Source organism: Gorilla gorilla, chromosome 2 (genome assembly GCF_029281585.2).
Source record: "Gorilla gorilla gorilla isolate KB3781 chromosome 2, NHGRI_mGorGor1-v2.1_pri, whole genome shotgun sequence".
Classification (NCBI taxonomy): Eukaryota; Metazoa; Chordata; class Mammalia; order Primates; family Hominidae; genus Gorilla; species Gorilla gorilla.
In genome coordinates, this window is record NC_086017.1 from 52,332,453 (window position 1) to 52,576,245 (window position 243,793).

General features: G+C 45.6%; 5 protein-coding genes and 2 long non-coding RNA genes across 41 annotated transcripts; 4 read left to right on the plus strand and 3 right to left on the minus strand.

Moving 5' to 3' along the window:
* The first annotated feature begins 75,467 nt into the window (after positions 1-75,467).
* VIPR1 (vasoactive intestinal peptide receptor 1) lies at positions 75,468-110,581 on the plus strand. 6 transcript variants are annotated; one of them, XM_004033924.4, is made up of 13 exons: positions 75,468-75,686; positions 86,627-86,732; positions 92,129-92,236; positions 98,851-98,957; positions 100,358-100,461; positions 100,956-101,088; positions 103,740-103,893; positions 104,432-104,492; positions 104,764-104,830; positions 105,203-105,294; positions 107,948-108,077; positions 108,316-108,357; positions 109,062-110,581. In XM_004033924.4, exons 1-13 carry the CDS (start codon positions 75,609-75,611, stop codon positions 109,251-109,253), a joined length of 1,374 nt encoding a protein of 457 aa, XP_004033972.1. In that variant the 5' UTR covers positions 75,468-75,608; the 3' UTR covers positions 109,254-110,581. The 6 variants fall into 6 exon arrangements, with proteins under 6 accessions (XP_004033972.1, XP_018879082.1, XP_018879084.1 ...); XM_019023537.4 differs by having other exon boundaries at positions 100,361-100,461; XM_019023539.3 differs by lacking the exon at positions 100,956-101,088 and having other exon boundaries at positions 103,740-103,873.
* An 8,789-nt stretch (positions 110,582-119,370) lies between these two features.
* On the minus strand, positions 119,371-174,054 carry SEC22C (SEC22 homolog C, vesicle trafficking protein). 20 transcript variants are annotated; one of them, XM_063703725.1, is made up of 8 exons: positions 141,944-142,026; positions 136,821-137,036; positions 136,579-136,742; positions 134,167-134,346; positions 133,461-133,559; positions 130,650-130,768; positions 129,002-129,067; positions 119,371-126,492 (listed from the first exon to the last, which is right to left on the minus strand). In XM_063703725.1, the coding sequence occupies exons 3-8, from the start codon at positions 136,712-136,714 to the stop codon at positions 126,292-126,294; spliced, it is 801 nt and encodes a 266-aa protein (XP_063559795.1). In that variant the 5' UTR covers positions 136,715-136,742; positions 136,821-137,036; positions 141,944-142,026; the 3' UTR covers positions 119,371-126,291. The 20 variants fall into 20 exon arrangements, with proteins under 20 accessions (XP_063559795.1, XP_063559796.1, XP_055237352.1 ...); XM_055381377.1 differs by lacking the exon at positions 136,821-137,036 and adding an exon at positions 173,809-173,894 and having other exon boundaries at positions 120,993-126,492; positions 141,944-142,152; XM_055381382.2 differs by lacking the exon at positions 136,821-137,036 and adding an exon at positions 173,202-173,315 and having other exon boundaries at positions 120,993-121,689; positions 141,944-142,152.
* SS18L2 (SS18 like 2) lies at positions 154,957-168,102 on the plus strand. 2 transcript variants are annotated; one of them, XM_063703727.1, is made up of 4 exons: positions 154,957-155,077; positions 163,913-164,070; positions 164,625-164,701; positions 167,529-168,102. In XM_063703727.1, exons 2-4 carry the CDS (start codon positions 164,002-164,004, stop codon positions 167,614-167,616), a joined length of 234 nt encoding a protein of 77 aa, XP_063559797.1. In that variant the 5' UTR covers positions 154,957-155,077; positions 163,913-164,001; the 3' UTR covers positions 167,617-168,102. The 2 variants fall into 2 exon arrangements, with proteins under 2 accessions (XP_063559797.1, XP_018879091.1); XM_019023546.3 differs by lacking the exon at positions 154,957-155,077 and adding an exon at positions 155,193-155,354.
* Positions 173,415-221,534, plus strand: NKTR (natural killer cell triggering receptor). 7 transcript variants are annotated; one of them, XM_019023535.4, is made up of 18 exons: positions 173,415-173,554; positions 173,796-173,876; positions 190,351-190,425; positions 191,800-191,907; positions 192,444-192,488; positions 194,209-194,296; positions 203,334-203,363; positions 203,959-204,104; positions 205,375-205,597; positions 206,354-206,509; positions 207,387-207,474; positions 207,998-208,143; positions 209,649-211,693; positions 211,775-212,537; positions 215,292-215,387; positions 216,132-216,188; positions 216,692-216,796; positions 218,686-221,534. In XM_019023535.4, the coding sequence occupies exons 2-18, from the start codon at positions 173,819-173,821 to the stop codon at positions 218,771-218,773; spliced, it is 4,317 nt and encodes a 1,438-aa protein (XP_018879080.3). In that variant the 5' UTR covers positions 173,415-173,554; positions 173,796-173,818; the 3' UTR covers positions 218,774-221,534. The 7 variants fall into 7 exon arrangements, with proteins under 7 accessions (XP_018879080.3, XP_055237337.1, XP_018879076.3 ...); XM_055381362.2 differs by having other exon boundaries at positions 216,695-216,796; XM_019023531.4 differs by having other exon boundaries at positions 209,649-212,537.
* On the minus strand, positions 194,195-227,187 carry LOC134758048 (uncharacterized). The gene is made up of 2 exons (XR_010132799.1): positions 226,766-227,187; positions 194,195-196,592 (listed from the first exon to the last, which is right to left on the minus strand). It is a non-coding gene; the product is annotated as an uncharacterized lncRNA (long non-coding RNA).
* ZBTB47 (zinc finger and BTB domain containing 47) lies at positions 226,034-240,349 on the plus strand. 4 transcript variants are annotated; one of them, XM_055381370.2, is made up of 6 exons: positions 226,034-226,134; positions 231,053-232,609; positions 234,266-234,413; positions 235,793-235,908; positions 236,504-236,720; positions 237,016-240,349. In XM_055381370.2, exons 2-6 carry the CDS (start codon positions 231,134-231,136, stop codon positions 237,375-237,377), a joined length of 2,319 nt encoding a protein of 772 aa, XP_055237345.1. In that variant the 5' UTR covers positions 226,034-226,134; positions 231,053-231,133; the 3' UTR covers positions 237,378-240,349. The 4 variants fall into 4 exon arrangements, with proteins under 4 accessions (XP_055237345.1, XP_063559792.1, XP_055237344.1 ...); XM_063703722.1 differs by lacking the exon at positions 226,034-226,134 and adding an exon at positions 226,533-226,655; XM_055381369.1 differs by lacking the exon at positions 226,034-226,134 and adding an exon at positions 227,169-227,467.
* Positions 240,350-240,445: 96 nt separating this feature from the next.
* On the minus strand, positions 240,446-243,538 carry LOC129532333 (uncharacterized). Its single transcript, XR_008678027.2, has 3 exons — positions 243,180-243,538; positions 241,806-242,471; positions 240,446-240,741 (listed from the first exon to the last, which is right to left on the minus strand). It is a non-coding gene; the product is annotated as an uncharacterized lncRNA (long non-coding RNA).
* Between the last annotated feature and the right edge of the window lie 255 nt (positions 243,539-243,793).

Here is a 243,793-nt window from a genome sequence, read left to right on the forward strand (position 1 = left end):
TAATTTTTTCTCCAAATTGTGTATATGTTTGAAATATTACCTAATTAAAAGTTGAAAAAACTCCCAAGCACTGGTGAGTAATGTAGGTTCTATTGAAGATTTGGGAACAGGATAGGGAGCTGGATTTTGGAAAGTGGAATGTATTCAAATGCTCCCACTGGACATCCAACCCCTCCCCACACACCTACCTCCTGACCTCCCCCTGCAGTCCAGTGTACTCCACTCAGCAAAACCGAGTCTTCCATGGAGCCCATGGAGCTTCCATGGGCAGCTTCTCAGGCCTGCCCTCTGGGGCCTCCATTCATCCTGCCACAGTGTCAAAGGGCTGACCACAGTGGATATTCAATAAGCATCCACTCTTCTTCCAGATAGCAAAACCCATTTAGGTGTCATAATCCAATCATGAGCACATGGGTTCGGGCTGAATAGACCCTAAAAGAAATAAAGGTGAAATTACCAGAAGTATGAAACAACCCAGTTCTTTGTGGGTGTAGTCCCATGGCTGCAGAATCATTTAGGAGCTTTTTACAAATAAATATTCCAGTGCATGGGTGCAACCGCGTGTGCATGCGCGTGCGCACGCACATACACACACACACAGAGTCACCCTAATGACTCAGTATTGCTGAGGTAGGGCAGGGTTACCTATATTGTCTCAAAGTCCCTCCAGATTCAGCCAGCCTAGTCTGAGCCCAGAGCTTAGAAACTGTTGGCAGGGCCCATAAAATGTAGCAATACATATGGGGAGAAAGAGAAGAAGAGAAATGATCAATTATCTATTGCTCAGAGTCTACAAGGCACAGATCCAAATCAGGCCCCAGAAAATGAATTCACTGAATGATCAATTCCCCCTAAACTGTGGAGCAAACTATATACATGGGGTCTAGGATACACAGTGGCAACTTTTCGTTGTAGTGCCCTTCTGCCCGCTGGCCTGTGGGGAGTAGGGGCAATAGAGGGAATGTCCTTTCCCTGCCATCTGCCCATCAGTCCTGCCCATAGTACCCCCTGGATGGAACCCTGCTGCATTCCCTTCTATCACTCCTCCCTACAGAAAGGCTTGGTCTTCCTGACCCTGTTCTCCAGCTCCCACTGAGCTCCAAACCACCAAGATCAACTGGAGAATGGAGAGTGCTGTAGCCACACAGCTTCTTCCTGTCTTCAGATTGAGGAAGGTGAGGAGCAGGGGAAGGGTTCACTTCTCTACTCCTCCTCTCTTCTTGTGAAAACATTAGCAATCACCTCCCCCTCTGCTGGGATCCACTGCTCCCGCATCACCCTGGAAGTATTGCAATTAATTGTGAGCTTTTAGGGGCCCAGACTGTGGCTCAGCCTTCTTTGTGGCCCCCAGCAGGCACACAAGGATTGCATGTTGAATACGTGAGTGGATACTTGCTGAACACATGGGATGGAATTTAAGGTCTTATTCACAGCCCTCACTGAGCAGCCCTGCACTATACACTCTGTGGCACTCAGCTGGTGCCAGCCCTGGCTTCCCCTGATCCTAGCTTGGGGAAGGGAAAGGACTTCTAGCTTGGGCAGCAAAAAGCCTTGCTGTTTTGCTAACAGAGAGGTCCTGGGGATATAAGACATATTCACAAACTTTTCTTCAAAAAATATGTGGCAGCCTCAAAAAGAACACTAGAGCACAGTGACGTTGAGCATGTCTTCTACTGAGGGCAAGTGTTATTGCCTGGGATTTAATGGCTCTTACAGATAAATAACAAGAATGTAGGAAAAGTGAAAATGACTGCCATGTGGAGAAAGAAACAGGCACCAAGCCCCAAGGGAAAGAATGAAGGCGAGGAAAGCTTGTTTAAAAAGACAGACATCAAACCTAGTGGGGGAGGTGGGGGAGGGCAGACAGAAATCACAGTAACTCTGGGTTTTCTCAGAAAACTGATGTAGCAATTAAAACAAGTAGGAATGGGTTGAAATAACAGCCTTGACAGCTAGAACTAAAGTAGAAATCAGGTGGAGGATGGGGGAGAGGAAAAAGGAAAAGGATCCATCTGAGACACAAAAGATAAAATAAAATGTGTTTGACCCCAAAGAAGAGCACGACAGATATTTTCCAATCAGTTGAGAAGATTCTGAATTTGACAAGATGAGGGACAAAGAGGGGGTGGTTTTTCAGGCTTTCCCCAGCCATCTCAAAGGGCTGGTGGGTGATCACCCAGGAGGATTCTGATCAGAGCCCGCTGTCCTTCGAGCAAGCAGGAGAGGTCTTCTGAGCGGATTCCCCGCTGTTCTCCTGGGTGTTCACAGCAAAATTTCCACCAGAGGCTACCCCTTCACAGAACATTCCTCCACTTCACGACCCACTGCTGGGAAACCACCTGTGTCTAAGTCAGCTCTTCTCTTTTGAAATCTAAAATCTTGCCATTCTTTGCCAATCCTCTGTTCACTCTCCTCCATATTGGATCATAGGATGACAGAATGTAAGGCTTTGTTGGGGGAGGGAGCCTTAAAAATTCATCTTCAGTTAGACACACAAATCCCCTAGGGACTCTTGATAAGATGCAGATTCTAAGTCACAGGTCTGAAGTGGGACCTGAATGTCTGCATTTTCTCTCAAGCTCCCAAGTGATGCCCGTGCTGCTGTTCCCCAAACCGTGCTTAGAGAGCAAGACCCCAGACCTACCTGTCCAATAGTCGACCAGCCAAATTAAGTGAAATTGAAGATTCAGCACCTCAACCATACCAGCTACACTTCAAGTGCCCAATAGCCACCACATTGGACAAAACAGAACATTTTCATCACCACAGAAAGCTCTACCAAGCAGCATGGACAGACCAATGGCCACTACAGTGGTCAAATGCTGGTATCCCCTCTCCCACGTTTATATGTTGAATCCTGACTCCCAATGTAATGGCATTAAAAGGCGGGGCCTTTGGGAGGTGATTAAGTCATGAGGGTGGAGCCTCCATGAATGGAATTAGTGCCTTTGTGAAAAGAACCCTCAAGCACTCCCTTGCCCTCTTTTTACCATGTGAGGACACAATGAGAAGTTGCTGGTCTGCAACCGGGAAGAGAGTCATCACCAGAACCAACCACGCTGGTCCCCTGATCTCAGATTTACAACTCCCAGAACTGCGAGGAATGCATTTCTGTTGTTTATTAGCCACCCAGTCTACAGCACTTTGTTATAGCAGCCCAAACAAACGAAGACAGCCCCTCAGGAAGACATCCTTCCTCTGTATTGTTGGATAGGGATCCCCAAAGTTTCTGCCTGAGGGACCTGGGAGTTTTCACTTGCACAATATATTACCACCTGGTTCAGCTTTCTGACCAGCTCATTTTCTGTCTTTGCTGCTCACAACCAGTCAGCCCCATTTTGAAGATGAAAAGGGGTCCAAGACATAACACATTATTTAATTTTAAGTAGCCACTAGCATAAAATAAACATGTCTCACAGACAGCCTGGCAAAGGGGCTCATGTATGGTCTAAGGCAGTTGTATTCCCAGCCTCTTCATCCCTCTCCTATTTGATTCATGGCTCTAGGAAAACCAAGAAATAAGGAGCTCTTGTCTTGTGCACCTCTGTATCCTTTCACTGGAGAAAATATAAAAAACAATCCCTTACTTGCACATGACGTTTGGCAGTTTATAGGCAAATAGAGATTAGCCTGCAGGGTGTTTGTTAGGGGGTGCTCTTGGGATCAAGTCCTGTGGAGGGCAGGAGATGGGAGGAGGATTGAACAGAGGGAGAAGCTGGGCTGAAATGCATTCTCAATGGAGACCTCAGCCAACCCCACACGTAACTCTGGAACTGGGACGGACTGTGGGGAAGGAAGGAAGATGAGGGGCCTTCCCTCTTTCTAAAGGGTGCAGAGAAGATCACCAGTCTTGTTATATCAGAATAACAGCTCGTATGGTTCTTTTCTGAAACTCATGGAATTCACATGTTGGAGGCATGAATCACAGTTCACAAATGTAGGTGGCAAGAAATGAAACTTTTTTCATCATTTTATGGTTCATCATAATTTTTATGATAAGTCCAGTGGTAGATACTGGAATGTGCTTCCAGATCTCCCTTTAAGAATAAAAAATTTTTTTCCTGGCTGCTGGGAGTGCTACTGGCAGTCAGCCCTCAGCTGTCAGCCCCTTTGGGGATTGGCTTAGCGAAAGGGAGCCTCCTCACTTAAGGTCAGGTTCCCTTTCCCTGCGGCTGCAACCAAGGCCTGATCAATGAAGGGGTGTTCTCTTCCTCCAATTCAGGACAACTCTGAAGGGCCGTCCCAGCTCCAGAGCTACCTGAAGGGTTGGCTGAGTTCTCCATTGAGAATGTATTGCAGTCCAGCTTCTTCCTCTGCTCAGTCTTGCTTCTGTTTCCTCCCCTCCACAAGAATTTATCCCAAGAGCACACCCCAGCAAACATCCTGCAGGCTAATCTCTATCTCAGAATCTGCTGCCCAAGGAACCCAACCTGCAAAAAGTTCCATTCTGCTCTCTTGGGCTCTGTCTAATTTCCCAGGCCCTTCATAAACCCAAGGTATCAAGGTGAGGTGTGATGGTGGGAGGTGAGGGGAGTAATGATGTAGTTTCTCACTATCATCCATCTACAAGGGCATGACTGACATGCCCAACATCCCATCTGACATTCTCTGCCAGCCTTTTGAGACCAACTCTTTATGTGTGTCTTCCATGCTCCTGAACATATGGGAGTAATTCCTCCATTCCCACACCATGCTGGGACTCAGGGAACTCTGTTAGACAAAGCCCCATTTTTCTGTGCACGTCACACAGCCATCTCTTCTCAGAGTCTATTCTCCCAGGCACAACCCCAGAAGTGGTACCCATCTGCTCTTATACCTTACAAGCCAATTTAGGGAGTCTGTTCTTCCTCCTCACCAGGGCTTGGTCTAGGGAAGGGAGCAGGGAAGAGAGGTTCTACCCTTTGTGGTAGATTATCATGGCTACAAATTCTTTTTATAAATACATTTTATTGTGCATACTAAAGGTATACAACATGATGTTATTAGATACATAGGTAGTATAATGGTTACTATATTGGAACAAATTAACACGTTCATCATCTCACATAGTTACCCATTTTCCCCTGTGGCAAGAGCAGCTATTATCTACATTTTTTTTTTACATTCCTCCTCTCAAGAGGTAAGATTTATGTCTCCTCCCCTTTAATGTGGGTGGGCTTTATGACGGCTTTGAACAGTAGAATACAGCAAAAGGAACACTGTGACTGTGACCTTGTATCTATTGCCTGACCCAGGCCTTAAGAATCTAGCAGTTTCCTGACTCTTGAAACAATCTCTGTGGAAGCACTGAGTCACCATATAAGAAGCCCAACCACTCTGAGTTCCCCTTTCCTGGAGAAGCCATGTGTAGGGACACCAGTCATGAGTCCCCAGCTGAGCCTTCCAGCCACACTGCTATGTGAGAGAAGCCACCTTGGATGAGCCATCCTCTCCAGCTGAATACTGCTGAGTATCCCCAGTTAATGCCACATGGAACAGAAGAATCACCCAGCTGAGCCCTGCCTGAATTCCTAGCCCACAAAATTGTGAAACATAATAAAATGGTGGTTGTTTTCAGCGCTGCCACCCTTTCTCACGGACATCACTGGCTCCTTTCTTCCTTTCCATCTCTATTCATACCCCATTCAGTGAATCTTCAGGTTGAGGGGCAAGGCTGGACAGAGCAGGAAAATGGAATCTTTACTTTTATTCATCCTGTAGTCTTTCAAATTACTCAGCCCTGAGTTCTTCCCACTCCCTGCCAAAGGTTTGGCTTTTGGAACTCAAAAGCCAGGAGTCTGTCTTACCTACTTTTTGTTGTGTCTTCCCTTCCTGAGGCAAGGAATGATGTAGGGTCTTGCTGGCCCACCTGGGTGTGGGAATCAGAGATCATGAAAGGAAATACAGAGGAAACATGAGATAACATTTAACTATCATACTGCCACCCACAGAATTTTGCTAACTTTAGAGATCAGATCCAAGCCACTTATATTAGAGACAAACCAGGACATGGGAAAATTAGGTTATCAGCACAACATTCAGGGCTGGGAGGCAGGGCTTAAACTTTAGACTTAGGGATTCTGACTTTTAGCCCTCTGTTCATTTGGTAAGTCTTCCAGAAATGCAAGCGTCCAGGCATACTTACTTGATGCTGAATTATTTTTCTTAAAAATAGAATTTACTCTCATACACTGCCAGTGGAAGTATAAACTGGTACAATGACTTTAGTCTGCCACTCCACAAGCAGGCAGATATCTAAGAGAAATGAGTGCATGTCCAAAAAATGTATAAAAATGTTCATAACAAACTTATTCACAATAGCCAAAAACTGTAAACAACCCAAATGTCCATCAACAGGAGAATGGATAAACAGACTGTGGCATATTTATACTGTGGAATACAATACAGCAATAAAAAAGGCCAAACTACTGAGTATGCAAAAAGATAGATGAGTCTCACAAGCATTTTGCTAGGCAAAAGAAAAAACACACAAAAGAACACATGTTGAATAATTCCACTTAGAGGGAGTTCAAGAACAGGCAAAAGTAATCTATGGGGATAGAAGTCAGAATGGTGGTTACCCCTGGACTAGGAGGATTGCCTGGAAAGGGGCATGAAGGAACATTCTCACATGATAGAAATGTTCTGTGTCTTGGTGTATGCATATGTGAGAATTCATCAAGCTTAAGATTTGTAAATTTTACTGTATGTGACTTATACCTCAATTTTAAAAACACAAACTAGTGTGTTCATATATGTATATACACACATACACACACACACACACACACACACACACACACACACACCATATATACACGTATATATACATATTAAAGTTTCCAAGATGAACCCAAGAAATTATTCTTTTGCCTACTTTTCTTTTACTCTCTAATAAAATTTGTTTGTTTTAAGAAATGGGGTCTTGCTATGCTGCTCAGGCTGGACTCAAACTCCCGGGGTCCTGAGTAGCTGGGACCACAGGTGCACCCAGCACGACAAAGTTTTCTTTTTTGTTTTCCTCAAAATCAATCTCCTTTCCTTCTCTCTAAATTTTAATTTTATTAATATCATTCTATAATTTGCAAAAATGAATTTTAAGCTGTTTGTATTTTCTAAATGGCAGACACACCAGGGATTGTATATTTCTACTCTCAAAACAGCAGGGAATGAGCCTGTTCTGCCTAGACACACTGTACAACCCTCCTCTCTCTCAGATCTTGCTGCCTTCTCAGGATCCAACAGTAGTGGGAAAGATTCTCTTTGCTCTCAGACCTCCATGCTGATTCAGACCTTCATGCAGTCATACACCCTGTTCCATCTTCCTGAAAGAACCTGTCTTCCTCCTTCATTTGTCTAACTTCTATACATCCTCCAAAATCCAGCTGTCTTTCTTTATCTGCTTTTCATGGCCTCTGTGATGGCATCCTCCCATTGAACTCTAACTGTTTTCACCTCTGTGAATTTCTCCAACTCATGTGAATTTCTCCAGACATGTCTGCATGGATTTCACATCCTCTTCCTAACACACCACCCAGCAAAGAGTGGGGGCTCATTTCATTAGGAGAGGACCCCAAAATGAATGGATAAATCCTTAGATTCAGTTGCAACACTGCTGTTTTACAGGACTTTCATAAATAAAAAAAAAATCCAACATTGCAAAAATTAATCTGGAGATTGAGGAAATGAAAGGTTCATAAAAATAAAACTGCTGTGATTGCAACTCTGTAAATGGGAAGCCTCTCCTTTCTATGAAAACTAATTGCCCCCAGTGGGCTGATGGCAAATAATGAGTAATGAAGGATGCTAGAATTATTTATAAAGATTTGGCTCCTGTGGCTTTGATAAATTTATCATGAAATGCCCTTCAGAACCTCAGCCCCAGCAGGAGCTCATTGCTTCTGTGATCACAACTTGAGACACGTTCAAGGTTCTGCCTGGAGCTGGTTTTCGGAAACATCAAAGCTTGCATGTGTTTTACTGTTTTGGATAAGAAAAGTCATAAAATCTTCGAAAAAGTGGAGGACTGATTATTTGGAAGAATATCTTATCAGGGACTGCAAATCTTTGAAGCTTTTATGCTAAATCCCCACTTAGTTTTCCTCCCTTCAACTGCTCCGTATGCTGGAAAGGCACACGAAGACCTGCTTTTGTGAAATTAAGCCCAGGCTTCCAATCTAGGCTGAAATCAGATGGGTATTAGTGATTCTTGGGGATACACAGATAAAATCCCAGGTTAAATAAATTCAGTTCACCCAGGATTCATGATCCCAGAGACCTCTCCAAACTACCTGCCCTCCACCACGCCACTGCCTCCAGCCCCTGGGGCTTTCCTTAAATGTATAAAGTATTTTTAGTAAATAACTTGAGGGAGAAGGAAGTCAGTGGGGGCAATCACCATCTGAGAAGCTAGGACCCCCTCCAGGTAGCTCTGGATGGGCAAAGGTGTTAACCTGGAAATTAACATCTTCCCACAAATTCATGGAAAATGTTATCTTGCTAGCTTGTGAATCTATTCTACTCTGAAAAGTGGACCTCAGCTCTGTGAATCATGAAGCTCCTAATATCCAGGCAGTAGGAAAAGAGGAAACCCTGAGCAGTTGCATGATTGTGATGCCTGTTTAGTAGGTTGTTAAAACAGACCTCCTCAGGCCTCGGTTTCAGAGGATGCTTCACCATGATAACTCTTAGGCAGCCAAGTGGGTTTGGCTCACAGCTTCTCCATACACAGACCTACTAAGGAAGTAGCAACCCTCAGCTGGATCCAGATGTAGAACTAGATTGCAGTGGGGAATGAGGTAGGACTTGAGAGAAAATCCTTTGGAGGAAACTGTGCTGAAGCCTCAAGAGCTTGGATGGGGTGTACCTCCACTGCTTCCGGCCTGGAAAGAGTGGGCCTCAATGGGAACATGCAGAGAGCTTCTTCAGGCACCATGGCCTAGAGTTTCACTCTTACCCGGGATATTAGGGGCATGTTTGTGTCTCTTGCGGACCAGATGTGGGCCACATTGAGTTCTGCTCACGGAGACAGCTAGGAGAGTAAGGGTCATAAAAAGTGGGCCAATAGAGCCATGCCAGGATTGTGGGGCACACTGACAGTACCATACTACTGCAGGTACTACACACTACTATGCAGGTCTGCACCTACTATCCTGCCTTCATCCACCTAACCCTGGTGGGGGTCTCCAGCAACAGCTTGCAAGTGGGGGAGAGGTGGGTATGGAAGAAGCAGAAGTCACCCCTCCTTCCTTGAGGAAGATGGCTGCCAACTATAGGCCTTAGCGTGGAGAGCAGTCTTACCTTCGAGTGATAGAGTAATCATGTCTTTTTAGTCTGTATTTTTGGTGCTTTGACTTCTTGGGGTCTTGCTGACCTTGAAGAGACTGTCCCTCTCAAGGATAGCCAATTCCCAGAGATAGTTTAAAAAAAAGGCCAAGTTGGGTGGCTCACACCTGACACCTGTAATCCCAGCACTTTAGGAAGCCGAGATGGGTGGATCACTTGAGGCCTGGCCAACATGGCAAAACCCCATTTCTACTAAAAATACAAAAATTAACCAGGTGTGGCGTTGCACACCTGTAATCCCAGCTACTCGGGAAGCTGAGGCACAAGAATAGCTTGAGCTTGGGAGGCAGAGGTTGCAGTGAGCCGAGATCGTGCCACTCACTCCAGACTCCAGCCTGGGCGACAGAGCAAGAGAAAGACTCCATCTCAAAAAAAAAAAAAAAAAAAAAAAAAAAAAGATTCCACTCACCTTTGAGTGTGCCTTTCACATGCAAACCAATCCATCCATGGCCCATTTCCCTAGCCACCTCCTTTATTAGGCTTTTACACTGTGGGCCACTGATGACCTAAGGGCCAGGTACCAGGCAACTAGAGATAACCCCTATCCCCCAGAACCCCCTGAAATTACTCAATTCAGCCAACACACTCTAAACCTACTTACCTGGCTTCATCCATTCCTTCCAGCATCTACTACAATAAAGCCTCTTGCCCACATTCCCCTCTGCTTGCTCTGCCTCCTGACTCACCTTGGTGCTTCCCTGTGTGGCCCTGAGTGACAGTGGGAATGCTCCCTCCTCTTGGGAACTGTGAGTAACAAACTATCACTTCAGTGACAGTCATGTGATCTGTTGGCTTCACCATACCTAAATAATAATAAACCTACCCTTTAAAACAAGACCGAAGTGTTGATTAATACACTCAGTTGGATGCATTCTCATTACTAATCCAAAATGACCATATGACATAAGACTGCATGGGAAACAAATTATTCATGTTTCTGTTCAGGGGCTGGGGAAATTTTCTCACCTGAGAAAAACTTAAAGGGACCATCTGGGACCAAAAACATTCTGTACAATGGAATGTTATTCAGCAATACAAAGGAACAAAGCACTGATACATGCTACACAGATGAACCTTGAAAACATGCTAAGAGAAAGAAGCTAGTCATGAAAGTCTGTATGTATGTTTCCATTTATATAAAATGCCCAGAATAGGCCAGGAGAGGTGGCTCACTGTCACCGTCACTTGCTTAAATACTGTGTTTCAAACCTCTGCCCACTCTATTCCCAGTGCTTTGGGAGGCCAAAGCGGGCAGATCACTTAAGCCCAGGAGTTCAAGACCAGCCTGGGCAACATGGAAAAACCTCATCACTACGAAAAAATGCAAAAATCAGCCAGGTGTGGTGGAAGACACTGTAGTCCCAGCTACTCAGGGGGCTGAGGTGAAAGGATCGCTTGAGCTGAGGAAGCAGAGGTTGCAGTAAGCAGAGAAGGTGCCACTGTACTCCAGCCTGGATGACATAGCAAAACCCTGTCTCAAAAAAAAAAAAAAAAAAAAAAAAAAAAAAGGCCGGGTGCAGCGGCTCATGCCTGTAATCCCAGCACTTTGGGAGGCTGAGGCAGGTGGATCACTTCAGGTCAGGAGTTCAAGACCAGGCTGGCCAACATGTGAAACCCCATCTCTAGAAAAAATACAAAAATTAGCTGGGTGTGGTGGGAGCCTGTAATCCCAGCTACTTGGGAGGCTGAGGCAGGGGAATCACTTGAACCCAGGAGGTGGAGCTTGCAGTGAGCCAAGATCGCGCCACTATACTCCAGCCTGGGCAACAAGGGCAAAACTCTGTCTCAAAAAAAAAAAAAGTCCAGAGTAGGCAAATCTATAGAGACAGAAAGTAGATTAGTTTAGTGAGCACCTAGGGATTGGGGAACTTGCTGGGGTGATGAGGAGTGACTGATAATGGTAAGGAGGTCTGTGGAGGATGAAGAAAATGTTCTAAAATTAATTGTCATGATGGTTGCACAACTCTATGACTATCCTAAAAACCACTGAATTGTATGGTATATAAATTACATACTAATTTAATTGAGAGAGAGAAGCAAGGTACTTCCCAGTCTTTGAGCCATGCAAGCCTGTGTTGAATACCAGCTTCGCCACTTACTGGCCCTGAGGTTTGGGGCATAGAACCTCTCTAAGGCTCTGTGTCCTTATCTATAAACTAGGGATCTACATACCTACTGTGCAGGGTTGTTGAATAAGATCATGTGTACAAACTGCTTAATAAGTTTATTAGAGCCTAGGAAAGACACTCGGCCTTAGATGCTAATAGTAATGCTAATAATAGTGGATGTGTCTTACACACCCCAGAAGGCTTTCCATTCGCCCATTCATTCAATAAATACAAGGCCCACCCTGTGTCTGACACTGCTCAAAGTGCTGGGGATACATCAGTGAACAAGTCAAAGTCTTGCTGGTATGAAACTGACACTCTAGCAGGGGGAGGAATAATTAACAAACAGGCAGATATGGCAAATACCAGATGGGGACAGAGAGCCACCTCCAGGCCTGCTCCTCAAAGCAGCTCACTTTCGTATTGTGCATATTTGGCTTTTAAATAAGGTTTTGTTTGAATCTACAATCCTCAAGGCTTAAACAATGCGTTTCAAAACCTCTGCCCACCCTATTCCCAAGAAATTGCAAGCTCCACATTGGGACATACATGGTATCTCAGGCGTAACTGTTCTTTTCTAGTTGATCCTAATGATGTAACTTCAAACAGGACCCCTCCCAAATCCTACGAAATTGAATTTTCTGTCACCTTCAGTGAAAATTATGCTTCCTAGCAAATGCAATTCCAACTAGTCATCAAGATTCGTGCCGCTAATGGGGCCTCATGTCTTTCTGATTCAGTTTGAATCTTTTGAAAATGCCTTGATTAAATTTGGATCTTCCAAAAATGTCAGTGACTTTGATTCAGAAAGTGTGAGTTCTCAGCAAGTTTGCCAAGTGTAGGACGCTTCTCTTCATCACACATTCACTTTCTTCAGTGACTAAGGCCTATGTCTTACACAAATGGGTACATTTTTAGCCTGATGGCTGAGGAGGAACACTCGCCAGAATTAGCTGCCTGTGTCGCTCTGTCTCTCAGGTTCACTGTGCCGTGTAGGTAACGTCATGCCCAGGTCTCCTCAGTCTCCTGAACACGTCTGCAGAGACATGTTCTAAGCTTACTGGGCAGATGCTCCATTAGGAAGAGATGCAGGGACATTGCAGCAACATCTGCCAGAAGTTGTGCTTGGCTGCAAGAAAGCACTTCTCAATTTCCAACAGTCCCTGCAGCCTCCTCTCCCTTCTCATCTCAGTCCTGATCACACGGCAGATGGATGGGCTGGGATTCTCTGCTGTGATGCATTTGGCATTGGCTGACAGAGCAGACACAATGGCAGTGCCCTCTGGGGAGCAACATAAAGAGCTGATTGTTGTATTTTCTGACAGATAATAGGGGAGAAAGATGTGAATAAACCAGGTGCACTTGTCCTTTAACAGACTGATAATGGTGACAGAAAACACCCTAGTGGCCATGGAAACAGAGTTGGGACAGGAATAAGAATGGAACTGTGGGGAGATTTCAACGAGTCCCTCTGTGTGTTGCTGGAAGATACTTGGAAATGTTTGCTGCATTTCCTCATGCATCCCAGTTCTTCCTCAGCCCCAACAGCAAAGACTTCCAGCAGGGAAGGGCTGATACAGCAGGGATGGGAGAAGAAGGGAGTCAAAATCTTGGCTTGGCTTTTGAATTTGGAAAGTCAACTTTGAGTTGTAAGAACCCAAAGGAAATTTATAGGTAACCTAGAAACTTCCAAGGCCTGAGATACAGATCAGGGCTAGTTTTGCCTGCTTCAGAAGAGAGGAAGTTTCTCAGGGCAGAGGTGGGGAGAGAATGATAAGGGGCAGCAAGAGAGAAAGAAAATAGGAGCTTCCCTGAAAATGGCCCTGCTCCCCAACCCACCCACCTGTCACCTATAGGGGATGAAGAATACAGCAGAGACCTCAGATGGGTGCAGAGTGGGGTGGGGGATCCTAGGGACCATGCCTAGAGCTGCCAGATAAAATGCAATGTTTGGGGCTGGGCACGGTGGCTCACGCATGTATTCCCAGCAGTTTGGGAGGCTGAGGCAGATGGATCACTTGAGGTCAGGAGCTTGAGACCAGCCTGGCCAACATGGTGAAACCCCCCCTCTACTGAAAATACAAAAATTAGCTGGCCATTGTGGTGCATGCTTGTAATCCCAGCTACTTGGGAAGCTGAGGCAGGAGGATCGCTTGAACCTGGGAGGTGGAGGTTTCAGTTTGCCAAGATTTTGCCACTGCACTCCAGCCTGGGTGGCAGAGGAAAACTCCGTCTCAAAAAAAAAAAAAAAAAAAAAAAAAAAAAAAAAAAAAGCAATATTTGGGACATACTTACAATAAAAAACTACTTATCATTTACCTGAAATTCAAATTTAACCGGGTGATATGTATTTTTATTTGCTAAATCTGGCATCCCGATTTGCACCTCCTTTCTAGGGGAAACCTAAAGAGCCTCCTCACCCCAGCAGGTGAGGAAGACAAAGACAAAGAAGGGATGCTGGGGAGAGAAACCATGGGGTGCCTGGCGGAGCCTGCAACAGGAGAAGGAAAAGCTCTGCCTCCGAGGAAGCATGAGACTCCACTTCTGGGTGAGGGCTTAGAAGTCGAAATGAGGAGGACTCAGTTGCCACCTGCAGGGAGCATTCCATGGGCGTCAGAGGGGTGACAGTCTCATCAGACAACACCAGTAGGGATTGATAGGGTCATGCAGACAAGATTGCACATGCATGCACACACACCATGTGCCTCCACACAAAAACAATAAAAGTCCATACTTACTGAGCACTTGCTATCCCAGGAACTGTTCACAGAACTTGATGCTTACTATTTTCTAAGTGCATTATATTCTCTTCTGTCAGCTCTTCTAATCCTTGCAACAGTCCTATGAGGTAGGCATTTTTATCTCCATTTTCCTCATGAGGGAGCAGAAGCAAAGAAGTCATGTGAGTATCCCAGACTCACCTAGTTGGCAGGTGGCAAAACTGGAGTGTTAGCCCAGCAGTTTGGTTCCTGAATCTGTACCCTTAAACTTCCGTACTCTGCAATCTGTATCGCTTGGGGTTGAGTGTGACCGCAAGTAACCAAAAACCCCAATTCGCAGTGGCCAAAACACAGAATTTTATTTTATTTTGTTAAACAACAACAACAAAATTCCAGAGGCAGGCAGGTCAGGACTGTTGTAACAGTTCCATAAAGCTCCTTCTGGAATTCCCTCTGCGTTCACTACAGGTGACTTTCAAACTTGTGGTCCAAGAGGGCTCCTGGAGCCTCAGCCATTATATATGTGTTCCAAGCAGCAAGAGGGAGGAAGGAGGAAAAAGAGCGGTTCTTTCCCTCTTCTGGAAAGTCACATATGCTATCTCTTAGTGACACAGTCTCATCTTGCTGCAAGAGAAGCTGGAGTAAGTAATCACTTGGCTGATTGGCAGTGTGCCCAGCTACAATCAGGAATAAAAGAAGAAAATGACTGTTGAGAATTGATAGCATTCCCTGTTACACAGCCTCTGGAATTTTAAAGTCCCTGGAATTATAGGTCTGTAGTAGATTTTACCGCTGCCCAAATCTCTCCCCCAGCTCACCATGGATGGAGCCAACAAAGTAGGGTGTGCGGCTTCTCAAGGTATCTGCAAAGGGCTGAGGAGGCTGGAGGCTGAGATACAGAGAAGTTCCCAGGAATCTGCCCCCAATTCCTCTACCTCCCATTTTGAAGCAAATCACTGTTCTGATTTCTATCACAATAGGTTAGTTTGCATTTTCTAGAGCTTCATATAAATGGGATCATAGAGCATAACCTCTTTTGTGTCTGGGTTCTCTCATTCAGCATTATGTCAGTGAGATTCATTCCTGTGGGGTGCATCAGTCATTCATTTCTTCTTATTGTTGTGAGGTGTATTCCATTACAGGAATACATCATAATTTGTCCATTCATCTGTTAAGGGACACCTACGTGTTTCCAGTCTTGAACTATTATGAATAAAAGTCTCACGAATATTTTTGCACAATACTTGATGCGGATATTGCTTTTCACTGCTGTTGATTAAATGCCTAGGAGGATAATTATAGGACAGATCGACGTAAGTTATAAGGCAAGTAAACACTTAACTTTTTACGTAACTGTCAAGTAATTTTCTGAAGTGGTTGTAGCATTTCACACTCCTCCAGGCGGTCTATGAGTGTTCCAGTTGCTCCACATGGTGAGTTCTCAGAGGAGTCCCAAGGGCTGGCACCATATCCTTACCTGGGCCTTGAGGGCCTGGTCCTGGCTAGGTCAGCACATGGAGCTCCAGCCTGGGAGGCTGTGGCAGCGTCTCCTGCAGGGCAACCACAGCAATGCATGGGCTGAGGGATTCCAGAGCAGGAGCCCGCTGCAGCAGCCTTGTGATGTGAGGGCAGCGCAAGGCAAAGACATTGCCAGTACCATGGAGATGGTGAGCCCACCACAGCGAGTGCTCAGCAGTCTCCTGCCATCACTGGCGTCAGCAGTAGTCTGCCAGGAATGCAGGAACACATCAAGATGTGTGAAGGGGGATTAGGCAATGCATTTTGGACACTCAGGATGGGCACCAAAGGGAAGTAATGGCCCCAGAAGAGTGCCAGCAATGCCTCCCTCACAAATCCCCACATATTCTAAGCAGCCAGGCTGCAGGGCTGCTTCTCATTTGGAGTGGAAGTAATTTGCAAGAGTGGTGGGAGCTGTTTCTCCCAGTTGCAGAAAATATTAACGTCTTGTGGAAGACTCTTTCAGCAGAATCTTAGGTCCATGGGTCACAAAGTCTGGAAAGTTGACAAGGCTTTGGGGTGGTGTGATGAAGAAGCATCTCTCTTTGTATTTTTTCTGATTTTGCTGTCTTCCTTCTTCATCAGAAAACACGTACTCTGCCATGGGCTGTAGCTAGTGACAGCAACATGGGAGCCGACCAAAACACCCACTGGTGTTAGATGTGGTATAGCCAAGCAGTTATACAAGAGAGCTCTGAAGCAGACTTACTGGGTTCAAATCCCAGCTCTGCCTTACATTATCTGCATGATGTTGGACAAGTTGCTAAGCCTCTATGTGCCTCAGTTTCCCCACCTAGAAAATGAGGATAACAGGGTATGTTTCGCGGGCTTTTCTGAGGAATAAATGAATTAATAGATGTAAAGATCTTACAGCAAGCCTAAACCTAAACATAACAAGCCTCAGTAAATTATGATTCTGGAAGATTGAAGCTTAGCTTGAAAGCTGCTACAATGACACAATTAGTTCTGACAACTACACAAATTTATCAGTATAGAGGAAGAATCTGAGGCACAAATCCAGCCGCTTACCCAAGGCCTACAACCACTAAGTGACAAAGCAGTAATTCCCATTTTATTGGGTAGCTCCAAAGCTTGGGCTCCATTCCTCGTGCCCCTCTCCTTTTATTACACGGATTTCCTAAAGCCTTAGGAACGTGGCACCACTGCCACCTACTGGTGATGCTGCCACATGGCCCATGGCTGGGGCTCTCACTGAAGCCAATGGGACAGAGATGGAAAGGGTGTGCTCAGAACAGAGGACTGCCACAGCGCAGACTGATCAGTGGAATGCGACAGGGTCCCAAAGGCTCTCTGGAAATCTTGTACCCAGAGGGCTTGGATTGTAATCTGAATCTGATCGCGGGATCAATCTCTCCTTCAAAGAAAGGCACTTTGAGATCAATGTTGGCCAAGGTTTGTATGTGTTGCTAACATATTGTAAATAAAAAAATATCTGATATAGTTTGGCTCTGTATCCTCACCCAAATCTCATCTCTAACTGTAATCCCCACATGTCAAGGGAGGGACCTAGTGGGAAGCGATTGGATCATGGGAACAGATTTTCCCCGTGCTGTTCTCATGATAGTGAGTGAGTTCTCATGAGATCTAATGGTTTTAAATTGTGGTACTTCCCCCTTCTCTCTCTCTCTCCTGCCACCTTGTGAAGAAGGTGCTTGCTTCTCCTTCTTCTACCATGATTGTATCTTGAGGCCTCCTCAGCCATGAGGAACTGTAAGTCAATTAAACCTCTTTTATTTATGAATTACCCAGTCTCCAGTAGTCCTTTATAGCAGCGTGAAAACAAATACAGAAAATTGGTACCAGAAGTAGGGTTGGAGCCCCCACACAAAGCCCTCACTGGGGCACTGCCCAGTGGAACTGTGAGAAGAGGGCCACCGTCCTCCAGACCCCAGAATGGTAGATCCACCAACAGCTTGGACCATGCCCTTGGAAAAGCCACAGGCACTCAAAACCAGCCCTCGAAAGCAGCCACAGGGGCTGTACCCTGCAGAGCCACAGGGGCAAAGCTGTCCAAAACCTTGGGAACCCACCCCTTGCATCAGCGTGTCCTGGATGTGGAACATGGAGTCAAAGGAGATTATTTTGGAGTGTTAAGATTTAATGAGGCCAGTGCAGTGGCTCACGCCTGTAATCCCAGCACTTTGGGAGGCTGAGGTGGGCAGATCACTTAAGGCCAGGAGTTCAAAACCAGCCTGGCCAACATGGAGACACCGTTTCTACTAAAAATACAAAAATTAGCCAGCGTGGTGGTGCCCACCTGTAATCCCAACTACGCGAGTGGGTGGCTGAGGCATGAGAATCTGGGAGGCAGAGGTTGCAATGAGCCGAGATCATGTTACTGCATTCCAGCTTGGGTGACAGTGTGAGACTGTCTCTCTCTCTCTCTCTCTGTCTCTCTCTCTCTCTCTCTCTCTCACACACACACACACACACACACACACACACACACACACACACACACACACAGAGATTTAATGAGTGCCCTACCAGGTTTTAGACTTGCATGGGGTCTGTGGCCCCTAAGTTTTGGCCAATTTATTCCATTTGCAACAGGAACATTTACCCAATGCCTGTACCTCCATTGTATCTTGGAAGTAACTAACTTGGTTTTTATTTTATAGGCTCATAAGCAGAAGGGACTTGCTTTGTCTCAGGTGAGACTTTGGACTTGAACGTTTGAGTTAGTGCTGGAATGAGTTAAGACTTTGGGTGACTATTGGGAAGGCATGATTGGTTTTGAAATGTGAGAGGGATGTAAGACTGGGGAGGGACCATGGGCAGAATGATATGGTTTGACTCTGTATTCCCACCCAAATCTCATCTCAAATTGTAAGCCTCATGTGTCAGGGAAGGGACCAGGTGATTGGATCATGGGGACAGATTTTCTCCATGCTGTTCTTGTGATAGTGAGTGAGTTCTCACAAGATCTGATTGTTTAAAAGTGTGCTGCCTCCCCCTTCTCCCTCTCTCCTGCCATCTTGTGAAGAAGGTGCCTGCTTCTCCTTTGCCTTCTGCCATGATTGCAAGTTTCCTGAGGCCTCCCCAGCCATGTGGAACTGTGAGTCAATTAAACCTCTTTCATTTATAAATGACCCAGTCTCAGGCAGTTTTTAATAGCAGTGTGAAAATGGACTCATATCGTATCTGAGACAGGTCTCAATCAATTTAGAGGTTTACTTTGCCAAGGTTAAGGACCATGGCCCATGACACAACCTCAGGAGGTCCTGAGAACCTGTGCCCAAGGTGGTTGGGTTACACTTTGGTTTTATTACATTTTAGGGAGACAGAAGTTACAGGCAAGGCATAAATCAGAACATGGAAAGTATACATTTGTTCAGCCCAGAAAGCCAGACATCTTGAAGCAGGGGGCTTCCAGGTCATAGGTGGATTTGAAGATTTCTTGAGGTTAGATAAGGGAGGTTGTGAAAACCAAGGTTCTTATCATGTAGATGATGCTACCAGGTAGCAGGCTTCAGAGAGAATAGATAGCAAATGTCTCTTATCAGACCTTAAAAGGTGTCAGACTCTGGAAAAGACCTGGTAAGGGAAAGAGATTCTCTACAGAATGCAAATTTCCCCCACAAGAGACTGTTCAGCAGGGCCATTTTAAAACATATCAAAGAAATATATTTTGGGGTAAAATACTTCGCCTACTCTCTGTCGTGTGTTACTATACTAGAGTCACATTGGAATGTGGTATCTTACTGCTACAAAGAGTCTGTTTTGCCATTATTAAGATCTCTGCTTTAATGTTAATTCTGGTCAGTTGTGCCTAAATTCCAAAGGGAGGAGGATATAATGAGGCATGTTCGACCCTACATTCCCATCAAGACCTGAATCAGGGTTTCAGGTTTCTTTGAGATCCCCTTGGCCAAGAAGGGGTCCATTCAGTCCATTGTGGGGCTTAGAATTTTAATTTTGGTTTACAACATCAACGTGTTAGCTATTTACCAGATTACCCAGCTCTTGTGCAAGAGAAAGGTCAAGGAATTGGAACATGGGACAGGTGAGTTTTGATGAGGATGACACAGTTCAGCAGGGCTCAAAGTACAGGGCCTCACCCAGAAGGTCAGCTTTGGATGGGGGCCCTGAGGCGAAAGCCCCTTTTATAATTTTGCCTTTCTCCACCAACTTCCCCACTTGGGTGGAAGAATGGATAAAAACTCTTAATGAGACAGACAAAGCCCTCTGTGCTTTGGGTCTTGCTGATGTGTCCAGCCTCATTCCTCCCAGCCCCACCTCACACTCTAGGACAGTTCGACACTTTGGGTGGATAGTTGTGACCTGGACTACTTTTCACAAACTCATTTTCTGGGAAATGCCCTTCACCCCCACTACTAAGGCCCCTATAGTACCTACTCCAAAGAACCTTACACATTGTATCCCATGTGAATGGCATCCTATGTGAGTGGCATCCCTGGGTCACAATCCCTTAGACTACAACAGGAATGGTGCCTCTGGGCCTTGTGCAACTTGGCAAGATGTCTACTACTACCACTACCATTCACATGAGTGGACATGTGGACCTGGCCTCCAGACCATACATAGATGACAGGTTCAGTGTGAGCTTCAAAATCAAGTGGGCTGATCAGAGTGCTCTCACCCTCGAAATATGAAACTGATGTAAGAGATTCCAAGCTCAGATTGCCTGGAATCTCAAATAAAGGAGGTATCGGTGGCAGCCCCAAACTGTATGTTGTGAGTGCCCTGGCCAGTACCACCTTTTCAGGGTGGTACACCCATCCCCCAGGTGCTTATTGGCTGCTAACATGTCAAAGCTGCCACTGCTCTGGAAAATCTCCTACTGCACAGAGCCCACCCCACCCCAAGTCAATAGCCTCAGAGGTACACAAGGGCAGTCCTCAAGGCAGGACAACTCTGCAGCAAATTTACATCCCAAAGGCCCCTCCACCTGGGTCAGGCCACCGTCCTTGCTCAACTCTGCTCCTTCCCTATCCTCCTTCTTCCCTCCATTACAGGCTTCTCCTAAACACACTACCCCAACAGATGACCCAAATCCCTGTGTTAGGCTCTACCTCTAGGGAATTCACCCAAGGCAGACATATTCTATCACATAAACTAGAAACAAAGGAAGCCAGCCTGTGGGGAGAGAGTGACAAAGTCTCTCTTCTTTTTTATTTTTATTTACTTTTTTTTTTTTTTTTTTGACAATTTCTTGCTCTGTCCCCAGGCTGGGCTGCACTGGTGTGATCACAGCTCACTGCAACCTCAACCTCCTGGGCTTAAGCAATACTCCTGCTTCAGCCTCCTTAGTAGCTGGGATCACAGATGCACACCACCAGGCCTGGCTACTTTTTTTATTTTTTATTTTGTAGAGACGAGGACTCACTATGTTGCTCAGGCTGGTCTCAAACTCCTGAACTCAAGGAGGTCCTCCCACCTCGGCCTCCCAAAGTGCTGGGATTATAGGCGTGAGCCACCACGCCTGGCTGGGAGTCTCTTCCTGACCAATCTTTAGACAGGCTCCTCTGAGCCCTCTTTTCAACAAGACCTCAACTTTGGCCTATGAAAAACTGCACACTCTCAGCACAAATACTTTCATCCACCTCCAAGCTATAAGATGTGCAAAAACACTAATATTGTTTCTAATAGCTCAAGACCACATCCATAGGATGACCCTAGACCTCTTAGTGTACTCACCTCAGAAACCTCAATGCTGCCAGAAGAATTTACTGTTTGCTCCAGACAAAACCTAGTAACAGACAGGCCCCTGAACCTCTCCCCACCTCCTCTGAGCAGTTACTTTAGAAAGCTGCTTACAGTTATGAATCCTTTCTCTTCCCCTTTAAAATGTAGCTCTTCCACCACCCCGAACTGTCTTCCCAAAGACATGAGAGCCATCTCTTCGAAATGCAAATCTCAGCGCTCTCCCTCTCCCAACTCAGGGGGCACCTGGCTCTAACTTGTACTGCTGTGGCCTGTAGGAGGTACACATGAGATTAACAAACCCAGTCTCTGCTCCAGCCCCTGCTTGTTTCCTCTCTACTCCCTCATTCTCCCTTTAAAATGCCCAGGCATCTCTGCACAAGTCAAAGCTGAGTTCACTTCACTTGGACCCTCTTCCCTATTGCAGTGAATAAGGTCTATTCTTACCACTCTAGCTAATGTAGTGCTTTGACAAGAGAAAGAAATGGCTATGCAATGAGGAGAAAAGGTGGGAAATGGGACAACATTTCCCTGCTTCTAGGTCATTCCAAGGCACTCCTTCATCCCTGCCTTTAAGCCCCATGAGGCACTTTGTGACCACATAATAAGTCCCCCATTTCTTGCTTAAGCAAACTCATGTCAGTTTCTATTACTTGTAACTAATTCAGACTTTATTAATACCTTCCCTCCTCCTGGTGTGCCCCTCTGCTCCCTGCTGTCTGCCTGGTTTATACTTAAGGTCTTTCAACACAGCTCCAGCATCAACTCCTCCTTGAAGCCTGCCCTGAAAACCTGCTGTGCAGCTCCTGGCATGTGCCTCCATCACACCAGAGCCCCACTAGCACTGTTGTGCACTTTTTGGTTTACAATTACAGAAGTTCTTTGAGATAATACAGAAAACCCACTCGGCCAATAGAACTGAAAAATGTGTACTTTGATGAAAAACTATGCATTGCTTAGAACGCTCTGGTCTGGGTTATCTAATTCTGATTCTATGGAAGATAATTTGCAACTCTGTATCTTATACATAACTGATAGCAATGCAAAATCGTTCTTGCTCAGAGACATGTAAATAAATTCTGTGCAGAGGAGAGATGACCCTCCCCTCTATGGAAAAGCCAGTTTTGCATCCCTTTGAACATTCATTTCAATATTTCTAAAATGTATCTATAAATGTATCTGTTCTCCTTTTAACTGGTTGCCATTTTTATAGTTTTCTCATTAATTAGCTAAGTAAAATCTTTAAGATGTGTTCATTTTTATATCTGTATAAGAGTTTTTTTTTTTTAAACCAGTCTTTGAAAATTATCCTTTCACAGAATATTGGGGCCTCTGGTTTCAATTGTCATAATAAAAGCTACCGTGAACTGGATGCTAAGTGATGGGTTTTACTTTCCTCGTCTCATTTATAGTAGAGATGTCATCAGTTTTGTTCACTAGTATATTCTTCAGCCCCTCAAACTGTCCCTGGCATAGAGCAAGCGCTCAAAATCTTACTGGTAACTAAATGAGGAAATCCTCTCAACCATGTCAGGCAAAGCTGCTATTGTCATCCCCATTTTAAAGATGAGGAAGCTGAGACACATAGCTGGCAGATGGCAGTGAGAATTTGAACTCTTGGGGTCTTCAGACAGAACTGAGACAAAAAAATAATCTCATTTAATTTCCTCTTACAGAAGTATGCAAATTGTCCCAAGAAGAATGCCCAACAGACTCCTCATTTCTCTCTGGCCCAAAATTATGTCACATGTCTTTCTGTGAACCAGTCACCAGCAGGGGAATGAGACAAAGTTTAGACCATTAGGGTCATGCATGGAGTTGGTGCTGGGTCAAACCCTTGAGAGGGGTCTGAACAAACAGGTGGGTTCACAGCCAGCAGTGTCTACATTAGGCAGTTTGCAGAATGAGAATCTGCCCAGGCCCCACTGGGTTCACCAGCTTAGAATTCATTTTATTTTTGCCTTGTTAAATTATCTTTTGTCATAACTTTTTACATGTCAATTACATCAATAAGATGTATCCATTTTAGGTTCATATAATTCAAAAAGTTTTGACCCATATACACATCTATGTAACCATCACGCCAATTGCAATATGGAGCATTCACATCCCTCCAGGAAGTGCCCTGGGCAACTTCCTTGCTAATCTCCACACCCACCACCGAGCAGTTGCCAACTAGGGTTGCCTGTTCACTTCACGTAAATGAAACCACAGTGTGTGCATTTTTTAAATGCCTGGATTCTTTCACTTAAATAATGCTTTTGAAATTTGTCCATGTTTTCATATGTATCAGTAGTTTTTTCTTTTTTTTAATCACTGAGTAGGATCTCATTGTATGAACATATACCACAAATTGTTTATCCATTTTCCTGTTATGAATATTTGTTATTTCCAGTTTGGGGTTCACAAATAAAGATGCTAAGAACATTCACATACAAGTCTTCTTAGAATCAGTTTTTAAATTGGTTTCATGGCTCAGGGATCCCAGATGATGGGTAAAATTAGTAATCTGGGCCCAATACACATAAGCAGCCCTGTCCCAGTGACTCGTGGAAGACTGTTTCCACCCAGGGACCATTTCTGGACAGGATCCTAGGCTGGCAGGCTGAAATACCATTCTATTTAGGGCATCTCAGGCAAGATAGCAACATCCCAGCTGTAAGTCTGACTCCCTGACATACTGTCGTAGGACTCTTTCCTTAGTTCAGCTAAAGACAGGGGTCCTTATCACACAGCCATGAAAAATTAGGCTTGCTCACAGTTTGAGGGGTGAGGAGGGCAGGGTTTTAATGGATTCTGAAAGGAAAAGAAAGGGAAACAGGGACTTTCCACAAAGCCAGAGTTCTGCTAGTGTGCTTCCTGCCTGGCAGATTGAATCCCAGGTTCCATCCAGGAAGAGGGGGGACCAGGCTCCTCCCCACTGCAAATAGCAAGAGCTTCTGTGGCTCCACCCCAGTGCACACTCCTCCCAGTGAACAGGCTGGTTGGAGTTTTTCTGGGAACCCCTTGCACTTGGCTGTCTCAATACCCAGGGAGAGCCCTGGGACCCTTCCCTGGAAAGAGATTATGCACCCTACCTCCTGAGGTAGGTATTCAGTGCACATCCACCCACCTCCTGGGGGTCACACACCTTCAACTCAGTTCACCACTGTGGCTGTGGATGCTAGGACCCAGTATTTTTTTCTTTTCTTGTTTTCCTTTACATTCAGCTAGAAAACCTTCACCTGTTTAGTCATTCATTCACTAAATATTTATTAACCACTTGCCAGGCATTGGGAATGTAAAAAAGATAAAACATAAACAAAAACCAAATCCTATGTTGAAGGTAGACTGAAGGGCTACTCTCTGGAATGCAACAAGGTAGATGATGTCTAGAGAAGACTGCATGACTGCATTTCTTTTTTTTTTTTTTTTTTTTTGAGGCAAAGCAATCTCAGCTCACTGCAATCTCCGCCTCCCAGGTTTAAGTGATTCTCCTGCCTCAGCCTCCCAAGTAGCTGGGATTGCAGATGTGTGCCACTATGTCTGGCTAATTTTTGTATTTTTAGTAGACACGGGGTTTCACCATGTTGGTGAGGCTGGTCTCAAACTCCTGACCTCAAGTGATCTGCCTACCTTGGCCTCCCAAAGTGCTGGGATTACAGGTGTGAGCCACCACACCCACTCAGAGAAGACTGCATTTCTCAGCCTCCTTGTAATTGTTTTGGGGTCATATGACGAGTTCTGACTGATTAAATATGGGTAGTGTGAAATATGAACAGAAGTGACGTGTAACGTTTCTGGGCTGAGACAATTAAAGTTTCATGCACAACTTTCCAGTCTCTCTTTTCTTGGCCATTGACCACCAGGCCCAGATATAGTAACTAAAAAATGGCGGTGCCTCAGTTAGCCTCAGTTCCTGAGTGACTGTGTAGCAGTTACTGCCAATATTGCACCTGTCACTGCATATTGGCAGATGGGATGCCAGTTGGCATAGACTTTTGTTGGGTTAAATCACTGATATTTGAGGGATTTTTGTTACCACAGCATAACCCCCAGCCGGTCTTAATGTAGAAAATTAGTACCAGAAAAGGATACTGTTGCAATGTGCATGGTGCACCTGCCTCTATCATGGTGGCCAGTGTCTTCCTGCTAGTGTCTTCACCTGAGTTAAGCCAAGCCCTCCTTCCATGTCCCTCATTATGACTTCTCAGTCTTTCATTTGGTCAACCTGAGTCCCCTAAAAAAACAACAAAGCCACAAAAATGCTTTCTTTTCTTTTCTTTTCTTTTCTTTTTTTTTTTAAACTACTCTGTCACCCAGCACCTAGGCTGGAGTCCAATGGCACAATCTTTGTTCACTGCAGCCTCAACCTTCCAGGTTCAAGCAACTCTTCCACCTCAGTCTCCCAGATAGCTGGGACTACAGGCACACACCACCATGCTTGGCTAATTTTTTTTTTTTTTTTTTTTTTTTTTGTAGAAACGGGGTTTCACCATGTTTCCCAGGGTGGTCTCAAACTCTTGGACTCAAGCGATCTGCCTGCCTCAGCCTCCCAAAGTGCTAGAATTACAGGTGAGAGCCACCTCATCCAGCCAAAGGTTTCCTTTTGACATGGTACCACCAGCTGGATGTCAGTTTGAGATAACGCTATATAAAAACATTTAGGCCATTACATTCAAGGTTAATATTAATATATGAGCTTTTGTTCCTGTCATAGTGTTGTTAGCCAGTTGCTTTGTAGTCTTGATTGTGTAGTTGCTTTATAGGATTCATGGGATATGTGCTTATGTGTGCTTTTGCGGTAGTGAGTATCATATCATTCTTTTGTTTCCTGGTTTAGAACTCCCTTAAGCATCTCTTGTAGGGCTGGTCTGGTGATGATTAATTCACTCAGCAATTGCTTGTCTGGGAAATACTTTATTTCTTTTTTGTTTATGAAGCTAGTTTGGTCGGATATAAAATTCTTGGCTGGCACTCACACTTTACTTTGGACACAGATATTGGACCTGGACCTTGGACCTTGGACCTTGAGTTATCCAATTCCTTTGACATAATCTTAGAGCTGAAACTTGGATCTACAACTAAACCTTGGATGTGAATTTGGATCTTAGTTCTGCTCCTTGAACCTCATCCTTGGGCCTGGATTGGGCCAGAACCTTAAACATGACCTTAGACCTGGACAGTGGTCATGGACTTGACCCATGGGCTGATAATATTAAGCATCTGTATTAGTCTATTCTCACACTGTATAAAGATACTACCCAAGACTGGGTAATTTATAAAGGAAAGAAATTTAGTTGACTCACAGTTCTGCATGGCTAGGGAGGCCTCAGGAAACTTACAATCATGGTGGAAGGCAAAGGAGAAGCAAGCACCTTCTTCACAAGGTAGCAGGCAAGAGAGAGCATGTGGAAGGGGAAGAGCCCCTTATAAAACCATCAGATCTCACGAGAATTCACTCATTATCACAACAACAACATAGAGAAAACTGTCCAATTCCTTTGACATAATCTTAGAGCTGGAACTTGGATCTACAACTAAACCTTGGATGTGAATTTGGATCTTAGTTCTGCTCCTTGAACCTCATCCTTGGGCCTGGATTGGGCCAGAACCTTAAACATGACCTTAGACCTGGACAGTGGTCATGGACTTGACCCATGGGCTGATAATATTAAGCATCTGTATTAGTCTATTCTCACACTGTATAAAGATACTACCCAAGACTGGGTAATTTATAAAGGAAAGAAATTTAGTTGACTCACAGTTCTGCATGGCTAGGGAGGCCTCAGGAAACTTACAATCATGGTGGAAGGCAAAGGAGAAGCAAGCACCTTCTTCACAAGGTAGCAGGCAAGAGAGAGCATGTGGAAGGGGAAGAGCCCCTTATAAAACCATCAGATCTCACGAGAATTCACTCATTATCACAACAACAACATAGAGAAAACTGTCCCCATGATCCAGTCACCTCTCTCCCTCAACATATGGTCCCACCCTCAACATGTGGGGATTAAAATTTGAGATGAGATTCGGGCAGGGACACAGAGCCAAACCATATCATTCCAACACTGCCCTTGCCCCAAATCTCATATCTTTTCACATTTCAAACCCAATCATGCCTTCCCAACAGTCCCCCAAAGTCTTAACTCATTTCAGCATGAACTCAAAAGTCCACAGTCCAAAGTCTCATCTGAGGCGAGGCTACAAGCCTGTAAAATCAAAAACAATTTTGTTCCTTCCAAGATACAATGGGGGTACAGGCACTGGGTAGGTACACCAATTCCAAATGGAAGAAATTGGCCAAAGCAAAGGGGCTACAGGCCCCATGCAAGCCCCAAATCCAGCGGGGCAGTCCTTAAATCATAAAGCACCAAAAGGATCTCCTTTGTCTTCATGTCTCACACCCAGGGCACACTGATGCAAGGGGTGGGCTCCCATGGCTTTGGGCAGCTCCTTCGCAGGCTGGCATTGAGTGCCTGTGGCTCTTCTGGGCACACATTGCAAGCTGTCAGTGGATTTACGATTCTGGGGGCTGGAGGACAGTGGCCCTCTTCCCACAGCTCCACTAGGCAGTGCCCCAGTGGGGACTCTGTGTGGGGACTCCAACCCCACATTTCCCTTCCACACTACCCTGGCAGAGGTCCTCCATGACACCTTGATTTCAGATTTCTACCCTCCAGAACTATAAAAGAATAAATTTAAGCTACTCAGTTTGTGGTACTTTGTTACAACAGCACTAGGAAACTAATATAGTTTATTTTCTGAATTAATTGAAGTGATCATATGTTTGCTTTTGGCTAGTCTGTTAATAAGCTGAATTACATTGATCAGTAGAATTTGCAGCAATGTCACTTCTTTTATTCTTGATGTTGGTAATTTGTTATCTGCTATCTTTTTTTTTTAATCTGGTTAGAGAAGTATTAATTTTATTGATCTTCTCAAAGAACCAGTTTTTGGTTTTGTTGATTTTCATTGCCGATTTCCTGACTTATATTTCATTTGTTTCTTCTCTGGTATTTATTATTTTCTTTTTTTCTGCTTAAAGTTTAATTTTTTTCTTCTTCTTTTAGGTTATTAATGTGACATCTCAAGTCATTAACTGGAGACTTTCAAATTAATGAATTTAGGTGTTTTAGTGATATAAATTTCTCCCTAAATACTGCGTTAGCTCTATCTGACACACTTTGATATATTGTGCTTTCATTTTCATTTAGTTCTAACTATATTATAATTTTCTTTATGATTTCTTCTTTTCCCATGTTCTATTTAGGTTCCAAATATTTGGTATTTTTAAGACACCTTTTTGTTATTTATTTTAAATTTAATTCCAATGTGGTGAAAGAATATACTTTGTATGATTTAAATTATTCTTAATTTGTCTGGACTTGTTTTATAGCAGAGTGTGGTAGATCTTGGTAAATATTCCATGTGCACTAGTAAGAAATATGTATTTCTACTGTTTGGGGGTGGAATGCCCTATTAATATGAATTACATCAAGTTGTTTGACAATGTTTTTCAAGTCTTCTATATCCCTGTTAATTTCTTTTATTGAGAGAAGGATGCTGTGATAGAATAGTAGCCTCCAAACATGCCCATTCCCTGCTTCCCAGAACTTTTGAATGTATTACTTTACATGGCAAAAGTGACTTTGCAGATGTCATTAAGGTTACAGACCTTGAGATAGGGAGATTATCCTGGATTTTCCAGGTGGGCCCAGTATAATCACATGAGCTCTGAGAAGAGCCCTTCTCAGATGTGGTCAGAGGAAAAGGTCAGAGAAATGCAACATTACTGGCTTTGAAGATGGAGGAGGGGGAGCATGAGCCAAGGAATACTAATGGCCTCTATAAACTGGGAAAGACAAGGAAATAAATTCTCCCCCAGAGTCTCCAGAAGGTAATGACGTCCAGAAAACTTTCATTTTAACCCAGAGAGACCTGTATCATACTTCTGACTTAAAGTACGTTATAAGATCAGTAAATATACGTTTTTTCAAGCCACTAAGTTTGTGGCGATTTGTTTCTGCAGCAATAGAAAACTAATACAGTTACAATCTCTATCGTTGTGGATTTGTCTATTTCTCTTTGCAGTTCTCTCAGTTTTTGCTTCATGCATTTTGAAGCTCTATTATTAGGAGTATAAATTCTTAGGATCATTTGACATCTTTGTCATAAAAAAAGATCTTCCTTATTCCTGCTATTAGTCTTTGCTCTGAACTCAAATTCATCTGATATTACTTCAATTATTTAGCATGGTGTATCTTTTTCCATCTTTTAACTTTAAACCTATTTTTGTCTTTACATTTAAAGAAGTCTTTTGTAGGCAGATTTTTTTTGAATTAATCCAGTTTGGCAATCTCTGCCTTCTAGTTGAGCTGCTTAGATAATTTACATTTAATGTGATTATATAGTTGGGCTTCTATTTGTTTCATCTGTGCCTTGTTACTCTTTTCTTCTTTTTCTACATTTTTAGATTAAGTGTTTTTATGGTTCAATAGTTATCTCCTTGGTTAGCTCATTGTTGTGTTATTTTATGTATGCTTTGTGGTTTATAGTATATTTAATTTATCACAGAATAATTTCTGGTGATATTATACCACTTTGCATGCAGTATAGAACCTTACAATAGAATGCCAGTCTGAGGAACTTGGAAAACCACTCCCACAGAGAAACATCCATTAGATTGGTCAAGATTAGCAAATATAATCATTCAAAGTCTCTGAAGAGTGGCCAAAGGGCTTACAACAAATTGAGAAGCATTTATTTAACAAAATCAGTGGAAACATGGTAAATAATGTAATATAGTAAATAAGGTTTATGCTGCACAATGGGGGAAGAGGCTATTCCTAGAACCCAGGTAATTCCTACGGACCCTTCAGGGCTGCCACGTACAGTGTAAAAGTTCAGAGAAGACTACAGTAACTCTATACAAGCAAGGCAATAAGGGTTCAACTCCCTCAGGATGAAGGCTGGACTACCCAACGAGTCAAAATCCATATAAAAGGCTGGTTAAGGCCATAAGAACATGGAATGGGTGCTAGAAGAAGAAATCCATAAGTGAAAACTATGGCCATTACAGAAACAGACACTGAACCTACCACACTTTCTTCCTAAGGGGCCATGTATTAATATATAATGATACAATTTAATTTATTTTCCTCATCCCCTCTTCCTTTACATCACTGTTGTATGGAGTCTGATGGTTGTAGATAATCCTACAATTCAGACCTTAGGTTGTGGAATATTGAAACAAAATAATGACAGAACTACAAGAACAAACATCCATCATGCAGAGATCCAGGATTTTGAAGGGATACAGTTACTGATAAAACACTAGGTTAAGCCTTCTTTGGAGGGGCATACAGTTGACCCTTGAACAATATGGAGGTTAGAGACGTTAACCACTTGCATAGTTGAAACTCCGTATATAACTTCTGACTTCCCCAAAACTTAACTACTAATAGCCTACTATAGACTGGAAGACTTACCAATAACATAAACAGTTGATTAACACATATTCTGTATATGTATTATATACTGTATTTTTATAATACAGTAAGCTACAGAAAAATGTTATTAAGAAAATCAGGAAGAGAAAATATACTTGATATTCATTAAGTGGAAGTGGATCATCAGGAAGATCTTCATCCTTGTCATCTTCAGGTTGAGTAGGCTAAGGAGGAGGAAGAGAAGGGGTTGGTCTTGCTGTCTCAAGGATAGCAGGGGAGGAAGAGGTGGAAGGGGAGACAGTGGAGACAAGCACACTTGGTGTAACTTTGTGGAAATACATCATAATTTCTGTCTGACATTTTTGCTTTTTCATTTCTCTAAAGATGTTTCTATATGGTATCAATTCTTCTTCCATCATTTGCTTTGGTTTCAGTGCCCCATCATAGAAGGGTCTATGTCATCAAATAAGTCAAATGCCGTCTTGTTTAATCAAAATCCTTCTGCCAGATCATCTATTGTCAATTTGTTTTCTGGTACTGCTTCTTCTATGTCTTCTTCCTCATCATCTGACACTGGTTCAGAAGCATTCATCTTCATTAGTCGTCTTCTGTTAATTCCTCTAGTGTAGTGTCTGTCAGCTCTTGAATTTCTCCAACATCCATATCTCTAAACTCTTCATCCTCTACCTTCTTGCCATATCCACAATCTCTTTTATGATTTCCTTGATTGGCTCTGTCATAAATTCTGTGAAATCTTGCACATCTGGACACAGATTTCTCTAGCAGGAATTTATTGTTTTGGGCTTGATAGATTTCACAGCTTTTACTATGACAACAATGACATTTTCAATGGTGTAATTAATCCGTCCAGATTTTCTTGAGGTTCTCTTCCATAGCATTGACAATCCTTCCCATAGAATACTATATGTAATGCAACTTAGTTGTCCTTATGCTTGTCTCATCTAGAAGCTGAATTAGAGACATTGTGTTTGGGGGCAAGTAGACCACTTGGACATCTTCAGTCTTGAACTCATGGGTTCACCCAGAGGTGGCCAAGGAGCATTGTCTGATAGTGAAATAACTTTAAAATGCAGTCTCTTAATGGCAAGGAACTTCCTGACTTTCAGGGACAAAGCATCAATGGAATCAATCCAGAAAAAGTGTTCTCATTGTCCAGGCCTTCTTGTTGTACAACCAAAAGACTGGCAGTTGGAGTTTATCTCTTCCCTTCAAGGCTCTAGGGTTAGCAGCTTTATAGATAAGAGCACTCCTAATCATAAACCTGATTGCATTTGCACAAAACAGTAGCATTAGCCTATCCCTTCCTGCCCTAAATCCTGGTGCCCACTTCTCTTTCTTACTAATAAATGCCCTTTGTGGCATTTTTTTTTTTTTTTACAGAATAGAGTACTTTCATCTGCATAAAAACCTATTCAGGCAGATATCCTTTCTCCTCAGTGCTTTTCGTGATGGTGCCTGGGAAGTTCTCTGCTGCCTCTAAGTTGGCAAAAGCTGCTATTCCTGTTATTTTGACATTTTAAAGGCCAAATCACTTTCTAAAATTATCAAATCATCCTTTGTTGCCATTAAATTCTCAGGCTTTAGATCCTTCCTTTTGCTTTAAGTTGTCATATAATGACTTCGTTTTTTCTTGAATCATATTAGAGTTTATAGGATATGCCTTTTTATAGCAATCCTGCACCCACATAAGAGCTGCATTTTCAACATGAGATAACAACCTGTTTCACAGTAAGTCCAAGGTTTTCACACCTGTTGGCACAGCTGGCACGATGACTTCACTATTTTTACAATAGTCCTTACACTGGATTCATTCATTTTTAAATGGTGGGCAGCCAGAGCTGCAGACCTCAATCCATGGTGCATATTTTTCGACTTTTTCAATTCAACTTTTTCTTGTAATGTCATGCCTTTTCTCTGCTTTTTAGGAGCACTTCCAGCATCATTAGTGGTACTTTGTATGTGTCCCATGGTGTTATTCAAAGTTTATAATGTTGCACTAACCATGATGAAAAATACAGGAGAACTGCAGGAGATCACTTTTTACTGCAAAATGCAATTTGCTGGAGGGTTGAATTCTTCATGTGAAGATGCTTAGCATCACACAGTGTTTTAAGCAGATCCTTACAACACTTGAGGTCACTGCAACAGCAACAGGAGGTGGTTATGAAATTACTACAGTAATACAGTATGTATCATGGTTAATTTTATGCAGTTATGATTTAATATTGCATCTTTACTTTTGAATTTATCCTGACTGTGAATAGCAACATGTGCAGTCTGTGTGTGTAAGTTTTAATAAATTTTAACTTTTTATAATAGATTTGTGTATATTTTATTGTAGTAAATGATAAAATAGATGACTATCTACATACTAGTCTTGAAACTTCAAATAAAACTTTGAAACTAGAATTAGGATATGGTCCTGGACTTTAAATCTTGGATATGGACCTCAGACATAAACCTTGAACCTGGACCCCAAGGATAAACTATGGATCTTTTACCTAGAAATTGGACTATGGCATCAGATCTGGACCTTGGACATAAACCTGAACTGACCTTGAATGAAGGCCTTGGAAGTGAACATAAAATCTCCAACCACCATGACACTTGACTTGGATGTTGGACCTTAAGCTATGCTTAGATTTATCCAGGACCTCAAACCTGACTTTAGACCTGCACCTGGGTATTAGACCTGAAACAATTGACTTGGAATTTGAACCTGTACTATAGATCTTGACCTGAACCTCAGACATAGACTTGTCCTTGATATCTGGACTTTTTATACTTTCACCTTAGACTGGGATTTGGCCAGATCATTGGACGTGACCATGGACCTGGACTTTAAAAACTGGACCTTAAACCTGGATCTCAGGCCTGAATATGAATCTTGGATCTGGATCTTGGACCTTGCTTTGAAATGCACATAGGACCCAACCTAAGGCATGAAACTTTGCTCTTAACTTAGACCATGAAACTGAATTTTGGACCTGGACCTAGACTTTGGCATTGGACTTGGACATTGCACCTAGAACTTACACCTGGACCTCAAACCTGGGTAAGAATTTTGGACCTGGATCTTGGACCTTTCTTTGAACTCATATTAGACCTGATCTTGGGCCTGGAACCCGAACTTTGGATGTGGATCTAGACCATTGGATCCAGGGTACTGAATCTAGGTTTTGGACTTTAGAAATGGATTTTGGACCTTGAACCTAGACCTCAAAACATGGACCTCCCTATTGCTTTGTAGAAGAAATTATAATGAACATAAGCATTTCTAAGCAAAAAGTCTAAAATTAAAAAAAAAAGTCATTCCTCTCAATTACACTGTTGAATTCTAGCAGCATTTGTGAAAATCAGCTAAGACTCACATAGAGTTTACAAAAGTTCCTATTGCAAGTTAGAGTGAGTTAAAGTGAATCTAAACAATATTTGTGTGAAAAGGTCTATTATCACATATTATTATTATCAAAAGTACTTTCTTATTCAAGTTAGAGCCAATTAAGATGAATCAGATAAGTGTGAAAACAAGCAGTTTCCCCAAATATATAAACAAGCCCAGTCTTGTACATTCTTCTCAAAAGTATGTTCTTGCTGAAAATTAAATAAAATCAGGTGTATTTGCTCAATAAGAAAGAAAACAAGTTCAGAATCAGAATCAAAGTTAAAACTTTAGTTCCAACATCAAAATCATGGTCCAAAGTCAAAATAAAAGGTCTAGATCCATGTCCAATTTCTCGTGTATAAGGTCTGGTCTAACGTCCAATGCAAAGCCAAATCCAAAGTTCAAAGTCCTGGCTCACAGTCTAGATCCAGGTTAAAGTTCTAGGTGTGAGGCCCAAGTCCAAGGTCCACATCAAAGTTCTCATAGCCATATCCAGAGCCATGTCAGGTTCTGGTCAAGGTCCTATTCTAAGGTCCAGAGCTGAGTTTGGGTCCAAGTTTCCAGGTTGACTTTGAAGTCCTAATCCCAAGTCCAGTTCCAAGTTGGAGGTCCACATTCAAATGCAAGCTCAATGCAGGTCAAGGTTCATGTCCTGGTATAAGGCCCAGATACATGTACAGGCCCATCATCCATGTGCAAGTCCAATTTCCATGTTTAAGCTCAGGTCCAATGTCTAGATCAAAACAAGGTCAAAGATCCAGGCCAAAGGTCTATATTCAGGTCGAATTTCCAGGTATAAGTTCAGGACAAAGAAGCAAATAAATGTCAAAGTCTGAGGTCAAGGTCCAAACTTTAGATCCAAGGTCTAAGTTCAAAGCCAGGGTTCAAGGTTCAGGTCTGAGGTTCTGGTCAAGGCCCAAGACTGATTTCCAAGATCCAAGTCCAGTTCCACATCTGAGGTCCAGATCCAAATGCAGGTTTACTGTAGAAGGGCAAGGACAAGGTCTAAACCTCAGGTCCTGGTCTAGGTTTAACTTAATATGTAAATGTTAGATCTAGACTCAGGTCCAAGATCCAGGTCTACTGGCAAATCCAAGGATATGAAAAAATCCATGACTAAATTCCAGATTCAAAGTTCATATCCTAAGTCAGTTCCAGGTCCAGGTCAGAATTCCAGATCTGAGGTCCAAATCCAAGTTTAGAAGTCCAGATCTAAGATCAAAAATACAGCTCTAGGTTCCCAGTCTTAATCTAAGACCCAGGTCCAGTTCAAATCCACATTATAAATCCAAGTTCGTTCAACATCTGACACCAGATCAAAGTCAGGGTCTAAGTCCAGGTCCAAGGCTCAGGCCCACAGTCTTGGTTGAGGATCAAGTTTTAGCACCAAGTTTTAAGCAAGATCATGTTCAGGTCCTCCAGGTCTGAGCTCAAAGATCCCAAGGTCAAATGTCAATGCCCAAGATTCAAGTCCCAAATCCAGGTTCATAACCAAGAATGAGATCTAAAATCAAGTCCCAGCTCATGGAAAAATTCAAATCTAAGTTGAGATCTTATGTTCAGTCCAAGATCTAAATCCATGTACATAGTCTAGGCCAAGGCCTAAGGTTTGTGACCAGTTCAAAGTCTGAAGTCCAGACACAAGATTCAGATCCAACAATCAGGTCCTGATTCAAGATGCTGGCATAAGACCAATGTCGAGGTCTGAGACATATTTCCAGCACAAAGTTCAGGTCCATATTTCCAGTACAAAGTTCAGGTCCAGGACTTGGTTACTGATCCAAAGTCAGGGTCCATTGCAGAGGTACAAAGTCCAGGTCCAATATCCATATCGATAGTCATGCCCGGGTTTAGGTCTGATGTTTAGGTCTGAGGTTCAACTTAGAGTTTAGAGATTGAAGTCCAAGGACAAGTCAAGAGCTCATGTCCAGTTTCAAGGCACAGAACCAAATTCAGGTCATGATCAGATCAGAGGTATAGGTCCAAGATCCAGCTTCAAAATTAAAGATACTGATCTAATTTCTAAGTCCAAAGAAAATATTTGAATCTAGATCCAAGATTCATAAGGACTAGGACAATGCCCAAGGTCTAGGTCCAGTTCCAAGGTCCAGGTTCAAGATCCTGATACCAAAAACTGGTTAGATTCATCTTAATTTGGACAAATACTGTTTGGATTTGTTTTAATCTACTTTAATTTACAATAGTAACTTTTAAGAACACTGTGACTTGGATCTAGTTTTCACAAATACTGCATGGATTCATCTTTTGTCTAACTCAAAATAAGAAGTTCCTTTTTAGAGTTAAGTGTGATACTTAGCTCATTTTTGCATATTCTACTAAGATTCGTGTCACCAGAGATGAATCTGCTGAGAGGAATGCGCGCTTTTCAGATTTTGCTCAGGTAATGTTTAAGTGCCTCACAGATTATTTTACCAAGCAATAAGTTACTTTGGAGAAGAGTGTTTGAGACTTGTTTACACTAATAATGCTTCATTTTAAAACAACTATACAGTTTTCCAGTTCCACCCAAATGAATTGTCCCATTCTCCCTGGTCCTCTCTCTTACAACTAAAAATCTCTGGACACAAAACAACATAAGCATAAGAAGACTTTGGGCTGGGCATGGTAGCACATGCCTGTAATCTTAGAACTTTAGAAGGCTGAGGAAAGAGGATTGCTTAAGGCCAAGAGTTTGAGAGACCAGCCTGGCCAATATAGCAAAACCCCATCTCTATTTAAAAAAAAAAAAAAAGTTGGTTCTTCGAAAGATAAACAAAATTAATAAACTGCCAGCCAGACTAATGAAGAAAAAGAAAAGAAGAGAAAAAATCCAAATAAATAAGATCAGAACTGAAAAAGGAAATATTACAACCAATACCACAGAAATACAAAAGATCACAGACTATTATGAACAACTATATGCTCACTAACTAGAAAATCTATAGGATACGGATAAATTCCTGGAAACATACAATCTTCCTGATTGAACTAGGAGAAATAGAAACCTTGAACAGACCGATAACAAGATTGAATCGGTAATTTTAAAAATCTTCCAATAAAGAAAAGCCCAGGACCAGATGGATTAACAGCCAAATTCTACCAAACGTACAAAGAACTAATATCAATCCTCTAGAAACTATTCCCAAAAACGGAGAAGGAGGGAGTTCTTCCTAACTCATTGTATGAGGCCAGCATCATCGTGATACCAAATCCAGACAAGGACACAACAAAAACAACAAAAAAGAAAACTACACAGATCAATATCCCTAATGAGCATAGATGTAAAAGTCCTCAAGAAAATACTAGCCAACTGAATCCAATAGCACATCAAAAAGATAATACACAGCCAGGTGTGGTGATGCACTCCTTTAGTCTTAGCTACTTGGGAGCCTGAGGCAGAAGGATTGCTTGAGCTCAGGAGTTTGATACCAGCCTAGGAAACATAGTGAGACCGCTATCTCAACAAAAAATTTAAAAATGAGCTGAGCATGGTGGCATGTGCTTGTAGTCCCAGTTACTTCAGAGGCTGAGACAGGATTGCTTGAGCTCAGGAGGTTAAGGCTGCAGTGAGCCGTGATCATGCCACTATGCTCCAGTCTCAGGGACAGAGCGAGATCTTGTCTCAAAAAAAAAAAAAAATGTTTTTGGCCAGGAGCAGTGGCTCATGCCTGTAATCCCAGCACGTTGGGAGGCCAGAGCAAGTGGATTGCTTGAGGCCAGGAGTTCGATGCCAGTATGGCCAACATGGTGAAACCCTGTCTCTACTAAAAAATACAAAAATTAGCTGGATGTGGTGGTGCATGCCTGTAATCCTAGCTTCTTGGGAGGCTGAAGCATGAGAATTGCTTGAACCTAGCAGGCGGAGGTCACAGTGAGTTGAGATCACGCCACTGTACTCCAGCCTGGGCAACAGAGCAAAACTGTCTCAAAAAAAAGAAAATTTAAAGGTGCACAAATCTCTCATACACTGTTGGTAGGAATGTAAATTAGCACAACCACTATGGAGAACAGTTTGGAGGTTCCACAAAAAACTGCAAATAAAAATACCATATGATCCAGTAATCTCACTGCTGCGTATATACCCAATAGAAAGGAAATCAGTATATCAGAGAGATATCTGCATTCCCATGTTTGTTGCAGCTCTGTTCACAATAGCCAAGATTCAGAAGCAACCAAAATGTCCATCAACAGATGAATGGATAAAGAAAATGTGGTACTTATATACAATGGAGAACTATTCAGCCATAAAAAAGAATGAGATCCTGTCATTTGCAACAACATGGATAGAACTGAGGGTCATTATGCTAAGTGAAATAAGCCAAGCCAAGAAAGACAAACTTTGCATGTTCTCACTTATTTGTGGGATCTAAAAATAAAACAATTGAACTAATTGAGATAGAGAGCAGAAGGATGGTTACCAGAGGTTGGGAAGAATAGTGGAGGGTAGGGAGGAGATGTGGGGAATGGTTAATGGGTACAAAAATAGTAGTTAGAAAGAATGAATAAGGCCTAGTGTTTGATAGTGTAACAGGGTAACTATAGTCAATAATAACTGTACATTTTAAAATAACTAAAAGAGTATAATTGGATTGTTTATAACACAAAGGATAAATGCTTAAGGGAATGGGTATCCCATTTTATATGATATGATTATTGTGCATTGTATGCCTGTATCAAAACATCTCATGTATCCCATAAATATATACACCTACTGTGTACCCCCCCAAAAGTGTGCAAAGGATATGAATAGTATATATATATATATATTTTTTGAGATAGTCTCGCTCTGTCGCCCAGGCTGAAGTGCAGTGGTGCGATCTCAGCTCACTGCAAGCTCTGCCTCCCAGGTTCATGCTGTTCTCCTGCTTCAGCCTCCCGAGTAGCTGGGACTACAGGCGTCCGCCACCATGCCCAGCTAATTTTTTGTATTTTTAGTAGAGATGGGGTTTCACCATGTTAGTCAGGATGGTCTCGATCTCCTGACCCCATGATTTGCCTGCCTCAGCCACCCAAAGTGCTGGGATTACAGGCATGAGCCACTGTGCCCAGCCCCATGAATAGTCATTTTTTAAAAGAAGAATACAAATGGCCAGCAGGTATGTGAAAAAATACTCAACATCACTAAACATCAGAGAAATACAAATTAAAACCACAATGGGCTATCACCTTACCTCAGTCAGAATCACTATTATTAAAAAGTCAAAAAGTAACAGATGTTGTCAAGGATGCAGAGAAAAGGGAACTCTTATATGCTGTTGGTGGGAATGAAAATTAGTACAATCTCTGTGGAAAACAGTGCAGAGATTGCTTAAAGAACTAAAAATAGAACTACCATCTGATCCAGCAATCCCACTACTGGGTATCTACCCAAAGGAAAAGAAATCAACCCATCAGGCCTGCACAGTGACTCATGCCTATAATGTTAGCACTTTGGGAGGCCGAAGTGGGAGGATTGCTTGAGCCCAGGAGTTTGAGACCAACATAGTTAGACCTTGTCTCTACTAAAAATAAAGATTAAAAAATTTGCCAGGCATGGTGGTGTGCACCTGTAGTCCCAGCTACTTGGAAGGCTGAGGCAGGAGGATCTCTTGAGCCTGGGAGGTCGAGGCTGCAGTGAGCTATGATCAAGCCACTATACTCCAGCCTGGGCAACAGAGCAAGATCCTGTCTCAAAAAGAAAAAAATACAAATCAATACACCAAAAAGATACCTGCACTCATATATTTATTGCAGCACTATTCACAATAGCAAAGTATGGAATCAACCTAAATATCCATCAACAGATAATTGGGTAAAGAAAATGTGGTGTATATATACAACAGAATACCATTCACCATTAAAAAAAGAATAAAACCATGTCTTTTGCAGTAACATGGATGGAACTGGCGGTCATTATCTTAAGTGAAACAAGTCAGACATAGAAAAACAAATATTGAAGATTTTAACTCAGCAGTGGGAGCTAAATATGTGTATATATGGATGTAGAGAGGAGAATGATAGATAATGGAGACTCAGAAGGGTGAAGGAGTAGGAGAGTGATAGATGATGAGAAATTACTTAATGGGTGCAATGTATGTTATTTGAGTTATGGCTACCCTAATGGCTACCCTAAAAGCCCTGACTTGACCACTATGCAATCTATGCTTGTAACAAAATTGCACTTATATCCCATAAATTTATACAAATAAACAAAAAGAAAAGAGAAATACAGAATGAGAATGATACGGTTTGGCTCTGTGTCCCTACCCAAATCTCATCTCAAATTTTGTAATTCCCAATATTGGGAGAGGGGTCTGGTGGGAGGTGACTGGATCATGGGGGTGGATTTCCCCCTTACTGTTCTCGTGATAGTGATTGAGTTCTCCTGAGATCTGGTTGTTTAAGAGTGTGTAGCACTTCCCCTTCACTCTCTCTCTCCTGCTCCACTGTGGTAAGATGTGCTTGCTTCCCCTTCACCTTCTGCCATGATTGTAAGTTTCCTGAAGCATCCCAGCCATTCTTCCTGTACAGCCTGTGGAACTGTGAGTCAATTAAACCTCTTTTCTTCATAAATTACCCAATCTCAGGTAGTTCTTTATAGTAGTGTGAGAATGAACTAATACAGATAAGTAGATTAAACAAACAGAAAATGGCAAATCATCAATGAATATAAATATACCAATAAAACAACAGATATTGGCACAGTAGATTTTAAAGATGATACAATATACTGCCTACAAGAAATTCATTTCAAATATAAAGACACAGGTACGTTGAAAGTATAAAGGTGGAAAAAATACACCGTGCAAACTTTGAGCCCAATAAAAGGTATATTAATGTCAGATAAGGTAGACTTCAAAGCAAAGAAAATTACTAGATGCAAAGAAGGCCATTACATAATGATAAAAGAATCAATCCACCAGAAAGATATGGCAATGTTCAATGTGTAAATACCAAATAACAGAGCCTCAAAATACACGAGTGATCTGAAAGGAGAAATTGAAAACCCACAATTAGAGTTGAGAACCTTAGCACCCCACTCTCAGCATTTGTTAGAACTACTAGGAAAAAAAATTAGCAAGAATATAAAAGAACTGAACCACACAACCAACCAACAGAATCAGACTGACATATATAGAACACTCCACCTAACAAGAGCAGAATATACATTATTTGTAAGTATTCATGGTACATGCACCAAGACAGACCATATCCAGGGGTGTCTAATTTTTTGGCTTCCCTGGGCCACATTGGAAGAAGAATAATTGTCTTGGGCCACACACAAAATACACTAACACTAATGATAGCTGATGAGGTAAAAAAAAAAAAATCACAAGAAAATCTCATAATGTTTTAAGAAAGTTTATGAATCTGTATTAGGCCACATTCAAAGCCATCCTGGGCTGCATGTAAAAAAAGTACAAAAATTAACCAGGTGTGGTGGCACATGCCTGTAGTCCCAGCTAATGAGGAGGCTGAGGTGGGAGGATCACTTGAGCCCGGGAGGTGCAAGTTGCAGTGAGCCAAGATTGTACCACTGTACTCCAGCCTGGGTGATAGAGTGAGATCCTGTCTTAAAAAAAAAAAATACATATATATATACACACACACACACACATACATACATACATATGTTTACACATACATACATACATATGTTTACACACACAGAGATACACATATATGCACACACATATATATGTATAGAACTAAATTAAAATGAAAATATAACATATCAAAATATCTGGGGTGCAGCTAAATGGTTGAGAGGGAAGTATAATACTAAAGGCTCACATTAGAAAAGAGAAAAAGTCTCGAATCAATAATGTAAGCACCCATCTGAAGAAACTTTAGAAAAAGAAAAGAAAAATAAACCCAAAGCAGGCAGAAGGTAGGAAATAATAAAGATAAGATTATAAATCAGTGAAATTAAAAATTAAAAAATAATAGAGAAAAATCAATGAAACATAGCCTGCTTGTTTGAAAAATTTAAAAAAGATGATAAGCCCCTAACAAGACTCACAAAGATAAAAAGAGAAAACACGAATCACCAGTGTCATAAATGAAATACTACAATTTTATGCTGATAAATTTGACTCCCTTGCTCTTCCCCCCATCTTGGCTCCTGTGGAGGCCTGCTGGTAACAGGACTTATAAAAGGAAATACGTCTGGAAGACTGTGGTCCAAGGCCATTTTTGCTGGCTATAAACGGGGTTTCCAGAACCAAAGGAAGCACACAGCTCTTCTTAAAATTGAAGGTGTTTATGCCTGAGATGAAACAGAATTCTATTTGGGCAAAAAGGCCCATGGAAACAGTGGCATGGTTCATGCCAAATTCCAAAGTGATCTTCCTGCTAAGACTATTGGACATGGAATCTGAGTGATGCTGTACCCCTCAAGGATTTAAACTAATGAAAAGTCAATAAATAAATGTGGATTTAAAAAAAAATTTACTCCCTTGAAGAAATGGACCAATTCCTCCAAAATCACAAACTACTAAAATTTAACCAAGATGTAATGGGTAATCTGAATAGTCCTATAACCACTGAAGAAATTGAATTCGTAATTTTAAAACTCCTAAAAAAGAAATATCCAGGCTCAGGTAGTTTCAATGGAGAATTCTACCAATTTTTTTTTTTTTAACTTAACACCAACTTTACACAACATCCTCCAGAATAATAGAAGGGTAAGGAATACTTTCCAACTCACTTTATGAGACTGGTATTACCCTGATATAAAAACCAGACAGCAGGCCGGGCACAGTGGCTCACGCCTATAATCCCAGCACTTTGGGAGCCTGAGGCAGGCAAATCACATAAGACCAAGAATTCGAGACCAGCCTGTCCAACACGGCAAAACCCTGTCTCTACTAAAAATACAAGAATTAGCCAGGCATAATGGTGCATATCTGTAATCCCAGCTACTGGCACATCTGTAATCCCAGCTGAGGCAGGAGAATTGCTTGAACCCAGGAGGCAGAGGTTGCAGTGAGTTGAGATCGTTTCACTGCACTCCAGCCTGGGAGACAGAGCAAGACTCTGTCTCAAAAATAAAAAAAAATAAAAAACCAGACTGCGATATTGCAAGAAAAGAAAACTACAAACCAATATCTCCCATGAACTTAGACACCAAAATCCTCAACAAAAATTAGTAAACTCAGTCTAGAAATGTATAAAAATAATTATGCAACAAGACCAAGTATGATTTATTCTAAGTATACAAGACTGATTCAATATTTAAAGAACAATCAGTGTAATTCACCACATAAACACCACGTAATATATATATATAGAGAGAGAGTACTAGAATTTCTAACCACTGCAATAAAAGAAGAAAAATAAATAAAATGTTGCCCAGGCTGGTCTCAAGCGATCTGCCTGCCTCAGTCTCCCAAAGTGCTAGGATTACAGTGGACTGCACCATTGCACTCCAGCCTGGGTGACAGAGTGAGACTCTGTCTCAAAAAAAAAAAAAAAAAAATATATATATATACACATATATATACACACATATATATACACATATATATACACACATATATACACACATATATACACACATATATATGCATATATATATACACACATATATATGCATATATATACACATATATATCATATATACACATATATACACATATATACACATATATACATATATACACATATATACATATATACACATATATACATATATACACATATATATACATATATACACATATATACACATATATACATATAGACACATATATACACATATACACATATATATACATATATACACATATATACATATATACACATATATACACATATATATACACACATATATATACATATATATACACATATATATACATATATATAGAGTACTAGAATTTCTAACCCCTGCAATAAAAGAAGAAAAATAAATAGATTGAGAAGGAAAAAACAAAACTGTTCCTATCAGAAATGATACAACTGTCTACGTAGAAAATCACAAGCAATCTTTTTAAAAAATCCTCCAAATAAGAAGTGAGTCTAGCAAAGTAGCAGAACACAAGATCAACGAACAAAAATCAACCACATTTTTTTTTTTTTTTTGAGACAGAGTCTCACACTGTCACCCAGGCTGGAGTGCAGTGGCGTGATCTCGGCTCACTGCAACCTCCACCTCCCGGGTTCAAGCGATTCTCCTGCCTCAGCCTCCTGAGTAGCTGGGACTGCAATTGTGCACCACCATGCCCAGCTAATTTTTGTATTTTTAATAGAGACAGGGTTTCACAATGCTGGCCAGGATGGTCTCGATCTCTTGACTTCATGATCCACGCTCCTCGGCCTCCCTAAGTGCTGGGATTACAGTTGTGTAATGACATTACAGCTGGAAATGACAGTTGTGTCATTTCCGATAGGAACAGCCTGGGCAACGGAGTAAGACCCTTCCTTGAAAAAACGAAAAACAAACCAAAAACCCCCCGCAAATAACAAAGGGAAGAAAAGATACTTTTAAAGTGAAAAAATCTGGGAGATACTACCTTAGCCAAGTGATCAAAGTTAATATTACCAGTAATGGGACAGTCCTGGCTCACTGCAGCCTTCATGTCCTGAGAGCAAGCATCAATCCTCCCACCTTAGCCCCCCCACGTAGCTGGAACTACAGGAATGCACCACCACACCCAACTAATTTTTGTATTTTTTGTAGAGGTGGGGTTTCACCATGTTGCCCAGGCTGGTCTCAAGCTATCTGCCTGCCTCAGCCTCCCAAAAGTGCTGGGATTACAGGCATGAGACAGGATGCCCGGCCTGCTTATGCTATTTTTAATGTCCGAATAATCCACATTATGGTTTTTGTTTTAGTGTACATGGACATATGTTACTGTTATGAATTAGGAAGAATTTTATATTTGAAACAATTTTTTTTATAGGATCTTGCTCTGCTGCCTAGGCTAGAGTGCAGTGGTGCAATCATAGCTCACTGCAGCCTCAGGGATCCTCCTACCTCAGCCTCCTACGTATCTACAACTATAGGTGTGTGCCACTGTGCCTGGCTAATTTTTAAAAAAATTTTTTTTGCAGAGACAGGATCTTGCCATATTGCCCAGGCTAGTCTTGAACTCCTGGCGTCAAGCAATTTCCTGAACTAAGCCTCCAAAACTGCTGGAATTACAGGTGTGAGCTGCTGTGCCCAGCTCGAATTCTTAACTGAAAATGTTGCATAAGCCCACCAAAAAATAAAATAGTTTGTTAATGAATATGTAAATATTTGTGTAATATACATAATTTAAAGCATGTCCCAGTACTCTCTTAAAGTGTCTACCTTTGGACACTTGAGGCTATGTGCCTGAGAATTCATTGCAAAATTGCCCTTGAGGTTGTTGAAGTCAGACATTCAGGCAGAGATGATAGTGATGGCTCCAGGGCAGCCTTCAGCCCTGCTTTCAGTCACCCTCCACCCACCACCCCTTCCCCCACATGCTCAACTCAGAGCCCTGGGTCCCAAAACAGATACACTCCATTAACAAGCAAGGGTATGCCCTCCTACTCCAAATGGCCAACAGGCAAAAGACCAGAACCAACAAATATCTGGAGGGATTTGGGTTCTTCTGAGCAGACTCATCACCCACCTCCCTTCTCTTTTCCCCCTGCCCTCCCTCTCTCCTCCTTCCCTTAAACACCTTCATTCCACGGGTGAGAACACTGAGGTCCAGAAGGGGCAGAGGCTGAATTAATGGCACGGTCAAGATCACCACAGAGCCAGGACTCAACCTATCCTTCTGGTTTCAGGAGAGCCCTGCAATGGTGTAGGAGGCAGGAATCTTGGCTTAGGATTCACCTGCCCTGGCTTTCAACAGGCTGCTCACTCCAGCCTGGAGCAAGCCACTGTGCCCATCAGGACCCAGCCCATGTAGCTCCTGACTGGGCTTCCAGGAAGGGCTGCGTGGCACAGCCCGTGGTTCCCTGCCCCCTGCAACCTGCAGCACACCACCCTGTGCCCAGGGGTGAAGTGCTCTCAAACAACTGCTCTGGTCACCAATCCCCACCCCAACCCTCAAAGCAAAGTCTCCACCCTCCCTGTTCCTGGACGATTCATTTCATCCTGTTTCCTCCTCCAGGAGCCTGGTTAGAGGCGTCTGAAAGGCAGCTCATCCCTCCTTGGCAAACTCCCTCTCCCACTCTGGAAGACAAAGAGGCTATTGACTCCTCCCTGGCAGTAAGGAGCACCCAGCCCTTGGGAACTAGGCTCCTGGGAAGGTGGGTTTGCCTCTCCTCCCTTCCCAACGGGTCTTTGGCAGAAAGAAGCAACTCTTCCTGTGACATACCTAAATCACTCCTGCTGCTTCCAGCCAGTTCCCTCCAGCTCCACGGAAAAGCCATTATGCAACTCCAGGCTTTGCGTGCATGTGAAGTGGCTGGTGCTGGTCAGGACATCTGTTCTTCAAGATGGAATGTGTGCCCATTGTCCAGTGCAGATAACCCAGACCCCAGCCTGTAACCCTGAGAGGAAGACGGAAGCTGGCTCCTCTCCAACACGTCACCGCACTGCATGCCTCACCAGAGCACAGATGGTGGCATTCCAAGTGCTGAGGAGCCCCTGACACTTACACAGAGTTTAGCTATCTTCCAGGGAAGCAGGATTTTGTGGGGCTCTAAATTCATCTATGACTTAAGCAACAGTTCTCTGTTAACCAGACCTTGGGTTACCCAGAGCATGCTCTCCCCTGGCTTCAGCAGCCAGCAGGCAGAGCCTTCTTTGGGAGCCAGGGACGTGGGGGTGCTCCTGGGTTCCCAGACCTCCAGAGAGATCATAAGAAAGTGGGAAAAGAACCTCAAGCTCCAGCCCAGCCCCACACTGTGTGGTGTGTAGCTTGGAGCTCTTTGGATTTCAGCTTCCTCAGAGATGGGCAGACAATCTCTCAGACTGTCCAGCTTAGGGACTGTCTCTTGTTTCTAACAGATATGTCATCTATTGGCTCCCCAAAACATACCCTGCTCTGTCCTCTGCCTCCATAGAATACGGGCTAGGAGGTTAAACCATCCTCCAAACCACCAGGGTCTGAAACTTCCAGCCCTTCCCTCAAAGCAAAGATATATTGCAGTTCCAGAGGGGGACTATGCTTCTCAGTCCTGGGGCCACAAAATCCCCCAGCCAAATCTCACCTCCCACATATGGTACAAAAAGGCAAAGTACACATATAGGGCCTAAAGACCGTGACATCAGAGCACAGGAGGGAGGCAGGACAGGAGCTGTGGGAACAGTCCATCCTTATTCACTACGTGAGCTTTCCCAGGTCCCTTAGCCTCTCCCAGCCTCAATTTCTTCAACAATATAATGGGCACACATATACACCCCAACAGAGCCCAGGGTGTGGCCCAGACTCTCCTTAATACTTACTCAGTTCTGCTCCCTGCCCAGCAGGTCACTGCTCTGCCCACCCTGTGCTTCTTCTCATGCCACAGGGAAAACTGGACCAGCCACCCCCTTCTCATAGGGAAATCCTGCAATCCCATCATTTGGAGTGATGATCAAGCCCAGACATAGCCTTCATTTATGAAGGCCTGGTCCAGCAGGAATTGTGTACTCCTTTCTCTGAGCCAAAAGAGGAGTAGGATTGAGTAGCACCTGAATAAATAGAAATTTCTGCCTTTACCCCAGATAAGCAGAGTGGCTTTGCTGAGTATAAGAAACAAACTCTGGGTCCCCTTCATGCTGTTTTCTCCATCCCCCAGTGTAGTTACCTTATTTCATGAGGAGAACCCAGGGTCTTGATAGCTTTGGGCTCACTGTGGCTCCTGGAAAGGGCTGTGCTTGTTTCTGAAAACCAACTGATTGGTTCTCATTATCAATCTAACAAAATCCCAGTCCCTTTCTAGCATGTCCCTGGAGCTCTGTCCTCATGCCTGACCTGAGATCACACCCTGACCCTGACCCACACTCAGCCCTGACCTTGTAGAGGCTGGGACTTCAAAAGGAGTCTGAACCCAGCGAGACAGAAGTATCTACACAATACTGAAACGCTGTTACTAGAGCTTCTCTCTCCCTTACTGGCTTTGACGAAGCAAGCAACCATGTTGGGGAACCTCACATGTCAAGGAGCTCAGGCAGCCTCGAGAACCACGGGCAGCCTCCAGCTAACAGCCTTCAAGGACCTCCAGCAGCCAGCAAGAAAGTGAGGTCTTTGGTCCTATAGCCGCAAGAAACAATTCTGTCAACAACTACATGAGCTTGGAAGCAGACCCTTCCCCAGCTGAGCCTCAGGTAAAACCACAGCCTTGACTGATACCTGCATTGCAGCCTTGTGAGACTCTGAATTACAGGACCCAGCTGAACTTAGCTGGGTTCTGAATTACAGAACCCAGCTAAGACTCCTGATCACGGAAACTGTGAGATAATAAGTATTCGTTGTTTTAAGCTGCTAAGTTTGGGGTCATTTGCTATACAATAGATAGCTAATATAGAGCTGTACTGGGAAGTCTTGACAGAACTTCAGGTCATTGAGATAGCTAAGGGTGGTCAAAATATTAGGCAGCCGTTGAGGCAGGGTAGTGTGAAATAGATAACAGCTACATTTTACTGAGCACTTACTATGTGCCATGCACTGTGCTAAATGCTTTCCGTGTGCTAACTCATTTAATCCTCACCAGGATTTAGGGACTAAATCCACATTTTACTGACAAGGAAATTGAGGTGCAGAGAAGTTAAATACCTTGCCCAAGGTCACACAGCTGATAAATGGTAGAGCCAGAAGTCACACCAGAAGTACTTTGCCATAACCCTTCAAGAGTAGGGGAGCTGGGATGTCAGTCTGAGAAATTTTGTTCTTCAGCCAATGGGAGCCCTTGAAAGTGGGGAATAGGAGAGTGGCACAGCCAATATGTGTTTTGGAAAGCCTTTTTCGGCAGGCCAGCAAGGAAGGTAGGGAGCCAGGCTGTGGGGAGACTTGGAGGCTGTGGGAGTTTGCAGAGGATGGAGAAGTCAGGAGGGAGACCCAAAGTGAGTCATGTGGGGATGGGCTGGAGGGAGTAGAGGACCACGGGGCAGAGCTGAGATGCTGACCAAAAGCCACCTAGGTCAGTAAGCATCTTTGGGGTCAGGGCTGGATTAAAGTGACCTAGTGGCCTCTGAGCCTTGCCACTTCCCCACTTCTGCTCAGCAGCCCTATAGCCTGTTCCTCCTCCTCCCAGGGTGTGGTGTGGCTGAGGGAAGCTCTGCCCCACAGTCAGGCCCTAACCAATTGACTGGTGTCCTCGAATGCTCTTCCCTCCTTCTTCAAAGGCTCCTGGAAAGTGCACTCGAGGGTGAATGTTATTGCCTGGCACTCAGAGGCCAGGTAGGCATAGCTGAAGCCACCATGGAAGTCAGAGCCTGGCTCTCCCAGGGCAGAACACCCACCACGTCTTGAGGCTCAGGTTTGCCCAGGATTCTACTGAGCCCCTCTCTGCAGCTTCCGCACCCCCCATCAGAAATGAAACAAAACCAGTCATTGACCGGAATGAGCCAGGCTTAGGGCAAATGCTGCAATTAGTTTTTTAATCTGGTGATTTACAAACCTCTAAGACATCCGGAGCTCTGAGACTCAAAGCGGCTGATCTCATGCCAGCTAATGAGGGTAGTGGCTTCTAACTGGAGCGCCTGGCAGCTGGCACTGCTGGGTTGAACTGCCCTAAAGCCAAGACTGCACTGGTAGCTGGACCGGCTCTCCTGGTGGCCTCCACAGGAGGAAGTGCCTGAGGGCTCAGTAGGGTGGAGCTAGGCCCAGCCTGCCTGCCTTTTGAAGGCTCCACTCCTAGTCCTGCCCAGGCCTCCCTCCTTGCAGTCCTGTCCTCCCTGGACTCTCAAGCAGCAGCTCCTTTGCTTTTCCTGTGCCTCCTGCCAGGATGCCCTCACTCTCCTCCACCACCCTGCAAATCCCACCACACTTTCACAAGCCAGCATCTCCCTGACACTTTCCAGAATCCCAGCAGAGATGTTGCCTTCCTCCTCTAAGGGTCCCCAGCTGTCTTGCTCCCCTCTGGTGGCCCTGACAACATTTTGCCTCACATAAAAGTGCTATCTCAATGCAGTCTTATTTCTTTCTTGTCTGAGTCATGTAGGGCTGAGGCTCAGTCCAGTTCGTCTTTGCACTGTTCCCCACCGAGCCTACAGAGCTCCATCCAGGAGACCCCCTAAAACAGGCATGAGAGCACTACTGGTGGGGAAAGCAGCCGTGAAAGAAGCCAGTGCATAGGAGGGTATTTTTAACAAGTTAGCAGAGGTTTTCTCTCCTTCCCCTCAAACAACCTGTGGACCTGGATACATCACCCAGGGAAGAGAGGGTGGAGTGGATGGTGCCCTGCCCATATCCCCTCCACATTCACCTCCCCTAGCAAAAGACACCTGTAACTTTTTACTGCAGGCACCTGCAATTCCCTATCTGAGGGCTTTTTTGGCCACAGGACATGAAAGGACCCACAACCTATGGGAGTTGATGGAGAGATGCCCCAGCTTCCTTGACCTACAGATGGGGATAGCACGACTCTGAGGTGTGTTCTATGCAGCCTCCCAGAGCTGGAGTTCCAGGCACCCATGGGGGTGACCTGGTCCTTAGCCACCCTGCATTGGCTGCCTTCCCTCTTCTGTCCCACTTCCTCATTTCCCTTGAGTGCTTCCTAGGATCACCTCCCAAATAAATTGCTTGTGCTCAAATTCTGCTCTTGGGGTCTATTGCTAAAGGAATCCAAAAGGAGGCAAGGAACACCTATGAGTCCCCCTGGATCATAGATGATCCCAGAGGTCTCTGAGGAAAGTCTCAAAACTGATCAGGACATGTTGACAGCAGAAAAAGTTCATGAAACTCAAGAGCAAAGCTCCCTGGGCCCACTCCCCAGACAGAGCCTCAGCAGGGGCAGTAAGAACACAAAGAGGAAATGGGCATGTGGGGTAGCCCAGAAGAGACTTTCTCTGTCTCCTGGAGAGCTGTCTCCCCAGGCATAGCCAGAAGCCTCAGTTTTCTGATCCCACAGGCACAGCAGGAAAATAGCAAAGAAACTCCAGGACTGAACCATTATGGAAACCCCTTAATAGCTGGACTTACATCAGCCCCCAGAGCTTTGACTCAACCCCCGAGAAAGGCAATAAGTCTAGAAAATCATTGGGATTTAATTTTCTGTCATCGTAGTAGAGTGGGAGTCCAGAATCAGAAATAATTTGGGTTACGGAACATGAAACAGTTTCTTACACACCTGAGTTTAAGGATGCAGCAGTAGCTGCTGAACTAGCATTCCTTCCTCTTTCCCTCTTCGTGGTTCATACCTGGTTGTCTAGGACCACTTAGGATGCTGCAGAGTAAGCACTGGAGACAAAGCACTAGTTCCAGGACCTCCTTCCTGGAAGCCCCTGCCCCTAATGCACGGGAAGAGCTCTAGAGTTCAGTGAGGTAACTTCCACATTTCTCACTCTCTTTGGGATCTCGTGGGGCTCATAGTTTCCCCAGCACCAGGCCCAAGCTATCCAGGGCCAGGCTCTGCCAGGAAGCAGTCAGGGGCTAGCCCTCTCCATCCATCTGACTCTTTTGAGGGCAGAGTTGGGAGAGTGTTCCCCAGTCCCTCCTCGGGAGATGGCCAATACCTTCCAGTCCCAACCCTCCTTTCCACTTCTACCCCAGCCTCACCTGGAAGCCATGGTGGACATGACTTGAGGCTGGAGTTACCCTCCTGTTCCCAAGGTCTGGATGCAGAACATCTGCATAGGCCACATATGCTGGCAGGGCCCCTGCCCTTGTTGGCTAAATCAAAACCAGCCAGGCAGGGAGAGTGTCCAGCTGGGGCCATGAGGCCTGAGAAGGCAACAGATCTCAGTTAAGGCTTCCCATAGAACAGATAATCTTAGCCCTGGGTCGAGTGACATCCAAGAAATGCATGAATAGAAATTTATGGAATCCAAATACTTGGGTGGTAAAAAATGGCTACTTTATTCCATTTTAACTGAAGGTTAGCATTCTCTTCCATGATGAAAGTAGACAACATAGCACAGTGGTATCAGCAGGAGCTGTGACTTTATCACCAACAGAAATCCCAGCTACTTTAATCTCAAGTTACCATTAGTGGAGATGTCTCAAAATGTCATTTATTCTCATCACTACTTTAAAATCACTGGGGTTACTCAGCCTGCCACGAGATCTTGTTATTTGATACATTAATAAAGAAACACATGTATTACTGCCAAAATGTGTTTTTAATATTTTGATAACTGTATTTCAATTGATTTCCTATGTAATTATATGTTTTGTTTCTTGTGCATTTTAAAACATTATCTGGAGAAGACGGTAGATAGGAGACAGGGCTAACGTGCAGCTCCCACATGGACAGACAGAACACCATGATCTTTTGCTCCAAGAACTACTGCAGGAATGTGCAAGAAAACCAAAATAATTCACAGATTCTTTGAAAGAAGTGGCATGCTGCTGCAAATTCTGTGAAACAGGCAAAAAACTGAGGCCCCAAAGTATGTTGGGGGGGATATCTGCCTCTGAACATACATCCCCACTGGAGAATCTGAAAATCCAGATCATGAGAGGAAGATTTAGCCTTGCCTAGAGCTGAAACAGAATTAGGAAGTTGCGTGAAATATAAAAAGTAGAGGTAGCAGTGGGATGGGCCTTCTAGGCACTCCCAGTCTCCAGCTTGAGCCCAGGGAAGCCATCTCTGACTATTTCTCACAGGGGCCCTTGGCGAAGGTAGCCAGCAGAACTGGGGAGGGATTGCAGGGTGAAGAAAACTCCCAATTGAAATTAGTAGTGGTTTCAACTGGGCACAAATTTTCTTAAGCAGAGTCCAGGGGACAAGCAGGAGCTGCTGCAGATTTGAGTGTAGGAGCATGGGAGCTGGCTATGGAGTGGGCAGATGAGGAGGGGTGAGGTCTGAAAGCCTGCTTTCTCAGCAGGGTGGCTCACAGCCTGGGGCAAGTTCTGAGTGGGAGTATTGCAAGAGTGAGAAAGGCCTCACCAGCTGCATGGGAGCTGGGTGAAGCCTCTTGCTACCAGCTATCTCCCACTTCCCTGGCAAACTATATGACACGGCAGAGGTAGCCAAGATCCCCTCTGGAACATAGCCCCATAGGCCTGAGAAACACCCCTTATCCCCCACAGTAGCCACAGCAAGTGCTGCCCAAGAAGAGTCTGAGCCCAGACGTGCCTGATCCTGCCCCCACCTGATGGTATTTCTCTACCCACCCTGGTAGCCAAACACAAAAGACAGAAACTCTTGGGAGCTTTACGGGCCCACCAATCACCTGAGAAATTGAAATACTTACCTTGGCCAATTTAGGGCAAGCTTAGATCCCCCTACTACTACCACAGCTGGTGCTCTCTTGAAAGTGCCACCTCCTGGCTGGAGGTCAACCAATTCAGGCCATTACAGCAACCCATGACAGAACAACCCTGATCCCAGGAAGGAGAAAAAACACCTAATTCCACTGCCTGCAACATCCTGGCTAACCAGAAATCCTGAGTGTGTCCATGTGACAACTTCACTGCTAGCATAATCAGCATTCAAGAAAGGCAGCACACTAAACATGTCTATAACAAAAGACTCTCACAGAGTCTACTTCATTTCCCTGCCACCTCTACCAGAGCAGGTGCTGGTATCCATGGTTAGGAGACCTGAAGACAGATTACATCACAGGACTCTTTGCAGACATACTGCAGCACAAGCCTGGAGCCTGGTAGCCCACAGGGTGGCTAGACCCAGAAGAGCAGTAAAAATCTCTTCAGTCTGGCTCCCAGGAAGCCTCATCTCTAGGGAAGAGGGAGAGCACCACATCAAGAGATCACCCCATGAGACAAGAGAATCTGAACAGCAGGCCTTGAGTTTCAGACCTCTCCACTGAAATAGTCCACCCAAATGAGAAGGACCCAGAAAAGTCATTCTGGTAATATGACAAAACAGGGTTCTATAACACTCCCAAAAGATCACATGTGCTCCCCAGCAATGGACCCAAACCAAGAAGAAAGCTCTGAATTGCCAGATAAAGAATTCAGAAGGTTGTTTATTAAGCTACTCAAGGAGATAACAGAGAAAGGTGAAAACCAATTTAAAGAAATTTTTAAAAAATACAGGATATGGATTCAAAAATCCCCAGAGTAATAGATACCATAAAAAAAATAATCACAACTTCTGGAAATGAAAGACACACTTAGAAAAATACAAAATACCGTGGCAAGTTTCAACAATAAATTAGAACAAGTAGAAGAAAGAACTTCAGAGCTTGAAGACAAGGCTTTCAAATTAACCCAATCCAACACAGACAAAGAAAAAAGAATTTTTAAAAATACAAGACCCTCAAAGAACACCTGGGAAATTCATTGCAAAAAAAGATCATCACCTAGGCACATAGTCATCACATTATCTAAAGTCAAGATGAAGGAAAGAATCTTAAGAGCTGTGAGACAAAAGCATCAGAAAACCTGTAAAGTAAAACCTATCAAGGTTAACAGTGGGTTTCTCAGCAGAAACTTTACAAGCCAGAAGGGATTGGGGACTCATTTTTGGCCTCCTGAAAAACAAAAATAATTGTCAGCCAAGAATTTTGTATCCAGCAAAACTAAGTCTTTTTCAGACAAACAAACACTGAGAGAATTCACCACTAATAAGCCAGCCCTGCAAGAAATGCTAAAAGGAGTTCTAAATCTTGAAACAAAACCTTGAAATGCACCAAAATAGAATCCCCTTAAAGCATAAATCTCACAGGTCCTATAAAACAATAACACACCAAAAAACAAGGTATTAAGGCAACAACAAACATGATGAATAGAACAGTACCTCACATCTCAATACTAACGTTGAATGTAAATGGCCTAAATACTCCTTTTAGAAGATACAGAATGGCAGAATGAATAAAAATCCACCAACCAAGTATCTGCTGTCTTCAAGAGACTCATCTAACACATAAGGACTCAGGTAAACTTAAGGTAAGGGGGTGAAAAAAGATATTCCATGCAAATGGAAACAAAAATGAGCAGGAGTAGCTATTCTTATATCAGACAAAACAGACTTTAAAACATCAACAGTAAAACAAAAAGACAAAGACGGACATTATATAATAATAAAAGGATTAGTCCAACAGGAAAATATCACAATCCTAAATATTTATGCACCTAACACTGGAGTTTCCAAATTTATAAAATGATTACTACTAGACCTAAGAAATGAGATAGACAGCAACGCAATAATAGTGGGAGATTTCAATACTCCACTGACAGCAATATACAGGTCATAAAGACAGAAAGATAACAAAGAAACAACGGAATTAAACTATACCCTAGAACAAATGGACTTAATGAATATTTACAGAACATTCTACCCAACAACTGCAGAATATACATTCTTTTCTTCAACACATGGTACATTATCCAAGATAGACCATATGTTAGGTCACAAAACTAGTCTCAGTAAATTTAAGAAAATCAAAATTATATCAAGTATCCTTTCAGATCACAGTGGAATAAAACTATAAATTAACTCCAAAGGGAATACTCAAAACTATACAAATACATGGAAATTAAATGATCTGCTCTTGAATGATCATTAGGTTAACAATGAAATCACAATGAAAATTTAAAAATTCTTTGTGCTGAACAATAATAGTGATACAACTTATGAAAACCTCTGAGGCTGGGTGGAGTGGCTCACACCTGTGATTCCAACACTTTGGGAGGCCAAGGCAGGCAAATCACTTGAGGTCAGGAGTTCAAGACCAGCCTGGCCAACATGATGAAACCCCGTCTCTACTAAAAATACAAAAATTAACAAGGCATAGTGATGTGCACCTGTAATCCAGCTACTCAGGGGGCTGAGGCAGGAGAATCACTTGAACCTGGGAGACAGAGGTTGCAGTGAGCCAAGATTGTGCCACTGCATTCCAGCCTGTGCAGCAGAGCAAAACTCCATCTCAAAAAAAAAAAAAACAAAACTCTGGGATACAGCAAAAGCGATGCTGAGAGGAACGTTTATAGCATTAAACGCCTACATCAAAAAGACTGAAAGAGTGCAAATAGACAATCTAAGGTCGCAACTCAAGGAACTAGAGAAACAAGAACAAACCAAACCAACTCAGCCGAAGAAAAGAAATAACAAAGATCAGAGAAGAACTAAACAAAATTGAAACAAACAAAAAAACCCAAAAGATAAATGAAACAAAAAGCTGGTTCTTTGAAAAGATAAACAAAATTGATGGACCGTTAGTGAGATTAGCCAAGAAAAGAAGAGAGAAGATCCAAATAAGCTCAATTAGATATGAAATAGGAGATATTTCAATGGATACCACAGAAATATGAAAGATCATTCAAGCCTACAATGAACACCTTTATGCACACAAACTAGAAAATCTAGAGGAGATGGATAAATTCCTGGAAACATACAACCCTCCTAGATTAAATCAGGAAGAAATAGAAACTCTGAATAGACCAATAACAAGTAGCGAGATTGAAACAGTAATTTTAAAAATTGCTACCAAAATAAAATCCAGGACCACATGGACTCACAGCTGAATTCTATCAGACATTCAAAGAAGAATTGATACCAATGTTACTGAAACTACTCCAAAAGACAGAGAAAGAGGGAATCCTCCCTAAATCAGTCTGTGAAGCCAGTATCACCTAATACTAAAACCAGGAAAAGACATAGCAAAAAAAGAAAACTACAGACAAATATCCCTGATTAACTTAGATGCAAAAATTCTTAGCAAAATACAAGCTAACTGAATCCAACAGCATCGCAAAAAGATAACCCACCATGATTGAGTGGGTTTCACACCACGGACACAGAGATGATTTAACATATGCAAGCCAATAAATGTGATACACCACATAAACAGAATTTAAAACAAAATCATATGATTATCTCAATAGATGCAGAAAAAGCATTTGACAAAATTCAGCATCGCTTTATGATTAAAACCCTCAGCAAAATTGGCATAGAAGGGCCAAACTTCAAGGTAATAAAAGCCATCTCTGACAAACCCACAGTCAACATTATACTGAACAGAGAAAAGTTGAAAGCGTTCCCTCTGAGAATTGGAACAAGACAAGAATGCCCTCTTTCACCACTTCTATTTAACATAGTATCAGAAGTCATAGCCAGAGCAATCAGACAAGAGAAAGAAATAAAAGGCATTCAAAACAATAAAGAGGAAGTTAAACTGTCACTATTCACCAATGATATGATCATATACCTAGAAAACCCTAAAAACCAATTCAAAAAGCTCCTAGATCTGATAAATGAATTTAGTAAAGTTTTGGGATACAAAATTGATACGCACAAATCAATAGCACTGCTCTATACCAACAACAACCAAGTTGAGAAGCAAATCAAGAATTCAATCCCTTTTATGACAGCTGCAAAAATAAAAATAAAAATAAAATACTTAAGAATATACCTAACCAAAGAGGTGAAAGATCTCTACAAGGAAAACCACAAAATACTGCTGAAAGAAATCACCAATGACACCAACTAATTGGAAATATAACTAATGCTCATGGATGGGTAGAATCAATATTGTGAAAATGACCACACTGCCAAAAGCAATTTACAGATTCAGTGCAATTCCCATCAAAGTACCATCATTATTCTTCATAGAACTAGAAAAAAGCAATCCTAAAGTCCATATGGAACCAAGAAAAACCCCACAAAGCCAAAGCAAAACTAAGCAAAAAGACCAAATTTGGAGGCATCATATTACCCAACTTCAAACTAAACTACAAGGCTATAGTTATCGAAATGGCATAAAATACTGGTATAAATATAGGCATGTAGACCAATGGAACAGAATAGAGAACCCAGAAATAAAGCCAAATACTGACAGCCAACTGATCTTCAACAAAGCAATGAAACATAAAGTGGAGAAAGGACACCCTATTCAACAAATGGTGCTGAGATAACTGACAAGCCACATGTAGAAGAATGAAACTGGATCCTCATCTCTCACATTATATGCAAATCAACTCAAAATGGATCAAAGTCTTAAATCTTAGACCTGAAACCTATAAATTCTAGAAGATGACATTGGAAAAACTCTTTTAAACGTTGGCTTAGGCAAAGAGTTCATGACCAAGAACCTAAAAGCAAATGCAACAAAAACAAAAACAAATAGATGGAACCTAATTAAACCGAAAAGCTTCTGCACAACAAAAGAAATAATCAGCTGTGTAAACAGACAACCCACAGAGTGGGAGAAAATATTCACAAACTATGCATCCAACAAGGGACTAATATCCAGAATCTACAAAGAACCCAAACAAATCAGCAAGAAATAAACAAATAATCCCAACAAAAAATGGGCAAAGGACATGTATAGACAACTCTCAAAAGAAGATACACGAATGGCCAACAAACATATGGAAAAATGCTCAACATCACTAATTATCAGGGAAATGCAAATCAAAATCACAATATGGCACCACCTTACTCCTTCAAGAATAACTGTAATTAAAAAATTAAAAAAAAAATAGATGTTGGAGTGGATGTGGTGAAAAGGGAACACTTTTACCCTGTTGGAGGGAATGTAAACTACTACAACCACTATGGAAAACAGTAAGAAGATTCCTTAAAGAATTAAAAGTAGAACTACCATTTGATCCAGCAGTTCCACTACTGGGTATCTACCCAAAGGAAAAAAAAAGTCATTACATGAAAAAGACACCTGTTCAGGTGACAGATGCACCAAAATCTCAGAAATTACCACTAAAAAACTTATCCATGTAACAAAAAACCACCTATTCCCCAAAACTATTGAAAAAAATAAATAACTAAAACATTGTCCTAATGAGGGTCCTATAGGCTTCAAAAGAAGGTCCATGGCAGTAAAAAGGTTCAAACCCCTGCTGTGGACAGACCCCCCATGAAAGAGGGAAGTGGTGGCCTCCAGTTGGGAGGGGTCCTCATTCAATCCTTGCAGAGATGGGCCAGGAAATCTTAGAAACCAATGTTCTAGGGCAGGGGCTGGCAGCCAGACTGCCCAGAAAAGGACTTTACTCCATCTTATCTTCTTTCTACTTATTGTTTTAACTTGTACTTATGGATTCTGAACTTTTCCACTGTGCCCAGCAAGGAGCTTAGCAGGTGAGGGTTCCTGGCAGGGTGGAATAGAAACAAGAGCCTGGCAGGCACTAGACTTAGCCCCTTGAATTGGGATTTTGGGTGGTGGCCAAAGACTGACAGGGCAGCCCTCAATTTCCCAGTAGGGGGTCTGGGAGTGATAGAGTCCACATTCCAGGACTTTCCTGGAGATGGACCATGTTGGGCTGTCACTGAAGGCTGGTATGGCAGAGCCGAGAAGTGAACTCCCAGGCACGAACTGAAGTGAGTTCACAGCACCTGCCCTGGGGAGTCAGTGGCTGACAGGAGGTCTTTAAGCTGCACAACCTGGACCCCTGTCCTCAGAAATTTTGAGTAGGGAGCAGGGCAGGCAAAACTGGCAAACTATATGAGAGATGCTAGGATGGTTCCCCAGTCTGACCTCTGCTTCTTCCAGAGTGTAGCAGATATTTGGGGCCCCTCTTCTGATAACAGCTGCAGCTGCAGGGGCCAGCTCTATACCAGCCCTCAACATCCCACCTCAACAGTCATAGGTCTCTCCTTTTGCCTGTCTCAGGGCTCTTTTTAAAAGTCACAGAGTCAGCTGGGGGATGAGTGGGAGATGCAGCCAGGAAGTGCAGGGGAGTTAATTCCCCAGAGTGGGACCCACAGATAAATGGCCCAGCTTCCCACTCACTCTGGGAGGCTTCTGAGGTTCTCACTGAGTTGGGCCCCCATCTTCTAAAGCAGAGAGCTTGATGGCACACTCCCTGCTCCCTTCCTGCAGCCTGCTAGGGTCACCTCCCAAATAAACTACCTGGACCCAAGTACTTTGCTCCAGGTTCTGCTTCTAGGGAGACCCAAACTGAGACACAGTAGTAGAGTTTTTAAGCTGGACACATGACTGCCTCTTATAAAGGCTATACTGCTCAGCTGTGTATTTTAGCCATGGGTGGCCATGTGATTAAGTTTTGGCCAATGGGATGTGAGAAGAGGTGACTGTGCAACTTCCAAATCACTCAGTTGCTAGGAAGGGGCATGCCGTCTTCTTCCCCTTTGCCTCTCCTCACTGCCTGGAAAGCAGAAGCAGCAGTGGCTATGTGGACAAAGGTCTTTACCTCCTGATATTCACTCCCTTGTGTAGCCTCCTCCCACATTCAACCAAGAATGGCCTCTATGATCAATAGAATACGGCAGAAGTGACAGTGTATGACTCTCACAGATAGTCATAAAAGGCACTCTATCTTCCATTTCAGTCCCTGGGGTCTGTCACTCTGGAGAACCAGCCACCATGACATAAGGACACTCAAGTAGCCCTGTGGAAAGGTCTACATGGAGGAGGAACCAAGGCCTCCTTCCAATAGCCACGTGAGAGAAAATGGTTGGGAATAGATAGTACCCCAAATAAACCTTTAGATGACTACAGCCCTAGCTGACATCTGACTGCAAACTCATGACAGGTCTCAAGCCAAACCTGTCCAACCAAGTTTCTTACAAATTCCTGATCGACAGAAACCATAAGACATAATAAATAATTTATTAAAGCCACTAAGTTTTAGGTCAATTTCTTATATAATACTAAATAACTGCTATGGATTGAATTGTGGCTCTCCTGTCAAAAATTTACATGTTGAAGTCCTAACCCCTAGTACCTCAAAATGTAGCATTATTTGAAGTAAATGTCGTTACAAAGGTAATCCAGTTAAAATAAACTTATTAGAGTGGGCCCCAGACCAATATGACTGATGTCCTTATAAAAAGGGGAAATTTGGAGACACATGCCACACAGGGAGAATGCCAACGTGAAAATGAAAGCAGAGATTGGGATGATGCTTCTTCGAGCCAAGGAGTGCCAAAGATTGCCAGCAACTACCAGAAGCTGGATGAGAGGCATGGGATTCTCCTAGTCCTTAGAAACCAACCCTACTAACACCCTATCCTTGGACTTTCTGGCCTCCAGAACTACAAGAAAATACTTTTCTGTTGTTTAATCCCCCAAACTTATGGTACTTGGCTACGGCAGCCAGAGCAAACCAGTACAATAACTGATACAGACAACATCCAAGGGATAGCGGAGTAGAAAGACCGAAGAACTCTGGGACTTTCATGTCACAGCAAGAGCCTCCACACCAACTCTGGCTTCTCTATGAAAAAGAAATAAATCCCTGTCTTATTTAAGCCGCTGTTCTTCCCATCTCTAGCCCACGTAGCTGAAGCTATATCCTCACAAATTCAGCATCTAAAACTTCCTCTCGACATGTGCTGTCCTGACTGATTTCACATGGAAATGAATCCCCAGAATAAAGAAATAAATTGAGATCAACACTGTCATCAAGATTGTAAAGACTGTCTTCCTTTCGCACACAGACACTGAGTGTTTCTTCCAGATGGAAAGCAGGTGGGGTTGGGTGGAAGGGGATGCAGGAAGCCCTTACTGTGAAGGAGCAGCACATCCTGGCAGGACTGAGGGGGAGGTCTGGAGGAACCACACTGGCTCTACTCACTCTATGGAGACAGAGCAGAACATCTCTCTAAGGAAAAAGAAAGGGCACCAGGTCCAGGAGAGACTGCCCAGGAGCGGAGGCCAACACGAAGATTCAAAAGAAGTGCTTCTTTCTGTCCTGGGCTAAAACGAACCACACGTACATTCCCATTCCTTCCCAAGGTGGCCTCTTCCATTCTGCTGTCCCTGAACAACTTGAGGACTGGGGAGTTGGAGTTGGAACTTGCAGTATTAAAACTCTTTCTGTTTCACTTAACATGAAGCCAACGTATACTGGCCCAAGCAAAGAAGAGATTTATATATCAGAAACAGAAAAGTTCACAGGGCTTCCGGTGCAACTGGATTCAGGAACTCAAACAATGTCATCAGAAATCTGTCTATCTCTATCGCTTGGATCTGATTTCCTTGTGTTTGCTCAAATCTCAAGCAGGTAAATATGCCACAGCAGCAGCAAGCTTGCATTTTCCCAGCTTACTAGCGGAAAAGCAGCTTCTTTCCCACAGTTCCAGCAAAAGCCCCAGAGCTGATGCTCATTGGCCAAGATTGGGGCATGTGACCATTGGCAAGACTCCCATTGGCCAGGCCTGGGGCAAGTGCTCACTACTGGAGCCAGAGCGGAGTATAAGCCCTACCCAATCACTGAACTACATGGGTCAAGAGTAAAGGATCTGTGGCTTCCCCCCAATCAGAAGGGCACTGGATGATGGATGAACTCTGTGTGGTGCGTCTTCACACTGACACCAGGAGGATAAGGAAGTGAGTGACTCCCTCAGCTTAGTGGCCGGCATGTGCCAGGCTAGAGCAGCCTGGCTATGGCAGAACATCCAGCCCCACCGTGTGGACGGTAGGATAAGACCCAGCCCTAGTGTGGCCTCAGACTAAGGGCTCCTCAGCCCCAGGCTTCCCCATGCATTGGCACTCCTCCAGACCAGGAGTAAGACATTTCTTTGTTACGCACAGTTCTGTACTTTCTTACTCCGCAGTATGGCCCTCCGCTGGTGGCCAGTTACCCTCAAATGTGGTCTTAGCTCCAGCAAGTCTTCTGCTTTCTACCTTCTCTCCACTCTCCCACCATAGGTTACACACACACACTCATTCTTCCACCACCAGTCCAAGACCTCTCCTCCGACCCTCCATTTCTTCAGAGCACAGTTCCCCCGAAGCCCTTCCTCTGATCTGCACCACCCAGAGAGGCTAAGCTCTGCCTGCAGTCTCCACTCACACCCTACCTCATTCCTACAAGAGACTCTGGTCTCCCTACTTAGCCTGGGAGCTCCCAAGGCAGGAGTTCAGCTTCCTCCTTGCTCCTTCCCCACCCCAATTCCTCCCCATGCAAGACAGAGGACAGACAGGCCTACCCCCAAAGAAGGGGTTAAATAATCTGAAAGTCAGGGTCGCCACAAAGCAAAAGAAGCCAGCGGTCAATTCAGGGTGGCTTCCCAGAGTGGCAGCAGGCGTCAAGGTTCACATGAGCTGCAGCAGAGCTGCTAATGCTGTCAGGGTCCCTATCCTTATTCCTCTGGGCCTTATCCCATCTCAGGCAAGAATAGGCCTAGGGGCAAGCACAGCTGGCAAGTGACTCAGGCCTGGGCAGGATCCAGAATAAAGAGGAAGCGAGAGAGGCGTGCATAGCTGAGGCTATTTTTACCCAGACCTGTGCAAACAGAGGCATGAGCTGGTCTGGCCAGTTCCTCCCCTTCCTTGGCACCTGGCCTGGAAGTCCCTTACCAAGTAGGCAATACCCACTGGGTTGGGAGCCAAAGGGGAGGAATGGGTGGGTAGAGAAAGGGCAGATGTAAGAACTGCCTCCAGGTACCCTAGAGACACAACACCTTGGAAGGTGATAAGTGTTATGAAGAAGAGTAGAGAGTAAAGAGGTTTAGGAGTTGGGGGAAAGGGAGCAGTTTGCAGTATTAAGGAGGGGGACTGGCATTGAGAAGAGAGGTGGGGAGCCATGGGAATACCGGGGAAGAGCATTCCAAGTAGAGGGAGCCGCCGGTACAGACTGAAAAGCAACAGGGGTCTAGAAATAAATTTTTAAAATAGCAGGGAGGCTGGTATGCCTTCAGGGAGAGCAGAAGACCAGAAGAGAGGTGAAGGGTTGTGATGGAGGCATCACTCAGGGCCTGGTAAGTGCTCGGAACTAAGGAGCCACAGGATCTCGCTGATGTTTTAAAATGTGTTCCACAATAGTCAGTCTGAGAGAAATGTATTAAATAACACCACAGGGGCACAAGCAGCAAACTTTCACAGGAGCATGCCCATGCGCAGAACCCACAACCCAGTTTCTTCAAAAGAGAGCCTGCAAGGAAAAGAGAAGCACAGGCAGAGAGATTGAGGGGAGTCTCTGTATGAAATTTGAATGTGTGAATCTCTGTATTTAAGCAAACAACTGGTAAAAATAAATAAATTATCAATCAAAGCACTTACAAGGCAAGGAATGAAAATTAAATAATGATTGGATATTGAATGCTATTAAGGAATTTTGGTATTTCTTAGTGTGAAAATTGTGTTGTGTGTAATGGTATTGTGGTTATTTTTTAGAGTCCTTATCCTTTAGACGTACACACTCAAATATTTACAGATAAAATGGTAGATCTGTAATTGGATTCAAAATGATCATGGTTGAGGTAGAGGGACAGAGGAAATAAATTAAGTGATGGGTGCATGGAAGATCATTATAATACTTTATTCACTTCACGTATTTTGAAGCTTTCTCTCTTTATTTTTTGTTTGTTTATTTGTTTTTTGTTTGTTTGACATGGAGTCTCACTGTGTCACCCAGGCTGGAGTGTAGTGGCGTGATCTCAGCTCACTGAAACCTCCACCTCCTGGGTTCAAGTGATTCTCCTGCCTCAGCCTCCCAAGTAGCTGGGGCTACAGGCGTGCACCACTACACCTGGCTAATTTTAGTATTTTTAGTAGAGCTGGGGTTTCGCCATGTTGGCCAGGCTGGTCTTGAACTCCTGACCTCAAGTGATCCACTGACATTGACTTCCCAAAGTGCTAGGATTATAGGTGTGAGCCACCGCACCTGGCCTGAAGCTCTTCTTAACAAACAATAATACTACTCAATCCGGATACTGAGATTGGAGAATGGGGTTCCAGAGATTCTGAGGAAGCAGTTGTGGTGAACAGGTGAACAGGTGAGCAGGTGAGGGATAAGTTAAAGATGACCTGAGACTGCAAGCAAAGGGTGAGAGAAAGAAGTCAGGGATGCACTTGCAAGAAAAGACTTCCCCTTCCTCCCCTGGCTCCAGCATTTGGCTTCCTCTTCCCTCCCAACTCCCTCCTCCCCTCTCATTTTTTTCTTCTCTCCCAACTTTCCATCCTCTGCCCACCCTCCTCATCCTTCCTTCCTTCCTCATCCCTCCTCTCCTATCTCTCCTTCCTCTTTTCTCTTCCTCCTGCCTCTCTATCTTCAGCAAACATCTTCCTGGCCTCCTTCCCAGCCCTGCGCAGGTGGTCCTACCCAGCTGGTTTTTCTCTGCAGCTAGGTTGCCAGGCAGCTCCAGTTTGATTCCCCTGGTCACCACCACCCCCAGCTTCCCGGGCCTGCTCTCCTTGCTGAGTGCTGCCTTCACCAAGTTTCCTCAAAAGGAGAAAAGAGAGTGCTGCTGGGGCCTCTCCTCCCTCCACAGAGCAAGCACTACCACAGCCTGAGGTTGTCCTGGCCCAGCTTGGAAGGGAATGGAGGTGAGGACCTGGGGAAAGCGTTAGGGACCCAACCTGGCATTGACAGCCTGAGATGGTCTTTGCTGTTCTTCTCCCGGAAATGATTCCTCTCACTGCAGAGGAGGGTGGAGGCTGGAAGAAAAGCAGAAGTGACCCTAAGACACTTCCTGTCCAGGCATTTGTTTTCAAGTGCCAAGCCTGGGGACCCAGGAGGAGAAGGGGAGGACTTCCCTGGGATTCCTCCAAACTGTCTCCCTTGAGCAGCACTAGACTCACTACCTGCTCCCCACCTGTTCTTTGCCTGCTCCCACCTCAGGAAGGGGACTGCAGGGTACACAGGAGGCTGGGCCCTGGACACCAGGCCCCAGCCCCACCAAATCCTCAGTCCCCAAAGCCCCAGGCCCTGAACTTGCCAGGACCATGCAGGCTGGGCTACTGTGGGTCTTGGCAGAACCAGCAACCAATGGAGGGCGAGAAGGAAGGAGATCTCTAACATTTTCCCAGAACAAACCACGCAGGAACCCAAGAAAGGCTGAAGTTCTATTTTTTGCCAATCCGGTGTAATGAGAGTATAAAGCCAAAATTAACTTGAATTCTAGAAAATAAAGACAAGCCATATTTCCTCAACCTGAGTCAATGGACTGAGATTCCATCCAAATAAAGGAAAGGCTAGGAGGGAGACGGGTGGCTTCTGGCTCCAGTGAGACCTGAGGCTATCTGCTGCAGACCCCAGATTGCAGGCCACGGTCCCTGTCCAGTGGCAGGGCACCAGCCTACCTTGCCACTGTGGGCAGCCATCAGGGAGAGGGCAGCCACTCTCGAGAGGGCCTTGGGACCCTAAAATAGCCTTGTCTCCCCAGGGAGAGTAGACACACACTCCCACGGCCGAGCATGGGGCTGGCACTCTGGTAATCATCAAAGTAATAAAGGTGATAAGAAGAAGCATTTAGTGAGCATGGCTGCTTGCCTGTGGGCACAGTCGGGCCTAGGGTCCCTAGAGGCCTTTATGCTGGATACCTGTGGCTGCAATGGGGGACAGAGGAGGGATTAGAGCTGGGCTTCCCCAACCTAACTCAGATCTCTTGCTCTCTCTGCCTGGTCTTCAAGCCACAAGCTTGGCCCCAGTCCTAGAACCCATCCTTCAGTCAGTGGAATGACACAGTGGCTGTTGCAAAGGCCCCAGGTCAGAACTCAGGTCTGGCTGATGGGTCAAAAGAAAGTTAAATAGATACTCCCACCCCTGCTCTGCAAGGATCAGGATATGGCTGTACCTGGGTTTCTCTGGGCGTTTCTTCAGGGTCCTGAGGTCCTTGTCAGAGTGGCACAGACCTGGGCTGTGCTCTACCTTCTCAGACAATGGGAGCCCAGACTCTGGGCCCATCCCTTTCTGGAAACATCTGGTTTATCAAGGGCAGCCACTCTGTGACCAGCCAGGGTCCTCTCCTCCAGTCTCAACTCCCACCTGGCAGGTGAGGCTGCCACTGCCCACACCCGTCCTGGGCCCAGGTCCCCTCACCTCACCAGGCAGCGGCCAGCAGCATCCTGCCTAAGGCACAGCAGCTGACAACAGACCTGCCTCAAACCTTCCCCAGTGGGGCAGCTGTGGTTTGTCTCCCTTGTCTTAGCTCAGGAACTGGACAACTTTGTACTTTATTGACCCTGCTGTTTAATTTTTGCTTCTATGTTTATGTATGAACATGAATTAAACATTAGACGTTAAATATGTATTAAATTAATTCATAGATTTATATATTTATTGATATCCATGAAATTATAAAATGGAAATACAGTTTTTTTAAAATTTACCATATATTTGCTTTGTTTTAATATCAGCATTACGATACCTCGTAGAATATGTTGGAAAACATTTCATCTTCTTCACTGCTTTCAAACAGTTTGATTACATAGGAGTTATCTGTGCCTTAAAAGTTTATGTAACTCTCTTATAAAACTATCTGAGCTTGGTATTTTTTAGGGGTAAATTTAATAGTTTATATTTCTCTAGAAAAGCACCCATTTCACCTAGATGTTCAAATATATTGGCATTAAGATAGTATTCCCTCATAGCTTTCAAATATACTCTATTCTTGGAACTATGTCCTTTCTCTTGTATATTTCCACTTTCACTTGTGATCAGCCTTGCTAAACCTTTGTCTATTTACTGGTCTGCTCAAGAGGAAAGTTTACTTTATTAGTCACTTCGATATTTTATTTTGATTTCATTGTTTTCTGTTTTTATAGTTACTAATTCCTTCTTTCTTTGGATTTAATTTATTATTTTTTTCTAGTATATTTAGCTGTTAACTTATTTCACTAATTTTGTCTTTCTTGTTTATTATCAGTGTAATTAAGGCTACAAATTTTCCTCCAGTTACTAGAATGTTCATATCTCTTATTTTAATATTCATTGTTATTCACTTCTAAATAATGTATAATTCCAATTTTTACTTCCTTACCATAATAATTACTTAAAAGGGTGATTTCTGGTGTTTTAAAATTTATTAATTGTCTATGCGTGAAATATTTCCAAACATACAGGAGAAAAGAATAAGAAAATCAAACCCAAATATCCATCACCCAGTTTTATTAGACCTTAATATAATGTCATATTTGCTGTAGTTTTTTAACATATTTTTTATTTTTTTTGAGACAGAGTCTCACTCTGTCACCCAGGCTGGAGTGCAGTGGCGTGATCTCGGCTCACTGCAACCTCTGCCTCCCGGGTTCAAGCGATTCTCCTGCCTCAGCCTCCCAAGTAGCTGGGACTATAGGCGCCCACCACCACACCCGGCTAAATTTTTTTATTTTTAGTAGAGACGGGGTTTCAACATGTTAGCCAGGATGGTTTCGATCTCCTGACCTTGTGATCTGCCCTCCTTGGCCTCCCAAAGTGCTGGGATTACAGGCATGAGCCACTGTGCCTGGCCTGCTGTAGACATTTTTTAAAGAAATAAAATATTCAGTGCAGTTGAGAATCCCCTGTGTATCCCTCCTATGGTTGGCAGAATTCTAAGATGGCACCCAAGATTCCTGCCTCCTGGTGTGCACACCCTGTATAATCCCCTCCCTGTGAGTGTGGGTGGCCCTGACTTAATCAGGTGAGCCCTTTAAAAGGAGGTTCTAGAGTTCAGAGACATAAGTCAGACAGCTTCAAAGCTGCAGCAGATACTCTCTTGCTGGCCCGTCAAAAAAAGCAAACCTCTACGTTGTGAACTGCCTACAGAGAGAGTCACATGGCTAGAACCTGAGGTCAACCTCTAGCAGCTGAGAATGACACCCAAGTCAATGGCCAGCAAAAAAGTAGGGAATCTTATAGCTGCAAAAAAATTGAACAACCTGAAAGAACTTGGAATAACAATGAAAACTGAACAACCTGAATGAACTTGGAAGAAGACCCTGAGCTTCATATGAAAACACAGTCCTGGCTGACACTTTGATTTCAAGCAGAAGACCCAGCTAACCTTTATATGGACTTCTGACTGTAGAAAATGTGAGATAATAATGAGTGCTGTTTCAAGCAGCCACATTTGTGGTAGGAGTTCGAGACCAGCCTGGCCAACATGGCGAAATCCCGTCTCTACTAAAAATACAAAAATTAGCCAGGCGTGGTGGCGTGTGCCTGTAACCCCAGCTACTCGGGAGGCTGAGGCAGGAGAATGGCTTGAACCCGGGAGGCGGAGGTTGCAGTGAGCCAAGATTGTGCCACTGTACTCCAGCCTGGGGCAAGAGTCCGTCTCAAAAAAAAAAAAGCTAATACATTTCCCTTATTCCATTCCCCTCCTTCTCTTTGCAGAGGTAACTAATAACATGCCTTTGTGTTTATCATTCCTGGACATGATTTACACTTTTACTGCATAATTAGTATCCATAAAAGTTACATAGTATTGTTTGCAGATAGTATTGTTCACTCTATAAAAGTAACATTGTACCATACATATCATTCTGCAACTTGCTTTGGTTGCTGGACACCATATTTTTAGTTACATATACACATAGAGGGAGATGTGGCTCTCCTTATTCTGAGAACTGAAAAGAATTTCTGAGAGAAGGGTGTTAAACTCTTCCACTAGGACTGTAGATTTGACAGTCCCTCCCTTTTTTACATAACTTGAGGCTATAGCATTAGAGGCATAGACGCTTGGCATTTTTACATCTTCTTGAAAGACTGAGTGGTCTAACAATATGAATTATCCTCTTTGTGCCTTTTGTTTTCTATCTTAAATTCTCACTCATTCCCATTGACTATGATGATTCATTTTTGTAATTATTTCTAATACATGATTTGATGCTTCTATTTATCATATATTTTATTTTTAATCCTCTCATACGAGCAATCTTTATTTTTAATCTTCCCAAACAAACAATCTTTATTTTTAATCCTCCCAAACAAACAATCTTTTATTGGATACATGGAGTTTTCTTAGTTTCATTTATCTTTTTTCTGGTTATTTGGGAGTTACATACTTTCTTTTTTTCCCCAGTGGATACCCTCACATTTTTAACACACACACTAATCTCTGGTGGCATCAATTATGTTAAACTCCACGTTGTGTTTTGTCCTGCCTACATTATCTCCCTTTTCAAGAATCTCTGCCGAAGGTCAGCTACACACAGGAACGCAGGACTGGGAAGGGGGAGGTTAGCGTGAGAACTTCGAGATCCCCTGTGGAGTTAGTCTGAGTTCTCCCTGGGCTAAGTGGCCTCACCCCCCTCAGGAATTCACTGCCTCAGAAATGAGCTCTGAGAGATGATGCAGTGCTGTCTGTGGTTATGGGCACCCTCTGAAACTCAGCCTCTCTCTGCCCTACCTACCTTGAACCTTGTCCCTAACTCTACTTCCTCCCTGCACACGCTGGCCAAGCCCTGCTCTCAGACCCCTGGCTGGAAGTAGATGTGTCTGTATGAACTCATGCCCACACACAAGGGCACACACTCACATGCTCTTACACGCGGACATACATGCACACACACACACGCACGCACACATGCACACTGCAGCAAGCATTTGACCAGAAGCTGTGGCTGCTTTTGAAAACAGGGTGGAGCAGTCCTCCCCTTTAGAGTCTCCCATACTCCCAACACCATGACCCCTGATATGGTTTGGCTGTGTCGCCACCCAAATGTCATCTTGAATTGTAACTCTCATAATTCCCATGTGTTGTGGGAGGGACCTGGTGGGAGATAATTGAATCATGGCAGTTTCCCCGATACTGTTCTTATGGTAGTGAATAACTCTCATAAGATCTGATGGTTTTATAAATGGGAGTTCCTCTGCACAACCCCTTTTTGCCTGCCTTCTGCCTTTCGCCTTCTGCCATGATTGTGAGGCCTCTCCAGCCACATGGAACTATGAGTCCACTAAACCTCTTTTTCTTTATAAACTTCCCAGTCTCAGGTATCTCTTTATCATCAGTGTGCAAACAGAATAATACAACCCCCTTGCTAAGCTGTCTGGTGACAGACTGCTAACCCCCTGGACAAAACTGAGTCCTGGGGTTTTGAGGGAAGGAGTTCTCAGGTTTTTCCTCTCTGCCCAGACCAGGAGCTCCAAGGGTAGGACCTAGGTCTCCTCTTCCTCTATCCCCTGGAGCAGGAGCTCTCTCACACACTTCATTCTCCATGCCTCAGTTTCCCCTCTGTGGCAGCTGCAAAGGGGCATCACTTGGATCCCCCTCTAGAAAGATCTTGCCACTCAACTGTGAGGAGGGCAATGAGTTGGAGCCTCTAGCCACATTGCCTTCAGGCTCTGGTCAATAGGTCTATGACTGGGCCTGTCAATGCTCTTCCCAGACAGCCCCAGACATTGACAAAGCACAGTAGGGTTACTAAGGCTTCTATTCTAGCCTTTGCCCTGGAACTCACTATCAAATTGGCAAAGACTTTTTCAGATCTGCGATGCAGTCTGAGTTTCTCTCTGCCCAATCCTACTTTCTCCTCTTTTGTCTCTCACAGGTCCCCCTGCCATACAATAAACGTTCACACTCCTAACTCCACCTTAGCATTTGCTCACTAGAGGACCTGAACTGACACACCTATAGTTAGCACCACCCTTCCCCCCAGCAGAGCTCTAAGCCCCAGCCTCCAGGACCAGGAATAGCCATTTCAGAAATTGTCCTTGAGCTTCATTTCCAAATCTGTTATGTCAGGATGATTCTTTCTCCATCGCCTGCTCTCCCGTGAACTTGGTTTTCTTCCTAGATGCAGGTGTAGCACCAACAGAAGATCCCCCACAATCCCACACCCAAGCAGTGCTAGGCTTCCCTGCAGAGGACAGCCCATGTCTAAGTCACAGTCACGTCCCCAGCCCCCAGATGAGTGCGGGCGTTGAGACGTGAAGGGTGAATGAATGATATTCACTGCATGCTGTTATGGAAGGGATGAAGGGAATATTTCTTCTTTAAATGCCTGCCCAGGCCTCTCCTGCCCTCCACCAAATTACAGCCTGGAGTTAAGGTGCATCTTCTCACAGGAAGAACTGGCCCCAAAAGAAGGTGCACCCTGGGGAGGTGGTGATCACTCCATGTTCCCAGAGCTACCAGCCCCACTCTATGGATAAAGACCAAAAGTGTTGGTCCCTTCAACTCAGAAGCCCAGAGAAAGCAAATGTTGCCTGCATCCAGACAGCAACGTGGGTGGCTCTGGCAGGGGAATCCTAGAGCAGTGACTCCCCCAGCCAGGTGGTTTCCTCACCATCTCCTAGCCTGGCCTCCACCGTACAGGTCAAGGCCACTCTGTGGCCCCCCAGCCCGCTTCCCACTCCACCACAGAACCTCACCACCATGGAGCCCCTGAGCTGGAAGCCTTGAAGGCAGTGAGTGCACGATTCTGAGAGGAGGCGAGGGCGGCACACAGAGCATGGATGAGACAGGCAGGAAGCCAGGCAGGCTCAGAATGAGTAACTGCAGATTCTCTTTGTGCCATGCCTGTTGTCACGGGGGATGGCAAGTGACTCCACTTCTCTCTCTTTCCCGCCACCTCCCGTGTCCTTGGCACCCATGTGATTCTGACATCCAGAAGGGATATGAGATGGTGCTAGAGACTAGGGACAGGTTTTAGGGATCCCAGAGGGGAGACTTCAGAACAGACCCCCCCCCCCCAGGGAGGAATCCATGCAAGAAGGACATGGGGGAACAGAGAGTAGGAGGTGACTATGGCTCTCCTCCTCAAGCCTGGACTGGGAAGGCAAGGCAGACTCCAGAGGGGCTTAGGCTTTGGACAGGGTGGGGAGATTGGGAACACAGGCTTCCCACTCCCTCAGGTAGTCCATCGGCCCCCACTCTGCTTCTGACATCCCTCTTCCTCCAGGAAGCCTTCCCAGATCAACTGGGTGCACAAAAGGATGGCTTCCTCAGCAGATTCTACAGGACTCCCCAAGAGTGGGCCCACGGTTGACCCCCTTCCCCCCAGTGCTTCTGAACATAGGACAGGACATTCGGGAGCAATTAGTTGAAACACGGTCACATTTAATGTCGGTTGAATTTTTTAGGCTTTTGTTTGGTTTTGCTATTTTCTTTCTGCTCTTTTCATTTCTGAATATGTTTTGTGCCCTTTGATAGGTAAGGAAGGGTGGATCCCCCAGGAGAACAATTCTGAAAGAACAAAGAAGTGATGTTTATTCCGAAGAATCTGCAAGGAAACAATTATTTCTGATTCACCTACTCCCTTCCGGGGAGCAAGGCCTGCAAAGGCATCAGATGCCTTCCCAGCCACTCACTGCCTCCAGCCTGGCCATCCAGCCCTCCAACAGAGGAGAGGAGGGGTAGTGTGGGCCCCCCTCCAGAGCCAGGGGAAGGCAACCCATCCCCAATGGTAGCCAGTCCTTCTCCCTCCCTCCCCACCCTGCCCACCAGCCATTCACTGGTGGGTCACATGGCAAAGTGAGGTCTGCCTCTCCAATCCTCACACCCATCATACACCCTCAAGTATCCAAGAACCTTGTCCTCCAGGAGAGCAGGAGAACTTCAACAACCCTGGGGGCATGACACATTAATGATAGGATTTCAGCATCCTGCAGCTGGCTAGGTGCTGTCTGTGTATGTATGTGTTGAGGAGTGAGGGCTGAGGATTCATGACACCCCAAACCCACAGATTTGCTCTTCACATCTAGGGCTCCTAGGACACCATGCCAGCAGAAGTAACTTCCCAGGAAAAAGACACAATTCCACTGTCCTGCCAGGGAACTGAGACCCGAGACGGGGTACACAGGGTCATAAGGAGAGACAAAGACCCCTGATTTCTGAGCTAACAGCAGCCGTCAGGGGTGTGGATAGCTGAGGAGATGGCTGAGGATCATTCAAACACTCCCGCCATTGGGAGATCTAGTACAAACCCAAGAAAGGCTAGGACAGAGGCATCTCCACAGCTCCCAAATCTAAGGAAAGGCCTGTGTCCAGGCTCACTGATTATATCGGGAAGGAGGTAGAAATTGCAGGGAATACAGTAGCTCCCCAAGTTCCCCTCATGGCAAGGGGATGCTGCCCATCCACCTCTGTGCCCCCAGTGCACAGCACAGGGCCTGGCACACAGAAAGAGATTAATAAATGTGCATGGAAGAAAGGAGGGAGGGGCTCCATGGTGGTGAGATTCCCTTTAATGAAGGGAAGGAGGAGAGGGGGGAAAGGGAAAAAGAGCAAGTGCAGGGGATGGAATGCTGGAAGGGAGGAAGAAAGAAGAGGAAGAAGAGAGAGTGGAAAGAAAGTGTAAGTACGCCCTGAAGAAAGGGCCAGGGCACTCATCCCTTCCCGGCTTTCCCCCACTCCCCTCAAGCCCACCCCATGGCAGCATCCCGACGTTCCCTCGCTGTAGGGAGGGAAGCCCTGGTGGGTCCTCAGGGAGCTCCTGCGCCCCTGCTGTTCAGCCAAAGCCTAGCGCGGGACCTCCTTCAGGTAGCCGCACATTCTGCTCAGGGCTCTGGGACCCGCTGCCCTCTCCGCCTCTCCTTCTGTCACACGGCTCCGCCAGCCACTCTATCCTGCCGCTGCGACCACATCTCCAGCCTCGATTGTGCAGGCTCGAGCCCGTAGAAAGAGGGCCAGCAGCCACCTGCGCTTGGTCCACAAGAAGACGCGCTCCCAGGGCGCAGAGCTGGTGACCACGCTCCCCATGCCAGGGACCAATAAACGAGAAAAGGGGCTGACCCGGTGTCACCCAGCGGCCGAGCCGCCGCCCCTTGGAAGCTCAGCACCAAAGGCAGGCGGCCAGGGTCCTGGCCCCTATCTGGACCCCAGTATCCCCAGCTGTAAAATAGGGAATGCAGGAGGAGGACGAGGTCTGTGGTTCGTTTTAGGTCAGCTGCGGAGTCGGCCCGCAGGCTGGGAGCAGACCTCGCTCCCCACGCGAGGGCGCTGGCACTTCAGCCCAGCCTCCCTGGGGAGGTGCCCTGGACGAGACCCGCGAGGGTGCGGACACCTCATCCTCCCTGGAGCAGGTCCCCCGAGGCTTGAAGGGCCAGGGCACCCAACAGGTGCTGAGCGCGCCCCACCAGGTCACCCGGGAGCAGGGAACACCAAGGAACCCAGAGTCGGGCCTCTTTCGAGCCCTCGCTTCCTCTCGCCCGGCTTCTTCGGCGCGAAGGATGAATTGGGGTTGTTGAAAATGGATCAAACAACCCGATCTCTGGCAGCGCCTGGCCACTTGCTGGGCCCCAGCTCTCAGCCTGGGAAGATAAGTGGCACTTCCTGTCTCATAATCGGATTTGCGCGCACGAACCCTCCGAGGCGCACAGGTGGGAAATGGGGAGGCTGGCGGGGAGGCCTCCTGGAAGAGGTGGCTCCGAGGGTAGACATGAGGAGCGCCCCGGGATGGGGCTGAGGGGGGGTACGGAGATGGGAGCTTGCAAAGGTCGTGAGCTAAGCATGGAAGGATGGGATGTGTTCGGGTCTCGAGATTCCCGGGTGATGAGCCCGGAGGGGCGAAGGCCTATGAATGTCTCACGACGGAAGACCAAGGTGTGGGATTGGCAAAGAGAGCGCAGAGCTTCCTCACTGGCAGGGGCTCCCCAGCCCCGCCCCATACCTGCGCGGCGGCCCCGCCTCCACCCATCCATTGGCTAGATCCGCCGCCCGTCAGACGAGCCCCCGGGGCCCGCCCCCAGCCCTGAGCTGCGCCTCTTAGCTCTGGGGCCACAGCGCCAGCGCCACTCGGCCAGGCTCCCGGCCATCGCCCGCCTGGTGCGCCGCCCGCCAGCTCTTTGCCCGCGCGGGGCCGCCCGCCGCGGGCTCAGGGCAGACCATGCGCCCGCCAAGTCCGCTGCCCGCCCGCTGGCTATGCGTGCTGGCAGGCGCCCTCGCCTGCGCCCTTGGGCCAGCGGTGAGTGTTCGCCCGGCCGCCCAGAGTCCTGGCAGCCTGGGGGTTGCGGAGGGCGGGGGAGGTGGGGGACGGCGGGAGCCGGGCAGTCTGTGCGCGTGTCTGTGTAAGAGGAATAGGGGACATCAAGCATCTCGTCTCGCCTCCTCCCACCGCTCCAGACCGAACCTAGACTCGAGGGCTGGGATATTGGTCGTGCCCAGTCCCTCCCAGCGCAGCCCGGAGCAGGCACAGCATCAGTGGAGGGGCAGCGGGGAAGAGTGGGCCCCAGACTTGCCTTCCTTGTCGTGGTTGCGGATGCGCAGCGGGGTGGGGCGACCAGTGGGTGCAGGGTCAGGTACTGCGGCCGATTGAGATGGAAGGTTTGGTACACCATAGGTGAGAGGGAGGATGTGAGGGCTGTTCTTGTGTGCTGTGACCGTCTGGAGGTGCCTGTGGGCTGTCAGCAGCAGAACCAGTGCTGGGGGCCCCAGGACTTGAGAAGGGGTTCTTGGGATCAGGTGAGTGACAGGCACATCCTCCGTGTGCCCTCCCACTGAGCAAAGCAAAAAGGTACCAGACCCCAAGGTGGAAGCTGGTGGGCAGTGAGGGGCTAAGGGTGGTGGTTAACAGGAGGGGCCAGGCCTGTACATGGAGAGAGCTGAGCAGGGAGCCAATGCCAACAAGCAGTGGCCTCCCTCTTCCTCCCACTTCTGCTTCCTCTCAACGTGGGTATGTGTATGCCCTTGATACATGTGTACTCGTGTGCCCCATGTGTGGGTGTGATGTGTGTGTCTGTGGATGGCTTACCTGGGCTGGGAGGCAGATGCTGATTGAGGCAGGAGATGCATGGATCATCTCACTCTAGAACAGGGGAGACCTCAGCACTCATTGATTCTACTGAAGCCCATTTTACAGATGGGCAAAGCGAGGTCCAGAGACACAAGAGCCACATCTGTCTCCCACCAGTTAGACCTACACAGAGGTTGATTTTCTCCCTACCCCAGACTTTGAGTAATCTAGAGTTGCTGCTTAGGCAGGGCCTTAAATGCCCACTCCAAGTTGGCTGGGGGAGGGTTAGGAATCTTGATTATCTAGTTCATTCTCTCCCATGATCACTTCCCTTACCATCACCTCCACCAGAGCAGGTATCTCTGTGTTTCCATCTAGCGGATGTCTTGAGCACCCTGGGAATGGGAAGCTCATTGCCTGTCCTAGGAGCGGACCTCTGACAATTGGCAGGAGCCTCACCTCCACCCAAGACAGCCATGAGACCCACCTCCTGAGCACTCAAAGTCTTACCAAGCTCTGTCCCAGAGGCCACAGCTCTGGCACAACTTGCATGAAGCCTTCAGGCCTCTCCAACCACCATCTGGCCCTCCCAACCCCGGGTTCAAGCCACTCAAACTCTTCTTGGATGAACCAGGGATCTTGGGACCACTGTTGACACCCCATTCCTCCATCCGGAGGAGCTTCTGAGCCCAGGGGCAGAGTGGATTCAGAGAGGTCTCCTTTCACACCAGGCCACTTCTACTTCACACTTTCTGAGACAGCCCAAATCTGTCTCCTCCCTCCAATGCCTACCCTCCCCCTGTCTTTCCACATCTTATTCGTTTAGTGCCCAACTCTATCTCCTCCTCCAGACAGCCTTCCCTGATTGCTCCAGCCAACTCAACCCTTCCCCCTCTAACCCCACCCTTCAGCCCTACCCACCTCCCAGGCTGGGCTATTCTGGCCATCCTATGAGGTCAGGGGCTGGAGTCTCTTATATCCCCATGTTTCTTACAGCCCAGTGCAGGGGCTGGGTCCACAGAGAGAGGAGAAGGGACTCAACCAGGACTGGGTGAGGGCAGGCTGGAGTGAGGGGTCCCTATTTCCCTCCCTGATTCTCCTTCCTCCCCACCAGCTACCAATCGCTCCCTCATGGAATGGGGCAAACCTGCTCTAGCCGGACTCGGTGTGACGGCGGGGGTGGGTGGGGGGGGGGGGGTGCCAGGAGTTATCAGAGTCATAAAATGGCAGCTGCAAAGTTCAGGTTGAAGGCCCAAGGCCTTATCACTCCTGTTTATGGTGCCCTGACTTCAGCCTGGGAAGGAGAAATCTCTGAACAGGGAGGCAAAAAAAAAAAAAAAAAAAAAAAGGAAAGAAAACCTCCAGTGTCTCAGAGGAGGAAGTCTGCCCCAAGGCCACCTGTCAAGCCTTCCACTGCCCCTGCCCCCCGGACAGCAGGCACAGGGACTCCTCATCCAGAAGCAGAGCTGCTCAGGGCAATGCCCAGTACGAGGCTGGGGGAGGAGGGTCACAGGCCTCCTCGTGGGAAATTCTCTATCTGGTGTGGGAGATCAGACCGAGTGACTTAGGAGAAAGAGCCCAGGTGAATGTGGGGTACAGCCTCCTAGAACTGGGGCAGGGGTTGCTGAGAGGAACAGTCAGGGGAGGCTCCCTGGAAGAAGCAGGACTGTGCCCTAAAGAGTTTGACCAGATGGGCCAATCTTTCACCCTAAACCATAAAACAGCCTCTGTTGACAGGACCAATGGGCCTGCCCCCAGAAGGAGGAGTCCCAGGGACTGGGAGAGGCTCGGCTTCTCCCCCACTCTGAGGTTGATCAGTGGTCACAAGCTCCTGAAGGCCTTGCCTTGCCACCGGCATCCTGCTGCCCCTGCCACCTGCCTCTAGCCTCTCCAGAGGCGGACCACAGCTGCCCAGGCCCTCTTGGCCCCCAGCAGGCCACCCTGTGAGATTTGGGAAACATGGCTGCATCTGCGTCAGGCCTCCTCCTCAAGTGAGGTTACCACCTCAGTTAGGCCTGGCCAGGGCTCCCAGGGTACCATGCTGGAAAAGCGAGCCCCTTTGGAAGTTTCTACCCTCCTGTCCTGGTGCACTAAGACTATGCCTTCTCTGAGGTTTGTGGGACATCCTTGGGGAGCCCAGGCTGGGCACAGGAGACCTGGTCCTCACTCCACTCCATGGCAATGGCTTGACCTTGGGAACATCTTTAACTTTTGTGGAAGGGCCTCGGGTTCCTCACCACAAAAGGGAAGGTGAGAGGCCTCCGCCCAGTGTGCAGGAGAAGCGGGAGGAGAGGGTTAGGCTGGAGCCAACTCTGCCTCCTGAGTGGGACATAATCTACCCCTGGAGCACCAGGGTCTCTGTGAAATGGGGTTTGTCTTTCAAGCAGAACTTCTGTGAGCTTTGAAGGAGGTAAAGGCTGTGAAGGTGGCTATGTGAACTGTGTGACTGTCATCCCTTCTCCTACGTCCCCAGCTTGGGAGCCATGTGGAAACTCATACAGCTATTTCTGGCCCCCATCTGCCCACAGGTTCCCAGGGCAGCAGGAGTCCTGGGGAATGGGGGACGTTTCCTCATTAGGTGGCCAAAACATTTTGGGGGTAAGGCTCCAGGCCTAGGTAGGCAATGGGGCCTCTCAGAGCAGATGGGCCTTCACAATGTGGGCAGCCTCAGTGGAAATCCAACATGGGCCATGAGACCAGGGTAGGGGCTCTAACCTGCCACGTGCCATAACTCTGCCATTGCTGGGCCCTTCACTGTGGCCCCTTTGGCCATGGAGCAGGGAATAGGGCCTGGGGACTATGCAAAGCCTAGTCCCTTTCTTAAATCCTTCTGTTCAACCCCCAGATTCTGCCTTCCCCTATCTGACTTCTTAACACAAAGTGATTTTTATTGTACCCATTGAAAATGTCAGTATGTACTCTCTCACATAACTTAGAAGTATTTCCTTTTTTTCTTTTTTTTCTTTTTGAGATGGAGTCTTGCTCTGTTACCCAGGCTGGAGTGTGGTGGTATGATCTTGGCTCACTGCAACCTCCAGCTTCCGGGTTTAAGCGATTCTTCTGGCTCAGCCTCCCTAGGAGCTGAGATTACAGGCTCCCGCCACCATGCCTGGCTAAATTTTGTATTTTTAGTAGAGACAGGGTTTTGCCATGTTGGCCAGGCTTCTCTTGAACTCCTGGCTTCAGGTGATCCACCTGCCTCAGCCTCCCAAAGTGCTTGGAATTACAAGCGTGAGTCACCACGCCTGGCCCCTTAGAAGTATTTCTGAAGAAGAAAAAACAGTTTAATCTCTCCCCCACGTGTATAGTGTTTTAAATTTTTACTTTTTTTGTGAAAAATTTTAAACAAGCAGAGACAATATTATAATGAACGTGCAAATACCCAATTCTGAGGTTTGACAATTGTTAACATCTAACAATTAATATATGCTTCATTTGCTTTTGGGCTGAAGTATTTTAAAGTAAATTATAAACCTCCTGACCTTTTACCCCAAATCATTTCAGAATGCATCTCTAAAACCAAAGGACACTCTTCTATATAACTATGATACTGTCATTACACACCTAACAAAATTGACAGGAATTGCTTAATATCTAATATTCAAATATCCCCAGCCGGAATGTAATGAAGTGCCACAGGATGAGTGGTGATATTATCCAGGGCTTGGTCTTCTCGCAGGAGTTTCATGTCTGTGTCTGACGGGACTGTCCAGCGAGCTGGCAGGGAGAAAGCAGGGTGCCTTGGCAGTGAGCCTCAGGCTAGCCTCCACTGGGCAGGACCCAGTCTTTTCGTGCAGCCCTTCTCATGCGGCCCATTATCTCTCAGGAAGTGCCTCCTACTACCTAACTTCAAAACAAGTTCTTCCTGCACAGCAGGTCACCAGAGGAGGGGGAAGAGGCCACCAACCAATCTCCATGTACTAAGGACTCATAGCCTTGTGGCTGCCTGTGCCGGAGTCCAGCCCTCTGCAGGTGGCTCCAACACCGACGTCACCCACAGGCACTGTGTTTATAAGCTGAGTCCTGCAAACTCCAGTTCCCTAGGTGTGGCCAGGATTGTGAACAACCAGCAGAGGATTTAAACTAAATGCTTAGCCTGTGTTCCTCTGCAAATAAAGGCTTCATGCCCCCAAAAGAAACCTTCCAAGAAGAACCCTTAGATGGGAACAAGCTAAGTGTCTGTGCTTGGGTTCTGCTAATTATGAGAGCCCTTGTCCTGATATCACTCTGAGATGTGGAAAGTTCTTCTTACCCAAAGCACAATCCTGTATCCCTATGTCTCCCCCTCTTCCTCCCCATCCCCATCAACACTCACACAGCAGTTCTCATTCTCCTGTTCTACCAGAGCTCAGCCTTCCCCAAGAGGAAGTGAGGCTGGCAAAAAAAAAAAAAGAATTTGCAGCGGGGAGGCTTTGGGCTGTTGGCTAAGGGATGTAAAAATACAATGAAGAGGAGAGAAATCAGTACGGGGTGAAGGTAACTGGCAGACTTGAGACCTCTGGTGGGTACGGCTGGCACTTGTCAGTGGGTAGGACCTTCAGCCTACCTGGGGTTATGCAAGGCACTACGGCTGTGGCTAGGCTTGGGTGTGGAAAGCAGGGGCAGCCTGGCATGAGGACTGGACTAGAGCTTTGGCAGTCGCTGCTAACCCCCCTGGTGCCTGGCTGGTGTCTTTTACATGTGACCCTCAACCCCAATTCTAGAAGTAGGTGGTATTGTTATTGTCCCCATTTTATAGATGAAGTTGAGTAAATTGCTCAAGTCATCCAGCCAGGAAGCAGCAGACAGTCTCATTCTGGAACCTGTGGTCTGAACTAGGCTCTGCCACCTCGTGAAGAGGGGCTACTACTTCCAGGGTGGGCGACGGCGTGTCACATGCTGTGCTGGGACTTTAGATATTTTTTAAATTAGTAAAATACAGAAATCTGAATTGACAGCTCAGTGAATTGTCACATATGTGTACACCTGTGTCACCACTGCCCAGGTCAAACTATTACACATTCCCATCACCCTAGCAGGCTGCTCTGCAATGAGGGGAAGTCTTATTTTGATTTCCTTTAGTGCTCTCTGCAAAGCTGGGAGCATGTTTCTCCTTTCTTTTGTGACTCCTGGATGCCATGATCCAACTTATGTCCTTTACCCACTCCTTTTCTGCCCTTCCTCCTCCCACTTCTTCTCTCCTCTCTCCCCTCTTGCCTCCCAACTACAAGGGCTGCACGTCCTCGCCCACTCACGTGCAAAAGCCAGCAAGGACGGGAAGCTGGGCTGCTGTCCTGTGTGCCTGTGATCACACTGCTTTCTCTCTGTCTCCTCCATTCCCCCTGTGTCTCTTTTTTACCCCATGATTTCAGCAGGGAGCTGGCAGAGTAGAGTAAATAAGTCGTGAGATATGAGATGGTTTCTGTAAAGGGCTAGGGTCATGTGGGAGAGGGTAAATGAAACCACTCCTGAGCCCCCTGTCCTCTACTCCCCATTCCCCTGCCTCCATTAACAGTTGCAGGCTGGAAAAAAATAAAATAGCCCTCTTGACAAACCCCAGCAGCACAAATCATCCATGGAGGCTCTGCATGCTTGGCAATTTGCGGACAGTTCTTTCTCCTGCCTCACCTTATCCAGCCTGCTGCATTTTGTGCTCCTCTCAGAGACCAGCTGCTCCTTGGAGGGACTCATGCTTCCTGCTGTGCTACTTGGCTCCTCCTGCCCTAGTTCTCTGGCCCCAGATGATGAGGCTGGGGCTTCTGATTCGAGGCAGTAGCTGTGGTCTAAGGCTTCCCTTGAGGGGATTGAACATGGCCTTCGAACCTGAGCATGGCCCACCCTGTCTTTCAGAGCCCCTTGCATCTAACAGCTACAACTCCCAGCATCTTCACCCATACCCCCATCACCACACCTAGCCTTTGCTCCAGATCTCAGAGAAGCCCACATGGAGAGGAAAAAGCAGGGCTTTCTCTCTAGCCCCTCACCAATTCCTATGCTTGACTGAGCTCCAAAAAGTAAGCTTAAAGGCAGCCTGACCCTGCCGCTGAGCTGAGGCTAGAGAGTTTTGGGCCAGGCTGGGCTCCCAGCACCTTCTTTGGGACAGGAGTTCCTAAGCCCAGAAGGGACCCAGGGTGAAGAAGACTGAAGAAGTCCACAGCATCTTCTCCATCCTGGTCTTCTTCTGTCCTCTGCCATGGGGCTAGCGGGATGTGGGAGGTGAATGACAGGGAGTTGGCAGGAGAATCCTGAGTCTAGTTGGAGACAGGGACTAACCAAGTCTTGTTCATTCCACCTGCCCCCTCCTCTCTGTGCCCTCTCTTTATACCCACTGTCCTGCCCAGGCTTCATCAGTTCCTGCCTGGACTGGTGCAGTAGCTTTCAGCCCCACCACCTGCAACCTGAGGGATCTTTGTAAAATGTGTATCCCCCATCCTCAGTCTCCTGCTTCAAGTCTCTGTTGGCCCCCATGGCCTAGGAGTGAAAGCTCACACTTGAAAACTGGCATTCCAGGCCCTTCCCAATCCTACCCCAGTCTACATCTCTCAACTTGTCTCCTGATGCCCCCAGAACTCCTTGCTGCAGCTACACCAGGCTTCTCACAGCCTTGCATGTATTAGGCATTTTCATGCCTCCATGCTTGTGCACACGCTGCTCTACTTTCTGGGGTGCTCTTACTCCTCTTCTAATTGTCTAACTTGCACATCCTCCATGACCTACCTCTACAGAATGACTACAGCATACCCATTCTGTAGGAAGCCCAGACTCCAGCTATATCCCACCCTGGAACACTTCCCTGACATCAGTAGACTTGGCTATATTCAGCCAGGGAATTTTTCAACTCTCTCTGTGTTCCTGAAGTCCAGAGGGATAATGAGGATGTTTAGAATACGGAAATAAATAAGTGGGAGAGGAAGTCCAAAGTCTGCCTGAATTCCTTAATGATAAGGACTAGAGGGAGCTGCCCTGGCCCGGTCCCTCAAAGGGCAATGGTTGACCAGAGGGTCCAAGGCGAGGCTGTGTTGAAGGATTGATGCAGTCCAGACCAGCGGTCAGAGACTTAGGTCCCATCTGGGAATGCGCATTTGCTGGGTGACCTCAGGTCCCTCTTTGGGTCTCCATTTCCTCTACCCCTCCCCAGATAGGGCTCAACACTAAACTAAATTGTGACAAAGAGAGAGCTCATCTTCCAGACCACACCCACTGTTTCATAAACACCACAGGCTTCGGTACCCACACCTCCTTTCTCTCCAAACTGCCTCTAAGGAAGGGCTGTGTGTCTGTGCTGCTGAGGGAGCAGAGTTGGCTGGAGAAGTTGACCTAACACTCTTCTACCCTCAGAGAGTCGCAAGCAGAAGCTGCCAGAAATCCTAGGCGCCCATGGTGATTGGGAAACAAATATTTCTTGGCAAACTACATGGCCACGGTCCTGGCTTAAGAAGGCCCAGAAAGTGAGGGCGTCCATTATCTTATCCTCAGAGGGCAAGGCTGGACACTTTTGTTTACAGCGGCCAACAGAAAACTCAACTGATCCAAGCCATAAAGGAAAGGCATCAGCTCATGTTGCTAGCAGTAGAGCTGGTTTCAGGCATGGCTGCATTCACAGACCCAGACAATATTAAGAGAACCTGATTTTTCTCCATCTCTCTATTCTGCCTTCAGCTGTATAGTTTTTATCCGTGTGTTCCACTTGTCAACAAGAAGACAGCAGAAGCTTGAGCCCTTGCTTCCTTTAAGGTTTCCAGTCCAGTGGGAAAAACCAAATTCACTTGCTTAATCACTTAATCCAAAGTCCCAGGAGTGAGCCTCCTGGCTCTGAGTAGCCTGACTCAGGCCATGTGTCAGGCACTGTGGCCAGGAATGCTCTGATGGACTTAAGCCTTGGTCACATGTCAATCCCCTGGAAGAGGGTTCATCAGAACTCCATGAACTAGAGGTAGGGAAGGAGGTTGTTTCCCAGACACAGATGAGGACATGGCACCAGAAGAGGGTAAAGGATGGTGGAAGGCAGAAACAATAGATATCTGCTACCATCCATCCTGTTTTGACGTTACAGTGTCATGAGAGGTGAGAATGGACAGGAGAATCAGGAGACGCTGGGAAGGGGCCAGAAAGCAGAAAGAACCCTGTTGCTGGTGGGAAATGGGGTTGGGTTGGTACCTTGGTGAGAAATGTGCTCCAAGACAGGCAAGACAGACCAATGATGGGACACAAGGCAGGGTAGCCAGCACCCAGTTTCCTCTTCCAGAAGCCACCTCTGAGATCTTGCTGGCCACTATTCCCCCTATACTTGAGGATGAACCAGCCACAAATCCCTTGAGACAGAGTGTCTTGAGCATTTCAGCCTGAGGAACCCTTATGGGAAGGAGAGAAAGCACATGACCCCAAAGAGGAACCACAGACAGTTTCCTTGAAGTCTCCTATCTTTTAACAGTTATACGAATAACTGTATCATGCTCCATCACACAACTGTGTTACTTTCAATAAGTTTTAAATGACTTACCAGCTAATGTCTTTACCCCCATTGGCTGGTAAAGGTGCAAGATGGAGCTCGTGCTCACTGTGTGGCTTCCAGGGCAACAGCACTTAGGCAGGTGAGGTCTGGATGCTGGGGAAATCTAAAGGAGTCCTGGAGAGGGAGGCCTTCCCTGGACCTGGATGAGGTCAACCATGGTGCTAGCTGCTTCTGGGAGTGTTGGCCTGCAGGTGACCTGTGAGACAGAGGCTCCACCAGAGAGCCCTCAACAGGAATGAAAGAGCTGTTTGGGGTGGAAAGGACTTGGCTGTGCAGCCTCTTAGGCACTGAGTTGTTCAGCTTCAGCTTGGACCCCTCTCCCTCCGCAGCGATGGATTGCTGGCTGCCAGCTGGGATACACATCCCAGTAAATGGAGCTGATTTACTTAAAACAAAGGTCAAAGTACTAAGCACTTTGGTGCCTGCAGGCCAGGAGGGAACCCCTTAAAGGAAGGTCCCCCACCTATGTTCTTCCCACGGACCCACTTCAAGAATCTCTAAGTTGGCAGGGGAGGTGGTTGAGGCCCATGTAGCCTACAGAGAAACTGAGGCCCAGGGAGGTAAGGACCCTGTCCCAGGGTGGGAGGGACAAGTTGGAGAAGACACTGAGAATGTCTGATTCTGGAGTGGTCTTGCTGGACTCTCTTCTATGGCCCTGGTGGAAACTGACATTCTTCTCCCAGGCAGAGATGAGGAAACTGGTGTGGGGTTGCCGGGGCCAGCAACCACTTTTCTAAAGCCAAAGATGCAGAAGGTGCTGCCAGTGCAACGCTTCCTCCATGGAGGCCTTCACCCACCCAAACCCATCTAAGAGCTCCCAAGACCTGTTTTTTCTGGCTGTTCCTAGACAGCCATCACCCCCACTCACATGTCTTCCACAAGGTCAGTGTCCCCAGTCACACTGGTCTGGCCCATCCCTGATCCCTGGCCAGGGTACAGGGAGGGGAAGAGGAGAATCTTGGACTTTTCCATCCCTTCTCTTCACCTTCCAGAAGCAGGGGAGGCCTGGTGGGATCCTAGAGGGGCTCTCTTACTTCCTTAAACCTCCCCACCCTCAGTAGATCTGGTATAGCTTGAATTATTTAGAAACTAAAAAGGAGGCAGGTGAGGTCTGGGCAAGGAAGGCCAGAGTCCCCTCCCTAGCCTGGTGACCCAGGGGACTGAGCACAGAATCCTGGAATGACAGAAGCTGGAAAATACAGCGAGACTCCTGGATTCTTCCCAGGGCTGGCCCTGGGAACCAGAGGCCAGGATCCAACTCCACATAACAGAGTAGTAGCATGAGCTGGCCCCACTCATCAGGGAGATCAAGACAGGGACAGACTCTCAAACCAAGCTGGAGAGTGGCAGAGTCCAGAGGGCCAGCTCAGGCCTCTAAGGGGAGGCCCTCTTGCCGCCATCTGGAGTTGTGCCACCCGCAAAGAGACAAAGCAGTTACAGCTGCAGCACTATTGGGGGAGCCATCAAGAAGCTGTGGCAGGGTCCTCGGGGCCGACCCAGGTTTGGGGGCAATGGACAACAGGTTGGGGTCAGGTTCAGGTTTCAGTCTTGGGTTGGTATTGGGGTTCCATGTGGAACTTGGATCTCTTCCAGGGAGAGGGCAGGTGCAGTCCAGAGACTGGGCCTGGTGCTCCTGAGTCTATGGACGAGGCTGATGGGCCCTCCCTGTCTTTGTCCTCAGGGCGGCCAGGCGGCCAGGCTGCAGGAGGAGTGTGACTATGTGCAGATGATCGAGGTGCAGCACAAGCAGTGCCTGGAGGAGGCCCAGCTGGAGAATGAGACAATAGGTGAGGCCCCCATGGGCAGAGAGGGACTGCATGCCCCCAGGGAGCCCACGATTCCTCATGTCTCAAGCTGAGATCCAAGTCACGTTCGTTCCACATTTATTGGATGATGGTGAGGAGCGGCTGGGGAGCCAGATGGAAGAAGAAAGGGGCTAACAGGCTTCCACATTCCCACCCCAGGTCTGGGGAGCTCCCAGCCGCAGCTGAGGAGGACATACTAAATTGGGGTTCTGAAAAGTACATGGAGCCAACTCTGCCTCTAGGGGTCCCTATCCCTCTTCTCCAGGAAAAGTGAAGATCTCCATGGCGGCCAGCCCATCCAGGACACAAGGCCCAGGGTGCTATGTGGTGGGGGACCTGTCACCAATGAGGGCAGGCAGGTTCCAGGACCCCCTGGAGCTGGCATGGGGAGAATTAGCCCCATAGCAGCACACTCCAGGATTAGAACATTGTACTGTTAGCATCTCCAGAGGAAGAAGAGGCACATTCAGTCACAATATGTGACCCCCACAGGGACCACATGGAAGCTCAAAGCCATCTTAGTGGTCCAGAGCAAGAAGGGGCACAAGTTTTGTCTGGAAAGATGTGGAATACTCACCACAGCCAATATTCAGCCTGGAAACTGAGGCCCACTCCTCCCTCTCAACCCCAGGCTCTGCCTCTGCTACATCCAGAGGACCGATAGTGACACCACACACACACACACACACACACACACACACACACACACACACACACACACGCCCAGCCCCTAAGCATACACATACAGGCAAACACACTGGCCTCTCCACCCCAACCCACCCTTAGTGGCCAGATGAACCATCAGCTCATTATTCGGCTGATGAGACAAGTCAAGGTCAGCCCCAGGGGCTGAGCACATGAGGGCCCCAGCCACTCCTCCTCAGGGGGCTGGGAGAGCTCCACCTGGCAGTGTGAAGGGTAGTGCCCAGCTACCAAGACTGGACAGCAGGGCTATCAGGACAGATGACAGCACCCTCTTTTGACTCAGCAGCCCCAGGTAAGAATGGATGGAATTCTTTGGTACCACTTGAACCAGACTTGGAGGGGTGAGCAGGTTTGGAGAAACAGAGAGTCTGGAAAGGTGGGAGGCACTGAGGCAGACTTCCCATGGGGAGTGGGGCATGGTTGGCAGGTTCAAGTCTTACTGCCAGGGACACCAGCCTGGCACGTCTGGGCTGGATGCATGAGATGGCTGGGCCCGTTCTGGGCCTCCATCCCAGGCCATCTCCCCGAGGCTGAGCTTACAGTTATGTAACAGCCTTGCTCAGGAGCAGGGAGCATCTTTACGTCTTCCTGGCTCCCTAGTTCCCCTTCCACCTCTCTAAAGCTGACAGTTATGTAACCCCTTCTGGGTCCCTCTTCTTGGCCCTGGTGCCCAGGCTGTCTGCCTCCTGTTCTGTAAGTGAGTATGTGTAGCCTCACAGATGGGCTTTGCCTACCCTTGTCTCAAAGCAGGACAACCCCTTGACTCTAGGGCCCAGAGACTGAGGCATGGGTCAAGGGGTGGCTGGGCCTGCCCACTACCTACAGGCCCCACCCCACTCCACCAGTGCAGGGAGCCAGGACCAGGTGCAGACAGGCTTTGGCAGGCCCCAGGGGTGGGATCATAGGCAGCCCCAAGAGGCCCAGACTCTAGACTCCACTGCGCACCTCCCACGCCTGGGGACAGGCCACCCTCGTGATTCCAATGAGGTCACTGCTGGCACAGCGTTCCCGTCGGGTGCCAACACCCTGTCACCAGCAGCCAGGCTGGGATGCAGAGAAGGGCCGGCATAGGTTGTGGCCATGGGTCTGCCCGTGACCTTCTGTAGGGCTCTGTGCGTGTTCATGCACACCTAGGTATGCGCTCCTGGCTCATGTCTGTCTGGAGCTGCGTCTGTGCCTCTGGGGTCTATAGCTCTGTGTCTGACTCTGAGTATCTTTGTGAGTCAGAAGTGTGTGTCTATTTAAGCTTGGGCACATGCCATCTCGACATGCCTAGATGTGTCTGCCCAGTGTGCTGTCTCTCTGTGTGTTGGCTTGTATGTCTATCAGTGTGAATGTCAGTGATACATCCAGACATGTCTGTCTCTCTGAATGTATGTCTCTGTGAGTTGTGTGTCTCTCTGTGCCCATTTGCTTGTGTTTGTGGTCTGTGTTCAGGTAAATGTACATGTGTGCATGTTTGCATGTGTGCCTGGTGTTCTGTGTACTGGCGTGTACATGTCAGTGTGTGTATCTCTGTGTGCACACAAGTCTACAAAATGACACAGCAGAGGCCCCACCTCATCTTGCCTCACCATCCCTTACCCCAAGCTCTGGGTTGGGCTTTCCTGCTGAGGGCACAGCCCCACCTGTGGGCACACACAGCCAGCCTGGACCCTGTATTTCTGTAGGCCTGGTGACATGTGTGATGGGACCTATGGGGCCTCATTAGGGCAGGCACACAGGAAATACTCCCGTTGCCTAGCCCAGGACAACAGGCCATTCCAGGTACCAAGTATATTCATGGCTGTCACCCCGTCCCCTGCTTCCCCGACCATGTCCCTCATATTGGCCTCTCATCCTGCTCCCCTGCCCTGCTGGCTGCCCTACACCCCAGCACCAGTTCACAGCCCAGCCTTGGTTGTGCTGAGATTCCTTGAGGCCAAGTGTGGCCTCCCAAGGGCAGGGCCTGGTTTCCTCTCTTCTGTCCCACTGCAGTGAAGCAGAGCTCAGGGCCAGAGACCCAGCCCCGGATTCACTCCCCGGCCTGTGCTGGCAGCCGGAGGTTTAGAGAGCCCAAAGTCTGGCAGGGACTCAGACACAATAGCCGGCCTACAAAACAGGGCGTGCCCAGCGCTGTCAGAGAGGGGTAAACAAAGTCCAGCAGCAGCAAAATTCCCAGAGAAATGACAGGCCTTCCAACCAAGAGGAGTGGGAATAGACTGTACCGCTTACCAGCAACATGACCTTGAGCTGGTTTTCTAATCAGTCTGTGCCTCCATTTCCTCATCTGTGAAATGGAAGCATTAAATAAGTTATTCATCCAAAGAGGTTAGAACAGTGCCTGGCACATGCAAAGGTTATACGAATGTTTGCTGATATTCTTAACAGGGTCTTGAACCCCCAGCAGGGTTTGACTGACCTGAAGTGCCCCTACTCAGCTTTCAGAGAAGCTGGCCCAGAATGGAAGAGGGACTGGCAGCCAACATGAGGCCACAAGAGCCCTCAAGACAGGTTGGGGGAAAAGTGATCAGGGTCCATGACCAAGGAAGGCTGCAATCTCTGGCCAAGCCCTAGGGATCCAGGTGTCCTCCTCAGCCTTCAGCTATAGATGTGGCCTGACTGCTGCAGCCCCAGAAGGTGCCCCTTGCTGCTGCCAGCCCACTCCAATGCACACAGTCCCGAGGCTCTTCCCCAAGTAAGCACATCCCTCCACCTCCTCTTCCCAGACCCCCTTCTTGGGAACTTGTGAACCTTCGGACCTGAGCTGGGCTGGGCTGGGCTTGGCCCAGCTGGCGTTGACTTTGGCTCAAGGGTTGGGTTTTCTGAGCAAATCTATGGGACTGGCAGGATTGCAAAGAGACAATTAAGCCTCCTGCATGGGATGGGTCCAGAGCAGTCCTAGTCTCTCACGGGCATGAAGTTTCTGAACAGACTAAATGATGGCATTTGCATGTGCCTATTCAAGCAGACCCCTAGAGACCACACTGTGCATCTTTCACTGGCCAGGCTCTGCAAGGCTGTGGCGGAGAATGCAGCCACAATGCAGGGTTTTCGCTGCACTTGTTCCCTAACTATTCCCCTGCATCACAATTCACAATCTGACCACGTTGGGGGTATCTGTGTTGTTCAAGAACTAGGTGCGGGCTGGGCACGGTGGCTCATGCCTGTAATCCCAGCACTTTGGGAGGCTGAGAGGCAGGTGAATCACCTGGGGTCAGGAGTTCAAGACCAGCCTGGCCAACATGGTGGAACCCCGTCTCTACTAAAAATACAAAAATTAGCCGGGTGTGGTGGTGGGCTCCTGTAATCCCAGCTACTCAGAAGGCTGAGGCAGGAGAATCACTTTAACCTGGGAGGTGGATGTTGCAGTGAGCCGAGATCATGCCATTGTACTCCAGCCTGGGCGACAGAGCAAGACTATCATGGGGTGATGAGTATATTGGGATGCATCTAGTTCTTTTTTTTTTGAGACAGAGTCTCAAAACATTTTCTAATGCCTCCTTCACTATCATAATATGAAATTCAGGACACATACCCATCCACTTTATAAAAAATAATGTTCTAGCTATACTGTAAAATAAATATTAAAAGGAAAGTAATTTACAATAAAGTACCATGTACATATTCAAGCATAACCACACTAGATGTAGTCTGAAGGTTGTACCAACAAATATAAATCCTGGGAATGTGAGGCCTACAAATGCAGACTGATGGACACAGGTAGTTGTATCAGTGACTCAAGTATCACAGGCAGCACTGCTATGGGTATCATGATTTTCCAAAACATTGAACAACTCTTAGTGAAGTTCAGAACAAAACAAAATACAATCTTCCCTCCCTTTTCTCAGTGGCTGCATTCCTGGAAAACTCCGTGTATGTTAAACTTGTGCAATAAATAGCTTGTGTTGGCCGGGCGTGGTGGCTCATACCTGTAATCCCAGCACTTTGGGAGGCCAAGGTGGGAGGATCACTTGAGGTCAGGAGTTCGAGATCAGCCTGGCCAACATGGTGAAACCCTGTCTCTACTAAAAATACAAAAATTAGCCGGGCGTGGTGGCATGGGCCTATAGTCCCAGCTACTCGGGAGGCTGAGGCAGGAGAATTGCTTGAATCCAGGAGGCAGAGGTTGCCAAGGTTGCACCACTGCACTCTAGCCTGGGTGACAGAGTGAGACTCCATCTTAAAAAATAAGTAAGTAAATAAATAATAAAGTAAATGGCGTGTGTTTATACGTAAAATGGTGTAAGAGTCTAGGCTCTGGTCATTAAGAAAGGTTTTCACCTATACATATGCCCAGTGGCTCATCTGGAAGCCATGCAGAATGTGAGACAATTCATCATTGTGCAGAAGTTGCCTGTCTGGCATCCCTGGTGACTGCCCATCAAATGCCAGTGAGGCCCCCCCTATTGCTGCAACAATCAAAACCACCACTGGCATTGGAAACATCCCCAGGGGGCGCTCCATCCCTCACTAAGGACCAAGGAACTGTAGTCAGGCCTCCTTCCTGCCTCCCTGTCAGGACAGGCCCCATGCAACCTCCGTGGGGCTGTGCCTCCCCTCTCAGACTGGAGGCTCCTTGAGGTGGGAGCCTGGCAGAGGGAGGAAGAGAGTGGGTGCCTATGGCCTCAGGCCCCAGGGCTGGAGGCACCTGCACTGTGCTGACCCATGTGTCCTCTGCCTTACCCCCATAGGCTGCAGCAAGATGTGGGACAACCTCACCTGCTGGCCAGCCACCCCTCGGGGCCAGGTAGTTGTCTTGGCCTGTCCCCTCATCTTCAAGCTCTTCTCCCCCATTCAAGGTAAGACCCCTGGGTTGAAGAGGTGATGTGAGTGGGGCCGGCTGGAGTGGGGACTCACCTCTCAAGGAAGTGGAAAGGCAAAGGAAAGTGGTCAAAGAGGTTGGAGCAATCCGAGGGACTCCCTGGCAGAGGAGGCAATGGTGCTGGGTCTTTAAAGAACTCACAGGATTTGATTAGCTCTTCACATAAAGATAAGCATGTGGGAAAGGCTCACTAAATATTTGCTCAACAATTGATAACTGATTGACTGACAGGTGCTTGATTAAATTATGGCTCCCATAGTCCTGTTGTCTTGGGCTGGTCTTGATTCAGTCTTTCGATGCCTGGAGCCTATGACCTCTTGGGCTCCATGAAGCCACCACATGACTTTGCTTACACACCTTGTCATGTTCCACTTAAATGAATGTCCACAGAATGAGGCAGAAAAGAAAAGGGGGAGCCCCTTTAGGAGGTGGCTTTCTAGCTAGTGAGTCATTAAAGAGATTCACAATATAGATTCAGTCATTCTTTTGTGCAGTGAATGAAGCACTCACCAGTGTGCCAGGCACTGAGCTGGACAAACACAGTGGAGAGAGGATAAAACAGCCCCTGGGGCTGCTCTCCCAGAGCTAGCATTCTCATTGGAGAGACATTTAGTAAGGAAATAAACAGATGTATCATCAATAATAAAAAGTGCTGGACGAGGGAATAAGGAGAGTGGGGACTAACTTAAGGCAGAGGTTCACAAACAGCCCCTCTCTGAGGAGGTGACACTTCATCTGCAATCTGAAGACCTGGAGGTGAGAAAGAACCACCAGGCAAAGATCCCAGATTGGGGACAACTGAGAGAGAGAATCAACAGCCCGTGGAACAAGCATCCAAGGAAGTTCCGTGAAGGCTAGTGTGGCTGGAGCAGGGAAAGCACCAGGGATGAAGGGAGGGGAGGGACAGGTGTGCCGAGGCCAGACCATGCAGGGCCTTGAGGACAGAGGCGAAGACTTGAGTTTTTTCCTAAGTCCAGTTAGAAGTGGGGGGTTTTAAGCAGGGGACTGACAAAGTCCAATTTAGGTTTCTAACGTCTAACTGGTTTCTGTGAGAAGGAAGAATTCTAGGAGTGTAAACAGGAAAACCCAATCACAAGGCAGGCAGGAACTGATGGCTTGAATTCAGGTAGTGAGCTCAGTGCGGGAGAGAAGTGGGAGAGTTGTTTGTGGAGGGAATGGGAGTGAGTGAGGCGAGGGAGGAATCAAGCAGGCCCCACCCTAGGCTTAGGTTTAATGAGCCTTAGGGAAGAGAGTGGGACTGGGTGGGGAGCATGGAGGGAGGGGCAGGCCTAGAGTGGGGAGGACTCATGAGGAGCAGAACTTATATAATTATTCAGAGAGCGAACAGAACTCAGGCATCTCTCACTCCAGATGGCCTTTTCCTCCCTGGACCCCAGTTTCCCCGTTTGTAAAGTGGGGATAGGTGGTAGACCCCAGGGTCTCTTTGGAGTAAGCCAGTTTGCCCCCCAGTGCCTGCTGTTGTGACCTCAATAGTGAAAGACAGAACTTGAAGCCTTCCTGAGGAGTCTGGGAGGGTCACAGCCATGCCATATTCCAGGCCAGTGCCCACTTGGCCTGGTCGCCTCCTCCAGGGACACCCAGTGCCTGGGCAGATAAGAGATGAGTTCCTCTGGCAGGTTTCACAGTGCACGCCATCACCAAGCCTGGAAACTAGCCTTCTCTCTGATCCCTGGAAGCACCTGCTAATTGCCTTTCTCCCTGAGACTCTGCTAACTGCATTCCTCCCCATGGCTCTTCCTTCTGTCCCTGCTGGAATGTGTCAAGGCAACTCCTGCCCTTGAGAACCTGGACTCCAGCCCACCATCTAGCTAACCCTGAGGCTGCTGCCATCAATGGGGCCCATACGGTGCCTTTGGACTGACAAGAAAAAGGCAGTCCTTCCTCGGGCAGAGATGACCTCTCACTAGAGCCCACCTAGTGACAAGCAGAATATGCCTACCGGCCAGGTGCCCTTCTAGAGTGAACAACTTGCACAGCCATACTCTGTGGGCCTGGTCTCTGAAAATGGTGGAGAGAAATAAGAGACTGCGATTAGGGACTGAAAACAGAAAAAAGACAGTGTTCTCCTGAGCAAGTAGATGAAGAAGGTGTGGGCAACCGACCTGAAATTCCAAAGAGGGAAGTTTGCAAGTGTGGGGCAGGAATGATGGCATCACCAACTCACACAACAGGCCTGGGAAGAATTATACCCACGGGAAGGGACCTGGTTATACAGGGAAAGCTAAATAAACCTTATAGAAGATAAAAATTGTGGAGAGTTAGAAAAAAGTCATCTACCTAGACTGGATAAAATACCTGAAGGAGGGAGTTTGGCCAGGCAAGGAATTGCTCATTAAGGCATCAAAATATTCATGGTAGCTCACTTCTTTATTTTTATTTTATTAATGTTTTGAGATGGAGTCTTGCTCTGTCACCCAGGCTGCAGTGCAGTGGCACCATCTTGGCTCACTGCAACCTCCGTCTCCTGGGTTCAAGCAATTCTCCTGCCTCAGCCTCCCAAGAAGCTAAGACTGCAGGCACCAGCCACCACACCTGGCTAATTTTTGTATTTTTAGTAGAGACAGGGTTTCACTGTATTGGCCAGGCTGGTCTTGAACTCCTGACCTCATGATCCTCCCACCTCAGCCTCCCAAAGTGCTGGGATTACAGGTGCATACTTCTTTAATCTGTAGTCTGCATATCTTTCATCTGTGTTTCTACCTTCAAATATATATATATATATATATATATATATATATATTTGTGTATATATATATATTTGTATATATATATATATATTTGTATATATATATATATATATATATATATTTTTTTTTTTTAGACAGCGTCTCGCTCTGTCCCCCAGGCTGGAGTGCAGTGGCACTATCTCTGCTCACTGCAACCTCCGCCTCCCGGGTCCACACCATTCTCCTGCCTCAGCTTCCCCAGTAGCTGGGACTGCAGGCGCCCGCCACCACACCCGGCTAATTTTTTGTATTCTTAGTAGAGATGGGGTTTTACCGTGTTAGCCAGGATGGTCTCGATCTCCTGACCTTGTGATCCACCTGCCTTGGCCTCCCAAAGTGCTGGGATTATAGGCGTGAACCACCACGCCTGGCCTCTACTTTCAAATATTTAAAAAGATTTGTTTTAAAATAAATATGGGAGAGCCATTCTGGCTGAGAAAATTCGACATACAGTCTATGTTAACCATGTCTGTGGGGTCTATGGGATACCTCCCCTCCCCTACCACCTGCATCATGATGCTACAAATAAGAAAACCTTGCTGCCAGCCTAGGAAGCTCAAACTTGCTGGCTGGGATGGGACACCACGGCAGGGAATCAGCAGGAGAGTTCCGTGGTCAGGTCTGGGTGTTAGCATGATCCTTCCAGCTGTCTCAGGGTGGGGAGCTGACAGGAAAGCAGGGGGCTCCTACCTAATCCAGGGAGATGAGGTGGTGGTGGTGCTGGGGAAGAAGCTGGGACAGGACTGGTGACTGATGGGGGAGAGGAGGGAGAGGATTATTCCTCAATTCCTGGCTCCAGGCACTGAGTGGAGGATCCTAGCTAGGCACAAGCGGGGGCCATGACTGCTTTTTGAGACATAGTGAGTGGGAGGAGACTGGAAGAAAGGTGGCCCTTGCCACCCTTCTGGTCGTCATGGCTATCCTGAGCTTGTTCAGGTGAAGCCCAGCCCAAGTGACAGGCCTCAAAGCAGACCTGGCAAGTGTCCCTCCCATGGTGGAGCCCAGCCTGGCCCAGGCATGCCCTGACCCCTTCACTGTTGCATGCCCTGACCGCCCCTCCAGTGGAGTGTCCTTCCCAGCCAGGGTTAAAGTCCCTTGCTACCTCCCTCCTGCCCTTCATGTCCCCCTCTACAGATATTGGGCCTGCCGGTTTCCAGGCCCAGACTGGAGGGAGACTCTTGGCTGCTTCTTGGGATCCCATGGTGACTGCCATTTTGATATCCTTGAGAGCAGCTTGCTATGAGGCCTTGACCACAATCCCAGGGCTCTTCAAAGAGACCACCTGGCCCCAGAGATGACCCATTGTCCCCTCCCCTCCTTTCCTTCACCATCTATGGCAGCCAGGGCTCCAGAAAACAGAGTATCCCTTTGGCCACTGCTGGGAGCCCAGAAAGATCTGGAGTCAGGCAGACCTTGGTCTGCATCCCACCTGCTGCTCCCTTGCTGTGTGACCACGGGCAAATGACTTAACCTCTCTTAGCCTTGGGATCCCCATTTTTTGATGGGATAACAAAAACTACCAATTCCTAGCCCTAACACATTAATGTTTACCCTAACACCTCCACCACTAAACACACACACACACACACGCGCGCGCGCGGCATGTGAAGCTGCTGTGTACATGCCAGAGTCACCCAGGTTTGCTGGCATAATTCATGATACCAGATGCTTGCCATGTCATTGGGCCTGGCCTCCTCAAGCCCCGGTCCCTCTGGTGAGTAGGGAGCCCAAAGCTCCAGTGTCCCAGCTTCAAGGCTGGGTGATTTTGGCCTTAATCCTCTTTTTTTTTTCCCTGAGTCGGAGTTTTACTCTGTCACCCAGGTTGGAGTGCAGTGGTGAGATCTCGGCTCACTGCAACCTCCACCTCCTGGGTTCAAGCGATTCTCCTGCCTCAGCCTCCTGAGTAGCTGGGACTACAGGTGTGTGCCACCACTCCCAGATAATTTTTGTATTTTTAGTAAAGACAGGGTTTCACTATGTTGGCCAGGCTGATCTTGAACTCTGACCTCGTGATCTGCCTGCCTTGGCCTACCAAACTGCTGGGATTACAGGCATGAGCCACCACACCCAGCCCTTAACCCTGTTTTCTACCTGCCTGAGCCTTGTAGGGGGAAGTCCTCAAAAGAATCAGATTGTGGGTGGGATCCAGAGCCTCAGAGCCTGCAGTTAGCTCCCTGGAACTGGGGCTGAGGAAGAGCCTACCCTTTGATGAGGGGCTGGGCTGAAGGCTCTGAGCCAGGCCCACCTCTGGCTGCAACGATGGGAAGCTGAGAGGGGCGCAGAAGGACAGCTGAAGGCTTTTCTGCTGTCCTAGGAGCCTCTTGCAACAGTGAGGTTGGGAGCCCAGGGCAGAAAAAGGGATGCCAAGGCAGGAAACTGGCCCAGTCCAATGCCCCCTCCTCAACCAAATCCTTCCTGCCCTCCCTGGGCCATGCGGTGGAAATAGACCCAGCCCACGGCTGCTCTTTCCTGGCTGTCCCATCCCCACCCCTAGCTGTCCCTCAGTTCTTCATCCATGAAGTAGGGTGACAAGACCTCTTTCCAAGGGTTGCCAGGAGGATTTACAGAAATGGTGAATATGGAATCACCTGGTATATTCCGGGCATACAGCAAAGTTTGGAAATAAACACACGTGCCCAGTGACACTTCCTGAGCTCATAGGACAGCTTGACCCTCCTGCAGCTCTTTATCTGGTCACCAGAATAAGTCCTCAGGTCACCTCCATGCAGGTGAGAACCAAGCTTACCTGGGAAGACTCTGGAGACCAGATCAGCTGTATCCTGTCCTCTCTATGTGGCCTTGGGCAAGTAACCAACCTCTTGGGGCCTCCACTTCTCAACTGTAAAATGGAGTTAACTTCCTCACTGGATGATTGAGGAAATTAAACAGGATGTGCCTAAAGTGCTTGACCAGTGCTGACATTTGAAAAGTACTCAAAACCTGTCATTGTGATGAGGCTGACAACAGTGATGCTGCTGATGCTGCTCATGGTGACTATGGCGGTGGTGGTGGTGGTGATGAACGGGTACTGAGATGGGGAAGCGAGATTCTTCTCTGGCTCATCTAATTTCTATTCAACCCATCCTCTCCCTCTCTGGGGAGAGGACACCTCCCCAGTGCTGGAGAGTGGGGAGCCTCAGTGGTACCCCTCACCTCACATACCCCCTAAGCGGTCCTGTCTCTTTGCTGCAACTTCGAGCCTGAGGACAGTGGACAGTGCAGCTTGCCTGGAGCCTCAGCCTCTGCTTGTTTCAGCCCCAAGCCCCTGCCATGCTGTGCTGCCTGATTCCCCCTCACATGCCTTTGCCTGCACAGGTTCCCCAATCCCACCCCTCTTCACCCCCACACTCTTGCTCCCCCTCCAGCAGCACATCTAAGCTCTTCCAGGTGTGAGAAGAAACCCAGCCCCACAGGCCCAGGCAGGCTGACTGAGGAGGACCGGGCAGGCCTGGGCCCCTTCCCCTAGCCGTGGCCTTGTGACAAGGGTCAGCATTCTGCTCACGGCAAGGGTCAGGAATCATTCTGTGACAAGGATCCAGGCAGGGTCTGTGACAAGGATAAGAGTGTTATGTTGTACTTGGGGTCAGGTTCAGACCATAACAAAAGGGCTGAGCCTAAGAATGTCTGCTCTGATTCTGTCATCGGTGCGGGAGCCCTGAAGAGGCTTCTCCCTGCCCCAGGTGCCCCCACGGTGCCCTGGGTAACTGGGTCAGGGCAGCTGGAACCTGACAGCACCAGGGTTGGTGGGAGTAGGGCTGAATTCTCTGCCCTGTTGCAAGCAGAGACAGCCAGGTCCCCATGCTCCCGGCCTCAGCCTTTGTCCTTGCCCCTGCCCTCCACCCAGGCCGCAATGTAAGCCGCAGCTGCACCGATGAAGGCTGGACGCACCTGGAGCCTGGCCCGTACCCCATTGCCTGTGGTTTGGATGACAAGGCAGCGAGTTTGGATGAGGTGGGTCTCAGGGCACCCCCATGCCACCTGCAGAGTGCCGGGGCCCACCTAGGAGACTTTGATCTCTCCCACCGAGGGGTGTGGTTGCTGTCTGTGTGGGAACAGGACTCCTGGAGTCTGCCCTCCTCTAGCCTCCTCCAGGCCTGCCTTTCTGGGGTCCCAACCCTTGGCTCCCCCTGACAGGGTATGGAAGGAGGCTTTCCCACAGGAGGGGCCCCCAGAGCAGCAAAAGCTGAAGCAGCTCCCCCAGGCTGGGCCACCCCACTGCCTCATGGGAGCCTCACTTCGGCCCGGGAGTTGGCAGGGCAGGCAGACACCAGCACCCCATCCCATCCAGAGGGGAAACCGAGGTGCTGCAGGTCCTGGAAGGAACCAGCCTTGGCTACCAAATAGCCAGTCAGGAACAGGGACAGAGCCTGTCATTCTCAGTTCCAGGACAGATATCTTCCCCGGAGCAGTTAAAACATGGTCTCTGTAAAGACTGGGGAGCCTGGTAAGGACATTGATGGGGAGGCTGGAGTCCTCAGCTAGGAGCCCCTCACTGCTTTGGGGTGCAAATGCATGTGTGTGTGTCTGTCTGCGATGGCATCTGCCCCACCCTCAGGTGCCCTTCTCAGACCGGGCTTTCACTCCACCCACCCCCGAGGACAGCAATTTCTTCAGAGGCCTTTGAAGCCCACTGGAGCTATAGGCCCTCATTCCCCCTTAACCACTTGCCTCTCCTCAGGCAAGCGTGGGAGGCAGACAGGAAGGAGTGGCTTGCCTAGTGGCTGTCGTGCTGCACTGCACCTGTGTCCATGGGGAGGGCATCAGGAGAGGGGACCAAGCAAGACACCCTCCGGGCCTAGCTTTGCCCTCCTCCACCAGAAAGGCCAGACTGCCCTCATCCCACCGACCCCAACTCCCAAGGGCCCAAAATGGGACGTACTAGTGCCAGTGTCTTCTTCGACATCCTGCAACCTCTGCATACCTCTCCTCCCTATACAGAGACAGGGCCTCGAGGGGTGTCTGAAGGGCAAGCAGACCCCACCCCTAGGGTGCCCAGCTCAGAGCTGGCACAGAAGGGAAGCCGGGCACATGGCTGGAGACATGAAATTAACAAAAGGGACGTGCAAGGTCTTCATTCTCTCCCTCACCAACTTGTCCCTCGTAAAGAAGCAAAGAGAGGAAGTACATTCAACCCCCACCCCACCCTAAGACACAGTCCTGCCCTGTCTGTGGAAACCAGGGCGTTAGGGGTCAGGGGCTCAGCTGCTCTTGGGAGCCCCAGACCTCAGCCTCCTCATTTGCTGAGGCAGGGGTGGGCAGGCAGAGTGTGTAGGGCACCCCACCCCTGCCAATACCCCCTAGATGAGCCTCCCACCCCACCACCCAAGAGCCTCTCCCTGTCCCTCCAACAGCAGCAGACCATGTTCTACGGTTCTGTGAAGACCGGCTACACCATCGGCTACGGCCTGTCCCTCGCCACCCTTCTGGTCGCCACAGCTATCCTGAGCCTGTTCAGGTGAGGCCCAGCCCAAGCAACAGGCCTCAAAGCAAACCTGGCAAGTGTCCCTCCCACAGTGGAGCCCAGCGTGGCCCAGGCGTGCCCCGACCCCTCCACTGTTGCCCCCCAGCAGCACACACTCCCCCGCTCCTGCCAGGCCAGCTTCCCCTGGAGAAGGCAGGTGGCCGAGCTGTTCCATGTGTTGCAGCCTAGTCTCCCCTAGGATGGCCCTGCACCTGGGGACAGGGCACCAGAGGGTGGGGCCTGCACACAGGAATGAGGCTTCTGGGGCCACACACAAGGTCGAGGCACTTGGGAGCCCAGCTGCACAGGTGGATGGGGTACCTGGGGGTGGGGCTCGTATTTCAGGATGGGATCCCCTTTGAGGCGGGGCCTGCCCTCTGGAGGACACATGCTCCCCTGCCCCACCCTTGCTCAGCACATAGGACAGCATTGGCTGGGGTGGGGATCCAAGGCCCCTTTGGCCTCCCAGATCTGCCCACCCCACACAGGAAGCTCCACTGCACGCGGAACTACATCCACATGCACCTCTTCATATCCTTCATCCTGAGGGCTGCCGCTGTCTTCATCAAAGACTTGGCCCTCTTCGACAGCGGGGAGTCGGACCAGTGCTCCGAGGGCTCGGTGAGGATCCTGGCCCTGGCCCACCTCCCTCAGTCTCGCCGTTATCTTTAGCCACTGTAACCTCCTCTTCTCCCCCTGCTTCTCCCTCTCCCTCCTCCCTCTTCCCTCCCACCCCACCCCTCAATCCAAGGATAGCCTAACCCCCACCCAACCCCACCTGGCAGTACTCAAATCACACTCCCCTCCGGCAACAGGAGACGTTACTCACCCATCTGGGCGCTCACAGACCTGCCGCCGCCAGTAAGAAATGCAGATGGGAAATGGGACACTTCATGGCCACAGCCCAGAGCACCTGTCCCACCTGTTGCTAACTTCCTATGTGGCCTTGGGGAACTTACAGCCTCAGTTTCCCCATCTGTGCAAGGAATTCCAAGATTCCTTCCAACTCTGCCATCTGCCACCTGCATAGCCAGGGCTCTGCTCACCATGCCACTTTTCCTACTCCCCCCGTCCCCCTGCCATCTGGAGTGGGTCCATACATATGCAGTCCTCCTCTTTTGTTCTGATCCTGACAGCAGGCTGGTTCTGGGCCTTCCTAGGGAAGAGAGGTAAAGGGATCATTTAAGGAATTCACTGCCAGTCACTAAGGGGGCCATCTCCAAGGGATTCTGAGGGACCCTCTCTGAGTGCCCCAAGCTTTGACAGAGAGCTTGAGATCAGCCCCAGCCCCCACTCATTCCTTGTGGTCAGTAACTCATTGCTTCATGCATGACCCCAGAGGCAGTGCATTATATCAGGGGTCAGCAGTACCTTCTCCCCAAAGAGTGAAAAGATCATACTGGAATCTCAGGCATTTCAACAAGGGGGAGAGAAAACCTAGGGGACCCACTTTGGCCATTCCCAGAGCTTCTCAGAGGTTGTGTCCCAGGAGCTGTGAGGCCAAGTCAGACATGAGCATTGTGAGCCACAGGACCTGTGGAGGAACCTGCTGCCTCCTGTGCATATGTTAAGGATAATTATGGAGACTGGCTTCCCAATTCATTACTGCGAAGCTTTTCTAAGACTAGGAGGAAGCACAGATAACTGTCCTGGTAAAGAGCTGAGTTATGGCCAGACGCGGATTATGGCTCACGCCTGTAATCCCAGCACTTCTGGAGGCTGAGTTGGGCGGATCATGAGGTCAGGAGTTCAAGACCAGCCTGACCAACATGGTGAAACCCGGTCTCTACTAAAAATACAAAAATAAAAAAAATTAGCCGAGCGTGGTGGTGAGCACCTGTAATCCCAGCTACTCAGAAGGCTGAGGCAGAATAATCATTTGAACCAAGGAGGCAGAGGTTGCAATGAGCCGAGATCATGCCATTGCACTCCAGCCTAGGTGACAGAGCAAGACTCCATCTCAAAAAAAAAAAGAGTTGAGTTATTCTCCAAAAGCAAATGGGAGGAAGATGGGGAGGCAAGAACTCCTGTAACTGGAGGGACTGAAGCGAGACCTGAGGAAGGACTTTCTAACCAAAGGGAGTGGTGGGGGCAGGGAGAGGCTTCTCTCTGAGGATGTCGCAAACCAAGGGTACAGGAAGGAAGGGTGGGAACCAATGTTTTGGGTACAGGGGGAAGTGGAAGCCAGACAGTTTCCTGGTGGAGGGTGGCTTTAAGCCCTGGCTGACAGACATCTAGGCTTGATCTGAAAGGGGGACTTTCTGGGAGGGGACAGAAGACCCAGAATACCTTCCAGTCATGCCAAGTGGGCCACCCAGAGCCCCGTGATTGCTCTACTCATGGGTCTCCCTAACTCCTTCATGGTCCTCATCTGCCTAAGAAACCCATTCTTCCACTCGGTCCTCTGAACCCCAGGAGGAATGGCCACCCCTCCCCTCTTCTCTTCTTCTTCATTTCTACTTCCCCCTCTTCTACCCTCTTTTCAGTCCCAGTCTCCCTCCACACTTCCATCTGGGCCCCACTCCACAGTCCACAGCCCTCCACTCCCTCACATTGAGCAGACTCTTGCAAACTCAAGCAAGGATTCTCCCTCATACCTTCCAGCTACCTTCAATACAAATTGGCATTAGATGAATGAATGGGTGGGGTGGGAGTGTGGATGGGCAGGTTGGTGGATGGCTAAGTAGGCAGCAGGATAAATGGGTTAAGTAAGGAAGATTGGACAGATGATAGGCAGAGGGGCAGGTAGGTAGATAGGTGGGTGGATGCACGAGTGGACTGATGGGTGGGTGCAGAGATGAATGGATGGGTAGATGACTGAGTGGGTTGGTAGAAGAATGGAGAGATAGATGTGTGGGTGGATGGATTGATAGATGGGAAGATGATAGAAGATGGATGGACACATGGATAAAAAATGGATAAATGGGTGAGTTGATAGTGAATGTCTAGTGGGTGAGTGGGTAAATAAATGGATACATGGATAGGTGGGTGGATGATTGAATGGGCAGATGGGTAGATATATAGATGGGAAGGTGAATAGATGAACTGATGGATGGATAATTAAAATCACCAGTTTATCCCAAAGTATCAGAGGATCTAAAATTAGGGAAAATGGGAAAACCAATGAGTACATTTTTAAGGGGATAATGCAAAACAACAAAGAGATTAAGTTGGCTGCACTGCAACTGTGTTTGTCCCCCCAGACATGGGTGTGGGCAGTCAAGGAACCTTGACAGCCCCAGTGAACCCCGTCTTTTCTCCTCCCCCTGCAGGTGGGCTGTAAGGCAGCCATGGTCTTTTTCCAATATTGTGTCATGGCCAACTTCTTCTGGCTGCTGGTGGAGGGCCTCTACCTGTACACCCTGCTTGCCGTCTCCTTCTTCTCTGAGCGGAAGTACTTCTGGGGGTACATACTCATCGGCTGGGGTATGGTACCAGGGAGGGCTTCCAGGCTGGGGACAGAGGGGGCAAGGCCTGGAGAACTCCCTAGGGGGAGGGTGCCAACCCAGCTTGCAGTCCTACGTCTTGCTTAGCTGCAGGTCCTGCCTGCAAGGATATCAGCCAAGGGTCAAGAAAGTCCTCAAAATGTCTGAGCCCAGGACAAGTCCCTCAGGTTGCAGCTGCACCTAGGGCTGACCTGTGGGACAGATTTTGTGAACACCTTTCCATTTCCCTTTAGCTCCCGAAATACACAGGGCCACTGCTAATCTATAAAGGGCCTCTGTCACAATTAGAAAGAGAATGTCCGTCTAGGTAGACACAACCCTTCAGGCATACAGCTTCACCCCCTCAATGGAGCATCCCTCCGTGGTGAACAACCTATGCAACCAAAGACAGCAGACTGACAACCCACCCTTTTCTCTCTCCCTCCCTCTCCCTGCTTTTCTCCAAAATCTCTCCCTCATGCCCTCTACCCCTGCTTCCTGTGCCCTCTCTGCTCTTCCACTCTCCCTGGGCCTGACAGGGGTACCCAGCACATTCACCATAGTGTGGACCATCGCCAGGATCCATTTTGAGGATTATGGGTGAGCTGCTGCCCCACACACTCCCCCAGCTGCCATCACTTGGGCAGGCCCCCTGGGTGGGATGATAATGCCATCTGGCCTTGGTGAGTGGACAAAAACCACAGCTCTCGGGCCAGAGGGGAGGCTGGAGGAGGACCTGGGGAGCAACAGACTCTGGGCCCGGGGTTGCTAAAGTGCTCAGGAGCAGAGCTGGGGACAACTGGGGGAGGTGCTGCTGAGTCTCTCTCTGGCTGAGGACAAACCCTCTCATTCCTCCCCACGGTCTGCTCAGGTGCTGGGACACCATCAACTCCTCACTGTGGTGGATCATAAAGGGCCCCATCCTCACCTCCATCTTGGTAAGATACCCTCCCACCACCTAGAGATGGGGAAACAGGCCCAAAGGGCAGGCAACTTAGCCCAAGGTCACATGGGAAATTAGTATCTAGGTCAGAACTGAAACGTAGCTTCCTAATGCCCAATGCAGGATCATCCCCACCCCTGTCCCACCAGTTCTTCCTTGAGTGTAAGCGGATTGGGAGCACAGTCCTTAGGGATTTGAAGGAGGTAGAGTTCCCGGATGACCTCCCCAAAGGGGAAACGCCAGAGGAGAGGTAAGATAGAGAGAGGGGCAGCAGGACCCTGGGAAAGAAGACAGGCCAGCAGTCGAGGGGCCTGAACACCTCAGCCTTCTCGCTCTGACTGCCCGAACTCGGGTCCCTACCCACTAGGTAAACTTCATCCTGTTTATTTGCATCATCCGAATCCTGCTTCAGAAACTGCGGCCCCCAGATATCAGGAAGAGTGACAGCAGTCCATACTCGTGAGTGTGGGCCTAGTGCCTCAGCCCCCAGTACCTCCATCCCCAGTCCTCAAATCATCCCACATCTCCTTGAAGTCCTCCCACCCCAAACATCCAGAGTCACCAAAGAGCCACATTGTTCTTTCCCACCTCCACCATGGCCTGGCTCAGCCCACCACCGTCCCCTGCTCCAGCCCCACCCTCACCAGGCTGCACTCAGAGCCCCATGCATGCTTCTCCTGCCCACACTCACCTAGCATCCTTCCCAGGTATGCATCTGCTGCCAAGCCAGGGAGCTCAAGAGGACACCGATGACCTGTATCTTGTTCATACCATGTGCCCAGTCCCTGGCATGTGCCTCACATGGAAAAAGGGTGCAATAAACACATAGTAGATGAATGCCCTGGGGGAGACTCCAGTCCACCAATGAGACAGCCATGTTCGGGACTCAGTATTCCTCAGTAATAATGATGACACCTGCAGTTTACATGCCAGGCACACGCTAAGGGATTTCCATGCATCATGTCATTTCATCCACACAGTCCCCTGCAAAATTATCTTTACTTTACAGGGAGGAAACTGACATACACTCCCTTCTCCTTGAGGGTTTTGGAGCAGGTCACCATGGGCAGGGAGAAGGGGGCACAATGTCCATGGACCAGGGCTTGGAAAGGTGTCAGGACTGTTCCCCCTGCTTGGGAGGACTGGAGGAAGAAGCAGGTTTTTTGCAGGAGCAACAAGGCTTGAAGACAGAGCTAAAGAAACATGAAAAATATGAAAAGGGAGGCTGTGGGAAGGCAAGTAGGGTCTGCATGCTCACAGATGGGAGTAGGAGATTGCGTATCAGTGCTATTGACACAAGACAAACCTGGGACGTCCCACAAGGCCTTCCAGTCCTGGGATTCTTCTTGGCCTGGCTTCTCTTTGGAGAGTCTGTGCTGTGGTTCTAAGATTCCTGGCTAGAATGTCACACACTGCTGGATTTAGGATTCTATTCTGGAATCCTGCGATTCTCCCTGATGAGACTAAGACTCACATTCCTGGTGTGACTGCATTCTCTCCCGCCAGGTGTGTAGGTGGAGCTTCCCTTCCTGTCTGAGAAGGAAAGGCTGGGGGGGGGGGGGGGCGGGGGGGGGGGCGTCTGCAGTCTGCTGAGGGGCAGCACATCGGGCCTGTGCAACCTTATCCTCTCCTTTGCCGATGGGACCTTATTTCCCCCAACTTACAATGGTTCAAAAGGACCTGAATCTGAGGCAAACAGAGCTGGCCATGGTCAGGGCCAGGTCTGTGTGGTGAGACAGAAAGGAAACAGTTGTCAGCAGGCAAAAGGGGTGGGGGCAGTTGGAGATGAAGCTCCTCAAGGAGAGGCTGTCAGCTCCCACTCTCCACCTTCCCATAAGCCTTTGATTTAAAGAAAGCCTCCATCTGTTAGCCTCCGGTGCGTGGGATAGTTTTGCAGCCGAAGAGGGGTGGGCATTGCTCAGGATCTTGGCATGGCTGAGAACCAGGTCCAGGAAGGAGTGGGAGGGGCAAGGCCAGCTCCTCTGCCCCCAGTTTGCTGTGGGACCTCAGGCCTTGGGCTAGGCTTCCTTGGACTGACTGCTAAGGCAGGAGAGACAGAGTCAGAGACCCTCCCTATCCACCCCCCACCTCTCCTAGCCAGGGAGCAATGGGTTCACACTGCCTGGATCAGCTATGAGGTCAGGTGGCTGGGAGGCCTGAACCAGGAAGAACTCTGGGCCATGGGAGGCGGGTGAGCATTTAGAATGAATGCTGACCCTAGTGAGCACACAAAGCTGTGAAGAAGGAGCTGGTCCTTCAGAGCAGGCTGGGAGTATATGCACTGGTGTGGGGAGGTAGGAGGAGGGGGATGCAACCCCAGAGAAGGTGGCAACTTCTGGAGAAGCAGACACAGCAGAAAAAACACAGATAGAGGGCGATACTGATTAATTTTGGGTTGTCCCTGGTGATCAGGTATGAACTTGGGTCCCCATCACCCTCCCAAGTGGCCCTGAGCGTATGTGGTCAGCACCCAGTTAGAAAGACTTGTTTCCTAGTACATCTTCTCTCATGGTCTCTCATGGATGCACTATACTTCATAGTACCCAAAACACTTCCAAATTCATAGTGGGCCTCTGTTTCTATAATTTGACTATGTCGAGCATACACTTACTGCATTATACAAATTGGAAAAACTGAGACCAGGAGAGGAGGAACCAGAATCTCTTGTTGCCTAAGAGATTTTCTACTGCTCTTGATGGCTGAGAGCATCGTCTACTGCAATGATGAGGTAAGCCTCTCCTAGACCAGGGGGCCCAGGCAACAGAACTCCCAATAGTGGATTTCAGCTAACATGTCCCTGTTAGCATCATTCTCACTGGCCTCTCCTTTACCTCTTACCCTCTCTCCTCCAGAAGGGTGAGAATAGAGGGGGTTTCTTTCTCTCTCATGCTTCCCTCCAGGCCAGGAGGGCTGGGGGCAGAAGGGCAGAGGCACTGCAGCTGTGGAACAGGAGCAGACAAGGGCATAATATTCAGAGGAACCTACAGTCCATCCTCACACTTCCTGGTCATTGTCCCCATCTTCTGTGCCTCCAGCTGCCCCCATGCCACACCCTATCATATCCACATGTGTGGACACACATACCCATGGCCTGTCCCTCCCCTGTCTCCAGGAGGCTAGCCAGGTCCACACTCCTGCTGATCCCCCTGTTTGGAGTACACTACATCATGTTCGCCTTCTTTCCGGACAATTTTAAGCCTGAAGTGAAGATGGTCTTTGAGCTTGTCGTGGGGTCTTTCCAGGTATGGGCTGTTGACTTAAGGCTGCATTCTTCCCTGGCTTTTAAGGGAATTCAACCTGGAGTCTTGGCCCTTGCCACTGGATTCCAATCTTTTTACTGTAATGAGTATTAGATAAGCACCTACTTTGTGCTTAGCTCTTTCCTTAACCAGGGGAACACAGGGGCTGGAGCCAGGGGTGGGGCAGGGCTGGGGGCTTCTGGTCTGTCTACCTCACCTCTCCTGTCATCTTCCTTCTCAGGGTTTTGTGGTGGCTATCCTCTACTGCTTCCTCAATGGTGAGGTAAGCCCCTCCCAGTCCTTGGGACTCAGGCAATGGAACTCCCAGGACCAGGGTCCGGAAACATTGGTGGGATATGTGCAGAGCAAGGACGGGTTAAACCTTGCTGCTCCAAGTATGGTCCTCAAACTAGTAGCACTGGTGTCACCTAGGCCCTTGTTAAAAATGCGCATCTCTGGGACCACCCCAGACCTGCTGGCTTAGAATCTGCATTTTAATAATTATTTTAAAAAACAAACAAACAGCTTTTTACTAAACCCCAGGGGGATTCCTGTGCACAACAGAGTTTGAGAAACACCCAGTTAAGTGGCTGTGTGCAGTGAGTGGGGAGGGGTGAGGGCTTCCAGTGAAGGTTGAGTTGCTGTGGAGCTCTGGTTACATTGCACAAAAAACCCACTCAAGTGAGCTGGAGACCCAGGATGGGTAGAATTGGAGTACAGTCACCCCTAGCAGCATCCCTCCCTCTCCCTGGACTGTATTCTAGGATCCTCTCTGCCTCTTACCTCCTGCCATTCCAAGGCCTCCTTCTGAACCTGGCCTCAACCCAGTCCCAAGTTTGCACCGCCCGAGGCAGCATAGGGGTCCCTCCATTTTGATTTCCTGAAGAGAATAAGACTGGCTAGTTCAGAACCCTAAGTCCAGGGCAGCCCAATCAGCAGTGGAAGAGGCTCCACAGCAGCGGGCCTGACCACCTTCCCCTCTCCTAGGTGCAGGCGGAGCTGAGGCGGAAGTGGCGGCGCTGGCACCTGCAGGGCGTCCTGGGCTGGAACCCCAAATACCGGCACCCGTCGGGAGGCAGCAACGGCGCCACGTGCAGCACGCAGGTTTCCATGCTGACCCGCGTCAGCCCCGGTGCCCGCCGCTCCTCCAGCTTCCAAGCCGAAGTCTCCCTGGTCTGACCACCAGGATCCCAGGGGCCCAAGGCGGCCCCTCCCGCCCCTTCCCACTCACCCCGGCAGACGCCGGGGACAGAGGCCTGCCCGGGCGCGGCCAGCCCCGGCCCTGGGCTCGGAGGCTGCCCCCCGGCCCCCTGGTCTCTGGTCCGGACACTCCTAGAGAACGCAGCCCTAGAGCCTGCCTGGAGCGTTTCTAGCAAGTAAGAGAGATGGGAGCTCCTCGCCTGGAGGATTGCAGGTGGAACTCAGTCATTAGACTCCTCCTCCAAAGGCCCCCTACGCCAATCAAGGGCAAAAAGTCTACATACTTTCATCCTGACTCTGCCCCCTGCTGGCTCTTCTGCCCAATTGGAGGAAAGCAACCGGTGGATCCTCAAACAACACTGGTGTGATCTGAGGGCAGAAAGGTTCTGCCCGGGAAGGTCACCAGCACCAACACCACGGTAGTGCCTGAAATTTCACCATTGCTGTCAAGTTCCTTTGGGTTAAGCATTACCACTCAGGCATTTCACTGAAGATGCAGCTCACTATCCCATTCTCTCTTACGCTTAGCTATCAAGCTCCTCAAAGTGGGCTATTCTGGAGTTTTTGTTTGGAGAGCACAGCTATCTTAGTGGTTCCCCACCGAAGTGGAGTGGCCCCAGGGTCAGTCTGGTGGGAGGACGGTGCAACCCAAGGACTGAGGGACTCCGAAGCCTCTGGGAAATGAGAAGGCAGCCACCAGCGAATGCTAGGTCTCAGACTAAGCCTACCTGTTCTCCAAGTCTCAGTGGCTTCATCTGTCAAGTGGGATCTGTCACACCAGCCATACTTATCCCTCTGTGCTGTGGAAGCAACAGGAATCAAGAGCTACCCTCCGTGCTGTGGAAGCAACAGGAATCAAGAGCTGCCCTCCTTGTCCACCTACCTATGTGCCAACTGTTGTAACTAGGCTCAGAGATGTGCACCCATGGGCTCTGACAGAAAGCAGATACCTCACCCTGCTACACATACAGGATTTGAACTCAGATCTGTCTGATAGGAATGTGAAAGCACAGACTCTTACTGCTAACTTTTGTGTATTGTAACCAGCCAGATCCTCTTGGTTATTTGTTTACCACTTGTATTATTAATGCCATTATCCCTGAATCCCCCTTGCCACCCCACCCTCCCTGGAGTGTGGCTGAGGAGGCCTCCATCTCATGTATCATCTGGATAGGAGCCTGCTGGTCACAGCCTCCTCTGTCTGCCCTTCACCCCAGTGGCCACTCAGCTTCCTACCCACACCTCTGCCAGAAGATCCCCTCAGGACTGCAACAGGCTTGTGCAACAATAAATGTTGGCTTGGATTGGCTTGGTTCCCCTGGTGGTTGATGTTCTCATATGGCCTAAAATGGGACCAGCTTCCAACTTGGAGCCATCTTCCTCCACCCAAAGGATGGGTGATCTAATACATTACTGAAACCAGATGCCTCCACTCTTTTGGCTTTTGACAGAAATCCATATTTTCATATGAGGCGTTCACAGTTCTGAGGGCCTTCAGCTCCCATCTTTTTGAGTGGTATCCTCTCTCCTCTGAGTGTGATGAAGACCAGGTCCCCATTGTGTCCCCCCACTCCTTAAATCCAGCCAAGAAAAGACCATTCTAATCTCAGATCAATACAAAACAGCTGGAAGAGCTGCCCAGGGTCCCAGAAATGGTTGAGTGTGAGTGTTTCACAGGCCACAGACATTGCTGCAAACAAGGGTCTAGGATGACCATGTTGCAATTACCCAGGCTCAGCTAAGAGGAGGTAGGTAGTGGACAAAACAAATGTCACCAACACAAGTTGAGTGAGCAGAGACAATATGGCACTAATAAAAAGGTTTAGACACAGAGGCAGTATGGCAAATAACATCAGTCAGCAAGAGATGTCTCCAAAGCCGTTGCCCATGCTGACCTCCTTGGGTCCCACCTCCTGCAAACTTGCTAGAGGAGCAGGAGAGGGATGTCAAGCTGGTAAAATGTGGTCAGAATTGGCTGGCAAAGGCTCAGATCTGCCTGCCCAGCTACTTCAATGCCTTGTCTGACCCAGTACCATTCCAGGACCCATCATCAATGACAGTTCCAACCCAGTATCCTCAGAGGCCAGAGTCAGGGGTGTTCAGGCCAGAATAGAAGTGACTGTGAGCCATGGGCAGAGGCACCCCCAGGGAAATGCCCTTTGATCAGTTGCCCAGCATATCCAGGAGTGGCACGGTCTCTCCATCTAGATTCACACTCCATGCCCTGCCCTGTGCATGGTCAGCCATAGGATCGAGAAGGAGGCGCTGTTCCTAACCTTGACCTCAGGTACCCCCAGGCCTGCTAGAGAGAACATTGTCAGTAGCCCCCACCCCTGCCCAGACCAACAGTGGTGACCACCAGTGAGGTACTGGTGGTGGAGAGCTGAGCTGGGGCATCTAGAACTTCTTTCATTCTTCCCTGAGCGTCTTTTTTTTTTTTTTTTTTGAGATGGAGTCTCGCTCTGTCGCCCAGGCTGGAGTGCAAGTGGTGTGATCTTGGCTTACTGCGACCTCCACCTCTCAGGTTCAAGCAATTCTCCTGCCTCAGCCTCCTGAGTAGCTGGGACTACAGGCATGCACCACCACGCCTGGCTCATTTTTGTATTTTTAGTAGAGATGAGGTTTTGCCATGTTGGCCAGGCTGGTCTTGAACTCCGGACCTCAGGTGATCCGCCCACCTCGGCCTCTCAAAGTGCTGGAATTACAGGTGTAAGCCACGGCACCCAGTCTACTGACCCTGAGCATCTTGCATTCCCGCCACTCCAAGGCATAGGAGTTGAGAGACAGGGGACAGACAGTCTGTCCATGTTCCCCTCATCCAATTGGGGCATGCCACTCTCTCTCTCTCTCTCTCTCTCTCTCTCTCTCTCTCTCTCTCTCTCCCTCCCTCTCTCTCTCTGGTTTCCCTCCTCCCACTCCCTACTTGGTGCCACTCTGAACTGCTTCCAGAGACCCTGTCCACCCCATACTTCTCAGTAAGGTCCAGAAGACCCAGCCCTTGTCATTTAATCCCAATTCTGCCTCAGACTTTCTCAGAGATCATGGGCAGGTCTCCTCCTGATTATGAATCTCTCCATCCACCTGCACAATAGGGAGTGTTCTAGATGACTTTGCTTAGCCCCTGGCTAAGGCACAGATGATTAATGACGAGGGGCTGCCCAGAGCCTTCTGCCACCCACTCTGCCCCCCTGGGCTCAGGGGAAGGACAGCAGCTGGTGGGAGGAGCCCCAAGAAGTTGGGGGCTAAGGCATACACAGAGGATGGAGGCTGTGCAGAGAACAAGGTCAGAGATCTGGCAGGACTCCTTGAGAGATTAACTCAGGCCAGTAGAAGAAAGGAGAAGGGAGAGGGGGACAGAAATGCAGAGGAAAGGGCAGCACCTTGCCTTCCAGGTTAGGACCCTATAGACTGCCTGGGCTGTGTGAAGGCTGGGAGGGGCCCCCACACCACACTATCTGCCCCACCCACCACAGTCCCTGATATCCCCCCGTATTCGTGTGTCATGGCTTTGGGGTAAGGCAGACAGCCTGGGTATGGGACCAGTTGTCAGCCAAGAGGGTGGAGAGTGAATGAAGCAGAGATCCAAGATGTGGACAACAAAAGGGAGGACATAGGTGGGGCCCTGCTCAGAGAGGTTACTGGGAAGGGCAAAGCTTAGTGATGGGCACTTAAGGATGGCGAGAAGCTGAAACAGTCTCCCAGGCCGGAAACAGCCGTGGAATAATGGGGTTGGCCACAAGCAGGACTTTTCATGGTCCCCTCCTTCTCCCCCTGCCCCGCCCACTCCCAGGTCCCTTGCCAGGTACCTGTCCGGCCAGGCCAACTCATCTCTATCGCCCCGTGGTGGATGCTTCAAGGACTTCACTAAGATTGACCTTAGTGCCCAAACACCTGGGTGGAGGCCCATTCCTAGGAGGCCAAGTGATCCAGAGGGCGGGCCTCTCTCCTGAGCGCCATGCAGAGTGAGATACAAGAGGGAGGAGGCGGTGAGGCAGTGAGGCCGCAGGACTGGTTATCAGGCTTTAGTCTGAAATTAAGGCGACCCGGGGCCTGGCCCTTAGACCCAGGCCACTGACCTCTGCTGCACACAAACCCTGCCTCAGACCCAGATGTAACCCCCGATAGAGCCCAGCCTCTGACTGGCCACAGGCTGGACCCTAGCCACTGACTGAGCCCTAAGCCCAGTCCCTGAGGGCAAAGCCCAGTTGACTCATGTGGGTACCTCCTGGGAAGACAAGGACAAGGAGCACCCCACCATCCCTGTGCAGAGAGCCACCATCTCCTCCATGGCAGAGGTCACCATCTGGGTGATTCCTGCCACTCCAGGGCATGGGCTGCCCAAGGAGGGTGGCCAGTTTGCCAGCAGTATGGATAGGGGATGGTGTCTCAGGTGAGGGAACATCGAGGTGGTCTCTGAGAGCTAGGTAGGGGTCTCTGGTTCCCAAGAGAACATGATGGGTGCCAGGGATACCTGAATCCTAGAGGGCGGGCATCAGGGGTCCTTTGCAGCAGGAGCACAGTGGAGGCTTCCTAAGTGAGGCCGAGGGGATGATGGTGGGTTTGGGGCGGGCCACTCTGGCTACTGAGAAGGGCCCAAGGGGCAGGCTGGGAAAAGCTGCCAGTCCCCCTTCCAGGTGGGGAGGAGGAGGGCTGGGGAAATGATGACCTGGTTTAGGACATGCTGAATGTAATGTCTGCAGGACATCTGGGGAGAAGCTCTAAGGCAATTGGAATCAGGACCCAAAGTGACAGAGCTCAGGTGGCAGGTGGGGACAGAGGGCAGCCCCCTTGGGGAGGGGTGTGTGGGGAGTGTATATCCCCAGGCAACCCCATCTGCTGTGCTGGCAGGAGTGGGGTGAAGAGTCAGAATCAGCCCCTCCATTCTCACTACTCACCCAGGGCCTATTTTAATGAACAATGACCCAGCCTCTCCCAATGTGGGAACAGGAACTGCTCTTATCTCTCCCAGGGGAGGGGGCCGGAGCCACAGCTGGCAGTCATTAAACACCCCAATCAGGCCAGGGATGGCCAAGATATTAATAGGCAGGAGCCAATGACCCTGGAGACACAGCCTCCTAGGAAGAGGGACAGTAACCCCAGTAGGCTATGGGGATAAGGAAGACAGGTCAGAAGGCCACCCTGGCAATGCCCCAGCCTCTACACAGGACAGACGGGGTAACCAAAGGCCAGAGAAGGGAAAGGACATGCTTGAGATCACCAGGAAAGTCACTGATAGAGCCTGGCCTTGAACCCAGTTCTCCAAACTTCAGAGCCCTGCCTCTTCCATTACACAGATCATCATAGGTGAGACCATTAGGGATGCCCTCTGTGGAAACACATGAAGAGCAGGCCTAATCAGTGACACTGATTCTTTGTTTAAAATCTTGATATTTTGCTGATTATATATGTTTTGCATTAATTTTGATATTTAAAAAATATTAGATTAAAATATTATCTTGATCACTGAGGTTTTTTTGCCACCCCTTTCAATTTTGCACCTGAAGCAAGTATCTTGCTTGCCTCACTCTAATCCCAGCCCAGCTCCCGGGTTCCCAGCATCCCCGTGTCCCAGGATATTAGCATGGAAGAAACTCTGGAGAGCTCCAGACTGGTCTTTATGTGTCTCAGAAGGAAAGGATCCTGTCAGGGTGATGTCTACTAGAAGGAGGCAGCTCCAGGGCAAATTCAGTGGCTCAGCAATGTCACCGCAGATGTCGGTATTTTCTGTCTGTCCACTCTGCCATCTCAGTATGTGGACTTTCATCCTCAGACTTACCCCCTCATGACTGCACAATGACTGTTGCTGCCCAAGCATCACGTTCCCACAGAACCCCATCCACTGGCAGGGAGGAGAATTTCCTCTATATGTCTCCTTTTATCAGGGACAGTCATCTATCCCAGGACCCACCTTTCGCACACTCTCTTCAGGCCAGGATTAGGTCACATACCCAAACCACAGCTGCAAAGATTGGTGAGGGTTCTATAAGGGAAGTTGATCTACTGAGAAAGAAATGGGGATGGCTGCTGAGTAGGTAACCAACAGAGTCTGACTCTCAGTCTCTTTTTGGACATTTCTTGGGATAAATGTGTGATCTTTCATATTCCTCCACCTGAGCCTAGTGGTGCAGTATATGGGGGAGGGGAGAGATCCAAATCAGTCATGCTTCAGTGTAAGAGACAGAAAATGTTCCGGGTGTTTTGTACAGAAAGAGATTGAGTGTAGGGAATTAAATATAGGAAGGCTTGGAGGGCTGGAAGTTTGGGTGCACCTCTATCCATGGTCACACCATTGCAGCTGCCACCTTGCCGAACATTACTGCCAGTATCTCGGTTGCACATCCATTAAAGCTAGTGACAAGAAAGCAGAAGGAACATAGTGTCCTGCTGCTGCAGAAAACTCAGGTCTGCCATATCCCACCCAACAGCCACCACGCTGCAGGAAACACAGCCTTTACTTTTCTCTGCTTCCCAACTGTCTTGGTGGTGCTTCCCTCTGGCAGAGCCTAAGTTGCATCAAATTCCTAGCAGTGAGAGAATTCCGGAAAGGAAGTCTTGAGCCTTCCAACCCCAACAAAGCAGGGGAACATGGAAGGGGCTAGAGAAGAGGCTGAATGCCAATAGATAATTTCTAGCACAGCGGCTTAGGTGGCATTGTAGCCCAAGTCCCAGAAAACAGAGCCTGAGACAAGGGCCTGTGACCAGGAAACAGAAGAGTGAAACGGGGAAGTGAGGAAAGCCAATATAAAGGTGAGTCATCAGCCCGGGCAACATGGTGAGACCCCATCTCTGCAAAAAAATTAAAAAATAAAAAATTAGCCGGGTGTGGTGGTGCACGCCTGTAGTCCTAGCTACTTGGGAGGCTGAAGTGAGAGGAACACTTGAGCCCAGGAAGTTGAGGCTGTAGGGAGCCATGATTATGCCACCGCACTCCAGTCTGGTGACAGACCAAGACCCTGTCTCACGATAAAGGTGAGTTATTGCACTGGCCACTACTGGGGCAACAGGACTCAATTCACTGGGACCCTCTGCAGGGCTGGCAGAACACGCCCAAAATTGTCCTCCTGAGGGACAGAGAAGGAAAGCATTAACCACTGGCTCCCAGCCTCTGTTGCTCAAGGTTTGCCCACGTTAGCCCCCTCACTCTTCCAGGCTTGACAGGCATGAACAAGAAGCAGGTTCCTGCAGGCATCCCATCACATAGTCAGAGGAACTCCGGGGCAGAAAGGGCCAGCTATGTGGTAGAGATAGGGTGAGGAGCTGTCAGGATCCCCCACCAGGAAGCTGGCTAAGGTTGGCCGATAGGGAATGAGGCAGAGGACCCAACACAGGTGGCCTCCTGGGGCTGAGAAGAGGAGCCCCACACAAAGGTCCTTGTGCACTAAGGTCTACATGGACACTCACTGGCCCTGCTGCCAAGGTCTTTGGCTGGGGTACTCATAGCTGTTCTCTTGGCTGCAGCCCCAGGGTCTACCCAGCTGACTTGGCCCCACTGAGGCTCACTCTGGCCCCTCACACCGCTCCAGGCTCAGCCATGCCATCACCCAGCCTTGGGTGTGAGCTTCCCCCCGCCATGGCCTCTGTGGCACTCACTTCACCATTCACCATGGCAACACCATGACAGACCCACCAGTTCCAACTCCGCCACCTTTCTCATGCCCTAGGGAGCATGCAGGAACTTCTGAGTCCCTTCCAGGCCTCTGGGAGCTGAGGGTAGCTTGGTGGTGTTCACTCAGATCTACTTGGCGTTAAATTTATAGATCCACCATTTTATCTAGAAGGGCCACTTAAGGGGCACAGGTTGCTTGGAGGACTGACTTCCTAACACAGAGTGGGGGACACACACCCTCTGTTTTCAGGTTTCAATGTGTCCCTTCAATATTTCCTAGGTAATGAGACCAGGTGGGCTTTCCTCCCTTCCTTCCATCCTCACTTTCTCTTTGCAGAGATGACATACCCCTCCTCCACCTTTCCCCAGGTCATAATGGTGGAGGGCTTCAGAGGGATATAATCTCAGGGGCCAGGTAATGAGAATGGTATCTGTTTAATGTTTTCAAAGTATTACCATCATATTTTCATTCAGCAAATAATTACTGTATGCACAGTTCTAGACACTGAGGATGCAGTGGTGAACATGGCAGAGCCCTTGCCCTCATGGAACTGACCCTCTAATGGTGGAGACAGATAGTAAATGAGAAAAGTTACAGAAAAAGAAGGCAGGATGAGGGTTAGAGTGAGGGGGGTGCTCTGTCAGTTGGGGTGGCCAGAGGGAATGACAGTGGGGCAAGAGCAGGTCATTCCCCCTCCCTGATGATCAGAGGAATTTAAACCATATGCATCAGAGCTGGGGCTCAGAGATCTTGCAGTCCAGGTCAAAACATCCAGTTCCCTGCCTCTGCAGAAGCAGCCTGGACAGTAGCTGAGGAGAACCAGGTGGCCTGGGGCCTCAGCAGGGTCTGAACTCCCCTAGGCAGGGGCTCAGGGGCTGACCAAGCAGTAAGGAGAGGATGCCTGGCTGGATATGGTGAGGCTTGTTTCTTGGGTCCCTCATTGCAGCAGTGACCCAGGCCCACAGACTCCATCTGGATGTGGAGTGTCCCCCCCGCCCGCCTCCAGCTCAATGTCCTCGGTGCCAAGTGACACAGAACAAGCAGCTCTTGAAAAGACTAATATTTACTCTTCAAACGAGCTGGCACAGGCTGTTTCCTGCAACTGGCGTCTGACTCGCCCTGTGGGATGGACACAACAGGAGGCACTCCGGGAGATAGGCAAATGTCCCCTTGGACGCCAGCATTCTGTATGAGACGATGTCTGTGAGATGGGGACAGCATGTTCCAAGGTTCCATTAGACACATCTCATTTCTGCCCGCACACCTCACAGTGGAGAGCTCACTGCCTCTCCAGCCCCTGCTGGACAGCTCTGTGAGAAAGTTCATTCTAATGCTGGCCCTGTGTTCCTTGCCCCGGCCCTTGCTCTGATCCCTGGGGCCTCAGGAAAAGCGCCTGGAATAACCCCCAGGGCTGGGGGAATAAAGGTCCTGGTCACCTTTATTCCTCCCACCCCCACCCACCTCTGGCTTCACCTCCCCAGGCCCACACTCTGGGCTCTGTGGCCAGAACAAGCTATTTCTGGGTTAGGAGGAAGAAATTGCCTTGAGGGCACCTCTGTCCCCCTGCAGCTGTGTTCCTTGTCCTCATGAGAGCCCTTCAGCTGAGTGCCTCATATGGGAAAGTCTTGACCAGGAAACTGCTGGTCAGACGGCTCGAATATGGGAAGGAGAGTCCCTAGTGGCTTGGGGGTCAGAGCCAGCTCCCCCTGCCCACTTTCCCCTCTGGAGTCTCTCCTCTCTGCTCTTCCCCACCCAAGCCCCCCATGGCTTCCAGAGCCTTCCCTGACCAATATAACCCCAGGCTTGTTTCCCCGCCCCTACCCCCACCACTGCAGCCCTGTGCAGGCTTAAACACCCTGGCAGCATATGGGGCTTTAGAGCCCCCAAAGGCCAGCCTTCTTAACCTTGTCATGTCAACTGCAGGGCTGGGCAAGGCCAGGACAAGATCTCCCAGGGGAAATGCAGGCCCACCCCATTCTCCCAGAGCTCTCAGAACTGACTGCTGACACAAGCAACCCTCTTTTTAAAACAATTCCTTATTATCCCTATACCTAACTCCCAAGCTCCTGGTCCCTTGTAAGCAGCCATTCAAGTGTATTTAACATGTATCTTTTTGCATATATCCTCCCAAAATATTTTATGGTCTTGTATGCATATATTTCTTATCATATAACAGTTGTTTTTCACTCAGCTCTAAGTTTTGAGGATTCATCCATGTGATGTTACATCTAAATCTGGTACATCTGCCTGCATCGTGATGCTCCATGGTGAGCCTGCACACTTTCTTTCCATGATGGATACACAGATTGCTTTCCACCAACACCAGTAAGTCTTCAATGAACATGTCCCCTTGAGGATCTGTATAAGAATTTTCCTGGGACAAATAACCAGAAGTCAAATTTCCACTTCACAAGGTGTGCACTCTTAACTTGGGTAAGTAGGCTGTATTAGTTTGTTTAGGCTGCCCTAACAAAGTAGCACAGTCTGGGTGGTTTAAGCAGACATTTATTTTCTCATGGGTTGGGACTTCTACATGTGAATTTTGGGGGAACAGAATTCAGCTCTTAACAGTGGCATGGCTCTGCAGATGGGCGGTGCCTCTCTACTCACTGCCACCTCGCACAAAGTCCTACATCTCCACACTCCCTCTTGCACTTAGTGCCATCCAGCTTTGCAAGATTTGCCAAACTCATAGGTGTGAGGTGATGTCTTATTGTTGTTTGAATGTGTATTAATGATTTAAAATCTCTTCATATGCTTATTAGCTTTTTAGGTTTTCTCTTCTGTTAATTGTCTGCACATTTTCTAGTGGGGTTGCTCTTTCTTGCTGATTTACAGGAATTTCTTCTGTTATTAATCCCTTAGTGGTTTCTGGCATCATAAATATCTCCTCCCATTCTTTTAACTTTGCCCATGAAATCCTTATTTGTATATAGTCAAATTCATCAATCATTTTGCCTTAAGGCAGTCCTTTTCCGCCACAAGCCACAAAGATAATCTTCAAGTTCTGCAACATATTCCACAGATTTTGCCGTCCACATTTGACTTAAGAAGTCCTTTTCCACCACAAGCCACAAAGATAATCTTCAAGTTCTTCAATGTATTCCATAGAATTTGCTGACCACATTTGATCCCAGCAATGTCTTGGTGCTGACTCAGCAGAGCCAGGTGGGCTCCTTAGAGCCTCTCCTCCACTAGCACTGCCCAAAGATGCTTGGCAGCTGTCAGGTAGCACTTCTGCTACCTGGCCCCCTTCAAGGGGTAGGCCCCAAGAAAAAAGAAGGCAACTCACCAGCCAGAACTTCTCATCCAGCCCTCCTGGCATAGAAGGAACATCTTTTATTCTTTGTGGGTATTGCCAAGTGGAGGACAGCCACTTGTTTCCTCCTCAGGGGAAACAGAGCTCCAAACTTTACTGTCACTGGCTCCCTAGAACAAGCCTCAGCTTCTCAACCTGAGCAAAAAAGTGGTTGAAGCAGATGGCGTCTGAAAACTATCAACTACCAAATCCCAGCACCCAATAACTCAGATGTTTATTTTGGAAGTCACTGCCTTCCTCCAAAAGATTCTGATTCAGGACAGATGGTGCAGAGACTCTTGGAGAGTGAATTCCCCAATGTGTTTAGAGGATGGTCAGGAGAGGACAGTGCATTTGCTTTCTTTCTGGGAATTTTATTAGCTGCTATAGGAACAGCCTTTGCTAAAGGCCACCTTCCCTTGGCTGGAAACCTGAGGAGGTGGCCAGCAGCTGCGCCCCCTGGTGGCCATTCTGTGGTCAGGCTGGTCCTGGGAGATGAAACTTCACCTTCACAGTAGACAAGAGCCCAAAACACAGAGCACGGAAAGTGCCTGCTGCACATAGCAGGGCAGGGGCAGAGCCTGCAAAGTGGGGAGGCCTCCCAGCCCCCAGGGCATTGTTGTGACTGCTATTTTGGTTGGGGGTTAGTACTAAAGACTATTTGAGCCCTTGCGCCTGTCTAGGCCTCACTGGACAAGATGACCTGACTTTCACTTCTCTCAACAACCCCCTCCCATTATGTCAGGCCCACATCACACCGTCTAGCAAAGGATCCATAACTCAGAATTTTTCACATAAGTGCAAAGACACATGTTAATAAACACTTTAGATTTACTCTGCCATTTCTGAAGCCACCTCATTTAATTTATGTATACATAGGATATAAATGGCTATACATTTTTACATACTTTTATACAAGTTTAGGTTGTACTACTGTGAGTTTGTTAAAATGTACCCATTATTTACTCAAAATATTTATTGTTACAAGAAAACCGTAAGAAGCTTGTGTAACATGAACAGCAAGTACTTAAAATGAATATGTAAAGTAAATGGTTTTGCCCTGACTAAATCAGCCTCAGTATTTTATGCTTTTAGTAGAAAAGCCCATTAAACAAAATAGAATCCTGGGGGATCAAATCATATGAATGGTTCATGAAATAACACTTCTGAAGCAACCCCAGAATCATATAAATGTAAGGGTTAAAGAAGGTCATATGTACTAAGCATGGGTCAGAGGAATAGAAAGGATTTGTTAATTTTACCCTAAATAAAAGGTGCTTGTGGGCAACAGCTCTGCCATCAATACACATGGGCAGATGTTTCCGAATCCAGCCATTCCCAGATTTCACTGACAAACCCTTTCCCACAGGTTCCCTGCTGATGAGATTTCCCCAGCAGCAGAAGTTTGACATCACTGCTCCCGGATGGGAGAATCAGAGCTCTCCTCATTTGGGTCAGGGGTGGCTGGCTCACGAGTTTGGTCCAACCAGCAGAACCAGCTCCTTGGATCCTGGAATAAACCAAACATCAATGGTACCATGCGCTCTGTGCCCAGGGAGTGAAAGGCAGGTCCAGGGTGGGAAGAAGAGGGGCTGCTACCTTTTGGAGTGAAAAAAATGAGGTTGTTTACACTGTAGTATAACAAAATGCCTTTTTGTAAAGGCCAGAAGAAATGGCTGTGCTGTGCTGCCTGAAGCAGAAAAACCTTCATGTACTAGGTGAATGTAAAGCCTTTCTCCTCCCACACACAATGGATTCACCCAGTATTACCCTCCACTACCACTTTTGACCCTCATAACAGCACCCTGGGGAGGGGGGGAGATTGATGTTATCACCATTTACCAGATGAGGAAACTGAGGCCTGATGGGCAGTGATTTGTGCACTGCAACATAGGACTCAGTGAAGAGCCTAGCCAGCTGACGGTCAGCTGACTGTTGCACTCTTTCCCTCACCTTATCTCTCAAGGGCACAGCTACACTCTTTCTCCACCATTATTAACACTCACAGGGCACAGGTAGAGCGTCCCCAGACCTGTGCAATATTCTACACGAAAACATTTGGAATGTGAGCAATGTCTGAACAGGGGCTTGCCAGGCACATCTGATTACCATAAATGCTCCCACCCCTGCCTGTCCTCACTTGTGCTGCACTGTGCAAGCAAGCAGCAGGTTCTCAGAAGGCCACTGTCCTGCATGTTACAATGAGTGGCCAACTCCTTCACAGAACAGCAAATAGCAGCCCTGGCTACAAGGTGCAGTGTGCAACCCCCATATGCCAAGGGGCAGCTGCTATCTTCCAGCAGAGAGAGAACCCCCAGCTCTGCTCCCTAACTATGCCCTGCTTCCTGTGCCTCACACAGCCAGCCTTGCTGCTGGCCTGCTGGCTGTTGTCTTTGACTCTGAGCTGTGCTGACCACCAAGAGTGTTACTCCTCTCCAAGACTTGACTCCCAGGCATGGGTGGGAGAGTTGAACCTCAATGCAATCTGCTCCCACTCTGAAGCTCGTCTACCCACCCCATTTGTTACAATTAAAGATGGTTTTCTCATCCCTCCAGAGAATCCAGTTTCAGCCTCTGTCTCCAGAGCTGGAGTGTATAGGGCAGAGGTAGAAAGAGGCAGGAGAGTTGGAGAACAAGAGCACCTAGAAAAGAACAGAGGAGCTCAAGCTCATTTAATCAAAATGCTTAAATGTTTTAATTCCAGCATTCTCCAGAGTTCACAGAAAAGAGGGATGCAAGCCCAAAAAGCAAAAGCAGGAGCTTATGGTCACATGCCTCCAGCTGCAGGCAGTGGGGCCTCTGGTACTGAGAGGGAATGCCACCCGAATATGCCCCAGCTGTCTCCACCCAGGAAAAGGAAAGCCAGGTATAGTCCTCATCACAGTAAGACTAGCCTAACAGGGGAAAACAGATTTACATGTTTCATTCATTAGCATATTAGGGAAGGGGAAACCTTTTGGGCTCTGGCCCCGTGGTTGGGAAACCCTTCCTAAGAGCACGGAGCCACACTCTGGCCTTGATACAGTAGATGGGACTTAACACACTTTGATGCTCAAGGCCTTGCAGCATCTGATACCAGAAGGCACCTCTAAAGTTTTGTTTTCAACATTATTTCATCTATTCCCAGATCTAGTCCAGTGAGGTCAGCTGCAGAGGTAGCATTTAACTATTGGGAAAACAAAAGTGCTACAACAACAGTGAGTCCATGGTGGAGTGAGGATAACTCCTGGGATTTGGAACCAGTTTGCTGGTATCAAGGATCACACAAGAGGCTATAAACCTCCAACCCTGAACCAAGTCAAACCTAAGCCTGGGGATTTCCCTCGGATGAAATCACCAGAATGTCTTTCCTATTTTCAGTCTCTTCCTTCAGTGAGCTGAGGATTCTTTTAGCTAGCTGGATTTCAGTCAAACAATGTTTTTGTGGTCATTACTTGTACTGTTTTTCTAGTGCATCTTTTCCCTTTTGTTTGCAAAAGTCAATCTCACCCCATGTAGATGTTAACTGATATCCACACATTCGACCTGGTGTGGATAACATCTCTGGTAGTGCCTCGGTGGTCAGGAAGCATTACCAGGAAGGACTCATCTTCAAGGACCGTTTCTTTACTGCCTGCTGAATATGGATCATAGGCTCAGATGCCCAAAGCACCTAGGGTACAGGTCTACACAGCAACCCAATGCCACACAGGAAAAGAAAACAGTCCATTTTTAAGCCGTTCTTACCGACTTTTTTTTTTTTTTTTTTTTTTGAGACGGAGTCTTGCTTTGTCACCAGGCTGGAGTGCAGTGGCTCGATCTCGGCTCACTGCAACCTCCACCTCCCGGGTTCAAGAGATTCTCCTGCCTCAGCCTCCTGAGTAGCTGGGGCTACAGGCACAAGCCACCGTGCCCAGCTAATTTTTGTATTTTTAGTAGAGATGGGGTTTCACCATGTTAGCCAGGATGGTCTCGATCTCTTGACCTCGTGATCCGCCCACCTCAGCTTCCCGAAGTGTTACTGACTTTTAAAGCTTTTTTGTTCTTCTCATTTAAAACATTTTACCTCCCCTCCTTAACTTCCCATTCTATTTCACCATCTCTTCAAAATTGTCTCCCAGAAAAACTGAAAATTCACCTGCTGGGTATGCAGAAAATTATGCAGATGTGAAATCAGTGTAGAGACAACTTTGGAGTTTATGTCTGAGTATGTTGCCAATATAATTTTCATATTCAGACTTTTTAGAGACAGGGTTTCACTCTGTCATGCAGGCTGGGGTGCAGTGGTGTGATTATAGCTCATGGAAGCCTCAAACTCCTGGACTCAAGGGATCCTCCTGCCTCAGACTCCCAAAGTGCTGGGATTACAGGCATGTGCCATCACATCCGGCTAATTTTTTGTTTGTAGAGATGAATCTTACTATGTTGTCCAGGCTGGTCTCAAACTACTGGCCTCAACCGATTCTCCTGCTTTGGCCTTCCAAAGTGCTGGGAATACAGGCATGAGCCATCATGCCTGGCCCATATCCAAATATTTTATGTTTGGTCAAAAATAGAAAATTCTATTATAAAAAATAAAGTTACTATGGCAACATTTTCCCAACATAGTTCCCAGTATATAAACTTATTTTTCTTAAAATGATAACAAGGTAGCTCAATAACAATACAATACCAGTGATAACCAAATATAACTGAATTTTTCTAAAACTACATTCTTACATTCCCTATCTACTCAACTCTTGTAATGGTTTTCCACTTTTAAAAACTATCAAAATAGGATTTTTAAAAATTTATCAAGACTACATAATGCAGTTGAACACGCAAAGTGTTCCATGCAACTGTGATTGAACTATTCAGATTCCAGACTTCTACCAAGAACAATCCAAAGAGCAAACTCCCAAAATGACCTCCTGCGTGGTATAAAACAAGCCAGGCTGAAATTTCAGGAAACTTAAGGGATCTTATCCAGAACCATATTTTGGAAAACTGTGATCAATCAATTTTTTGACAGTGAAAGAGAGTAACTTTCCAGAGTATGTGTTAATTATGTCTCTATCAAGCTTTAAAAAGTTAACAGCTACTTAACTCTTGTTCATAAAAAATGAGGCCCTCAAGCTAATTAAGATGACTGGGAAAGGTGCAGAGGAGTAATTAATTTTGGAGGCGCTCTGGGAACAGGTACACAGGGTACAGTAGTTATCATCATTAAAATAACAGGCACTCAGCTCTACTGAAAAGGCTGATGACAGCAGCCCCTCCCAAGCGGATCTGTAAAGTGCCACTGAATCCATGTTCATTCACCTACTCCAGGTTGTGGTCAATTGTAAGTAAACCTGAAATTCTCATTTCTGCTCATGCTGACAAACTTATCATCTAGTAGTACTGGTTATTCAATTAATTTTTAAAATATTCAGATATACCCTGCAAATAAATATAAAACATCTCTGTACCCAAACAGTCCCACCAGCATAAAAGGTTACATATAAATTAAATAAACTCAGATTTCTTAACCATTTTCTCAGCTTAAGTTTGCCCTCACCCTAAATGAAGTCCAATTTATATCCAAAATATAATTAAATATTCCAAAGGTATATCGAACCTAAGATATCGAAAAAATGTAAACAAAATTTATCTAGCTTACATTTATGAACCATATTTTTAGGTTTTTAATTCATCCTGTACTGACCCTCTGGAAAAAAAAAACTAATCAAGTTATATTTAGACTGAAAGCTGATTTGGATTTTAAAGTGGTTCCTTGGAGACAACTCCCAATTACTAAAACCAGTGTTATTGAATCAAGTGGTTTACTGTATCATTCAACTTAAAAGACCAAAATATTTCCTTTCTCTCTTCCAATAAAGCTCTTTCTGGATGAGCCCCCAGATCCAGCTGTCCTAAGTAAACGTGCTGAACTGGATGGAGATCCTGCAGTAATGCTTGGCACAGAACCAAGGCTGGGTATCAAGCAACCTCATGACTTCCACTGCAACTGTTTAACATCCCCAATTCCTGGTTTTTCAGTCCAGTTGGCTGAAAAGGATGGAAACTGGAGTGTAAAGTAGAGAAGCAGAAAGAGAAACATAGATTGATCCTCAAAAGAAAATCAAAGAATCCATTCATCACAGTGTCATCCTCATACTCCACAGTCAGACTGCTTCTCCTGAAGCTGCCTTGTTAGTATCTGATATGAAGACAGAAAAGCCACTCCTATGTGGAAAAGGATTTGCCAGAGGTTCCTCAGCCCGTGCAGGTACATGTTGCCCAGGCAAATAAAGAGCAGCATAAGCACCACCTTCATAGTCCTGGCTGGACTGTAGAACAGGTACAAATAACACTGAAATGAGACCAGAAGAGGAATTCCAATCAGAGATAAAATGGCCACTAGATCATATGCAAAATTCACCTCCCACAGCTTCCATGAAGAGTGTCATTTCCCTCACATTAGCTGATTAAACTGAATTCATTACAGTAAAGCGTGGACCCACTGGTTAGGCTGCTGCTAATTATTGGATGAAAGTGAGGATTTGGAAGATTAAAGGAAAGTGAAATAGATGTCACAGGAAGAATCAGTGCATGGCACATCTGAAAGAAGTTAAAGAAATAGACAGAAATGACCAGGCTGTTGGCAGTAGAGAAAGAAGAGCTGCACGTAAGCTGCAGACAGCCAGGCTGCAGACAAGGGACCCTAACGTGACTGACTGGCCCCCCAGTGAAGTTTTCCTTCAGGGAGCCAGGACAGGCAAGCAAGCTGGTGAGAGAAAGCCATGCTTTTACTATTTTGGTTTCTCCTGAGCCACGACTACATTGAGCACCACTCTTCCCTTGGGCACCCTCCTTATCATGTCTTTCAAAGCATCTCTGAGTCAGGGAAAGGTCTCACAGCAGGGAGAGTGACTGGTATTTTGTGTATGACTATCACACATAAAAGGGGCCATTCTTGTTCTGCAAAAGGTGGAAACGGCATTTTGGTTCAATGCTTTGTTTTTTTTTTTTTTTTAAAAAGGACATCGCTGAACATGGATCAATCTGACAAAGGTTCAATCTACAGAGGGAGGGAGTGAGCTATCCAACTAGGAACACAGTTGAAGGAATGAGGTGGAACTGTACAATCCCTGCAGTCCTAAAACATAGCTCTAGGAAACTGCCACTGGCTATGTCCAAGGTCTTGGAGACTTGTTTTCTAAAAAATGAGTGCATTTTCATGGGTTGAAAATTTCTTTTTGCATAATCAGGTAATGCTTTTTCATTTTTTTTAGGCAATGTCTTTCTCTGTTGCCCAGGCTGGAACGCAGTGGCGTGATCTCAGCTCACCGCAACCTCCACCTCCAGGGTTCAAGCAATTCTCATGCCTAAGCCTCCCAAGTAGCTGGGACTACAGGTATGCACCACCACACTCAGCTGATTTTTGTGTTTTTATTATAATAGAGATGGGGTTGCACCATGTTCCCTAGGCTGGTCTTGAACTCCTGGCCTCAAGTGATCCACACATCTTGGCCTCCCAAAGTGCTAGGATTACAGGCATGAGTCACCACACCTGGCCTGAGTAATTCTTAAGAATAAACCATTCTAGGATGTATGTGGAAGAGAAGGAAAGTGTCCTAAGAACAGAAATTTTAATTTTAAAAAAAGGGAGAAAAAATATATATTCAGAGACAGTGCTAAAACCCTAGTCCATACGGAGGACAAGGAAGGAGAATTAGAGCCAGGCTTTCACTAGAATTAACTCTGCCTATGAGGGACTCAAAAGCGCCTCTTTATGCCACCCCTTAGTACACAGCTTATTTGAAAATAACTAATCAAAACTCTCTAGTTAATGTTCTAATGTTTGCTTCAGTTCCTAAAGAACAGGTTTGAGTCAGAAGGTATTACTATTTAAAACAACAACAACAACAACAACAACAACAACAACAACAACAAACAGCAGTTCTTTGACCTAGTCTTATATATGTATATATTTTTTAAAAAATTTTTTGCGGAGGGCAGGCACGGTGGCTCATGCCTGTATTCCCAGCACTTTGGGCGGCCGAGGCGGGTGGATCACAAGGTCAGGAGATCGAGACCATCCTGGCTAACATGGTGAAACCCCGTCTCTACTAAAAGTACAAAAAAAATTAGCCAGGTGTGGTGGTGGGCACCTACAGTCCCAGCTACTCAGGAGGCTGAGGCAGGAGAATGGCGTGAACCCGGGAGGCAGAGCTTGCAGTGAGCCAAGATTGTGCCACTGCACTCCAGCCTGGGCAACAGTGCAAGACTCCGTCTCAAAAAAAAAAAAAAAGAAAAAAAAGTTCAGAGATGGGGTCTTGCTATGTTGCCCTGGTTGGTCTCAAACTCCAGGCCTAAAGTGATCCTCCCACCTTGGCCTTGAAAAGTACTGGGATTACAGGTGTGAGCCACAATGCCTGCCTAGACCTATATTTTAAAAACTACATACACAGATGCTACTTTTATAGAAGGACATTTCTGTGCTTGGACTGTCCTAATAATAAGCACAAGGCAATATCTTGCCACTCACTAGTCAGGCCTAATCCAATCCCCATGAAATCTCATCCCTCCCTTCTGGGAAGTCAAATCCAAACTGCTGGTTTCTGTTCTGCTGCTGTCAATAGCCCCTTGGCCTTGAACAAGGGGCTTTCCCTTTCTGAGCACAAAGTTCTTCCTCTGTAAAATGAGAGGACTGGCCAGGATGGGCCTAAGGTCCTCCACTAAGGGCTTGGTATTGTCCATGATTTGAACCATGACCTTGGTGGAACAAAAATCACATCTAGAAACTTGCTGATAGATGAACAGAAGAACAAAGTAAGGTCATGGATTTAATCCACTGACCAAAATATCGTTTCACCCACCTGGAAAATGCAGGCTACGAAAGGAACAAGAAAAGCCAGAATGTTTCCAATTTCCTCATGGGCAACCTAAAACAAATACAAGGAACACAAGGAAAGGGATATTTAGATGAAAGGAAACACTGTGACATAAAGCACTTTACTCTGCCTTCTGTCTGGTATGGTTGACAGTACAAAATCCCTGGCTGGGTGAGACACAAGTTCCTGTTTATGCACCAGATCAGGGTTAGCATACAATCGTTTTCAACAGCTTGGTCACAGCATGTGCCTCCTGTCACCATGTGATTGTGCTAAGTCTGCAACCTGGAATGATCCGCCAATCCCTCCACCTCTCAGAAACCTAAGCATCTGCTAAGACCTAGCTTTCTCTAATTCCTCCCATCTCCAGGCACTGCTGCCTCCTTAGGATTGCCACCACACACTGTTTTGGGCCATGAGAGCCCCCAAGGCACGGACTATGTCTTAACCATCTTGCTGGCCAGGTACTAATTCTAATGTATACAAACAAACAGACAGTTGGTAAGTATCTGGCTAAGAGCAATCATAAACAATAAGAGTAGAAACCACAACACACATTGATCAAAGACAGGATGTGGTAACAGGCAGTTACCACTCATAACACAGGCCTGCTGCCATTCTCCAAACAGGTCAGTCTACATCAGTCTCCTGAGGTTCAACAACAGTCATGCTTCAGACTTTATCCATTATATGCATGGGTGTGAGTATGGTGGCACTATCTTTAAAAGTAATATCTATTTGTTGATGCTAATAATGGTTCTATACCTCCTCTTTTTTGTTTTTGTTTTCTTTTTTTGAGATGGAGTTTTGCTTTTGTCGCCCAGGCTAGAGTGCAGTGGCGCAATTTTGGCTCACTGCAACCCCTGCCTCCCAGTTTCAAGCGACTCTCCCACCTCAGCTTCCTGAGTAGCTGGGATTACAGGCATGCGCCACCACGCCCAGCTAATTTTGTATTTTTAGTAGAGATGGGGTTTCACCATGTTGATCAGGCTGGTCTCAAACTCCTGACCTCATGTGATCCACCCACCTCAACCTCCCAGAAGTGCTGGGATTACAGGCGTGAGTCACCACACCCGGCCGATACCTTCTTGAAATACTTCTTAAAATACTTCAAAATTTTAAAACTGTTTTTAAAAAGCACTGAAATAGTAAGTTCCTTTGAAATGAGCAGACCAGTGAAGGAACTTCCTAGTGACATATAATTCTTCGACAAAGACACAAGGAAGGTGGCATCTGCATTATACAAATCAGATTATGGGACAACCTTTTCTCAGGAGAAAAAGAGCCTGAACCTTAAAATCAGAGAATGAAACTTTTGTCCTGGGTAAATAATCCAGTCCCTGGAGTGACTCCTGCGGTCCCAAGAGCCACAGGGTGGTCTAATGTCCTTGTAGCAAATTCTCCATTTCTTACCAATATCTTGGCAGGTCCCTCCTGCCTCTTAGGACAATAGACATAAAAGAGCAACCTTCATATTCATTCACTTACTACAAAGAATAAAATTTATAATAAAATTCATATTAGTTTTGAAAAATTAGAAAACCTCAGTTTTATAGATAAAATGCATCCCTATCACTTTCTTCTATCATATGTCCTTCAATTTAAACTGTTTAAAAAAAAAAAAAAAGGTTACCTCTAAAGAATGTTCTGCAAGGTGAACTCCTCGAATGAGATTCAGGGCAGCACACATGATGTTGAGAATGAGGGAGAGGATACCCAGGGCTGTCACTGGTTCCATTCGGAAATTAGGAGCTTCACAATGGAAAAAAACAAGTGTCTAGTGTAAGTAATTTCTATATGAAAGAAAAATAAATGAAGACATTAACTAGACCTACACTAATGATAGGTTCACTATGTTAAACATAGAATTACAAACATATTAATTGTAAAAGCAGCAGAAGTTAGAGGTAAAAAAGGCAAGAAATGATGGACAGAGTGGATGTGGGTATTTGAGTAAAGTTTCTTCCAGAAAAAGGCTCTTTTCCAGGCAAGCACAGATTTTTCAAGTGCTTAATTTCTTTTCTATCTAAAGCAGTGGTTCTCAACCAGGGGCAATCTGCCCCCCAGTGGATATTTGGCAATGTCTGGAGTCATTTCTGGTTGTCACAACTAGAGACAGGCTGCTACTGGCATCTAGTGGATAGAGGCCAGGAATGCTTCTAAACATCCTACAATGAATGCACAGGACAGCCTCCAAAATAAAGAATTATCTGATGCAAAAATGTCAATAGGGATCAGGCTGAAAAATCCTAAAACAATTTTTGGCACACACCTGTAATGCCAGCACTCTGGGAGGCTGAGGCAGGCAGCAGATCACGTCAGCCCAGGAGTTCAAAACCAGCCTGGGCAACATAGTGAGACCCTGTCTCTACAAAAAAAAAAAATACAAAAAATTATCCAGGCATGGTGACACATACCTGTAGTCCCAGCTACCTGGGAGGCTGAGGTGGGAGGATCACCTGAGCCTGGGAGGTTGAGGCTGCAGTGAGCCATGATTGCGCTCCTGCACTCAAGCCTAGGCAACATAGCGACCTTGTCTCAAAAAAAAAAAAAAAAAAGTTCAGGCACAGTAGCTCATGCCTGTAATCCCAGCACTTTGGGAGGCTAAGGTGAGAGGATCACTTGAACTCAGGAGTTCAAGACCAGCCTGGGCAACATGGTGAAACCCCATCTCTATTAAAAAAAAAATACAAAAATTATCCAGGTGTGGTGGTATGTGCCTGTAGTCCCAGCTACTCAGGAAGCTAAGGTGGGAGGATAGCTTGAGCCCTGGAGGTGGAGGTTGCAGTAAGCCAAGATCCCACCATGGTACTTTAGCCTGGGCGACAGAGCAAGACCCTGTCTCAAAAAAAAATTAAATAAGTAAGTAAATAAAACAGTTTCTTATACTACCAGAGAGGACCAAGGCTTTATTTGTAATTGGTTGTCAAATGTTTAAAGCATTTCTATTATATGCCTCAACATTCAACTTGTCCTCTTTCTCTGACAATAACAATATGCGATGTCACGTGCACTTCTAGAGCAATTCACAGCAAATGCAATTTTTAAAATTCTAAAATAATTGGAAAGAGGGAAACATTGATTATTCAGGTTACAAGCTGTTTCTAGAACTATAATTAGAACAAATGCTCATTTTCTCTGTAAAGATAACCACTGAAATTGATTTTGGTTCACACAATTAAATGGTGTCCCTCCCATTCTCTCGCTATACTCCTTTCTTACCCTTATATTTCACACACACACAAATACCTCGCCACAATCCAACTTATGCCTATTGTTAGTGTGTTAGAGTTTCCACTGAGCAATTAAAAGTTACTGTTACAACAGAATATGCTACCTGTAAAGATTCTAGCCTCAGGACAATAGGGTAAATCAAATCACAGTAAAATGTCCTAGAAAGACGGGCAAGGTGACACTTTCTGGATTTGCTCCTCTTGTCTAAGTGTTTAAAAAACAAAACACACATTACAAAGATATGCCTGCATTCATATATGGTAAGGGAAAATCTTGGAGCTCAATTACCCAGTCTTCCTTTTACAAAAATTAAGTTTATTCTCAACATAAACTAGAACCACTTACTGACTGGAATGAGAGCCAATCCAAGTATTGGTTGAAACACATTAAACTAAAACACAAAGTTAAGTCAAAACCATGAATATAATACATCACTTTTAAAATTCAAGAAATGAGTTTAGCATAAAACAGTTAAAAACAAAGTAATTAAGACTATTATAGTGTAGACAGTTCTTTTAGCAAAGGATTCAGCTCTTATGCCATTATAGAATTCTTCGAATGTAAATATCCAATTTAATTAAATATTAGTTTAATTGTATGTAACTATAAACAGGAATGCAAAAAATCATACTTTGTTATGTGATAAGCATTAAGTGGCTAATGACATTAATGACAAAGGCATGGAATGTCAGCACACTGTGATCACGTTCATTAAGACCTCTTCCTTCACATGAGGTCTCTGAAATCCACAGGGATAGAGGGAGATCCCAGGTCTCAGAGACAGCCAGACAGTGAGAATGTTAGAAGCCCTGGCTCCAGCCCCCTGTCCAACGCTCTCATCCCCATTGTCCTCCCTCCAACAAGAAGAGTGGGGGTTTCAGATCTACAACATTTCAGTAAATAAGATGATAGGGTTCTCTCTCTCTCTCTCTCTCTCTATATATATATATATATATAAATAAATAATAATTGTTTTATTATTATATATATTTTATATATAATATATATAATACCAATCTATACAGTTCAATAAATAACTTACAGAAAAAGAGAATGAATCTTCTTTATAACATTTAAACTTGTAGTTCTGTCAGAACAACTTGGACTTAAATAAATAAATAAATAAAAACATAAAATTTAAAAATAATAAACTTGTAGACTTCACCCTAATTAAGAAAATAACCTGCCAGCTAAGCGCGGTAGCTCACACCTGTAATCCCAGCACTCTGAAAGGCCGAGGCAGGAGGATGATGGCTTGATCCCAGGAGTTCGAGACCAGCCTGGGCTGTAACATGGTGAAACCTTGTCTCTATTTGAAAAAAAAAAAAAAGAAGAAGAAGAAGGAAAAGAAAAACAAAAATAACCTGCCAAGTCACTCTTCAGCTCCTGAATTTCATCACAATAGCTTCCCCTCAAACCAATCCACTGTCATAATAGTCAATTTTTTTCTTTTTTGAGACAGGGTCTCATTCTGTCACCCAGGCTAGAGTGCAGTGGCTCACAATCATGGCTCGCTGCAGCCTCGACTTCCCGGGCTCAGGTGACTCCCCTACTTCAGTCTCTGCAGTAGCTGAGACTACAGGCACGAGCCACCACCTCTGGCTAATTTTTTGTATTTTTGATAGAGATGGGGTTTTGCCATGTTGCCCAGGCTGGTTTCAAACTCCTGGACTCAAGTGATCCGCCTGACTTGGCCTCCCAAAGTGCTGAGATTACAGGCATGAGCCTCCACGCCTGGCCTGTAGTCAAAGTTTTTATAACAGCCACCAAGAAACAGGATTGGCCCATATTTTTCTCAGCATATTTTATACTACTCCCTCTCCCCAAAAAATAGCTTTCTAGTGAAAAAAAAATCAACGTCCATTTGAAACACATAATATCACTTCATCAACATCAGGGAACAACAAGCCACTTACCAGGCTCCAAGTGCATCGGTGTGTGACCATTCATCACCCCATTTGCCACATCTGTGTCCTCCAGAGTGAGAACCGCTGGAGGCTGCAACTTGAGCTCCTCCTGAATTTTTTCCAAGCTGCACTCCATCTGAGAGGAACTTACATAGTTAAAATGCCACTTCACTTTCTGAATGATGCTGTCTGCAAAAAGAGAGCAACACAAGTTAAGCATTTTCATCAGAATGGATATTATAAGACAATATGTACAAAATGAAGTTCACATTTCTTTTTTTTTGAAGATAGGGTCTCACTGTCGCCCACTCTGGAGTGCAGTGCAGTGGTGCGATCACAACTCACTGCAGCCATGACCTCCCAGGCTCAAGTGATTCTCCCACCTAAGCCTCCCAAGTAGCTGAGACCACAGATGTGTGCCACCACACCTGGCTAATTTTTTTCATTTTTAAATTGTTTTTCTGTAGAGACAAGGTCTCACTGTATTGCCCAGGCTGGTCTCAAACTCCTGAGCTCAAGGGATTCTCCTGCCTCAGCCTCCCAAAGTGCTGGGATAATAGGCGTGAACCATTGCACCCAGCTGAAGTTCACATTCTAAGAGCTAATAAATCAGCCAGATTCTGAAAAGCGTCAAGTTAAACACAAAGGCCAAATGATTGCTAATATGAACACTGTCTGATCAATCTCTTCAGAGCAGGATAATTAAAATGCGATTGACTAAAAAGGCAATAATGCATCACAGAACCTCAGTGATGAGAGAGTCAGGGGGAAAGGGGCATGCGTCTCAGCCCCTTACCACTTCTGATAGTACGGTACAACCCTAGGCAATTTACAGAATATTTCTAAGCTTGAAAAATGGAGACAGTTATTCCTGACCTGATTAACTCAAAAAAAAAGGGCTTGTTCGAAAAAAAATACAAATGAATATGTTGTGGAAACTAGGATTATATATTTGAAAAGTATTCATTTTAATTCTTAAATTTATGTTAGTATAAATCCATTATCACATCTGAACAGTTCTTGAAGTGAAGTTTCATACATACTGGCAAAGCAAAATCATGTATAATTCTACTCTCAAGTGTACTTTGACTCATTCTACTCCCACTCAACAATGAGCAAACATGATGCTGGAAAAGGGGCTCCCATCAGATCAAGCACATGGCTTTAGAAGGAAGGCACATGCAGAGATAAGGGGAGAGAAGAACACAGGTCTACCGAGCTCCAAATCAACTCACAGCCCAGGGATGATGCAGCTGTGGTCTGTTTTAGACTAGCAGCCCTCTTCAGAGAAAGAAGTGTGGCCCAGAGCACAAGCTTGACTAAGACCTCACAGGGAGACTCAGGGACAGAACTCTACCAGGCTGGAGCCTGCCTACCAGGGTGACACCAAAAGAGGGTGCTAGCCCCATTCCTGATGGGCTAGCCAGTAGAACACATGAAGGAATGTGAGGGCTATGGCAGGAGTAGCCAGAAAGCCTAAGTGGCAACACTTCCAGGTGCTGGTTCTGCCCCCTGACCATTTATAACAAATGCTGCCAAACCTTTGTTTAAGAACATCACAGAGTCAGCAGCTGTTTACACGGGGAGCACAGACTGTCCCCCAACTCCCATCTCCATTCCTCTTCTCCCAAGAGCTCAAAATGACCCACACCTGACCAAAATAGGGCACACACTGATTATTGTGCTGTGTTCCAAAGTCTCTAAGCCTCAACAAGGCCTTTCTGGCAGAGCCTGGAAAAGAAGTATCATTTTCCAGAGCAAACTTCTGGGTCAAGGAACTGTTTTTTTCTTACTTCCAAACCACCGCAGACTGATATTTTGATTTAAAAAAAGCAATAAAAAATAATCACAGGAATGTCAAATTACTGTAAGAATTTCTAAACACCAGTTCTCACTTTCTGTGCTTACCTCCTGATGGTAAACACCCTTTGAGCAGTAATGCTCTGGGGCAGGGGTCAACAAAAGTTTCTTACAATGCCAGTTAGTAAATATTTTAGGTTGGTGGCTACATGGTCTCTGTCACAACCCAACGCCGCTGTCGTGGGGCAAAAGCAGCCACAGACAACATGTAAAAGAATAAGCATAGCCACGTTCTGCTTTATTTATAAAACAGGCGGCTGGCCTATGGGCCATCGTTTGCTGACCCCAGCTTCAGAGAGCTGTGGGTTATAACCTACACGTTTCACCCTTCCTCCACCCTGCCCCCAGGCTCTGTGGAGATGAAAAGCCAGAGTGTTAAACCTTGACGCTTTCCGGGACACTTCAATTGCTGTGAAATCTCATGGTACAAGTGTGTTCTTCAATGACATGTTTTTGCATCTCCAGTGGTTTTCCCTGATGGTCAAAGCCAAACCTAAACTGTAAATTCTACACATATAACACCATGGAAGAGAACAATAAATATGAAAGAGGGTTACAAACCAAACTCAAGAAAAGCGTATGGCCTGGAGGCTAGGCCAATGCAGGTAGTGTCATAGGAAGCTGTGAATTCCCACCACAGGGTCTCCAGGAAGCAGAAGGCCATGGCTGCTGGACACTGGCAGGAGCAGATAGCCATGCAGGCCACGTCCCCAAAAGAAGAAAAACTGAAACAAAAGGGCAATATCTGTATTACCAGGAAACAGTCCCATGTATTCCCATCCCACACCCAGACACAACCTTACCTCAATTCTGCACTTGCTTGGCTTTAAACAGTCCTGTAGCTGTTTGCTGCAGGTATATTGTCTCTTCAGTTCGACCTATTCCTGAGACTGTCTTTCTTCCACTTCCTTTAAAATGTCTAGTAGTCTTAGTCAATGACAGCCTGTGATCACTCTTATTTATTCATGCATGAGGGATGCATATTCTATTGGGGGAATTAGCCTCAGACTTCTCCACATCTATTGAGAAAACGTTTTTCTTCTTTAATCTACATCAACAGATTTCCTAATGTTAAATGATCCTGGCATCCTAAAATAAGCCCTTGTTGGATCTAAGTTCCTACATATTCATAAACATACAACTGCTGGATTTAGTTTGCTAACATTTTAATTGGGACTTTTGTGTCTATGCAAATAAGACTGGCCTATAATTTTCCTTTCTTACACTGTCTTCATCTGATTGTGGTATTTAGGTTATTTTGGTCTCATAAAATAAATACAGGGCTTTTCTTCTTTTTCTACTCCCTTTTGGGCTGTCATGCAATCATTTCAAGTTCAGGGTACAGGGGTTCTAGGTCACCTATCTGTGTGTCTACTAACTCCCACTCACTGTGGAATGTCTCCTCTTGTGTTTTGTCATTTTTTGCTGAGAGTTCATCCCTATGGGACTTTTTTTTGTAAGAATCCCCTGAAGCCCAAGTTGTGGCACACTTCTTCCAGTGTGGTTCTGCATTTGCTCTGGCTGGCTACCATAGCAGTGTCATCACTCTGGGACCAATACTGATGTTTCAACCTTGGCTTAGGAATTCCTAGACTTTGGGGAGTATACACTCCAACTTCAACCTTTTACAAGGCGCAAGAACAACATTTCAATTTCTTAGGTGAAATTTATTTTTCCTTCCCACACAAAGCCAAGTAGAGGTGAGTTACCCTGTATCAATGGGAAAACTATTTCCCTCACCTATCACCATTCCATTAGGTTGTGGCCTGACAAGAACTTTCCTTTATGCAAGAGTGTTTTGTTTTGTTTTGTTTTGTTTTTTTTGACACAGGGTCTCACTCTGTCATCCATGCTAGAGTACAATGGCACAATCTAAGCTCACTGCAGCCTCAACCTCCCAGGCTCAAGCCATCCTCCCACCTCAGCCTCCCGAGTAGCTGGGACTACAGGTGTGCGCCACCACACCTGGCTAATTTTCGTGTTTTTGTAGAGATGGGGGTCTCTCTATGTTGCCCAGGCTGGTCTCGAACCACTGGGCTCAAGCAATCTGCCTGCCTCAACCTCCCAAAGTGCTGGGATTACAGGCGTGAACCACTGTACCCAGCCACAAGGGTCTTGTTCTGACACTCCATCCTATGTAAGCCCAAACCAAGCTCCAATTTTATGGTGACTGGATGCCAGGAGCCTCACTGTCCGCTCACACACTTACTACCTTAATATTCTGCCCCCCTTTCATTTCTAGCATCTTAGGATTTCTTTCTTTCAAGATTAACTACACATTTAAAGTAATTGTCGATATATATTTACCCTCATTTCTGGATGTTTTCAGCAGGACGGTTTTTAGGTTATGTTGTTCTACCAACTTTTTGAAACTGTAACTCCCTATATAAAAACTTTTCCAATCTAAAAAAAAAGGACAACTCTCCTCCTTATGGAAGAAATCCTTCAGAAGGGTCTAGGCCACTCTAGGATGGAGGTGTTTCTATTTGAAAGAGGACCCCTGGTGTGGGTTGAGTTTGTCCCCCCAAAAAGATTTACTGATGTCCTAACTCAAAGAAATAGAGTCTTTGAAGATGTAACCAAGATAAAATGAAGTCATACTGGATTAGGGTGGGCCCTCATCTAACGATTAGTATACTTATATGAAAGGAAATTTGGACACAGAGACAGAAGGAAGAAGACCATGCGACCATGGAGACAGAGCCTGCAGTAACACATCTACAAGCCAAGGAAAACCAAGGATTGCCAATGACTGCCAGAAAGTAGCAGAGGTTTAGGAAGGATTCTTCCTTAAAGTTTGTAGAGGGAACATGGCCCTGCGATACCTGTGAGAGAATGAATTCTGTTGTTTGAAGCCAGTTTGTGGTCATTTGTTATGGCAGCCTTAAGGAACTAACACACTCCTTACTATTAAAAGCTATGGTACTGCTCACCTGTAAGAAAAGAAAGTCTATTTCCTCTGCGAAAATAATGGTAAATATTTAATTAAAAATTACAAATGAGTAGAACATTTTTTATTCCTTTTTCCAAAATACTACTGAAGTATCCAGGATTTAAATCTGAAGTCTTAGACTTCTTTTTTCTGTGAAAAATAGCCTTTAACAGAGAAAAGCTTTCCTATTTGAAGTACAAATCAGTTAATCACAGCATAGTAAAGGAGAGACCATCAAGGACAGCATGTTCAGCATGTCCAGAGAAAGGGGCTGCACATGTGGGCAGGTGCAACTCAGTGTTTGCTCCTAAACATCCAGAGCCCACATCACCAGGTGACAGCTGCATGTGCCTATTATTTGTCACCCCCTTCAGGACATGGCCCTTCTAGCCTGACATTACCACCTAGCCTGGGGTCAGGCCTGGACTTTTCCTTTTGTTTTTATAATTCTGAGACTTAATTCCCCTAAAAGGACCTCAGCTTAGCAGGTCAACTAAAAATTTACTATTCAAGGCCGGGTGCAGTGGCTCACGCCTGTAATCCCAGCGCTTTGGGAGGCCGAGGCGGGAGAATCACGAGGTTAGGAGCTCGAGACCATCCTGGCTAACACGGTGAAACGCCGTCTCTACTAAAAATACAAAGAAAAATTAGCCAGGCATGGTGGCGGGCACCTGTAGTCCCAGCTACTCGGGAGGCTGAGGCAGAAGAATGGTGTGAACCCGGGAGGCAGAGCTTGCAGTGAGCCGAGATCGTGCCACTGCACTCCAGCCTGGGCGACAGAGCGAGACTCCGTCTCAAAAAAAAAAAAAAAAAATTTACTATTCAAGGAGAACAAAAGGGGGCAAGGCAAGGTGGCTCATACCTATAATCCCAGGGCTTTGGAAGGCCAAGGCGGGAGGATCACTTGAGCCTAGGAGTTCAAGACCAGCCTGGGCAACATGGCAAGACCTTGTCTCTAAAAAATAAAAATAAATTAGCTGGGTATAGTGGTGTGTAGACTCAGCTACTTGGGAGGCTATCTATCAATCAATCAATCTATCTAATCTACCTATCTATCTGGAGACAGAGTTCCAGCTACTTTGGAGGCTGAGGTGTGAACATGGCTCACTGTGGCCTCGACCTCCTGGGCTTGAGCAATCCTCCCACCTCAGCCTCCCAAGTAGCTGGTATAGGTGCACCCTAACACACTTGGGTAATTTTTAATTTTTTTGTAGAGATGGGGTCTTATCATATTGCCCAGGCTGGTCTTGAACTCCTGGGCTCACGCGATCTTCCCGCCTCAGCCTCCCAAAGTGCTGGGATTACAGGCGTGAGCCACTGCACCCAGTTGAGACCCTGTCTCTAAAAAATAAAATAAAAAATAAAAATATAAGGAGAGCAAAAGGGACTTGCTAAGTAAAGGTCTAAAACAAGAGAAAATAGACGTAAAATATAACAAGTCATTTTGATATTCTAAAATCTGCCTTGCCCCTGATGCCTCCATAGAATGACTGGCTTCTTGCTCTGAGTCCTAGAACAGGAAATTGTATAACCCATAAGAAGCAGACTTTGGTGCCTAACTGCCTGCATTCAAATCCTGGGCTGACCAGTTACTAACAGTGTAAACTTAGTTAAGTTTTTTTTACCTCAGTTTCCTCCTCTGCAAAACAGGTGTAACACTATTACCTACATCATTAGCCACATAAAACACAGAATAGTGCCTGGCATATAGAAAACACTCAATAATATCAGTTATTGTAACCAGGATTATTGTAATCACTTGATTCCTACTTCCAATGGAACATTTTCCCCACTGTATTATAGTTAGTTATACATTTCTCTTGTTACCTTGTTAGACTTTAAGTTCCTTGAGAAAAGAGACCTACTCTCACTTATTTTTCACTCCCCTGCTCCTGTCACATAATAAAAATTTAAAAATGACCAGGCGCAGTGGCTCACGCCTGTAATCCCAGCACTTTGGGAGGCCAAGGTGGGCAGATCAACTGAGGTCAGGAGTTCAAGAGCAGCCTGGCCAACATGGTGAAACCCTGTCTCTACTAAAAAATACAAAAATTAGCCGGGCGTGGTGGTAGGTGCCTATAATCCCAGCTACTCAGGAGGCTGAAGCAAAAGAATCACTTGAACCCAGGAGGCAGAGGTTGCAGTGTGCAGAGAGTTTGCCACTGCACTCCAGCCTGGGCCACAAGGGCAAAACTGTGTCAAAAAAATAAATAACTAAAAATTAAAAAGTGAAAAATTAAAACATAAAAAAGTGAAAAAATTAAAAAGCAAAGGTATAAATAAAGTATAAATGAAATTTTTTTCTTATTTCTTGGCTTTCTAACTCTCATTATTTTCCCTCCCCACATTATAATCTAGTATCTCCTCCCTCCTTACCTTTTCTCTTCCCCTGCATCTGAGTGAAGAAAAAACTACAAAACTAAAGACATGAACCCAGGTCTCCCAATGCTCATGGGCACTCCACTAACAGAAGTTAAGAGCTGGAGCAGCCACGGCTGGGCGCAGTGGCTCACACTTGTAATCCCAGTACTCTGATAGGTCGAGGCAGGTGGATCACCTGAGATCTGGAATTCGAGACCAGCCTGGGCAACATGGTAAAACCCCATCTCTACTAAAAATATAAAAATTAGCTGGGCATCATGGCGTGTGCCTATAATCCCAGCTACTCAGGAGGCTGAGGCACGAGAACTGCTTGAACCCAGGAGGCGGAGGTTGCAGTGAGCCAAGATGGTGCCACTGCACTCCAGCCTGGGTGACAGAGCAAAACTCTGCCTCAAAAGAAAAAAAAAAAAAAAAAAGTTGGAGCAGCCATTCCTGAGGCTCTAAGAAAACCCATTTCTTTTATGATTCTGTTGTAGACACACATGATCTCAGACCACTGATGCTAGATCTACTTTTAATACACAATGTGATCAGCATAAGATTATCACTACATGTAGTTAAAAGTAATCCAAATTTTGCTAATATTCTGAAAAAGTGAATATGCTCACTTACTGTATACTAAAGTCACAGCCTTCTGCAGAACCTCGACCTGGATACTGGGTCAGTCGCAAGGCTAAACTCTTGAGCCGTCTCCTCCATTCCAAAAAATCTTGGGTGTGGTAAAAATCAGTAGAGGCCGAGAGGGGCAGTCCATCCCTTACCCGTACCACGCAGGCAAAAAAGATCATGGACATGGTCCACAAGAGAAGTCATGAGGACACCTGAGGAAAGCAAGGTCACCTTGTTACTGAGGCTCAAATGACAGTGCCAGAAATACCCCCACCTGTGAAATGCCCACTCTAGGGTTTTTCACCCTCATTCTTACTATAATTGCAAATGTTGCTTTTATTGTTATTTCCCTGGCCTCTACTGCTACATCACTCCCAATTTTCCTCCCTTCATTATCCTCCCTGCCTTTTCTGCACTTGTAATTCTCTTTTTCTTTTTCTCTAATGAGTCTCTCCCTTTCCAGAATTAAGCCAACTGGGATGATGGGGAAAGGAATAGAGAAGAACGGACGCAGGACCAGAGGGCTCAGGACCAACAGTAGTAATGGCAGGTAGCAGGACACAGAGCAAGACAGCCCAAAAGAGACAGGAAGCACCAGACACTGAAGCAGCAAGGATTGATGTCAGTGACCTGTGAACTTCAGGTCACCCATGGAGATAGGCACTAAGCAGTTTAGCTGCCATATCCTCACTTGCAAGGAGATAGAAGAAGGTGGAGAGATTCTGAGCATCTAACCTAATGCTGGTGACAAGGAGAGCAGAAGGCAAAAATGAAACCTCTAGATCATGTCCTTCTGAATTTCTGCAAACGTTTGATACAGAGTCAGTCTTTGAAGTGATGACTGAATCCCTACATATGGCTAAAGGCAATCATTTAGCAAATCATATTACAGTGATATGTGAATACCATGATATGTGAATACCATTAAGAAACAGAAAGAAACAGATCTGAACCCTCGTGGTGCCTTGGGCAGATTAGGAAAGGATGCCTCTCTTGGTGGAAACAGGCCTGCACCATTTCTGCTAGCAGAGCCTGGCTGTGTTTTAGCCCTATCTGTTAACACTGCAGGGTGCTTGTTCAGGGCATAACCTGTACATCTGTGAGTGGCAGCCCTGCAATTAGGGATTAGTGAGGTGGCTATTACAGCTCAGATGAGTCTTTCCAATAGGATGTGTCCACACATCATATTTCACAAATCCTCTACTTGACAGGATCCTCTACTATCAGGCCCTTTACTTGATAGGATGATAACAGGATACCAGTGGACCTCTATTCCAAAGAACTCTAGGGATGCAACCTTATTTGGCATCTCAGTTCTTCATCTCAGAACCCCAAGATGCACACTACTCTTCATCTCTGTACCTCTATGCATTCTTCACTTGTGTCTGCAATGCCACTCCTTTGATCTCTCCATATCCAAATGCAAATCAAAGACTGTCTCAAATCCACCTTCTCAGACTTGTCCAGCTGGAAGTACTTTCTCCCTCTTTTAAATTCTTAGGAAACCTACCTCTTTGTTCTCTATTTTACTGATTTTGCATTTCCACTACCAAAATATAAGTTCTAAGAATAAAGACCATGTCTGGAATGGATGAATGAATGAATAATTATTACCACAATATACATGTAGAAACTGCAGTGATATAAAAACACAAAGGAGGCAAAAAGAAAAATTAGGCTACCAGCCAACAGATCCTACACAGTCCATTTGACCCATTTCTCCACACCCTCCATTGGGGAGTAAAAATGTGAAAAGCCCCAGGAAAAATACGCCCACACATAAAAGCTACTAAGTTTGCAGCACCAACGGCAGGACCAGGTCAACTGCCAGAAGACACTGTGGGTTTTACAGCAGACGCCTAGCCAATGATGAGACCTCAAGGCACCACAAAAGGAATCAGGGGATTCCTTTTGTTCTATCTTCTATACTTTCGTAAGTATTTGAAATATTTAATTTTAAAACATTTTTTAAAAAGAGTTATAGGGCACAAAGCCCTGACAGACATAGGGAAAGGCTACAAGATCAATTTGAGACCAGGGCTTAGGCTCTCAACAATAACTCCAAAAAGAACCATAAGCCAAGATATGAAGACATTGAGGCCAAAAAGAGACAGTCAATGAGATACCAAAACAGTTAGAGACAGGACAGAAACACCCCAAAGCAAAATAAGAAAGGTACTTTTTTGGGAGCCGAGTAAATTGTATGCCCCTCTAAAGGAAAGCAGTGTGCACTGACTCCAACTGTCAATTCCAAACATCCTCTGTAGTTCTGTCTTTATGGAGCATCTACCTTATGCCAGGTATTGTCTTAAGCCAATAAAAAAGAAAAGGGTGACATTTCCAAGCGATGGTAATCAGAAGAACTAGTTTTACCACTCTCTAAAGGACCCAAATGACCCCTCCAGGTTCTCTACTTCTCCATCCTATCCTTTGGTGATCAAACTTGCTTTTCCTCAAATATTAGTATTCAAGATAAATAAATACTCCTCTTGTTTTTTCAGTTCTATCAAGTTACTAGTACTGCAAACTAGTGAAACTCACATCTATTTTTTAAAAGTCTTTTTTAAATATTTGTGATGGTTTAATGAAGATGACACTGTGATACTAACTTGTTTGTGTGTATTTGTGAGTGTATGTGAATGTACAGGATGGCAGCTGCCTGAAGGGTTAAAAGATTTTATAGGCTGCCACGGAAGAGTCTAAGAATGAAGACAACATCCTTGACATTATTTTCCTTTGTAAAAATATACTTTGTATTCTAAAAGATGGAAAAATAATAATACAAAAAGGAAGGGGCTTATCTTTACAGGGATTTGATATTTGTGAATTCAGGTTATGAGCTATTATGAGACAGCCTGTACTCAAATAAGAGATCCGACCACTGCTCAAAACAGAATGAACTTCTGTTTCTGGAAAGATGAAGTAGAAGTACTTTTCCCTACTTCTCCCATGAAATACCCTGGACATTATATATAAAATAAACATTTAAAAATTCTGACCAGCCTGGCCAACATGGCGAAACCCCGTCTCTACTAAAAATACAAAAATTAGCCGGGCGTGGTGGCACACACCTGTAATCCCAGCTACTCAGGAGGCTGAGGCACGAGAATCGCTTGAACCCAGGAGGGAGAGGTTACACTGAGCTGAGATTGTGTCACTGCACTCCAACCTAGGTGACAGAGTGAGACCCTGTCTCAAAAATAAAAATAAAAATTCTGAAAGGTGGAGAAGGAAGAAGACTGGCTAGGGACCTTGGGGTCTGAGGAATGACACAGCTGTGAGTCTGCCGAGTTTGTTTTTTCTTATTTGTTTGTTTGTTTGTCTCACATATCACAGACTGAGTGTTGGAGAAGCTAGCAAGAAATGCCAATGGGTACAGACCAAAAAAAAAAAAAAAGCCAAAAAACTTTGTTCTCTCCAGTCAAAAAAACCAGAAAAGGTAATGAATAGCAAAACAAAAAACTTGCAGATAAAAAACTGCTCTACTCCAGCCAAACATCACAAAAAAAACTGTAGCCACCACACACTTGCCAACGAAGGCCAAGTGAAGAGCCTAGACTTCCACCACTGCCCTGCAGTAATGAAGTGTCCCATTCTCCACCTCCCATCCTGCTGGGGTAGCATCAGAGAAGGCCAAGTAGGGGGCTAGAGGGCAGTAATGAGCCATTCTCTCCCACTGTGTCACTGGGTAGACAGAATTCCTATCTCTCCCAGGCAATGATGAGCAGCCCCTTTCCCCCAGGGTGTTAACAGAGGCCACATAGGGAACCTGGACTTCTACTTCCATTGGGCAGTAATAAGACAGTCCCTTGCTTCCCCTGCTGGAGTGGTGTTCAGAAGGGCCAGCTAAAACAGAAGATTTTAGTAAGATTCAGATCTCAAAACATCCAAAATGTTAAGTTTCAATAGAAAATCACTGGCTATACTAAGAACCAGAAAAATCTCAGCTTCAATGAGAAGAGACATTAATTGATGCCAACATCAAGATGACAGAGATATTAGAATTATCTAACAAAGAGTTTAAAACAGCCACCATAAAAATGCTTCAATGGTCAATCATAAACTGTTTCCCAGGCTAGAATACAGCAGTGCAATCATGGCTCACTGCAGCCTCGATCTCCAGGGCTCAAGCAATCCTTCCACCTTAGCATCCTGAATAGCTGGGAATACAGGCACACACCACCACTTTTTTTTTCTGTAGACACAGGGTCTCGCTATGTTGCTCAGGCTCATCTGGAACTCTCAGGCTCATGTGATCCTCCCACCTCGGCCTCTCAAAGTGGTGGGATTATAGGGGTGAGCCACCACACCCAGCCACTTTTAAAAAATGAAAAATAAAAACTCTCAGTAAAGAAACAGAAGATATAAAAACTAAATGGAGATTCTAGAATTAAAAATAAACCGAAGAGGCCAGGCACGATGGCTCACGCCTGTAATCCTGGCACTTTGGTAGGCCAAGGCAGGTGGGTCACTTGAGGTCAGGAGATCGAGACAGCCTGGCCAACACAGTAAAACCTCGTCTCTATTAAAAATACAAAAATTAGCCGGGCATGGTGGCACACACCTGTAGTCTCAGATACTTGGGAGGCTGAGACAGGAGAATCGCTTGAATCCGGGAGGCTGAGATGGCAGTGAGCCAAGATCACACCACTGCACTCCATCCTGGGCTACAGAGCGAGACTCCGTCAAAAACAAAAAAACAAAAAACAAAACTGAGGCCAGGTGCAGTGGCTTACATCTATAATCCTAATGCTTTGGGAGGCCAAGGCAAGAGGATCACCTGAGACCAGGAGTTTGAGACCAGCCTGGGCAACATAATGGGCAACATAATGAGACCCCCATCTGTATGAAAATAAATAAAGTAATTAATTAACTAAAGTAAAAAATGCAATGGATGGACTCAATAGAAATATGGGGGGGGGAGAAGAATGAATGAGTAAACATTAAGACAGAACATAGAAATTACTCAATCTGAACAATATGAGAGGAACTAGATTGAAAAATATTTCACAGAAACTTGGAGACCTGTGAGACTCTAAAAAATGACCAACTATTCTTGTTACTTGAGTCCTGGAGGACAAAAGAAAGAAGACAGGGCTGAAAAAGTATTCAAAGAAATAATTTCTGAATATTTCCCAAACTGTGCAAAAGACATAAGCCTAGAGATTCAAAGAAACTGAACAAATCCCAGAAAGGATAAACCCAGAAACCCATGCCAGCACACAGACAGAAGCCCAACTTATGAAAACTAAAGACAAAGAAAAAATCTTGAAAGCAGCAAGAGAAAAATAATAACCTTACCTATAAGGGGAAAACAATTCAAATGACAGCAAATTTCTCACAGAAAACATGGAGGCCAAAAGGAAGTAGCACATTTTTCAAATACTAAAAGAAAACTGCCAACCCAGAATCCTGTATTCAGCAAAAATATCCTTCAAGCAGCCAGGTGCAGTGGCATGTGTCTGTAGTCCCAGCTACACTGCTTGAGCCTCAGGAGTTCAAGTCCAGCCTAGGCAACATAGCAAGACCCTGTCTCAAAAAAAAAAAAAAAAAAAAAAGGAATAAAAGAAAAATTAAAGCATACTTACATGAAGGAACATTAAAGGAATTTGTCAAGAAGTTCTCTAAACAGAAAGGAAATGATAAAAGAAGAAATCCTGGAATATCAGGAAGAAAGAAAGAACAATAGAAAGGGTAAAAACTTTTAAAAATATGACAGATTATTCTCTCATGAGTTTTCTAAATTATGTTTGGTGAATGAAGCAATAATTATAATGTCTCATGTGGTTCTCAACATACGTAAAGGAAATATTTAAGACAATTATAAATGGGAGGGTTCAAAGACATAAAAGGAGGTAAAGTTTCTACATTTCATCTGAAATAGTAAAACACATCAGGAGACCACGACAAGTCATACACATACTCACACACAAACACATATACACCCCACTAAAAAACTATACAAAGAGATATACTAAAAAACACTATAGATTATAAAATGAAATTATTATTTTTTGAGACAGGGTCTCACTCTGTCACCCAGTCTGGAACGCAGTGACACAATCATGGCTCACTGCTGCCTCAACCTCAAGTCATCCTTCTGCCTCAGCCTCAAGACTCAAGTGATCCTTCTGCCTCAGCCTCCCAAGTAGCTGGGACTACAGACATGTACCGCTATACCCAGCTAATTTTTTAAAAGATATATTTTGTACAGACAGGATCTTGCTATGTTGCCACAGCTGGTCTTGAATTCCTGGTCTCAAGCAATCCTCCCATCTCAGCTTCCCAAAGTACTGGGATTACAGGCATGAGCCACTAGGCCTGGCCTAAAATGTAATTATTTTAAAATGTTCAAATTACCCACAAGAAGTCAAGGAAAAGAAAATGGAGAAATAACAACAATAGCAACAACAAACAGAACAAACACAAAACAAAAAAGGGCAGACTTATTCCCTAATATATATCAATGATTACATTAAATGTAAATGGTCTAAATATGACAATTGCCAAAACAGAGACTGACAGTAGATAAAAGACATGACCCAATTATATACTATCTACATGAAATTCACTTCCAGTATAACAATATAGGTAGGTTGAAAGTAAATGGATGGAAAAAATATAGCATGCAAACATTAATCAAAAGAAGCAAGAGTTATATTATCATCAGATAGACTTCAGAGTGAAGAAAATGTCCAGGAACAAAGAAGGATATCACATAATGATAAAAGAATAAGTCCACCAAGAAGGCATAATAATCCTAAATGTGTTTGCACCAAACTTCAAAGATGTAAATAAGTGAAGCAAAAACTCATAAAGTGAAAGGAGGAATAGACAAATCCATAGTTATAGCTGGAGACTTCAATCAACTCCACCTCAAAAATTGATAAGACAAGTAAACAGAAATCAGCAAAGATTTACAAAAAGAACTAGAAAACACTATCAACTAAAGGATATAATCATGATTTATAATATTGCATCCAACAACAGAAGAATTCCTTTGAAGACCCCACAGAATAGGCTGGACACAGTGGCTCATACCTGTAATCTCAGCCCTCTGGGAGGCTGAGGTGGGAGGACTGCTGAGGACAGGAGTTTAAGTCAAGAAACCACAGAATGTCTACCAAGATAGACCATATCCTGGACTATAAGACAAAACTCAATAAATTTAAAAGAATTTATACAAAGTGTGTTATATGACCACAATGTAATCAAATTATAAATTAGTAACAGAAAGGTAATGAAAACCTCCAAACACTTGAAAATTAAACACACACTTTAAAACAATCCGTAAGTTAAAAAGGAAATATAAAGGAAATTTAAAAAATACATTGAACTAGATGAAAATGAAAATATATCAAAATTTGTGACACACAGCTAAAACAGTACCGAGAGGGAAATCCATAGCACTAAATGCTTACATTCCAAAAGAAGAAAAGTCTCAAAACAGTAATTTAAGCTCACAAGTCAAGAAACTAGAAGAAGAGCAAAATAAACTTAAATCACAAACATGGAAGGAAATAATAGGGTAGAAATCAATGAAATGGAAAATTTTAAAAACAGAAAAATCAATGAAACAAAAAGTTGGTCCTTTGGACAGAGTGATACTTCATCTAAAAAAAATTATATTTCTATATACGAACAATGAACATATGGAAACCAAAATTTAAATACCATTTATAATCACTCTAAAAAATAATCTCAATAAAGCTATAATTTTTTAAATAAAATACTTAGATATAAATCTAACAAAACATATACAGAACTTGTATGCTGAAAACTACAAAATATTCCTGAAATCAAAGTGCTAAATAAATGGGGAGATATATCATATTTTATGGATTGGAAGAGTCAACAAAGCAAAGATGTCAATTCTCCCCCAAACTGATATACAGGTTTAATGCAACTACTGAAAAAAAAAAATAAGGAAGCGAGTTTGTGGCTATAGATAAGATTATTCTAAAATGCGTATGAAAAGGCAAAGAAACTAAAATAGCTAAAGCAATTCTGAAAAAAGAATAAAATAGGAAAAACCATGCTATCCTACTTCAAGACTTATTATATAGCTATAGTAATCAAGATTGTGTGGTATTGTTGGAGGAATAGACATAGATCAATGAAACAGAATACAGAACCCAAAAATATACTTACATAAGTATATCTAACTGATTTTTTACAAAGTGCAAAAGTAATTTAAGGGAGGAAGGGTGGTCTTTTCTACAAATAGTGCCGGGAGTAAAAAGAAAGAATCTTGACCTAAACCTCACATCTTACATAAAAATTAACTAAAAATTTATCATAGATATAAATATGAAAAATAAAACTATAAAACTGGAAGAAAACATAGGAGGAAATCTTCAGGACCTATGACTTGGTGAGGAGCTCTTAGATATGACATCAAAAGCATAATCCATAAGATAATTCGGAAAACTGGACTGCAACAAAATTGAACACTTTTCAATTTTGCTTCTCTAAGAAAGCCCATGTGAAGAGAATGAAAAGACAAGCTAGAAATTGGGAGAAAATATCTGTAAACCACATATCTGATAAGCAACTCAAATCTAGAATGTATAAAGAACTCTTGAAATTCAACAGTGAAAAAACACAAACAATCCAATTTTAAAATGGGAAAAACACACATACAGACATTTCACCAAAGAGGATATATGGATGGCAAATCAGAGCATGAAAAGATATTGAGCTATTATGAAAATGCAACTTGAGACCCCAATGAGATAATACTACCTACCCATCAGAACAGCCAAAATGATAAATAGTGACAGTATCAAACACTGGCAAGCATGGAGACAAACTGGATCTCTCATGCATTACTGGACTGTAAAATGGTATACTCTAGAAAAGTCTGGGCCAGGTGCAGTGGCTCATGCCTGTAATCCCAGCACTTTGGCAGGCTGAGGTGAGTGGATCACCTCAGGTTAAGGGTTCGAGACCAGCCTAGCCAACACGGTGAAACCCCATCTCTACTAAAAATACAAAAATTAGCTAGGCATGGTGGTGGGCACCTGTAATCCCAGCTACTTGGGAGGCTGAGGCAGGAGAATCACTTGAACCTGGCAAGCGGAGGTTGCAGTGCGCCAAGACTGCACCATTGCACTCCAGCCTGGACAACAGAATGAAATTTCATCTCAAAACAAAAACAAAAGCAAAACACAGTTTGGCAGTTTCTTTTAAAACTAAACATGCAATTATTGTACAATCTACCAATCACACTCCTGACATTTATCCCAGAGAAATAAAAATTTGTGTCTACACAAAAACCTCTGTACAATTGCTCATTGCAGCTTTATTTATAACAACCAAACCTGAAAACAACCAAAATGTCCTTCAAATAGTGAATGGTTAAACAAACTGCAGTATATTCATTCCATGGAATACTACTCAGCAAAGAAGAATAAACTACGGTCCTGGTACACAGAACAATTTGAATGGATCTCAAGTGCATTATGCTTGGTTATAAAAAGCCCGTATCAAAAGGTTATATACTATATGCATCCTTTTACGTAACATTCTTGAAATGACAAAATTATAGAAATGGAGGGCTGATAAACAGTTGTCAGAGGTTAGGGATGGTAGAGAGGAAGGGAATGGGTGTGACTATGAATGAACAGCCAAAGGCATCTGGTGATGGAATAATTCTGTATCTTGATTGCGGTGATGATTACAGGAATCTACACACGATAAAGTGACAGTACTACACACACACACACACACACACACACACACACACACTATACCAACATCAATTTCCTGGAGTTGCTGTTTACTAGAATTATATAATATGTAATCAATGGGGAAAACTAGGTGAAGGGTACATGAGACTTCTCTGTACTGTATTTGCAAATTCCTGCAACTATAATTATTTTAAAATAAAAGCTGGAAAAAAAGTATTAACTTAAGATCCTCATGTACTGGTTACTTAAATTATGCTAATACTTTTTTGTTTAAATATAATTTTTAAATATCCCCACCAATATCTTATCTGCTAATTAACTGTAATTTTGATGTTTTATGCATGAACACTGAAGGGCACACTTTATAGTGAATAGCTCCTTTACTACATCACATTTCCAAACTGGAAGGTACTATAATCTCAGGACTCTTTGAAATAAAGCTGCTCAAAGACAACTAGTATTCAACTTAAAACAGGAAAGTGGCTGGGTGCAGTGGCTCATGCCTGTAATCCCAGCACTTTGGGAGGCAGAGGCAGGCAGATCACCTGAGGTCGGGAGTTCGAGAACAGCCTGACCAACATGGAGAAACCCCGTCTCTACTAAAAATACAAAAATAGCCAGGTATGGTGGTACATGCCTGTAATCCCAGCTATTCAGAAGGCTGAGGCAGGAGAATCACTTGAACCCAGGAGGCAGAGGTTGCAGTGAGCCGAGATTGTGCCATCGCACTCCAGCCTGGGCAACAAGAGCAAAACTCCATCTCAAAACAAAACAAAACAAAACAAAACAAAAAACTAGGAAAGCAGGCTGAGCATGGTGGCTCATACCTGTCATCCCAGCACTTCGGGAGGCTGAGGTGGGAGGACTGCTTGAGTCCAAGAATTTGAGACCAGCCTGGGCAACACAATGACACCCCATCCCTACAAAAAAAAAAAAAAAAAGCCAGGCATAGTGGCACACACCTGTGGTCCCAGCTACTTGGGAGTCTGAGGTGGGAGGATCACTTGAGCTCAGGAGGTCAAGGCTGCGTGAGCTGTGACTGCATCACCGCACTCCAGCCTGGGCAACAAAGTGAGACCCTGTCTCAAAAAACAAAACAAAACAAAAAAAAAAAAGAAAAAAGAAAAGAAAAGAAAATCAATTCCACAAGGACAAAGGCAGCTTCAGAATGTTCATACAAAGAGACACTGGAATGTCTTCCAGATCTTACCAGATCCTTCCACAAGGCAGTGGATGTCATAACCTACCACCTTGCCTGGTACATATTAGGAAGCACTCAGTAAACACTGCTAAGTTAAATGAATGAATGACCTAAGGGCTGCCTTATTTTTGCTCACTGAAACAAGAAATGCAGGTTTACAGATCCCTTGCCATAATTCTGATCTACAGTTTGAACACTTTTCCACAATAAATCTGTATTTGGAGAGAAAAAGAGAAAGGTTTATACAGATGAAATTTGTCTAAAAGTAGAGTGAAGTAGTAATCAAATACACAGCATCCGTGTTACTAGGTTTTATAAAAACATATTTTAATTTGCCTCCCTTATTTCCTAAATCTTCTTCCCAGCATCTGTTTATAAACTGCTCATGTCATAGATTATCTCTGTTCTATTAACAAAGACTTTATGCCTATGCTGCAGGCTACCCTTGATCCTGTTTTTTCTTCCACCTTTTACCCTTAACCCCTCCTCAAGCCCCTACCACATGCACTGAGAGAGAGGCTGAGAGAGACAGAAAGAAAGAGAAAAACAAGAGAGAAAGAGAGAGATGACTGCACCTTGCAAAATAGGAATTTAGACAAAACAGGCTTCATTTGGCACACAAATATTCAAACACAAAGTGTTCACCATAAAGTATATACAGAATACAGAAGACTCAAACACACAATACAGAAGACAAAACTGAGTTGTGCCACCCTTACTGAATTCACCTTCAGCCACAGGACTTGAGAACTGGTTACCAAATCTGTAGATTCTATTAAGGCTCCAAGTTGCTTGGGGATGGAGTGAAGAGGAGGGTAGAGGTCAGTTTTGTCATTTGTTAGGAACTGAGAGGGGTAGGGAACTAAACTTGATAGGACCTTTTACACTGATAATGTTATTAAATGCTTGTAACTATAAGGTAGACATAATCTACACCGGATAGGTGGGAAAACTGCAGCTGTAAGGCTCAAGAGGTAAAGCCAGATTCAACCCAGACTTCCTTACTTCAAATATTCTAAAGCCTACGATCTTTCCACCACATCCTTCTTCTACAAATCCAACCTTGGGAATTACAGCTACTCCCTTTCTCTAAAATAATTTCTTCTCCTTAGAGCACTAGTAAGCTAATCAGAGACCTGTTGGTAGAGGAAGGAGCCTCAGATTACACTTGTTACAACTGCTCTTTATCCACTGTATTACCTTGAAGTCAGGTTGTCCTCTCCATGATCATGTTACTTTTTGAATTTAGTTGATTTCTAAGTTATTCTAAGAATAAAAAACACTGACTCCAAGATGGCTTCTGTTGCAAATACAAACACTTAAATCAGAGCTATTAACATTGTCCAAAATGTACTTTCCAGAGGAAACACTATTTGTTTATTTAGTTCTATCTGGCAACGTTAAAGCATTTCCAGTTGCTTCCATTTTTCATTTTACTAAAATTATCTTTAGTGGGATCAACTCTTCTCTGCAAAATGTAATTAAATATTACCCTATATGTTGGTTCTGAGCTGTATTTTTTTCTGACCATGTCACAAATTTCACCAATTACTTTCCACACTGGCAATAGTCTTTCGTAGCTTTTATTTCTACAAACCTAATTTTTCCCCGAGTGCTTTATCCTTCTGGCTCTGGAGGTACATGTGTAAATCTGTAATGAACACAAAACCTGTAATGGAACGTCCTACACCTAGTGCTCTGAAAAGTTGGTTCAGTGTATCCAATATTTAAAGTCTAATAACACGGGCATGCTAAGGGAAGTTTGCTATTCAGATTAAACAATGCTCTGACGTGAGCTTCGTGAATGGTTAAAGAAACAATCGTCCCCTTTCTCACTCCCCATCTCTTCCAACTGGGAGAAGCCCTTGGCGCCCATCTGTCAGCCCGGGGTTCCTGCAGGCGCGTGCCTTGGGTGGCCCCAGGGTCCGGGAACAGGCTGGCGGGAGAAAGGGGACAGAGGACTCCAAGAAGCCCAGTGAAGCCCCGTGGGGAGCCCCGTGGTCAAGGCCGGGACTGAGGGCCGGGTGGGCCCTGGGCCGCCTCCACCTCTGGGCCCGCCCTGCGTCACACCCTAACCCGCCTGCTCTCGTCTAACGGGCCGCGGCACCCGCCTCCGCCCGCCAGCCCTCACCTCGCCCGGACGGCGGCCTTCGGAAGTCGGCGCCTGCCAGCTACCCGCCGCCTCCTCAGCAACCTTAGCCGACCGGGAGGACCCGGCCCAGGTCACCGGCAACCCAAGCGCAGGTAGGCCTTGGTGCGCGTGCGCGAGCCTTGAGCCTCCCCACCTCCCCTCTACCCCGCATTCGCTGCTGCTAAGCGACACCCGCACCCAAGCCGACCAATCCCGGCGCGCCTCCACAGCCCCCGTCCCGGCGAAGGCGCGAACGTAGTGGTTCTTAAAGGGCTGCGACCCAAACGGAGAGGGAGTGTGACGGGGGCGCGCGCCTCCCAACTTTCTTCCCACCTCCCGGCTCTCACCGCGGCGGTTTGAGGTCCAAGCCTGTAATTCTCACGTCCGGAGGTGAGAAGGAGCCTTCGTGATCTAAGCTCGATTCCTGCCGGGGTAGCAACCGGACTGACGTCTGGAGGCGGGGAGGCTCCGCGTGACAGAGTGATACGCCCGGGGCGTATGTTCTGCGGTCCGCGCGGCTGGGCGGGAGGCCCGAGATAGGCAAACCAAAGAGCACAACCTACTGCCAGCCTGGATGGGGCGCCAAAGTCCGACCCAGGGGGACACACCCCAAGCTGGGGGCGGAGGCACCCACAGATGGATGACCGGCTGGAAGGAGATTAGGTAGCAGAGTCCGTCCATGTATTCATTTAGCAAGTATTGAGCACCTGCTATGTGCCAGGGGTTGTGGACAAAGCGAGGAATTCCTGACACGAAAAACTATGTTAAGAGAGGAGGCAGGGTGAGAGCACCCTTCAAACAATCAAACACCTGTATAAATACAAACTGCTCTTCAGGGAGGAGCAGGGGTTTTGGGAGAATTTACAGAAGCTTCTAGGCTGGTGTTGGGAATCACAGGAGGCTAACTAGGCAAAGGGGAAAGGAAGTGTGTTTCAGATGGAGAGATTAGCATGTATATAAGAACTCTGTGGAAGGCAGCAGAGCTCCTTTGAGGGATGAAAAGAAACCCAGAAAGGGGGAAATGGAAAGTTAGTGCTTAATAGGTACAGAATTTCAGCTGGAGAAGATGAAACAGTTCTGGAAATGGATAGTAGTGATGATCACACAACAATGTGAATGTACCAAATGCCACAGATCTGCACACTTAAAAATGGTTATGTACATTTTACCACAAAAAGAAAAGAAACTCAAGAGTTTAGAGAATAAAGGAGTGGAGTGAGATCCACTAGAGCGAATAGAAGGGGCAGGACCATGTAGGATTTTATGGACCATAGTGGAAAGTTTAGGACCATAGAACACTGGTCAAAATTGCATTTTATAAAACTCACTTTGGCTGCTAAAGTGCAGATCAAAATGGAGAAGTCTCAACAGAGCTATGGTGGGACTGGCCTGGGAGCCAGTGCAGTCATCTGGGCAAGAGAGAATGGAGCTGGAGTGTGGACTAGGGTGAGAGTGAAGAAAAAGAGATCTAAGAAGGCTGCAGAGAAATGTAGGAGCAAAATCAATAGGACTTGGTGATGAGTTGGATGTGAAGGGGCGATGAAGCAGCTTCAAGGATGATGCCACTGTTCAGCCTTGGATAAATGGATGGATGGTGGAGGGATTCACAGATATGGAGAACACTGGAAGAGGAGATAAGACTGATCTTGAGCTCCATCTTAGACAAGTTGAATTTGAGGCACCTTTGAGACTTGGTTAGGATTTTGTGGTGATTAGTTTTAGATGTCAACCTGACTAGGTTAAGGGATACTCAGGTAGCTGGGGGAACATTACTTCTGGGTATGTCTATGAGGGTGTTCCCAGAAGATATTGGCATTTAAGTCAATGGACTGAGTAAGGAAGATCTGTCCTCATCCAATACGCGCAGGCACCATCTAATAGAACAAAAAGGCAGAGGAAAGGCAAATTCTCTATTCTGGAGTTGGGACACCCCTCTTCTGCCCTTGGCATCAGAATTCCCTGTTCCCCTAATTTCCTAACTCCAGGAGATTAGGTAGTAGAGTCTGTCCATTTATTCATTTAGCAAGTATTGAGCCTTTGGACTCCAAGACTTGTACCAGTGGTTCCCCAGGTTCTCCCGGCTTGGGCCTTGGACTGGGAGATACACCATTCAGCTTCCCTGGTTCTGAGGCCAAGTCTAAGACAGGGTAGTCTTGAACTGAAGCAGTCTACCAGCCTCCCTGGTTCTCCAGCTTGTAGATGGCCTATTGTGGGACTTCTCAGCCTCCATAACTATGTGGGCAGTTCCCCTAATAAATCCCCTCCCATATATCTATAGATATAGATCTATATTGTAGATATATAGATATCACATGGGTTCTTTCTCTCTGGAGAACCTTGACTAATACAGATGTCAACACAGCAGTTGCATATACAGGTTGCAGGTCAATGTAGAGGTCTGGGCTGAACACAGACTTTTTTTGAGGCTGAGTCTCACTCTGTGGCCTAGGTTGGAGTTTAGTGGCACAATCTCGGCTCACTGCAACCTCCGCCTCCCAGGCTCAAGTGATTCTTCTGCCTCAGCCTCCCAAGTAGCTGGGATTACAAGCATCTGCCAACACGTCCAGCTAATTTTTGTATTTTTAGTAGAGACGGGGGTTTCACCATATTGGCCAGGCTGGTCTCGAACTCCTGGCCTCAAGTGATCCGTCCGCCTTGGCCTCCTTAAGTGCTGGGATTACAGGCGTGAGCCACCACGCCTAGCCGGGACATAGACTTTTGAAAGTCAGCATCATATGGGCGGAAATCAAAGTGGGGCTTACATAGCCAGAGAAAAATTACAAAATGAAAACTGAAGAGAATTGTGATACAGTCTAAGATAGCCTCCAGGGTTCACCACCTCCTGGGATTTATACCCTTGTGTAGTCCCCTCCCACAATGAGTCTCTGATAATGAGGGTAGGTCATAACAGGCACAAAGAAGGAGAAAAACCAGGAGATTCACGGTTGGTAAAGGCAACTGAAAACCCTGTAGCATAAGTGCTCTTCAAATATGGGGAATTGGGGCCAGGTGTGGTGGCTTACACCTATAATCCCAGCACTTTGGGAGGCCAAGGTGGGTGGATCACGAGGTCAGGGACCAGCCTGTCCAACATGGCAAAACCCCGTCTCTATTGAAAAATTACAAAAATTGGCCGGGCGTGATGGTGGACATCTGTGATCCCAGCTACTTGGGAGGCTGAGGCAGGAGAATCACTTGAACCTGGGAGGAGGAGGCTGCAGTAAGCCGAGATCGCACCATTGCACTCCAGCCTGACCTACAAAAGCGAAACCCCATCTCAAAAAACAAACAAAACAAAACAAACAAACAAATATGGGGAATTGGGCTCTCAAAATTTGTGGTGCGAGTGCTTTAGAACAGGACCTTACACTCTCTGACTGGTGCAACTGGTGTGGTTCAGGCACCATGGTAGATTGGACAACAGGGGTGAGATGTAGTACCTAAAGTCCTAGCTCTCATCTCCAATCATTGGTCACTTTGGCTCCAGGTTCACAGTCAACTCCAGAGTCTTTCTCTTCCAGTCCTCTTCAGTCCTCCACTCCTAGGGTAACACCCTGGACCACAGAAGAGCTCCACCTCTGAAGTTATAAATGCAGACACCTGATCTTTCATCTGTCCTTCTGCTATTCTCTGAATTCCTTTCATGGTTTCTCTAGCCTGCAGAAACTTCCAGTTCATTTGTCCCTCTACTTTGTTTTATTTATAAGCTCCATCGAGTCTTCACTTCCTTCCCCATCAGCTGAGAGTTCAGGGTTTATCACCTCCATCACATTCTTCCCAATATACTTATATTCCTTGTACAGTTATCTTTCTGGCATAACTAGAAGGATAGTAACACCCATCTGGCAGCACTACAATCCTGGAAGAATCCAACCTTCTGTCTTCTCTGAATCTGCTTCTTGGCTCTAAGTGCTGCTGGACAAAATCTCACAACCACACAGATCAGTGCTACATACATTGTCAACTTCAACTAGGTCCTCAACACCTTTCAGCGGTCCTATTTGCCAAGGCAGCTCTCTCTCCAGCTCTCCCCCAAAATCAACTTCCAAATATCCTGCATGCTCCCCAGATCTCCCACTCTTCAACCCCCCCTCCCCCGCTTGCTCTCCCAGGAACCTCTGTTACTGAAGAAAGAGCAACCATCAAAGTGATGTCCCTTAGCTCCAGACAACTCCTCTCCTTCCAGCTACCACCTTCTTTCCCCTCTCCCCTTTACAACCAAACCTCATGGAAAAAGTGGTCTATATGTGAACACTCCATTGCTTCACCTTCACCTTTCATCATTTCTCAGTCCCCTGCAGTTCTGATACCTGTTTCACCATATCACTGAAAATGCCCTCCTCAAAGACCTAGTCTTTATTCTTCCTTGTTCTTTTGTTGTTGTTGTTGAGACAGAGTCTCGCTCTATCACCCAGGCTGGAGTGCAATGGCACTGAGGCTTACTGCAACCTCTGCCTGCAGGACTCAAGTGATCCTCCAGCCTCAGCCTCCCAAGTAGCTGGGACTACAGGCCTGTGCCACCATGCCTGGCTGATTTTTGTATTTTTAGTAGAGACAGGGTTTCAACATGTTAGCCAGGCTGGTCTCAAACTCCTGACCTCAAGTGATCTGCCTACCTCGGCCTCCCAAAGTGCTGGCATTACAGGTGTGAGCCACTGCACCCGCCCCTTCCTTGACCTTTCAACAGCATTTGTCATTGCTGTCCTGTATGTCCTTTTCAGTCACTGTTTAAAAAAAAAAAAAAAGCCATAACCCCACTCTCCTTGTTTTCCTCTTCCTATATCTCTAGTCTCTTTCTCCCCTCAGTCTCCATTGCAGCTTCTTTTCCTCTGCCATAAGAGAAACTATCACATTCTCCTTAGGCAGTCTTATCCACTACATAGTTCCAGTCAGTTTCTACAAGTGATGTTTCTCAAAGCTGTATCTCCAACCTAGCCTTTGTCCCTGAGTTTCAGCCCCAAATAGCCACAAGCCTCAACATCGTTTGACATCACCTCACACTGTACATTTCCACAACTGAATATATCACCTTCATTTCCACTCCAGCATCTCCCCCACTGTTCCCTGCCTCCATAAGGGGCATCACCAGTTTCTCAGTTGCTTAACCCAGAACCCCAGAAGGCATCCCTAATTTCCCTTTTCTTTCCCTCCCCACTTGATCACTAAGGCCTGCCAAATCTACTTCTAATGTCTTTCAAATGCACACACTTCTTTTCTCATTGCTCCCACTATCTCTGGCCTGCATGCTTGTAGCAGCCTTGTCACTGTTCTTTTTGTTTCTCATCTGGGCGTCTTCCCTAACTTTCACCATGTTACAGCCAATAAAACTAAATGCATCTCAGGCTTCATCATTCTTCTGCCTAAAACCATCCATGGCTCCCATTGCTCCTAGGAGAGTACAGAATCTGGACACCTGTGTCCTGCTTAACCTCCACTTTGCCTTTATACTGCCTTTATAAACCTTTTCTTCTGGAGGTCTTTCCCTGTATGCTGGAACAGGTTGGTCCCCTATAACACCTGCCTCACCCTAACACCATCTCATTTTTTTTTACCTGATAGAAACTTTAATGATGTTAAAAAACCAATCAGTCCAGGTGCGGTGGCTCACGCCTGTAATCCCAGCACTTTGGGAGGCCGAGGCAGGCAGATCACGAGGTCAGGAAATCGAGACCATCCTGGCTAACACAGTGAAACCCCGTCTCTACTAAAAAAAAAACAAAAAATTAGCCAGGCGTGATGGCGAGCACCTGTAGTCCCAGCTACTGGGGAAGCTGAGGCAGGAGAATGGCATGAACCTGGGAGGCGGAGCTTGCAGTGAGCCGAGATCATGCCACAGCACTCCAGCCTGGGTGACAGAGCGAGACTCCATCTCAAAAAAAAAAAAAAAATCAAATCCTTATATAAACCTCACTCAAAACCTTCGCTTTAGGCCAGGCTCTGTGGCTCACACCTGTAATCTCAGCATTTTGGGAGGCTGAGGTGGGTGGTTCACCTGAGGTCAGGAGTTCAAGACCAGCCTGACCAACATGGTAAAAACCCCATCTCTACCAAAAACACAAAATTAGCTGGGCGTGGTGGTGCATGCCTGTAATCCTGGCCACTTGGGAGGCTGAGGCAGGAGAATTGCTGGAACCCAGGAGGTGGAGGTTGCAGTGAGCCGAGATTGCACCATTGCACTCCAGCCTGGGCAACAAGAGCGAAACTCTGTCTCAAAAAAACAAAAACAAAAACAACAATAACAACAACAACAACAAAAACCGGGGCCAGGCACGGTGGCTCACGCCTGTAATCCCAGCACTTTGGGAGGCAGAGGCAGACAGATCATGAGGTCAGGAGTTCAAGACCAGCCTGGCCAACATAGAGAAACCCCGTCTCTACTAAAAATACAAAAAAATTAACTGGGCATGGTGGCTTATGTCTGTAGTCCCAGACTATTCGGGAGGCTGAGGCAGGAGAATTGCTTGAACCTGGGAGGTGGAGGTTACAGTGAGCTGAGATTGCGCCAATGCACTCCAGCTTGGGCAACAGAGTAAGACTTTGTATCAAAAAACAACGACAACAAAAAAACCCCTTCACTTTATTCCTCAAAACATGTATGTCCCAGTTCCCTCCATTTCAGAGCCATAAACATAAAGCCTACAGGTAAGATACTTAACACCCAGGACAGATCTTTGTGTGTATATATACATACCATATGTAGCATTATGTTATATAGTATTATATAAATTACATGAAATTTTGCATAAGATTGGTAAGCAAGTCACTTAAACTTTATGAACAAAAGTATAGGCCGGGCATGGTGGTTCATGCCCGTAATCCCAAGGAAGCTTTCACAGGTGGGAGGATTGTTGTCTGGACCATCTCATGTTATTGTCATTCCTCACTTGTCTAAACAGGAATAGGGCTGAGTGGAACTAAGGAAGACCTGCATCCTGCTCCTGATGGTTCCTTTTCTGCCCACTCTGTTTCTCTGAAAGCTTTGGGGAATTTTCCTGAGGAGGAAGCCTGATGCGGAGTTAACAGTGCAGGCTTGGTAACCAGGAAGCCCTGAGTCCGCCCCAGCTCAGGTGTTACCTCACTTCTCTCACCGGGTTTACCTCTCTGTGAAATGGGATGAAAGCAGGCCAGGCACAGTAGCTCACACCTGTAATCCCAGCACTTTTGGAGGCCGACGCGGGCGGATCACGAGGTCAGGAGTTCAAGACTAGCCTGAGCAATATGGTGAAACCCCATGTCTACTAAAGATACAAAAAAAAAAAAAAATTAGCCGGGTGTGGTGGCAGGCACCTGTAATTCCAGCTACTCAGCAGGCTGAGGCAGGAGAATCGCTTGAACCCGGGAGGCAGAGGTTGCAGTGAGCCGAGATCACACCACTGCACTCCAGCCTGGGTGACAGAGCGAGACTCTGTCTCAAAAAAAAAGAAAAAAGAAATGGGATGAAAGCTGCCTTTTCACAGGTTTGAATAAAGGGATTGTGGAGAGAAAGCCCAGTAAAGCAGATGAGCTTGCTCAGGATCAGGGCCACCACTCAGGGGAATAAAGCTCTAGGGACCTCCCCTTTTTAGGAGTGTAGGTTCCCAAGATCTCCCTCCTAAATGAAGTGGCCGCTGCTCACTCCAGGGAAAACGAATCTTGTTACCACATCCACCACGGATGGCTAGAACAGGGGACCGGTACCGCAGAGCAGGAGGTGAGCAGAGGGCGGATAAGCATTACCGCCGAGCATTCTGCCCCCTCAGATCAGCGGGGGCATTAGGATCAGCGGGAGCATTAGATTCTCACAGGAGCGTGAACCCTATTGTGAACTGGACTTGCAAGAGATCTAGGTTGCGCGCTCCTAATGAGAATCTAATGCCTGCTGATGTGAGGTAAAAGAGTTTCATACCAAAACCACCCCCACCTCCGTGGAAGACAAGAAAAATTGTCTTCCACGAAACCAATTCCTGGTGCCAAAAACGCTGGGGACCACTGGTCTAGAAGACTACAACCAATTCAGTTGTAGTGGTCACCAGGAGTAACCATGTGGCCCAAGAAGGTATGTCCAGCTTCCTCCTTGCATCTTGCGGCACACCACCTTTGCGGTATGGTGCCTGGGCAGTCCCGGGTTGTTAAGGGTGAGAGTTCTAAAGCCAGACTGCCCGTATTCAGAGACTGGCTTTGCTAAGGAACCTTGGGCAAGTTACTTAACCTGTTTCGTCATCTGTAAAATGGAGAAAATACCAGTGCTTTTTAGGGTTGCCAACCTAATAAGCATTATTCCTGCCCCAAATAAGTCCAGGCTATGTGGAAAAACGCGAATTTCTCGTTCAGCAAAGAGTAAAGCTAATACCAGAGTTTTCCTGGCCCTGCAGATTTGGCCTGGCAGGAGACAATGCCATAGCCAATGTTCATGCTCCAGATGCAGACCTGGAGGCACAGAGTGATGTAGAGAGGACAATGGATCTGAAGCCATGTATCTGGGTGCCAGACATGCTGGGTGAAGCCGAGCAAACCGCTCCTGCAGATAGATTAAGTATGCACACCCAGCACTTTGGGAGGCCGAGGCGGGCGGATCACGAGGTCAGGAGACCGAGACCATCCTGGCTAATATGGTGAAACCCCGTCTCTACTAATACAAAAAATTAGCCGGGCGTGGTGGCGGGCGCCTGTAGTCCCAGGAGGCGGAGCTTGCAGTGAGCCGAGATGCGCCACTGCACTCCAGCCTGGGCGACAAAGCGAGACTCCATCTCAAAAAAAAAGTATGCACAGCCTAACACTGGAGGTGCTGACGCCAGGTAGGTCAGCAGTAGACCCAGCCCCAACCCACAAGTTTCGCTCTCCGGACTGCGCAAGCGCAAAGGATACGAAAACGCCCCCGGCGTTCTGGGGGCTGGGACCGAGGAAAGCGCTAAGTATAGCTCATGCGCGTCCAGTCACAAATGACGTCCCTTCTGTCCCCCGCCCTGTAGGCGGGACCATCCAATCAACTTCGAGAGCGTAGGCCCCACCTATCGTGGGTCGAGTCGCTTGGCGGTCGTGGTTCCGGAGGTTCCTCGGGATGTCGGTGGCCTTCGTACCGGACTGGCTGAGGGGCAAGGCGGAAGTCAATCAAGAGACTATCCAGCGGGTGAGCATCCACGCGGGCGGGCGGGCGGAGAGAAGTCGGGATCCCGAGGGGCTGCGGGGTGCGAGAAGCATCCTGTAGTGAGCGGCCTCCCAGCTGACTGTGAAGGGTGCTGAGCAGCCGGGGTGCGGGGTGAGATGGACACGAAATCAGCACAGGCGCCGGGGCAGGACCCCGGCATGGGGTTCGGTCCCCCGCCGTCCAGACGTCACACTGCACTAACCCTTTCTCTCTTTTTTTTTTTTTTTTTGAGACGGAGTCCCGCTCTGTCGCCCAGGCTGGAGTGCAGTGGCGCATCTTGGCTCACTGAAACCACCGCTTCCTGGCTTCAAGCGAGTCTCCTGCCTCAGCCTCCTGAGTAGCTGGGATTACAGGAGCGCGACGCCACTCCCGGCTAATTTTTGTATTTTTAGTATGGGGCTTCCCCATGTTGGCCAGGCTAGTCTCGAACTCCTGACCTCGTGATCCGCCTAGATCGGCCTCCCAAAGGGCCGGGGTTACAGGCGTGAGCCACTGCGCCCGGCCTGCACTGACCCTTTCTTTCTCTGATCTTTCAGCTCCTTGAGGAGAATGACCAGCTGATCCGCTGTATTGTGGAGTATCAGAACAAGGGCCGCGGGAACGAGTGCGTCCAGTAAGTGCCCCCACCCCCGCGCCCCTGACCTGTGGGTAGAGGGGAAGCCTGTGTGATGCGGTGCTTTCTCGAACTAAGAGTCTTGGGTGATTGATCGCAGTTAAGCCCCTCTTTGAACTGAGGAAAGAGAGGCTCAAAGAGTTTGCCAACCTGCCCAAGACCATACAACGAGTACGCTGCGGAGCCTGGAGTCAGACGTGGCTCTTTCTTCAAAACGTGAATTATTCTCACTGCAAAGCCTCCTTCACTCAAAGCTATGCCGGCTGATGACAACAGGGATGGGGGTGAGAGCACACAGAAAACTAGGCTCAGGAGATTAGAGCCATGGCCCCTTTCTCATCTTGGATCCCTGCCTCATCCTTTCTCTGTTAAGTGAAGGGGTCAGGCCATTTGACTGCTAAGCTCCCTCTCATTTCTAACTTCCCGTCAGTCTGTTAGTGACACACACACAAAGACAAACAAAGGATTTACAAGTTAAGTCAAAGGTAAATTCTGCATAATAATTTAATGCACTCCCTAAGTAGATACCAAAATGAGAGAAAATAGAGTCTGAGTCTCTTTTCCGAATCTAGTCCAGGTATTACGCCCATTTTTTTCCTTTATTTTTTTTGTTCTTTTTGAGACAGTCTCCCTCTGTCACCCAGGCTGGAGTGCAGTGGTGCAATCTCGGCTCACTGAAACCTCCACCTCTGAGGTTCAAGCAATTCTCGTGCCTCAGCCTCCGAGTAGCTGGGACTACAGGCGCATGCCACCACGCCCTGCTAATTTTTATATTTGTAGTAGAGACAGGGTTTCACCATGTTGGCCAGACTGGTCTCAAACTCCTGACCTCAGATGATCCACCCACCTCGACCTCCCAAAGTGTTGGAATTACAGGCATGAGCCACCACGGCCGACCTTATGCCCATTTCTTTTAGAAAAATATATTATTTCATTGTTACTGAAGAAATGTTTCACAATCCCTACCCCCTAGAAAAATTACCTACAGTCCCTCACTGAATACCTTAATAGAATAGCAGAGATATCAGTTTTTGGGTAAATCTTTACATCTGACTCTGGCATTTGGTAATTTGATTTTTAAAATTTTATAGTAAATACCTTCTCCTTTTTCTATATGAAAAATGGTTGCAAAACGTTCCATTTGGTACAGTAATTCTCAACCCAAGGGTAAGAAAGTTATCAAAATCTCCTAGTGGGGTTTTTCAATTGCACAGGCCATGCTTTCTGACCCCTTGTCTGATTTATTTTTTTGGGTGAAGAACTCTACCCCCCCCCCGCCCACCGTAAACTTATGTTGATCATGAAAATGTTTTGTCCCTTCTTGAAGTTGTTGAACAGATATTTTATAAGTACAGTTGGTCCTCTGTATCCATGGGTTCTGCATTGCATTTCAAAAATATTGGGGAGCACAAAACAATAAAAAATAGCAACACAACAATAAAAAACAATACAGTATAACAACTATTTATATGGCATTTAAGTTGTATTAGTTATTATAAGTAATCTAGAGATTATTTAAACTGTGAGCCAGGTGTGGTGGCTCATGCCTGTAATCCCAGCACTGTGGCATTACAGTGGGAGGCTGAGGCGGGCAGATCATCTGAGGTCAGGAGTTCAAGACCAGCCTGGCCAACATGGCAAAACCCCATCTCTACTAAAAACTAAAAATACAAAAATTAGCCAGGCGTGGTGTGTGCCTGTAATCCCAGCTACTTGGGAGGCCGAGGCGGGAGAATTGCTTGAACCCAGGAGGTGGAGGTTGCAGTGAGCCAAGATCACGCCACTGCACTCTAGCCTGGGTGACAGAGCAAGACTCCGTCTCAATAAATAAATTAATTAATTAAAGTATATGATATGGAAGGCTGTGTGTAGGTTATATACAAATACTATGCCATTTTATATAAGGGACTTGAGCTCGAGCATCCTCAGATTTTGATATCTAAGGGGAGGAGGGAGGTGTCCTGGAACCAATCCTCTGTGGATACCAAGGGACAATTTTACTCCTGGTACCAGGCACTGTTTCAGACTGGGAAATCCATAGTAAAACAGATACCAGCTCTGCACTCACACAGCTGACATTCTAGACTCTAGAATCTATAAGGAAATGTATAATTAGGCACATAATAAGTGCTTTGAATAAGAATAAAGCAGAGTAAGTGGGGGGAGGAGTGCTATTTTATACATGGTATGTCTGATAAGGTGATATTTGAGTAGAGACCTGCGGTAAGGGAGCCAGCTATGCAGTAGTAAGGCATAGTGAGATAAGTAAGACAGAGAAAGCATCAGGTGGAAAAGCTCCCTAGTAGGAGTGTGCCAGATATCTTCAAGTCACAGAAGGAGGCCACTGTGGCCAGTATTCAGTGAACAAAGGTATAGCCATAAGAGGTGAGATCAGAGGGGGACTGGAGGCCCCCATCATGTAGGGCCTTATTAGGACACAAGAACAGCTCACCTTTACTCTGAATGAGATGGGAGCCTTTGGAAGGTTTTGAATAGACATACAACATGATTTTGATTTAAATTGTACAGTGATCTCTCAGGCTGTTGTGTGGAGAATAAAGTAGGTGCGCAAAGATAGATCTGGGAGACTAGGTGTCTACTGCAATAGTTCAAGCAAGAAATGATGGTAGCTATGAAAGTAATCAGTAAGAATGGGTGAGAATCTGACTATATTTTCCTTAAATATGTTAAACAAGAAGGTTGATAACACTGAATCATCCAGTCAGTGGATGAGCCATTCCACTAGAGTGGGTAAATTATTTCCCAGTTTTTTGTTCATGGTCGGTAAAAACAAGCCTCTGATTTTTGCCTGTTTTTTTGCCCATAGGTACCAGCATGTGTTACATAGAAATCTCATTTATTTGGCTACCATTGCAGATGCCAGTCCAACCAGCACTTCAAAAGCAATGGAATAATCTTTCAAAAGCAATAGAATAATCTTCCATTTGGCTGTCGTGAGGAGTAATTGAATGTAATCCATCTCTTACAAAATGGAGACAGGGTCTTTACCAACTCAACTGGTTAAAACATGAATGAAACCTCTGTGGCTCTTTCAAAACGTGAAAATGTGAAGAAAGCTACTAACTTAGCTGTATTCTCATTGTAAATATTTTTTAAATAATTAAGCAAATCCCTCAGTAAGTTGAGCCCAGGTGTCCTCTTTCCTGAACTTGGAGCATGTTTGGATAACAAAGACATCACTAGGATGTTCAAGTCTACTTTTTAGTTTCAACCTGAAGAGGAAACTGAGTAGGTGTTGGGCAGGAATTGGTGAGATTCCTGACTTGAGACCTTGCTAAATGGACATGTAACTGTGTGCTCCTTCCTATCAGTTTGTAAATGTGGTCCCCCTGACTGCTGTTTTCAGATTGCTTTGAAATAAAGCTTATTTTTCTATAAAATACTGATGTGGAGGTGTAGAAGTTTTCATGTAATAAGTATTCCATTTGGTTTTCAAGAATAACTGTGAGGACTTAACCATAAAGTATATAACAACAATACTATTATCATTGCCAACAAAATGAATAGTGATTTCTAATTATTATCTAATATCATCTGATAATAGATGATGTTTAATTTTCTTCAGTTATCAGATAGTCTTTTTGTTGATTTGTCTGAACCAGAATCCAAATAAGATTCACACGTTGTATTTTGTTGATGTTCCTTTAAGTCACTTAAAGAATACTTAATAGTTCCTTTTTTTCTTTATTTGTTGAAATAATTAGGTGTTTACCCTAGAATTTTCTCGTGTTCTACATACAGTTGTATCTCTGTAGTGTTGTTAACTATGTGCCACTATCATCCACTTTTCCTGTAAACTAGTAGATCTAGAGGCTCATGCAGACTCATGTTCTAATATTTTTAGCAGGAATATATTAGAAGGTGATAAGTACTTGCTTTTGCATCACATAAGGAGTGACCTGACTTTCAAGTTCCCAACCAGCCTTTCACTTAAATTATGATCCACCCAGCTTTGATCTGGTAATTCATTAGGGATTACATAATGAGGATTTTCTAATTTATCATTCTTTCTGACTTTATTAGCTGTATTCTATAAAAAACTTTCACTCTTGGAGATTTATCTGAAGGATGAGGCAAAGAGATTCTTGTAAGTATATCCAAAATTAGAAGCCCAGGTCCCTGCTCCTTTTTTTGGAGTCAAGGGTTGCAACCTAGGGCTACTGTAAAATACATGTAAATAGTGAAGAGATAACTCATTTTGAATCCCAGCTCTATCCCTTAACCTCTGAAAGCTCTGTTTCCTCACCTCTAAAGTGAGGATAATGAAAATAGCATCTGCCTCCTGAGGTTGTGAGATTGAGATAACGTGATTGAGAACTGGGCACATGTTAATCTATGTTAGCACTAATGTGCTGAGGGCTCTGGCTCTTTCTTTTTTCTTTTTCTTCTTTTTTTTGGTTTTGTTTTGTTTTGTTTTTGTTTTTGTTTTTGAGACGGAATCTCACTCTGTCGGAGTGCAGTGGTGCAATTTCAGCTCACTGCAACCTCTACCTCCTGGGTTCAACTGATTCTCCTGCCTCAGCCTCCCAAGTAACTGGGATTACAGGCATGTGCCACCATGCCTGGCTAATTTTGGTATTTTTAGTAGAGATAGGGTTTCTCCATGTTGGTCAGGCTGGTCTCGTACTCACGACCTCAGGTGATCCACCTGCCTCGGCCTCCTAGAGTGCTGGGATTACAGGTGTAAGCCACCGTGCCCAGCCGATCATTTCTGTTTTCTAGAAAATTATTTTGTCTGTTTCCCCACTAGCATTCCTGATGGTTTTCCAGAGTCCTATCCCCTGAAGTTCTAATTGCTGGCGTAATCACACTCTAAAAGGCTGAACCCCAGAATCATTACCTGAAAATTCGTACTACCAGTGGTTCTCCTTCATGATAAATCATGGACAAATTAAGCCTGAGTTTGTAAACTCTTTGGATACCAACTTTCTACCACTCTTGGAAGAGATGGAGGAGGTGTCAGTCATTTTGGTTGATATTAGCCCTAGGCCTGCCTTGTCCCAGGAGTTTCTTCACCTTAATCACAGACCAAATTGCATACTTTTATCTTCGAATCATCTAAAATATAATTTCAAATCACAAGACAGAATAAAATAATCTTTGAGAGAGGCAGGACCTTAGAAAGGAGATATTTTATCTCATTTATTTTACAGATGAAGAAAGTAAACTTCAGAGAGATCAAAGTGATTTGTCTCAGGTCACATAACCAGTGGCAGAAAGAAGAGAATTGCTGGAATGTCAAGATAAGAATGAATTCTAGGTTTAAAGTTCTTTAAGTACATCCCAAATTAAATATTTCATTCCTGAGCTCTAAAACCTATTTACATTGAAGCCTGATGTCCTAAACACAGTAATTACAAAGCTGGGTAATGGTCTCCATCCTTTCCTTTCATGAATCCATGTATGAAAGTTAGCTTTATCAAACTATTTCATCTCCAGAAAGGCATGTACATTTCATACTGTTCAAGTCTGCAATTGTCAGCAAAATCAGACCCAAGACCGCTAGCTTCTCAATTCAGCCTACAGACTGCTCCTCTAATAGACACACTGGACTCTCAGGAAGGTAGAATGGGCAAGCTCTAACAAAGGACAGCACTTCTGTGATGGTGTGGAAGTACCAAAGGTTTGACTGTACTTTAAAAAGGTGACATGGACGGCTGAGTGCGGTGACTCATGCCTGTAATCCCAGCACTTTGGGAGGCCAATGTGGGCAGATCACAAGGTCAGGAGATCGAGACCAGCCTGGCCAACACGGTGAAACCCTGTCTCTACTAAAAATACAAAAAAATTAGCCAGGTGTGGTGGCGTGTGCCTGTAGTCTCAGCTACTCTGGAGGCTGAGGCAGGGGAATCACTTGATCTCAGGAGGCAGAGGTTGCAGTGAGCCAAGATCGTGCCACTGCACTCCAGCCTGGGCGACAGAGCGAGACTTTGTCTCAAAAAAAAAAAAAAAAAAGGTGACATAGGTGCAGAAACAGGTCGGAAATGATCTAAGTCAAGCTTGTCCAACCCGCCACCCATGGGCCACATGTGGCCCAGGACAAGTTTGGGTGCAGCCCAACACAAACTCATAAACTTTCAAGAAATATGAGATTTTGTTGCGATTTTAAGCTCATTGGCTATTGTTAGTGTTAGTGTATTTTATGTATGGCTGAAGACAATTATTCTTCCAGTGTGGCCCAGGTAAACCAAAAGATTGGACACCCAATCTAAGTGAGCCCAATTTCCAAATTTACTATAAAACTACATTAATTAAAACAGTGTGCCACTTCACATCCATTAGGATGGCAATAAAGAAAACCAAAAAATAACAAGTGTTGGTGATGATGTGGAAAAATTGGAACCTTTGTGCACTGCTGATGGAAATATAAAATAGTGCAGCTATGGAAAACAGTATGGTAATTCCTGGAAAAATCTTAAATGGAATTAGCTTACGATCCAGTGATTCCATCTCTGGGCATATATCCAAAATAATTGAAAGCAGGTTTCAAAGAGGTATTTGTACACCCACGTTCATAACAGTACTATTTACAACAGCCAAAAGGTAGAAGCAATCTAAATATCCACTGACATATGAATGGATAGACAAAATATGATATACAATGGAATATTATTCAGCCTCAAAAAAGGAAATTCTGACATGCTACAACATGGATGAAATGGAAGACATGCTAAGTGAAATCACCCAGCTACAAAAGAACAAATTTTTTATTTATTTATTTTTTTTTTGAGACAGAGTCTCGCACTGTCACCCAGGCTGGAGTGCAGTGGCGCAATCTTGGCTCACTGCAATCTCTGCCTCCCGGGTTCAAGCGATTCTCCTGTGTCAGCCTCCTGAGTAGCTGGGATTACAGGTGCCTGCCACCACGCCCTGCTAATTTTTTGTATTTTTAGTAGAGACGGCGTTTCATCATGTTGGCCAGGCTGGTCTCGAACTCCTGACCTCATGTGATCCACCCGCCTTGGCCTCCCAGAGTGCAGGGATTACAGGTGTGAGCCACCACACCTAGCCTACAAGAACCAATATTATATGATTTTACTCACATATGAGTAGACAAATACTAGAGTAGACAAATTTACAGAGAGAAAGTAGAAGGGTGGCTGCCAGGAACTTGGGAAAAGAGGGAAATGGGGAGTTACTGTTTAATAATACAGAGTTTCAGTTTTGCAAGATGGAAAATGTTCTGTGGACGGATGGGAGGTACTGAGGGTTGTACAACCGTGTGAAATACAGTTAATGCCAGCGAACTGTACACTTAAAAATGGTTAAAATGGCAACTTTCACGTAATGTGTATATCTATATCTATATCTATATCTATCTATCTATCTATCTATATATATATATTTTTTTTTTTTTTTTGAGACGGACTCTCGCTCTGTCACCCAGGCTGGAATGCAGTGGACCGATCTCGGCTTACTGCAAGCTCTGCCTCCCGGGTTCGCGCCATTCTTCTGCCTCAGCCTCCCGAGTAGCTGGGACTACAGGCGCCCGCCACCAAGCCCGGCTAATTTTTTGTATTTTTAGTAGAGACAGGGTTTCACCGTGTTATCCAGGATGGTCTCGATCTCCTGACCTCGTGATCCGCCTGCCTCGGCCTCCCAAAGTGCTGGGATTACAGGCATGAGCCACCGCGCCCGCCCATGTAATGTATATTTTATAGTTTAAAAAAAAAAAAACTTATAAAATAGTGTGGTACTCAGACACAGATCATTGGAACAAAAATCCAGAAACAGACCCACACATATATGGTCACAAGGCGAAGGTAATTCAATGTGTAAGAGTCTTTTCAACAAACGGTAATGGAACGACTGTATATCCCAATAGGAAAATGTTGACACTTACTTGACAACATAAGCAAAAATTAATGCTATTAGATCATAGACTTACACGTTAAAGACTATGTAAAACATATATGAGAACACAGAATATCTTCAAGAACTTGAGGTAGGCAGAGATTTCCTAGCACAGAAAAAGCACAAACCATTAAAATATAAAACTGACCAATTGACTTAATCAGAATTAAAAACTTCTTTGCCAAAAACGTCAAAACAATGAAACGACAGGCCCAGATTGGGAAAAAGACTTCGCAATCATTTATGTAACAAAAGATTTTCATTCAGAGCATACATATATCTAACAAAACATTTGTATCCAGAACTGTTAAACACGAAGGACCAGATTTAAAAACGGGCAGAAGACTGGAACTGAAACTTCACAAAAGATGCAGAATGGCCAGTAAGCACTGGACAAAAACGGTGCCAGTGACGCTGGTGCCAAAGCGGGAAGGAACGCATTCTTCAGCCTAAAAGACCTAACAGTAGGACACGGACATAACCACCCCCGGCCAAAAAGAACACAGAGCAACAGAACGTTTTGGCTAACGAAACCTCAAAGCCTCAATTCACTCAGTTCCTTCACAGCGCTCGGAAACAGGGAAGTCTCGCGGTATCGGAAAATGCGCGACGCTCACAGCCACACCTGACGAGATGGAGGGCGCAGGCGCATCCACGGCTTTCAGATTGGGCGACTGACTTCAAAGGGAGGGCAAAAAGGGAGCGCGCAGGTATAGGAGGGCTGGCTGGAGGCTCCTCGAGAGCTCCCCAGACACGCCCCCGTGCGTACGCCCCCGCTGCCGCCACCTTCGGTTGACCACCCCCATCTAGACTGTACTCTCGCGGTATCTGTCCCGACTCTCGCGGGGTTTAGCGTGGCATTGGGAGGCCCGGCCTGGGGGAGGAGACGGCGTTCCGTTAGCGGCTTTGGGGTTTGGCTGTAGTGGCAGTGCTTTCTCCTCTGCTCACGGGGACCCGCTCAGGCTGGAGGCCAGCCAGGTGAAGAGCTCGCCGGCATGCGTGCGCGCTGCGTGGGAGCCGCGAGGCCCGGGGCGGGAGGGGGCCTCGTCTTGGCCTCCTGCGCTGTCGCGACGGGCCGGCGTGAGGCACCGTGGCGCGGACTTCGTCTCAGCCCCGCCCTCGCCCCTGCCCTCGCCCCCGCCCTCGCCCCCGCCCTCGCCCCCGCCCTCGCCCCTGCCCTCGCCCCTGCCCTGACCGCTTTCCTCCCCCTCTCTCCCAGCTCTTGCCGCCACCTCGGTCGCGATGGGGGCGCAGGACCGGCCGCAGTGCCACTTCGACATCGAGATCAACCGGGAGCCGGGTGAGCTGGAAACTGGGGAGCGCTGCTGGGGCCGAGGCCTGCCTTGGCGAAGGGGAGGGGTCTACCCTCAGCAACCCTCCCTCCGGCGTTTTTGGGAGCGGGTAGGAGGTGCAGGCAACTTTCCGTTTTCTCTTGAGAGAAAATCAGTGGGAGAGGAAGGTGGCCTGGGCACACCCCTAACTCGCAGTCCGGGCCTCTTCCTGCCAAACCCCACACACCCCGCTGCATCTCCGGACTGAGTCCTCGTAGCCAGCCTGGCGCCAAGAAAAGAAGGTGCAGTTCTTTGAGGACTTTTTTTCTCCCAGTGTCTCCGTGAGGCAGACACTCCCGATCCCATTTCCGGTTATCTTGCTTGGTGCTATGAAGTTTCAACTAGTAGGAAATATTGTGTGTTTCCTAATCACGATATATCACTAATATGTTAATTTTGTCTCTATTTTTCCTTAAGAATCTTTAGCTAGAATTTCGTGGTTCCTGGGAAAATGGCTTAGTGAAGATCTTTTGTGATAAACCAGAGCATTTTGTACCAGCAGAATTGCAGCATGCGTGCACTTAGCATTAATGTTTGTCTTTAGGGAATCCAGACATTTGTTAGTGTATTTTTTTTTTAAATGAAACATTTCCTTCTAAAGCATAATTATTTCATTCTAAGTAGCAGAGCGTGCAGGGTTTCAAACTGTTTTCTTAGCTTTTTTTGTTATCCGTGACAAAAGTTTTAATTGGAGACATATATATATGTGTTGTCTTTGTGCAACATCTTGTTCTGCATATTCTTATGAGAGCCTGCTACTGTTCTAGGGTCTGGAGATAGAGCAGCGCATAAAACAAAGGCCTCTTCCTTTTATAGTTTATATTCTATTGGGGGAAGACAGACAACTAGGAAAAAAATAACAGTGACTTGTAGTTGGGATACTATTTTAATAAGTTGGTCAGACAAGGCCATTTTGAGAAGATGACATTTAAGCAGGTATCAGAAGGAGATGAAGTGAGCCGTATTTAAGAAGAGCATTCGTGGTAGAGGGAAACAGCACAGCCCTGAGGTGAGGAGTAGTATACAGTCAGGCGCCAAATGACATTTCTATCTTTAACAATGGTCTTATATATAATACCTTTTTTTGGTAACTTTTTAATGTTTAGCTGTGTTTAGATATACAAATACTTCATTGTGTTAAAGTTGCCTACGGTATTCATTGGAGTAACATCCTGTACAGGTTTGTAGCCTAGGAGCAAATAGACTATATAGCTTAGGTGTGTAGTAGGCCGTACCATCTAGGTGTGTTTAATTACGTACATTCCATGATGTTCACACAATGACGAAATTGCCTAATTACACATTTCTCAGAATCCGTCCTGGTTATTAAACAATGGAGGACTGTACTTGCATGTTTAAGGGACAGCAGGGTGCCCAGTGTGGCTGGAGTAGAAGAGGAAAGAGAATAGTAAGAAATGGCCTGTAGGACTGACTCAGTGAGGTAGGAAGATATTAAAGGGTTTTGAGCAAAGGGATGAGATAATCCTATAAATTTGGTTGCCTTCTCTCTCTCTTTTTAATGTTTTTAGCCTTGATTGATCTTTTTTTTTTTTAAATAAGTGTTACTAGAAAGCTTTGATGGACCTTAATCTTTATTTTGTAGTGAATCCATGCTTCAGATAACAGGGTTATTTTTTATTAAGAATTAAAAATAGCTCACGCCTGTAATCCCAGCACTTTGGGAGGCAGACGCGGGTGGATCATTTTGAGGTCAGGAGTTCGAGACCAGCCTGGCCTACATGGCGAAACCCCATCTCTACAAAAAATACAAAAATTAGCTGGGCATGGTGGCTCTCTTAGTTTTTGCCTGTAGTCCCAGCTATTTGGGAGGCTGAGACTGAAGGACTGCTTGAGCCTGGGAAGCAGAGGTTGCAGTGAGTAGAGATTATACCACTGCATGTCAGCCTGGGTGACGGAGTGAGACCCTGTCTCAAAAAAAAAAAAAAGAAAAGAAAAGAAAAATAGTAGATTGCTGAAGAGTAGAAGTATGACCAAGCATGGTGGCTCATACCAGTAATCCCAGTACTTAGGGAGGCCCAGGCAGGAGGATTGCTTGAACCCAGGAGTTTGAGACCAGCCTGGGCAATATAGCAAGACCCTGTCTCTACAAAAAACAATTTTTTTTTAATTAGCCAGGCATGGTGGTGCTCACCTGTACTTGGAAGGGTGAGGTGGGAGGATGGCTTGAGCTCAGGAGTTTAAGGCTGCCATGAGCTATGATTGCACCACTGCACTCCAGCTTGGTCAACAGAGCAAGATCTTGTTTCTAAAAAAAAAAAAAAAAAGCTTAAGAAAAAGTACAAGTAAAAATTTCTGTAGTTAAGTACTCCTTTCCTAGTAAATGTTCAGATCCTAGATTTGCACATAACCTGTGTTGTGAAAAATCTCCAGAATATGTTTGACAAATGTTCAATGAACCTCAGTCCTCAACATCCAAGGCAATTCATTGTGATAGATGTGTAGATATGATTAGCACTCTTGAGAATGCCAAATCATATAAAACAAGGAAATGCAATGCTTACATTGTTCTAGGTTTAATCATTTGATAATTGGAAATTTCATATGGTTCAGTCTTGTAAAATAACTAGCACTTTTTCAGTTTATTAACTAAATAGTGGATTTTACACAACCTTTTTTTTTTTTTTTTTTGAGACGAAGTCTCACTTTTTCACCCAGGCTGGAGTGCAATGGTGCCATCTCGGCTCAGTGCAACCTCTGCCTCCCAGGTTCAAGCGATTCTCCTGCCTCAGCCTCCCCAGTAGCTGGGATTACAGGTGTGTGCCACCACCCCTGGCTAATTTTTTTGTATTTTTATTAGAGACAGGGTTTCACCATGTTGACCAGGCTGGTCTGAACTCCTGACCTCAAGTGATCCGCCCACCTCGGCCTCCCAAAGTGCTAGAATTACAGGTGTGAGCCACGGTGCCTAGCCTGTGGTTTTTATTAAAGAAATTGGTGCATTTTATCTAAGTTGTCAAGTTTATGTGCTTAGAGTTGTTTGTCACAGCCTCTTTTAATATCTGTGGGGTCTGTAGTGATGTCTCTTTTCATTCCTGATATTGATAATTCTTCCTTTTGTCTTTTTCCTTTGTCAGTCTAACGAGAGGTTTATTCATTATACATTTTCAAAGAACCAGATTTTGATCTGATTGAATTTTGTTTCTATTTTTGTTTTCAATTTCATTGTTTTCTTTCTTTCTAATGCTTGCTTCAATTTTTATTTTGTTCTTTTTCTAGTTTCTTAATGTTGAAGCATAGATTGTTGATTTGATACCTTTTTTTTTTTGAGACAGTCTCAAATGACTTTTAATTTAATTCCATTATGGCTAGAGAACACACATGATTTCAGTTCTTTGTGCACTTGAATGTACATTCTGCGGTTTTTGTGTAGTGTGTTCTATAAATGTCAAATCCAGTTGGCTATTAGTGTTGGTCAATTCTTTTATATCTTTGCTGATTTTCTACTTGTTTACTGATTACCAAGAGAAGAGTATTGAAGTCTGCAACTATAACAACTGTAATTGTGGATTTATCTATTTCTCTCCCTTTTTTTTTTTTTTTTTGAGACTGAGTCTTGCTCTGTCGCCCAGGCTGGAATGCTGGAGTGCAGTGGCATGATCTTGGCTCACCACACCCTCTGCCTTCCTGGTTCAAGTGATTCTCGTGCCTCTGCCTCCCCAGTAGCTGGAACTACGGGTGTGAGCTACCATGCCTGGCTAATTTTTTGTATTTTTAGTAGAGACAGGGTTTCTTCATGATGCCCAGGCTGGTCTTGAACTCCTGGGCCCAAGCAATCCACCTGCCTCGGCCTCTCGAAGTGCTGGGATTACAGGCATGAGCCACCATGCCCGGCCATATTTCTCTTTTAAGTTCTCTTAGTTTTTGCTTCATTCATTTTGAGGCTCTTAGGTGGGTACATACATATTTAGGATTGTTGTCTTCTTAGTGAACTCTTTTATTATTATGTAATGACACCTTATATTCCTAGTAACTTTCCTGGCTCTGAAGTTTCCTTTGCCTCAGATATGAATATAGTTACTTCCGTTTTATTAGTGTTTACATGGTATATCATTTTCAGTCCTTTTACTTTTAACCTTTCTATATAATATTTAAAGTGGATTTCTTCTGGATAGCAAATAGATGGGTCTTGTCCCACTCTGACAATGTCTTTTAGTCAGTATGTTTAACTATATACATTTAATATAATTAGTTATGTTTAGATTTGCTTTACTGCTTAAGATTCATAAAAACAGACTGGAAAATGTGTTTTTAGCAAACATTGTAAAGTATTTGGAAGTGATACCAAGAAATTAGTTTTAAGAGGTGACAAAGGATTCAGGCAAATGTTTGAGTACTACTTGTGTCCTTGGTCAAGCCGTTTAACAACCTCTTTGTGAAATGGAACTACTATACAGTTTTGTTCTTAATTTGGTTCCAAAGCTAACAGGACAGGAAAATTTGCTTATATTCAAAATTAAACTAAACTTTAGACTCACATTCAAAATAGCTCATACTTCGAGTGAGGTATATGGGATCTGGTTTGTTCTGAGGGAATAGGAGAAATGCATCTCCACTCTCAAGGTCACCCTGGGTCATAAGCTCATGAGTAGAGTGACTAGATGCAATGGCCTGAAATTTAAATGACTTGCACTGTATATGCTCATTAACCTATTAGTTATATTATTAACCTAATAATAGGACTCCGGTGTAATAGTGCTTACATAATAAGATTGTTGAGAAGAGTAATTAAATAATGCCATCTTATAGATTGTATTAGAGTAACATGAACTTACTCTAATAGGGAGGATTAAGGAGCACAATTTTAATTAGGCACACTACTGTTTGGTATAACAATCGGATAAGCAGGTGGGGAAGAGTGGCGTGGGAGAGAAGAACAGTTGGATAGCTCTGCTGCTCTGAGTCATTCCTGTTTGTCCTAACTGATTTGAAGGCCACTGTGCTAATGACAGTGCTGGGAATGGAGGCAGAAATGAGGTTTGGTCAGTTGTAGGGTTTCCTCAATGATGTTTAGATTTTATAACGTCCTCTTATAGCTAAAATGTATTATTGATACTCCTAAAGAAAAAAATATTTTTACTGCAACTGGAAACTCCCTTGTCCCCCCCAGTTCCCATTTTTATATGGAAACAGTTATTTTTATATGTGATTTTCGATAATGCAGTGTTTCTTAAAATTCTATCACTGTTCTTGTAGAGCAGTCTGTATTTGTTAAGTATATATAGCACAGTATCTGATTTTTTTTTTTTAAGTTGCTTTAAGTATTGCATGTGCAGGAGTATGGACACTAAGTCAAGTTAAGGGGCTTTGATATTTAGGTATTGTGCAGGTAGACCTTTGATTTTGGTCCCCTTTGTTCCCAGAGATTGTATCTTAAAGTCCGAGAGACAGTGCTGTAAAGTGAAATCCTGAATTCTTGCTTTCACTCCCTAACTATGTATGTATACTTGTACAAAGAATTGAAGCCTGATTCTTAATTCAGCAATGTTTATTTTATTAAACACCAATTAATCTTTATGTAATCACTTTTTAACATTTTTTAATATTTTGTCTTTACTTTTATTTTAAATTTTTATTTTTTTCTTGGCCAGGCAGAGTGGCTCATGCTTGTAATCCCAGCACTTTGGGAGGCCAAGGCAGGAGGATTGCTTGAGCATAGGAGTTAGAAACCTACCAGCCTGGGCAACATAGTGAGACACTATCCCTAAAAAAAAAAATTTCCTTTGGCTTTTTTTTAGAGACAGGGTATCACTGTGTTGCTCATGCTGGAGTACTGTGGCTATTCACAGGCATGATCATAGTGTGGTGTAGCCTCAAATTCCTGGTCTCAAATGATCCTCCCACCTCAGCCTTCTGATATGTAATCACTTTTGGTGACTGTAGTTTACCCTCATATGAAGATACCTTGTATTAGTTAGGCTAAATGATAAAATTGGTTCTAACATAAAGGTTAAATAACAGTACTTAAAACAATATAAAAGTTTTGCTTTTCTGTCACACAGCACTCAGAGTCAGCAGATCAGGGCTGTCCATGTGAGGGATCCAGGCTCTTTTTGTGTCTATACTGTGTTACTTTTGACATGGGGTGGGTGCGTGCAGCTCTTAACAGAAAGATTCAAGTTTAATAGATACAGAAGAATTGATGGAATCAGAAGAATCATCATTTTGCAACCCCCATGGTAATAACTGGTTCAGAAAGTAGTCATCAGTGGCCAAACCGTAGGTGAAAAGTTGTGCTGAGTGCAAAGTATCCAACAGATTATTAATTTAAAATGGAGGAAAATTCCTTTACAACTAAGATGTGGCTAATATCTCAGTTATAAAGGTACTTTAACGGGTCCGACTGACATGCTTTCTAATGGGGTGCAAAAAAAAAAAAGATGGAGATGGAGACTGTTTTAGATTAAAAGAGGCCAACAAATGAAAACCAAATGGGTATATAATGCTTGAATGAGATTCCTGGATTTTAAAAAATAGATGTATATTTGTCAGTAAACTAGAAGGAACTCAAATGCTAATCAGTTGAGGATTGGTTGAGTAAAATTTGATATAGCCAAACAACAGAATTCCATTCAGCCATTAAAAAGAATGAAAAGGGGAAAAAACATGTAAAGGGCATTGTAGGGGTAGTTGGGTAAATTTGAATATGGACTATTATGAGGAGTTTTTTCCCACAGTAACAGATTCTTCAAAGCCAACTAAGTGTCCGACAATTCAATTTGATTCTGGACACTATCTACCTGGAGTTAGTGTCATATTCCACAAGTTAAGAGAAATCAGTTCCACAAGACTGCTCCCACTGCGGGCATGCCAATCGCAAGTCCTGAGTCGCTCTTTTTTTTTTTTTTTTTTGAGTTTCCTTCTTGTCACCTAGGCTGGAGTGCAATGGCACGATCTCAGCTCACTGCAACCTCCGCCTCCCAGGTTCAAGAGATTCTCGTGCCTCGGCCTCCCAAGTAGCTGGGATTACAGGCGCCCACCACCACACCTGGCTACTTTTTGTATTTTTTATTAGATACAGGGTTTCACTATGTTGGTCAGGCTGGTCCTAAACTCCTGACCTCAGGTAATCCACCCACCTCGGCCTCCGTGAGCCACTGCGCCTGGCTTCTGAGTCACTCTTACTTCTGACCAACCAGCTGTAAATTAGGGATTCCTACAACCCCCTGCTCAGCTTCAGTAATTTGCTAGAGCAGCTCACAGAACTTAGGAAGCCAGTTTGCTTACTATTACTGGTTTATTATAAAGGATATAACTCAGGAACAACCAAACAGAAGAGATGCCTAGGGCAAGGTATTGTAGGTACAGAGGGTGGGGAGATGCATGGGCCTTCTGGACATGTCGCCCTCCCTCATTGTGTTCACCAGTCTGGAAGCTCTCTCTAAACCCTGCCATTTAGGGGGTTTTGTGGCTAAAAATATATGTATGTATGATCAATTATTTCATCACGTATGATTGCATATGTGTGATCAATTATTAACTGAATCTCTAGCTCCTCTTCTCTCTCTGAAGGTTGGAAAGTGAGGCTGAAAGTTATAGACCTCTAACCAAGGCATGGTTTTTCTGGCAACCAGCCCTATCCTGAAGCTATCTGGGGGTCTGCCAAGAGTCTCTTCTTTGGATGCAAATGCTAAGGGATTTAAGTGTTCTCTGTCAAGAATCTGAGAGAAATATCAAATAGTAGGCTGGGTGTGGTGGCTCACGAAGGTAATCCCAGCACTTTGGGAGGCCGAGGCAGGCGGATCACTTGAGGTCAGGAGTTCCAGACAAGCCTGGCCAACATGGTGAAACCCTGACCACTAAAAAGAAGTACAAAAATTAGCCGGGCATGGTGGCGAGCACCTGTAATCACAGCTACTCAGGAGGCTAAGGCAGGAGAATTGCTTGAACCTGGGAGGTGGAGGGTGCAGTGAGCTGAGATCATACCACTGCACTCCTGCCTGGGCAATAGAGCAAGACTCTTATATAAAAAAAAAAAAAAAGAAGAAAGATCAAATAGAACAAAAGATGCTCCTATCAGTCCTATCACTTAGAAAATTACAAGTTTTAGGAGTGCTGTGCTAGAAACTGGGGACAGAGGTCAAATGTAATGTTTCATGTTATGCCACAGCTATGGAGTAGATGATAATCACTATTAAATTTCTTTGGTGTAGTAATGGTTTTGGATTTAAGTAGCAGAATATCTTTATTCTTTAGGAATATAAGCTGAAGTATTAATAATTAGGGGTGAAGTGTCACAGTGTCTTTAACTTTCAGTTTGTTCCAGAAGATTGTGTGTATAGAAAGGGATAAATATGGCAAGACATCTTTGTAGATTTGAAAATTTCAAAACAAAAGTTCAAGAAGGGGAATTGCACATTTATTCTTTCAGACAACCTTCAGAATCATTTTGTCAAGTTCCCTCAGAAATCTCACTGGTATTTTTGAAGGTTGCAATTAAGTTATTATAGGTTACTCTAGGGAATATTGGGCACATTTGCAATTTTGAGTCTTGTCTAAGAACAAGGTATCTCTCCCTTTATTCATGTTGGCATTATGCCTCTCAAAGTTGGAGTTTTGTTTTTATAGATCCTGTACTCTTATGGTTATGTAGTTAGAATGTTTCTTGTTGTTTTTGAGAATGTGATTTTTACTGTATTTTTTTCTACTAGTTCTTGTTTGTCATAAATATCAACAACTTCAGTATCTGTTGGTATTTCAGTTGGTTCTTTTGGGCTTTCTAGGTGTATAGCTAATGTTTCAAATGGTGATAAATATGCTCTTTTTTACTTGTAAATCTCTCATATTGTCCTCTTGTCTACTTACATTGACTAGAATTTCCTTTTTTTTTGAGACAAGAGTTTCGCTCTTGTTGCCCAGGCTGGAGTGCAAAATGGTGCAATCTCGGCTCACTGCAACCTCTGCCTCCTGCGTTCAAGCGATTCTCCTGCCTCAGCCTCCTGAGTAGCTGGGATTACAGGAGTGAGCCACCACACCCGCTAATTTTGTATTTTTAGTAGAGACGGGGTTTCTCCATGTTGGTCAGGCTGGCCTCGAACTCCCGACCTCAGGTGATCCGCACGCCCCCCCCCCCTCCCAAAGTGCTGGGATTATAGGCGTGAGCTACCACGCCTAGCCTACATTGACTAGAATTTCTGAAACAGCATTAAACAGTAGTGATGCTAACAACTACTTTTGACTTGTTTCCTGCTTCACTGGAATTAATGCTACAGGAGTGTTTCACCATTAACCATAATGCTGATTGTTTATTTGAAAAATATCCGAGAATATGTGTGTCATATAAAGGAATGAATGTTGAATTTCTTTTTTTCTAATTTATATTTTTCTTTTTTAAAATTTATTTTGTTGTTTCTGTAGTAGATATGAATGTTGAATTTCACCGTGCACTTTTGGTTTCTATCGTGGGATTTTTTTTTTTCTATCATGGGATTTTTATAGGATTTTTCCTTCACTTCAATAAACTATATTAGTAGATTTCCTAATGTTGAATCGTGTCTCTTTTAAAATGAGATTGGCATATGGGGTTTTAAATTTGTTTTATATCATCTCTCCCAGGCTTTGGTTTCGATTTTATTTTGTTTCAAAAAAATTAAGCTTTTCATCTTTTGCTGTGCTCTAGAACAGTTGATATGGTGTTACCCTTTAATGTTACTTGAAGATTAGAAGTAATTCATCTATATCTAAAGAATTAATAACAGCACTCTTTTGGATAGTTAGCAGCATTTTAGTTTCTTTATTGGGCCTGTGTTTTATTCTGTATACTATCTTATAATTCTTTTTTCTAAATTTTGGTATTCTTTTATCTTCCTAAGTTAAGTGATTAATTTATCTTTAGTTTTATTCATTAATGAAAATATTTATGACTATATGCAGTGATCAGGATAAATAAGTGGTATTTAACACTTTTTGCATTGTCAGACCTGGCAGCTCTAACATCTGACCTCATTTCCTGACATCCTGGCCCATTGATTCTCTGATCTGCAGTAATATCCTTGTCATAACTACATGAGCCAGTAAATATGTTCTCTTTTGAGTTTTTGCTTGTACTATCTGCAGGAAACCTTTAGCTGGGTGTTTATGGACATGTCATGGAAAAAGCTTCATGTGGCTAAATAATTAAGTTGTTTCGGCCTTATATTTTATGTTTTTTTGGCTATTTCCTTTGTTTTATATCTTTTACTAGGTTGCTGCCCCTCCCATCAAAGAAGCTTGAAAGATGTAAAATATTGTTAGTTCTACTTGTGAATACCTGTTTAAGTATGCTTAAACCCTTGGCTGGGCATGGTGGCCTGTAATCCCAGCACTTTGGGAGGTCGAGGCGGGCAAATCACAAGGTTAGGAGTTCAAGACAAGCCTGGCCAACATGGTGAAACCCCATCTCTACTAAAAATACAAAAAATTAGCTGGGCGTAGTGGTAGGTGTCTATAATTCCAGCTACTCGGGAGGCTGAGGCAGGAGAATTGCTTGAACCCAGGAGGCGGAGATTGCAGTGAGCCAAGATCGTGCCACTGCACTCCAGCCTGGGTGACAGAGTGAGACTCTGTCTCCAAAAAAAAAAAAAAAAAATGTATGCCTAAACCCTTATTTCTTCTCTGCTTCAGAAAAGTCTACCTATTGATTCCCACTATGAAGTATGAGGATGCGTATTTTCTTTCACCAGTCCAAATCCTTCTTGTTGGTTTTTATTGATTCTCCACTGCCTTCCTCCAACTGAAATTATTTTTACCCTGGGCAACATAGTGAGACCTTGTGTCAACAAAAAATACAAAAATTAGCCAAGCATGGTGGCATGCCCCTATGTTCCCATCTATTCAGGAGGCTGAGGCAGGAGGATTGCTTGAGCCCAAGAGGTTGAGGATGCAGTGAGCAGAGGTTGTGCCATTGCACTACAACCTGGGGGACAGAGCGAGACCCTGTCTCTCAAAAAATAAAATACATTATTTTTATATCACAGGCATGAGAAAAGTTCATGATATGTTAGTAAATAAAGCAAGGTGCAGTACAGTGTGCATAATCTACCATTTTTTAAAGGAAGAAAAATAAGAATTTATCAATATTTGCTTGTGTATGAAAAGAAACTGGAAAAATACACAGAAAATTAATGAAAGTGAGTACCTGTTGATAGGGTTGGGAAACAAGGCTTCTCATCCTGTACCTTTTCCCACTGATTTTTGAGTCATGAGAACATTACCTATTCAAAAGAAAGAACATTTTCAGATGGTACATAAAAAAAATTTTGCCATTACATAACTTTGTTTCCTAATACTGATAACATTTAAAACCATAATTAACACTGTTTGCATTGTCATACCTGGCAGCTCTAACATCCGGCCTCATTTCCTTTTATTTTAAAACCATAATTATAGTGATTTAGGTTTAATTTTGTAATGTAATAGATTCAGTGCCCAATGCCACTCTTCCTACTAGTTCTCATTCATTAATTTTTGACTTATATCTCAGGGATATGTATTCAAATAGATATTTCAGGATAAAATGTAATTGTATTTCCTTTGCTAGGTATAGAATTCTTGTTTCACAGCCTATTCCTTAAAAATGGTAGACGGTGCTCAGTTGTCTCCAGTTTGTAATATAAGGTGTCTGAAGCTGGTCTTCTTTCTTTTTTCTTTGTGAACGATATGATTCTACTGCCTGGATACTAGGAGGCTTTTTTTTCCCATTTATATCTCCAAAACTAAATAGCTTTATTAATTGATATCTTGGTGTTGCTCCACTTACATATTTTTTCCAGGTATGTAGTGAATAATTTTAATCTGTATATTTGGGTGTTCCTTCATTTATGAAAATATTTTGTAAATCTGTCTTTGAATAATTTTGTTTTGAGTATTATTATTATTAAATATTTATTGAGCACCTAACTGTACCAGGCACTACGTAAGTCTCTGGGGATATAGTGGTAAATAAAGCAGTCATGGTCCCTATCTCTCTGCGGTCACACACATCAGTCAGACCTAGGTTATATATAAGTGCCCTTAGTTCATACTAATGATAGCTCATATTGTGTAGCAGCTGCATTTCCATGTGTCATTCCTAGCCAAGATGTGAGCTTCTTGAAACTTAGGCACTACGTTCTTCTTGAAACTCGGGCACAACAGTATATAATACTGTTGGATTCCCTGACATATGGGTAAGATCTCAGTAAATAATATTTGAGTAAATGGCCCGATGTTATTGAAATGCTGCTCCTGTTTCTTAATCTTCTTCCTAGATTTTGCTCTTGGCCTACCTAGTGTGATCTGTTCTTAACCTTTGCTCTTTTCCTCACCCCTTGCTTGTAATTAATTGTTCTATGGGCTATTCTTTGCCTTCTGTAGTTTATCAACCTCTGCAACATTTTTCTAATTGATGCTCACTTTTCCAACTACCATATCTTCTATGTACATAATACATGTCTCCTTGTTAAACCACTGAATCTGCAATTCCAGCGCAACTATTTCTGAAAACAAGGAACAGTATTGAAAGATGATGTTTGATTTTATTCCATCTGTGTACTTGGTGATTTTATTCCTTTCACCTAGTGGCCAAATCAGAATCTACACCATGACATAGACTTTTCCTGTCTGTAGTCAAAGCTTAACATGTGTTGATATTACCTGATTAATCTTAATATTGTTCCCCTGTCTTATTTTTAAGGATCTGCATGTTGGTATTTTCGGATTAAATTTAGAAACTAGTCCTGCTTTGTGTCATTTTTGTCCTTAGCCATGTATAAAAGCAACATACTAATGTTTACACTAACAGTAGATTTTAGTTTTATTATAGAGCTGTGTATCTATTGGCATAACATTAATTCTGTGGACGAAAACTATGTATAAGAATATTATCAATAGTATTCACTGATTCTTGAACTCCTGGTTTCAAGTGATCCTCCAGCCTCTGCCTCCCAAAGCCCTGGTATTACAGTGCCCAGCCGGTATCAACTGATTGTAAAAGATTACTAAATTCCACTAAATTATAAATAGTATTTGTTGAGTAACAAATTTTTCTTAGATATTATTTATTTAGTCAGCAGCAGTTAGTTTCCAAAGAGGCATCATCAGCAGGGGTTCTTAACTCTTTACAGAGATGGGGTTACTGTCACACTCATTTTTCTCATCAGTTTGGGAGCCAGAGAGACTTACGCAAATTCATTCCAAGTCTGTTCTTTATTGTAACTACAGCTTAATTTTTTTATCTTCAATATGTTTTGTAATCATAGTTTATGCTTGCCGTCACCGAAAATATTTACTAACTAAACTAGTGAACCACATTGACTTTTTTTTTTAAAGACCATACCTTTAGAATATTGTCTATTTTGAGTTTCAGAATAGAAGTATCATCACATGGTAGCCTGTTTTCTATAAAATCATACAATTCAATAAAAAATATTTGTTGAAAACCTGTTAATCTTGCTAATGAGCTTCAGTTCAAGTTAGTATTTGCTGATCTGTATCCTGTAGTGTTCAATCTCAGGATTTAATTTGAAGGGAATTAATACTAGGTTACCTCTTTATAGGTATAAATCATAATGCTGTTTTGTTTTTTTGACCTTGCTTTTTGTTTTTAAACCCTTCAAATTGCATATATACAAGCATTTTAACTTAAGTCTCAACTAATGTCTGAATATCCATAATTCAGCCTTTGTCATGCTTTGCAAACCTAATTAGGTTAATGTGTTTTTTTCAGGATTTTAAAATTATTTTTCTTACGTGCCAGGTTTAATCTTGCACCTTGTTATTGAGGCGAAAACAATTCAGTTTTGTTGTATTTTTCCTCTTGCTCTTAACAACATAATGCCATAGAGGAGATAAAACCTCTGCTCTATCCTTTGTGCCATGAGGTTCGGAGGGAGGTTCGGAGGGCAAAAGACTTTTTTTTTTTTTTTTTTTTTTTTGCTCCAAGCTAGAAGAGGGTAAGATATTAGAGGTGAGATTTGTTTTTTCTTTTTTTTTTTTAAGACGGAATCTTCCTGTGTCGTGCAGGCTGGAGTGCAGTGATGTGACCTCAGCTCACTGCAACCTCCACCTCCCAGGTTCAAGCGATTCTTTTGCCTCAGCCTCCTGAGTAGCTAGGATTACAGGCGCCTGCCACCACACCTGGCTAATTTTTGTATTTTTAGTAGAGATGGGGTTTCACCATGTTGGCCAGGCTGATCTTGAACTCCTGACCTCAGGTGATCTGCCTGCCTTGGCCTCCCAAAGTGCTGGGATTACAGGCGTGAGCCACCATGCCTGGCCGAGATTTTTTTTTTTTTTTTTTTTAAACCACTCTAGTTAGCTATCCCTCTCCGAATATTGGATAGGAATGTAATCACATTTTAACTGTTTTCAAGTGTGTGTTGTACTACTGGAGGGTACACAATTTCCAATTATCTGTTAAGGAGAAACTAAAAACATTTGAAACTTTGAACAGCTTTCGTTTTGAGGCATTACAAGATTTTGAAAAAAACAAAACAAAAAACACCCTAATGTTGAAGTTACTATGGCCCTAAGAAAAGCCCTATGTTTTGATTATTTCGATTATGTCTTCTATCCTGAAAAGTAGCCATCTTACAGGGATTGCAAAGATCTAAGTCTGTTCTGGTATGCAAAGCTGGATGATTTTGAACTTGACACCAGCTAAGCCATTTCCCAGAGATTTATGAGGACTGATCAAAATACATTTATTATACTGGTAAAATGTTTCTATATAAATACAGTGATAGTTACTATTACTGATATTATAGGTTTTTTTTTTAATTCTGAAATGACTTTAGATACACTGCTCCCTGCTTGAAGTCTTGAGTCCTCCTTTTTGCTTGCTTTCCGTCTTTTTCTTCATTCCCTTAGGTTTTAAGAACAGCTACAAAGTTTTGAAATTGCTTTATAGTTTGGCTCTTTTAAAGCTGTAGGCTAAGAATGTTGACACAGGAAGGTCTTCCATCCTGCTTTACCCATTAACGATGTCTATAATGCAGTATCATTGTTTCCTCCTCACAGGAACTGACCGATATGGCCAGGAATACAATACAGTCTTAGTGATACAGAGTCATTTTGTGTCTGTTCTGAACATGATTTATGCTTGGTCCACAGTTAATTTTTATTTATTCTGTAAGTCCTTTTGAATAAATAAAAATGTTTATAATGGAAAAGATCCTGTAGAATAAAGGGGAAAGGAACTGAAGAGTAATTAATTGCAAATCAGAATTACGTTTCTTATTTTATTGATACGCTTTCAACAGGTCCATAAAGTCACAATTATTTTTATAGTAATAGATTATGATTTGCCTTTTGTGCTCTCATTCTCTTTTGAATATACAGTCAGGTTTTCCAGAGATCATATATTAATATGTGATGATATCACTGCCCTGACAGCTAATGGAATGTGTGCTTGTGTATTCTTGTGTTTTAAACATTTCTGAGTTTTAACATTTAATATGGTATATAGCAATAGATATGAACTACATAAACAAAAGCTCAGTAATGAGTTTAAAAGAGCCCTGAGACCAGAGTTTGAGAACCATTTTTCTCTGGCATAGTTAAATTGAAGTTGCTGACTTTTCCTTGTAATCTCATGTTTGTTGTAGGGAAGCATAACCTCTTCTCTTTCTGCTCTCTCGGGATAGAATGGGAAGTATTATTTTAAGAGTCTTGCTCTGTCACCTAGGCTAGAGTGCAGTGGCACAATCAAAGCTCACTGCATGATCATAGCTCATTGCAGCCTTGAAATCCTGGGCTCAAGTGAACCTCCTATGTCAGCCTCCCCAATAACTACAGGCATGTGCCACCATCCCCAGCTAATTTTTAAAAATTTTTGTAGAGACAGGGGTCCTTCTGTGTTGCCCAGGCTGGTCTCAAACTCCTGACCTCAGGCAACCCTCCCTGCCTCAGCCTCCCAAAGTGCTGGGATTATAGGTGTGAGCCACCATGCCCAGCTTAAAATGTGAATTTTAAGTGTGATTGCTGCAATTCAGGAAGGTGGCTCTTAACAGTTCTTGCTTAAAGGAAGAAAGCTGAAAATAAAGAGACAGAGATGTTTCTTAACAATACTGGCCAGAATTACTGTCTTTTGATGTGCTCTCATCACTGGAAGGGCCCAAGCATAAATCAAACAGCTATTGAGAGTATTTTTAAAGAAGATTTATAGTTCAGATAGGGAACTATACTACGAGGAATCTAATAATACAAAGTTCCTTTAAAACACGCTTAAAATCCTATAATTTTGGGGCTGGAACCAATTTGGCTGCATGTAAATTTTAACAATAACAAATAAAATGGTGTTCTTGTTCATAGGTATCACCCAGTTAAATGCTTTCCCATCTTTTAAAAAATTAAAATGAATTACAAAAATAGACTTTCTTTGTTATTTGTTAGCCCTGTTTCTTTCTCCCATTTAAATGTGATATATTTAACTTGCTTACTATTTTTTTCCTATGTATTTTATTTCAGTTGGTCGCATTATGTTTCAGCTCTTCTCAGACATATGTCCAAAAACATGCAAAAACTTCCTTTGCTTGTGCTCAGGTAAGTGAATTATTATTTCCAATGAGAAGCTGTGGCTTACAGTTTTACCTTGCTGAACAGAATAGATATTTTCCTGGAAGAATAATGGACTCGTGAAATTAGTTTTGTGAATTTAAAAAAAAAAAGAGTTACTTATACTGACTTTTATATGAAATCAGGGAAGCATTTCTTAAGGGGAAGAGATTAGAAAGGAATGATCTCAAAAATGAAAAAGAGTAAGAATCTACGTTATATAATGGAAACTTCTCTATACATTTTAATTTATAAAATAATAGCACACATTCAAAACTGATTTGGTAGAATTTTATGAATTTCACTACTTTGAAAAAATTTAGTATTCCAAATTTTACAATAAATTTTAAATAAATAGAAAAAATGGGGAGGGAAACATCTATAATGTTACTTTAAAATTAGAACAAACTGGCCGGGTGCGGTGGCTCAAGCCTGTAATCCCAGCACTTTGGGAGGCCGAGGCAGGTGGATCACCTGAGGTCAGGAGTTCAAGACTAGCCTCGCCAACATGGTGAAACCCCGTCTCTACTAAAAATACAAAAATTAGCCGGGCGTGGTGGCAGGCGCCTGTAATCCCAGCTACTCAGGAGGCTGAGGCAAGAGAATCACTTGAACCCGGGAGGCGGAGCTTGCAATGAGCCAAGATTGCGCCATTGCACTCCAGCCTGGGGGACAAGAGCCAGACTTTGTCTCAAAAAAAAAAAAAAAAAAAATTAGAACACACTGAAATTTAAAATTCTTACTTGGATACACATATGCAATTTTTGCACTAACTCCTTGATTTTGTTATTTTTTTATTTGGGACGGAGTCTGACTCTGTCTCAAAAACAGGCTGGAGTGCGGTAGTGTGATCTCAGCTCACTGCAACCTCCACCTCCCAGATTCCAGTGATTCTCCTGCCTCAGCCTCCTGAGTAGCTGGGACTACAGGCCTGCGCCACCACACCTGGCTAATTTTTGTATTTTTTTTTTTAGAGGCAGAATTTCACCCTGTTGGCCAAGCTGATTTCAAACTCCTGACCTCAAGTGATCTGCCTCGGCCTCCCAAAATGTTGGGATTACAGGCGTGTGCCATTGTGCCTGACCTCATTCTTTGACTAGAGTGATAAGTGTGTCTAATATTATGTCCTATAGCATGTAGAGTCTGTACCACACAATTTTACATTTACATGCTGCTTTGTATTATTTATTTTGGTTTGCGTGCATGTGTGTATGTTAAATTATCATGTCATCTATTTCTTATATCTCTTCCAGTGCCTAGCACACAGGAAAGATTTGACACAGGATTAATTGGTTTGTTCTTTCCATGGAAGGATGTATATATAATTAAACTTCATTTCTTTTTTTTTTTTTTTTTTTCCAGGAGAGAAAGGCCTTGGGAAAACAACTGGGAAGAAGTTATGTTATAAAGGTTCTACGTTCCATCGTGTGGTTAAAAACTTTATGATTCAGGGTGGGGACTTCAGTGAAGGTAGAGCTAAAAGTTGTGTTCCTAATAACTCCATCTATCAGTTTTTCAAGTATTTCATTATTACTTTTAGTTGTAAATATTGTGTCAATTACGGTATGATATAAAATGTGGTCAGTGAATACTTGTTGGATGAGTGAATATTATAGATCCAGAATGTATGAAAAAGCAAAGTACCACGTAAGACATTTTATTTTGTTCTTGTGCAGTTTATTTTATTAATATTATAGTTACTTACTGAATTCCTTTACAATGAATGCCAAAGTACTGTCTGATTGCTTTTGTTCTGGAATGTTTTTGGTGTTATTACTGTTTGAAATAAGTAGGTTGTGAAGATGACTTTTTTGATGGTATTTATTGTAATGGGACTTGACATATATTTTAAAGATGAAGTTGATTGATGACTCTGAGAATTTTGATTTTTGCAGCAGTTATAACATTCCAAGGTTTCCTTCAGCAAATTGAAGTTATCAAAAATGATTTCTGTGTTAGTATATTTTTAATGTTCATTATGGCTTAAAGTAGCTCATTATTTGCAGGTAATGGAAAAGGTGGAGAATCAATTTATGGTGGATATTTTAAAGGTAAGGCTTAATATTTTACGGTCTTTTGTTTCAGTTCTGATATTAAAGCAAGTTTGATCATATACTTTTAATGAGAAGAGGTTTACTTATAGTTCACTTTTTGCATGAAACTAATGCTGCATGAAAATACTTTATTTGCATGAATTTGGGGATAAATTATATTGTAATATATAATTTTTAATTGACAAGATTAATTAAGGCTAACTTTATGGTTAAACATGACTTTCAGCATGGAGGTTAGGCAACTATATACATGAAAACTCCTATCTTCCTGCCTAAAACTGTCAACATATTCTTTTGTTTATAGAGAATGTGGTCTTTTGCAAAATGAAAAGGTAAGAGAACGAAGCTCAGTAACACAAACTCCAATTCTGTTCCCTTGCACCCTTCCTAATAAATTTATGGACAGTCTGGGTCAGGTTGTGGCTGGATTTCTATATTGCTTGAAGACTTGGAAAATTCTGTGTATTATTTCATACATGCTTCTGTATCTTTTTTCATTTCCCAATGGGTTATTAATTTCACATCAGAGAAAAGAGTCTAGTTGTGGGGTTTTTTTCCCCCTAAACCAAGCAATTTCTTTGAATAAAAGTTGAAATTTCCTTTTTCAAAGGTTTGTATGTTTTCTTTTGTATATTAGAACTATGACTGTGTTTATTCTCATAATAGTAGCATCTGCATAAATCTAACTATTGCACTTGCCCCAAAAAGCCTTAGAAAAGTCAGTTGCAGAGATTTGTAATGAAATCTAATATTACTAGGTTTTAACGCTATAATAGCTTCAGTGTTATAATAGTCTTTTATATTTCCTTTGGGGGAAAATGGATTACTACTCTTTTTCAGAAGCCTGTTCCCAAGGTAATCACTTTTTAAAGTTTTCTGTGTTTCTGTTTGTTCTGAAGAAGATTTGTTTGTATGAATGTTAAAAGGACATTTAAGTTAGTTTTCAAGGATATTCCTGCTGGAATTAAAGTAACTCTAAGTGATCTTTATCACAGATTTTTTTTTCCTTTGAACTAGTAGGAAACAGCTATTTAGCTGGTTCTATTATGTAGCAATTTAAAACTAATGCTGTAGGCCACTTTGTGGTTGTTCCCTGTGGCAGATACTTTTGTACCTTAAAATTGTATTTTGCTATTTAAATTTTTGTTTCACAGGGCTTTCTTCCTTAGATAATTTTGTGATACAATTGAGTATACACATACTTAATTTAGATATGTTCCTGTAACTTAATATAACATAATTTTTTTGTCTTACAGTCTAGCTTCAGTTAAGTTGAATAATAAATTTACCGTATAAAAATTAAACACCTAAAAAGATTATTAAACTTCTTCCATGTATAGCACATTAGGCAAGCTAATTGGAAATTTGGAGGAAGTAAGCTAGAAATTTTTCTAAAATTTTACTAGTTTTCCCTGAAAGTTAATAATTTAAATATCATTTAGCCAAAGTATGTTACTACTAAAAGTGACTGTTCTAAGGCTGTTTGTGTGAAGTATTAAATATATGTTCTTTTCCTCAAGGCTTTAATTAGTATCTTTTGGCCTTTTTATGCTTTTGTTATTTGATTAGCTTAAATTTTTCTTTTCTGAGTGTTCAGTCAAGTTATCTGTACTGACCAGAAGAGGAATTTCATCTTTTGCTTTCTATTTATTACTTGAACATTACTTTAAAGTGACTTATAATTGGAGACTGACAAATTTGTGTTTTCTTCAAACAGATGAAAACTTTATTCTCAAACATGACAGAGCGTTCCTTTTATCAATGGCAAATCGAGGGAAACATACCAATGGTTCCCAGTTTTTCATGTGAGTAGGCATAATTCAGAGATGAGCTTTTCTTAAACAGAGAAGCGCTGTTCATAAGAAAGATGGTATAGTTAAACCAAGTTTAATGATAAAATTCTGTCAGCTTTATTTTTATTATTAATTTCTAATATCATAGTAACTTATAAGGTCTAACAACTGCCTCAGCATTCAGCATATATCCTGAATTGGAAGAATGGGACTTAAAAAACTTAAAACTTATACATTGTTTTCAAAATATGCCGTCATCTTCAGAAAAGATGACGGCATATTTAAGCCCCTGTCAAATTCGAGTGCTGACTTTACCAAAACTAGATTGGAACATAAACTATTGATGAACATGTAAAAATTGTTCATAGACGACTATTCAGTTACTGTACCCCCTCAACAGGGAAAGCAGTTTGAGTAAACCATTGCATGGTTGTTTTTTTCTCTTACTGTTGCTCTTTGAGGCAATTTTGAGAGAGGTACTATTATTTTCTGATGTTGTATAGAGACAGGTGACCTGCTGTTGAGCGAGCATTTTAAAAACTCATTTTATGAGGTCTCCATGCATAATTGAAATAACCCAATGTTGCTGTCATTTCCACCAAAATTTATGAGATTGTCACTCAGGAAACTTAAGAATACTAAATTTGCTTTTGAAAAAGCAAATATATTTACATGGATGTGCATTGCACAACCAAAAACTTACCTTTTTATTATCTGAAAATTCTAAATAAATCCTTTGGCATACTTTTAGTTATATTCTTATCTAAGGCTGCTTCAAAACCTATTTTTATCATAATTCTATCATATAAAATGTGAAAGATAACTGTCCAGCATGAGGGTTATTGCTTTTGATTGGAAGTGAATCTCAGTTGTGCTATGTATGTTGGAGAAATATTTCATTAATGATTTATTGAAAACATTTTCTTTGTCATCTTTCTGAATGAATGAGTATGAATGGCGCTTCCCTGTCTTTAAAGGAGTATATTACTGACATACAAAACTCAAATGTTAAATTTGTCTGAAAAATATATTTCTACATGATCTGATAAAGTTCAGATAAGGGGCATTCTGTTCCTAAGAATGTCCTAAAAATGGAAAGCTGATAAAAGATTATGCTTAGAATTATACAGGTAAAAGACCTGCAACAGTTGTTCTCTTGTTTTGATCCCATAGGTTATTTGTTATTACTCTTCTTTAACAGAGTGATTTTCTATTCTTAACCTTCTTAAGAGCCAATACAGAGTAGAAAGAAATATTTTCAGAAAGCCTTTTTAATAGTAACTTAGTGTAAAAATTGTTTATCCTTTGGTTGAGGTTTCCCATTTCCATTTTTAAGCTTATCTGAACTGTGAACATGAAAAACATAATGATTCATTGGTCAAGAAGCTACCATTTGAGGGCTCTAAAGTTTCTTTTAGATTTCCTTTTTTATATCAGTACAATTAAAATTTGATTTATCAAGTAGCAGCAGCTTCTTGATATTGTTACATACATTAGCTTGTTCATAAAATGTTAGAGTTAAAACTCATTAAAAATGCTATCGTTAAACATACACTAATTAAAATTCAGTATACGAGATTCTCCCTTCAAAAACATCTTATTTTTATTTTATTTAGTACTTGCTTCAGTATTTTCTAGGAATATCTAGTAAAGGCCTTTACTGTTTTCCACATGGCCTAATTTTGTATTGGACTACGATTTTTGAGAAGGAATGCCGAATACAAAATTTTGAATCAATAAATTACAATTATAATTTTTATACTTATTTTCAAAGTTAATTTACTTTAGATGGCAGTAAAATCACTGTGAACTTCTGATTGAAAGAAAATTTTTTAGTTTGAAATTTCCTTCTGGAAAGGGGTTTGCAGTCCCTTTGGAAAGGAGTAAGCAATCTTGGAAGTAATTGAGTATTTAATCCTCCTATATTTTTTCTGAAGATTTTTGTGTCAGTATACTTTCTTTATGCTGGCTAGAAAGATCAGTTCTCAAGAGTTGCAGGATAAAATCAAATTAACTTTCATGTTTCAGAACTAAAACATATCCTTGCATTTATGGGAAGGTTAGGTAAAAATGGAGATGGTGGCTGATAAAATAAAAATCTTTGAAACTATGTTTTTACAAGCCCAAAGCCTTTTGGAGTTGAAAGTATTAAAAAAAGTATGATATGCTATCTTCAGGTTGTGTATATGATCACAGATAATAGCTCTGATGGTCACAGAGCTTGCTGATGGCTTCCAAAGGATGGCTCCTGCCTTTTACCCTGTTACCACAGCTCCTCATATGGCACTTTGAGTGGCAGTTCTGGAATCTGAAAAAGAAAGGATAGTGTAAGAATGGTGGTAAAATAAAAAGAACTGTCTTTATAGTTCCTGCTTTATAGGCTCAATAAGGATTTTTAATACATCCTTGCAAAATTGTTTTTGTAGTTTTTGTTACGAATCTGTTACTTTGCAATTCCTAAGGAGTAGATTTGGTGCTGTTAGTGTGGGTATTTGCAAAACATCCCTCAAGGATTCTTGTGTTTTGTGCATTAACTACTGTCTTCATTACTTACACATTTAAAAACTCCCCCTTCCTTAGGCATATGTCATTTTTATTCAACATAATTTTGCATATATTGCTTTCTTTGGCTGGAACAATTATATACATGATGAAAATCAGATTTTCTTCTATAAATCTATTTGTAATTTTTACAGTAACTTTATTTCTAGTACTGTATTTGTCATAATGATTTTGCTCTCGGGGGTCTATATAGAAGAAAACTTGATTCTTTTTGGAATAATACTGCTCAAGAAATGTGGAAGAAGTGATATATGGCACTATCCCCATGAATCACTAAGGAAACAGTGGTTTTATTTTGAACATTTTTGAAGAAATTCAAAGATTTGGGACTAAAGTTACCAAGTTAATTTGGTATTTATTTTGTCCTTTGTATTCTTATTTTTTAGGTTAAAGAATAGGAAGAAACCACAATAAAAGCTGGAATTATAAAGTCATAGAGTGGAAAGGGATTTAGAGATTATCTAGTCCAACCTTTTCATTCTGTAGATTATGCTAAATTCTTGAAAAGTCATGTAAAGTCCAGGTTATAGAAATTTTATTTACAATCTGGAAGAAACTGATAGCTAGAAAAAGAATGCTGCATACTTATTCATATTATTAATGCCTTTACTATAAATTTAAGCTTATTTAAGCTCAAAATTTTATTAACCACTCTGCTCTGAATTTATTTTAGTTAAGGATTAGAAGCATCAGATATTTTGCTGGAAAACAAAATGACATTTGGGGAAACATTCTTTCCCCTTTTGCTGTTACTGATAGCTTATTAATTCTGGCTGTAATTTTTTTGTCTTTATATACATTAATCAAAAAGACAGATGTTGTATAAAATAGTCATGAAAAAGATTGAGTAAATAGTTTATAGCTTTGTAGTAACGTCTGGGATAGGACACTAATATAGCTGTCAGGAAACCTTGATTTTAGTTTCCTATGTACCTTGAGTTCGTTTTTCTTAAACATTGGTATGAAAATATGGATGTAAAAGGAAGAAGGTATTTTGTAGGGTAGTTGTAAGTTCCTGAATGTGTGGAATGATTTATGTGCAAACATTGTCTTGCCTAATGGAAGTAGTCATAATTGCCTAGTTTTCATTAGTCTGAAAAATGTCTTAAAGAAGTATTGGGCTCATCTTAAATCAAGAGCAACAGAAGTCTCTTCATCAGCTGCTGTTAGAACATGAGTCTGCGCAGCCATAGCGTAGAGATCTGCAGACCCTGCAAGAACAGTTCCTGTCACTGGCCACTGTCAGTGGTCATTAATAATTATAACAATGTAAGAAAACAAGATAATATAGAAGAGTCAAACTTTGAACTTTAAACAAAACATGTTTGCTACATTTTAACAGTCATAAATAGGGCAATGGTGGGGGCGGGGCATAAGAAGTTTTAGAATATGTTTTATGTCATTTAAGAATCTGACTTGCAAGTACCTGAATGGGAGAGAAGTGCTGATTATTACAAAGTAGTGGAGCAAGGAGAGTTGAGGAGTAGTTGGTTTTAAGGGGTTTGTAAAGCTGTGTTGATGTTTTGGGTAATAAAACTAGATTCGGGGTAGAAATCCTTTTTCTATCCACGTATTCATAAATTTATGTAAGAAGAAATGCTAGTAAGTGTTAATAAACTGAGAAGCTCTAGCTTTTTCCTCCCTTTTTTTGGGGTAATACTTTCATATGTTAATTTCAGATTTTTTCATGAGCAAAGATGTTCATGAAACTTAGCCATAAACCATATTCTCTGAATATCAAGTGTCATCCCTAACATTCAGGCTTAATAACTTAATGTTTATGTGACTTATGTGCTAGCAATGTGGAAGAAATTTTTTATCTAGTAATGTTTGGTGTGTATTATCTTAACATTAGTGCTGAATTTTAGAAAGCACTTCTATTTTGGTGACTTTTGGAACACATGGGTAGAGCATTGTCAAGTGGCTCGGTTAGTTTCCATTACCCTTATACAGGTGTTGTCATTCTGTACAATTTGGTGCCTCTTCCCTGACAGCGTGATAGTTTCAGGAGTTGAAGGGAAAGCATTGCATGTTAAAAGCTAAAGTGGACAGAAGTTATCTTTATTTCCCTCTTCTGTACTACTTTACACCTACAGTCACTTATTTTTTTTTTGCAACATTCATTGAAAACTCCACATTATTTCAAACATTATGTTCTTTTTTGACTTATTCATGTTGTCAATGCCTTTATGATAATTTTAAGCTTATTTTTAAATATTTCAACATTTATTACATTCAAAACTCTTATAAAGCATTTTGTTCATGGTATAATAGTATTTTGATCTGAGTAGTAATAGATTTATTTGTTTAAATATAGATAAAAATTGGTCAGTGTGTGTTCTCCAAAAAAAAAATCTTCATAATGGGGAAAATCAGAGATTAGACAGGAAAAGAAGATATTGTGGCTAAGATTTGACTGCACTTACGCTTTCATCTCTCTTGCCTTTTTATTCTCTGAGAAGGTCCCTAAAATTGTAGTTAATGCTGCTTTATTATTATGTTCAGTGACTTAACTTCAATGTGTATCTAATATCACTGACCAGTAACTAGGGTCCAAACATTTGCTCATTAACTCCTGAAAGTAGTCTGTTGTGATACGTCACCAAACAAAGGTTTCAAATGTAGAAGAATGAAAGGTTCTTTAATTATTTGATGTGAATTAGTGAAAAGTTCCTTGAAATTTTATTTTGGATGATCTTAACTCACTTTTTTCTAATGAAATTTTTGCTTTCAACTGGTAGTAACTGGTCCTGGGCATTCAGATTTTTATATTTATGTATGTATGCAAGATACACTATTCTCTTTTGAGAAAATGTTGTCTTAGCTGATTTCTGGGATTTGTGAAAGGAAATGTAATATGTTAATAGCTATTATTGGCACTCTATGTTACAATATTAAGGATCTAAATAGATTCCCACTTAGCCACGATGCTTTTCTTAAGCATAATTCATCTCTACGTAAATATCCCATATGAAAGAAAATTTAGAGCCCTCCATTTAAAAAAGCTTTCTTGCTCTGCATAAAACTTGAAAATAATTAATTTCAAAGTTATATTGATATTAAAACATAGATTCAGTCTTGTCTTAAAAGTGTATTACAATTTATTTCTTGCCATTTTTGTGTAAAATTTACAGAAAGAGTGTTACACCGTGCGCTCCAAAGGTAATGTCTCATTACTCTAAGGCTCTCTCTCTTTCTTTGCCTTTATCTCTTTAATTCTGTTGTTATGTGCATTGAAACATTTTAAGAAAAAAAAAAAACTTTCTGCTTTATCTGTATAGCAGCAGTACATGTAAAACAAGTGCATTTTATTTTTCATGGTTAATCCTGGGAACTATATTTTAACTTCAGTGGCTTGTTTCCACCAAGTTCCTGTACATCTTCTGGTGGGGGAGTGGGGTTATTAGTTTATAGTATGGTTTTAGTTTTCATTTCAGTGTGGAATTAGTCATTTCTGTATAAGGGCAAAAGGTTCTTTGATAATGGTGTAAAACTATAGTTTGTTTTTGGAGTAGCAGTGACACTTGTCAATTTCTAGGATTTATAAGGCTTAAATACCTTGCACACATGTTTTTTAAAGTAGATTCAGGGGTCGGGAAAACTGAAAAATCACTGTCTTTAAGTACAAGAGAAAAATGGAAATGCATAAATATTGAAAGGTTTTATAATTTGAAATGTTCTTTGTGGTTTTTTCTTTTTTAGGTATGTTTTCAAAAGCATATATAAATTTAAACATTTTTGATAGCCTCTGGCCTTAACTTACTGAGCATGTGTCACCATTGCACAGCTCTTTAAACAGCCGCTTTTAAGATCAATGCAATTTTTTTTTTAATTGAAGGTTTTGAAAGATTAAGAGTTAGTGAGATGAGCTCTCTGCCTCTTTTAGTAGAATTGAATAGTCTGGACTGTGGATATTATTTCTCTCCACCCTTTTATAACCCTCTTTGGCTAATGTCCTCTGTTCATCCACATATTAGCCAAGTGCCAGTAACCCTGCTTTACATTGGGATTTCTACTCCTGGAACGTAGGTTGAGAACCCCAGAGGGCTTCTTTTTGTTAAATGCTTTTAGTATTCTTAATATGTAATCTAATCCAATTAAAGTGCAGACTTATATTTCTGTATCTTGAGTGGCAGATGCAAGTAATGGACTTAAATCATTCATATCAGGTTTAGGCACTATGGGCAGGCTGAGTTATCCTTGAAAGAGTCATTCGTGTCTTCATTTGTTTTCTGCACTACTGCTATAAAGGACCAAGTTTGCCTATTCTTGGCAGTTTTCATTTGAATTAAAAACTAAACTTGAATGTCATAAAGATAGCTATTCCATCCTCAAATTGAGTCTCAAGTAGTATGTTGCTGCATCGCTACACTACTCTGGAATGTTTTATTCCACCATTTTCTCCAAAGGTTTGCCATAAAGTGGTTTTTACAACCTTTCTATCAGCCAAGATGGCAAATTGAATTGGGCTCTTTATGTTTTAAGAAAAATTTGCAGGCTTTCCCCAATACTACAGGATCTGTGAGTCATGGGAGAAAGGATCAAAGAAGGAGAAGGAATGTATCTAATCAGGAAACCATACATCGTTTTTACTTCTACATATTTGGGGCTGATCCCTTACACTGTAGAAAAATTTACTTTTCTAAAAGCACTTTTGGCTGGGCGTGGTGGCTCACGCCTATAATCCCAGCACTTTGAGAGGCTGAGGCAGGTGGATCACCTGAGGTCAGGAGTTTGAGACCAGCTTGGCAAACATGGTGAAACCCCGTCTCTACTAAAATTACAGAAATTAGATGGGCCTGGTGGCGCATGCCTGTAATCCCAGCTACTCAGGAGGCTGAGACAGGAGAATCACTTGAATCCGGGAGGCAGAGGTTGCATTGAGCCGAGATCGTGCCATCGCACTCTAGCCTGGGCAACAGAGTGAGACTCCATCTCAAACTAAACAAACAAATAAAAATAAAAGCACTCTTTACATCTTTCATATAATAGAGTCACTAGCTTCTGTACCAATTTCTTGTCTTTAGTGTACTTTGGTAAAGTTTTATAATTAAAACACATTTCTATCTTGAAGTTACCATCCAAGGTGGTTTCTGGATGCTAGTTTAATGGTTTAAACACTAGTGGCTCACTAATTCACTAGATAGTTTTTCTTCTGTTTTCTTTTTGCTGCCTGTTTTTTATTTTTATAATTACATTGGCATGAATTTCCACTTTTCAATCTTCTAAGGAATATTTGAGATTTTTGCTTTTAAAACTTAGTATTTCCTTTAAAATTCTGGAACTTCTTAAGTTGACATTTTAATTTTTTTAAATTAAATTCTGTAGTGCTCTTACAGAACCAAATATTCTTAATGTAAGTATAAGCATTACAAATCCTTGTAGAATAAATATTTTTAGCATTGTTACGAAGGTTAAAAATTGGGTTTTGTTCACTTACATGTCTTAAAATTGCCCTAAAATGAATACAGAAATTTATATGGCAGCTTCTAGTATGGTTGACTGCTTTAACATGGCCTGACATCTAGTGATATTTTTCTCTCTTTCAAATTTCTGTTTTCTATCTCTTAAATATCTGTTTCTCATTCTTATAAATCAAGATGCTTGTAGTATATAATTCTGAGACTAATTATCTGCTTTTGAATTTTTTCCACTGCAATTCATATAATGTGAAGATCTGTGAAAATGCTATGGGAAAACTAGCTTGGGTTCAAAATATCTTAACCAAATATACCCTGTAGGCTTCCCAAGAGTGACTGTCTGACAGTTGGTGACTGTAGAAGAAGCCGGTTGGGTGTTTTCTGGGCCAAGGAAATTTAAAATGTCTGTAATGTTATCCATCATTACTTTTTGCTGTCAGAAGGGATGGCAGATTGAAGCTTTTCTCCCTATCGCATTTTCAGAGTTGCTGTGTCAGAGCTTCACCTTGGGTGAAGGAAGATGGGCAGGAATTCTGGAAACAGAACTCCTGAGACCTACCTCTGCCTGCCTAAAAATGTGGACTGACTCAGTATGAGCAATAACAAATAAGAAAACATTTAAGTGTTTGGGGCAAATGTTAATCACACTTTCTTTCCATAGGGCAAATAGGAGGTGCTTTTCTTAGTTAATTACGGTGATAAATATTGAGGGTTTTTTTTTAAGTGTTTTGTTTTGTTGTTTTGGAGTTGAGAGTAACTTTAATTTTTATGTGTATTCATGCTGTGTATTTATGGCTACAAGTCAAACTGATTTCATATGTATGCATACATATAGTCTAATAGAGATGATTGTAATTCATTATAATCTTGAGTTTTTTAAATTAGTAAGATGGCTACTATTGCTGTTTTGGGGTTTTTAAGGTTAGATATATATCGTGTTTAACTTTTTCCCCTATCTTTTTATCTTTACTTCTTTGTTCTCTACATGCTGTGTTTAAACCTTTCTGCTCTCTTCACCTGAACACATCGTGTTTGACATCATCTTTGTGTTGATGTTTATTACATAGTACCACAAAGCCTGCTCCACACCTGGATGGGTAAGAGTTACATTCTTACTACATTGGGGAAGTGTTTGGGTGGCCAGCCATAAAGAGAGATTGGACCATGGTTGAGCCCTCAAGGGAGCGCTCTTGATGTCTGGCTTAATCTCATAGCAAAAGCTATTCCTTAGGATCACAGAATATACTTGTTTTGAGACCCCATGGCTCTCATGTGACTGAAGGAGTCAATCTGTGCTCATGGATGGGCTTCTCAGCAATATAATTCTTTTTATTTTTTATTTTTCTCTTCAGTTTTCCAAAATGGGTCGGATAGTAAACAGTACAATATCATGTGTCCCTGTAAGGAAGGTTCCCAAGTACCAAGCGAAGTCTGAATGTTACCAGACTCTTTACCCTAAAATGGTTAAGAACCATTGTTTTAAAGGCAGAAAACTGAGCCCCAGTTTGCATAATCGTTTCCTTTTATGAAGCAGATTTCAAGTTCTCATTCCATTCTAGTTGCTTCATACAACAAACAGTTTGGTTTTATTTTCAGTTCTGTGGACATGTCATTGATTACAGTTAATTGTCTTGATTACTGTTTATAGCTTAATTATCAAACCAGTTGTTTTTTGAATTTGTATTATGACAGGGTGCATGTCGTCTTTGGACTGGTTATTTCTGGTTTTGAAGTAATCGAACAAATTGAAAATCTGAAGACCGATGCTGCAAGCAGACCATATGCAGATGTGCGAGTTATTGACTGTGGAGTACTTGCCACAAAATCAATAAAAGATGGTAAGAACTTTTTTGACAGTAGATGAAGCTAAGATGCAGGTAAAGCATTGCTGAAGACTGTAACTAGATTTGAGTAGTGGAACTAGTGGTATAGCAATAGCCCTTGGTGCCCCCTGAATCATACCCTGCATGTTTAATCTTTTAGCATATCTTGTCAGATCTTACTTTTTCTTACTTCCTTGCCACCAGCCTTATCCACACCACCAGTATTTTGTGTCTGGATTATTGCCGTAGCGTCGTAACTGTTTACCTTGCCTCCGTTCTATAATCTTTTGTCAGCAGCAATAGCCTCCTAACTGGTCTCATTGCTTATATCCTAGGCCCGCTGTGGTCTGTCCTTAACAGCAACCAGAGTGATCCCTTTGAACCATAGTTTGCATTCATGTCACGCCTGCACAGAACCCTCCAAGGACTCCCTTCTTCAATCATCCAAAGCAGAAGTCTTTATGGTGGTCTCTAAGGCCCTGGCTGGTCTGGCTCTCTGCTGTCTCTCTAAACTCTTTTCCCTTATTCATTGCCTTCCAGGCACATTGACCTTTTTTCAGACATGCCAACCACTCAGGGACTTTGTGCTACCTATTCTCTTTGTCCGGAACACCCTTTGTTAAGATATCTGCATGACACTGTCCCTTGCTCTTAAGTCTCTGTTCAAATGTTATGTTAAACTACCCCAGTCTTCCTATTCCCTTTACACTGCTTTGTTTTTCTGTCTTAGCACTTATCATTTGTCATATTATGCAATTCCTTTTTTTTTTTGAGACAAGAGTCTTGCTCTGTCACCCAGGCTGGAGTGCAGTGGCACTGTCTCGGCTCACTGCAACCTCTGCCTCCTGGGTTCAAGTGATTCTCCTGCCTCAGCCTCTGGAGTAGCTGGGATTATAGGGATGCACCACCATGCCTGGCTAATTTTTGTTATTTTTAGTAGAGACATGGTTTCACCATGTTGGCCAGGCTGGTCTTGTACTCCTGACCTCAAGTGATTTGCTCACCTTGGCCTCCCACAGTGTTAGGATTACAGATACGAGTCACTGCACCGGGCCTATTTCTTGTTACTTGACCCAACAAGAATATAGGCTTCATAAAGACAAGGGACTTACTACCTTACAATCTTGCCAGTAATTTTATTATAAACTTGAAAAAAACTGTCTACATTTCATTTTTTGTTTGCTGTATGTAAAGCATATTTTATGATATTCAGTAATCACATTTTTTACTCTGAAAGGTAGGCACTGAATTTAGTACTAATGTTTTTATTAATGTTTCTTAAAAGTTTTTGAGAAAAAAAGGAAGAAACCAACTCATTCAGAAGGCTCGGATTCCTCTTCCAATTCCTCTTCTTCTTCAGAATCATCTTCAGAAAGTGAAATTGAACATGAGAGAAGCAGAAGGAGGAAACATAAGAGGAGGCCAAAAGTTAAACGTTCTAAAAAGAGGCGAAAGGAAGCAAGCAGTTCAGAAGAGCCAAGGAATAAGCATGTAATGAACCCAAAAGGGTACGTGTAAAACACCAATGTACTCTTACCTAAAAACAAACACTCTGGAATGGGAAAAGTATGTATAATTCTATAAACTCAATTTTATTACCTGTTATTGAAAAAGGATAGCATTTTTTAAACTTTAAATTGAAATCTGGCAAATCTAGGAGTAGGTAGCATAGGCATTTCATTTCAAAGATTTGTGTGTTTTCAGTTTTCGGGTGAAAATAGTCCTAAGAACTCTTTTTTTAAGAGATAGGGTCTTGCTCTGTTATCCAGGCTGGAATACAGTGGCACAATTATAGCTCACTGCATCCTCCACCTCCTGGGCTCAAGAGATCTTTCTGCGTCAGCCTCCTGAGTAGCTAGGACTACAGGCGTATACCACTATGCTTGGCTAATTTTTAAATTTTTTGTAGAGACAGGGTCTTCCGCTATGTTGACCAGGCTGGTCTCTGACTCCTGTCTTCAAGCAATCCTCCCACCTAAGACCCCTAAAGTACTGGGATTACAGGTGTGAGCCACAATGCCTGGCCTCCTGGAACTCTTAAAATAAAAAAGTTAGGATCATTTAACAATTTTCCTATCAAAATTCTAGTCTTTGGGTTTTTCACTGGGTTGATATTGTTCTCTTTGTGAAAATCATATAACTCTTTTGAGTGAGACTTGTAAGCTATCGTTAATTATGCTGTTGTTTTAGTAACTAATTTTATGTGCTTTTATTATGAAATGCAAACATTATACATTTTAATCAGTGACTTGGTTTGTTCTAAGTCACTCTGAGAGGAGTGATACCAATGAAAAAAGGTCAGTTGATTCCAGTGCTAAAAGGGAAAAACCTGTGGTCCGCCCAGAAGAGATTCCTCCAGTGCCTGAGAACCGATTTTTACTGAGAAGAGATATGCCTGTTGTTACTGCAGAACCTGAACCGTAAGTAGAATGACTAAACTATTTGTTTTTATTTCTCCGATAACACAGTTCCGTCAGCTCATTGCATTCCGCACTCATGTATGGAACATGATCCATGTTTGAAGCACATTGAAAGATAGTATGGTAGTATTAGATTAATGAATGATACGTAGGAAATATGGGGGATACCAGATTATTGAGTGATATGTACCCTACCTTTCAGAATTCACATTCTAGCAGGGAGAGGAGGTTGGGCAAGTTGATCAGGGAAGCCCTTATTGGTGATCTGGAAAGATTTTATTCCTGATCTTCTTGCCTTTGCCTTTTATTAGAGGGGTGAGGTTTTAGTTATCAGAATAGAGAGTTAGTTGAATTCTTTGGATCCATTTGAGTGATGAAGCATGGGTTCCAATTTGAATGGTGCATAATTAATTGCATGATGATTGGAGATACAATTTAGTATCATAAATAAGTTACTTTTGTTAACTTGTTCAACAATTACTTCCTGCATTGGAAAAGTGAATGTATCGCTTTAGATTTGGTCTGAGAAAATAGTATTTAATGTATTTTGTGTGTTAGACTCAAGTTTAGAATTATTAAAAGAAAATGTTTCATGAACAGAAATATCATAATGGCTGGTGTCATTGATAAGTTCCCTATGAAGAGTTATTTTGAAAGCTGAAAAGTATAAGAGTCCTTATTTATAATTAGGTCTCTGCATAAAGTTATCATTTAGTTCATTAAATATTTTTTGAAGCCTGATATTGTCTTGTTTTAAAAAGCTATTGCAAAATGGCATGTATCTTTGAATTAATAGTTTAACATAATGTGTTTTCATTATTAAAAATTCTAGCTTCTTTGCTTATTTTTAATTTTCATCACAATCTTCTTTTCCTAGGAAGATTCCTGATGTTGCACCCATTGTAAGTGATCAGAAACCATCTGTATCAAAGTCTGGACGGAAGATTAAAGGAAGGGGCACAATTGTATGTGTGATAAGACTTTTTTGAAATTATGTATCTAATAAAAAATTTTTACCTATTGTCAAAGTCCTAGCTTTAATTTTAGATATAATACAAAATCTGTTCAAGGAACTAATTGTATTTCCCATGGTTATGGGAAGGTATTGCTGTTAGATCAAAGTATGCTGCTGTGTTTGAATGGGTTTAATTGAGTATGAAAGGAGGAACATGTGAAACCATCAGTGAGTATGCTGAGAAATCATTAAGACTTTAAAGAGGAAAATTTTATGTGGATTACAGGTGAATCTCAGCCTTGCCCATCTCTTTTAATGCCTTGTTTGAAATAACTTCACCTGAACCTAAAATAAAAGTTAAAAACTAAAAAAAAAAAAAAAAAAAAAAAAAAGAACTTTAGACCATCCTTTGGTAACTTCAATCATTACCTTTGATGGGATGATCTGAGATTGGGTCTTTTACTTAACTCTGTCACATAGCAGACTGTCGTGGAGAGGCATTTTTTAAAATACTATTGTTTTTGTTTTTAAAGCGCTATCACACACCTCCAAGATCAAGATCCTGTTCTGAGTCAGATGATGATGACAGCAGTGAAACTCCTCCTCACTGGAAAGAGGAAATGCAGAGATTAAGAGCATATAGACCACCTAGTGGAGAAAAATGGAGTAAAGGAGATAAGTAAGAACTTTGAGTATAAGCACAATCCTGTGTCTGTTATATTTTAAATGTTAAAGGGATTGGATACAATTCTGGACTTTTCATTAAAGATTCAGTGAAAGATTCACAGTCAGACTGTGACCAAAGGAAATACATTTGGGACTACTTGATGAAAGTAGTACTGTTAACTAGTTGGGCTTTTAAATCAAAATCCTGTTTTCCTTAACAAAAACTATAAGCCTGTGTCTTTTAATGACCTCTTAGTCAATTTTAGAAATAATTAGGACTTAGAGGCCGGGCGTGGTGGCTCACACTTGTCACCCCAGCACTTTGGGAGGCCGAGGCAGGCGGATCACGAGGTCAGGAGATTGGGACCACGGTGAAACCCCATCTCTACTAAAAATACAAAAAATTAGCCGGGCGTGGTGGCAGGTGCCTGTAGTCCCAGCTACTTAGAGAGGCTGAGGCAGGAGAATGGTGTGAACCCGGGAGGTGGAGCTTACAGTGAGCTGAGATCGTGCCACTGCACTCCAGCCTGGGTGACAGAGCGAGACTCCGTCTCAAAAAAAAAATAATAATAATTAGGACTTAGAAATTGTATAGCAGATTCTTTCCTAGCCAGCCAGGTCACTGATGAGTTCATTGGTAAATAGGAAAACCTGCACTCGGTGTTCATGTTGACTTTTGATCGCAGAGACTTGCTTTTTTAGAAGTGTACACATCTCTTACCTTCAGTGATGTCCCACAGTTGAATATTTATTTTAGGAAGGGGATAGGCCCCAGAATAGCTAGTGAAAAATATACTAATGGGACCCTGTGTAATCCTCCATGGTAGTATTCTCTTTTTCTCTGGGGACATCCTGCAGAGTGGTTTGGAATTGTGAAAAGGAGGAAAAGGAATGCATCTGCTGTGTAGAAGCGGCTCAGACACAGTGGTGCTGAGGACTTTCAATTCTGAGCCTTGACATTAACACTCAGATTGTAAAGCCTGTATCTGTTTTCGTGTACTTTTTCCTCAATTTCTGTTTTAAGTAGTTTACAGTCTTAGGGGAAATCTGGATTACCTGTCTGAGGTGGAGAAAAAACAAGCTTCATGCTAGTTTCAAGCAGCTATCCTGCATCTTCAGAAAATCAACAAATTGTTTGAGACCTTGGTTTGACTCACCCTCAAAAACTGTTCCTAGAGGCAGAGGGTTGTGAGCAGATAACAGCCAGGAACTCTTGTGATTTGAGTTCAGCAGTGTTCTTGTGATTAGTTGGTTTGGTTTTCAAAAACATTTTGCTAACAAATGTAAGGTTCTTTGCTTAGCTTAAAAAAAAAATCCTTTTGTAAGTGAATTTGTTAGTAGTTCTTAGTGTGTGTCTCTGAAAGTATAACAAGACCAGGCCTATAACTCTGATTCACGCTTCCTGCGTGTGCTTAAAGTGTTAATGGGGTCAAGAACTTTGTTGTTAACAAAGCTGTGTCTTAAGGTGTAGAAAACATGCTTATAAATCACCGCATGAATATTATGTCCTTTCTATAGGTTAAGTGACCCCTGTTCAAGCCGATGGGATGAAAGAAGCTTGTCTCAGAGATCCAGATCATGGTCCTATAATGGATATTATTCAGACCTTAGTACAGCAAGACACTCTGATGGCCACCATAAAAAACGCAGAAAAGAAAAAAAGGTTAAGCATAAAAAGAAAGGGAAAAAGCAGAAACACTGCAGAAGACACAAACAAACAAAGAAGAGAAGGATTCTTATACCGTCTGACATAGAATCCTCAAAATCTTCCACTCGAAGAATGAAATCCTCTTGTGATAGAGAAAGGAGTTCTCGTTCTTCCTCATTGTCGTCTCATCACTCATCAAAGAGAGACTGGTCTAAATCTGATAAGGATGTCCAGAGCTCTTTAACCCATTCCAGCAGAGACTCATACAGATCAAAATCTCACTCACGGTCTTATTCTAGAGGAAGCTCAAGATCAAGGACTGCGTCAAAGTCCTCATCACATTCTCGAAGTAGATCAAAGTCCAGATCTAGTTCCAAGTCTGGGCACCGAAAGAGAGCATCAAAATCACCAAGAAAAACAGCTTCTCAGTTAAGTGAAAATAAACCAGTTAAAACAGAACCTTTAAGAGCAACCATGGCACAAAATGAAAATGTAGTAGTACAACCAGTTGTAGCAGAAAATATTCCTGTAATACCACTGAGTGACAGTCCCCCCCCTTCAAGATGGAAGCCTGGACAGAAACCTTGGAAGCCCTCTTATGAGCGAATTCAGGAAATGAAAGCTAAAACAACCCATTTGCTACCCATCCAAAGCACTTACAGTTTAGCAAATATTAAAGAGACTGGTAGCTCATCATCCTACCATAAAAGAGAAAAAAATTCAGAAAGTGATCAGAGCACTTATTCAAAATACAGTGATAGAAGTTCAGAAAGCTCACCAAGGTCAAGGAGCAGATCTTCTAGGAGTAGATCTTATTCCAGATCATATACAAGATCACGTAGTCTAGCTAGTTCACATTCAAGGTCTAGGTCTCCATCATCTAGATCTCATTCACGAAATAAATACAGTGATCATTCACAGTGTAGTAGATCATCTTCATATACTTCTATTAGCAGTGATGATGGAAGGCGAGCTAAGAGGAGACTTAGATCCAGTGGGAAAAAAAATAGTGTTTCACGTAAAAAGCATAGCAGCAGCTCTGAAAAGACACTTCACAGTAAATATGTCAAAGGTGGAGACAGGTCTTCATGTGTGAGAAAGTATAGCGAGAGCAGATCATCTTTAGATTATTCTTCAGACAGTGAGCAGTCAAGTGTTCAGGCCACACAGTCAGCCCAGGAAAAAGAGAAGCAGGGCCAAATGGAAAGAACACATAATAAACAAGAAAAAAACAGAGGTGAAGAAAAATCCAAGTCTGAACGGGAATGCCCTCATTCAAAAAAAAGAACTTCGAAAGAGAATCTTTCTGATCACCTTAGAAATGGCAGTAAGCCCAAAAGGAAGAATTATGCTGGTAGTAAATGGGACTCTGAGTCAAATTCAGAACGAGATGTAACTAAAAACAGTAAAAATGACTCCCATCCATCCTCTGACAAGGAGGAAGGTGAGGCCACATCGGATTCTGAATCAGAGGTTAGTGAAATTCACATCAAAGTCAAACCCACAACCAAGTCGTCCACAAATACTTCACTGCCTGATGATAATGGTGCTTGGAAATCAAGCAAACAGCGCACATCAACTTCTGACTCTGAGGGGTCCTGTTCCAATTCGGAAAACAATAGGGGAAAGCCACAAAAGCACAAACATGGGTCAAAGGAAAATCTTAAAAGAGAACACACCAAAAAAGTGAAAGAGAAATTGAAAGGGAAAAAAGACAAAAAGCATAAGGCTCCAAAACGAAAGCAAGCATTTCACTGGCAGCCTCCACTAGAATTTGGTGAAGAGGAGGAGGAGGAGATTGATGACAAGCAAGTTACTCAGGAATCAAAAGAGAAAAAAGTTTCTGAAAACAATGAAACCATAAAAGATAATATTCTAAAAACTGAGAAATCCAGTGAAGAGGACAACCTTTCAGGTAAACATAATACAGTGACTGTTTCATCAGATCTTGATCAGTTTACTAAAGATGATAGTAAACTCAGTATTTCTCCCACAGCTTTAAATACTGAGGAAAATGTGGCCTGTTTACAAAACATTCAGCACGTTGAAGAAAGTGTTCCCAATGGAGTGGAAGATGTGCTTCAAGCAGATGACAACATGGAGATCTGTACTCCTGATAGGAGTTCCCCAGCAAAGGTAGAGGAGACTTCCCCTCTAGGAAATGCACGGCTTGATACCCCAGATATAAACATTGTTTTGAAGCAGGATATGGCAACGGAACATCCTCAAGCAGAGGCAGTAAAACAGGAAAGCAGCATGTCCGAAAGTAAAGTGTTGGGTGAAGTGGGGAAACAGGACAGCAGCTCTGCTAGCTTGGCTAGTGCTGGAGAAAGTACTGGGAAGAAGGAGGTGGCTGAGAAGAGCCAGATCAACCTCATTGATAAGAAATGGAAGCCCCTGCAAGGGGTGGGGAACCTGGCAGCACCTAATGCTGCCACATCCAGTGCTGTGGAAGTTAAGGTGTTGACCACTGTGCCTGAAATGAAACCACAAGGCTTGAGAATAGAAATTAAAAGCAAAAATAAAGTTCGGCCCGGGTCTCTCTTTGATGAAGTAAGAAAGACAGCACGCTTAAACCGTAGACCAAGAAATCAGGAGAGTTCAAGTGATGAGCAGACGCCTAGTCGGGATGATGATAGCCAGTCCAGGAGTCCAAGTAGATCTCGAAGTAAATCTGAAACCAAATCAAGACACAGAACAAGGTCTGTCTCCTATAGTCACTCAAGAAGTCGATCGAGAAGTTCCACATCATCTTATCGGTGAGCAATATTCTCTTTCCTTTCTTCTCCCAAGGAGAGTCTGTTATTGTTTAGGTTGGAAGAATATCAGAATTAGGGACAGAATCACTATTTCCAAATATCTGAAAGGAATAAGAAGTCTTGTTTTGTGTGATTCAGAGAGTAGATTGAGAACTTAGGGAGAGGGAATTTCAGGAGGAGAAATTTGGGCTGGGTTTACAAAACTCTGTTACTATCAGTTTAAAGCTCTCTGTCACTAGAAATGAGTTCCCATGATAGGTGGTAAATTCTCCATCTTTAAAGGTGTGAGGCTGCTTCTTGCCAGTCAAGTGATGCCTTAGAAGGGAATCCTGAATTGATAGAATATATAGAATTTGCAGATCATTAATCTAACCTTCCATTTTACACATGTGGAAGGTGAGGGCCAGAGAGACAAAGTTACCTGCCCAAGACATGCATCTTAGTTTAGATGGGGGATAGGGATAAAAATGATCATCTTTAGATTTTTGTTGTTGTTTGAAAAGCAATAAAAGAATTTAAAACACCTTTTTCTCATCTTTGTCACTCTGCACCTTCATGAAAAGGTTTTTTGTTATTGTTATAGATTGCATCATAACTTGTCAGCATAGAATGGATAACAGAGATGAGAATTAAAAACTAAAAATATTTGTGATGGTAATAGGAAGTTAGTAAGCAGTTGTGTTGCATTCTTTTTCTTGTAAATATTTTATGGTTTTACCTGTTTCTTAATTATTCATATCCCTTATTTTATTGTGCTTGATATTCATCATTTGAACTGAAAATAGCATAAGAATCTTTGACGTTTGTTTCCTTTCTAGTTATTCATCAGTCTTTCTTCCCTTGCCTACCCAGACTTCTTAAAAAAGGAACCGCCACGTGCCATCTATACTCGGTCTCCCATTTTCTCCTCGGCTGTGTGCTTGCTGCCTTCTGTGCCTTCCCCTCCCCGCATCTCTTAGTTTACTGACTAAGACTTTCAGGTACTTCTGATGGCCAGTACCATGGCATATTTTCAGCCTCACTTCTGGAGCCCTCTGCTAGCTCTCCTTTCTCCCACTCAGGCCATTTCGTCCTTGTGTTCTAGGCTTCTCTTCCTCCTCATGGCCTTTTCTCTCTGAGTTCCTGTTGATAGATGCAGTTGCCTATTGAGCGACTCCAGCTTCCTGTCTGCTTATGATCTGCCTTAACCATTTACACAGAGACAGCTCTGAGCTATTCGTGATGCTGGCCACTCTTCTCATTTACCTTCCCACCTCTGCCTTGGAGTGGGTGGTATTTCAGTTTGTAATGAAGACAGCAAGGCGTAGAAAGGCTAAGGGACTTGTTCTAGGCTATGCAGCCAACAGGTAGTAGACTGAGATGGATAAGCCTGGGTGCTGCCCTGCCTCCCTGTTTTGGTTACCTGCCTGGGCCTGACACCCCCATTAGGCTGTGAACTCCTTGAAGTCAGGAACTGTGTGTTACTCATCGTTCAGTCACCTCACAGGGTCTGGCTTTATTATTTTTGGTTGAATAAATGACTACAATCTTATTAGAACATAACGTATTCATTTTCTTGCAGATATACTGGAAGCAGGTCATGTCTTCCAAAACATAGTGCATACTGAATAAAACCTATGGTGATATTACATAATGTCACCTGTACACAGAGGTATTGTTCTGTTCCTGAATGACAGGCCTAAAGTAGGGGAGAAGGGTGGGGAGCCAAGTGAATGCAGAGGGGCAGAATTGTACTGCTTACATTTTTGCTTGTTTTATTAAGTATTAGACATAAAAAATGATAAAAGTATAAAAAGCTATATAATACATACTCATGTACCTGCCATCTAGCTTAAAAAATAGATCTTTGGGCCGGGTGTGGTGGCTCACGCCTGTAATCCCAGTACTTTGGGAGGCCGAGGTGGGCAGATCACAAGGTCAGGAGTTCAACACCAGCCTAACCAACATGGTGAAACCCTGTCTGTACTAAAAATACAAAAATTAGCTGGGCGTGGTAGTGCGCGTCTGTAATCCCAGCTACTCAGGAGGCTGAGGCAGGAGAATTGCTTGAACCTGGGAAGCAGAGGTTGCAGTGAGCCAAGATCGCGCCACTGCACTCCAGCCTGGGCGACAGAGCAAGACTCCTCAAAAAAAAAGAAAAAAAAATAGAGCTTTGATGTACCAGTGCCACCCCTAGGTGCACGCCTATGTCCCAAAGTTAACCATTATTCTAAACTTTGGTTATAATTTTGTTGTCTTTCTTTATAGCTTTACCCCAAGTGTTTCTATCTTTATACAATGTTATGTTTGCACTTTTTATAAGTAAAATACTTTTATATATATAGATGTTCTACATTTGCCTTCTTCATTCAACATTGTGTTCTAGAGATATATCCTTGCTGAAACATGTAGCTGTAGTTCATTTTCTTCAGAATATTTCATTATATATCTCTACCTTAATTTTTTTTTAACCCATTCTACCATTAGTGGAGATTTGGTTTATTTTCTTCTCAGTGTTATTGGTGTTATAAATCAGGCTTCTATGAACATACTTGTGCCAGTCTTTTCTTGTTTTTCTTTATTTTCTTCTGTTTGATTTTAACCATGGTGGTTTTGAGATTTCCTCATTAGCTGACACTGTCATATCCACTGTGAGGAGTTTGTGAGAGGCCTTTCTTCTTGTTGTGTTTTCCCCTTCCTGCCCTACCAGTAATTAATTTTAATATCATGATGAGTCAACATAATTATATATTTTTTCAATTGCTTTAATTGTAGATCAAGAAGCTACTCTAGAAGTCGGAGCAGAGGATGGTACAGCAGAGGCCGAACCAGAAGCCGGAGCAGTTCCTACCGGAGTTACAAAAGTCACAGGTGAGCTTGTGATCTCGCCCTGTGATGTGGTCTCCGTCATGTCCGCTTTTTAAGGCTACATAGGCAGAGGGGGTAGTTGTTGAGAAGAATCATGTCATTACTGAATATACTACTGGCCTATTTTCTCATGTAGTTTTTTCTGTGTAACAGCTGTGGAATTCTTGACTATTCCTCTGTTGGGATCTTATCAGAGTGAGGCAAGAGGAGCAGTAGAAATATTTAAGAAGCCTTGACCCCTACCTCCACCTCCCCCACATGCATCTTCCTTAACCTAAGTTTTACATCTGCATTCACCTCTTGACATGGGTTAGAGATTGGGATAGGAAGATTGTAGAGAGGGGACCAAGAGGAAGAAGTATATATGTGGTGGGAAGGGTGGCCCCAGATTTCTGGTTCTCCTAGCTTCTTTCCCTCTTTTGCATTTGAGGTATTTTCTACTGCTGTCACTTCACTTTACTTACAAAGGTCCTACCTGTACAGACCTTTCCCCTAACTCCACCCTGTTTAGAGCCTCCCTAGTGACTTTATATGCATCTCAGAGAAGAACTGCATAAAACTTGATCTTATGAAATCCAGTAGGCTTTTTAAAAAATCCAATATACTTTTGATATGAAAACAAAACAAATGTAGCTGTGGGATTTCACTGTATTTTCACCTTGATGGGCAAATAAATGTCTAGATATTTGGTATAGCCTGTCCTGCCCTGATCTATAAGATGATGGTCCTTCATGTGATTAATATTAGGACGTCCAGCAGGAGCAGATCCAGGAGCAGCTCATATGATCCCCACAGTCGATCCAGGTATGAACAGGGATTGGGAAACCACCAGTGGGGCAGAACTGAAAGATCTTGTTTTGTAAACTGTTTGTTCAAAGTGGTATTTTATTGAGTAACTAAATGCATATATTTGTCTCCTGAAACCATACCTTTTCTAAATGAGGTCTGTTTGACAAGTTTTATCTGTTGGCCCATTGTACTCCAGTGTCAAAAATGACAATATCAAATTGTAATGGCAGGTGTTTATTGAATATAATTGCCTACAGAGATCCACCAGGTTCAAACTAACTCGTTAACTTTATGATATTTTTCAATGCAGAAAAGAAATTAACATTTTTCTCTTTAATTATGGTAAGTCTCATTTGGGGCAATTGTTAAATGTTTCCAGTACTTGTTTTGGAAATATATCCTCATGCTGTCACCTAGTGCCCATGTTCTAAGCTAGAACACTCCTGAGATCCTAAAAAGAAATAGGAACATATGAGTATCTGAGTGGGAAAATTTAGTGTTTGTTGTTGCCGTTAAAGCAGGTCCTACACCTACGATAGCTACTATAGCAGGAGTCGGAGTCGAAGTAGAAGCCAGAGAAGTGACAGTTACCACCGAGGCAGAAGTTATAATCGGCGGTCCAGGTGGGTCTCTCTCCTTTATCGTCCTTTATCGCACTGTAGGCCACGGTGGGCACTTGATGTGGGAGGGTGATGGGCTGCTAGTGGAAGAGAAAGTGGTGTAATCTTCCAAGGACAGAAATACTTCTTCCTTTAAATCTGAACAACCCACAAGCAGCCACTAAAAGTGGCTTTTATATTAAGAGTTGCCAGGTAATGTTTGTTGGTTATTATTAATGTTTGAATCTAAAATGGGTTTCTAAATATTCACATATCTTGGACAGACCTTTCTTTTGGAAAGAAAGAAGGCCACCCAAACCATGGCCACTTGCTTAAATAGAACTACTTGTTAGCAGTAGCCAGTTTCTCATTTTTTTTAAATAAAAAAATACATAATATCATTTGCTTCAGCAGCAGGATTGAGGTTTATATGTTGTCAATTATTTAGTAAAATACATTTTTTATGTATTATATGTATTATGTTTAACATATTTTGGCTTCTGCAAAAGTCTTTATGTTAACTTTTGTACTGTCCTTTTCTGGTGGCTTCTGGTCTTGCCTTCCCCTGTCCATTGCAACTGCAATGATGCTTGTAAATATCAGTCTGATCTGGATACTCCCTTGCTTGAAACTCTTCAAGGACTCCCTACTGCTTTCATGATCAGGTCCAGCCTCCTCAGCACCAACTCCAGCTCACACACTTTCTGGCTTCCCTCCTTTAAAGTGTTGGGACTTTTCCTTCTGCCTGGAGACACATGTGTCCTCTTCACCATCTCCCCTTTTGCCACTTGAAATGGCCAGTCCCCATCTACCCTGCAGAGCTCCACTGTCCCTGGGCAGCCCTCCCTGATGCCTAATCCTAGGATACAGTCCCTCCCATGTGCCTCTAAGACAGCCTTTGCTCCTACTGTGGCTCCCCTTGCTCCTAAATTACTTGTCTTGCTGACTATTTTATTCTGTCCTTGAACCCCAGAGAACTATACTTGGTTTTGTGTCTGTGTGTCTGTGTGTGTGTGTGTGTGTTCCCAGCATCTTGCAAAATGCCTGGCTCACAGTGAATGTTTTTCAAAATAACTGAATGGGACCCATGACCAGGTCCTCTTGACTCAATATCCCAGTGGTCCTGTTCAGGCCCAGGGCCACCCCCACCCCTCATTGGACCCCATTTTGGTTTCCATTCCTTGAATGAAACTATTTGTGCACCTTTTCCCCATTACTTTTCTCAGGTAATCTATTCAAATATTGATACTCATTTTGGGTAATATGGGGAAACTATTCTGCTCATTGGTTTTTTGTTTTTGTGGTCCCAGCATTTGCATGAATGAATTTCACACAAATTTCCTAAGATGTGATGTTTCTTTATTTTATCTTAATCTTGACATTACTACAACTTGTCATTTAAAACAGCTTCGAAAAGTCCATAGTGTGAGTCGGGCACGGTGGCTCACGCCTGTAATCCCAGCACTTTGGGAGGCTGAGGCAGGTGGATCGTCTGAGGTCAGGAGTTGAAGACCAGCCTGGCCAACATAGTGAAACCCCGTCTCTACTAAATAAAAAAAATTAGCTGGGCGTGGTGGCGGGCACCTGTAATTGCAGCTACTAGGGAGGCTGAGGCAGGAGAATCACTTGAACCCGGGAGGTGGAGGTTGCAGTGAGTTGAGAACATGCCGTTGCACTCCAACCTAGGCAAAAAGAGTGAAACTCCATCTCAAAAAGAAAAAGAAAAGTCCATGGTGTTGCCATAGTCAGTACCCTACCTCTGTGTTATGCTGCATCAATAGTGCATCAGTTATATGAGTGGCTTGAAAACACTATTGATGTTTTCAAGCCACTCATATAAAAAACAAGCTATAAGAGGAATTCAAAGATTTTACAGTTATGAGGTTTTTATATATTTTGTTTTGTTATTACAGGAGTTGTAGATCTTATGGCTCTGACAGTGAAAGTGACCGAAGTTACTCTCATCACCGGAGCCCCAGTGAGAGCAGCAGATATAGTTGAAAACGTCCGGATACAAATTATATCTTATTTGTAAATATCTGGCAACTTAGCTTAAGAAATGTAATGACAGTCTGTTGTTCTATTTCAATATCAGAGGTGAATTTCAAAAATAGACACTTCTTAATTGTTACTGGTTCATTTACATGTGGGGAGAAGAATTTAAAATACAGATATGTCTCCTAAAAATATTTTTATGCCACATTTTACAGTAGCCAACTATGGAAATGAATTTCATTTTCTTGAATCAAGAAATCGTGAAATTTATCTATGTATAATTTGCAATATTATTTTAAGTCTATTTCACTCTATCTTACGTATCCCTTAGAATACAGATTCTTTTTGCCTGTTTTTCCAGTTTTAGCATATATGCTGCCAAGCATAGAACTGTGAAGGAGAACTGTTAAAGGCGGCCAAATATTTATATACTGATTACATAGAGTCTTGTACATATGTGCTCTAAAAACAAACCACCCAGAATTGATACTGTTGGTAACCAGGAGTATAAGGCAGTGGCTCTGGGGTTCTTAATTCATTCCTAACTTCTTTGATACTTCACAGGATTAGGAAAGTGGTCATCATACATCCCACACAGTCTGTATTACTTCAGGCTTGTGGGCAAGGTTAGGAAGAATCAATCAGCCTTAACTATAAATACCTGCACTGTCTCTGAGGACTTACTATTTTATGTTCTTTTTAATCAATACCGGTCAGAAGTTTAGGTTATAAAAACAATTCTACTTCATGCTTTGGTGCTTGGTAATTTTTGGTGCGTCTTTAAGCATTACTCTTATATATCATGTATTAAAATACCATAAAAGAGAAAAATGAAATTCAAAAAAAAATCACTGGCACCAAAAATGGTTTATTCTGAGCTGTCTTCACTTTGACTATTTGGGGGGCTTCTCTCAAGTACAGATGTGGGTTGGGGTCCCCTGGAGCAGGCAGGATTGGCAGTAAGAGATATTGGCCACTCAAGTCTACTGTGTGTGTGTGCCTCTGGAAGAGTGAAGAATGGACTTCAAAAGTAACATCAAAAATCTAACTGCCACCATCCTGGAGACATTTTGCAGGGCTTTCCTTTCAAGTCTTTCAAGTACAGGATATTACCACAACAGCAGCTGAACTGTTGTAACCAGCATGTTTTTCCTATTTCCACTGTGACCTGCAGCTGACTCAAAGCCTTGCGTGACCTGACCCAGGTGCAAGAGACAGAGGAAGAGGGATAGAGGGTATAGCATAAATTATATATTTTCATGGCTTTGGGTGGTTCTTCCAAAAATAATTGGACCTGTAAAAACTAGTGGGTGGGTGGGTGTGTGTGTGTGTGTGTGTGTGGTTTTTTTTTTTTAATCTTTACTTTGAATTTGTTCCCCAAGTGTACTTAATCACCTTAGTGCCAGTTTAATCCAGTTATGCAGAAATTCATATTGGTTGCCTGATGTAGAACTCAGCACCACCCTACCACAGGCCTTGTCTGGTGTATTTGGGAAGTGGAAAAGAGCCCTCAGTTGGAGGGAGCTGACAACCCTTGGTGGAGGGAGGGTGCCCTTGAATGTATTAAAACTATCACCCAAAGAAGGTATGAAAACAGGGTAAGGTGGTCAGTTGTTTGCCAGGTCAATAGACAGAAAGTACATTAGAAAACAGGACTTAGGCCAAACAAACAATACTGGATACTGAATACAAAACAGTATGATTTATATTAAAGGTTTCCAAAGGTTGCCTGCAAAGGAGAATATTACTACTAGCAGGAAAAAAATGCATTCAGAACCCAAGCAGAAACTGCCAAATGTAATTAGGTTAAGAAAAGTTACCCTTGGGCAGTGTATTAGTTTTCTATTGCTGTGTGACAAATTACCCCAAATTTAGCAGTTTAAAAAACAACACCCATAGCAGTTCTGTAGCTCATGAGTCTGGCACAGTGTGGCTGGATTCTCTGCTCAGGGTCTTACAAGGCTGAAATAAGGGTTGGCAGGACAACATTCCTTCATGGAGGCTCTGGGGAAGAATCTGCTTCTAAGTTCATTCAGGTTGTTGGCGGAATTCAGTTCTTTGCTGGCTCTCAGCTGGAGGCCCCTCTCTCACCTCAAGGCTGCCTGCATTCCTTCTTATGTGGTCCCCTCCAGCTTCAAACCAGCCTTCCTGCTCTTTCTCATGCTTCATATCTCTCTCCCGTCCTCCTGTTTTAGGGGCATGATTAGCTCAAGCTCACAGATATATTTTAAGGTCGATTGTGCGATGGAACATAATTGCAGGAGTGCTGTCTCATCTCATCATATTCACGGGTTCTGGAGATTAGCTCATTGAAAGGGGGAGGGGCATTTTCAAATTCTGCCTACCACAGGCAATAACTGCCCATCTCAGCTGTAGGTGGAATTTTTATCCAGAAAAGATAGGCCCTAGAAGCCTCATTTCTTTTCTCCATGGAAAAGGACAGCCCTCTGCTGCAGCGTTCAACTTGTGTGTTTACTGACAGAGTGAACTACAGAAATAGCTTTTCTTCCTAAAGGGGATTGTTCTACATTTTGAAGTTATTTTTTAATAAAATTGAATTATGTTGTGTATTGTGCTTCTTAATAGGAAATGCATTATTGGACTGTTTTTGTAACATCCTGTTTATTGCAAATAGCTAGTATCGTTCAAAAACTGTATAAAATACTTTTGTACATATTAGCAATGTCTAATTTGTATACACTTCAGTTAAATTTCCCTAAAACTTGAAAGGGGACCTTGTAGAAATTAAAATATATACTTAATCTAAGTCTGAGTCTGTTCATGTTTTATCTTTCTGCTGACCCAGCCAGTGAAGACACCTCATCTCCTTTGGCAGCTCCTTTTCTTCTCCTAGCTGAGTGTTAGTGGTGGGTGTAGGAGGTGGAGCTAGAGAGAATGTCAGGCAGAGATTTTAACCTACACAGGTAAGCATTAATGATGTTTGGTCTTCCTCCCCTGGAAAATCCAGATTTCCTCTACACTTTGTTGTCATCCAGTTAAAATGACCTGCATAAAGATGTCTTTGCTGAGGGAGGAATATGTCACATCCCATGTGTGAGTTTCTACCTAGAGACAGTCCATTTACCTACAGCCTCTACATTTCCCTCCCTAACGGCAGCGCACTAGGCAGTGCAGCACATGTCACTCACTCCCAGAGAAAACATTCATGGTGATATTTTTAGCATACACATAAGAATTTGCAGGGGAAGTACAATTAACTTTTGTCTCCTCAGAACTGAAAGGAATGTCTATTTTCTTAGTGAATACAACATAACTTATTGTAGTTAACTTCTCACTGCAGATACTCAGTTTTTAAACTGAGTTAACAGTGGACTCCTTAGTGGGGCAACTCCTGAAATTTGTCAAATCTGGATGCATTCCTTTAAAATGTAAAGAAAATGCAGGATCAAGTTCTGATAGTGGTAAACTTGATAGTTGGGCAGTATTGGGGGGAAAATGTGCCAAGGACTTTGGTCTTGACTCTTCTGAATTAGCTGGGCATTAAATAGGCGGGAAGGTAAGTCAAGGAAAATGCCCCTCTTGCAAGAGATTATGGACACTAACTGGGCATCACTGTTTAGAAGAGACAGGAGGTGGCCAGGCGTGGTGGCTCACGCATGTAATCCCAGCACTTTGGGAGGCCAAGGCGGGTGGATCACTTGAGGTCAGGAGTTTGAGACCAGCCTGGCCAACATGGTGAAATCCCATCTCTACTGAAAAAAAAGAGGCTCTACTCACTTTTTCAAGGCAAATGCTGAGCCTTGAAGGAGTGTTGCAAACTAATGTGGTCAGGTGAATGGATGTGGAAGCCATGCCTCACAAGGTGAAAAGGACTGGGTTCAGATTTCCAGAGAACTCTGGTTTTTGGAACAGAGAATCAAGTCTGCTGTTCCCCACAGTGAGGCAAGAGCCTGCAGGCCCATGAGGGCCTTGTGGTAGAATGAGCTGGGAAGACAGCAGGGAGAAGTTCTTTGATGCAGTAAACGCCCCTCAGGAGTCCAGAGGTGTCAGGGGAGGATGCTGGGTACCCTGAAAGAACACCTGTTCATCTCAGGACAGACTGGGAAGCTTGTCGGGGCCTGGTAAGTGCAAGGCAAGGAGAGCCTGCCCTGGCCACATACACACAGGGCTAGGAGGCTTTAGTGGTCTGTTTTCTTTCAAAGTTTCAGTACAAGGTAGAGATAGTGCTCCCTTGCTGCTGCCTCCACTCCTCACTGTGAATCAGAAGGCCCCAGGTAGGCCTGCTGCCTCTTGGAGACCCCAGACCCACCACTTACTATAGCCCATCAAACTCCAGCTCCCTAGACTGAGCTGAGCTTCACAGCCTGCAGAACCCAGGCTAGCTTGGAGAGGGTTGCATCTCTTCAGCCCAGAGCCTTGAGGACATCAGGGTAAAAGGAGTGGCCACCTATATTTCTAGTGCTTTAGGAGGCCTAGGCAGGAGGATTGCTTGAGGCCAAGAGTTCAAGACCAGTCTGGACAACATAGCAAGACTATTAAGACAAAAACAGAACAAAAAGCAGCTGGGCATGCTGATGCACACCTGTAGTCCCAGCTACTTAGAGGGCTGAGGTGAGAGGATCCCTTGAGCCTAGGAGGTGGAGACTACAGTGAGCCATGATTGCATCTCTGCCCAGCTTGGGCAACAAAGCAAGACCCTGTCTGAGAAACAACAAATGGAGTGATCTGAGGTCTCAGGACAAACACCTGCATTCTGCATCTTGAGCCCTGATCCTGGGCCTCCTATGGCTCATAAACCCCTGAAAGAGGGTATATATGACTGGCACACTCAGACATGAGAGACAACCAGGGGTGCTCATCCCTTCCCAGCCTGCAGACGAGTCTGCCTCCCAGTGGACCTGGCCCACAGGGGTTGGGTGTATAGGCTGGCACTTCACCAGCCTCTGGTCACCTAGGACCTCTAGTAACTAAAATCTCCCATCAGGCCAGGTTCCCAGAGAAAGCCTGAGAAGAGTCCCCACTGACCTCAATGCCTCCAGCCTAATTTGGTTTTATTTTGAAGAAGCAGGGGGACTTGTATGAGCAACTATGCTATGGTACAATCATTAAGGACTCTGGGCCAGAACCAGGCTGCTTGGGTTCAAGTTCAACTCTGCCACTTCCCAGTTGGGTAACTGGAAGGAGGTCAATTTGCTTGACCTCTATAATTCAGCTCATCTGAAAAATGGATGCTAGGGATTCCTCTTCCTAGAACTGTGGTGTATTAAACATTTAGAAAACCAAGCATACATCAGTGGTTCAGAGGTGGTGGCCCCTGAGGTGGTGCCTCTAGCAGAAGTGAAGGAGTCCCAGAGGGTTCATGTGTGGAGCCAGGTTCAGTCACTAGGGAGAGGCCCAAGGCCCCCAGAACCAACAGGGCAGGAGAGGATCCTAGAAGCTGCAAGAGAGACGTGAAATGCCAAAGCCATGATGTTTATGCTGTGAGGGAACCAGGCAACCTACCGGTTTGCATGAGGCCTCCAACCCAGGGCAGCTGTAGCCTATTAGTGCTGGGTTGAGTGGAGGCAGAATTCAGGTGTAAACTCCACCCTTAACCCACCCCACACCCTGGGGATTCATGTTTTCCCGCCCTACTAGAACTTTGGGCTTTGGATCAGCGCCTAGTGGGTAGCTTTGAACTTCCCTGCCACCCCACTGGCCCCATGCTGTGCGAGTTGAGTTGCATTGCGTGTATTTTTCTGGCATTGCCCACTCTGCTCTCCCTCTTCCCCAGGCTCAGCTACACAGCTCCATGCCCTCCGGGCTGACTCAGTCCTGCATTGTTCCCACACACATATGCATACCCACAACCTGGGCTGTTCTTTCTAACTTCAGTGGGGTTGAATCTGGTTTCCCCAACCAAGCCTGGGGACACTCCAGCACTGAGGGTAGATACTTAGGGAAAATGAGAGAAAACCCATGGGGGGCATAGCTTTGCTGACCTTGTCAGGACCCAATCCCAAATATGTGAAGGATCACTAAGCTCTGCCCTTGCTGGTGAGCATCTCCAGACTCCTGACACCCCTGGGGCATGCATTTCTGGCCCAGGAGTCAACTCCCCAATAACTCAGTCCCTCCCTCCAGAAAGCCTGCCTTGACCTCCCTGAAGTGAAGCTCCTACTGCATGCCCCTCATAAGGACCAAGAGAGAAATTCTGCCTCTGCCTAGCTCCACCTGTTCACTCCCACCAACCAGACAACTCCTGATCGACAGGAATCTTGACTCCACTACACCAAATCCCCTCTAGTTCCCTGCAGATGCTAAATCGTCTCCACCTCCTGGCCTTTGCAGGCTTTCTGTCTGGAAAGCCCTTTCACTCCCTCATTGCTCTACTTAATGTTCAAGTTCAAGCCTCAGCTCTGAGCAGCCCTGTGGGCCCACCAGACAGCTCTTCAAACCACTCCTTCCTGCCAGGTCCAGTGTTGCCAGGTGCCCACAGCTGCTCACAGAGCTCAGGCTCTGCCCTGGGACTCCCCAGCTGATGAGCTGCAGGCCAGAGAAGCAAGAGGGGAACAGCCGAGGCCTCCAGGGAGACTGAGTGCCTCCCCACCACCTGTCCCCTCCCTTCTCACCCAACCTCCAGCCCTTTCTGCAGCTCGACTGCTGGAGCTAAGGCCCCAACAAGGCCCCATAGGGCCAGCATCACTACCTCAGTCAGGCTGGCCACACCCTCTGTCAAGCTTTGGCTTGGCAGTGGGCCTAGCAATGTCCCATGCAGCTCTCTCTGCCAGGCTTCTTCCAGCCCGTGGAGGGGTCCATTCTCCCCACCTCCCCTTCCCCTGGCTCCTGATGCTGATGCCTAAGTGATTTGTCCCGCTTTGAGCCTCAGAGTCCTTATCCAACCAATGGGCACACAGCCCCTCCCTAACTACCTCCTGGGCCAGTGCTAGGATCCACTGTGAGTCAGATGAGGAAGTGGGCTGGGAGGAAGAGGCAGAAGGCAGCCCTCAGGGGGCTAGCTGGTCAGAAGCACGTAAGCTGCTCTGGCCTGGCCTTAACCTGGGGCTTCTGGGAGCTGGGCCAGCTGTCTGTGCACCCTTGCAGGTACAGGATGTCTGCAGCAGCTGCCAGGGGCTTCCAGATGCCCCAGGTTTGGCCCCTGAGACATTTTCTCCCTAGCTCTGGGATAGCCTTATCCTGAGGCCCTCTGTATTCTGGCAGAGAGTGGGGGTGGGGGAGGAGGCCCTTGCAATCTTACAGGACAGACCATCAGGCTGTTTCACGGCACCTGCCTAATACCCTGGTCTCTCCTCCATTTCTCCTCTGGCACCTAGAACCAAGTCACCCTGAGCCAGCGCCAGAGTTCCTGCCCACTCGTGAGTAGGACAACATACCCAGGAGATACTGCTGCAGCTGGACATGGACTTGTATGTAAACACAAGCGCATATATGTGGGGAGGGGTGCAGAATATCAGGATGGGGGCAACATGAGAGTGACCCAGGATGGGCAGTAGTGAGCTTGGGGTAGGAGTAGGGGATGTCCACAGAGGCCTCTCCTCTACAATGGTGGCCCAGTCACCATCCAGACCTTGCCAGGTCTAGTGCCCCGTGGTCCCCACCCTGCTGCCTGCTCAGCCTGGCGGCCTTCCTTTACAGCCTCCTGCCAACAGAGCCAGCCCCCTGCCCCCACGGGTGTCCATGCCAGAGCAGCATTCCGCAAGCCTGGCTGCATCTCCCCAGCAGAGGCTGAGCAAGGGGGCCACTCAGCAGTGGTCAGTTCACACGGCTAGAGGGGCACAGTGGGGCCTGGGCCTCTGGTCCCTACTCCTCTGGTCCCTCTGTCTCCTGGCCCTGGGCCAGTCACCTTAGATGATTTGATCGCTGCAGTTGTAGTCCTGGGATTTAAATCTCCTGCCCTGGGTGGCCCTATGCAGCATGAGGCCGCCAGGTAGGTATGGGTCCACTGGAGCCAAGTCCTGGAGGCACAGAGCAAAATGAGCCCTGCGCCGCCCTGGGATAGGGATGGGTGACTGGACCAGTTGGGGACCCCAGACTCACCCCCAGGTCAGAGCAGCCCAGGCGAGAGGGTGGGGGTGGTGAGCGCGGCTGGGGTGCGGGGCTCAGTCCCTCAGCGTGGGATCCCTCAGGGGAGCGGGTGGAAGCCTTTTCTGATCGGATCCGGGGCCCGGCGCGCTCAGCTTCCTGATTTCACGGCAGCTTCCTATCCTGGCTCCCCCTCCGTGGCGCAACCGGAGGGCAGCGATGTTTGACTCCTGGACGAACTTCCCGGCAGAAAGGAGGCTCAGCACGGGAGGGTGGGGCCGGGCTCTATCTGCTCGGATATGAGCAGTGGGGACGGGCTGGGGGCTGGAGCTGGGGCTGGCGGTGGAGGGCAGCCTGCGGCAGGGCGGGCTGCACGGGGACCGCGCACACCACGCGTGTCCGCGCCCCCCGCCGGCACGCAGGCGGCCTGGCCCTTTAAGCGTCCAGACGGCGGCCCCAGCTGACGCGCGGGCTCCAATCGGCGCCCCGCGCCCCCCGCCCGCCGCGCCCGAGGCTCTGGGGCCGCAGCTGCTCGGCGCTGGACTCGCCGCGGCCCTGCGCCTCCGCCTGCCCGGCCGCGCCCCCGGGGGCCATGGTCGCGGGGCCCTGCGCGGGGGCGGCCCCCAGCGCGGCGCTTCATGGAGCGGCCGTGGCCTGGCCGCCGGGGGCAGCGCGATCCCGCGGGGCCCTGTGAGCCCCCAGCGCCACGGCACCATGGTACGCAGGGCCCTGCCTGTCCCCCCGCTTATCCGCCCACCTGCCAGCTCTGACCTCCCAGGCACACGGCCCGCGGGCTCGGGTGGAGGGGCTGGAGGGATCTTCCCCCCTCCCCCGGTCTCCCGGCTCCATCTGCTGGGTCCCGCGGGCCGGGAATGCGGCGCTGTGGCGCTGCTCTCGGTGGGGAGGGGGTTAAATTCCTGTGGTGGGGGCGCCGGCGCGCGAGGCTGAGGTCTTGCTAGGCACCGGCGAAGGGGGGCGCTCCCCTGCGCCCGGACGGCGCCGCCCTCGGGCTGGGTAATGGGGGGAAGAGGGAGTCGGATTCCCGCCTGGGCCTTGGGCCACGTGGGCGCTGGAGCCGCCCTGCCTGGGGATTCGGGATGACCCGGGCCAAGGGGGTGTGGGAGGACACCCAGAGCTCCCGTACCAACTCCTGTGTGACCTTGGGCAGATCCCCCGCCCTCTCTGGGTCTATTTCCAAGGGAAAGAGGGGAGGTAAGTGCACAGAGGAGGCTGGCATGGACACTCCCTCACCAAAAGGAGGAGCCTAGAGGTCATGAGCCTGTGCCCCCTTGCTCAGTCTGGGCCCACCCACTGCTGCCCAGCATAGAAAGAATTGACATGGGAGGGGGGCGCAGATGGACTCCCCAGGTTTCATCATGGGGCCTTCCAGGGAGGCTCTGAGGCAGGGTAGAGAGATGAGGCTTCTCATCAGTGAGGCAAGGTACCCCTCAGGTGTAGAAGGCTCTGACTTGGGTGAGCAGCCTGGAGAGATGTCTGGCACCTGGCCAATCCCCAGCCTGACTTGGGGCAAGGGTTTGAGGGCATGAAACCCCCTGGCAACCAGAGTGCCTGACCACCTCCCTGGTCCTGCATCTTAGCTAGGCTGGAGTGACCTGGACTGCAGCTGGCACAGCCGGATGGGGAGGGGCACGCATTGCTTCCGGGAACCAGCACATCTGGCTGTGGAGGCCAGCACAGCTGGTGGGCATTGTGTGGGAGGGGCCAGACATGGGGGTGGCTGAACCCTGCTGAGGGGCTGCCAGTTGTGGACTCGGGCAGCATCTCTGTGCCCAGTCAAGAGAGTCCAATCAGGTCGTGAGGTTTAGGGCCCCCCAAGGGCCAAGGATGGTGCTGCCTTGGCTGAGAGTACTACCTTAGCAATGGAGTGTTTGAGAAAGCACTCCCCTCCTTTCCTGCTGAGAGGCCAGAGGGCCAAAGTCAGGCCTCATTTGGCCTAGAGGCCAAAGTGCACGTGGGAAGGTTGCCCTTTCCCTGTGGCAGGTGGGCACAGGTGGGCAGTGGAGGGCATTCCATAAAGGGAGAGCAGAGAGATCTGGGGCTCTGTTGCCTGGAGTGGACTTCCCCCAACAGGCCTGGCTTCAGCAAGCCCTTATCCAAGCCACTTCTCCTGCCACTCTTTGGCCTCTGGAGGCCCTAAGGAGCCCCTGTTGCAACCCAAGTTGTACCCTGATCCTTCGCTGACCTGCAGGTGCAGTGGCTCTAGGGAGGAGGGAGCAGGTAGAGGGGATAGTGGTGAGTGTGGGGAAGCACGGCTGGTCTCCAGGTGGCGGGATGTTCTCGCTTTTTAGGTCATTAAAGGCTCAGAAATCCAGCCATGTGGGGTCTAGCAAGGAAGGGGTGGTCTTAGCAGAGCTGGGAGTCCAGGGGCTCTGGACTGTGGAACCCTCTCATTCTGAGCCTCGGTTTCTCCATCTGTGTAGTAGGGGTTGGTCCCAGAAGATGAATCAGAATGAGTCAGAGGAGGGAGATGGGAGGGGCTTGGTGCCACGTCCCAGTTAGATTGGCCAGGCCTGGACAGCCTGGGACAGAGGGGCAGATGGATGGCTTCTTGGCTGGGGTAAGGGGTGTAGTGGAGAACTCAAGGAAGATGGTAGCCTTGGCCAGGGTCCTGGCCAGACTGGGATGTGAGGGAACACAGGATGGCTGCTGCCCTGGCCGCTGGGTGTAGGGGGCAGGGTCCAGGGCAGGCCTGGAGACAGGTGGCCCCTGGTGGCTCAGGGAGGCTCCTCCTGAGGCCCACGGTAGGTTTCTCATTCAGGTGACTGAGAAGTGGAGCTCAACCACCACCACCCCTGCCCAATCCCAGCCTACCCACTGCTGTCCTGGCGATGGAAGGCCTGGCATGGGGAAGGGGGGTGGTAGGCTGTGGATGGATGGGGCCAGGATTCATCCCAGGGTCCCCAGGGAGGCACTGACAGCTATGGAGCTGATGGTTTTGTGGCCATCAAAATATTGTGGCAAGGTACCTCCGGAATGCAGGAGGCTCAGACCTGGTTGGGCAGGCCCTGAGGAGAGCCAGAACCTGGAACCAGTGGTGCTGGTCCAGCTGGGCTGGTGGTTGGTGGATATTAACAACATCTGCACATCACTGTGCGATGGTCCTCGTGCAGGGACTGGGCAGGCTGCCTGTCTGTGCTGCCCACCTTTTGGGGAGGCTGCTGTGGTAGAGCCGGGGGTGACTGAGTTGGCCTCTATTCCAGGCAATTCACAGGTGCTGGATGTGGCCCACAGGCCTGATAGTCTGACCCATCAGACATTGAGGGCCTCCCCTAGGGCTCTGGAAGCCCCAGCTGGTGTGGCCTCTAAGGCAGGGCTTTCCCAGAGCCTGTGGACATGGACCGTACCTGACCTGGGGTCTGGGGGTCTACGGGGAAAAGGGTCTGGGGCAGGCCTTGGGGGCCTCCTGCCTGCAAGCATGGTAGGCAGGTTCCACAGCTGTGTCCTTCCACCCCTGCAGAGCCCCTGAGTGAGAGAGAGCTGCTGGGGGCTAGGCCTGAGGCTGCAGGCAGGGGTTGGTGACAGCCTGGCCCAAGCCCTGGCTGTGATGAGGGGACCTCACCAGGCAGTGCAGCAGGACCAGAGTGGGGAGAAGGTATAGGCCCTGAGCCTGGATTTCTTCACAGGTTTCAACTTCTGCAGCAGCCACATGGCTGTTGCAATGAGGGGTTCCCTCAGGTGCTACCCCTTGGATTCTGTAGCCAGAGACCGGGCAGTGAGCAGTGAGCCCGGCTTCTGTTCTTGAGGTGTTTGGGGCTAGGCAAGCTTGCTTTTATTGGTATGTGTGAGTGAATATGTGGAGAGAATCCACGGGGCTGAGGAAATGCTGAAGGAATGCCTGTGGCCCTCCTGGGGTGACCACCTGGTCCCGGTGTGCCTGCGATGGTCCTGGTTCTAGCACTGAAAGCCCTGCACCCCAGAAAATGCCCAGGTCCCTGGCAAACCTGGATGGTTGGTCACTGTGGTCTCTCTTTCATCCCCTTTCCTTCCCTTTCCCTTCCTGGGATGACTTTTCCCATTTCCCAGGAGATGACCCAGAGGCCCAGAAAAGTGACAGGACCTGATCTTCAGCCTCAGAGGGTCACGAGTGGAGCCTGAGCTCTGAGGCAGCTCACTCAGGCTTGAATCCCTTCCTTGCTAGAGTTTCGGCTCTGTTGCTGTAAAGTGGAGCCACGAGTGATGGGCTGCCTCCTGGATGGCTGGCAATGCTGGGAGTGGTGCTGGGGGAAGGGCGGGCAGGGGCCCACTGGCCTTGACCCACTCTTGTGCCCTCTGTCCCCGCAGTTGCTGGTTGAGAAGACAACTGACTCCCCGGCGGCTGAGTTTTCGCTGGTGGAGGACGTGGCGCTGCACTTTGCCTGCTTGATGGGCCGCCTGAACGAGCAGCGCCTCTTCCAGCCTGACCTCTGCGACGTGGACTTGGTGCTGGTGCCCCAGCGCAGCGTCTTTCCGGCACACAAGGGTGTGCTAGCCGCCTACAGCCAGTTCTTCCACTCACTCTTCACCCAGAACAAGCAGCTGCAGCGTGTGGAGCTGTCCCTGGAGGCACTGGCACCTGGTGGCCTGCAGCAGATCCTCAACTTCATCTATACGTCCAAGCTGCTGGTCAACGCGGCCAACGTCCACGAGGTGCTCAGCGCCGCCTCATTGCTGCAGATGGCTGACATCGCTGCGTCCTGCCAAGAGCTGCTGGACGCCCGCTCTCTAGGCCCACCAGGTCCGGGCACTGTGGCCCTGGCCCAGCCGGCTGCCAGCTGCACTCCAGCTGCGCCGCCCTACTACTGTGACATCAAGCAGGAGGCCGACACCCCAGGCCTGCCCAAGATCTATGCCCGCGAGGGCCCTGACCCTTACTCGGTGCGTGTTGAGGACGGGGCAGGGACTGCTGGTGGCACAGTGCCTGCCACCATTGGGCCAGCCCAGCCCTTCTTTAAGGAGGAGAAGGAGGGTGGTGTCGAGGAGGCCGGTGGGCCCCCGGCCAGCTTGTGCAAGCTGGAGGGTGGAGAAGAGTTGGAGGAAGAGCTTGGGGGTTCTGGCACCTACAGCCGCAGGGAGCAGTCCCAGATCATCGTGGAGGTGAACCTCAACAACCAGACACTGCACGTGTCCACAGGGCCAGAGGGGAAGCCAGGTGCCGGGCCAAGCCCGGCCACCGTGGTTCTGGGCCGGGAGGACGGGCTGCAGAGACACTCGGACGAGGAGGAGGAGGACGACGAGGAGGAGGAGGAGGAAGAGGAGGAAGAGGAAGGTGGTGGCAGTGGACGGGAGGAGGAGGAGGAGGAGGAAGAGGGTGGCAGTCAGGGAGAAGAGGAAGAAGAGGAGGAGGACGGGCACAGTGAGCAGGAAGAGGAAGAGGAGGAGGAAGAGGAGGAAGGGCCTAGTGAGCAGGATCAAGAGAGCTCTGAGGAGGAGGAGGGGGAGGAGGGGGAGGTTGGGGGCAAGCAGGGGCCACGGGGAAGCCGAAGCAGCCGGGCAGACCCCCCTCCCCACAGTCACATGGCCACACGGTCCCGGGAGAACGCCCGGCGCCGGGGTACCCCTGAACCTGAAGAAGCTGGGCGGCGGGGTGGGAAGAGGCCAAAGCCATCCCCTGGAGTGGCCTCTGCATCGGCCCGAGGGCCGCCAGCCACTGATGGGCTGGGGGCCAAGGTGAAGCTGGAGGAGAAGCAGCACCATCCATGCCAGAAGTGCCCACGAGTTTTCAACAACCGCTGGTACCTGGAGAAACACATGAATGTGACCCACAGCCGCATGCAGATCTGCGACCAGTGCGGCAAGCGCTTCCTGCTGGAGAGCGAGCTGCTGTTGCACAGGCAGACAGACTGCGAGCGCAACATCCAGGTGGGCCTCACGTGGCTGGGGGCAGGGCAGAGGCTGTCCAGGTGGGGCTAGGCCATAACTGGGCTCTGGGCACCCAGTGTCTTGCTGACTGCATTACCTAGGTGGTCTGCGGAGACCAGACTTAGCCCCCAGACAGGCTGGCCCAGGCCCAGTTCTCAGGGTGGTTAGAGCTCAGGGGTAACATCAAGCCGAGCTTCCTGGGAGAGGTGGATAGAGTTGGGCGCATGAAGAGATGTGCAGAGGATTGGAACAAACAGTACCCTTGGCCAGAGGGACAAAGGGGACACATGGACTTGGGAGGATGAGAGTGGAGAATTGTCTGAGCAGACAAGGCCAGAAGACAGGCCACTCTGGGTGGGATGAGTCAGATGGGGTTTTAACAAACACTGGGGCTGTAGGAAGGCCAGCAGGGCCACTGTGTATAGTTTCACAGGTTGTGCACTGCAGCAAGTGAGCACACGATGGGAGGAGGGGTTTGCCCAGAGGGATGCCATCCTCCACTTCCCACAAAAGTGCTGTATGGAGGAGGGGGCAGCCCAGCAGGAGGCAGCCCCCACTTTCAGCTCTTTGGGGATGCCAGCTCTCATGGGCCTGGGAAAAAGGGATTGGGTGAGAAATTTGGGAAGAGCAGAGGCTGCTGGGGTAAGCAGGGGAGCTGAGCTGGCTGCTGGGCCTTGAGCCAGCCTGAGTCTGTTTGTGCCAGCCTCACTTCTCAGGGTGGGGTGGCACAGGGCCAGCCAGTCTCCCACGGGTGGTTTTCACCTCTTCTGGCCCGGGAGAAGGGGGAAAGGTAGCAGGTAGGTGGGTGCTAATTGCCTGCGCTAATTGCTAATTGCAGTGCCCTGTGGAGAAAGTGTTACCCGGGGGTCACCTGGTATCCTGCCCCACCCTTGTGTACCTGTGCCCACTTGCCCGCCTGCTGGGCTGCCCTTTGATGCTCTAACTGCTGCGCACCTGAGTCTCCCTCCTGAAGGAAAAAGAAGCTTCTGCCCCATCCAACCTGAGTACCCTGACCAATTTCTGCCCAAGCCTTGGCCTAGCCTCCATCCCTGTGGGGTGTCCTGCATAGATGGGCAGGACAAGGGTCCAGGAGAACAAGTGGGGGGATATGGTCCCCAAGATCCCCCACCACTCTCTGTGCCTGATGGGACCTTGAGCCTCCTGCTGTCCTCCTCAGCCAACGCCTCTGGGACTCATCCTCTTGGGGATATCCATGGTGTCATGGCACAGGTCCCAGCAGGAGGAGGCAGCAGTGATAATGGCTCACTCTGTGGGACCTGTTATCTCTGCGTGTAGCCTCCATACCAGAGGGCGCCCTTCAGCTAGTTGTCTGCCTTACCTCTATAGACAGACAAAGGGTGATGCCTTTGGAAGCCCTTGTTGAAATGAGCCCAGAGGGGGGAATTTCCTGAAAGAGGTGACCCCTGACCCTAGTTAACTCAAGGATGAAGGAGGACACCAGGCTGTGTGTTTGGGGGTATTTAAGGAGTTTTCATCCCCAACCTTAGAAACATCAGAGCTGGCTGGCTGTTGGCATCAAGGGCTCTCCAGCATATTTCAAGTGGGAAAACTGAGGCCAGACGGGGGCAGTAGCTTGCCCAAGTCCAAGACCCTGGGGACTCAGGACCCAGGGCCTCAAGTCCTCTTATTCTGCAGTGTGTGACATGTGGCAAAGCTTTCAAGAAGCTTTGGTCCCTCCATGAGCATAACAAGATTGTGCACGGCTACGCAGAGAAGAAGTTCTCATGCGAGATCTGTGAGAAGAAGTTCTACACCATGGCCCACGTGCGTAAGCACATGGTTGGTAAGTCTGGGTCACTGGGGGATGGAGCCGGAGGATAGAGATGGACCAGCTTCTGGCTGGTGGATGGGAAAGACTTCACATCCAAGGGCAATGTGAAGGGGTGAGGAGGCCCCTCTCAGCTAGGAGGCCTGGGGAGGTTGGTTCCAGTGGCAGGTGTAGCCTGGACAGGCTCTGGGGCCAGGGCTGGCATGTACAGTTGGGCAGGCTGCACATTGCACAAGGGTGCCTGGACAAGATGGCAGGTGGGAACCGGAATCAAGCTGGCACACTGCTAACCAGGCTGTGCATCCTGGCATGGGCTCGTGTCCACCCAGGGAAAGGAATACCTTTTCCTAATTATACAAAGTGCTGTATGGGCTGGTACAGGCCCTGTGTCAGTTTGATGACAGCTGTGCTTCTGATTCTTTCTTACCTTCTGGTCCTCATAGGGCTTCAGGCCTCTCTGAATGCAGCCTCCCCTCAGGGTTCATGCCTGGACACAGTAAGGAGGTCCCCCAATTGTGTGTTTTGGCCACTCCACTGCCCCAGGCAAGGCTGCCCACCCGCTGTATGTGGGCCTGGCAGAGTCTCATGTCCCTACAGCCCTGCCTTCCTTGCCCGCTCCAAGTCTGGGCCTTGAGGGGGAGGGGTAGCCAAGGCAGACAGTGAGCCGCTGGCCAGGTCCTAATCCCTTTCTCCATGAGACTGTGCTGGGGGCCCTCCAGTGTGAACTGACTGGAAGCTGGGACCCTGCAGCCTAGGTCTCAGCCAGGAGCATGCTGGGTAAACCAGGACTGGTGTCTGTGAGCTTGAAGGGGAGCCTTCTGTCTCCAGTGGCCACCTACCAGATCCTTGAAGAGTTTGTTAGTCCTCACCTATCCGTGGGTGCTGGGAGGAGTGCAGCTAACTTCCTCCAGACTGCTGGCTAGGGCCTGAGGCCAGGGCCTTTCTGCATATGTCCCCTATAAAGCCCACCACCCCTGAAGCTCAGGACCACTATGAGTCCCTTTTTATAGGAGAGGAAGCGGAGGCCCAGAGAGACTGAGTGGGAAGCCAGTGGTTGGGCCAGGATTTGAGCTGAAGCCAGGTCCACCCAGGGTCCTTCCATCCTTCCCTGAAGCTTTGGGGGCAAGGCAGCCTTGGCCACTTCCCTTGACCAGAGGCTAAAGAACCACAGAGCCCCGGCACGTCTGAGGCAGACCTTCAGAGCAGATAGGAGACCCAGCCATGGAGGCAGGGGGCCTCTCCTGGGAATCAGCACAGGTCCTGGGACAGAGTATAAGGCCAGCCCCAGAGAAGGGTGGTGGCACAGGGCTGCCCCAGGAGGCAGGGTCTGGGCCCAACGTTGGGGTGCTTGGGCAGGCCCGTAAAACATGATGGCCCTGGTGCCCACCTCGTAGCCCACACCAAGGACATGCCCTTCACCTGCGAGACCTGCGGAAAGTCCTTCAAGCGCAGCATGTCCCTCAAGGTGCACTCACTGCAGCACTCAGGGGAGAAGCCGTTCAGATGTGAGGTGAGCTTCCATCTCCTGCCTGGCCTGCCCGAGGGGCCACCTGGGAGGGGCAGGAATCAGGGAGCGCAGCTGCTGAAAAACAAAGGGCTAGGGGGTGGAATGTAGTGTCCAGAAAGAGAGAGGCCTGCCCTCTGAGGTCTGCAGCCCCTGCCTCCCACTCCCACCCAGCCCCTACTCTTCTCTGGCCCACTCCCATCCTGCCCTTCCTTCCCCAACTCAGCCTCACACACTCAGGGTGGGAAGTGTGTGTGGGCTACAGCCCCAGGAGCAGGCTTTCTGGGGAGGCGGATTCAGGAGCATCCCAGGCCTGGAGCTCAGATGAGACAATAGAGCTGCAGGTGGGGAGGTGGGGGCAGGGGCTGGGCGTCTGATCAGGAGGAAGGATGAGGGACCTCGTGCCTTAAGCATGGGGCTCCCTCTACTCTGGCTTTTTCCCACTTCTGACCCCCATTCCCCACCTAAGCCTTGGGTGCTTGTGGCCTCTCCTCTTGTGCCCATGTACTGCCCACCCAGATGCACCTCGGCTTGCCCTCATGTCCCCATCTCCTTGCCCAGGAGCCCCTGAGTGTGTCCCTCCTTGGCCCTGTGGCCACAGGGGAGCTGTTCCCTCCACAAAGGCTGCTCTTCTACTCTGTGCCTGGGCCTCACCCCCAAACCCCACCCCCAGAACTGCAATGAGCGCTTCCAGTACAAGTACCAGCTGCGGTCACACATGAGCATCCACATTGGCCACAAGCAGTTCATGTGCCAGTGGTGCGGCAAGGACTTCAACATGAAGCAGTACTTCGATGAGCACATGAAGACTCACACAGGTGCGGCTGCCCCTGGGGACGGAGCTCGGTGCCGGGCCCGGGACCCCTTCTCAGCCCCGCTCAGGACACCTGGAATAATCTTGGCCACACCCCTTCTCAAGTCGGGGCCTCCGCTTACCCATCCTTCCTGCCTCCCAGGGTTGGGTGAGGCTGGCACAAAATGCCCCAGGGTCGGGGAGGATCTGAGAGCGCCAGGGCTGGGCCCCACTATGGCTCCATGGGAGATGGAGGCTGGCCCCAGACTGGGGTGTGGCGACCCCTCACTGACGCCCTGCTGCCCACCCCCAACCCCCAGGAGAGAAGCCGTACATCTGCGAGATCTGTGGCAAGAGCTTCACCAGCCGGCCCAACATGAAGCGGCACCGGCGCACGCACACGGGCGAGAAGCCGTACCCATGCGACGTGTGTGGCCAGCGCTTCCGCTTCTCCAACATGCTCAAGGCCCACAAGGAGAAGTGCTTCCGCGTCAGCCACACCCTGGCCGGCGACGGCGTCCCCGCTGCCCCAGGCCTGCCCCCAACCCAGCCCCAGGCTCACGCACTGCCCCTGCTCCCGGGGCTGCCCCAGACCCTGCCGCCTCCGCCCCACCTGCCGCCCCCGCCTCCGCTCTTCCCCACCACTGCCAGCCCTGGCGGGAGGATGAACGCCAACAACTAGCTGCCGAGCTGCACTCGTGCACCCGCTGGGGCCTGGAGTCAGGGCCCACTCCAGGAGGGACCCACTGCCTTCCCGGGAAGCACAGCAGTGCGGGCCTGGGCCCTGCTCCACCTCCAGAAGTGGCTGGATGTACCCTGCCTGAGGCCCCGACAAGGAGGGGTATGCAGGCTGGCAGGCCCCAGAGCTGGTGGAGGGCATCTCACTCCCAAGTGCCCCCCGTTTCTGTGACTCCTTGAAGCCTTTACTTTTTTTTTTTTTTTGGAAGTGAAGGAAAAAGAAACTATTTACAGCACTCCCCTCCAGGTGAGGGGGGTGCTGGGGGTCTGCATCAGAAAGAAAGGGGCCTGGGCAGCAGGTGTGGCCAGTCCCTCTGCCAAGGCCTGTGCCAGAGGGGTTGGCCAGTTGGAGCCTGGGTCAGCCTCAGCAGCCTATCCCCATGTCCTCTATGCCCCTAATTTGCTTCCTCATCTTGGAGGGTTGGGGGAGAAGTTGGCGTGCCACCCCCACAACCCCTGAGGAGGTGTAGACCCAGTCTGAGAGCCGCAAGCACTGAGGCAGGGCCTGAGACTGGACCTGGGTGAGCATGGGGGGTGGAGGGTGGCGAGGTGCGGAGACTGCAGACCAGTGCTTCACTGTGTGGAGTGGGGCAGGCAGGGGCTGGACCCCAGGGACTTGCCTTCCCCACCCACTCTGCTGCCAGCAGGCCCAGGGATCCCTGACCTGCACCAGGTGGCACCAAGGGTCCTGAGTCCTGGAGATGTCCCCAGAAGCTGCTGTGCCTCACAGCGCTGTGAGCCAGACCCTCTGTGGGCAGACAGGCTGACTGGCAGCACCAGCTTTGGGGGCAGAGTCCTAGGATGAGGCTTGGGCAGTGCTGGTAGGGTTTCAAGGTGCTATTAGTGGGGCAGGGGCAGGGCGGCTGCTCACAGAGCACCCCAGTTCCTCACCAGCTACTCTGGCCATATATCCCACACCAGAAGGAACAAGTGTGGCTGTGTCCATCTCTGCTCCCCCAAAGGCCCGCTCTAGGCCTTATCCTCCCTCTAGGTCCTGCCACAACCTGTCCCTGGCTGGCTCCAGCATCCTCGTCCCTCCTGGGCCTGTGCACCGGTGGGTGGGGCGCCCATAGCACTGCCGGTAAAGGAGCCTGCATGTTCAGGCCCCTTGGGGGATTGGGGGGACTGGGGAGGCGCAGCCTAGACCCAATTGCTTGCCCCCATGAGGCTAGCACTAATAGGAAACCCATTTTTGTTGTCATTTAATGTCTTTATTCCTGCCTTTAATATGGGGAGGAAGGTTCCATAAGCTACATGTTTCCTAGTTAAGCTCTTTCCTATTGTGTTTATACAGTTTTGTTTGTTATACTCTTTGCACCTTAAACCCCCACCACTCCCCAACACTATTGCCTTCCCAGCATGGCTGGAATGGGAAGAGGCTTGGGCCCCGGGGGAATGGTTAGGGGGACTGAACCCCTCTGACTTTATGAGGCCCATGGCACTGGGGCAGGGAGCTGGGGACATTTTAATCATCAATAAACGAAGCACTTTATTCTGTACAGATTTGGGCAGGCCCAAGGTGCCCGAGTGATCTGAGGATTTATAATCCAAGCCACACCACCCTGGTTGTTCTCTGGGCTTGGAGGGTACAGTGCCAGCAGCTTCCTTGCCCAATTGATGTTGGAGCTGTAGACGTACGCTCAGGCGCCCCTGCTGTCCTGGGGGAGAGAAGGTTCGCCCCTCCCCGAGGAAGAAGGCTTCTGGTCAGGCCCCCCACCCCAAGGCTGGGGACTCCAGGCTCCTGCTTTACTGTAGCTCTTTTTCTTCCTTGCACTCCTTGATCTTTGGGCTTCCGTGATGTCCTCAGGGTCCCCCCCTCCCTGTTGCTATTTTTAATCTCTAGTCCCAGTGCCTGGCAGCTCTTTGGAGCTGGCTCACATTTTCCCAAAAAAAGTTGATCTCTCCCAGTGGGCTGTAGGCAGGGACCTCCATGGGTTTCCAACCCCCATCACTGGCACCAGGATCTCCCACAGGCACTGGTGGTGTCATCACCTGCTGGCCCCACTACAGCCTGAGTGGCCGCGGCCAGGCTGAGACCTGTCAGGCCATACTGACAAGCAGAGGTCAGAGACACTGGTGGGGAGCTGGCAATGAAACCCTGTCCTGGGACATGGGTTTCCTGTTCTTGTACACTTCCCCTCTGGGATCAGGTGAGGGGTCCAGACAGCTGACCAGACAGCTTGACAGCTGGTCAAGATGGTCACGGGAGCTCTAGGTGGGCACAACCAACCCCTCTCCTGGGAGGCTCCTGCCCCACTGGGGATAGAAGCCTGTGTCCCTGGTGCTAAGCACTCTCTTCACTTGGGCCATTGTTGGTGGGGGCTCCTTTCCGGCCAGACCACAAGGCCAGAAGCAATAATGGCACCTCAGCAGTTCCAGTATGGATAGGGGTTCCTGTTTTACTAGCTTTTACATCTTTTTATTTAAAACAAAACAAAACAAAACAAAATGTGCCCCCAGATGTCAGAATGAGGAGACTGGGGCACCATACTCACTTTCCAGGGCTGGGGGAAGGGGGACACAGGATCATCCCCTCCCAAGGAGATCTGTGGGGGTCCCACCATCCATCTGGACTTCTCAGCCTGTTTGGCTAGAACTCAGGCCTGGAGTCTGGGTCTGCCCCCTCCCCAGCTCCTTGGGGCTCTCTGGTCTCAGGCCAGCTGGCGATGGGTGGCTAGAGTGATGAACTCAAGCCCTGTGGCCACAGTTCTGGGAGCCTTCAACCCTGGCTCATGCTGCCATAGTCTCCACAGTGCCCTTCACAGAGGGCTTGGTAGTGGCAGAATGGCCATGCCCAGGTGTGTGCTGAGACCATTGACAACTGCTCGTGTACAGGCACCCCACAGCCCCAGAGCATGGGGCACAGCAGGCATGCGAGTGAGAGGATGAAGGGGAATAAAGTCAGTACAACTCGTGTCCCTTGGCCCAGCCTCTTCTTTGCACTTGGCCTGCCTTGACTCTTGGACCAGAGCAAGGGGCTGGGCTTTGGGGACCACCCAGAGTCAGGAGATGAGGCAAGGGCAGCGGTGGGGGATGGGGGATGGGCAAATAGGTGGGTCTTGGGTCAGATGCAGAGGGGCATGAAAGAGGAGAAGTCCTGAAGGCAATGGCCACAGGAGGCCAGGGCCTGTGCAGGTGTGGTTTCCCATGAGCACCAGGCATGGAGCCACAGGAGCTCCGGGACAGCAGGGACCGGTGCTCCCACTTAAGTGCTGAGCCCTGGGGATGCTGTGATGAGCAGTATGGACTCCCTCGGCAGGCAGGGGAGGTCAGAAGGGGCCAGATAACAGAGATGCTGACTCAGGCACCTGGGAAGACAAAAGCTCAGATGGAAGACAGGTGGTAGCCTCCAGAGGAGCAGATGGCTCTCCCTGGGGAACTCAGAATTGTTTCATGGCACAAGTAGTATATACAGAGAGCACTCACTCCATGCCAAATGGAATTCTAGGCCCCGGGGACACGTGCAGAATGAGCCTCCTTGTGGCACTTAACTCTGTATATGTAGAAAAGGGTCAGACAGGACCTCCCAGGACTGGGAGGGACTGGGAGAGAAGTCTCATGGGTGGATTTGTTGACTGGCCAGAAAGGAGGTGCAGGTTCCTAGATGTTGGCACTGCCTTTCTGCACAGTCCTGCTATGAATGGAAGAAACACAGGCTTGCTCAAGAGACCCTGAAACAAGGCTGGCTGACAGGCCTGGGGGCCTGGCTGCTCCCCCAACTCTTGTGCAGATTCCACCCATCTCTGTGTTTCCACTCTGTTGACCTCCTCCTATATCAGGTTGCATGACACCTCTTTTTCCTCCAGCCCTCCCCCCACCTCCCTCATTCTCACAGCATTTCCACCTTCACACTCCAGAGTCTTGGACACTGTCATCCTAGGCTCTGGGGCAGAGGCCTCTGGGTGGCTGTGGGATGGTGGGCACCACGATTGGTGTCTCTGGAGCACTCACTTTCCCTGATCTTGCTCTTTGGGACCAAGCAGCTCACTAACATCTCGTCCTGAAGCATGCATAGGTCAGAGCAGCACTGCCTTGCTGGGGAAGGCCGGACTTTCCTTCCTTCTAAAGGATCAATGAGGGGAGGTGAAGCACCCTGGCTTAGTGCTGCTTTTGGGCCTACCTACCCCCTGATTATGTAGCTTTCTAGAACCAGGACTGGTGAATAAGTCAGGTTAGGCTGAGTTCTGCTGCAGTAACAAACCACCTCCTAACCTCAGTGACTCAACATCTATGGCTCTGAGGGAATGTTCCAGGGCAGTCATTCTCTATTTGGTGGCCCAGAATTCCAGGTTTTGACCTTGGGGCACCTCCATATCAACATGGGCCTCTAGACTGAACAGAGCCAGGGAAAAGACAGGTTGGAGAATCACACCTTGGCTCTTCAGTGCTGCCATCCAGAAGTGGTGTATCACTGCTGTTTCTGTGTCATCATCCAAAGCAAGTTCTGGCATCATGCCTTACTTCAGGGGGGTGTGGACGTGCAACCCTCCTGTGTGGCCGGAAGGAGAGGAGAGCTGGAAAGATCGTTGAGTAGCTGCCAGGCACGGTGGCTCACGCCTGTAATCCCAGCACTTTGGGAGGCTGAGGCGAGCAGATCACTCGAGGTCAGGAGTTCAAGACCTGCCTGGCCAACATGGTGAAACCCCATCGCTACTGAAAAAAAAAAATTAGCCAGGCGTGGTGGCATGCATCTGTAATCCCAGCTACTCAGGAGGCTGAGGCAAAAGGATCATTAGGATCATTAGAACCTGGGAGGCGGAGGTTGCAGTGAGCCGAGATCACACCACCGCACTCCAGCCTAGGTGACAGAGCAAGATTCTGTCTCAAAGAAAAAAAAAAGATTGGTGAGTAGCCATATCCTTTCCTACACTTGGGCCTTGCAGTCTCCAGAGGTCAGGTTGAGAGGTATCCAGCCTGTAGAGCTGCTTTCTAAAGTCTCTGGAGGGTCGGCAATAAAATAGAGGAGGACTGTTTCCGAAGGTTCCACTGGCTGCAGGTGGGATGAACCTCCTGCCACCACAGATGACAGCCTTGGGACCTGTGGAGAATGGAGAAGAGAATGGGATCCCACACAGGGAAGGAAAAGCAGCTCCGCAGGACCCCACCTTGAACTTCCCCATCACTCCGGCCTCTCTCCAGCTAGAGACAGGGCTTCTGGAAACCCCTGTGGCCAAAACTATGCCTGTGTACCTGGGGAGCTGTGGCCTAAGACTATAACTTTCATGTGTTGGGGACACTTTGTGGTCACTCTTCACTATAACCTTCTGAGACTGCTGATAACCTAAGCAAAGAAGCTCAGAGAGGTAAAGCCACTTGCACACAGCCAGAAAGTGGTGGAGTCAGATTCGAACCCAAGTCTGTCCGATCCCAAAGCCACGTTCTCTAAGCTCCGAACAATGCCACGTCCCCTTCATTCAGCACAGTACTTGGTACACGGTGGCATTCAGGAGAGCATGGCAGTGGGTGGTGAACCAGGGCTATTGGTTGCAAACAGCAGAGCCAATTAAATCTCTAGGAGAACCAGAGACTCAGCCTTTGGGGTTATGCAGCCAAAAACAAACCCAAACCACCCTACACCACTTGCCCTAGGGGAGGCGTGACTGTCATCCCAGCTTGGAACTAACAATGCTGAAGGCTACTCATAAGAAGCTCTGTCTTGACTGCCCCTCCCACCAAAACTAAACCCCTCTCTGCCCCACCCTCAGAGAACATGAGTCTGCAGTATATTTCATTGCTTTCCTCTTACCTGAATCAGTCTTATGTGGGTGTGTCTAAGTGGCAGATCTGTCACGTTTATGCCCTAGTGATGCAGGACAGGCGAGTCTTAAAATTGGGGATTAGCCTGGGAGAGTTCTTGGCTTCACCTAGGAAAGAATTCAAGGGTGAGCCGGAGGTGTTAGCGACTTTTAGTGAAGCAGCAGCAGAGGTACTGGTACTGTGGAACAGCGCTACCCTATAGGCAGTGTGCCCAGAATAGCAGCTCCGAGGCAGGACTGCAGTCATACTTATACCCACTTTGACTTACATGCAAATTAAGGGGGGATTATGCAGAAATTTCTAGGAAAAGGTTGGTATCTTCCGTAGAAAGGGGCAGTAACTTTCAGGTGTTGCCATGGCAATGGTAAACTGACATGGCACGCTTGTGGGCATGTCTTATGCAAAGCTGCTGCTTCCACCCCATCCCTGTTTTAGCTAGTCCTCATTAGGTCTGGTGTCCAAGCCCCGCCTCCAGAGTTGAGTCCCACCTCCTACTTCACTAGCTGCAAGGGAGGCTGGGGAAGCAAGTTGTGTTTTCTATGTTGGGTAGGTGGAATGCCCTATGTACTTCATTCCCAATCAGAAAAAGGCTTTGCAAACATG

Coding starts and splice junctions, on each gene's coding strand:
- ZBTB47 (XM_055381369.1), top strand. Junction 232,610..234,265: donor ACTGCGAGCGCAACATCCAG/GTGGGCCTCACG, acceptor CTTATTCTGCAG/TGTGTGACATGTGGCAAAGC. Junction 234,414..235,792: donor CGTGCGTAAGCACATGGTTG/GTAAGTCTGGGT, acceptor CCCACCTCGTAG/CCCACACCAAGGACATGCCC.
- VIPR1 (XM_004033924.4), top strand. CDS start 75,609: ATGCGCCCGCCAAGTCCGCTGCCCGCCCGCTGGCTATGCGTGCTGGCA. Junction 75,687..86,626: donor CCTGCGCCCTTGGGCCAGCG/GTGAGTGTTCGC, acceptor CTTTGTCCTCAG/GGCGGCCAGGCGGCCAGGCT. Junction 104,493..104,763: donor ATCCATTTTGAGGATTATGG/GTGAGCTGCTGC, acceptor CGGTCTGCTCAG/GTGCTGGGACACCATCAACT.
- SEC22C (XM_055381377.1), bottom strand. CDS start 142,125: ATGTCCATGATCTTTTTTGCCTGCGTGGTACGGGTAAGGGATGGACTG. Junction 134,347..136,578: donor ATACGCTTTTCTTGAGTTTG/GTTTGTAACCCT, acceptor CTCTTTTTGCAG/ACAGCATCATTCAGAAAGTG. Junction 129,068..130,649: donor TTGCAGAACATTCTTTAGAG/GTAACCTTTTTT, acceptor TATTTGTTTTAG/GTTGCCCATGAGGAAATTGG.
- SS18L2 (XM_063703727.1), top strand. CDS start 164,002: ATGTCGGTGGCCTTCGTACCGGACTGGCTGAGGGGCAAGGCGGAAGTC. Junction 164,071..164,624: donor ATCAAGAGACTATCCAGCGG/GTGAGCATCCAC, acceptor CTGATCTTTCAG/CTCCTTGAGGAGAATGACCA. Junction 164,702..167,528: donor CGCGGGAACGAGTGCGTCCA/GTAAGTGCCCCC, acceptor TTTTGCCCATAG/GTACCAGCATGTGTTACATA.
- NKTR (XM_019023531.4), top strand. CDS start 173,819: ATGGGGGCGCAGGACCGGCCGCAGTGCCACTTCGACATCGAGATCAAC. Junction 173,877..190,350: donor CGAGATCAACCGGGAGCCGG/GTGAGCTGGAAA, acceptor ATTTTATTTCAG/TTGGTCGCATTATGTTTCAG. Junction 207,475..207,997: donor TTAAAGGAAGGGGCACAATT/GTATGTGTGATA, acceptor TTGTTTTTAAAG/CGCTATCACACACCTCCAAG.